Source organism: Ovis aries, chromosome 5 (genome assembly GCF_016772045.2).
Source record: "Ovis aries strain OAR_USU_Benz2616 breed Rambouillet chromosome 5, ARS-UI_Ramb_v3.0, whole genome shotgun sequence".
Lineage (NCBI taxonomy): Eukaryota > Metazoa > Chordata > Mammalia > Artiodactyla > Bovidae > Ovis > Ovis aries.
The window spans coordinates 3131377-3419734 of NC_056058.1; the positions used below are offsets into that span (position 1 = coordinate 3131377).

Genomic DNA, 288358 nt, shown 5'->3' on the forward strand with positions numbered 1-288358 from the left:
ATCAGAGAAATGCAAATCAAAACCACAATGAGGTACCATTTCACACCAGTCAGAATGGCTGTGATCCAAAAGTCTGCAAGCAATAAATGCTGGAGAAGGTGTGGAGAAAAGGGAGCCTTCTTACACTGTTGGTGGGAATGCAAACTAGTACAGCCACTATGGAGAACAGTGTGGAGATTCCTTAAAAAACTACAAATAGAACTGCCTTATGACCCAGCAATCCCACTGCTGGGCATACACACCAAGGAAACCAGAATTGAAAGAGACACGTGTACCCCAATGTTCATCGCAGCACTTTTTATAATAGCCAGAACATGGAAGCAACCTAGATGTCCATCAGCAGATGAATGGATAAGAAAGCTGTGGTACGTATACACAATGGAGTATTACTCAGCCATTAAAAAGAATACGTGTGAATCAGTTCTAATGAGGTGGATGAAACTGGGAGCCTATTATACAGAGTGAAGTAAGCCAGAAAGAAAAACACCAATACAGTATACTAAGGCATATATATGGAATTTAGAAAGATGCTAACGATAACCCTGTATGTGAGACAGCAAAAGAGACACTGATGTATAGAACAGTCTTTTGGACTCTGTGGGCAAGGGAGCAGGTGGGATGATTTGGGAGAATGGCATTGAAACATGTACAATATCATATAAGAAACTAATCGCCAGTTCAGGTTCGATGCAGGATACAGGATGCTCGGGGCTGGTGCACTGGGATGACCCAGAGGGATGGTATGGGGAGGGAGGAGGGAGGGGGGCTCAGGATGGGGAACACGTGTACACCCATGGCGGATTCATGTCGATGTATGGCAAAACCAATACAATATTGTAAAGTAATTAGCCTCCAATTAAAATAAATAAATTTAATTTTTTTTTAAGTCTACAAACAATAAATGCTGGAGAAGGTGTGGAGAAAAGGGAACACTCTTACACTGTTGGTGAGAATGCAAACTAGTACAGCCACTATGGAGAACAGTGTGGAGATTCCTTAAAAAACTACAAATAGAACTGCCTTATGACCTAGCCATCCCACTGCTGGGCATACACACCAAGGAAACCAGAATTGAAAGAGACACGTGTACCCCCAATGTTCATTGCAGCACTGTTTATAATAGCCAGAACATGGAAGCAACCTAGATGTCCATCAGCAGATGAATGGATAAGAAAGCTGTGGTACGTATACACAATGGAGTATTACTCAGCCATTAAAAAGAATACGTGTGAATCAGTTCTAATGAGGTGGATGAAAATGGAGCCTATTATACAGAGTGAAGTAAGTCAGAAAGAAAAACACCAATACAGTATACTAAGGCATATATATGGAATTTAGAAAGATGGTAACGATGACCCTATATGCGAGACAGCAAAAGAGACACAGATATAAAGAACAGTCCTTCGGGCTCTGTGGGAGAAGGCAAGGGTCGGATGATTTGAGAGGATAGGGTTGAAACATGTATATTATCATATGTGAAGCAGATTGCCAGTCCAGGTTTGATGCATGAGACAGGGTGCTCGGGGCTGGTGCACTGGGATAACCCTGGGGGATAGGATAGGGAGGGAGGTGGGAAGGGGGTTCAGGATGGGGAACACATGTGCACCCGTGGCTGATTCATGCTGATGTTTGGCAAAAAAAAAACCACTACAATATTGTAAAATAATTAACCTCCAATTAAAATAAATAAATTAATTTTTTAAAACCTAAAAAATAAAATTAAAATGCCTATATTATCAGAAAATAAGAAAGCAAAAAAGTAAACAAAGAGGTTCACTTTTAAATTTTCAAGATATTTAAAGGTCATAAAGTGGCATAAGTTAAAGCTCATACTATTCATGGGATTAAAATTAATCTCATAAAATGAGAAAATATATTATTAGGAATGCAGTGCCAGTAATAACAGATATCATGAAATGTTGGGGTATAAAGCATGCAAGTGTTTCTAACTTTCCCTCCTCTTCAATGTTTAATGTCCAACTGCATGCTTGTTCATAGCTTATTGATATACATTTATTTTAATATATCACCACTACAAATAATGTTTTAGTGAATTTTCTTATCATATGTCTTCTTATTATAGTAAAATATACATAATTTTTAAATCACTTTTAACAATTTAAATGGAAATGCCACAATTAAGTGGCATTAAGTACATTCATAATGCTCTGCAACCATCACCACCATTTATTTCCAAAATTTTTCATCACACCAACTAGAAACTGTGCGCCCATTAAATTATTATCACCCTCCTCCTCCTCCCAATCCCTAGTAACCTTTCTTCTGCTTTCATGTCTATGAATTTGCCTCTTCTAGGAACTCCGTATAAGCAGGATAATACAATATTTGCCCTTTTGTGTCTGGCTTCTTTCATTTAGCATAATGTTTTCAAGATTTATCAACAGTATAATGTATCAGAATTTTGTCTCAATTTCTTTGGAAGGAATGATGCTAAAGCTGAAACTCCAGTACTTTGGCCACCTCAGGCGAAGAGTTGACTCATTGGAAAAGACTCTGATGCTGGGAGGGATTGGGGGCAGGAGGAGAAGGGGACGATAGAGATGAGATGAGATGAGATGGCTGGATGGCATCACCGACTCAATGGACGTGAGTCTGAGTGAACTCCGGGAGATGGTGATGGACAGGGAGGCCTGGCATGCTGCGATTCATGGGGTCACAAAGAGTCAGACATGACTGAGCGACTGAACTGAACTGAACTGAAGGTTGAATAATATTCCATCATATGGATATACCACTTTCTATTTATCCACCCATCAACTGATGGACACTTGGGTTGTTTTCACTTTTTGACCTGAGGCAGAGAGTTCTAGGATAGCTTGGGAGAGGCAGGAAGTTCTGAGGCCTGAGGGTGGCAGAGACCTCTGAACTTTCCTGGGAGGCAACCAGGGCTTTTGTTTGGTTCAAACTTAGAGTTAAGGTAAGAGCTGGGGGAAAAGCAGGCCACTCGAGCTCCCAGCATGGTAGGTCCACCTTGCACCTGCCTTGTGGGGACACCACGTAAATATCCTTTTATTGGTGAGGTGGCCATGGGTGAGCGGAACTGTGGAGGCCTGAACCCTGAATTTTAGGTGAGCACAGAGGTTATGGGAGGATCTGCTGAGAAGACCTGAGAGCTCAGAGGCCCTAAATGTGGGTCAGCCAGGAACTGAGTCAGTACAGAGAACCATGTTCCGGGTGCAGCTGAGCCACCGCTGCTCCACCCAGCTCAGAACCTGCATCAAGTCTGCTGCTAGGACCCTGGTCAAAGGGCTCCTGCAGCACCTTCATGGGTCAGAATCCTTCGATCAGAGCAGAGCAATGGACAGCACACAGCAGAGGCCCTGCCTTATAGGCCAGTGACCAAGGCCTGGAAGCCAAGGGCAGCAGGGGCAGACAGACGCAGATCAGCCACCTGCCTTTGAACTTGGAAAAACAGGGGGCAAACATCTGCAATCAAAAAGGTATCTAATGGTGGGATACTGAGGGCCAGTGGCTGGCTATGCTGACTTCTTTCTGGTGCTTTCATCCCTGTTTTCCATTGAGCCTCCATGAGTCCTGGGGATTGGGATCGGAGCGGCAGTGACAACAAAATACAGAGTCATTCCAAAGACGTCTGCTACTTTGGGGTTGGCAGAGGGACTTGAGAGGCTGTTGCCCTTGCCAGGGCTGCAAGGGTTCTGTGCACTGCGCTGGCCTGTGCCCTCACCCAGGACACCGGGCAACTATTCACGGAGCTGTCAGAGACTACTCTCCCTAGGGGCCGCACAGATAGGCTGTCCAGGCATGCCTGACCTGAAGAAGTTCCTCTTCTTCCCTCCTCCGACCCCCCTCACCTGGCAGAGTTCCCTCCGCAAAGGCGTTCAGAGATGAGCATCGCATTGTGAGGTGGGGCCCGGCCAGGTGCTTGTTGACGGGAACTCCTGGCTGCCTTCCGAGGAGGAGCCAGGAGCCGGGTCAGCCAGAGGTCTCAAAAGGCTGCCGCCAGGCAGGCTAGGAAGGCCGGGCAGCGGCATCCGCGGAATGTTCTCTAATCCGCCTCCCGGGTTAGCCAGCCACGGGTGAGGCCCCCTCCCCTCCGTTGCTCCAGCTCCACCATCTCCCAGCTAAGACTGTCCCAGTTCCTCCACGAACAGGCAGAGGCCCCAACCCTCATGCCCATCACTAGGGGGATAATGTGTAGATACAGGTGGAAATGGATGTGGACCCACTTAACACAGAGAAGTATGCTCCACATAACCAAGACATCCTTTCACAGATACTATCTCAACTCCCTAATAAAATCACAATTTTCTGCTTTTACAGATGATGCCACATTCTTACACTCACAATACATATTCCTGTGGGATGGATTTTTTGAAAATAGCAATTGCTGGTTGGAAGGATAGCATCTTTAAAAGTTGGTGGGCACTGTCAAATTCTCCTAAAATGACTGTTCTAGCTTAAACTGCCACCAATACGCTGCCAAGGAGTTTCCTAGAAGAATCTGGGCTGCTTGACAACGTTTACGAGCAGTGCATACGCTTTGCATATCTCCGTGGCCAGCTGAGTATTGCATATCGTTACATTTGCACATTATTATTTTTAAAAAATTTACTATTCTAGCTCAAGTGAACACTCTGGTTTACACCCACTTTGGGATTTCTTGCCATCTCAGAGTGATTTTGTGTTTTTAAATGAATGAAAAAAAAAAAATCATGGTGTGAAAATTACATGAAATTCAAATTTCAGTGTGCATGAATAAGGTTTTATTGAACCTAGTCATGCTCAATCACTTATGCTTTTCTGAGACAGCCACGAAGGGAAGAGTTGTGACTGTAGGGCCCAGGTCTCTGGCCCTTCAGAGAAAAGATTTGCTGACCCCTGACACAGCTCATGAAAACCATAAGAATTCACTGTTGTTTGTGAGACTGGGTCCTCATGTGAAGGCTGCTCCTTCCATCCCCCGTTTCCCCTACTGAAGCCCCCAGCCCTTTCCCACAGGCCTGCCCCTTCCACCCCACATGTCTCCTTCCCTTCTCACTCACTTCCCTGCAGGCCTACCCACTACCATTCCAAGCCTCCTGCCTCCCGCATGCCTCCTTCCGTCCTCGTGGGGAGGTCCTACTCCTTCTGCCCTCAGGTCCCCTTCTAACCTCTGACTTTCACCCACAGGCCTACTTCTTGCCTCCTCCATGTTCCCTCCTCTTCCCTTCACTTGTCCCCACAGACCTGCTCCTTCCACCCCAGGCTGTCCCCTACCAGCGCTTCCCACCCCTGCGTATGGCTCTTCCACTGCCCACCTTGGCCTGGGAGACCACCATGGCTCCAGAGACACTCCTGACTGCTCTTTCCGCTTCACGTGCCTGTTTCTGCAGAGCCACCCTGGCCTCCGGCTAGTATAGAAGGTGCCCCTGGATGGGAAGACTCAGGCCATCTCCAGGAGCCTGCCCGTGGAGGCTTTCTGCTAGGCGACCTCTCCCAGGACCAGATCTGAGGATAAGGCTGGGCCTCATGGGCCTTTGTCAGGGTGGATGGGGTGTATGAGCTGCAAGGAAGGCTCAGATCAGGCTGACTCTGATCCCCCGAAGTCATTATCTGAGGCCAGCGTAGCAGGAAAATGTCATAAACAGTACTGGGCTCCTGCCCAGGGACCAAGGCCCACCATGGGTCTTGCCCTCAGTGTCCGCTGCCCACCCTCCACCCCATGAACTCCACGCCAGACAGACCCAGGACATACCTAGAGGCCAGGAAGGAGAGGCCTGGTCCTGCAATAGGTCCTGCATGACTGTGAGTGGCCAGAGCATCTCAGGTCCAAGCATGAGCACCAGGAGTGGGCCTCACTGCTCCTCAGGCCTGATCCAGATCTAATCCCTGCCCCTCTACTCAGAGCCTGGACACAGAGACTGGGTACATCAGCTCCCCCCTCCCCCCTGCTGGGAAGACCCTGCATCATGCCTGTCAACCTTCCCAGGAACAACCCTACACAGACACACCTGTGAATTACTCCTGAGTGCCCCAACCGGAGGGGAAGCTGCGACTGTACTAAAAGGAAGTGAAGCAAACAGGAACAAGTAGAACATCACCCTGGGGAGCACAGAAACCAGAGGGGCAAGGAGGGCCAGGTGGGAGGCACCCAGACCAGGAGCCAGGTCAGCCCTGCTGGAAAGCTTTGCTGGGGCCTGAGGACAGTCCCCCTGGACAGTGACCTCAAAGAGAAGCCATCTGGAGGCCTGGCTCAAGGATCCCCAGCTACAGTCTGTGTGGAGGTGCCCTGGACATGGATCTCTTGTGGCTCACCTCCCTGGACCTCAGTTTCCCCAGCTGTAAAAGGAGAGCTAACAAGTCTTCCCCAGGAGATGACTTGAGCAGAGAGTACGTGGCCTGTGCTCCTTCCAGACACAGCTTCCCCCTCCCACAGCTGGTTCCCATTAGAACAAGGCTTGGATCCCACTGGTTAAGCGAACTTGTCAGGCAAATGAGGAAACCTGATCCTTCGCTCATTCCACATTCCAGCCTTGGGAGCAGGCAGGAGCAGCATGCTCCTGTCTCCTCAACCCTGCCCTTCTGGACCTTGACTCAGCCGGCTCCAGAGGGCAGGCAGGGACTCTCAGGAAAAAGAGCCCTGGATCTGGCCCATTCCAGTAAGAGAGCGATTTGGAGACCCCCTTCTTATAGCCTCCTCCTCTAAATGGCAACCCACTCCAGTTTAACCCCATGGAGAGGAGCCTGGTGGACTGGAGCTCCACGGGGTCGTAAAGAGTCAGGCATGGCTGAGCATAGCACAGATTTTTGTAGCCCAGCTTTTGACTGGCTTTGGACTGGCTTTGGACTGGAGTCCTGTTGACCTAAAACAAATAGACTGCCAGCTATTTCTCCAGCAAAGATGGGTTTATTTGGGATCAACAGAGAATTGAAATTCAGGGTCTGCAACCATGGCAGGCCATGTGCAGGTTCTTGCACAGCCAGGGGAGAACTCTTTTATAGAGGGCAAAAGAAAGTCTGCAGGGCTACAGTAAACAGGGAGTCTATGACTGTTCATTGGCTGAGTCCTGGCCAGGAATAAAGAGGAGTTTTTCTTCTTCCTCTTAGGCTGTATTGTCACAGAGAGGGAGAGCTCCTCTTTCTGGTGACCCAACTCGATTTAAGTCAGGTTTCTGTTCATTAGTTTTTCACATTGCTCCACTTTTGAACTTTCCAAGTATCACAGATCAAGAGTCAGGTTTTCCAGTTTCAGCAGCTTTTTGTCCCTCAGTGCCAAGAAGGACCTTTCCTGGGTTTAGCGCCCCGTGTTGGAGGGTTGGAAACACAGATTGGAAACCTATTGAGGTTACGCTTGAGTAACAAGGGAGGGTAAGAGGGGGAAATTCTCAGGCCTTTTTTATCCAAAGTCCATATGTTATCAAGAGTGTATCAAGGGGATTGAGATTGACATATATACACTACTATGTTTAAAACAGATAACTAATAAGAACCTACTGAATAGGCCAGGGAACTCTACTCGATGCTAGGGTTGTGACAAAGAGGGGTTATATGTATACATACAGCTGATTCACTTTGCTGTGTAGCTGAAACAACACGACACTCTAAAGCAACTAAACTCCAACAACAGCAACAGGAAAAGATTGAATCGAGGCCCAGGCTGAATATCTTCGGGAGGTTGTCTGTTCAGATGTCATCGGCTTCAATTCCAGGAAATGCTTTCAGGTCACCAGACGACGTGCAGGTCCAGTCAGCTGCTTCCTTTAGGTGTACCATGTGAATCCAAGGATCTGTTTCTTGGAGACTTTTGGCACACGAGTTGGTTAGAAATATTTAGTGGGGCCTTTTTAATGAGGTTGAAAAGAGTCCTTCTGGAGGTATCTTTTCCGAGAGACAAAGTCTCCAGGTTTGAAGGAATGGTGCTTAAAGTCTTCATCTCTTGAAAATATACTGTGAAAAGATTGTTCTGTCAAAACATGACAATTTTAAATAGAAACAATTAGGTCTTTGCAATATTGGAGTATCTTTCCTTTTATCAGTAGTGGGTAAAAAGTGAGAGGAGGTAAGTACATTGGGCATCCTGTGACTGTCTCTGTGGGTAATAGTTCATGAGTTCCAAAATGCTATTTATATTTAGAAAATCTCCGTGAACGTTACCAGTTGCATCTTAATAATGTCACTAGTGCATTCAGCTAAACCAGAGCACTGAGGGCGGTAAGCGCAGGAAAGGGACTGCTTTAGTGGCTCAGAGGGTGAAGAATCCTTCTATAATGAAAGAGGCGCTTGTTTGATCCCTGGGTCAGGAAGATTTCCCTGGAGGAGGAATGGCCACCCACTCCAATATTCTTGCCTGGGGGGGGGGGGCGGGGGAGACCACGGACAGGGAAGCCTGGCAGGCTACACTTCTAAGGATAGCAAAGAGTCAGACACGATCAAGCACACACAGGCAAGCAAGTCCAGTAAAAGTGTCATAAAACCAGCCAACCTGTAGAGACCTGTTGAAGCACCTGACCAATGAAATGGGTACCTTGATCACTATGATTCAAGAGGAATTCCCCATGTAGGATAATTTTTTCCAAAAGAGTTTTAGCCACAAGAGGTAGTAGCCTGTCTGCATGGGAAAGCTTCAGTCCAAAGTGAAAACAGACCATGATTAAAACATACTTATATCCACTCGACAGAGAAAGTTGTATGACAGAGAAAACATCTGTTGCTGTTGTTCAGTTGCTGAGTTGGAAACGTGTCTGACTGTTTGCAACCCATGGACTGCAGCACGCCAGCCTTCCCTGTCCTTCACTGTCTCCTGGAGTTTACTAAGATTCATGTCCACTGAGTCAGTGATGCTATCTAATCACCTCATCCTTTTGCCTTCAATCTTTCCCAACATCAGGGTCTTTTCCAATGAGTCAGCTCTTTGAATCAGGTAGCTAAAGTTTTGGAGCTTCAGCTTCAGCATCAGGCCTATCCAATGAATATTCAGGGTTGATTTCCTTTAGGATCAACTGGTTTGATCTCCGTGCTATCCAAGGAGGAGAAGGCAATGGCACCCTACTCCAGTACTCTTGCCTGGAAAATCCCATGGACGGAGGAGCCTGGCGGGCTGCAGTCCATGGGGTCGCTGAGAGTCGGACACGACTGAGTGACTTCCCTTTCACTTTTCACTTTCATGCATTGGAGAAGGAAATGGCAACCCACTCCAGTATTCTTGCCTGGAGAATCCCAGGGACGGAGGAGCCTGATAGGTTGCTGTCTATAAGGTTGCACAGAGTCGGACAGGACTGAAGCGACTTAGCAGCAGTAGCAGCAGCAGCAGCAGCTATCCAAAGACGTCTCAAGAGTTCATGTTGATGTATGGCAAAACCAATACAATATTGTAATCAGCCTCCAATTAAAATAAATTTTTAAAAAAAGAGTCTTCTCCAGCACCGCAATTTGAAGGCATTAGTTCTTCCACGCTCAGCCTTTTTTATGGTCCAGCTCTCACTTCCATATGTGACTGCTTTGCCAGAACTTACATGGTCCATTAAGCAGTTTAAAATGCCCAGGAGCAGTATGAGCAGGCTTCTTCAGGCTGTGTTTTGGACAAGCAGGGCAAGTGAGGTCAGTGTTTTTTGCAGCCTTGTTAATGCTTCCCCACCAATATGGATTCATGATTCTTTCTTCAGTAGATCAATGGATTACTGCATGTACAGTGGTGAGGAGTGAGAATTTTAGAGTCTCTAGTAGGATTGGGCTGTTATTTGGGTTGAACCAGAGCTTTCCCTTTTTGTTGAACCAACAGTTGTTGGATTTCCAATCTCATTTTTCCCTTTCTGAGGCCAATTATTGGGCTTCTCTAGCCAGTTTTTCTAAGTTTTCCTTTGGGGGAAATATTCCTTTGGACCATGACAGAGGTTTGGCTGCTGTTGGTTCCTTTAAGGACAACATTCCTTGCAGAAATGTCAGCAAGGTGATTCCCCTTAGCTTCCAGAAGTCAATTTTAGGATGTTCCAGAATCTTAATAATAGCTAAAACATCAGGTACGATGTTTTATCCAATAATTCCTGGACCTAGGGGCCATTTTAAATTTTATTTCTGCTGGAAGTAAGAAGTCACATTGCTTCCACAATATCCCCAGATCATGGGCTACTGTGAGAGCATATCTATTGTCACCATAGATATTGGCAGTTAGTCCTTGGCTGAAGTGCAAGCCCATGTAAGAATGTATCAGGCTGAGGTAGCCATAGGTAAAGATGCTGCCTCAACAACATCAAAAGGAGTTGCAATGGCATACCCAGCACAATACTCACCATTGTTACCTTTAACTTTAAAAAAAAAAAAAAAACTGCTGTACTTTCAGCAGTTATGGCACACAGGCTTAGCTGCCTCATAACATGTGTGCAATCTTCCAGGACCAGGGATCAAACCCATGTTCACTGTATTGGCAGGAAGATTCTTAACCCCTGGTTCACCAAGGAAGTCCCAAGGCTGCTGCATTTTAATCCTGAATTATGTGATTATCCCCAGAAGGGTGAAAGAAATATGTATAAACTGATGGCTATCTGCCATTATAATATGATGTTACTACTTCTAAGATGCTATTAAACCTCATTTTAAAATTTACTTTTTCTTAATTTTTATTGGAGTATAGGGGCTTCCCAGGTGGCACTAGTGGTAAAGAACCTCACTGCCAGTGCAGGAAACAGAAGAGACCTGGGTTCGATCCCTGGGTCAGGAAGACCCCCTGGAGGAGGAAATGGCAACCCACCCCAGCATTCTTGCCTGGAGAATCCCATGGACAGAGGAGCCTGGCGGGCTACAGTCCACTGGGTCACAAAGAGCTGGACACGACTGGAGTGACTGAGTGCGTGTGCAGAGCTGCTTCACAGCGCTGTGTTAGTTGTGCTGTATGGCAAAATGAATCAGCTACACACATACATACATCCCTTCTTTTCTGGACTTCCTTCAATCCCATTCCTGAGCATATACCCGAAGAAACCCGTAATCAGGAAGATATATGCACCCGAATATTCACTGCAGCACGATTTACAATTGCCAGGACATGGAAGCAACCTAAACGTCCATCCAAAGAGAAACGGATAAAGGTGTGGAACAGGCATACAGTGGAAGGTTGTTTAGCCATAAACAGAACAAAATCATGCCATGTGTTGTGGATGGACCTAGAGACGGCCATACACAGTGAAGTAAGTCAGAAAGAGGAAAAAAACATTGTATAATAGTACTTATATGGAATCTAGGAGAAGGCAATGGCACCCCACTCCAGTACTCTTGCCTGGAAAATCCCCTGGACGGAGGAGCCTGGTGGGCCGCAGTCCATGGGGTCACTGAGGGTCGGACACGACTGAGCGAGTTCACTTTCACTTTCCACTTTCATGCATTGGAGAAGGAAATGGCAACCCACTCCAGTGTTCTTGCCTAGAGAATCCCAGGGACGGGGGAGCCTGGTGGGCTGCCATCTACGGGGTTGCACAGAGTCAGACACGACTGAAGTGACTTAGCAGCAGCAGCAGGAAAATGATACAGATGACTTTATTTGCAAAGCAGAAATAGAGACATAGATGAAGAGAACAAACTTATGGATACCGAGAGGGGAAGGGGGGGTGGGATGAACAGGGAGATTAAGACTGTCTGTCATAAACTCACTACTGTGTATTGTAAAATAGATCACTAAAGAGAAGCTACTGTATAGCACAGGGAACTCTACTCAATGCTTTGTGGTGACCCCTGTTACCTTTTAAATAAGAACTCAACCATGAGACTCAGCATTACCCAGAGGAGCTTCATCACAGGAGTCAGGAGGTGACTCACCAGCATTAAGCAACCGAAGAAGAGTAACAAGGTTAAAGTCATCCCAGCACAACAGCAGTACAAGCGGAGCAGTCAGCAAGAGGACTTCACAGGATGTGAGGCAGCTCGCTGAGAAATGTTAAGTGTGATGAAAATTCAGGAGGGCGTCTACTGTTTGAGGTACAAAATTGGTTAAGGAAGATCCCACAATGATTTTCTCGGTGCCCTTAATCAAAAAAGCAATAGCAGTAATGGCCCTGAGGCAAAGTGGGTCATCCCCAAGTGGCAAGGTCCGGCTTCTGGCTGTAACACTCTATGGGTTGCTCTTTCCCTGGAGACCGGAGGCTTCAGTGCATTCAGGATTCAGCTCTACCCGTCACTACTGCCATGGCCAAGGAAAGCATTGCTGCTAGAGATGTCATGGACCTTCATACTGCTCTGCAAGAGGTGCCTGAAGACCGCCCTCATCCACTATGGCCTGGCACATGAAAGCCACAAAGCTGCCAAAGCCTTAGATAAGCACCAAGGCCATCCGTGTGTGCTGGCATCCAACTGTGATGTCAAGTTGGTGGAGGCCTTTTGTGTTGAGCACCAAATCAACCTGATCAAGGTTGATGACAACAATAAACTAAGGGAATGTGTAGGCCTCTGTAAAACTGACAGAGAGAAAAAAACCCCTGTAAAGTGGTTGGTTGAGGTTGTGTGGTGGTTAAGGACTGTGGCAAAGAGTCTCAGGCCAAGGATGTCACCGAAGAGTACTTCAAATGTAAGAAATGCTGAAATTAAAAACCTGAGTTCTTGTTTCAAAAAAAAAAAAAGCTCTGTGGGTTGATGATGGTTCCTTTATTTTTGAGTGAGTACCTCAAGGGCATTCCCTTTCTTTTCACATACCAAAAAAAAAAAAAAAAAGGAATCTGATAATTACTATGCCCAAGAATAGGTTGCTTCATCAAACTCTCCTTTAAGGCGTTAAAGGTTATATTATTCAGTTCTTCCCATAAAATTGGGTAGGGGTTATTATTCTTTAGTTAAAAGAAAAAATACAGAGGTTTGGCCATAAAACAGAAATTTGGAATCCACTTTCACTAATAACTGACTACACCCCAGAAAACCTTGCAGTTGGGTTTTGGGAAACTTAGGACACCATGAAGCCTCTCTGGATCAAGGTGTAGCCCTTCTTCTGATATCAGATGCCCTAAATATCAAACCTGGGTTTGATCAAATTGCAGTTTTTCTTTGGTGATCTTATATCCCTTTAAGGCTAAAAGTTTTAGCAAGCAAAGAGTGTCTTCCTGCGAGGAGGCTTGAGAAAGAGAGCAACGACGCAGATAGTGCACATATTGCGATTGAATAGACCCTCTTGGGAACCTGAGTCATACAGCCTTTAGGGTTTGTGAGACTCCCAGTAAAACCCCGAGGCATTACTGTTCCAGGTGAATTAATTTTCTTCCCAAGTGAGGGCAAAAGGTATCAGCTAGCTCCACCAACTGAAGCTGGAGGACTTTCCTGGTGGCTCAGACGGTAAAGCGTCTGCCTACAATGCGGGAGACCCGGGTTCAATCCCTGGGTCTCGAAGATCTCCTGGAGAAGGAAATGGCAACCCACTCCAGAATTCTTGCCTGGGAAATCCCATGGACAGAGGAGCCTGGTAGGCTACAGTCCATGGGGTCGCAAAGAGTCGGACATGACTGAGCGACTTCACGTTCACATTCACCAACTGTATAGAAGAACTGAAGCACAGCACGAATCAATTACAGTAAAGAATTGGCTTCCAGGGGGAATGGAAGTTAGGAATGGACTTAAGGACGAAGGTTAGGAACAACAAGGTGTCAAGGGATAACAATGACAATGTTGTTTATTGCTCAGAGGTTTGGACACACCACCACCCTTGGCTCTTAGGTTTTATCACTGATAAAACAGGAGTGCTACAGGAGCTAGTCCAGGAGATAACAAGGCCTTCTTGAACTTTGTAAGTCTCTAAATGAGGCTTCCCTGGTGGCTCAGAGGTTAAAGCATCTGCCTCCAATGCAGGAGACCTGGGTTCGATCCCTAGGTCAGGAAGACCCCCTGGAGAAGGAAATGGCAACCCACTCCAGAATTCTTGCCTGGAAAATCCCATGGACGGAGGAGCCCAGTAGGCTATAGTCCATGGGGTCGCAGAGTCCGACACGACTGAGCAACTTCACTTCACTTCATAGTGCTATATATATACATTCTGGGAAGAGGTTGTGAAGGATATATTTGAATCTTGATGGGAGACACAGATTTTTCCAAAATCTGTTGGACATTTTGTCCAAATCCAATATGGACAAATTGTCAAGTGTTTGACTGACAAAGAATCAGCTCCGCCATCAGAGACAGAGCAAATAAAAGGTGTCAAAAGGTCATTAAAAAAAAAAAAAGGTCATTTAATTTACCTGATTGACCACTTTGATGACTGCTGCCAAATTCTGGAATTATTTCCTCTCTTTTTTTCAAGAAAATTCCAGCATGATACTTCTTTAAGAAGTCTCAGCCTATTGCTGTTCACCTGGAACTATCACAACATTGTTAACTGGCTATACTCCAATGCAAAATAAAAAGTAAAAAAAAAAAAAAAAAAATCTTGGCCTAATAAATAGATAGGGGCAGAGAAACTACAGAGAAAAGGGTGTGGATTTTTCATGGTGCTTTATGGCCAGGGAGGCCTGGCGTGCTGTGATTCATGGGGTCGCAAAGAGTCGGACACGACTGAGCAACTGAACTGAAGCAGAAAGCACTAGGTTCATTAACAGGAACCTGTAGTGGTTCATTAGAGATCCCTTCTTTTTAAACTGTTTTGCTTTATTGTAGTAGGTTGAGCACTGAGAGTGTGGTTCTCTTGACCGTTAGGACTGAAACAGACACATTCCTAATCTGAAGAAGTATTTCTGCAAGTTGATTAAGAGGATATGTCAGGAAGTGCCTCTGTAGTTCCTTCAATGTTGTCATTGAGAACTGGAGGGGACGTTGGAAAGACTGGTTAAAGGGCTGCAGGAGCCTGAAGCCTTAAATTTGTAACAATCTCTTTCCAACATCGTGCGTGTATGCTGTCACTTCAGTCATGTCTGACACTTTGCGACCCAGTGGACAACTGTCCATGGGCTTATCCCAGCAAGAATACTGGAGTGGGTTGCCATCTCCTCCTCCAGGGGATCTTCCCGACCCAGGGATCAAACCTGCGTCCTCCTGAGGCTCCTGCATTGGCAGGCAGACTCTTTACCACTAGCACCAGCTGGGAAGCTGTCTTCCTTTTAGGTGACTCATTTAGAGTGTGGTAAAGTTTGCTTTCCAGATTAGCTAAAGGTGGATAGGTATAGTTTCCCATTCTGTCCTGGTTCATTTGACTAGAAAAGAAAGACTTTGATTCAATCCATTAACAAACATAGAATCAACATCTGAAGGAAGACCAGAATTTTCTTTAAAAATAATCTGAAGTAAATTATAATAGTCATGAAGATGTTCTTCAGATATTTGTGTTCAAGCCTGACTTTTATTCCAATCAAAAGGCTTTGGAAAAGCCCTAGGAATTATTTGATGAAGTTGCCTAGTGAGTGTTAGCAGGCTGAGCTCCTGGTTGTAATACTAGAGCCTTTTCAAGGTTTTCCCAGTTAGCAGTTCTCAACCATTGCTGTGTCTGACCCTCAATGACAAGCACATGAATTAGCTAATGTAAGTCAGAGAAACCAGGCTGGTAAGTTTGAATGACTATATTAAATTCCTCAGAAAATATTTGAGGATTTTTGGTTACTTTGAGAAATTCCTTAACTATGATTCACAGTTAGGCTTTAGTCTAGGGAATACAAGAAATTAAGGATTTAGCCTCTGGGTCCTCAGAAGGCTTAATTTTAAAGGAACAGATTCTAACAACTTCAAAGGAAAGGGGAGTGGAGAGAGTTTCAGAGAAAAGGGAAATTTGGTGAAAGAATTACGATAGGAGAATTGAGAGGATGGCCTCAAAGTACCAATCGAAATAGGCATTCCATTCAGTTTGGAAAATTTTAGAGCTATGGTAGTCTAATTTGGTTTTAAGAAAATTAATTTTGGGGACTTCAAATTTTCCCATAATGGTTATTAACGTTCTAAATTTTCTTGGTTAGGTTGGTCCATTTAGTTAGAATTGTGAAGGAAGGACTGTGGTTTTTAAACATAAAATTAGCCCAAGTCCCTGTGTCAGGGGGACAAGCTCAAAATATATAGATAACTAGCATCCCATTTCACGGACTCGATGGACGTGAGTCTGGGTGAACTCCAGGAGATGGTGATGGACAGGGAGGCCTGGCGTGTTGCGATTCATGGGGTCTCAAAGAGTCGGACATGACTGAGCGACTGAACTGAACTGAACTAAGCATCCCATTTATTAGGATTTCTTTCCTAGAATGGAAGAATGATTTTCAAATGGCCTAACAGCCTACAGTTCTAACAGCTTACAGTTCAAACAGTTTAAACAGTTCAGATAGATCAGGCAGCTTGCAACTCAAATGGCCTGCAGGCCTAATACCAGCTAGTTCTAAGGAAACAGCTTTGCCTGAAGGAGCCAAGCTGAAGGTTTAGCCCAGTTCCCTCTGGCCAACCCCTATCACAAATGAATGGGCCAAAGGCTGAACTGGCACAGCTCCAATGAATTAGCCTCCCACTCTCCCCCTACCCATCCCCACCTCATTCCCAAAGGAATGGGTTGAAGACTAGCCAGTTCCAGGGGAAAAATTCCCTGTTCCAAAGGGAATTTGTTGAAGGCTAGCACATGATGCCAAAAATGAGTACTCATGCACAGAACAGGCCTTAACCAGAAAGGATAAAACTTTAAATTGATCTCAAATGAAAACTGGAGAGCTTCAAAATACAGAGAGCATGAATTTGGATCCAGGAGAAAGATGTATCTTCAAACCCCAAGGTCAGTAAGAAAAGCCATGAGTGACAGTGGGGTCCTGCACCTGTTTGCTTCCCAGCTCTGGAGCCTTCTCCACCCCCATATGGGCTACCAAAATGTTGACCATCAGTTATTTCTCCAGCAAAAATATGTTTACTTGGAATCAGCAGAGAATTGAATTTTATGGTCTGAAACCATGTCATGCAAGTCCCTGTATGGCTAGTGCAGGAGAACACTTTTATAGAGGGGGAAAGGACTTGGGAGGGCTATAGTAAGCAAAGTCTATGATCTTTCCTTGGCTGAGTCCATGCCAAGAAAGAAGAGTTGTAGGGTACAAGAGCTCCCCCTTCTGGTCTCCTGACTATTTAATTAAGGTTTCTGTTGATTACCTTTTTTACAGCTCTAAGAGAGGCTCCAAAATCACTGCAGATGGTGACTGCAGCCATGAAATTAAAAGATGCTTACTCCTTGGAAGAAAAGTTATGACCAACCTAGATAGCATATTCAAAAGCAGAGACACTACTTTGCCAACAAAGATCCGTCTAGTCAAGGCTATGGTTTTTCCAGTGCTCATGTATGGATATGAGAGTTGGACTGTGAAGAAGGCTGAGCGCCAAAGAATTGATGCTTTTGAACTGTGGTGTTGGAGAAGACTCTTGAGAGTCCCTTGGACTGCAAGGGGATCCAACCAGTCCATTCTGAAGGAGATCAGCCCTGGAATTTCTTTGGAGGGGATGATGCTGAAGCTGAAACTCCAGTACTTTGGCCACCTCATGCAAAGTGTTGACTCATTGGAAAAGACTCTGATGCTGGGAGGGATTGGGGGCAGGAGGAGAAGGGGATGACAGAGGATGAGATGGCTGGATGGCATCACTGACTCGATGCGCGAGAGTCTGAGTGAACTCCGGGAGTTGGTGATGGACAGGGAGGCCTGGCGCGCTGCGATTCATGGGGTCGCCAAGAGTCGGACACGACTGAGCGACTGAACTGACCTGAAGAGAGGCTGGGATGCTTGCCCCCCTTCCAGGAACCAAACACTGCCCTGTCCTCTGCTGTGAGAGATATATATCCATCCCCTTACTCTGAGAGGGCCCACCCAGTGAGAAGGAAGGGCAGAAGCTGCCCCAGGAGCCCTGGAAGCCCACCCTTCTTGTGCCTATAGAGTTATAACTCAGCTCTGCACACAGTCTGCTGTAGCCCCGCCTCTCCACCTGCCCCAGCCTTCTTTCCCCTTTCTACCCACCTGGCCTGTGTCTGCCCCCAGCCTGGCCAAGCCACGGGGCATTCTCTTGTCCAGGACACCCAGACTGGAATGACCAGGAGCCAGTGTCCTCGCTTGCTGCAGAGCTCCCTGCCCCCCATGCCTGGAGGCTGCTACGTCTTTCCCATACCGCTGTGGGGGCTCTTTGGCATTGTACAGGTGAAGGTTAAAGGGACAGAGAACTGACCCTAAGGAAGCTGGTCCTCAGGACATGCCATAGTGCACAGCAGGGATTGTGGTCATGCTTTACACACATGTGTGAACTGTGTGTGGGTACAGGGGTTGTACCTTGTGTGCTTTTCTTGGGGGCACCGTGAAGGGGCAGTTAGCGCCTTGACTGTTGGGGGCCAGCGTGAGGAACTCCGCCCATGGCAAAGGCCATGAGGAAGGAAGCTTGGCATACGCAAAGGCATGATCAAGCCTCAGGAAAACCCTGTTCCCGAGCATCTACCCCCAAAACCAGAGTACTTTATGGGGGGCTCTCCCCATAACCATTTCTCTCAGAGAAGGAGTTAACTTGCAGCTCCAGTTAATAAAAATTCCTGGGCGTGACAAAAGTGTTTCAACTTACGAACTCTGGAGGTTCTCTGGCCTGCCTGATCAGGCTCATCCAGCCGCATGTGATTGTTTACAGCCTCCCAACTGTGAGAGGCACGGGATGTTTTAAAGCTTTCTAAATACAGACTCTTTAGAGAAGTTAGAAGATCATTAGTATAATATTAGTAGGATGATTAGGAATTATATTGGTGAAGGGTTTTTTCTTCATTTGTCATGCCAATAATTACTGCTGATTCCCTGCCCTGGGTGTGACAAGGATGTCTCAGGTCAAACCTCTCTGCTGACAGACTAGCTTGTGTGACAGCCTCTCAGCCATAAACAGTGCAGAGAGTTTGGAGTATTAGCATAGGGCTTTTTTCATTGATGAGTCAATGATTGCCATCAGGCCTCCATATCCTTAGGCACCTGGGAATATATTAATCAATGTATTTGGAATATAGAAAAGGAAATATAGTAGTTTTTTGATGTTAGCAATACTAGACTGTTTAAGTTAATGAATCTTCTCTTTTGTTATAGATCATTGTACTTTGTTATAAATCACTATAAATCACTGTGTCCTTGCTATGCAAAAATGTAACTTTATCTCCATCTTAAAACAAAATAGATCTTAAGGGGAACATTGGTGAAGGGTTTACATTTGTTGAGCCAATATTTGCTGCTAAATCTCCATATTCCTGCCTTTATAATGAATATAACTAGCATATAAGAAAAATAAGTATTAACCTTTAAGATTAATCATGTTAAACCTTAGGTTAAGTAAATTCCTTTCTTGATTGTAACTCACTACACCCTCACCCTATAGGAATGCAACTTTATTTGGAGGGTGGCGCCTGATTGATTTAAGAAAAAATCACCCCTGGAAAAATAAGTTTTCTGGTTAACTGACCGGTATCAGACAGAGCCATAAAACGTCAGCAGACCTCATGGCCAAAAGATGATGAAACTCATAAGACCTTTGTATAATTTTATATGAAGCACCTGATTGTGACAAGGGTCAGGTCTGCTGACCCCCGCGTGACTCTCTATTCACCCCTATGTATAACAAAAAGGTATATAAACAACCCTGAAAAATAAAGAAATCTGATCAGTTTCCGGAAAGACTGATTCCCCCATGTCGCTTCTTTCTTGCTCCCGTTTTTCTGGCTGAATTCCCATCTGGAGCATGGATGCTATTCCACGTAATCCAAGTTATTCAGCCTCTTTTTCTCCACTAATCTTCCTACTACACTATCCATTTCTAATCTTTCTATATCTGTGATTAAATATGTATTTTTCCAAAGACCCTGACTCCGTCCCCACCTTCGAATCACCCTGGATCCACCGGGGCTGGACCCCGGCACTTGACCCTGGCTCTCAGCCCCTCAATTGACCCTGGTAATGGGGAGGTCCACACTGGCATGTCCCTCCAAGAGAGCAGAGGCCTCGGTCACTCCTTCTGAGGCCCACAAGGGAAGCTATCATGAGTATTCATTTTCTCCAACAGGAAATGAAGCTTGCACCTGGCCAAGCATGCTGCTCCTCCTGGGGCACAACCCCAGGGCTTTCTGACCCCATGGCCTCCTGGTGTTGCACTAGGTCTCACGGAAGAGAGAGCTGGAGACTGTTTTAGGTCCTGGGACCTTTTGTCTTCAGGCATCAGGGCTCTCGTAGCTGTAGGGGAGGACCTGAGGCAGCACAGATTGGGTGACTGGTGACCCTGGGAGGTCGTGGGGCTTAGGACTCTGGAGACAAGAGCCATCCAGGCTGTGCTGAAGGAGTGGCCCAAACGTTAGCTGACACCACCAGGGACTCAGGAGGTGGGGTTGGCCCTGGCCCACCATACTGCACAATGCGAGCCAGTCAGGACCCCTCCTTGAGTGGGACTCTTCAGGCCCAGGTCCACCCTAGGCATTGCATTCTGTGATTCCAGATTACTCAGAACCTGGCAGGGCAGGGTCTCTAGCTCCCAAGTCCTGAGACCTCTTGACGTTCAACTAAGGATCACCATTTCCCTCGGGTACCCACCTATCTGCCCATTTCACTTGTGCTCTGGGCAGGTGCTTCTTACTGTTTGGACCATGGCTCTTGGCCTCCATCTGACCCTGGTCCCCACCCCCTGACTCCTAGGAGTCTGTCTGCACCAACCCATAGCGATTCTGCTCCACACCCTAGGAGGCCTCACTGACGTTGCAGGATGTACACCTGGAGGGTTTTGCTGGAGCCCCTACCCTTTATTAACCATCTAGTGCATTGGTCCATACTGGACACAACGGCAGGCACTTGGGAATGCACACACATGCTCGTATGTGTGCACTATGCACACATTCACACCCTTGCACTCACACATGTGCAAACAAATGAACACTTGCATATGCACACACATGCACTTGTATGGCACTTGTACAACACACTCACACACTTGCACTCCCACAAGCTTCACCCGCACTAACACACTTGCACGTGTGGGCACCATGGCACACAGGCAGTCAAGTGCACACAATACTCAGCGTACACACGTGAGGATTTTCATGGATGCACTCACCTGCATGAACACACCCTGGCATGCTTGCACACGTGCAGTCATATGTAGACATTACACCCACACACATGCGATCACACACAAACACCTGCAAATAGGCACATTTACACATATGCATGCATTTGCACATGCACAGGCCCACTTACACACACGTGATGACACTCACAAGAACTCATAAGAATTCAGGTTCATTTGTGCTCTGGCAAGACCAGCTGTGCCCACCTTCTCCCATACAAGCCATCCTCTTTCCTTCTCTGGACTTTGAGTTTCAGTTGCCTCCCATACCCTACCTGTCCCCTCTATCTGGTCAGCTTGTGGCAAGCCCATAGGGTCCAGTTTCTAAGAGCTTCCACTGTGCAATGCCAAGCCTCTCACGTGAGCCCCTATAGCAGTGATTATCTGTCCCCATATGCCTCTTGAGGACAGGAGTGTTCCAGACATATAACTCTACCCAGAAAAAACCTGCCTGGCTTAATCCGTAGTGACTTAGCCTCACTGCCATCTCCCCAGGGGCTCAGGCCCAGATGGGAGTAGAAATGATGGGCTCAGCCCCTCATGTCACTAGGTCACCCTTCACTACAGGGTGAGCAGCCGAGGTCAGACCACAGAAATGGTCAGGCTGGGAGCTGAGCACATGGGTGTGGGTGTCAGAACTGAGCCTTTATGTATGCACACACAGGCTCACCAACAAGTGCTGCATTCCCAGAGCTGGGGTGTCCCCATAGCCCCAGGGCTTTGATGGGGCCACATTTCCAACAAGAAGTGGATGGTCATGGATGAGGGTGGCTGGACCTGTGCTCTGGGTCATGTGCATGGAGCAGGGACCCAGGCCCAGCCCTGCTCAGGAAAGGGCCAGCTGCATGAAGACGGGAGGAGAGGGGCAGGGGGAGAAGAACTCAGTGCCCTCATAGCGGGGCACTACTCGGGATGGACGCAGGCAACCATGGTGGAGAAGAGCCAGCACAGATGCCCTCAGGCCACAGCTGGAATAGACTTAGAGGGAAGCAAGTCTAACCCCTCTTCTTGCAGACAGAAGACTGAGGTCCAGGCAGGGTCAGTGAATCAGAGGTAAAGCTGAGCAGAAGCTCAGGACCCAGATACCCAGGAAGAATGGGAGTCCTGGTGAGGCTGAGGGAACAGCCGTGGTTCAAACTCAAGGCAGATCATTGCACAGGGACAGACATAGGACCAAAGGGATGGAGCTGCAAGTCCAGGGACACACCAAGCCTCTATGGCCAATGGATTTCACCAGAAATACAAAGATCATTTAGGGTAAAGAAGAATCTCATCCACAAATGATGCAGAAACAACTGGATGGCCACACACAAAGGATGGAGTTGGACCCCAATCTCAGTTAACCACCCACCCAGTTAACCAAAATGGATCATGGGTGTAAAGCTATAAAACTCATAGGAGAAAACACAGGGATAAATCTTCATGATCTGGGATTTGGCAATGAATTCTTAGGTATGACATATAAATAATAAAAGAAAAATAAGATTTCATCAAAATAAACTTTTGTGTATCAGAGGATATTATTAATAAAGTCAAAGACAAAGCACAGAATGGGAAAATCTTTGCAAATCATATATCTGAAAAGAGTCTTGTATGCAGAATTTAAAAGGATGTCTTTCAATTCACCAACAAAAGGACAAACAACCCAGTTAAAAATGGGCAAAAGACGTCAACAGACACTTTAAAGAAGATATAACAAATGGTCAGCAAGCACATGATGAGAAGTTCATTATCATCAGTCATTCAGTTCAGTTCAGTTCAGTTGCTCAGTCATGTCCGACTCTTTGCGACCCCATGAATCACAGCACGCCAGGCCTCCCTGTCCATCACCATCTCCCGGAGTTCACTCAAACTCACGTCCATCAAGTCCGTGATGCCATCCAGCCATCTCAACCTCTATCATCCCCTTCTCCTCCTGCACCCAATCCCTCCCAGCATCAGGGTCTTTTCCAATGAGTCAGCTCTTCACATGAGGTGGCCAAAGTACTAGAGTTTCAGCTTTAGCATCAGTCCTTCCAATGAACACCCAGGACTGATCTCCTTTAGAATGGACTGGTTGGATCTCCTTGCAGTCCAAGGGACTCTCAAGAGTCTTCTCCAACACCACAGTTCAAAAGCATCAATTCTTCGGTGCTCAGCCTTCTTCACAGTCCAACTCTCACATCCATACATGACCACTGGAAACACCATAGCCTTGACTAGATGGACCTTTGTTGGCAAGGTAATATCTCTGCTTTTGAATATGCTATCTAGGTTGGTCATAACTTTTCTTCCAAGGAGTAAGCATCTTTTAATTTCATGGCTGCAATCACCATCTGTGATTTTGGAACCCCCGAAAATAAAGTCTGACATTGTCTCCACTGTTTCCCCATCTATGCCATGAAGTGATGGGACCAGATGCCATGATCTTCATTTTCTGAATGTTGAGCTTTAGGCCAACTTAAGCCTTTAAGAGGCTTTTTAGTTCCTCTTCACTTTCTGCCATAAGGGTGGTGTCATCTGCGTATCTGAGGTTATTGATAATTCTCCCAGCAATCTTGATTCCAGCTTGTGCTTCTTCCAGCCCAGTGTTTCTCATGATGTACTCTGCACATAAGTTAAATAAGCAGGGTTAGGGTCATACAAATTAAAACCATAACAAAATACTACTTTACACCTGCTGAGATACAAAAAAAGGAGGAAAGTAATAAGTGTCAGCAAGAATGGGTAAGAATTGGAGTCTGGGTAACTGCTGGTGAGAAGGTAAAGCAGTGCATCCACCGTGGAAACCAGCATGGTGGTTTCTCTAAATGGTAAATAGAGAATAACCATATGATCTAGCAATTTCACTCCTAGGTGATGGAGTCTTAGAACTGAAAGCAGGGACCTGAGCACATACCTATACACCCATGTTCACAGCAGCACTACTCACAATAGCCAAGAGTGAAAACAGCCTAGCTTCCACCAACGGATAAAACACACAATGGAATATCATTCAGCCGTAAAAGGACTTCCTTGATGGCTCAGGTGGTAAAGAAGCAGCCTGAAATGCCGGAGACCCAGGTTCAATCCCTGGGTAAGGCAGGTGCCCTGGAGAAGGGAGTGGCAATCCACTCCAGTAGTCTTGCTTGGAAAATTTCAGAGGAGCCTGGCAGGCTACAGTGCATGGGGCTGCAGAGAATCAGAAACAACTGAGCAACTAACACACACACACACACACACACACACACACACACACACACACACACACACAGAGGAATGAAATGCTGACATATGCCATAACATGGATGAATCTCAAGAACATTGTACTGAATGAAAGACAGCAGGTGCAAAAGGCCGCATATTATTTGATTCCATTTATATGAAATGTGCAGAGGAGGCAGGTCCACAAAGACAGAAAGCAAGTTGGTGGCCGCCAGAGACCAGGGGCAAAGGGAGAGGGAGAAACTGCTTATTGGTGTTTTATCTGGGGGTAACAAAACGTTCTAGAGCTAGATACAGATGGGGCTTCACAAGACTGTGAATGCACCAAATACTACTGACCTTGAAATGGTTACCTAAAAACAGTTACTTTCATTTTATACAAAATGGACTGCAAGGAGATCCAACCAGTCCATCCTAAAGGAGATCAGTCCTGGGTGTTCATTGGGAGGTCTGATGCTGAAGCTGAAACTCTAAGACTTTGGCCACCTGATGCAAATAATTAACTCATTGGAAAAGACCCTGATGCTGGGAAAGAGAGAAGGCAGGAGGAGAAGGGGACCACAGAGGATGAGATGGCTGGATGGCATCACCGACTCAATGGACATGAGTTTGAGTAAGCTCCAGGAGTTGGTGATGGACAGGGAGGCCTGGTGTGCTGCAGTCCATGGGGTTGCAAAGAGTCAGACATGAGTGATAAACTGAACTGAGCACCTCAATAAGAAATGTAAGGGCATGTGGGGTAGTTGGGGGTGACCAAGACAGGGTACACAGAGAGAGCACCAGAGAAGAACAGAAACTGTCCTGCAGGAGTGAGGGGACCAGCAGTGGTCCCCTCAAAAAGACTGCTGACAGCCCTCTCAGCGTGGACCAGAGTCCCAGAAGGGGTGGGACCTCTCCCCAAGCACCTTGGCCTCACCAACACCTCTGCACTCCAGACCCCACAGGCGAGGAGCTGGAGAAGAGTCAGACAGGGCCAGGCCACAACTGCCTAGGGTAGCATAGATAGCCAGGGGGCAGAATGGAGCGGGGAGTGTGTCAGCACAGCTTTCCCTTAGTGTTGGTTTCCTCCAGTGGACACCAGACTGCTGCCTGAGGGTGGGGCCCAGGCCTTGGAAGCCCTTGGCCCCTGTACCCAGCGTCAGGCCCATCTGGGCCTGCCAGGAGCCACGTCCCACCCCAGGCAGGCGAGCTGGCCCACAGAAGTTCAGTGCTATCTGTCTTAGCGCCTGTGGGCCAACCCTCAGGGGAGCTCAGAGGTGTCCACACTGGGCAGCACTCTGAGGTGCCCTCCCCTCCCAGGACCCTGGCCCCTCTGTGGCCTTCCCAGCAATCTCCCTTGGCTCCTCCACTGCTCCCCGCGGCCCCAGGCCACACCCTCCACCCCCTACTGCAAGTGAGTCCTCTAGCCCACTCTACCCTGCCCCAGTGATGAAGCCCATGGCCACGGCGCACTGCCATGATGGGCAACCCCTCCCTGGCTGTGCAGGTCATATGGAACAAGAAATATTTGTTGGTCTTTCTTCAGGGGATGGGTCTTAGCAGCTAGGTTCTTTTGCTTCTGGAGAAGGAGGTTCCCAGGTCACAGGCCTCAGAATCATTAGGCTACACATCCAGGTCTCTGGGACCCATAGGGTTGTTATGCCCAGAGTTCGAGTCCCCAAAACTGAGAGAATAAGACGTCCACACCAATGCAAAAGCATGAAGGGGTTTTATTTCTAGCTCGAGCTAGGGCTCCCGCCACATCCAACGCAGTGGAGTGGAGCAAGGAGCCCCAAGCCCAGATTTACAGCAGTATTTATAGGTTTTTAGAACAGAGAGTTGGCAAGGGCTGATTGGCTGCAGGAGTTTCCTAGTATTTACTAATTGGCTAATCTTTACTGGCTGCAGGGGTTTCCTGGTATTTACTAATTGGCTATTGGCTGCAGGGGGATGTCTTTTACGTCCTGATAAACTCAAACCAGGCTACAGGGAGTATGCTGATTAGACAAGTCCTGGCATCCGCGGGGAAGACCTCACTGGGCAATGACTCAGCTTTCCCATGAGTCCTACCTTAGTCCCTGAAGCCTATCATGGCATTTGTTAGGTCCCAACATTCCCCCCTGTCCTTTGATCATGGAGAGGAATCCTCCTCTTCATTCTGAGACATTGCCTGATATTTTTGTCTCAGCATCATCACTTGAACTGTACTGATATGTTCTTTTTAACAAAGGTTCAAGATCGAGGAATAAATCAGGCCACCAAGTATTGGGGGGATTCCAGTAGTCGAATTGAGTACCTCACGGGTTAGTCCATTACGAAGCGTCCAGGTGATCTTAGCAGGTTGATGTGGGTTAGCACCAGCAGTTCCGGAGTGGAGGAGGGCCACCAACAGGAGAGTCAGGGGATTTGTCTGGGGCCAGCTGGTGGAGGAGCTTCATTTTTAAGGGGTTGGTGGGATGCGGCATCACCTTCCATTCTCTTTGGGCTTTTTCTTGTTCCTCTGGGGTGGCACGACGCACATGGTTGCAGTGCACCCAGGGTCCCATTCTGTCCACCTTTAGGGCAGTGGGGGTGGTAAGGAGAACAACATAGGGGCCCTTCCATCTTGGCTCTAAGGTTTTTGACTGGTGTCCCTTAACCCAAACCCAGTCTCCCAGGCCCATATCATAGGATGGGATTGTACCTTTACTCTGGGCCTCATGAACTTCTCGTACCAGTGACCAGATATGTTTACACACTTTACTTAAAGCCAGCATCTCTTGTTGGAACGTGCGTAGCGAGAGAGATGGTTTAGTCTTTCCCTCAAACACTGAACAAATTGGGGGGGGGGGGGGCACGGCGTGGACTTCCATACACAATTTCAAAGGGAGTCAAACCTAGTTTATAGGGGGTATTGCGTGCCCGAAAAAGCGCAAAGGGAAGGAGGGTTACCCAGTCTGCGCCAGTCTCTATTGCCAGCTTTGTTAAAGTTTCTTTTAGGGTCCGATTCATTCTTTCTACTTGTCCTGAGCTCTGGGGACTGTACTCACAATGTAGCTTCCATTTGGTCCCCAGGGCTGAGACCAGTCCTTTAACAATTTTGCTCACAAATGCAGGTCCATTATCAGAGCCAATAGATGCCGGCAGCCCAAACCTAGGTATTATCTCTTCTAGGAGCATCTTAGCCACTATTATTGCTGTCTCGTTTTTAGTGGGGTAAGCTTCTACCCACCCAGAAAATGTATCAACCAAAACTAACAGGTAACGATAGCCATACTTGCCTGGCCTTACCTCTGTAAAATCTATCTCCCAGTGCTGTCCCGGCCTTTCCCCCCGGTATCTTATACCCACGTGCTGTCCTTTTCCCAGTCTCATCATCTGACAGGCCTTGCAGGTGCGGACTATGTCCTGTATGGTTTTCTTTTGTCGGGGAAACCGCAGCTGCGCTGCTTGTAGAAGCGTCAAAGTCTTTTTCTCTCCCAAATGGGTGGTTTGATGTAAATGGGTACAGAGATGTCTGCCCAGGTCAGCAGGAAGCAACAGGTTGTCATCCTGGTCCCGATACCTTCCGTCCTTGCCCGCAGGGCGGTTGGTGTTATCCTGCATCCAGCTTAAATCGGAGGGGGAGTGTATGGGGCTTGGGGGGAGAGTCCCCATCCCCGGTGGTGGTAATCCTACAGCCAGCACATGAGCTTGCCAGTATCCAGCGGCCACCTCGCGGGCTGCTGCATCGGCAGCACGGTTGCCTCGGGCCCGGGCATCTTCTCCTTTCTGGTGTCCTGGGACATGTACTATGGATACTGCCCAGGGCAAGTGGACCGCTGCCAAGAGTCTGCGTATTTCAGGTAGGTTCTTAATCTCTTTTCCCTCTGCTGTCAAGAACCCCCGTTCTTTATATATAGGGCCTTGACTATGCGCGGTGCCGAATGCATGCTGGCTGTCAGTGTAAATGGTGATCTTTTTCCCTTTCGCCCTCTCTCGTGCTTGCGTCACAGCTATCAATTCTGCTTTTTGGGCGGATGTTCCAGGGGGCAAAGCCTCGGCCCAGACGACCCTCCCAGTGTCATCTACTATGGCTGCCCCCACTTTTCTCTGCCCATCCTTTATATAACTGCTCCCATCTGTGAACCATATCAGCTCACTGTCCATTAATGGTATGTCGCTGAGGTCTCTTCCTATGGCGGTTACCTCAGCCAATACTTCAACAGTCATGGAGAGGCCCATCCTCCTCCAGGATGGGCAAGAGAGTAGCAGGATTCAGAAAACAAGGTGTCTGAAAGTGTATCTGTGGAGCATCTAACAGCAGGGCTTGGTAATGGGTTAAGTGAGCATTAGAAATCCACTTACCCAGTGGCTGTTTGAGGATCCCTTCTATGGCATGGGGAGTGTAGACCAGGAGACGCTGTCTGTAAGTCAACTTGTCAGCATCATGGACAAGGAGAGCAGCGGCCACGATGATACGGAGACAGGGCGGCCATCCAGTAGCTACCGGGTCCAGCCGTTTAGAGAGGTATGCCACAGGCTGCCTCCAAGGTCCCCATTGCTGTGTCAGGACTCCCTTTCCCACTCCTTGCTTTTCATCCACAAACAGTTGAAATGGCTTAGCTGGGTCAGGGAGAGCTAGGGCCGGGGCTTCTAGCAATGCCCGCCGGAGTTCCTGAAACGCCCGCCTCATTGGCTCAGTCCAAGTCCAGTTCTTATTTTCTCTACTTCCTTCATATAGAGGCCAGGCCTTTTCAGCAAACCGCAGGATCCATAGCCTGCAGTACCCAACAGTCCCTAAGAACTCCCTCACTTGCCGAGGAGTAGTTGGCTCGGGGATCTGTAAAATAGTCTCTTTCATAGCCTGAGTCACCCATCTTTGCCCCTGTTTTATTTTGTACCCCAAGTAAACGACTTCCTGTTTAGCAATTTGGGCCTTCTTTGCACTCGCCCGGTACCACAATGTCCCCAAAGTCTGAAGGAGGTCGCCTGTGGCCTCTAGGCATACCTCCTTGGTGGTAGCGGCAGCATGAGGTCATCCACATATTGCAACAGGACAACGTGGGGGTGGCTAGTCCGGTACTCACAGAGGTCCTCACCTAGAGCCTCATTGAACAATGCTGGCGAGTTTTTAAATCCCTGTGGAAGGCGAGTCCAGGTCAGCTGCCCTACAGTTTGACTGTCTTCGTCAGTCCATTCGAATGCAAAGATCTCTTGGCTCTGGGGGGCCAGAGGCAAACTGAAAAAGGCATCTTTTAAGTCCAAGATTGTATACCAGATGTAGTCTGGTGGCAAGCTGCTCAGGAGGGTGTATGGGTTAGGGACAGTGGGATGAATGTCACTCACCCGTTTGTTGACTTCACGAAGATCTTGGATGGGTCTAAAGTCCATTCCCCCGGGCTTTTTCACAGGCAGCAGAGGAGTATTCCATGGGGACCGGCACTTTTTAAGAATCCCTACCTTCAGGAGGCGCTGTGTGTGGCGTGATTCCTTGCCGGGCCTCCTGACTCATGGGGTACTGCTTTACCTTCACAGGGGTCTCTCTGTTATTAAACACTTTCTCAGCTGCCCTCACTAGATCCTGTATTGACTGTTCTCCCAGCCTCTCTATCCTCTGTAACTTCCTCCTGATATCCGGAGCTGCCTGATTAACAAAGACTAGCAAGACTGCTGTGCGTGACTCATCAGCCTGAGGGTCCATGGGCATATACTGCCTGAAAGCCTCCATTAACCTCTCTAAAAAGTCTGCCGGGCTCTCATTTGGCTCCTGCCTTATCAAATTTACCTTAGACAAATTCGTTGGTTTCCTGTGGCTGCCCAGAGGCCAGCCAGCAGAGTCTGACGGTACACTTGGAGATGCTCCCTACCTTCAGCGCGTTCAAAATCCCAGTTCAGTTGCATTAAAGGAAACCCCTCCTCGATTAGGTGGGGCTGCGTGGTGGGTCTTCCATCCACTCCTGGAACATGTTTTCATACTTCCAATAGAATTTGCTCCTGTTCCTCCACGGTGAAGAGCACCTGCAACAGCTGCTGACAGTCATCCCAAGTAGGATTGTGAGTAAACAAGATAGAATCTAAGAGATCAATAAGACCTTGGGGTTTTTCGGAAAAAGAAAGGGTTTGAGTTTTCCAGTTATATAAATCACTCATAGAAAACGGCCAGTACTGGTATGTTCGCTCCCCACCGGGATTTGCTGGCCCCACCCGGACAGGGAATGCCTGCACGGTGGATGAAGGAGCCTCCTGGCTTCCTTCCTCAGACAAGTCTCCGCCCCTTTGAGTCCTTCCGCGAGTTCCTTGGGCCGGCCCCCCTTCCCATGGCAGAGCCGAGGGTTCTGAGTCCCTCCTTTGTTCTACGGACGACACCTGCGGTAACTGCAGGGGCAAGGGTGGCTGCATATATGGGGGAGGTGAGATTTCAGTGTCTAAGTCAATCAGGCTAGGATATAAAGAGGATTCCTGGAGTATCGGCTTCTTCTTCTGACTCTCCTGATCTTCATGGTCAGTCATTACAGACAAAGGGGTGGAAGAGCTTTGACCCATAATGACGGAGCTCACAATGAACACACAAAAAACAAAAATGGCGCCGGCACACAAAGAAAGGCGAGAGACAGAAGACAAACAAATATCGGCCGAAAACACAGAACTAGGTCTCTCCCGGGTTACTGTTGTCTTGCTTCCCAAAGTTATCTCACCGAAGGGGGTCCACTACCCACCAGATTCGGAGTCGGGAGAGATGTTCCTTCCCAATCCCTCACAGAACCAGCTGCCTTCCAGCGCGAATGCTGCGCCCCAGTCTTATGCTGGCTGCCAGTTGCCTTCCAGCGCGCTCACTGGGCCTCGGTCTTACACTGGCTAGGACGACTAATTCACCTCTGATTAGGCCTAACAAGAGCCAGCTGCCTTCCAGTGCGTATGCTGGGCCTCAGCCTTACGCTGGACTTAACCAGACTTAACACCGGTGTTCAAATATCTTTCCTCCTAGTGAGGAAACCCCTTCTACCGGGAGAGTGTTATTCTTCCCAGTTAAAGAGATCCCAGACGGGCCCCCAAATGTTATGCCCAGAGTCCGAGTCCCCAAAACTGAGAGAATAAGACATCCACACCAATGCAAAAGCATGAAGGGGTTTTATTTCTAGCTCGAGCTAGGGCTCCCACCACATCCAACACAGTGGAATGGAGCAAGGAGCCCCGAGCCCAGATTTACAGCAGTATTTATAGGTTTTTAGAACAGAGAGTTGGCAAGGGCTGATTGGCTGCAGGAGTTTCCTAGTATTCACTAATTGGCTAATCTTTATTGGCTGCAGGGGTTTCCTGGTATTTACTAATTGGCTATTGGCTGCAGGGGGATATCTTTTACGTCCTGATAAACTCAAACCAGGCTACAGGGAGTATGCTGATTAGACAAGTCCTGGCATCCGCGGGGATGACCTCACTGGGCAATGACTCAGCTTTTCCCGTGAGTCCTACCTTAGTCCCTGAAGCCTATCATGGCGTTTGTTAGGTCCCAACAAGGGTTCTGGCCCTGGCCTGTTGTGGGGCCCAGGAATCTGTATTTATACCTTGAAACCCATGTGAAGGGATTGGGGCCAGCCTGAGCCCTAGACTCTGAAGGGCTGAGCCTCAGGGACTGGAGGGCCTCAGGGACTGGAGGGCGTCACTCCCTTCTCTGCCATCTTTGCTACATCCCTGAAGCCTTTTCCTTCATGACCCAGAAGCTCCTGGTGCTGTGCTGGGTGCTGCTGCTCAGCCTCCTCTTTCAACTGACTCTCTAAGTGAAGGGTACCCAGAAAACCACCACTGCCCTCAGGTAGCCCACTTTGGATGCTAAGACAGGCTTACTCCAGAGAAGCAAGAAGAGGTCCTGCCGCTCCTGTTCTTGAAGTCTGTTGAGGATATGTGAAATCAGACACTTTGAGTATCTTACCATTCGGGACTTCCCAAGACTTTCAAGAAATGATACAGAGCCAGAGGCAGCAGCATTGAGTGAGACCCTAAACAGCAGCCCACCTCCTTTCAAGCCTTCTGGGGGATGAGACTCTGGGGTCCAGTGGGCCAGGGGGTTACACGAAGGAACAATCTGAGCTAAGCTCTGAGAGAAGGAGCTGTCCAGGTAGGTTGGGGTCTTGGCCAAGCTTCTATAGCAGGAGAGGGTAGGAGCAGGGGGCCAGGAACTGCTGGTAGAGAGAGATAGGGCCCTGCCTGGGAGGGGTCTCTGGTTAGGTGGGGCAGGGCCAAGAGGGGCTGATGAGTTTAGCATCCTTGGTGTGCGGAACCCAGTCAAGAGTGAGGCAGGGCCTGGGTGGAACACCGTGGCCAAGTTAGGGCTGCAAGACCCACTGGTCCAAAGGATGAGATGCTGGGGATACCGGGGAGATCCCAGCTCCTAACTGCCTGGAGCAAACTTGAGCCTCTCTCCAGCTGGTGGCTCAGATGCTGAAGAATCTGCCTCCAATGCAGGAGACCTAGGTTCGATCCCCAGGTTGGGATTATCCCCTGGAGAAGGGAATGGCAACCCACTCCAGTATTCTTGCCTGAATAATTCCGTGGACAGAGGAGCCCAGTGGGCTACAGTCCAGCAACTAACACTTTCACTTTTCACTTTCCTTCTGGTACAGTTGGTTCTCTTTCATGCACCACCCTCTCATTCATTCAGGAGTCCCATTCCTGCCCAGAGGGAGTGCAATCAGCCTGGGGCATAGGAACCCCTCCAACAGCAAGAGGGGGCAAGTTAAAGGAGGTGATGCATATGTCAGCCCCAGCCAACCCAGGGGTTACCTAAACAAATGAACCCCCCCCCCCGCACCGCCACTGCAGAACCCAGGCACGATTACCTAGGAAGCAGCATAACTCAAGGCTGGGCCTGGCTGTGGGCCTTTGGCCCTCTTGTGAGTCATCTCTGATGGCCCCAAAGGTCCTGGCCCACCCCAGGGGACAAGAGGGCAGCTCCACCCTTCCTGGGAGCAGCAGGCCTGTCTAGTTACAGTGATGTCATGAGGATTTTTCCAAATTACATTTCTGGATCCATCACCCAGGTCAGAGGAGGCATGAAGAACAGGCGGGACCTGGGCCCTTCCCTCTTTCCTCCAGACTACAGCTCAGACTCTGAGGTTCTACTGCTGCTGCTCTGCCCCCATAGAGACCACCGGGTGCCCCTCCAGTATCTGGGGACCTGAGTCTGGATTCTGCCAAGAGGAACTGGGATTCAAGGTGACTTCCCAGTCCCTGGGCCTGGCTTCCCCTGCTGTCTCTGACTAGGGAAGTTCCAGCATGTCTTCCTGAGCCAAGGCCCCTCTGCCACCCACTGCAAGCCCTGTCACATCCCAGCAGTTTGTCAGCAGTTCATGGGCATCCAGGGCTGCAGCCCTTGGTCAGCACCCAGAGTCCCACACTGGTCAGGAGCCCCCAGGCCTCCCCTTCCTCACTGCAGAGAGCCCAACTGTGAGCGTGCACCTTTGTGCAGGAGCAAGCCCATCCTGATCCTGTTGCTCAGTCCCTTCTAAAGACATCACAGGTAGCTGTCATGAGTGGAACCTCCAAGCACCTCACAGTAGATCTTAGGTATCCGTGAATGACAGGGATAGGAGCACGTCTACAGGGGGAGGTTCCCGGGCGGCGGTTGGAAGGCTAGAGAAGGCGCAAGTGGAGAGGACTGTGAGGGTGTGGGAAGGGTGTTTGTTTCAGGATGATCTAAGGGTGTGTGTAAACTGATGAGGCGATCTAGGACTGGGGCTGATGAACTATGGCTCATGGACCACGTCTGGCTGCCACCTGTTTCATAAATGGAATTTTATTGGAAGAGCCACATCCCTTTGCTTCCATATTGTCACTGGGTGCTTCTACTCTCCTGCAGCAGAGTCAAGTATGTAGTAGTAACAGAGACCACAATCAGCTCGATTAAACTCCGCGGGGGCCACTGGAGAGGCTGGGAAAGATTCACAGGATCTGCTCTTGTCCTAATTAAAGGAAACTGAGTGTTTGATGAGCTTTGGATGGATACAACCAAAGTGACAGCTGAGCACTTCCAAATTGCCCCTGGGGGGCTACAGCCGTGACTCAGCTCAGCATGCTGTTGCTCAGAGAGTGAAACACACACGCGCAGGCCTTGGGCCTGCTCCTCTTCTGGGGCCTCTGTCTCACCGCCTGTTCCACCTCACCTGGGCTGCTCCTCCTCACTCAGGCTGCTGATAAGACCCTATGTGCACCTGAGATGGAGCCTCCAACTCAGTCATCAATAATATCAATAATTTTGGAGAAAGTCTCAGATCCTATGGGTTTTACACTGCAGTTGTTGGGTGAGGACAGATAAGGATTTAAACAAACAGGGGAGTCTCAGACAGGATGATTGCTACAGAGACCCTGGCGGGCTCCTCATCAGGCACCTGCCCCATGAGAAGCCTGTTCACTAGGTAGGCAGCTACCTTAGTTTTTCTTCTCTTCCACGATAATTTTCCAGGCTGTCAGTTGAGAACTTGTACCTGTTCTGGTCTGAGGTCCTACCTGTGGTCTCTGTTCCTCCTGTGTGAGCGTGGAGGCTGGCCTGATCAGGAAAACAAGCTCACTTAGGGTCCAAGAAGTAGCTGGCCCTTACTAACCAGATGGCCAGGCTGGGAAGGCCTGGAGAGGGAAGGAAATGCCTGGCACAGGGCTGCCCAGCTGGGACAGGTCTCTTGGCTACCAATCATTGCTCTGAACAAAAAGGGCAGAGATGGCAACACAGGGGGCGTCCTAACATGAGCTCCCCCGCATCCCTCCTTAAAATACCCTCTCTGATCTCCAAACCATATCTGGGCCCAAGAGAACAGCCCACAATGCTCCACCAATGGCCTTTGTTAACACCAAAGCCTCCATATTCATCTGGGACACGAGAGACACCAGACACAGGCTATGGGAGCAAAGTGCACCCACAGAGCCCTCTGGAAGGAATCCTGTTCTCTCACCAAGCGACTCCGACATGTGCCAGGCACTGCTTGGTGCCATGCTCCAGCAGGGCTTGGGGTGGGGGTGGGGCGGTTCCTGATGGAGGGGCCTGTACTCCACAGGGAGACACCATCTAAAGATGCCAGGACAGGTGACTGGGCATGCAGCTTCTCACCTGTGACATGCAGGATAATCACACAGGAGGCCTCACCCAGGCACACGGTGAGTGACGCTTTCTGTTAACTTGTTCCTACCTCCAATCTGATGCCATTATACTTTCCCCAAATGTTCTTTCTTGTAACTTATTTAGTTTGTGAGATATTTTATGCATCCTTTACAAGCTGCCCCAAAACTAAACAGCAAGGTGCACGGAGTATGTGCTGTGTGCGTGCCTGCCTGCATGTGCCTGCAGGTCTCCATGTGTCTGCGTGTGTCTGCACATTTCTGGGTGTGTCTGCAGGTCTCTCCATGTGTGTGTCTCCATGAGCATCCCGTGCCTGAGTCTGCCTGCACATGTGTGCCTCTGGGTATGTATGCCTCTGTGTGCGCACACAAACGCACATGTGAAGAAATAACTGTGTAATTACATCTGAGTTACTGGGGATGAAGTCCCCGAGCAACTCTCCCACACTGATCTAAGTGAGTTAGCACGTGCTCCAGGAGCCTGTGTGATGGAAGGCTTGCTTCCATGGAGTGGCCACCAAAGGCCACTGAGACACAGCCTCCTCCTTCTGGGCCCAGTTCCAAGGGAAGAAAGTTCGTGTGACCAAAGCTTGAATACACAGAAACATTGCACAACATTACAAATGTTCATGACATCATAGGAAGACAGGAAGCTGGCCAGCAGCCCATGGTGGCCATTTCTCCCCAGGGCATGCGTGGCCAGAAGGTTCTTACGGTCCTTGGAGCATGGGTTTCTAGACTCACACACTCTAGCTGTGTCTACAAGTCAGAGTTTGGTCTGAAAATAACCTCCATGTCCTTATAAAGATTAAAAAGTAACTAGGGAAGAAAACTATTCTTCCAGCATAAATTTCCCCTCTTCTTTCCTTTCACAAAGAATATCTGCTAACATAGGTTTTGAGAATATTGCTCCAAGGTGTACTAAAAAGCAAACATCAGTTTTGGAGAGGAGGTGTGCAGACTCCCACCCTGCAAGGGTACCTGGTGAGAACGTGTCTGCACGGTTACCACTGCAGATGGTTCTTCGGGAATTAGTGTTTAATAGTCAGCTCATAAATAAGATAAAAATTGCAACTGAGGAACACTCCCAGAGAGGAGGTTATGGATTTCAAGCTTGATTTCAAATAAATCTAATGATGCACTTACCACCATATGTTTAAACTGTGACTTTCACAGAGGTAGTCAAGGAAGAGGCTGTTTTCGAGCCAGTCTCAGCTACAATTTATTTTGTTGGTTTTACAGTAAATTCAGTGTTTTAAGTTTGCCGTGCAATATCAAAACACTGATCCAGAAGCTCCAGGGAAGGAAAACTTGTGTTGCAAAGCTCCACACAGCTCCTTGTATTTTTAATTACAAATAACAAAAGTCAGCAAGAAGCACCCAACACTTGCAAGGACCATGGAACCATCCCTAATCCATGTACACATTTAGTTCCAATGTTTGTGGGTCACGGAAGAACCAAGAGAGCTCCAGAAAAGCAGCATGCAGTTAGCACCTTAAAGGAAGACTCCAGACAGCTCTGCATGGAAGGTGGCAGGTGGGAAAAAAAAAAAAACACAAACCATTTCTCCCATAAACTCTTCAGCTTGCCCACATCCATCCAGAGATATGACAAAAGTGGGTATTTACATGCCCACTTGGCCTTGGCCCAGCCTCCTGAGGTGACTTCACCCAGTTTCCTGGTTTGTTTCCTTCTCCACAAGACAGAGTTTCCTAAGCTTTTTTCCAATTTTAAGCGTTCCATATACATGTTTTTATTTTAAGTCAGCATGATCCTTTCTGAGAGAAAGTAAACACAAACCAATAATTTGTTGACTGGTACGTTATCTGGTTATCGTGGCACCTTATTATTTGCAGGTTCTGTATTTGTGAATTTTCCTACTTTTTAGTGCTGGTTTCCCTTTTTGAAACTTATTTGGCCCCTTGCAGTGAAGGCCTGAAGACACAGGACCAGGGCTGGGAGCAGCGCCTGACCAGGGCGGGACGGTGGACTGGACGGTGCCCAGAGGGTGGACTCAGAGGCCATCGGCCCCATGCTCCTTCTTGGGTAAGACTGTGTGTTTGGCTCTCAGCACGGCGAGGCCCTGGGCCGCCCTGGGACAGTTCGCTCCACCTCTGCGGAGCCTCAGCGCTGCCAAGGGTGGGGGTGAAACCGGGTGCCTTTCTGCCCCCTCAACCCTGCTGGGCGGCCTCTCCTTCAGCTCTTGCAGTGTTGTCCGTCACTCAAAGAGAAGATGAGCCAGGCTTAGGAAAGGAGGGTGGGCAGCAGCCTCCCTTTCCTCAGTGGAAACCTGGCCCAAAGCCTTGCTTTGGCTGTGAGAAAGCACTGCACGGGCTGAAGCAATGACCTGGAGAGGAGCTGACAGCACTCGGGGAGGACGGGGTCTGAGGGACGCGGGTGTGAGTGTCCTGCCGCCCCTTGAAGCGAGGAGCTGGGTGGAGGCCCACCTGTAGCGGTCACCATCTCGACCGGAGCCTGGGCCTGGGTGACACAGTGTAACAGCCTCGTTGGACCTTCCCTTCTCCCATCCCTGCTTCTCAACCGGCCTGAGCAGCTCGGAGTGGCAGCCGCCTCGGGGGGCGGGAGGATAGGATGATACGGAGGGTGGACTCAGAGGCCATCAGCCCCATGCTTCTTCTCGGCTAAGACTGTATGTTTTTGACTCTCACCATGGCAAGGCCCTGGGCCGCCTGTGGCCAGTTCACTCTATGGACTGAGGAAGATGGACTCTTGCTGGCCTGCAGAAAACCTGGGGTGCCACAGCTCCTGTCCTTCCAGGAGAAATTCCACATCTGACCCAGCCTCTTCAGTCTTTCACCACTCGCCCCAAGTTTCCCTGGGTGGTGTGTTGAAAACAGGGCTCCTGGTATTACCTGGGGCCTCGGGCCTCTCAAAGCCAGCCGCAGATGGGCTGAAGGGAGCCCCGTGGTGTGCACACCCTGTGCCCTTCCTAGCTGACCCTTGGGGTGCTCTGATGAGGACACAGTCCCTTCCCCTTGGAGGGAGGAAGCAGCTGGGGTGGAGCAGGGAGAACGCAGGAAACTAGCATGCCCCACAGAGGGTGTGCCTTGCTTGAGAAACGCAGGTGGGAGGTTTGAATTCTGTGAAGTCATTCTGGCTAATGATTTCTTTACCACTGTGCCCCTCCAGGGGGACTATGTGGACAGTGCATTCACTAGGGTCCCTCAGGTCCCAGGATGACACGTTAAAGTCCCACATGCTGGGAAGCTTCTCCCAAGTGTGTGAAAGGTGCAGGGTCTTTGATTGGAGCAGAAGACTGGGAGAAGAGTAAAAAGGTCATAGGGTGGCCCCAAACGTGGTGAAAGGAGCACTGTCTAGTGCCTAGTGGATAGGGCATAGGCTGCTGATCTTTCACAGGGACAGGACGCTGCGACCTGGGACTCACACTGGCGGGCCCCTTGGCTGCAGTGATGCAGTCCTAGCACTCGCTGTTGCACCCTGTGCTGAGGCGGTGCTAGTTAACTGTTGCACGGGGAATCACAGAGGATGAAAAAGAGCATGATGCTTACTAGCGCCAGCACAACCTGGCTGTCACCAAAAGGAAGGCTTCAGCAGTCAGACGGAAGGACCACACACCTGGATGAGAAGCCGGGGCTCACCCAGAGCACACGCACCATATGCTGGGTCTAGAGTGGGCGAGGAGAAAGAGTTGGCCACACACGTAGAGACCACAGTCCAGCCCCTCAGACGGCAGCACTTCTGCCCAGGCATGGGTTCCATCTCCCTAGGACACCATGTGCAGCTGAGAGCGGTGGCTGCGAGGCGTCTTGGGCACACCACCCGAACGAGCACCAGTCTCTTTACTGCCCTGGCTGAGAATACTCACATTTCCTAATTCAGATGTTGCGACTAATGTGCTGTGGGTGGTAGAGGGGAAGTTTCGGAGTAGACAGCCCCAGATCTATCCCTGCCCAGGGCTGTGCACATCTTCTTGGGGAGGTGCTGCCGGATGACAGGATGGGGCACGGCTGACCTCAGCTATTGGGACGCAGAACTCCTTGCCCTGGCACAGGGAAGCCTGGGCCAGGCTCCCAACCCACCCAGACTCTCACACACACGTGCACACAGTCACACCCAGTGCCTTCATGTGCACACAGTCACACCCAGCGCCTTCATATGCACATAGACCCCACACCCAAACCCATGTACATACTTATGTGTACATTCATTCACATGCACACACACAGCCAACTCTTGCACACACATATACATACAGACATGCACGTGTAGGGCTTCCCTGTAGCTCAGTTGCTAAAGACTCTGCCTGCAGTGCAGGAAACCCCAGTTCAATTCCTGGGTCGGGAAGATCTGCGGGAGAAGAGATAGGCCACCCACTGCAGTACTCTTGGGCTTCCCTTGTGGCTCAGCTGGTAAAGAAGCCACCTGCAGGGTGGGAGACCTGGGTTTGATCCCTGGGTTGGGAAGATCCCCTGGAAGGGAACAGCTGCCCACTCCAGTATTCCGGCCTGGAGAATGCCATGGACAGTTTAGTTCATGGGGCCTCAGAGTCTAACATGACTGAGCGACTTTCACTTTCACGCACATACACATGCACACACGCCTAAACTCACACACATATCCTTGCACACACACCTCCAAATCCACTCACACACCCTCCATTGCACATATCTGACTCCACACAGTGTACACACACCACCCAACACACACGCTCATGTATCCACACCACTCACACACGCTCATGTATCCACACCTCTTGTCCTGGGGTGTGTCTTCATCCAGGATCAGGAACACTGACAGCAACAGCGCCAAGGGAGCTTGGTGAGCTACAGGTCAGAGCACTCTCTCCCAGTGGCTCCCCTGCCCTGGAGCCAGGCTAGCCCTTCCTCTTCCGCCTCACATGGCTGCTCCCACTGCGTCCTTGGACAGCCCTAGGCATGCATCCCAAGGCCAAACCCAGCTCCGGAACAAGGAGGAAAAGAAGCCAACGCTGAGTAGGGCTGCTGGTCAGTATCCTATGCAGATCCTGACCACGGCCTGAGCAGCTGGAGGTCAGAGGCTGAGGAGGCCACGGGGCTCGTCAGGAGGTGGGGCCCTCGGGGAGGAGCGGGAGCCTCCTTCGGTCAGCTGACGTCTGCCTGGGCTGTGGGCAGCCTCCATGCAGACATGCTTGTTGGGAGGGCTCCAGAGTGTGCTCAGGCACCACTGCGTCACCTCAGGCACTGTTTCCAGAACACCGTCAGGGTTTCACCCTGTCTCCCTGCCTAAGCTTGGTGCCTGGAGGCTGCGGATCCTTTGTTCCCCCTCCCCCTATCCTTTGCTGCTTACCAAAGACCTCCCTCCTAAAGAAAGGGAGCTCAGTGCGTCGTCCCTTCCCACCTTCAGACTCCAGCTGCTGGGAGATGCCACCCTGGCACTACATGCTGCCCCCTCTATCACCTGTTCTCTCCACTTGGATGCCCTCCCTCTGCCATGCCCAAATCCCCTGCCACTGACCGTCCATCGCTCAGCCCACACTGCTCGGCCCCTTCTGCCTCGCTGTGGCTGTAAGCTCACTCTCAACCTTCCCAGTGGTCTGGAGACCCAGGCAAGCTCATAAGCAGAGATGATAGAGCTCAACGTATGAATGAGGAAAATATTAATACTCCCCGCACAAAATTTTCATCTGGATCTGTTAGCACTATACAGATAGCAGGACTGTATTAAAATAGGCCTCAGACTGTACCTAATTTTTATCAGACTCTGAACATAAGGAAAGAATTAAGCTTTGAAGGAGGTATCATTTCCAAATTTAAGCAGATTTTTGTTTTGGAACTTTCTCCCTTGAAAATTACCAAAAACCAAAACTGACAGGCACGCTTTCTTCTGAAATTGCAGAGTAATTTATTTATTTATTCAGGCCATGTGCTGGCTGGGATGGCATCTGGAGATAAACATCTGCTTTTGGTGAGAGTCTGCAATTTAGTCATGCCAGGCGCACAGCAACTTCAGTCATGCAAACGCACAAAATATCTGGCCCTCTTTCTAAAATAAGAGACTGGTCAGAGGTGGGAGCCAAGTGCGGAGTCCTTCCCCATCCTCCTGTGGCGGAGCTTGTCCCAGGCAATGGGTCTTCTTTACAGGAAGGGGCCTTAGGAATGCCTATCCTGCCCTCTCCCCAGGACCCTATCCCAGGCCTTCTGCTTTCTGCCTCCTCACTCCTGCCATTGCATGCTCACCATTCCCCTGCTCGGAGACACACCCAAGCTGAAGGCTTAAGGCGTGGAGCAATAAAAAGTAACCTCTCCCAGTGGCATACCCCTCAGAAGCTCTCCCCTATATCATCCATCTGAACTTCATGTAGCCAGGACCCTAAATGGGTTTTGGTACAAACTGTGTGCCAGGCATGCCCTTATGGGTGCAAACGGTGCCTATTTGACCCCTGGGAGGCCCCACTGGAAGGGTGGAGAAGCCCAGCTGCAGGCAGGTATAGCTGATACACCCGGATCCTAATGAGGGCTCCAGCATCACCTCTGGGCCTGCTTGGGGCTCACCCCGAATGCCAACAAGCTGCAAGCTACCTTGCCCGATCTCCTGCCCCCCCACATGGATTTCCTGTACTCCTGGTGCAAAGAGGAGAGGGAAGACTGTAGTCCTGAGGGCTTGAGAGTCTCCCTCTCTGTCTTCCAGAGACGCGCTTCATTGCAATTTCCAGAAAGTCTCCCAGGCACTGGACAGGTGAGCTTTGCTCCGTGCAGTCAGTCAATTCATCACAAGATCTGTCAACTGCACTGAATCCTTGTCACGCACAGAAGTTCAGACACCCCGGCTTGCTCTCTCCATTCTGCATCGTTCAGAGGGAGCTTCCTAGTGCCCTGGGCGCCATCAGATGATCTCTGCCCCATTTTGGCCTTGCCCCTTCTCTCCATGGATGGAAGAGCCTCTCTTCCCTCCCAGAAGCCAAAGGGTTTTTGTTGAACAAATTCCTGATCTCAGGACAAGCCAGGAGGGCCAGACTTGTCTCAGGTTTAAAGATGAGCAATTTGAGTCAGGGACCCTCTTGACTGATTGGAAAAGACTGTGATGCTGGAAAGATTGAGGGCAGGAGAAGGGGATGACAGAGGGGTGAGATGGCTGGATGGCATCACCGACTCAAAGGACATGAGTTCAAGCAAACTCCGGGAGATGGTGAGGGTCAGAGGAGCCTGGCATGCCATAGTCCACTGCGCCATGGAGAGTCGGACACGACTTAGCGACTGAACAACAAAAATACCATTTTTCCAGATTCCACATATATGTGTTAATCCATGGTATTCGTTTTTCTCTTTCTGACTTACTTCACTCTGTGTGATAGCCTCCAGGTCCATTCACGTCTCTGCAGACAACACAATTTTGTTCTGTTTTATGGCTGAGTAATATTCATACGTACCACATCTTTATCCGTTCCTCAGTTGATGGGCATTTAGGTTACCTAGAGAGCATCACCAACTCAACGGACATGACTTTGAACACACTCCAGGAGATAGTGGAGGACACAGCAACTGAACAACAAATACCCTCTTGTAACAAGCAGGCAGTAAGATGGGCTGTTGGGCCACAGCATTACATGACGTTACATGGTGTACAGGTCCCTATGGCCATTTCTCAGGGGGAAGAAAAAAAGCGAGACCATCTCTAGCACTGTCAGGAGTGCCCTGGCTTCCGGAACACCTCCAGTGATGGGAACATGTCAGAAATGCTTAATGTCCCTAGTGGAAAGGAACTAAACTCAGGGGACCCTGCTTTCAAAACAGACAAGATGCAAGCCCCAGAGGGCAGGGTGCTCTGAGTTTGCTCTCCAAGTGGGCAGCATCAAAAACACTTGGCCAGCATTAGCCGGCCTGTCTCAGCCACACATCTACAGTGTGCAGAGGGTGGAGGGACCCTGCCTGAGCAGAGAGCGCTCCATCGAGCACTCATCTCACTCTTCTCGCTGTCGTCTCCCTGTACGCCCCTGCCGAGGGGGCACACTGCGCCCACAAACAGCAGCAAACCGTGACGTCCCCTCTCAGACGCCTACTCCACTGGTCACTGGTGACTGGACAGCGCCCTACTCACCCTGTGGGGGTCCTGGGTCCACTATTACCTCCTGTCTCTCCTGACTTTACCGCTGCAAACAGCAGGCACCACAACAGAAACCATCAAACTGAAAACATGCTGCATGTGGGGAACAAACAGGAACATTTCCATAGATGGGCTGGTGTCCAGCGGGCCATTCGCATTTTCAGGCCCCTGCTGCACCGCCCTGGCCCGCTGCAGGTTCTGGTCTGGCTGTCACCTTGGAAATAGCCTGCTGGAACCACAGCAAGAGGTTCCTTTTGCGATGACAAGGGCACCTGGTCACCAGGCTGAGAGGGTGAGGGGGTTTCCTCCCCATAGCTTATGATTGCTTTCCTCATACTCCTTCTGTCTCCTCAAATGTGTGATGGAGAGGAAGGGGACTTCTCCCAGGACCTCAGCACTAAAGACCTCCTGGAAAAGGAGTGTCTTCACCAAGCCCTTTGTTCGCTGTCTCCTAGCTCCTGAAGCCACTGTGAGGACATCTCACAGCCACCAGGGGTGGCGGAGTCTCACAGATCAGCAGATAGGAGGTAATGGCTTAGGCCAGGGCCTCTGGCTGGTTGTAACAGTGGGGCTTTAGAATCCATGTTATCAATGCAGAAATGAATCTTCAGAGGTGGGAAGTAACTTACAGAAGTCCTACAGACAGACAGAAAGGAGAACCAGCACTGTGAGCTGATGCATCAGCCCTGTGGGTGAGGAATGAGGGCTGCACCACTGCTTTCCTGGATGCAGGAAACAGACAGGGGGATCCTAAGACACCCTCAACATTCCTGCCCTGTGTTCACACAGGCTCACCCAGCTATTTGATCAAACACTGATAAGGTGTTGCTCCATAGAGATTTTGTAGATAGGATCAGCAGACCTTAAGATAGGAAGATATCCATGTGGGCCTGACCCAATTACATGACTTCCTTTAAAAGTATTTTTCTCTACCTGGTTGTAGAGGAAGAGTCCTAGGTTCACAGCATGAAAAGGACTTGGCCTGCTTCTGCTGGTATGAAGATGGAGGCCATGGGACAAGGAACATGGGTCATCTCTAGGGGCTCAGAGCAGCCCAGCTGAGAGCCAGAAAGGAAACAAAGACCTCGGTCTCACTGCTGCAAGGAGACGAACTCTGCCAGCAACCTGGATGAGCCTGAAAGAGCCCCAGCTGAGCCCATATGAGGATGCAGCCTGGCTAACGCCCTGATTTCAGAATTCTGGCCTCCAAAACGGTAAGAGGAAATTTCTGTTGTTTCAAGCCACCCAGTTTGTAGCACTTTGTTATGGCAGCCCTGGGAAACAAACGCAGATTGTATTACTTGGGAGTGGTATGCCACTGCAACAAATACCTAAAAATATGGAAGTGGCTTTAGAATTAGGTAATGCCTTGACAAGTTTAGAGACGCATGATAGAAAAAGCGTAAACTGCCTCGAAGAGACTATTGGTAGAAATACAGAGGTTAAAAACTCTGCCAGTGAGTACTCAGAAGGAAATGAGTAACATGTTATTGGAAACTGAAGGAAACTTACTATAAAGTGGCAGAGAACTCGGCTGAACTGTGTTCCACTGTTGGGTGAAAAGCAGAACTTGTAAACGAACACGAGGAGATTTCTAAGCAAAGTTTCACAGGTGCAGCCTGGTACCTCCTTGTTGTTTATAGTAAGACCTGTTAAACAGAAATGATGAGCATCTGACGATGTGGGGAACTCTCAGCCTGTTCAGATAGCAAAAGAGGCTAAAATTTGGAGATTCGTGGTGAGGAAGGTATCCACTAGGGAGAAAGCCGAGGGTGGCTGAAGAGATTAAGGGTGTGACTCAACCATCTCAGCAGAAGCAAGGAACAGAGAGGGGGTTACCCGGGAAAGATCTAATGGAGGGATCTTCTTGTCTGTGGTGTGGATTCCCATGACAAACACGGGAGACCCACACGTGTTTTGAGAATGTCAACCAGCAGAAGCACTGCCAGCTGGGACTGAAAAGGATGAAGGGAAAAAAGGGCTGTTGCACTTCTAAAATTCTAGAGGCAGGACACAGGCTGATAGAGCTCCTGAACTATTGGCGTGTTCAGTATTGTAAAGTAAAAAAATAAATAAATAATAAAGAGCACACACACACACAAATAAATAAATAAAAAGGCAAAGTCAATAGCACCATACAGAAAAAAAAAAAAAAAAAAGGAAGAGTGCTGGGCCTTGAAACGGAGTGGGATTTGCCTCGCTGGAGTTTAGTACTGCTTGGACCACAGACTGCTTTCTTTCCTTCCTCTATCTCCTTCCCTCTTTCCCTTATTTTTTTCCAGTGGTCTTTGTTTCTTAGAGCGGTTTTAGGTTCACAGCAAAACTGAGTGCAAGGTATAGAGAAAGTAATCCCTGGCCTCCCGGACACAGCGGCTCCTGCCACCGCAATCCCACAACAGAGGGCACATCCGTTATAGGCGGTGAGCCTACACTGACACGTCACTGTCATCCAAAGCTCACGTGAGGGTTCCCTCTCGGTGTTATACATTCGATGGGTTTTGACAAACATAACCCTATGTTTTAGCAGTATCATACAAAGTGGTTTCGCCCTAAAAATCCTCTGTGCCCTGCCTATCCATCCCGTTCTCCCCTCCATCCCCAATCCCTGGGAACCATTGATCTTTTTACTGCCTCCTTGGTCCCGCCTTTTCCAGAACATTATATAGTTGGAATTATATAGTACGTATATTCTCAGATTTTCTTTCAGTTAGTTCATATGCATTTAAGCTTTTTCCATGTCACCTCATAGTGCACAGCTCATTTCTTTTAATGCTGAGTAACGTTTCATCGTCTAGATGTACCACAGTTTTTTTTGTTCGTTTTGTCCTTTGGATCACAGTCCTTATCAGGTATGTCTTTTGCAAATGTTTTTTTTCCCCAGTCCGTGCCTTGACTTCTCATTCTCTTGACAGTATCTTTCCCAGAGCAGAAGATTTAAATTGTAACGAAACCCAGCTTATCCATTCTTCCTCTCATGGATCATGACTTTGGTGGTGTCTCTTTCCTAAGATCTAGCTTTTCTCCTGTTATCTTCTAGGTATAGTTTCGTGTGCTACATGTAAGCCTGTGATCCATTTTGAGTTAAATTTTTGTGAACAAGGTCTGTGGGTGTCCAGCTGTTCCAGCACCATTTGTTGAGTATGTTTGCCACACTGTGTCCCCTTTGCTCCTTGGTCAAAGATTCACTCACTATATTCAGGTGAATCTACTTCCGGGCCCTCTACTGTTTCATTGATTTGTCTTTATTTTCAACAATACCACACCGTCTGGATGACTATCGCATTATAGGCATCTTGGAGTCAGTCCTCAGACCCTGTTCTTCTCATTCAGTATTGAGTTGCCTATTCTGAGTCTTTTGATTCTCCAGATAAACTGTAAAATCAGTTTGCTGATATCCACAGAATGACTTACTGGGATTTTGATTGGAATTGCATTGAATTTATAGATCAAGTTGGAAAATACTGATATCATAACAATAGTGACTCTTCCTATCCATGAACATAGAGTCTATTTAGCTCTTCTTTACTTTCTTTCGTTAGTATATTGTAATTTCTCTCATAGAGCTCTTATATATATTTTGTTCGATTTCTACCTAAGTATTATATTGGGGGGCTGTGCTAAAGTAAATGACATTGTTAACTTCAAATTTCACATGTTCATCAATGGTATCTAGGAAAGTGATTGACTTTTGCATATTAACACTGTATCCTGCAACGTTGCTATAACTGTTTATTAGTTTCAGCAGTTTATTTGTTTCGGTCAATTCTGATTTTCTACATAGAAAATCATAACCTCTGCAAGCAAAAAAAGTTTTATTTTTCCTTTCCAATCACTATACTTTCTATTTCCTTTTTTAGTTTCATTGCATTAACTTTCAGAACAATGTTGAACAGGAATTGTGAGAAGGAACACTTTGTCCTTGTTCCTGATCTTAGCAGAAAAACGTCAAGCTTCTCACTATTATGTATAGTATTTCCTTAGATTTTTTCATAGATGTTCCGTATGAAGTTGAGAAAATTCCCTTCTGTTCCTAGTTTGTTGGAAGACTTTTTTATCATGAGTATAGGATTTATCATATGGTTTTTCTATATCTATTGACATGACCATGTGATTTTTTCTTCATCTGTTGATATGATGGATTATATTGACTTTTTAAAATGTTGAACCAGCCTTGCAAACATGGGATAAATCCCACTTGGTCGTTGTGTATAATCACTTTATGCACTGTTGATTTGGTTTGCTAACATTTTGCTGAGGATTTTTGCATGTATTGGTACCCTGTAATACTTTTGTCTGGTTTCGTATTAAGGAAATGCTAGCCTCATAGAATGAGTTAGGAAGTTTGCCCTGTGAACTCATTTAATAAATATAAGAAGGGTTGTTTCTTTTCAGTTTGTTCAGCTTTTAACTTGTTAGGATGGAGAAGTGACTTCCCAGCTCCTCTCATGCCAGACAGGAAACAGGAACTCTAGTGACCCTTCCTAACTTCCATATCACCTCTCCCACTTTTGGAGTAGGAACAGCCTATCGCTATCATACGCCTGTCCCACTACTGTATTTAGAAGCAGATGATCTGTTTTCTGGCTTCACAGGTCAGAGATGGAGGGAAATTTTGCCCCAGGATGGACGGTACCAAGTGTCTCACCAATACTAGATGTGAATGATTCAGATGATGAGATCAGAGCTGATGATATTTAGATGAGATTTTGGATGAAGAGCTGTTATGTAATGGGTTGAGACTTTTGCAGATGTTGGGATGGACGAATATATTTTCTATGTGGGATGAATGTGAATTTAGGAGGAACATAGGACAGACTATAATAGGCTGAACTATTGCCCTCAAAAGATATGTTGAAGTCCTAATTCCAGGAACCTGTAAATACGACCTACTTGGAAAAAGCGTCTCTACATATGCAGTTAGGTTACAAATCTTGAGATGACCAGATCATATGGGAATTTTTAGTGGATGCTAGATCCACTGACAAGTATCCTTTCAAGAAGGAAGCACCAGGAATTTTGAGGCCGACACACAGAAGAGGAAGAGGTAACGGGAAGATGCAGTGGAAATGGAGAAATGTGGCTTCAGAAAGTGGAGAGGCCAAGATCCTCCCCTAGAGCCTCTGCGGAGACCAGGCCTCTGCTGACCCCTGGATTTCAGAATTCTGAACTCTAGAACTGAGGGAGCTCAAATTCTGTTGTTTCAGGCCACCCAGTCTGGGGTATTTTGCTACAGCAGCCCCAGAAGACCATACACCTCCATCTACTCTTTCGTACAGTTTGCAGACAGGCCCGGTAATGGGGAGATCCTGTTCCATGCTGTGAGGTCTGTGAGTGAAGGGCGGGTGATGCGGAGACCCCACCCACGCTGAGGTCTGTGGACTGTGACAGCACCCCACCCATGACGATGTTCCTGTGCTGGGCAGTGTGACAAGGGAGAGCTGAGCAAGCAGGAGTGGGTGGATCTGTGAGCAGCCTCAGGCTAGTTTATGAGGCCAAGAGGGCAGAGTACTTGCCTCACAGGATCCAGAGGGCAGAGCAGGCTCGAGCAAGATGCACGGTGTCTCTTCTTATGAGACCACTCCAACAAGCACGCAGGGCAAGCGAGGCTGCAGCTTCAGGCATCCCCTCGTTTTGGGTTAAGCTGACAGGACAGTGAGTGACCGAGAAGGCATCTTGTTGCCTCCCCAGCTATTGCTTCAACCCCCTCTGTGACCCTCCTGTGCTGAAGCAATGTTCTACATCAATAAGCCAGCTGGGAAGAGAGGTGGTCTCGAAGTTTAGCAAGCAGCTACTGCTTCCAAAAAGAAACCAATTTTCTGTGACATAAGGCATAAAATGGGTGGGTTTGAATCTGTAAGTAATCCTGGTTCGTTCAGACCACACCCCGTGAGCTGGGACACTTCCCTTCTCTCCATACTGTTCTTCCTGTGGGTTCACTCCTGTTGGGCAGTCAGGATCTCAGCAGAGCCTTGACTACAGACCCTGGGTGGGTGTTAGGTATTTGTTTCCTCACTTGTCAGAAAGATAAACAGCTCCTCTCTGGGGAACTTCTGTGAGCACTCTGCAAAGCCAGCAGGCTTGTGCGTCTGAGTCACAGACAAACCACTTACTGGGCACTTCGGAATGGGATCCTTGGTCTCACCTTCTGACCCACTTCCATCATCTTCATTCCTAACCTCCATTCCCAAACTGTGTATCTCTATGCTGCCGTCACATTAGGAAACAAACCGCCCTCTAGAGCATCACTTCCACTGGAAAATGCAGAAGGCCCAAACAACTACATACAAGGGACTTCACAAGGCTGTGCATTCTCTGCTTGTCCTCACCTTCCATGGTAGCAGAACCCAGTGCCTGCACCCCACCTGCCACTCCTTTCCAGGGCATCTGCCCCGAGCCTCTAAAAAAAGAGTCCAGCCTCATTAATCCCAGCACCAGCTCCATTGACCAGAAGCGGGATCAGAACAGCCACTGCATGGGGGAAGCCACCTGAGTATGGAGGAAGGGGCATGGGCAGCAGGCTTGGGCTGTTTGCACATCCTGGGAGGGCCCGATCCTCCTTTACGGATAGCTGGGTTTCTGCACCCTGCCCTTTACTCATTCTAGGGAACATGCCCTAGACCTACTAACCCTCCAATCTCCAGAAGACATAGATGGCAGAAATGAGTTGCCATTCCCTAGCTCACACCTCCCTCCCCAGGGTGAGAGAGAGGGACAGAGGTTGTGATAGAAGATGAAGGGAAAAGCCAGAGGTCACTGAGGAACCAGTGCTGCCTCGGAGCTGGTGGGAGAGCACGTGGGACAGTGCGGCACTACTGCGCCCCAGGACAGTAGCTGCTCATGGTGGGACGGCCTGAATATGGCTGCCTACCCAGCGAGAGCCCAGGGCGTGAGCCAGACTCAAAGAACACAGCCTTGACCATGGTCGTGCTCACAGCTCCCCACTCCTGAAGCCGGGATCTCCTCACCTGGACACGGCACAAGGGCCCTGAGTGGCGCCTGGGTTGACAAGCAGCCCCTGCTGTCTTTGAATTGATGCCGTCTCTGCCCCTGCCAGTCTGTTTCTCACTGCGGAGGCTGAGGGATGAGACTGAGCAGTCCTTCTGGGAAGCAGGACCACCCTCGTCTTCAGACTAGCTGAAGGACCAACCTTGTGGCTTTTTACTTTCAATATGAATCAGGGAAAATTACTTCCTGGGCAAACCCACTGCTGTTCTGTTTCCAGATGGGTGCCAAAAGCTTGAGATACTATGTGGCTGTGGAAATAAGCTGCAAATGCGAAAACTGATTACAATTTGCAAGTTGTATTCAAACCCATAACTAATAATTAAATCAGGAGCAGTGAGAGGGGAGGGGGCTCCTCATAGGTGAGGCCAGTGGGGCCTTGGAAGCTTGCAGCATGGTCTCAAGCCATGGCTGACATCCCAATCAATACAGCTTCCTCCAAGAGGGCATTTCATCAAACCCCAAACCAAAGCCCCCCACCCCAACTAACTGCCTGTAGTCAAGTTTCCTGTGTTATTTGAAAACGTCTCTAAGATTGACTTCTATCTCCTTCTCTCCTAAAATCTGTGTGTGCTGTTTTGGAGCCTCCAGAGATTACTTGGGGAAAACATTACCTGCCATTTCCCATCTCATTCTATCTCTACCACCCCCCCATTTCTGCCTTATAAAGGAACGGGACTAGCGCCATCAGTGCAGGCTTTGAAGCTCTGAACAGCTGAGCAGAGTCAGGAAACAAGCCGGTGGGTGTCTCCCAGCCTGTGACTGGAACCTGTGCTGGAAGCAGCTTTGCTGCGAGCAGTTCGGTCTCACAATTGGCTGTAAGGCAATTGTTCCATAAAAGATAATTTACTACAGTCTTGCAGAGCATTAATTATCGATTCTTTAGCTAATTTAGATACAGCAGCTTGTTCTCTAATGCTTTCCTAACCAAATTATCCAATATTAGAAGCTGGAGGGAAAGAAGAATCAAGGACCTCCTATTCCCCCCAACCCCAAAATACATGGTTATGTGATTCCTCATCAGCCTAAGTTTCTTAAAAATGGTGACGTTATTTGATAGCAGAGTACGTGATGTAGCTGGAATTTGGCACAGAATCTGGCTTAGATGATCTGGTTAAATATTAATATAAGGACTGGCCATGTAATGGAACATTTAAATATAGGTCCAGGTATGTACTACCAATGATACACAATACATTGATAATAGCATCCTTCATCTGTTCATTTGACTTCCAGAAAAACGTCAAGAGATTTCAGGGTTTTTTTAATATCATAGAGAACTTACAACTGCATAAGATCCTGAATCCTTAAATGACTGACTGTGAAGAAGGAAGTGTCATCACTTTCTAAGTTATACCCAAATACAACTATAACTGTGAATCTACACACTTTCATGGCATTCAATCATTTTTAGCATTTTCATTTTTCCAAAACAAAACCTTTTAAAGATTCTGTCATTCGCTTTTCATGTTTCATTATGCCGTTTTTGCCTTTTTATCTTTTATCGCAAAAATACCCAAAACCCTCCCAGCCTCAACCCTGGGCTCAGTGCTGGCCGCCAGCACTGGGCAGCAGTGCCACGTGAAGGGCTCAAGCCACGCTTGAGTTTGGGGCTAAGGAGGGAAAGGAGATGCCCTCCAGACAATGCTCCAAGACCCTGATGTGAAGCTTCAAAGGAACACACCCATGTGGGCAGGTGAGTGCGAAGCCTGCAGTCTGTTCTCCTATGGCTTGCAAGCTGGGGACATGTCCAGATGTTCAAACGGTTGAAAGAAAATCAGAACAAGGACAGCATTTGGGGACACATGAAATATATGAAATTCTAACTTCACAGGTGGTTTTGATGGGACATAGCACGACCATTTGTTCCTAAGTCCAGGCTGCCTTCATTTAACAGCAGACCTGAGACATTTCAACAGATACCACATGGCTTGAAAGATGAAGTATTTTTTACCTGGTCTTTTATTGAAAAAGTCTGCTGACCTCTGCCCTAAACAAACAAAAGAATCAGCCGTTTTTGATGAAATGTCAAAGCAGTTTCATTTCAGCTCAGTATGGGTCTCACAGCTCCATTAGATGTGGGTTCTTATTCTGCCCACCTTTATAGAGTGTAAAACTGAACTTACAGAATTACGTGTTTTAAGAACTGCAAACTCCTTATGGGGTGACAACAAACTGAACACAATCCATTCCCTCAGTCAGAGGTTAAAGGGCAGGTAGATTCTGTCACTCACATGCATGAGCTTGACCCCCCGACACAAACCCCAAAGTCAGTGTTAGAGGACAAACTCCACAGCAGGAAAATAAAACACACAATACACAACAGGCCCTGATCCAAACACCAGTGGTGATGACAGCGGGCTCAGTATGCCTTTCCTGCCACTCTCCAGAGGGTCTCCTCACCTAGTAGGATCCACTTGGTTCCAGCCGTCACACTTACCACCTGGGCCGCCTGAGGATGGCAGGAGCGGTCACCAGCCGACCTGCTCGTCCCCTTCCCTAGGCACTGCTTCTGGGAGCATTCAACAGCTGTCCCCCTCGTGGCCTCCCCGTGTCTAGAACATGGAGGCAGAGCCAGTGCGCCATAGTTGCAGGGAGCAGCGGGAGGTGGAATTATTCCCCTGGGAGAAGTGTGCCATAGGAGTCAGCTCCTGGTTTCATAGAGTTCTTGGCGATTTTGCTTCAGCCTTGGTGACTAACCATTTGGCAGATGGATTTTCTGCTACAGGAAGGTGTCAAGGTTTTAAAAAAAAATAGCATAAAATGGTCTTTGATGGGCTTTTTTTTTTTTTTTTTAAGAAAAACACTCTAAGTCTCCACATCAATTCAATTTAGCTATTCATGGGCGAGAAAGGGCCCAGAGAATTGTCCTCTAACAGTACAATGTCTTCTGTGCCACACACCTTCATGCTCAAGAGTATCTGTTGATGGATATGGAGAGGGTGAGGCCCACGGAGCTCAGGGCTTGTTCCTGGCAGGGGATCACCAGCAGAGTCCTGGCGCCTGCTTTCCAGAGGCCTGTTAGCAGCCGAGGTTTCTATGGCCCCGATGCCAGAGGAGTTACCTATTTTCAGGATGAGCAGAGGCTGGCTGGCTGCTGGAGACTAAGCTGGGGACCTTTGACCAGTGCCCACCTGTATTCAGAATAGCATCATGAGTGGCACAGATTTGTGTTCATGTCCGCTGCTCAGGGCTCTCCAGAGCTAGATGCAGAGATCGCAGGTCTGACGGCAGGAAGTCACCTGACCATTAGAGACATCGGGTTGATGCATGCACCCTCAGATGTCCTGACCCCGGGCCTGAGGTCAGTGTGTGCTGTGTGCGTGTATGTCTGTATTTTCTGAGTCCCAGGCATGAGCCCAGTGCGTGGCCATCGTGAGAACCACGTACTCTACCCCAGGGGACACACTCTTCCAGGGCTGCCCTCGAAGCTATGAGAAGCTATGGTATTTGGGTGAAGCCTGCCCACCTGCACTTGCCCATGCCCACATGTGCTAAATCGCTTCAGCGGCGTCCAACTCTATGCAACCCCATGGACTGTAACCTGCCAGGCTCCTCTGTCCATGGGATTCTCCAGGCAAGAATACTGGAGTGGGTTGCCATGCCCTCCTCCAGGGGATCTTCCCAACTAACAGATCCAACCCGTCTCTCCTAAGTCTCCTGCACAGGCAGGCAGGTTCTTTACCACTAGCGCTACCTGGGGAGCCCATGCCCAGGGCACAGGCTACCTTTCCTCAAGTGTTCCTCCAAGTTCCACAGGGATGTGATCCAGCTGCGGCTGCTTCTAGGCATGAACTCTCAGTAACTGTCCTTGCTGACACCCCTTCACATCTGCTGTTCTCCTTGACTTCCCTGGTATCATGCTCAAGAAAGGGCGGCATGGGGCTCAGACCCCATGGAATGGGCATGAGCTCTGAGCTCATCCATCACTTGATGCACAGGAAAGGTCAAGAGCAACTCTTCACACGCCTGCACTGGTATGAGAAACCTTGAGAGAACAGGCCCACTTCTCACTTTGGAGGTTAGTAAGTACAAACCAAGTAAGACAAACAGAGACTAGGAATACAATTTACCAAACTGAATAAAGAAAAGAACTGAAAGACCCTTATGACCATTACTTTCTAGAGATGCTACTTTCCATGTCTTTTTGGAATGGATCAGCTGTCACAAGGCTGGGCATCCCTAGGTGACCCAAAATCCATGCCCACTGGGAACCTCAGACCTAATGTGGAAATGGGATCTGTGTAGACATCATCAAGGTAAAAAGATCTCGAGGTGGGATGACCCTGGATTAGGATGGATCCTCATAACAGAAAGGACAGGGAGTTTTGAGACACAGAAATGTGGGGAGATGGCCACATGACAATGGAGGCAGAGACCTGGGTGATGTGGCCACAAGCCCAGGGATACCTGGAGGCACCGGTGACCTGAAGTGGCACAAACGATCCTCTCCTAGAGACACCAGAGGGTCGCAGACTGCCCACACCTCAGTGCTGAATTTGTGGCCTCCAAACGTGCATTCCTACTGCTGAAGCCTCCTGGCAGCCCCAAAACACACACTGCGAATAAATTCTTAAAACCACCCAGGACTCAGTGCACAAGGGGAGTGGCGCACCATGGCAGCACAGGGCTTGCAGGCGCCACCCCAGGAGGGCTGCAGCAGCGGCGCTTCACAGCAACACCCGCGCAAGGCCTAAGTGAGCTTCTCCAGGCCGGGCTCCTTGGGATGCCGTTTCAAAGCAGCCTGAACGTGGCTCGTTGTGCGAATGGGAGGACGTCACCCACTTCTCTCCTTTCCCCTCGTCTTCCCGTGAGGGGCTCTCCCAGGCACGCACTGTGCTGTGCTGTGCTCAGTCGCTCAGCCGCGTCTGACTCTGAGACCTCATGGGCTGCAGCCCGCCAGGCTCCTCTGTCCACGGGGAGTCTCCAGGCAAGAGTACTGGGGTGGGTTGCCATGCCCTCCTCCAGGGGATCCTCTCAATCCAGGGATTGAACCCAGGTCTCCCACATTGCAGGTGGATTCTCTACTGTCTGATCCACCAGGGAACACACTAAGGCACCCCAAACCAAGTGAAAAGGCATCAATGTATAGCTTCAAACAACATTCTAAAACTAACATTTCTGTCTCTGGATAGAAATGGGGCAGAAAAGCAAAAATTAACACTATTTAAAATAGGTGCAAAAATTAAATAAAATAAAATAGATGCAATTTCACCAGTCAGAATGGCTGCGATCCAAAAGTCTACAAACAATAAATGCTGGAGAGAGTGTGGAGAAGAGGGAGCCCTCTTACACTGTTGCTGGGAATGCAAACTAGTGCAGCCACTATGGAGAACAGTGTGGAGATTCCTTAAAAACTGGAAACAGAACTGCCGTATGACCCAGCAATCCCACTGCTGGGCATACACACTGAGGAAACCAGAATTGAAAGAGACACATGTACCCAATGTTCATCACAGCACTGTTTATAATATCCAAGGCATGGAAGCAACCTAGATGTCCATTGGCAGATGAATGGATAAGAAAGCTGTGGTGCAGATACACAATGGAGTATTACTCAGCCATTAATAAGAATATATTTGAATCAGTTCTAATGAGGTGGATGAAACTGGAGCCTATTATACAGAGTGAAGTAAGCCAGAAAGAAAAACACCAATACAGTATACTAACACATATATATGGAATTTAGAAAGATGTAACGATAAACCTGTAGGCGAGACAGCAAAAGAGTCACAGTTGTATAGAACAGCCTTCTGGACTCTGTGGGAGAGGGCGAGGGTGGGATGATTTGGGAGAATGGCACTGAAACATGTATAATATCATATAAGAAATGAATCGCCAGTCCAGGTTCAATGCAGGATACAGGATGCTCGGGGCTGGTGCACTGGGATAACCCAGAGGGATGGTATGGGGAGGCAGGTGGGAGGGGGGTTCAGGATGGGGAACACGTGCACACCCATGGCAGATTCATGTTGATAAATGACAATACTAATACAATATTGTAAAGTAATTAGCCTCCAGTTAAAATAAATATATATTAAAAAATAATAACAAATAAAAAAATAAAATAGGTGCAATTTGTACTGCTTTCCTGTTTGACTAGAAACTGAGCAGTAAAAGAATATTTCAGGCGTCTACAGGATGAGCTCCAGGTGTGCCAGGTGTACTCTTAGCTTTTGTTAGAACTTACAGTGCAACCAAAAAGAAACTGGCCTGTCCATCAGAGAAAAAGGGAACAACGTGACGGCAATGGGGTCTGCGCTGAGCAGGCCATGCAGGAGAGGCAGGCTCAGGACTGAATGTGATTCTGGAGAAGAGATTTTCCTGACAAAGGATATGCCTGCAGTGTTCAAACAGGCAGAGGGTTAGAAATAAGCAGTTTCTTTCACAGAGACATAAATCATCCTTTTTATGGTTATCAAGAATGGAGACAGGATGAAAATACAGCTAGTTGTGCACTGGAGACCCGGGACTGTGGCCAGGCAAAGTGGTCCCTGAGGCCTGGGTCCAGCTCACCCTCAGAATGAAGACGCTGTGCTGCCGTGGCCTCCCCGTAGGGCTCAGCCTGTGTCAAAGTGTGTGTGCTCCTGACTCCCCAGGCAGCCGGGGAGGGCCTTGCGGGTAGGCAGGTCACTGCATTTGTAGGCAGAACTCCTGTGCACTTTCAGGTCCCTACAAGGGAATCCCTTGGCGGCAGCTACGATTACCCCAATCCGCTTTCTTGGCAGCCCTTCATCCTGAGGCAGCTGTGCACCTCCCGGGACAGGCACTTGGAATGACTTCCCAGGGTCTTCATCTCAAAGGAAGCATGCAGGATCTGAGAACAATGCACTCAGAAGTGATTCTCATTAGAAGCAGTCATCCCTATGCTTTCCTATTCTTCTAAGTCAGTTTTTTCATTCGTCGGGTATGCTTGTCGATGGTTAAGGTTGTCCGGTCCACAGCTGCAGTGATGCCATCCAAGGCCTCATCCTGTCTCTCCAGCTCTGTCTCGGTGTCTAACGCAAGACCTTTGAGCTTCCTCAGGATCTGCAAGAGAAGCACAAATGATAGGAGGGGCTGCCTTTTCTCATGCTCTCAAAAACAGATAATATATCTTTCCATTATTTTCATAGTACTTCAGAAAATGTGTAGCTGATGGGGATAACCACACTCTGAGCACAGAGCCTCCAGCTCTGACCTGGCTGTGGGTCTTAGCGCTGCCGTTTTCTGGCACTGACCTTCAGCGAGGTAGGGCTGTCGGGAGATGATGCATCTGCTGTCTGGCCCTGCTCCAGGCCATAAACAAGGAGACTGACCACACAGCCCCAGGAGATACGTCCCTGAGGCACTGCTGCTTCTAACCCACGATTCTGACGCTGACCGCCTTGCTGAGAATGTTACCACATCCACATGGAACTCCTGCAACGGTAGTGGCACAGGGCAGGACCGGGAATCCCGAGGCCACAACTCAGGCCTGAGCTCCAGCTCTCACCTGATCACTGACTCATTCGCCTTTCCGCATCCAAGGGCCTAACTGCAGACTGAAGCTGGAAAACCGAAGTTTAAAAAGAAAGGCAAGCCCCTCTTTCGTCTGTATGTTTGATATATTTCACACACAAATGCAAAAGGCAGAACAGAACAGGAGAAATAGCCAGAGGTGATGAAGCAGGTACTCAACACAGCCCCATGGGCCTACTCCCAAGTGCTGGGAGACAGCCCTGTAGGTGCAGGCCCCGGAGCCCTCCAGGGAGGCAAAGGAGGCGCCAGTGAGCGCACACACGGAGGAGGACACGCAGAGACGCCAGGAGCGCGCAGTGACGCCACAGGGAAGGACGGCGTCCCACACCAAGGGAGTCGCCCAGGCTGGACGGCAGCTCCTTGCCCCATTTCCAGGACTCATGTCATACTTCACATAGTTTTATGAACTAGTTGAGAGCAACAACTCTATCTGAGAGTAGTTGCACTGTGAAATGTACTTTAATTATATACCTACTGAACCAGGGTTTAAAAATTAAATGTTTTGACAACAAAAAGAAATGATTTTGAGAGAAATCTTAATGACCAACTACTTGCAATAAATATCAATACTGTTCCTCTTTGAGAGAAAGGTTCAGGGAAGGAAGGAACTGCCCAATCTGAATTAAGACGAGCCCTTGGTGCCCGGTTTACTAACTCCCGATGGACCAGCCTGCCTATGGATCCATGCAAAGCCCTTTATCACAGGAGGGTGGGTCTGACGATGAGCAGCCCGGGTAAGCACCAGAGGAGGACCCCGAATGCAGTCCTACCGATCACATATCACACTCCAGACCCGAGAGCCACTACCCCCGCAGGTCCCACCCAGAGACACGGGCAGGAAAGCTCTGGGTTCCAGAGGCGGCCTGGCCTGGGAAAGGAGGCCTGGCCTGGGAAAGGAGGCCACACCTCAAGCAGAGTAAAGTGCACCCACGTGGTGTCTCAGAAGGCATAGTAGTACCTGTGAGGTCAAACGAATCAAAAAGGAATGCCTGAGCACCTGGCCCACCACCCACTGCCTGGGAGAACTCCTCCGTTTGATTAACAAGAAACAGAATAGGCAGGGAGATGGTCAGGAGGAGAATAAGATCAACTCCTTCCCTAAGAACGGTGGGGCTCAAATGAGATCACAAATGTGAACAAGCTGTGAAAACTATAAAGTGCTATGTAAGGTGCCGCCGCCAAGTCTTCGAACGCTCAGACTGAAGGAACCCAGCAAAACACCCCCGCTTTTTGGAGGGCGATGTGGAGATGAGGCCTGCTGAGGTCATCCGCAGTTATACGCAAGTCAGTGACAGAGGCAGGACTTACCCCATCTCTCTTCAAACAAAGCATCATCACAGGCATCTTCGTCATGAGAAAGAAGAATGAATCCTGATCCAAGTTAGCAGTCTGAGACACTGCCTTTCTGCGCCCTCTGGGAGCTGGTGGAAACTCCACGCGTTGAGTCACTTGAAAAGCTGGACAGGGCTCTGGAAAGTATCCTGTGGGGTCAGTCAGCTCTGGAGGGGACGGGCCGGATGACCTCATACAGGAGGTCTTTTCCATCCCTCATTTCTATGATCTCATGTGGCTGAGGCCCAGACAGCATAATAAAAAAGTCACCACTCACCACCGTGTCAGGCAGGTCCTTCCATGCTGTTCTCTCTGGTCAGCTGTTCCTCCCTTCTTACCTCCATTTCAGTGTGATAAAAAGGCCATTCTACCAGAAACTTGCACAAAAGGCCCCCTTTGTTAGACACCTGCGTCCCATCTGACACCTTTGAGGAAGTCTCTCTCCTACGTTGAGTGATTAGGCCACACAGACCCTGCGACTCTCTTTGCAACCTCTACATCCTTGTCAATCACATCAAAACGTGGTCAGGTCTATTTTCAACTGAACTGTTTTTCAGGACTACCAGGTTCTAAGCTGTAAACAAGCGCTGTCTGCACACGCACTGATGGCAGGAGCTGGGCTTTCGGCAAGGGAGCCACATGCTCCCTTCACTGCAGGTAGTCAACTGTTCTGTTCTGTTCTGATATTAACAGTGCACACAGAAAACCAGGAAACAGAACTCAGAAGAGATGATAAAAGTCCTCCAAAACCCCAATCCAAATTAGTGCCTGTTAGACAAGCACTGCGGATAATATTGCTTTCTCATCCCAACATCCAAACACTCTCAGAGGAAAGTAAAACTGGGGATTAGAGTGTGTGTATGTATATATATGCGTGTGAGCTCAGCTGGGTCTGACGCTTTGCAGTCCCTTGGACTGTAGCCTGCCAGGCTCCTCTGTCTATGGGATTTTTCAGGCAAGAACACTGGAGTAGGCAGCCACTCCTCCCCCAGGGGATCTCCCTGCCTGAGAGACTGAGCCAGCACTACAGGCAGATCCCTACTGCTGAGCCACTGGGGAAGCCGCATGGATATATGATCTATAGGCATGTGTGTGTGTATATATGGTTTTGTGTTCTCAGTTCTCATTCCCCCGTTATCTGAAATAAGAACAGAATTTAGGGGACCCCTGCCATGTGCCCTAACTATTCTCTGTTAATCCTCAATCTAACTCTATTTCACAGATGAAGCTGAGAAGGGTGGGTGACTTGCTTGAGTTCCTGGGGTCTAGCTCCTACTGCTGCTGCTAAGTCGCTTCAGTCGTGTCCGACCCTGTGCGACCCCCACAGACGGCAGCCCACCAGGCTCCCCCGTCCCTGGGATTCTCCAGGCAAGAACCCTGGAGTGGGCTGCCATTTCCTTCTCCAATGCATGAAAGTGAAAAGTGGAAGGGAAGTCGCTCAGTCGTGTCCGACTCTTAGTGACCCCATGGACTGCAGCCCACCAGGCTCCGCCGTCCATGGTATTTTCCAGGCAAGAGTGCTGGAGTGGGGTGCTGTGGCCCTTACAACCGCTGCATGGACAAGAGATGTCACGGCCATGACTCAGAAATCGCATCACTGAGACACTGAAAGAAACTGCGTGAGACCCTTAGAAAATGGCGACAGGGCTCTCGTCAGGGATAGGCGGGCAATTCACATATCTTAGCACCTGTGCCAGCTCTGAGAGCCCTGGGCGACTATGGAAAGATATCCAATTAGGGAGAGCCATCCTCGAAATTTCAAATTTTCTAATAAAAAGTAAACAGTATAATTACTAATATATTTTATTTAAACCAAATAACCCAAAACATTATCATTTAAACACGTGAGTGGGTGCTCAGTTGCGTCCAACTCTGCAATCCCAAGGACTGCGCAGCCAACCAGACTTTACTGTCCATGGAATCTTCATGGCAAGAATACTGGAGTGGATTACCATTTCCTTCTCCAGGGGAGCTTCCCAACCCACAGACTGAACCCGTGCCCTTGGTGTCTCCTGCAATCGGCAGGTGGAGTCTTTACCGCGAGCGCCACCTGAGAAGCCCCCCATTTAAACATGAAGTCAATAAACATTACTGAGAGGCTTTACATGCATTCTTCTTTTATGTGAAGCTCTCACAAGCTACTTGCGAGACCTTGGGCCCGCTGCTGTTCAAGGGCTCAGGACCCACGCGTGGCCAGTGGCTGCTGCAGGTGGCTCAGGCCCGTGTCGCCAGGCAACAGCACTCTCACCAATGTGACAGATGCTGTGTGTCCTACACTTCTACAGCCAGCTTCCTCTAGCGGATGAATCAACTGCCTTTTTTCCAAAATGAAACAGTGGCAAAAGCAAGAACACCTACACTCTTGATTCTCTGCTTAATAAACACAGTAGTAAAAGGCACATACAACTTATTTTGTGAACAGGAACAGCTGACATGCCTACAAAAGTTGAGCATTTTAACTGAGTATATGAGTCCAAATAAAGGCTGGTTCCTGTTGAGTTTCATTTGGAAAAAGCTTCACTGAGATGGTCTTAAAAATAGCACTCATTCTACGCAGCCTGTTGAGACCCTTGGTTGCTCTGCCAAAACTGCACTTGAAATTAATTAATACTGCAAAAACACAAGTGAGATCTTTAAAGCTACTAAGTCTGCAAAGAAAATTACTGAGTAAACCTTCAAACTACTAGTACCTCTGGAATATTGGTTCAGTGTCTTTTTCCTTTAAGAAAGGGATTGAAGTAATTAAATGGCATCGTGTGCATTCCATATAACATGGGATGGAAAGAATGGAGAATACGAAGTCTGGCCAAACCGTAAAACAGTTGTTACTTCTGTGGCCCAGGATGACAAGCTGTCTAGTCATCAATGCATGATGTTGCCAGCCTCTGGAATATCAACGGGGCTCTCAGACGAACCTTCACTGGGCTCTGACTCAAAGACTAGGGTCAAAATGGACTCTTCCCCAAGTCTCTGCTCCACTAATAAATAAACCCAGCAGCCAGCCATCATCCAGCTACATTTGTACCTACACAGAAATTATGTGATTAATAGTACAGTGAATTTTAGGGAGAACTTTGATAAATTCCCAAGAAATATATAGTGCACGTAAGTACAAGTTAAGACAAAATAACATGTATGCCAGTATCTCTGGGAGCAGCATCTTGAAAAAACACCATAGAAATGCTCAATGCTCTTCAGCTCAGGGGTCACAGGCGCTCAACAAAGCCAGAGCAGGAGGCTTGGTTCCCCACAGGCAGGATGCTGGCCTCACCCACGAGCCTCAGGAACCAGGAAGCCGGAGAGCCGCGATGACTCAGGCAGGAAGTGGGAGGCACCACATGGTCCCCAGGACAGAGCAGAAGTTTCTGTCTTCTCTGGAAGAGGAAGACCTGCTGCTCGGCCACATGCTACGGTGACCTCCATCTCTACAATGTCACAGACCTCAGAACGGCGGCACAGACACCATCTGGGTCAACAGAAGAGCAGATACAGAGATCCTTTAGCGTTCCAACCATTTTCACTTTGTTTATAAAAAAAGAAAATAAATTATGGAAAAATGGCTCACCCAGTAGAGGAGGCTCCCTTACCAAAACAGATGTATGCCTCACGCCAGCTCTCAAGGTGTGAAGGCCTGGGAATCAGAGGCCCTAAGCTCTGCTGTACGCAGGGCCTGGAACACTCAGGCTTGTGCTTTCACTGTGTCAGGACATGGCCTTAATGTTTCTACAAAGCTGTAATACGCTAGCTGTTGCCTCACTTATAGTCTGAAAAAAGAGAGTGCTTTGTTCTACCTCACAATAAAACTCCAGGATTTAGACTATTAGTATATTTAAGTCCCTAAAATGAGCAGGAGAAGGAAACGGCAACCCACTCCAGTATTCTTGCCTGAGAACCCATACACAGAGGAGCCTGGTGGCCTACAGTCCGTGGGGGTGAGGGGATGTCTCAACAAATAAGTCGGAAACGGCTTAGCGACTGAACAACAGAACAAAGTCAGTTTAATGTTAGCTAGACTGTCTGCCTTGATCTTGCTATTACACTGACCCACTGAAAGACTGCATTTTCTTGCAGTAAGAAACTAGCAACCATTTAAGAATAGAGCTGGGATAAATCAAGCTGTCTGCAGTTCTACCATTTGGGACTATTAACATGCTGTAGAGAAGTCAAAGAGGGAAAAATTGGCTCCCTCTCAACCAAAGCTCTGGAGGCGTATAGAATATTCTAGGCTACAATCGGTCACATTCAGCACTCACAAGCCACCCCTGTGCCCCACTCTGTCCTCTCTGTATTCCCTGAGGTCTTGAGGGCGACCTGTGATGCACAGGGGCAGGAAAGGGTTCTCTTTTAAGGAGCACCCCTCTTCACAACCCCCTCACAGCACAGAGAGTTGAGCAGAAACCTGCCTTATGCACCAGGGCAGTGTCTGTACAACAAGACTTTGAGAGCTGAGTCTTCAGGGATCTGTTAGCCCTCACTTGAAGTCTGCTGAATAGTGCGGTTATAGACACCCGCAATGGCCCACAGCAAAGATGGCCCCTTTAGCTCACGGCCTGGGCAAGGAAAGCACCTCCCACGACTATAGAGAAGTCCTGGGAACCAAGCTGCTATCAGACTGTAAACAGAGCTTCCCATGATGAGAACCATGTTTTTAAGAGAGGAATGGAATCCCTACCAAGTGAAATGCTCGATAAACTGAAGGAAATGCCTCAGTGGGGACTTCTCAGGATATGAAATAAAGAGAAAATGCATTAATTTGGAAGTTCTTCAGAGCTGACTGGGTCACAAACATTTGGGGCCCCACTGGTAAATTGTTTAGAACAGAATTCTGCTCCATATAGTACCAGCCTCACCTTCACTTCAAAGCAAACCTCAAGCAGGGGCCGTTTTGTAAACCGTGATAGCAGCACGTTTTCTGGGAAATGTGCAGCCTGCTGAAGGCCACACAGCTCACTTGCCACAGGCACTTACTGGCCATGAGAAGCTATGTTTCCAACAACTAGTCTCCAGCCCTGTGCTACAGATGGGATGGGCAGAGCACGCTGCCCAAGGCCGTGAAGCTTCCCCAATACTGTGTCCATGTAGTCATTCAATTTTACATTTAAATACTGCCTAAGACCAACTTTCCAGCCTGAACCAAAAACCACCTACTACTAGCTAACTATTTTTTAAAAGTTAAAAAAGATGCTGGCAATGGATGAGATATCCCAATAGAAAATCAATAAGGAAACAGAAGACTTGAACACCATCTGAACCCAACAGATGTACAAAGCATACTCCACTCGAATCAGTGGAACCCGCAGACTCCTCCAGGGCACACAGAACATCCTCCAGGACAGACCACATGGCAGGCCTCAAAATAAGCCTCAACTTAAGACCGAAGTAATAGAAAGTACCTTCACAGTGGAATGAAACTAGAAATCTGGAAAAATAAAAAAAAAAAACTCACAGATATGTAGAAATACAACACTCTTTAACAACCAATGGGTCAAACAGGGAAATTAGTAAACTCTCTAAGACAAATGAAAATAAAACCACAAAATACTAAAATAGTAGCAAACTGAACCCAAGTAGAATCTATCTCAGAATGCAGGGGTGGTTCAGACTTAGAATACAATATTGTAAAGTAATTAACCTCCAATTATAATAAATAAATTTATATTTAAAAGTAAATAAATAAATAAAATATATTTTTAAAAAAGAAAATCAATTCACGCAATATACCATATTGTTAAAACAAACAGAAAAAACATATATAATCAACTCAACTGATGCAGAAACAGCAAGGACAAAACCCAACATCCTTTCATGATAAAAACCTTAGAAAAGCAGGTGTAAGACCAGAAACTATGAAACTCCTAGAGGAGAACACAGGCAAACACTCTCCGACATGAATCACAGCAGGAGCCTCTATGACCCACCTCCCAGAATACTGGAAATAAAAGCAAAAATAAACAAATGGCACCTAATTAAAACTAAAAGCTTCTGCACAAGAAAGGAAACTATAAGCCAGGTGAAAAGAAGCCTTCGGAATGGGAGAAAATAATAGCAAATGAAGCAACTGACAAACAACTAATCTCAAAAATATACAAGCAACTCCTGCAGCTCAATTCCAGAAAAATAAACGACCCAATGAAAAAATGGGCCAAAGAGCTAAATAGACATTTCTCCAAAGAAGACATACGGATGGCTAACAAACACATGAAAAGATGCTCAACATCACTCATTATCAGAGAAATGCAAATCAAAACCACAATGAGCTACGATTTCACGCCAGTCAGAATGGCTGCGATCCAAAAGTCTACAAGCAATAAATGCTGGAGACAGTGTGGAGAAAAGGGAGCCCTCTTACACTGTTGCTGGGAATGCAAACTAGTACAGCCACTATAGAGAACACTGTGGAGATTCCTTAAAAAACTGGAACTAGAATTGCCTTATGACCCAGCAATCCCACTGCTGGGCATACACACTGAGGAAACCAGAATTGAAAGAGACATATGTACCCCAATGTTCATCACAGCACTGTTTATAATAGCCAGGACATGGAAGCAACCTAGATGTCCATCAGCAGATGAATGGATAAGAAAGCTGTGGTACATATACACAATGGAGTATTACTCAGCCATTAAAAAGTATACATCTGAATCAGCTCTAATGAGGTGGATGAAACTGGAGCCTATTATACAGAGTGAAGTAAGCCAGAAAGAAAAACACCAATACAGTATACTAATGCATATATATGGAATTTAGAAAGATGGTAACAATAACCCTGTATGCAAGACAGCAAAAGAGACACCGATGTATAGAACAGTCTTTTGGACTCTGTGGGAGAAGGAGAGGGTGGAATGATTTGGGAGAATGGCACTGAAACATGTATAATATCATATAAGGAACGAATCGCCAGTCTAGGTTCGATGCAGGGTGCAGGATGCTTGGGGCTGGTGCACTGGGATGACCCGGAGGGATGGTGTGTGGGGGCAGGGGTGGGAGGGGGTTCAGGATTGGGAACACATGTACACCCGTGGCAGATTCATGTTGATGTGTGGCAAAACCAATACAATATTGTAAAGTAAAAAAATAATAATAAATTTTTAAAAATAAATAAAAATAAAAACCTTAAAACACACACACACACAAAAGAAAAGTGGGACTAAAAGAGAACTTCCTTCTTTGATAAAAGAAACCCAACCTATCCTTCTGAAACTATTCCAAAAACTGCAGAGGAAGAAACTCTTCAAAAGGCAAAAAAAAAAAAAAAAAAGAAGGAAATACTTCCAAACTAATTCTTTGAGGCAGGTGGATTCTTTACCGCTAAGCCACTGAGGAAACCTCCTGCCCCGCCACCAACTGTTGGTGGGGATATAAACTGGTATAGCCATTATGGAGAACAGTTTGGAGGTTCCTTAAAACACTAAAAACAGAGATACTATATGATCCGGGAATCCCACTGCTGAGCACATGCCTGGAGAAGAATCAAAACTCTAAAAGATACAATTCTAAAATTGGTGGTTCCAGCTCTGTGAAAACTGCCATTGGTGATTTGACGAGGATGCACTGAACCTGCAGACTGCTTTGGAAAGCACAGTCACTTTGACAATATTGACCCCGCTAACCCAAGAACATGACCTTCTCTCTCCATCTGTTTGTGTGGCTTTGAGTTCTTTCAACAGGGCCTTACCGCTGTCTGCACACGGGTCTCCTGTCTCCTTAGGCGGCTTTATCGCTAGGTATTTCACTCTTTTTGTTGCAGTGGTGTTGCGGGGTTGTTTAATTTCTCTTTCTGATTTTTCACTGTTAGTATATAGGAGCACAAGGCATTTCTATGTGTTAATTTTATACCTTGTGATTTTACTAAATTCACTGATTAGCTCTAGTAATTTTCCGGTGGTATCTTTAGGGTTTTCTATGTGTAGTATGATGTCATCTGAAAACAGTAGAGTTTTACTTCTTCTTTTCCAATCTGGTTTCCTTTTATTTCTTTTTTTTCTTTGACTGCCATAGCCAGGCCTTCTAAAACCATGCTGAATAACAGCGGCAAGAGTGGACATCCATATGACCCAGCAATCCCACTACTGGGCATACACCCTGAGAAAACCGCAACTGACAAAGACACGTGAACCCCAGTGTTCATTCCAGCACTGTTTACAACAGCCAGGGCATGGAAGCGACCTAGACGCCCACTGGCAGATACGGACGTCGTGGTAACACACTGCCACATTTAAAACAGAGACCCGACAAGGGCCTTCCGTGCAGCACAGGGGACTCTGCACGTTGTGGTAACACACTGCCACGTTTAAAACAGAGATCCGACAAGGGCCTTCCGTGCAGCACAGGGGACTCTGCTCCACGCGACGCGGCAGCGGGGACACGAGGGGGGTCTGGGGGAGAATGGATGCACGCACATGTATGTCTGAGTCCCCGCCCTGTTCACCTGAGACTGTCCCAACACTGTTAACTGGCTATGCCCCGATACAAAATAAAGTTTTTTAAGTTGTACATATATGTAATAGAATATTACAGCTCGTTAATATTAATAATTAATATTAACTGATATTAGTGATAGAGTGATAATAGCTCACTGATATTACAGAACGGTAATACCTCGGCTATTAAAAGGAATGAATTTGAGTCAGCTGAATTGAAGTGGATGAACTTAGAGCCTGTTCTACAAAGTGAAGTAAGTCAGGAAAAGACAACTATTGGATATTAACACATGTATATGGAATCTAGGAAAATGGTACCGACGAGCCCATCTACAGGGCAGGAATAGATATGCAGACGACGAGAACGGATGTGTGCAGAGAGCAGGGGAAGGAGAGAGCCGGATGAATTGAGAGCAGCAGTGAATCTATACGTTGCCATGCGCAAAGCAGACTGCTAGTAGGGAGCTGCGGCACAGCACAAGGAACTCAGTCCAGTGTCCTGTGACTGCCTGGAAGGACGGGGGCTTGGGCAGGGCGGCAGAAGGGGGCTCAAGAGGAAGGGGACACATGTATGCTCATGCCTGATTCATGCGGGTGCACGGCACAAACCAATACAACCTTGCAAAGCCATAATCCTCCAGTTAAAAATAAAGAGACGGCACATGCACCCCAAAGTCCACTGCAGCACTGTTCACAACAGCCAGGACACAGAAGCAACCTAAATGTCCACCGGCAGGGAACTGAATAGAGAAGATGTGGAACACATATGTATATGCACGCACACACGCACGCACACACACACACACACACACACTGGAATATGACTCAGCCATTGAAAAGAATGAAAGAATGCCACCTGCAGCAGCATGAATGAACCTGGAGATTATTATACTAAGTAAAGTCAGACGAGGAAAGACAAATGTCTCTCTTTGACATTTCATATGATATTGTTCATACGTGGTGGTGGGTGTTCAGTCACTCAGTTGTGTCTGACTCTTTGCGACCCCACGGACTGCAGCATTCCAGGCTTCCCTGTCCTTTACCATCGCCTTAAGCTTGCTCAAACTCATGTCCATCGAGCCAGTGATGCCATCCAGCCATCTCATCCTCAGTCGTCCCCTTCTCTTCCTGCTCTCAATCTTTCCCAGCATCAGGGTTTCTCTAATGAGTCAGCTTTTTGCATCAGGTGGCCAAAGTATTGGAGTTTCAGCCTCAGCATCAGTCCTTCTAATGAATGTTTAGGACTGATTTCCTTTACAATTGACTAGCTTGATCTCCTTGCAGTCCAAGGGACTCTCAAGAGTCTTCCCCAACACCACAGTTTAAAAGCATCAATTCTTCAGCACTTAGCCTTCTTTATGGTCCAACTCTCATATTCATACATTACTGGAAAACCCACAGCTTTGACTATACAGACCTTTGTTGGCAAAATAATGCCTCTGCTTTTTAATATGCTGTCTAGGTGTGTCATAGCTTTTCTTCCAAGGAACAAGTGTCTTTTAATTTCATGGCTGCAGTCAGCATCTGCAGTGATTTTGAAGCCCAAGAAAATAAAGTCTGTCACTGTTTCCACTGTTTGCCATGATGTGACAGGACCAGATGCCATGATCTTCGTTTTCTGAATGTTGAGTTTTAGGCCAGCCTTTTCACTCCCTTCTTTCACCTTCATCAAGAGGTTCTTTAGTTCTTCTTTGCTTTCTGCCATAAGGGTGGTGTCATCTGCATATCTGAGGTTACTGATATTTCTCCTGGCAATCTTGATTCCAGACTGTGCTTTATCCAGCCTGGCAATTCTCATGACGCACTCTGCATAGACATTAAATAAGCAGGGTGACAATATACAGCCTTGACATATTCATTTCCCTGTTTTGAACCAGTCTGTTGTTCCATGTCCAGTTCCAACTGCTGCTTCTTGAACTGCATACAGGTTTTGCAGGAAAGGTGGTCTGGTGTTCCCATCTCTTTAAGAATTTTCCATGTGGAAAATTATATGTAGAACCCCCCTCAAAAAATGATACAAATGAACTTATAAACAAAATAGAAATAAGCACACAGACTTAGACAATGAACTTTTGGTTACCAGGGGAGAAGGGGGGAAGGGAGATACACTGGAAGTTTGGAACTGACATGTACGCACTACTATACTTAAAACTAGACGCTCAACAAGGACCTACTATACAGCACAGGGGACTCTGCTCAGTATTCTGCAACAATGTGAACAGGTAGTGAATTTGAAAAAGGACAGATACATGTATAACAATCACTTTGCCACACACTTAAGACAAACAACACTGTTAACTATGCTTCAATATGAAATAAAAATTTTTGAAAATAGTAGATATGACATGAAGGCATGACAGATGGAAATCATAATGAAATACAAATGGAGCGCAAGACAGGAGAGAAATGAATCACTGAGATCATATGTAGCGATTAGAAACAGAAGTGCCTGTAAGAAAGTAAAAACTTAGGAACATTGTTTAAAAAGGCACTTATGAAAAATTCATCTAATAGGAAACTCAGTAGGGAAGGACTGAAAGCTTCTGCAAATTAGGAGACAAGAATGCCTACTTTCAGCACCGCTACACAGTACTGCTAGGCACTGGAAGTCCTAGCCAGAGCAAGTAGGCAAGAAAAAGAAATAGAAGGCATCCAAACTGAAAAGGAAGAAGTAAAACTCTCTCTATTTGTACATGTAACTAGCAGCCTCTGCTAGCGCTCCTCTGTGTCCGACTCTTTGTGAGCCCATGGACTATAGCCTGCTAGGATCCTCTGTCCATGGAACTTTATAGGCAAGAATACTGGAGTGGGTTGCCATTTTCTACTCCAGGGGATATTCACAACCCACATTTCTTGCATGTCTTGCCTTGACAGGCAGATTCTTTACCACTGCGAAGCCCCATTTTCATATGACATGATCCTGTACACAGACTATCTCAAAGAATGCACAAGAAAGCTAGAGCTAATTAAAAAGTTTAGCAAAGTTACAGGGTCAACACACAAAAATCAGTTGTGTTTCTGTACAGCAGCAATGAAGAATCTGAAAAAGAAATTAAGAAAATAACCCCGACAAGGAAATAATATGGCAGCTAATTGAAAAGCTAAACATAAAATTATCCTACAACCAAGCAATTCTAGTCTGAAGTATATGTACAAAAGAGCGAAAGCAGACTCAGAGACTTGTGCGTGAAGGGGCATGGCAGCAGTGGTCAAAGGCTGGAGGTAATCCAAGTGTATATCAGCGATGAACAGACGACACAAAGCATGTTTCCTTCAGACAACAGGAGATTACTCACCTATAAGAAGGAAAGAAGTACTGATTCACGCTACAAGATGGGTCAGCCTTGTTAAGCTAAGTGGGAAAAGCCCGAAACTAAAGGATTACAGTCCTTACAGGAGGCTCCTGTGCTTGCACTCAGTGGCTCGGTCAGGTCTGACTCTGCAACCCCATGGACTGTAGCCTGTCAGGCTCCTCTGTCATGGGACTTCCCAGGCAAGAATATGGAGTGGGTTGCCATTTCCCACTCCAGGGCATCTTCCCCACCCAGGGATTGAACCCGCATCTCCTGCACTGGCAAGTGGATTCTTAACCCCGGCACCACCTGGAAAGCCCATTGGAGGGTCCTAGAATAGGCAAATTCATAGAGACAGAGCGAAGATTAGACATTACCAGGAACTGGAGAGAGGTGCAATGTGGAGTTACTGTTTCACTATAACAGATTCTGTTGGGGGTGATAGAGCTCTGGAAATAAAACCATCAGTGGTGATGGTTGCGAAACATTTTTGAATGTAATTAATACTATTTATATACTTAAAACAGAGAAAAAAAATTTTTAACAGTTAAAAAGACAAGATTTTATTCTACATATTCTACCACATGGTTATAATATACATAACCTTCCACAGGCAGGTACTCAATAACATTATAATCAAACACTTGATTATAAGACTTGAGGTTCATTCAAAAGCTGAGCAAGAACACAGGAAAATGTTTTGAAGGGTGAACAAGTCATCCTCCAAAACGAAATGCCTGACCATCTGTTTCTTGCCCCTTGGCATTCTATTTTCTGCACCACCAAGCAGCTGCTCTAGAATTTGTTCCCTGAGATGCTGGTACATTCTGGAATCACAAAATCTTAGGGTTCCTTATCTGGCAGCTTCTTCCCTATCCACAGCTCCCAGGGGTAATACAAAGTACAGAATACATCCCCAAGATTCATCTGCGTGGGTATCTGGACCCAAAGGACAGGCGCCTCCCCCATGCAGCTCAGGTTCACACCACAGCCTCTATGTGGAGGAGGTCCAGTGTGCCCACATAGCTTTCTCTGTCAACTGCAGAGGACACACAGCCACACACTTGGACTGGCCCTCTCATTATGAACAGTCACTGTCGCAGACAACAACAAGGGCCTCTGCTAGAACGGTGACCATACCCGACACGATGGGAATTCCCGAGGCTGCTACGGAGAAGAGCTGGTTGTCCCAGGCAATTACAGAGGCCACCAGTGGGGCACATGAAACCACAGCAAGCAGGGCTGGGCTGGGCAGTGGGGGCACCACGTGTCTGCCTGTCTGTCAAAGCAGCGCTCACGGTTCCCAGTGACCCAGCTAACCGACAGAGCAGACAGGAAAACCAGAAATGAGTAAGGCATGGCGTTTTCCTGCAGCTCAGCTTTCCTTTCACTGCGGCAGATTCTGCGTTAGACGGTAGGTACTGGAACACGCTGCAGGTCAGTGCCTTTGCTTTTCAGAAGTGGAGACTGGGGCCAGGGGAGCGAAGCAGCCTTCCCAGGACTAGAGACAACAGGCAGGGCTGGGGCCAGTGCCGGGACGCCAGCTTCCTAGGCCAGGGCTCATCCTAGGCCACATGACCTTCCACTGAAATGTCCCCTGTATGTGGACAATAAAAGCTACTAGGTACCTCTTCCTCTTTTAATGGTTTAACATTTAGAAATGACATGGGACATGATGTCAGAAACATTGATTAGTAATTCACAATTAGAGTAACACATATTTAAATAAACGGCCTACTTCATTTCCAATATTCAGATTGGTATCAAAACCATAAATAAAAATACTAACCTTCTAACTGTGCCTTATAATTAACAATGAAATGAACTGTCTGAAAAAGATTCAGAAGAAAGCAGAGGACAACAACAAGAGAACCTGAGGAGAATGAGTAAAAACCTGAAACCATCTCGTCTCTCCTTATTTAAAAATCTTCAATGATTCCAAGTTACTTATAGGACAAAATCCAGACTCCTTTGAGTGGACATGTCCAGCTCCCTCTCCCCAGACCCCTCCACAGAGCCCACTCCAACAAAGGTGTTGGCACGCCCTCCCAGCACTGGCCAGTGGTCCTATAGCTGGTGGAATGTATTACCACTGCTTTTCTACTTTTGAAGGCCGACCAGTTTAGCCATTCCCACCTTCATCCTAAGAAGTATCAGTTCTAGAATGTGCATTTCTGAGGTGTGGTTTAGCCTACTGCCACAGCTGATGAGAAGCATCATGGATTACCACCCCTCACTCATTATCTCATGACTTTGTCCTAACAATTATTCAAGGAAACCCAGATGCGTTGTCTTCTCCAAATAAACAAGTAATACACTGAAGCCAGGGCTATACAATCCCACTAATTCAGACATTTATTTTAGGCTAAAGATCAGTTATGCAAGAAATGAAAGATTCTTTTTTTTCCTAACTAGGAAAGGAGACATGAATTGGGACAAATTTAAATAACTGGGGGAAAAGTACAAGGAAAAAGACCAGAATGGTGGAGTTACTGAAGACGAAATGTATTTTATAATCTCTACAAAAAAGAAAGAAAAAAGAAAAAGAAAATAAGATTATCTTGTAATAAACCATAATGGAAAACAATGTGAAAAAGAATATAAATAGATACACACACAACATATATATATATAGAGAGAGAGAGAGAGAAGGACACTAGTTTCTTAAGACAGTTAGCAAGGAGAGAGCCACAGCATCCTTCCTGCCTTGAATTATTTCAGGAATGATCCAGTGAATTACCAGTGCAGATACGTGTGGAACTTGGCTCGGCTAATCAACGCAGAGACAAAAGGCCTGGCCCTCAGTCATCTCCCCAGCACAGGCATCCACAGGGCTGCCTTTTCAATAAACTCTTCTCCTCATGCCAGCTGACGAGCTAAGTTTTCCAGTAAACCAACTTTCTGACTGGACTGAATGAATCAACCTCCATTTTTAATTTTTGTGTTTTGCACTTACTGTTTATAAAGATACCACATACAGTAGGCAAGCTAAATGCCCCAATGCAATCAAACAGAAAGCTCAAAACTATGCCCTCCACTCTTGCCATGAACCCACACTGTGCGCAGCCCTTTTTCCTGGAAATGGCGATGCGCCCAGGGCGAGTCCTCCTTCACTGCTGTTCCGCGGCCGGGGACGCTGAAGAGCCCGATGAACCGGAAGGCCAGAGCCGGGCCAGCTTTCCACCCTGATCCCTCCTCTGGTGAAAGACGGAGGAAGGGTGAAAAAACAGCAAGCACAAGACACGGAAGTGGAGATTAAAAAGTTATGAAGAAACTTTATACAACAGTGCAATGTCTGAGGACAGAACCATGCCGTTTTTGTCTTATCACTTCCAAATGCTGTATCAAATACACGGGAGCCACAGAGTTAGTAACGAAAGAGCAGGAGTTCTGAGGCAGGAAAGGTTAGCACATCAGACATTGGAAATGATTCACGGGATTCTGCCAAACCCCTCTGAGGGACTCTGATTCCTCTCCCGGCCTCCTCCACCACGTGCCCTCCCACAGCGGATGGTGGACAGCCACAGCTACGCAGCAGATGGGGCCCAACTGTAGCCCACATGCCTGCTGCAGAGGCCCAGCACAGAGGGAGCTGGCACACTGCGCTGAGCACGCTGCTCCCTGAGGAAATCAGGGCGCGTCTTCTCTCTAGCACCCCAACTGCACTGTAAGTCACCAAAATCCATTTTCACGTAATGACTTTAATAGCATCTGCAGCAGAAACCACAGATGAATGGACGGAGACTTTCTTGCATTTTCATTTTCCCTAGAAATTTAACTCATTCCTACCTATGCCCGAGCTTCAGCTACACAGCTCAAAATTCTTCTCTAAATATGAAACATGTGTTTTACCTCGAAAAGACAACCTCGTATGAAACTAGGTTCTCCCTGCAGGGAAGGAGAATGAGACCGCTAACCAGCACAAAGTCCCGCCCCTCCTGTGGGTAGGTCCTGCCAGCCCAACCGCTCAGGGATCACCACGTCCTCTGCCCCAAAGCCAGCATCCTGATTCATGACCACGGCATCTGCTGTTCCCAGCACGGACGCCACAGGGCCCACGGAGACTTGCTGGTGACAGTCAGGACCAACCACACAGACACCAGCTTTCATGGGGAAGAATGGTGACCTCAGTGGTTACTGAGGGATCTTCTACTCTTAGCTGTTGGTGCCTCCATCTCCATCTCTCCCATTCTATCCATCCAGCTTTTAGGGGAAGGGCACACTGGGCATGACAGCAGAGATTGTTTATTTGAAATTGGAAGGGCCCTCTCCAACTACATGGCCACCAGTAGAATTAACAGATAAGATTGCTACATTTCCCATGAAAAAGCCATGTTCTTGCTCGTCTCAGTACAACGGTGGGACACAGGAGAGCTCATCTCAGCCACAGACATCTTCGTTGGAGAGTGAGAGAAGGGACCCAGATCCTACCAGTCTGAGGCCTATATGTACTCTCATTCACTTTCACAAGAACAGGTTAAGTTTGCCTTCACAGTACAAAGCTTTCTCAAGTCCCAAGACAGACAAGATCTGCAGTGTTCTGGAGTCAATAAGCCTATCCAAAGAAGGGATTAGTAAGCTGCAAATTTTGCTAGTTGCAGCTAGAAAGCAGCATGTCTACGTGTCATTACTAAAAGTGATTCAGTTAGATCAGAAGGAAAAAGTGACAAATGATGTATGTTTTAAATACCCCATAGTAAAAGATGAACACTTTTTTCCCCCAAAAGGAAAAAGCTGAGCTTAAAGCAGTCTATGCCTATGTAGACACACAGAATAAAATTATCTAAAAACAGGTTTAAAAGGCATACAAGGCTTTGATGACATTTGTGGGGTGCCATCAACAAAATCGTCTCTCCAAAACGGAGCCTGGATCTGATGGAGCCTCTAGAGCTACAAACTGACCTACAGGAGCGCCAAGGCAGAGAGCAGACAGCTCACCACCTGCTGGGAGGTGGGGAGACCAAGGAAGTAATATCTTACAAGTTGCAAAATTTTGAGAGAAACAATTCAGCTTTTTTTATCAAATAAAGCGCAAAAGAAGAGATGACAGAGGAAAGTTGTGAATTAAAGGCACTTCACTAAATGCAACACAGGGGCCTTATGAGGATTCCAATGGGAACAAACTTGTGACCCATTTTTCTAAGTGAGGGGACTAAGGGAAGCCTGAGCGCTGGCTTGATGTCTGATGACACCAAGGAGTCTACCTTTCACTTTTTTAAGGTGAGTATGGTACTGCGCTGATTTTTTTTTTTTTACTTTATTTTGCTTTACATTTGAATCAGTTCTAATGAGGTGGATGAAACTGGAGCCTATTATACAGAGTGAAGTAAGCCAGAAAGAAAAACACCAATAAGTATACTAACACATATATATGTGCTGATTTTTTAAAACAGTTCTTTCTTTTAAAGCTGAAATATTTATGAATGAAATGACACAATGTCTAGGTATCTGCTACATAATTATTAAAAAAGGAGGAAGAAAAGGCCCCTGTGTTGTCCAGCATTAACATAAGGAGGTAAATTGAAAGTATTTCTATCAAATATTGCTTAAATTTCAATTTCCTGGACAAACAGTGGCAAGCCTTCTCAAGAACCTGTGTCCAGCACTTGAGGGCAGGCGCCCTCAACTATACATGCCCAGGCAGTGCACACGCAGACAGCACACACACGGGTGCTGCATGTGTGTGCACACAGTATCCACATGCATGCATGCACATGCACAGAGCATACGTGTGCACACACACACACAAGAAGCAAGACTACTGTGCGTGCCCAGGAATGCTATGTGTATCTGCACGCCCCAAAATGAACGGGATCAGAATGGGCAAGGCCTTTATTCTCCTTTTTCGAGCCACAGGGAGCTGAGCAAATCAGGTGGCTATCCCAACATTTCTGTGTAGGTGAGAGGCAAGCATAAATCAGTGGAAAGTTGTTTTTAGGCAAGAAAGAGAAGCTGCCCGCAGGGGAGGATATGACACTATGAATGCGCGTTACCTGTCCCAGTTCCTGGGTGTCTTCCTCAGAAATTACTGGCTCGCTTGTCTGGAGCTGAAGTGGCCTCCCTTCCTGGCTCCCTGAGGAGGATTCACAGTGCGTGGCTTGGTCCATCAGTCCAGATGCTGAAATGTAAAGTCAAACACAGAGGCATCTTCCAGAAGGTGTGAACACCACAAGCACATTCAGAACTTTAGAAAAAGTGGTGTTGAAGACCGTCAGAGCTCTTTAGGGTGACAGTGTGTTTTCACAGTCATCTATGTGTGCAGAGCCTCTGCGCTTGCCAGAGCAGTAAGTGTGGTGAACTCACCTGGCTGAGCCTCTGCTTAGCTGACTGAATGTGGGACCTGCCTGAGCCTTGCCTCCTATCCCAACCCAGGGCTGCCTCCTTACCCAACGCTGATCGGAGTGTACAACACAGTAAATACTCGGGATCTTGTTCTATAACTGACTTTGAGAAGAAAGATCTTTTACCCAGGAGTATACATTATTCAGTCACTGAGTTGTGTCCAACTCTTTGGTGACCCCGTGGACTGTGTAGCCCACCAGGCTCCTCTGTCCACGGGATTTCCCAGGCAAGAACACTGGAGTGGGTTGCCATTTCCTTCTCCAGTTTATTAGGATGGTGGAAAGATGAAAGCATATTGGTCTGAGAACCAGCATCTGGATTCCAGGACCAACTCCTTTGAGCAGCTTGCTCTGCTTTAGCAGAATGGGAGGGCAGAGATGGGACACTCCCACTTCCTTCCAAGGACCGTCAGGGTAGTAAGCAGCGCTGCCTTCTGGCAGAGTGGCCTAGAGCAGCTGATAAGTACATTGTTAGGAAAGGAAATTCATCCTGGGGTCCAGTTCCTGCTGGTCCTGAATAATACAGCTGGTAACTCTAGGGTATGCTACCTGTACAAGTCCCTGCTCGGGGGAAAGAACAGCCACCTCCAACAGGTACACAAGTATCCCCTGATTCTTATTTCTTAAAAAAATTCTTAGAAACTAACACTCCTTGAAATTCCCTAACTGAGCAGAGAAGACATGAGGATGAGAGTGTATTTACTAGAGTCTCGGTCAGATAGAGTGAGCTCAGGAACCAGCTGATGCAAAGCAAAACCTGCACGGAGGCAAGGGCAGGGGTTCCACACTGCAGACCCGAGCACTCCCCTGGGAAGGAAGACCCTATGAGAGACTGCTTGCCTTTTAACTGTGCACACCTGTGAGAAGTGCAACCTACACAGAACTGCTACACCGTCACATATACCTTGGGAGTCACAACACAAAAACCTCAGTACATACCATGCACTCGAGTTGCTTTTCTATTCTTTATATAAAAGCTGCTTGCAATCAACCAAATTGATTTCACAACCCGTGTTCTACAACCTCTAAAGTGCCACTACTCCATCCTCCTAAGGGCTTATTAAATAGAGAACTTTCCACAGCATACAACTCACTGTTGGTTGGTCTTACAAGACATAAATGTCACTAAGATGTTACCTAATAAAAAGCACTTTTCTAACATATTAGCAACAGAACACCATCAGAGCTAAACTGGACAACAGAGGATGTGTTCTGCTAACTATTGTCAGCCTAAAGGAAAAGCTAACTAATGCACATGACCTTAAAATGTTATCAGTGGTAACATGACGGCCAAGAGCACTTCATGCGTCTATGTAACAGTGGTTCTCTGGCCTAACGGGTGAAAGTGAACTCCTCGGTCAGCCTACACCCTTCTCCCTAGTCTGCTCCCTGACCCTGCACACTCCTGTTCCTGCCACCCTGGCATAACCCCGCATACCAGCCCTGCCCACCAGGCACCCCACTGCACATGCCATGCAGACAGATGTCCCCTGGCCCAAGTCTGGAGGCATGTTCTCCACTCAGCCCTTCCATTAATTACAGCAATCTCCCGTCATCTGTCCTGGCGCAATTCAGCTTACACAGTGACAGTGACCCGCTAGGTGCTGCACTGCTATTTGTCCCTTTCGGCATCTGCTGGAACTGGGCTCCCCCCAGCTGGTTCTCCGGGAGCAAGGCCCACGTCTGATTCACACTCATGCGCTTGCGCCCAGCGCTGTGCTCCTTCACTGTCACCCTGGTTTCCATTCCAACAGCTACAGCTGCATGACAGGCAGAAGCATACTACTTTTCCATTTTTAACAAGTGGGACTGAAAACCAGAAAATCACAACTGAGGACTTTTCTTCCTGGAATATGCTAATCAGAGATGTTTCTCACAATGAGCTGTGGCATCACCAGGGTCCCGCCTAGGACAAAACTCAGCCACCCTCAGAACTGTGTGCTGAGACCTGGGTTGCTGACTCAGTTACTTTAATGCTTTGAAATATCTTCTGAAAAAAATTAATTTGATGCAGTATAAGATGGTTTTTATTTCAGAAGTCAACAGCATTAATAGTTAAACAAAATAAGCACAAACTGTTCAAGCTACATGAGAATTTACAGATGATCCCACTTTCTAAGGACAAGGAGGCATCAGGGGGAGCCCTGAGCAGGGACCGGGCTGGCAGGGGCAGCACTAGACGCAAAAGTCACCTCTGTGCATTAGACACAAACTGGTCGCCTCAATGCAAGTTCAGAGCAAAGACCATCAGGGCCTGCCCTGCGAGCAGAAAAACTGCTCCAAGTCTGTCTGGTTACGAGCAAACCCTTCTCCCTGTCCTTGGGCCCCAAATGCCCCACTGATGACACAGGAAAATGCCTACTCTATCCAGCAGCTTATATAACTGGAGCAGGAAGCCCTTTCAGAAAAAAACACAAAATGCCCCATGTCCTCAATGTAACGGGAGGTATAAGAGAGAGAAAGCTGAAATGGAGAGAGATAGCAGTCTCAACTAATTACAATTTTAAAAAACCTTACTTTGCAAATTTACAAAATTATATGGCACACGGCTTGGATCTGTGGGTCCTCGGAAGGGATCAAGGGGTTGAGGGTCAAGCAGCTCTCTGAGGGCCTGCTGACAGTCAGGAGTCATCATGCTCTAATAACCACACAGGGCCTGTCTGAAGTCAGCACAGTGCTCGTGTCCTAGTGGGCACGTGGGGGTCTGTCGGTGGTCAGACCCTGACGGCCGTGGCCCATAAGCCACGTGGAGCCCTGCTGGCGGTAAGCACGGTGCTGTGTCCCAGGGTCAGAACCCCACTGCTTCAAAATATGGTCCTACATTAATGGCCCTGTGCAGAGACTTCAATGTCCCCGAAGCTTACTTACCATTTTACAGAGATGCATGTGCTAAGCGAGATTTCTACAGGGTCAGTGAATGGGAAACCAGTCTTCTTAAATTAGATGGTCAGAGAAGGCCCCTCTCAGAAGGCAACAGTTAGCAAACAGTAAAAACAAAACTCAGGACCAAAAAACTCCTTAAGAATGCCATGCACGGACCTTGCTCTTATGATAAGAGCTCTGTGGTCTTCCTCCCCAAACCCATCACCCCAGTGGGTCATGAGACAACATGAGACAAGGTCCAGTTTGGGAAAAGGCTACAAACCTGACCACTGTCAAGATCATCAAACAAGGGGAGTCTGAGAATCCGTAATAGTCAAGATGAGCCCAAGATGAGACTCCAAAATATCATGTGGGATCCTGGATAGGATTCTGGAACAGTAGAACTTTAGGAAATCTGGATAAATCAGGGAATTTAGTGAGGAAAGATGTATCAATACAGACAGCTTCAGACAATGAACAGTACTAACGTAAGATAGCAACAGGGGAATTGGGTGTAGGAGACGCAGGTACTCTGTGCTCTCCTCACAACTTTTCTCAAGTCTGAAACTATTCTAAACTTTAAAAGATTATTTTAAAGATACCGTGCAAGCAAACAGCAATTTGCAACTCCTCTTTCCTAAGGTGGAATCTTCCCACCTGCATCGTTTCCAGCCCTTGAAGCCCGGGAGACTCTCCTCCTCCCCCAGTCGCAGCCGGGCCACCTAGGCTCTCAATCTGTCTACACTATGCATTACAACAAAGGTCTCTGGAAAGTTCTTCTGGACTCTGGTTCTTAACAAACACTGGTCCACTGTTACTAGACCGCCACCTTCTGGCCACACATTGTACTAAAATAGCTCACTGAGGAGACAGAGAGACGTTCCTGAGATGTCGAAGTCATGGTTTCTATCTCCACTGTTCCTGCTGTTTCCCATACAGAACAGTAAAAACAGAGGTGCTGACGGGTGCAACACCAAGAAGGGTAACAGTGAGAAGTAAGTTCTCATCCTGGGCTCGACAAGACCTCCGTGAAGTTCCAAGCAAATGAGATATCGCTTGCTCACTGAACTCCGCATGCTGGCTTCTTCCAAATGTAACTCCTCATCCCCTGCCTTCCTCCAAATCCACAGCTGTAAGGTACACCTGCCTTGCTGGGCAAAGCAGCTTCACAAGGGGAGGATGGCACTTCACGCTCAGTCCAGACTCAGACACATTGTAGGGATCCCACTCAGAAGCTAAAGTTAGCACTGAAATGAAAACCAATCTGTCACGGTGGATGTGGCTCAGCTCATTCCATATATATACAATCCGTTACTGGGATGGGTGAGGCCATAGTCCCCAGTTAGTCAGTCCAACCCTAGTCAAGCTGTTGCTGGGAAGGTGTTTGTAGATGTGGGGAAAGCTCTCAGTCAGTTAACTTTAGGGGAGGGGGTCTATCCTGGTGGGCAATCTGGTGGGCCTGGCTCATTCAGCTGAAAACCTTAAAGGTATAATATCTGCAGCTTCCTTGAGAAGAAAGACATTCACTCTGCTCGCAGCCTCAGTTTGTGAGCAAGAGGTCCACTTTCCCCTTCCAGATGGGCGGCCCTGCAAATCTGCAGTCGCTTAGCCTCCTGCAGGCTGATCACAGCTGCACAGTCCCTGGCGCTCACTCCCTGCTGCTCTCTAGCCCCATCTGCCACCTGTATGCTTAAGAGCCAGAGCTTATCATCCCATCTTCCTCGGGGTCTGTCCTCCGTGACAGCAAGGCCCAGCAAGCTTGCCCTCTTCTCACTCGCATAGTATGACGTTCTGTGCCACACAAGACATGCTCCCGCCTGCCCTCTCATTTGTAACATTCTGTGCCACGTTCTCTCTCTGACACCACCATGCCTAACAATGAATTGAAGGCAGTAGAGCTCCATGACAAGAAGGATGGTTTTCAGGACTACAGGTACCTGGCATCACACCTGGTATAGATGGATTCTTCAATGGCACTGTTAAAACCAGTAGCCCACAGTGCTCTGCATCTGGTCCCACCAGTCAGGCCTTCCTTCCTCCTCTCCCTGCTGAGGCTCCCCAGGGGAAAACAGCAGTGATGAGGACTCAAAGACTTGGGTTATCAGAGGAGCTAACCAGACAACTGAGCTTGCAGATGGCCTTTCCTGAAGGGTCTTTCTGCTCAGGATCTGATGTTGGCCGATACAATCTACCCTTTTAGGCCCTTTTATGTAAACAGATTACATACTGAAATCAATCACTTAAGAGGAAAAGGAAGTGAAAGGAACTGGAATAGTAACAAACATACCTCTTACAAACAAACTCTAACAACTGAAGTTAATAAGAAAAGATTATTACTTATTAGAAAAATCACTATAACAAGGAAGCAATGTCACCTGTAATGTTAGTATTAGAAAATAGAAGAATATTTTATGACTTTTGGATTTCTTAAGCAGGGCTCAAAAATAAACTTATGGGGAAAAGTGGTGGATCTGACTATAGCAAGATTAGAGGTTTCTGTAATGGAGGCTGACAGTCTGGGAGACGTATCTGTCGTTTCTAAATCAACGAGGGATGACTATCTAGAACGAATGATGAACCCCTATAATTATATCAGAGAGAGGAAAAAAAAGCCTAGTAGAAAACAAAAACAAACAGAACGAGCAACCCACAGAGAAAAATCTGCGAGACCAAAAAGCAACTAAAAGCTGTCTGACATTTCATCTCACAATCAAAAAATAAAAATACCATCAAGATACCACTTGACACCCTCACATCCACATGTCCTGCTACCCACACCAGACCCTGGGGCAAGACTCAGCTATACCCTCCACACCCCACAGAGACCTGCAAGAGGATACTGAAGCCACACTGCCAAGAAAAGCAAAGGTTTTTCACAGTCTTTGTAGACGCTAAAAATCACACAAAAACTATGCTGCATAGGTATCAAAAATTCTGACATCCAAACACACATCTGGAAGGTGGGCTTGGAAGACCTCAACTAAGTGCCAAGAAAACCAAGAGTGATGTGGGGTCCGGGTGGAGACACACCAGAGCAGGTGGAGATGATGCTAGCTAAGACCCTAAAGTGTTGGTTCTCAAATCAAACAGAGGAAAGAGGTGAAAACATCTAACTTGGGAGCTTTCCTTCTTCTCAAAGTGTCACCAAAACCTTTCTGACCTGCTTGGAAACCACACCTCTAAAGGAAATGATAAAATTGAGTGATCTGATATTCAGAGGGTAAATACCAAGAAAAATGGTCTGAAAATATTTTTATTTGCAAGTAAATGGGCAGTCGCTAGTGAGCTGAAACCAGCAGTTGCTGTGTGATGCATCGTGGTCAGTATGCACCATGGGTGGGCTGAGTGTGACTGTGACTTTACAGGTTTTGTGCACAGACTGTTTTGATGATCACTCACCTGCTTGCCAGACTGAGTAGCTTTTCTCTGCTAGGGAAGAGGTTCTAGTGCTTCTGAGCATCATGGCAACTTCTAATAACTCGATCTTCTCGCTGAACTGTACTTCCAAAATGGGGATAACCTCTGGCATCTTGGCAGATATCAAACGATAAGTTATATCTGGCTTCCCAATGAACCGCTGGCGGATGCTAATTTCATAAGGTGTGTGGACCCTGATATCATCCACATCTTCTCTTTCGAATCTGTGCATGAGCAAAGAATCTGAGTTGTAGATTTCCAACCCAGAAACAAGGACGGTGAGTCTTCCTGGTTTAACATGAGATTCTGTTCTTTGGGAAATAACAGCAGGAACTTGGATCACTATCCCTTCTTTTCCGAGAGCTTTGGAATCAGCCATGGAGGTGTCCCACTTGGGCTTTGTCTCCGATGGCGTCTTCCAAAGCTTGGAGCTAAAGGGCCACCAAGAAGGAGACTCCAGTTCCGTCAGCAACCTAAAAAAGCAAACAACACACAGAAAGCAGAAAATCAGTTATTAATTTTTTTTTCTTTTTGGAAAATTGCTTTGACCTTTATAAAGAATGTTACCATTTTATAGTTTTCTTTTCCACAAGCATTCCAAGAAGCAGCAAAAGCAGGAATTATTATCCTCATGTTTTAAAAAAGAAAACTGAGGCTAAGAGCAGTGGGACATTTGTCTACAGGTGCATAGATAACCAGGAGTAGATACACAACAAAAACATCTTCTGACTAGAACACTGCTCTTTTCACTCTTGACCTGGGGTAGTTTGACCAAAACAAATCCTGATCATAACCTTTAGAGAACTATCTAATAGAACTTTCTGCAGTAATCTGTATTTCCTAATCCAGCAATGGAGACACGTGGCTACTGGGCACCTGAAATATAGCCAAAGCAATGATGAACTGAATTTTAAACTGAATTTTAATGTGGTTAGTGGCTATCATATTGGACAACACAGCTCTAACTTAACCACTAATACGTCAAGAGATGTATCTAAAAAGTCATTAAGAAAGGAAAACAGTGGAAGGAAGAAAGGAAAAGCAAAGGAACAAAAGAACAGATCAAACGAACAGGAAACAAATAACGAGACAGGAGAATTATCACAACCATATGTGTAATCACACCAGATGGAAGTGGACTAAATTGTCTAACTAAAAGGCACACGGTCGGTCTAAATAAGACACAGTTACATCCTGTCGACAAGAAGCAACATGAAATATTAAGACACAACAGACTGAAAGTGAAGGGACTGGAAAAGTACAGTAAAAAACAGCATGCCAGAAATAAACTTTACGGCAAGAAATGTTACTGGGAAAAGAGGGACAGTGCATAGTAATAAAAGGGTCAGTCTAAAAACAAAGACTTAATGACAGTAAATATGCATGTATCTAAAAACAGAACTTCAAAATCCATTAAGCAAAAACTGACAAAACTAAAAGTAGTTGCAGGTTTTAACAAATTTCTCTCCATAACTGATACAGCAAGAAGACAAAGGTAATCAGTAAGAATATAGAAATTTTGAACAATACTATTCGACCATCTCAACTGATGCCTCCAAATGCTGGAAGCACTCTTTCAAGTATATTCAGAACATAAACAATAACAAAAAAAAAGAACATGTTATATAATGGAGTGGTCAAGACGGCACAAAATGAACACCTTTACTTCCTCCCACTGCTGCTGCTAAGTCGCTTCAGTCGTGTCCGACTCTGTGCGACCCCACAGACGGCAGCCCACCAGGCTCCCCCATCCCTGGGATTCTCCCAGCAAGAACACTGGAGTGGGTTGCCATTTCCTTCTCCAATGCATGGAAGTGAAAAGTGAAAGTGAAGTCATTCAGTCCTGTCCAACTCTTAGCGACCCCATGGACTGTAGCCCACCAGGTTCCTCTGTCCATGGGATTTTCCAGGCAAGAGTACTGGAGGGGGGTGCCATTGCTTAGGAAAAGAGAAATGCTTCTCTTAAATGATACAAAGTATCACATGCTCAGAGACCAAGCAAAGAGGGAGTAATTTCAAAGCAGTCTAGATCAGACCTACCTGTTACACTTGGAGAAGCCTGCCAGGGAGGTAGGAGGCCACCAAAACTTCTGGGGACGCAGATGCTGGTGGCAGCCATTTATGGGAGCTGGTCAGGGTCTATCATGAGGATACTGAAGCTGGCAAGTGCATCAGCGGATGTACTTCTTTGGAGTCTAGACTATCAGCACTGGAACATGGCTCCACCCACCAGCAGGTGGCCAACAGTCCTGGGACCTCCCACACTGCACAGCCACGACCCTGACAACCAGCAGGCAGAGACCCCAGTCCTGGACCAACAGAGCTGCAGCCAGCCACACAAGAATCTGGCACCACCCACCAACGGATAACAATCAGCTCTGGGACCCCAGGCCCTACAGGCAACTATACTGGGAACAGGTTCCACTCAATCAGGCAGGCACCAGCCCTAGGAGTCCTTGCTTCACACACTAGCAAGTACTGGGACTTGCCAGCTCTTGCAGACAGCAGTCCAAGGCTGGTAGGCCCCAAAGTCAACTGTACTGGGACCAGACACCACCTACCAGCAAACTAAAATATTTGAAGTGAATGAAACTAAAAACATGATATACAAAAACATAGTGGAATGTAAACAGAGCAGTCATGAGAGGGAAATTCATCTCTCCCAATGCATATATTTGAAAACCTCTTGTTGTAATTCAGTTGCTCAGTCACGTCCGGCTTTTTGAGACCCTATGGACTGCAGCACACCCCCAGGCTTCTCTGTCCTTCACTATCTCCTGGAGTTTGCTCAAACTCATGTTCATTGAGTCGGTGATGTTATCCAACCATCTCTTTCTCTGCTGCCCCCTTCTCCTCCTGACCTCAATCTTTCTGAGCATTAGGATCTTTTCTAACGAGTCGCCTCTTCCACATCAGGTGGCCAAAATATTGGAGCTTCAGCTTCAGCATCAGTCCTTCCAATTAATATTCAGAGTTTATTTCCTTTAGGATTGACTACTCAATCTCCTTGCAGTTCAAGGGACTCACAAGAGTCTCCTCCAGCACCATAATTAAAAACAATCAGTTCTTCGATGCTCAGCCTTCATGATCCAACTCTCACATCCAAGGATGTCCACTGGGAAAACCGTAGCCTTGACTATACAGACCTTTGTTGGCAAAGCGATGTCTCTGCTTTTCACTCTCTAGGTTTGTCACAGCTGTCCTTTCAAGGAACAAGCATCTTAATTTCATGGCTGCAGTCATGGTCTGCAGTGATTTTGGAGCCCAAGAAGAGAAAATCTGTTACTGTTTCCACTTTTTCCCCTTCTATTTGCCATGAAGTGATGGGATCAAATGCCATGATCTTAGTTTTCTGAATGTTGAGTTTTAAGCCAGCTTTTTCACTCTCCTCTTTCACCCTCATCAAGCGGCTCTTTAGTTCCTCTTCACTTTCTGCCATTAGAGTGGAATCATCTGCCTATCTGGGGTTGTTGCTAATTCTCTCAGCAATCTTGGTTCCAGCTTGTGATTCATCCCACTCTGTCATTTTGCACGACGTACTCTGTATCTAAGTTAAATAAGCAGGGTGACAATATACAGCCTTGACATACTCCTTTCCCAATTTCGAACCAGTCTATTGTTCCATGTCCACTTCTGACTACTGCTTTTTGATCTGCATATAGGTTTCTCAGGAGACAGGTCAGGTGGCCTGGTATTCTCATCTCTTTAAGAGTTTTCCACAGTTTGTTGTCATCCACACAAAGGCTTTAGCATCGTCAGTGAAGCAGAAGCAGAAGTTTTCCTGGAATTCCCTTGCTTTCTCTATGATCCAACAAATGTTGGCAATTTGATCTCTGGTTCCTCTGCCTTTTCTATACCCAGCTTATACATCTGGAAGTTCCCAGTTCATATACTGTTGAAGGCTAGCTTGAAGGATTTTGAGCATGACCTTGCTAGCACGTGAAATGAGCACAACTGTATAGTTTGAACATTCTTTGGCATTACCCTTTTTTGGGACTGGCATGAAAACGAACATTTTCTAGTCCTGTGGCCATTGCTGAGATTTCCAATTTGCTGACATACTGCGTGCAGCACTTGAACAGCACTATCTTTTAGGATTTTAAATAATTCAGTTGGAATTTCACAACTTCCATTAGCTTTGTTCATACTGATGCCTCCTAAGATCCACTGGACTTTACACTCCAGGACGTCTGGCTCTAGGTGGGTGATCACACCATGGTTATCCAGGTTATTAAGACCTATTTTGTATAATTCTTCCGTGTATTCTTGCTACTTCTTTTTAATCTCCTCTGTTTCTGTTAGGTCTTTGATGTTTCTGTCCTTTATCATGCCTATCCATCTCTGCATAAAATGTTCCCTGATATCTCCAATTTTTTGGAAGAGATCTCTAGTCTTTCCCATTCTGTTGTTTTCCTCTATTTCTTTGCATTGTTTACTTAAGAAGGCTTTCTTGTATCTCCTTCATATTCTCCGGAACTCTGCATTCAGTTGGATGTATCTTTCCCTTTCTCCCTTGCCTTTCACCTCTCTTCTTTTCTCCGCTATTTGTAAAGCCTCCTCAGACCACCACTTTGCCTTCTTGCATTTCTTTTTCATTGGGATGGTTTTGATCAACACATCCTGTACAATGCTAGGAACCTCCACCCATAGTTCACCCACAGTTCCTCAGGCACTCTGTCTACCAGATCCAAACCCTGAATCTATTCATCACCTCTATTTTACAATCATAAGGGATTTGATTTAGGCCAGGCCTGAATGGCCTAGTGGTTCTTCCCTATTTTCTTCAATTGAAGCCTGAATTTTGCAATCAGGAGACAATGAAAACTTCTTAGGAAGGTTAAAAATCAGTGGTCTAAGCCTCTACCTCAAAAAGTTATAAATCATACACAAAGAAAGTAAAAGAAAAAGTAGGAAACAATGAAAAGGAAAACAGAAAAATTACAAAACATTATCTCTGAAGTAATTTTAAAAATTAAACCCCTAGCAAGAAATAATAAAGAAAAAAATTGAACAAGAGAGGGAACAAACAACCTAAAAGATAAAATAGGCTTAAGTAAATTTATTTTATTTTTTAATATAAATTTATTTTAATTGGAGGCTAATTATTTTACAATATTGTATTGGTTTTGCCATTCATCAACATGAATCTGCACGGGTATACGTGTTCCCCATCCTGAACCCCCCTCCCACCTCCCTCCCCATACCATCCCTCTGGGTCATCCCAGTGCACCAGCCCCAAGCATCCTGTATCATGCATCGAACCTGGACTGGCAATTCATTTCACATATGATACATGTTTCAGTGCCATTCTCCCAAATCATTCCACCCTCTCCCTCTCCCACAGAGTCCAAAAGATTGTTCTATACATCTATGTCTCTTTTGCTGTCTCACAACAGGGTTATCGTTACCACCTTTCTAAATCCCATATATATACATTAGTATACAATACTGGTGTTTTTCTTTCTGGCTTACTTCACTCTGTATAATAGGCTCCAGTTTCATCCACCTCATTAGAACTGATTCAGATGTATTCTTTTTAATGGCTGAGTAATACTCCATTGTATATATATATACACAGCTTTCTTATCCATTCATCTGCTGATGGACATCTAGGTTGCTTCCATGTCCTGGCTATTATAAACAGTGCTGTGATAAACACTGGGGTACACATGTCTCTTTCAATTCTGGTTTCCTCAGTGTGTATGCCCAGCAGTGGGATTGCTGGGTCATAAGGCAGTTCTATTTCCAGTTTTTAAGGAATCTCCACACTGTTCTCCATAGTGACTGTACTAGTTTGCATTCCCAACAACAGTGTAAGAGGGTTCCCTTTCTCCACACCCTCTCCAGCATTTATTGTTTGTAGACTTTTGGATATCAGCCATTCTGATTGGCATGAAATGGTACCTCACTGTGGTTTTGATTTGCATTTCTCTGATAATGAGTGATGTTGAGCATCTTTTCATGTGTTTGCTTGCCATCTATATGTCTTCTTTGGAGAAATGTCTGTTTAGTTAGGCTATGGTTTTTCCTGTGGTCATGTATGGATGTGAGAGTTGGACTGTGAAGAAGGCTAAGCGCTGAAGAATTGATGCTTTTGAACTGTGGTGTTGGAGAAGACTCTTGAGAGCCCCTTGGGACTGCAAGGAGATCCAACCAGTCCATTCGGAAGGAGATCAGCCCTGGGAGTTCTTTGGAAGGAATGATGCTAAAGCTGAAACTCCAGTACTTTGGCCACCTCATGTGAAGAGTTGACTCACTGGAGAAGACTTTGATGCTGGGAGGGATTGGAGGCAGGAGGAGAAGGGGACAACAGAGGATGAGATGGCTGGATGGCATCACGGACTCGATGGACGTGAGTCTGAGTGAACTCCGGGAGTTGGTGATGGACAGGGAGGCCTGGCGTGCTGCGATTCATGGGATCACAAAGAGTCGGACAGAACTGAGTGACTGAACTGAACTGTTTAGTTCTTTGGCCCATTTTTTGATTGGGTCATTTATTTTTCTGGAATTGAGCTGCAGGAGTTGCTTGTATATTTTTGAGATTAATTCTTTGTCAGTTGCTTCATTTGCTATTATTTTCTCCCATTCTGAAGGCTGTCTTTTTATCTTGCTTACAGTTTCCTTTGTTGTGCAGAAGCTTTTAATTTTAATTAGGTCCCATTTGACTTTTTAAATTTATTTTAATTGGAGGTTAATTACTTTATAATATTGTATTGGTTTTGCCATACATCAACATGAATCCGCCACAGGTATACATGTGTTCCCCATCCTGAACCCCCCTCTCTCCTCCCTCCCCGTACCATCCCTCTGGGTCGTCTCAGTGCACCAGCCCAAAGCATACAGTATCATACATCAAACCTGGACTGGCAATTTGTTTCATATATGATATTATACATGTTTCAATGCCATTCTCCCAAATCATCCCACCTGCTCCCTCTCCCACAGAGTCCAAAAGACTGTTCTATACATCCGTGTCTCTTTTGCTGTCTCACATACAGGGTTATCGTTACCATCTTTCTAAATTCCATATATATGTGTTAGTATACTGTATTGATGTTCTTCTTTCTGGCTTACTTCACTCTGTATAATAGGTTCCAGTTTCATCCACCTCATTAGAACTGATTCAAATGTATTCTTTTTAATGGCTATTTGTTTATTTTTGCTTTTATTTCCAATATTCTGGGAGGTGGGTCATAGTGGATCCTGCTGTGATTTATGTCGGAGAGTGTTTTGCCTATGTTCTCCTCTAGGAGTTTTATATTTTCTGGTCTTATGTTTAGATCTCTAATCCATTTTGAGTTTATTTTTGTGTACGGTGTTAGAAAGTGTTCTAGTTTCATTCTTTTACAAGTGGTTGACCAGTTTTCCCAGCACCACTTGTTAAAGAGATTGTCTTTCTCCATTGTATATTCTGGCCTCCTTTGTCAAAGATAAGATGTCCATAAGTGTGTGGATTTATCTTTGGGCTTTCTGTTTTGTTCCGTTGATCTATATTTCTGTCTTTGTGCCAGTAGCATACTGTCTTGATGATTGTGGCTTTGTAGTAGAGCCTGAAGTCAGGCAGGTTGATTCCTCCAGTTCCATTCTTCTTTCTCAAGATTGCTTTGGCTATTCGAGGTTTTTTGTATTTCCATACAAACTGTGAAATTATTTGTTCTAGCTCTGTGAAAAATACCATTGGTAGCTTGATAGGGATTGCATTGAATCTATAGATTGCTTTGGGTGGTATACTCATTTTCACTATATTGATTCTTCCAGTCCATGAACACAGTATATTTCTCCATCTATTAATGTCCTCTTTGATTTTGGCTTACGCAATTTTACATTCATCAATTATTACATTGTTAAGATGGCAAAACTCTCCCAAAATGACACATTCAACCCAATTTCTATCAAAAGCCCAACTGGCTTTTGTGTAGCAACTGGCCAGCTGATGCTAAAGTTCACATGAAAACGCAAGGGACCCAGAACAGCCAACCATCTTGAAACAGAAGAACAAAGTTAGATTCCTATTACCTGATTGCAAAACTTACTACAAAGCTATAGAAATGAGGATGGTGTAGTGCTGGTCTAAAGTTATGTATATGAATGAAATATAATTCAGAGTCCAGAAACAAACCTTGACATTCATGGGCAATTGATTATCAACAAGGGTGACAAGACAATTCGGTGGGGAAACATGTCTTTTCGACAAATGTTGTTGATACAACTGGATATCCATAGGCAAAAAAAAAGAAACTGGTCCCATTTCTTATGCCTTTTTCAAAAATGAACTCAAAATTAATCATATACAAGAGCTAAAACTATAAAAACTCTTAGAAGAAAGCACAAGAGTAAATCTCTGCAACCTGGGATTAGACAAGAGATTCTTAGATATGACACCAATACTGAAGCAATATTAAGGAAAAAATAGATATATCACACTTCATCAAAATTAAAAATTTTCATATTTCAAAAAACAATCAAGAAAGGGAAATGACAATCCACAGAATAGGAGAAAATATCTGTAAGTTATATATCTGATAAAGGGACTTATATCCAGAGTATATAAACAATTCTTATAACTCTAGAATAACAATAATAAATGGTCAAAGGACTTGAAAACAATATATACATATGAACAAAAAGTACATGAAAAGATGTTCACTATTGTGAGGAAATGAAAATGGACACCATAATGAGATACCACTTCACACCCACTAGGATGGCTATAATTTTAAAAGAAGGCAATAACAAGTATTAGTGAGGATGTGGAGAAAACGGAACTCTCATACATTACTGGCAGGAATGCAAAATGGTGCAACTATTTTGGAAAACAATTTCTCAGCTTCTAAAAATGTTAAACAAAGACCCAGCAACTTCTCTCCCAGGGGAAATGAAAATATGTACCTACATAAACACTGGTACATGAGTATCCATAGCAGCATTATTAATAATAACCGCAAAGTAGAAACAACACGTGCACCGTTGGGTAGGGAGTCCCACGGTAGTCCAGTGGTTAGGATTCGGCGCTTTCACTGCCGTGGCCAGGTTCAGTCTGGGGACTTGAGATTCCACAAACCACGTGGTGCCCTCCCCCACAAAAGACTAAAAACTAGTCAATGGGTAAACAAAACGTGACAGATCTACAAAACAGAGCATTACCCAGAAATACAAAGTAATAAAGTACATCCTACAACATGAATGAATCTCAAAAACCATAATGCTAGCTGAAAGGAGCCAGGCATATATTAACTCTCCAGAAAGACAAATCCATACAATACACAAAGAGAGCAGATTAGTGTGACCTGGGCCATGGTTAAGAACAGACAGTGACAGCAACTAGGCTTGAGGCAACCTTTGAGGGTGACAGAAGTGTCCTAAAATTGGACTCTAGTGACATTCACTTAACTCTGTAAAGTAACTAAAAATCACTGAATCGTTCACATAAAATGAGTGAATTTTATGGTATGTAAGTTAGAAAGCTGTTCTAAAACATCTACAACAGACAAACAGCAGTAAAACATTAGAACATTTAGAATAGGGAGAAAAACACATTAGCCACAAAGGAACAATAAATTCTCTTTAGTAATAACATATGCAAAGACGACAATGGAAAACATCTTCAAAATGTTGAGCTAATTTTTGGCTCAACTGTGAAGAGCCAAATTACCATTCGGAGTGTCAGTAAAATAAAGGCATATTCCGATATATGAAGACTGAGACAATGCTACTTACCCACAGAACCCAATGAAAACATTATGAATTCTAAAAATTCATTATGTAATCCTTATTTTACCACAGAATGTGAGGAAGTGGTAAAGATCTGATTGAAGAATGGCATGGCTGTTAAATGAGTATTAGGGAACCAGGGCTCTGGACGGCAACTGCACTGACAAGACTTTCTCCAGTGACTCTGAGCTTCTGTGCCTCCCCTTGCTTCTGCTCTACAGTGTAGGCTTTACCTGGAATTTGTCTGCAGACCATTCACCCAACAGTCATATTTAAAAGGTAATAAAAGGTGACAGGAGCTGTCCCTGAATACCTGAGATTATATAAATTAAGGTTTACAATCCTAGATATTACTACCTGCTAAATTATTGGATTAAAAATGTCACAACATGCTTAAAGATGGAAGAGCTTAAAGTTCAGTAGTATAGTAATTGCAATGGATTGAAACTCATCAAATACTTTTAGATCCAGGAATTCAAAAGGATATTAAAAATTATAACAACACTTTCTGATGATGATAAAGAACAAAATCATTACTTTGAAAACTGCTAAACACAGAAAAACAACGAAATTTGCTCTAGAATGAAATGGTGACATGAAGGGCATCATCTATTCATAAAAGCCATCTAGTTAGTGAGTACAGGGAAGATGGTGGAATAGGAAGCTGCAGGAGTCTGTCCCTCCAGCAAAACAAATAAAACTGGCAGAACTGTCTGAAGCAACTACCTTGGAACTCTGGTCGAGGAGAACATTTGCAGCATCCAGCAGGCAGTTGATGCAGAGACACTGAATCTCCCACCCCACAAAACCAGAGCTCACAGCTGTGGAACAGCAGCAAGTATTCCCAGTGTGGCCTGTTGGAGCCAGGGTGGGCAACAATGACCTTTCCTCCAAAAACTGAGATTGTTGAGTTTTGACTGGGGCTTTCGATTGCTGAGAGGTTGGCACAGAGATCTGTACCACCATGGGCTGAAGTGCTCCCCAGTCAGGAGGGAATTTAAAGAAACAAGACCTATTTATTTTTTCTTTCTTGGGAGCTTCAGTGGCCACACTTAACAAGGAATACACACTTTGCAAAAATAGTCTGTAGTCACAAAAAGTCAGTTCCAACCCTCAACAAGCAAAAACCACCAACCCCTGAGGTATAGGAGAATTAGATTTCCAGAGTGTCATCAGTCAGCTTGGGCTGCAACAGACTGGTAGCTTAAGCAACAAGTATTTATTTCTTACAGTTTTAGAGGCTAAAAAGTCCAAGATCAGCATTACAACAGATGTGGCTTTTGCTCAGAGCTCTTTCCCTGGCTTTCAGTCACTTTCTCTCCAGCTTCTTCCTCCTCTGTAAAGACACTAATCTCATCTTGGAGGCTATACCCTCATGACCTCATCTAAACTTTACCTTCCAAAGGCACCACCTCCTAACACCATCACACTGGTGGTTTAGACTTAATACATGAATTTCAGGGACACATACATTCAGTCCATAACAGAGTTCCAAACACATAATCTTTAGAATGTGTAGTTCTAAAGAGAAAATTACAAAATATACAAAGAAAGAGGAAAATATGGCCCATTCACAGAAAATAAAGAAAGCCCAGACATTTGAATTATCAGTCAAAGACACTGCACCAACTGTCTTAAATATGTTCAAAGAGCTAAAGGAAATTATGGACAAAGAAGTGAAAGAAATCAGAATAACAACATATGAGCAAAGAATCTCAATAAAAAGATAGAAATTATGAAAAGAAACCAAACAAATTTTAGAGCTGAAAAGTAACAGTAACTGAAATAAAAAACTCACTACAGGAAGTCAACAGCAGATCTGAGCAGGGAGAATAAAGGATAAGCAAATTTGAAGGTCAAACACTTGAAATTTTCTAGTCTGGGGAGCAGAAAGAAAAAAGAAAAATGCTGCTGCTCCTAAGTCGCCTCAGTCGTGTCCGACTCATGAGACCCCATAGACGGCAGCCCACCAGGCTCCCCCGTCCCTGGGATTCTCCAGGCAAGAACACTGGAGCGGGTTGCCATTTCCTCCTCCAATGCATGAAAGTGAAAAGTGAAAGTGAAGTCGCTCAGCTGTGTCCGACTCTGAGCGATCCCATGGACTGCAGCCTACCAGGCTCCTCCATCCATGGGATTCTCCAGGCAAGAGGACTGGAGTGGGGTGCCATTGCCTTCTCTGGAAGAAAAATGAACAGAACCTAAAGGAACTATGGGACACCATCAAGCAGATCAACACATGTATTACAGGAATTCCAGATGGACAGAAAAGAGGCAGAAAATATATTTGATTTGAAACTTCTCAAATCTGGTGAAAACCATGAATAGACACATCCAAGAAGCGCAACAAACTCCATGGAGAATAAAAAAGAAACACGTTACGATCAAATTGCTGAAACTTAAAGACAAAAACAAAAATTTAAAGCAGCAAGAGTGCCTCGCCATATACAAAGAATTCACAATAAGTAATAGTGCTCTGTAATCAACCCACCAAGTAGCTGACTCAACACCCTGGAGAAAGACGCCATGCTGGAGACTCAGTGCTGACCTCTGCTGCCACTGGGCTGCACGGCGGTGGCAGTCGCCAGGCTGGCCTCGGTAAGCGGAGCTCACGCTGCAGTGCCCAAATACAGCCTCCTCCACCCTGTTGGCACGGCCGCTGTGGCCACGGGCCCACTGGGCAACAACAGGGTGGACTGGAGAGACAGGCTGACTGGGGTCCAGGGAATGGGTCTTCCTATCCGTCTGGTTACTATAATTTTCTTCTGCCGAGGAGACGCTTTGGTGACCATTCACGTGGGACATATCTTCACCTTTCTGCCCATTCAGAAAGATCTATTCATACAATTCTACCCCAGACCTCCTCGTCATCAAGTTTCCAATCATGTTTCTTCCAGTCCCTGAAACTCCAGCCAAACCACTTTGCCACAACCAATCAGTACACAGTTCAGCCTCTGGCCATCCCTCCTTCCAAGCAGACTGTTGACCAGAATACTACTTATCATCACTAATCCCAGAAGAGGACTCCAAACACCTCCCCACAGCACCGTGGTGCTGGAGTCAGCATGAAACACAACACAGTTAAGCGCCGGATGGAGCAACACCTTACTGAGTTTTATTTACATAGAGAAGAGACAGAGCAAGATCAGTTCCAATAATGGGCACAGGTCCCTCATGGCCAGCAGGTCCCTCCAGCAGCCAATGGACAGCAACTGGCTCATGCACACCCCTCAGTACCACAGTGGAAGGACCCTTCCCCTTCCCCCATGGAGTCTGAAAAACTCAAAAGACTGGGTATGCTTGAGAACCACTAATGTACAGGCTTAAGCAGAATAAAAGCTCACTGGTAGAGACTGTACCAAGGAAAGTTACTCCCCCAAAAGCATGGCATGGGTTGTGGGATTGTTTTGCCTCTTGATGATATAGTGCTCTAGTCCCAAGGCCCACTCTTAGGAGGCAAAGCAGGGGTAAAAAGACCGCATACACAAGACTGCGCTTCCCCGCACAGATGAGCCAGCAGCACTGCTTGCGGTTCTGTCCACTGGGAGGGTCTCCCTTCACCACTGTCCTTTAGGATGACCCAGAGAGAAACCGTCTGCTACTACTCTCCTCTTCTGGGTAGTGCCCACATATCTGGCAACCAGGCCCCAGTGTTTCCTCCTCAGTCAACTGATTGCAGGGCACTCCCCAAGTGGGGAATGAATTACAAACGGTTGGGTAACAGAGGGCAGTGTACCAGAAAAGGGTGCGAGGAGCATGTGTGTGGGCCGACTCCTCCTGTATCCTAACCTGTGTCTTCAGGGCCTACTTGAGCCCAATCTTTTGTATCCCACTTTTTGTGGGATACATTTGATGATGGGGTACTGCTAAGTATGCCCAACTGCATGAATGGTGAGTCAGATAACAACCACTCAAGATGAGCAGCTGAACTTGTATGGTAGCTTGGTGGCCCGTGGCTGTGCTCTGTCTCTACTAATGCCCAGTAGCAGGCCAAGAGCTGATTCTCAAAAGGAAAGTAGTTATCTGCAGAGGACAGCAGGGCTTTGCTCCAAAATCCTAAAGGTGTGTACAGAAATTCCCTATAAAGGTTTGCAAAAGGCTCCAAAGAGCACACCTGTCTGCCACTCACACATCATAAATCAATGGATCATATGACCCAAGTGGCAGAGCAGCTCTGGACCTGTTTCAGAGCCTTCTCTTGTTCTAGGCCCTACTCAAAACCAGCAGCTTCTCAGACACTTGGTAAACGTGCCAGAGTAAGACATCCATATGAGGAACATGTTGCTTCAAAAATGCTAAGAAGCACTGCACCTCCTTTTTGGTTGTAGCAAGAGTCAGAGGCAACAACCTACCCTTCACCATAGACGAAATACTTCAGTGAGCCATATACCATGGGATTTCTCAAACTTTCACTGAAGTAGAAGGCCCTTGAATTTCTGTCAGATTTCCCATCCTCTGATAGGCAGATGTCTTCTGAGTCTAGAGTAGTTGCTCCTTCTTACTCACTAAGTACAATCAGCATTAACATCATGTCATCTTGTGGAAGAGAAAGGCATCAAGACCTCTGTGAACTAAATCATGACACGGGGCTGAACAGCTGGTATACCCTTGAAGCAGGACAGTGAAGGTGTACTGCTGGCCTTGTCAGCTGATAAAAACTGCTTCTCGTAGTCTTTACTAACAGGGATGGAAAAAAAAACTTACGAGATCAGATGCTGCATACCAGGCATCACAGGGTATGCTTGTTAATTTGCTCAAGCAGTAAAACTACATCCGGAATGCCAACTGCAATTACAGTCACTACCTGGTTAAGTAAAGATGTCCTGCGAGACCCATATTCTTTTCCATAGCCAAATAAGTGAGCTGAATGGAGATGGGGTAGGACTTACTATCCAAGTTCTTGATGGTGGTACTCATCTCTATAATCCCTCCAGGAAAGCGAAATTGCTTTTGGTTTACTAATTTTCTAGGTATAAGCAGTTCTACTGGTTTTTACTTAGGTCTTTTCCACCAGAGTATCTCTCATTCCACAGGTCACGGAACCAGTGTAGGGATTCTGCCAGTTCCTGAATATGTCTATTCCAATTATATACTTCAGAACCAGGAAAAATTACCACAGAATGGGTCAGGGGTCATCTCACTACGAGATGAACCTGAGCTAAAACTCCACTGATCATCTGACCTCCAAAAGTCCGTAGATAAACCACAGTGATGTTTTGGGTCCCCTAGAATCAGTTTTAGTTGAGAGCGAGTGTCTAGTGTGAAAGTGCTGAGTCTCTCAGTCATGTCCGGCTCTTTGAGGCCCCATGGACTGTAGCCTGCCAGGCTCCTCTGTCCATGGAATTCTCGAGGCAAGAGTACTGAAGTGGGTTGTCATTTCCTTGTCCAAGGGTCTAGTAGTCCCTGAAAATCTGATTATTTCCTTTTCTCCAGTGCACTGTCACTCTGGTAAAATGCCATAGGTCTCTCGGGGGGAAAGCTGGGATAAAGATGAACAGTATACAATTTGATAGCATACTGAGATTCTTCCACAAGGTGATGGACCCACCTTCCCCATCATTCAAGGTGGTTCAAGTCTAGATATCGATTAAGAAGCTATGACTTTGTTTTTAATTCAATTTAGATGTTGTTCACATCACCTACAACTCTTCTGCTTAACAGATCGAGTAAAAAGACATAGATGGATAGAACAGTCTTTTGGACTCTGTGGGAGAGGGAGCGGGTGGGATGATTTGGGAGAATGGCATTGAAACATGTATAATATCATATAAGAAATCAATCGCCAGTCCAGGTTCGATGCAGGATACAGGATGCTTGGGGCTGTTGCACTGGGATGACCCAGAGGGATGGTATGGGGAGGAGGGTGGGAGGGGGATTCAGGATGGGGAACACGTGTACACCCGTGGCAGATTCATGTTGATGTATGGCAAAACCAATACAATATTGTAATTAGCCTTCAATTAAAATAAATAAATTTAAATTTTTAAAAATGAATAAATAAATTTTAAGAGGCAAAAAAAGAAAAAGAATTGAGTCAACTGCCCAACTATTTCTCTTCTAGGGGCACATGATCAATTGGCCAATTGATTCCCAGGTCTCTGGGAATCAGATTATTCTGATTGCTTGTTTTGACTCTGCTGTCCATTATGGTAACCACCCCCACTTGTCTTTAAGTGCTACTACTTAGCCCTGCCACCCCAAGATCCAATTATCCCTGCTCATTTAAGGCAGTGGCAGCAGTTCCCACTATAATTTCTGGCCTGCAGAGAAGAGCAACCACACAGTTCTTCAAGGATGCTGGGACTCCTCTTAAAACTTATTTCCCCCAGTCAAGGTGAAAAGTGTGTCTTCTCGGACCCTGTCAGGGTAGATGAGGAGATCTCACATAATACACCTACTCTACCATTCCAATCCTCCTCAGTCTTCCTCTGAGTATACTTCCTATACTTCCCCTGAGATGCTTCCTCTGGAGTATACCAAGGCAGTTCTGGCACTCCAAACTTCATTTAGTCTAGGCTGCCTTTCAGTCCACATCTCATGCAACCAGCCATTAGAGCCTTTTTAACTTCTCAAGCTGCAGCAACAAACCTAAGATCTCTGTTTAGCAAGCCCCCATTTCAGTAAACTCAGCCACATCCAACTTCATATTCCTCTCTTCCAACTTCATATGCCTCTCACCATTGAGCCACACCCAAGATATCCCCACACATATTCTTAAGATCTCTGTCTGTAAAAACTAGAAAAATCATGTAGTTCTTTTAAAGTATCGTGCACCTCCTTTGGTAGGTTACACTTTGTGCTTCATCTTTTGGGATCTGCTGAGACTTAAGCCTAACAATATACCTAGAAGCAAAGAGGGACGGTGAGGGCAGGTCTCGAGGAGAATCTGCACTGTCTTGCACAGCAATTACCTCAGGGGAGGCCATTACAGATTCCCCCGGCAAAGTGTGGTCAATCACCTCAGATAGGGATGGAAGAGCTGCTTCTACTGGCAAAGAAGACTCATCAGAATTTAGGGGTTCTATTCTTTCAGTTTCATCAGGACCTTTCCATGCGTCCACATTCTAATTTCAGGATCCCATTTCATTCCTATTAATACTCTTGGTTTAACAGCAGACACCATGCTAACCTGGGATTTCAATTTACATTATGATTCAGTCACTCACAGGATGACACTCTGGATCTGATTTTCAGCAATCTCAGTTGTGCAGCTCTGGGAGCTAAAGTTTTCTTTCAGGGCAGATATAGCAGTGTTCAGGTCACTATGGGGCACCTGAACTCATCCCTTCCTTTCCATACTTCGTCCAGTGCAGTTAGAGCAGCCAGTCAAGCTCATTACCTATCAGCGTGTCAAAAATGTTATTAGGAGAAAAACAAAAGTTATTAGGTATCAAACATGGTCACTCAGAGCCTTTTACGAATATCTGATTATGAGCAGCCCATGATGATATTTTATGTATCACCACTGCCGCATCATCAGTGCCTCCTATACCATTTGAAATAAGGGTCATTAGTCACCTTAAATCTAACCAGACTATATTTCAAAATCTGTAGAATTCTGAAAACTCTTCTTCCCTCAGTACAAAAAGAGAATGAAAGAGGAAGGGGAACAGGGAGAGAGAAAGGGAGGCAGAGAGGGGCAGAGAAACGTGGCGGCCGCGGGGGAGAGAAAGGGAAGGGACCATATTTTGGAAAGATTGCTGAAGGCACTGTCCTATGGGCTTAGTCGTGTCTGACTCTTTGCAGCCCCATGGACTGCAGCCTGCCAGGTTCCTCTGTCCACGGAATTTTCCAGGCATGAATACTGGAGTGGGTTGCATAAATCTAGGACTGTCATGGGAAGATAACCTGACATTCTCAGACCACAAAGCATTGCTCTCAAACACTGTGACCACGCTCCTTTCAGCAGAACCAAAAATTTCACTGTACACCCCAGGCCTTCCCACACAGAAAAATAAGACAAGGCTATCCATAACAACACAAGAAAAAAGAGAATAGGGCATCCATGAAGTAATAACAGGCTGCTATTCAAAAGAAACACTTGGAAAACAAAAAACAATTCTTGGAAATTAAAAATATGATAACAGAAATAAAAGGTAGGAAGATAAAATTCAAGAAACAAAAGCAGAACAGAGACTGCTTCAAGATGGAAGAGTGGAAGGAAATGTGCTCATTTTCTCCTGAAATGACATCAAAATCCCAACTAGCTGCTGAACAACCATCAGCAGGAGGATACTGGAACCCCTCAGAAAAGATACCCTATGTCCAAGAACAAAGGAGACAGACTTCCACAAGACTGGGGCAAACAGACTCCACTCTTGGGAGGGCACAAATAAAACCTTGTGTGTACCAGGACCCAGGGGACTGGAGCAGTGGCTCCACAAGAGACTGAGGCAGACCTAGCTGTGAGTGAGTGAGGGTGGCCTGCCGCAAGGACAGGGGCACTGGCAGCAGCAGTCCTGGGAGGTGCGTGTTGGTCCAAGTCCTCTTACAGGTGGCCATTAGCCCTACCTTAGAGCCTATGGACTCCAACACTGGGCCACCTCAGGCCAAACAGCTAAAAAGGAGGGGGTGCGTGCCACTCATCAGCAGACAACTGGGTTAAAGATTTACGGAGCGCAGCATGGCCTTGTCACCAGAGCAAGACCCAGTTTTCCCCACAGCCAGTCCCTCCCATCTAAAAGCTTGTGTAAGACTCATCCTCATTCACCACAGGGCAGACAGAAGCAGCAAGAGCTACAATCCCAGAGCCTCCAGAAACCACAATCACAGAAAGCTAACCAGAGTGAAAAGAAAGAGGATTATGCCCCAGGTAAAGGAACAAGATAAATTACCAGAAAAACAACTAAATGAAGTAGAAATAGGCAAGCTTCCAGAAAAAGAATCCAGAATAATGATAGTGACGATGATCCAGGATCTTGGGAAAAGAATGGAGGTAAAGATTGACAAGATGCAAGAATGTTTACCAAAGAAGAACTAAAGAACAAACAGAGATATACAATACATTGAGAATAACTGAGGCAAACGAAAGGATAGATCTGGAAGACAAAACGCTGGACATCACTGCCCTAAAACAGAATACAGGGAAAAAAAGAATGAAAAGAAAAGAAGGCAGCTTAAGAGACCTCTGGGACAACATTAAATGCACCAATATTCACATTACAGGGGTGACAGAAGAAGAGAGAGAGAAGGGACCCAAAAAAACATCTGAAGACAATAATAGCTGAAAACTTCCTGAAGATGGGAAAGGAAATAGTTAACCAAGTGCAGGAAGCACGAGTCCCAGGAAGAATAAACCCAAGGAGGAACACACCGAGACACATAGTCATTAAATTGACCAAAATTAAAGACAAAGATAAAATATTAAAAGCAACAAGGGAAAAAAGACAAAATAACACAGAAAAGAAATCCATATAGTTATCAGCTGATTTCTCAAAAGAAACTCTACAAGCCAGAAGGGAATGGCATGGTATATTCCAAGTGATTAAAGGGAAGAAACTACAACTAAGAACACTACCCAGCAAGACTCCTGATCAGATCTAATGGGGAAATCAAGCTTTCCAGACAAGCGCGGGCAAGAGGATTCAGCACCACCGAACCAGTTTCACAACAAATGCTAAAGGAACTTCTCTACTCAAGAAACAAAGAGAAGGAAAAGATCTTCAAAAAACAAACCCAAAACAATTAAGAAAATGGTAACAGGATCACATATATCAACAATCACCTTCAATGTAAACAGATTAAATGCACCAACCAAAAGACACAGACTGGCTGAGTGAATACAAAAACAAGACCCATATGTATAGTTGTCTGCAAAAGACCTATCTCAGACCCAGGGATACTTACAGACCGAAAGTACGGGGGTAGGAGAAGGTATTCCACACAAATGGAATTCGTAAGAAAGCTGGAGTAGCAATACTCATATCAGACAAAATAGACTTTAAAGCAAAGACTGCTGCAAGAGACAATGAAGGACACTACATAACGATCAAGCGTTCAACTAAGAAAAAGATATAACAACCATAAACATATATGCACCCAGCATAGCGGCACCTCAGTATGTAAGGCAAATACTAACAAATATAATTAAGAAATTAACAGTGACACAGTAACAGTGGGGGACTTTAACACCCCACTTTCATCAATGGGCAGATCACCCAGACAGAAAACTAACAAGGAAACACAAGCCTTAAATGACACTTTACATGAGCTGGACTTAACTGATACTTACAGAGCACTTCACCCAAAAGCAGCAGACTATGCATTCTTCTCAAGTGCACACGGAATATTCTCCAGGGCCGACAACACCCTGGGCCACAAGGTGAGCCTTGGTAAATTTAAGAAAACCAAAATTACATCAAGCATCTTTCTGATCACAACACTAGGTGATTAGAAAAAAATTATGAGAAAAAAAACAAAACTCTCAAAACCACAAACACATGGTGGCTAAACAATATGCTACTCAACAACCACTGGGTCACTGAAGAAATCAAAGAGGAATAAAAAACACCTAGAGAAAGGGAAGGGCTTCCCTGGTGTCTCAGATGGTAAAGCATGCGCCTGTGATGCGGGAAACCACTGTTTGACCCCTAGGTTGGAAAGATCCCCTGGAGAAGAAAATGGCTACCCACTCCAGTACTCTTGCCTAGAGAATTACACAAAGGCGTCTGACAGGCTGCAGTCCATGGAGTCACAAAGAGTCAGACACAACTGAGTGATAAAGCACATGTGCGCGCACACGCACACACACACACACACACACACACACACGAAAACAAAAGCACAGCAGTCCAAATGTACGGGAAGAAACAAAAGCAGTTCCAGGAGGGAAGTTTATAGCATACAATCTTACCTCGAGAAATAAGAATAATTTCAAACAACCTCACGCCTAAAGCAACTAGAGAAAGAACAAACAAAACCTACAGTTAGTAGAAGGAAGGAAATCATAAAGATCAGAGCAGAAATAAATGGAGACAAAAAACGTGGCAAAGATCAATGAAAACTAAAAGCTGGTTCTTTAAAAAGATAAACAAAATTGATAAACCCTAAGCAAGACTCACCAAGAAAAAAAGGAAGACTCTAATCAACAAAATTAGAAACGACAAAGAAGTTACCTCATAAGAGAATACTATGAACAACTGTTTGCAAATAAAATGGACAACCTGGGAGAAATGGACAAATGCTTAGAAAGGTACAGTCTCCTTACACTGAACCAGGAAGAAATAGAAAATATAATAAACACAACCAGAAATTGAAACTGTGATTAAAAAACCTCTTGGGCTGCCCTGGTGGCTCAGCTGGTAAAGAATCCGCCTGTAAGACAGGAGACCTGGGTTCAATCCCTGGGCTGGGAAGACCCCCCTGGAGAAGGGAAAGGCTACCCACTCCAGTATTCTGGCCTGGAGAATTCCATGGACTGTATAGTCCATGGGGTTGGAAACAGTCAGACATGACTGAGTGGCTTTCACTTTCAACAAACAAAAGTCCAGGACGTGATGGCTTCGCAGGTGAATTTTATCAAACATTTAGAGAAGAGTTAATACCTACCTATCATTCTGAAATGGTTCGAAAAAGTTGTAGAAGAAGGAAAACTTCCAAACTCATTTTACGAGACCATTATCACTCTAACCAAAAGCAGACAAAGATACCACAAAAAAAGAAAACTACAGGCCAATATCACTGATGAACATAGACGCAAAAATTCTCAACAACATACTAGCAATGTGTATCCAACAATACATTAAAAAGATCACACACCATGAACAAGAGGGATTCATTCCAGGGATGCAAGGATTTTTCAACATCCACAAATCAATCAATGTGAAACATCAAATCAACAAACTGAAGAATAAAAACGATATAATCATCTCAATAGATTCGGAAAAAGCTTTTGATAAAATTCACCACCCATTTATGATAAAAAAAAAAAAAAAACTCTCCAAAGAGTGGGACTAGAGAATACATACCTCAACATAATGAAGACCATATACGACAAACGTACAGCTAGCATCACACCCGACGGTCAAAGCTGAAAGCGTCCCCTCTAAGATCAGGGAAGGGTGTCCATTCTGGCCACTTTTATTCAACATAGTTTTGGAAGTCCTAGCTCCAGCAATCAGAGAAGAAAACGAAGTAAATGGAATCCAAATAGGAAAAGACGTTAAACTACCACTGCAGATGACATGATACTATACATAGCAGATCCTACAGATGCTACCAGAAAACTCCCAGAGCTCATCAACGAATCTGGTGAAGCTGCGGGTTACAAAATCAATACACTGAAACCTGTGGCGTTTCTATACACTAACAATGAAAGATCCGGGAGAGGAATTCAGGACGCAATTCCATTTACTATCACAACAAAAAGAATAAAATACCTAGGAATAAATCTGTCTAGGGAGACAAAAGACCTATTCTCCAAAAACCATAAGATGCTGATGAAAGAAATCAAAGAGGACATAAACAGATGGAAAGAAATACCATGTCTGTGGATTGGAAAAATCAACATTGTCAAAATGACTATATTACCCAAGGCAATCTAAAGATTCGATGCAATCCCTATCAAATTATCAATGGCATTTTTCAAAAAACTAGAACAAAAAAACCTCAAAATTTAATGGAGACACAAAAGACCCCGAATAGCCAAAGCAATCCTGAGAAAGAGAAACAGAGCTGGAGGAATTAGGCTCCCTGACTTCAGACTACACTACAAAGCTACAGTCATCAGAACAATATGGTACTGGCAAAAAAATAGAAATATAGACATATTTATCAATGGAAAAGGATAGGACACCCCCAAATACACCCATGCACCTACGGTCAACTGACCTATGACAAAGGAGGCAAGGCTATGCAACGCTGGAAAGACAATCTCTTCAACAAATGGTGCTGGGAAAACTGCAGAGCCACAAGTAAAAGAAGTGAAATGAGATCACTCTTTAACTCCATACACAAATATAAGCTCAAAAGGGATTAAATGCCTAGATGTGAGACCAGACACTGTGAAACTCCTAGAGGAAAACACAGGCAGAACACTCCCTGACGTAAATCACAGGAACATCTTTTCCAATCTCTCTCTCAGAATAACGGAAACAAAACCAAAAATAAACAAACGGGACCTAATTAACCTCAAAAGTTTTGCATGGCAAAGGAAACAACAAACAAAATGAAAAGACAACCCACAGATTTGCAAATGATGTGACCGATGGGCAATTAGTCTCCAAAATTTACAAAGAGCATATGATGATTAACAGCATCAAAACAAACACCCCACTCAAAAACTGGGCAGAAGACCTGAACAGACATCTCTCCAAAGAGGACGTACAGATGGCCAAAAGGCAACGAAAAGATGCTCAACATCACTAGTTACTAGAGAAACGCAAATCAAAATTACAAGGAGCTATCTCCTCATACCAGAATGGGTATCATCAAAAAATCCACAATGAATGCTGGAGAGTGAAGTGGGAATGTAAATACCTACACTGTTGGCGGGAATATAAATTGGTACAGCCACCATGGAGAACAGCATGCTGCTGCTGCTGCTAAGTTGCTTCAGTCGTGTCCAATTCTGTGCAACCCCATAGACAGCAGCCCATCAGGCTCCCCTGTCCCTGGGATTCTCCAGGCAAGAGGAGTGGGTTGCCATTTCCTTCTCCAATGCACGAAAGTGAAAAGTGAAAGTGAAGTTGCTCAGTCAGGTCCGACTCTTAGCGACCCCATGGACTGCAGCCCACCAGGCTCCTCCATCCATGGGATTTTCCAGGCAAGAGGACTGGAGTGGGTTGCCACTGCCTTCTCTGGGAGAACAGCACGAAGCTTTCTTAAAAAACTAAAAGTAGAGCTACCATATGACCCTGCAATCTCACTCCTGGGCATATATCCAGAGAAAAACATGACCCCAAAGGACAGGTGCACTCCAACGTTCACGGCAGCACTGTTTCCAACAGCCAAGACTTGGAAACAGCCTAAATGTCCCCCAGCAGCAGGACGGATAAAGAAGGTGCGGCACGTATCCACAACTGGGCGCTACTCAGCCACTAAGAATGCAACAGTGCCATCAGCAGTGTCGTGAACGGCCCCAGAGAGTGTCGCACTGAGTGAAGGGAGCCAGACAGAGAAGGAGAAATACTGCATGACACCCCTGATGTGTGCAATCAAAAAAGACCAGTCCTTCACTGGAAGCACTGATGCTGAAGCTGAAGCTCCAATACTCTGGCCACTTGATTCAAAGAACCGACTCATCGGAAAAGACCCTGATGCCAGGAAAGATTGAGGGTGAGAAGGGGACGACAGAGGATGAGTTGGTTGGATGGCACCATTGTCTCAATGGACGTGACTTTGAGCAAACTCTGCAAGATGGTAAAGGGCAGGGAAGCCTGGTGTGCTGCAGGTCATGGGGTTGCAGAGTTGGATACAACTTGGTGACTAAACAACAAGGACAACAAAGAAATGATACAAATGAACTTACTTACAAAACAGAAAGAGACTCACAGACAGAAAAGGAACTTATGGTTGCCGGGGGAAAGGATAGTTAGGGAGTTTGGGAAGGTCATGTACACACTGCTATATTCAAAATGGATAACCAACAGAGACCTACTGTATAACATGTGGAACTCTACTCGAGTTATATGTCAGTCGGGATGGGAGGGGTTTAGGGGAGGATGCATACATGTATATGCATGGCTGAGTCCCTCCGCTGCTCACTTGAAACTGCCACAACACTGTTAAATCGGCTATACCCCAATAGGACTTCCCAGGCGGGACTACTGGCAAAGAACCCGCCTGCCAATGCAGGAGATGTAAGAGACACTGGTTCAGTTCCTGGGTTGGGAAGATCCCCTGGAGAAAGAAATGGCAACCCACTCTAGTATTCACGCCTGGAGAATGCCATGGACAGAAGAGCCTGGCAGGCTAGTCAATGGCATCACAAAGAGTTGGACATGACTGAGCAACTTGGCACACACATGCCCCAATACAAAATAAAAAGTTTAAAATTTGGAAAAAAAAAAAAGGCAGAACAAAAGGATGAGGAAAAAGAAAAATGAGAACAATATTAGAAGATCAGTTCAGAGTTCAAGAAGTCAGATAACAAAAAAGGGGGAGTTTCAAAAGAAATACACTTCAAAAACTGAGGTGAAAAAAAATTCAAAGAAATAATACTGGAAATAACAGGCTCCCTGAGGGTCTACCACGATCAGCTTGAAAGGACCCATGCCCAGAAGAATCAGGAACCACAAGACCACCACTCTAGGAACACCAGTCAGCTGCTCTCTGGGTAAATCACCACAGAGCTACACGGTATGGTGCCTGCATGCACCCTTCCTATTCAGGTATTCATATTTTAATCCTATATTTTTCCTACAGTATTATTTGCATGTTAAAAAATCATATAAATGGTATCCTGCTGTACACATCTCTTTGCAACTTGCTTTGTTTTTCAAACAGTGCTTTGGGATTTATTCAAGTTGGTATCTAATATATAACAGTTAATATGAAAAATTAGTCTATTTTGTGACTAAATCATAGCTTATATACCCAATCCCCTTGAGAAACAATTGACTAATTGCTCACTACTGTCCAGAGTCTTTTATGAAAGTTCATGTCCACACATGCTGTGCACAAGAGCCAACATTTCCCAAGTTACACATCTGAAAGGGAAAGGTCACAGTATGGGGTCTGTGCAACTCTGGCTTCACCAGGTATTGACAACTGCTCTCCTAAGTGGCTGAGCCAATTTACATTCTTGACACAAAAATCAGAGTTATTATCACCCCACATCTGAACTAACAGCTGTGGCTACCCAATAATATACTTGTTGGTTTACCTTTCCTTATTACTAGGGATGATGAACTCCCTTTTCACTGGTCTTCTGGGATTTCAAAATTGCGAGACACTGTGGCAGAGACTACTCATGACCCCTATTATCCATTCTCCTGTTTTCCCTTTGAGAGTGAATATCCGAGCAACCTCTCATGACCACCCAGCCTCTCTGTTCGTAAGTGCAGCTATGAGATTAAGCCCTGCCAGTAGGATATGAGCAGAACTGATAAGGGCAATTTTGGGGTCATCTTCTTAAAGACACGGCTGCACACCCTGGGCTCCCTCTCTGTCCCCGCTCCCCACTGGCTGGGAATAACTAATGCCACCAACTTCTGATGTAGTAATGGTGCCATGTGATAAGATAGGAGGACGTTCTAGTCAACATGCAGCCCCAAGTGACGGGGTAAAGCAGAGCTTTATATCTGCCTGGGATACCTACCTTCCTTTGGACCATTATATTAAACTTCTAGCTTTTATCAACCACAATATTTTTGGATCTCTGTTATAGTGGCTTGTTAGGTCTAAAATCCAATCAACTACTTTTCCTAACTTTTTTGTTGAATTGTCTTTTTCTCATTTGGCCTTTAACGAACTAGATGTTAATCTTTTGTTGGGATACGGGTAGGTATCATAAGTACTTTCTTCCAGCCTCAGGGTCATCCTTTCACTTTATCTCTTGTCAAAAGAAGATTTACAAACCACCCAACTGTTCTCCAAAAGTATGATACCAATTGCTGTTTTGATTATATTCTTTGCAGCCAAAAATGGAGAAGCTCCATACAATCAATAAAAACAAGACCTGGAGCTGACTGTGGCTCAGATCATGAGCTCCTTATGGCAAAATTCAGGGTTAAATGAAGAAAGTAGAGGATACCACTAGGTCATTCCAGGATGACCTAAATCAAATCCTTTATGATTACACAGTTGAGGTGACAAATAGATTCAAGGGATTAGATCTGGTAGAAAGAGTGCCTGAAAATTACGGTGCCTGAAAATGGATGGTGATTTGGAACACTGTACTGGAGGCAGTGACCAAAACCATCCCCAAGAAAAACAAATCTAAGAAGGCAAAGTGGTAATCTGAAGAGGCTTTATAAATAGCTGAGGAAAGAAGAGAAACAAGAAAGGGAAAGACATACCCAATGAATGCAGAGTCCCAGAAAATAGCAAGGTGAGATAAGCAGCCCTTCTTAAATGAGAAATGCAAAGAAATAGAGGAGAACAATAGAATTGGAAAGACAAGAGATCTCTTCAAGAAAAGGGGCGATATCAAGGGAACATTTCATGAAGAATGGGCACGATAAAGGACAGAAACAGTAGGGACCCAACAGAAACAGCAGAGAGCAAGAAGTGGCAACAGTACAGAAGAACCGCACAAGGAAGCTCTTAGCGGCCCAGGTAATCGCGATGGTGTGGCCGCTCTCCTAGACCGGGACATCCTGGAGTGTGAAGTCAACTGCGTCTCAGGAAGCACTACTATGAACAAAGCTAGCAGAGCTGATGGAATTTCAGCCGAGTCATTTAAAAGCCTAAAAGATGATGCTGGGAAAGTGCTGCACTCAGTATGTCAGCAAATTTAGACAACTCAGCAGTGGCCACAGGACTGGAAAGGGTCAGTTTTCTTTGCAATCCCAAAGAAGGGCAGTGCCAAAGAACGTTCAAACTACTCTACAACTGCACTCATTCCACATGCTAGCAAGGTTATGCTCAAAAGCCTTCAAGTCAGGCTTCAGCAGTACATGGACTGAGAACTTCTAGATGTACAAGCTGGGTTTTGAAGAGGCAGAGGAATCAGAGATCAAATTGCCAACATGTGCTGGATCATGGAGAAAGCAAGGGATTTCCAGCAGAGCATCTACTTCTGCTTCACTGACTACACTAAATCCTTTGAGTGTGTGGATCACAACAAACTGTGGAAAACTTTCAAAGAGATGGGAATACCAGACCACTTTACCTGTCTCCTGAGAAACCTTTATGCAGGTCAGGAGGCAACACAGACATAAACAATGGACTGGTTCAAAGCTGGAAGAGGAGTGTGACAAGGCTCTACTGTATCACTCTGTTTATTTAACTTATATGCAGAGTACATCGTGTGAAATGCCAGGCTGGATAAGTCACGAGCCGGAATCAAGACTGCTGGGAGAAATATCAACAACTTCAGATGTGGAGATGATACCACTCTAATGGCAGAAAGCAAAGAGGATCTAAAGAGCCTCTTGATGAGGGTGAAAGAGGAGAGTGAAAAGGTGGCTTGCAATTCAACATTCAAAACACTAAGATTATCACATTCTGTCTCATTATTTCATGGCAAACAGAAGAGGAAAAAGTGGAAGCAGTGTCAGATTTTTACTTTCTTGGGCTCCAGAATCACTGCAGACGGTGACCGCAGCCATGAAGTTAAACGGTGCTTGCCCCTTAGAAGGAAAGCTATGACAAACCTAGATAGCGTATTAAAAAGCAGAGACACCACTTTGCCAACAAAGGTCCATAAGCTATGATTGTTCCAGTAGTCAGATATGAGAACTGGACCATAAAGAAGGCTGCCCGTGTGTGTGCTAAGGTGCTTCAGTTGTGCCAGACTGTTTGCGACCCTATGGACTACAGCCTGCCAGGCTCCTCTGTCCACGGGCTTCTCCAGGCAGGAATACTGGAGTGGGTTGCCGTGCCCTCCTCCAGTGAATCTTCCTGACTCAGGGATCGAGCACGTTTCTTATGTCCCCTACATTGGCAGGTTGGTTCTTTACCACTAGTGCCACCTGGGAAGCCCAAAGAAGGCTAAGTGAGAAAGTGTTAAGTCGCTCAGTCATGTCTGACTCTTTGCAATCCCATGGACTGTAGCCTGCCAGGATCCTCTGTGCATGGAATTCTCCAGGCAGGAATACTGGAGTGGGTAGCCATTCCCTTCTCCAGGGGAGCTTCCCAACCCAGGGACCAAACTTGGGTTTCCCACATTGCAGGCAGATTCTTTACCTTCTGGGCCACCAGAGAAGTGCTGAAGGATTGATGCTTCTGAACTGTGGTGTTGGAGAAGACTCTTGAGAGTCCCCTGGACTGCAAGGAGATCAAACCAGTTAATCCTAAAGGAAATCAATCCTGAACATTCACTGGAAGGACTGCTGCTAAAGCTGAAGCTCCAACACTTTGGCCACCTGATGCGAAGAGCCGAGTGACTGGAAAAGACCCTAATGTTGGGAAAGATTGAGGGCAGGAGGAGAATGGGGCGGCAGAGGATGAGGTGGATAGATAGCATCACCAACTCAATGGACATAAATTTAAGCAATCTCTGGGAGACAGTGGAGGACACAGGAGCCCGGCCTGCTATAGTCCATGGGGTCGCAAAGAGTCAGACACTACTTAGCAACAGAACAACAAAATTCTTACTTTTAGCTGTTACTAATCTGATCATTAAAACCTAGATTTCCATTATTTTAGAGTACATTTCTTTGATTTCCAGTGTAGATGAACATTCTTCTAAATCTCTGATCTCAATGTTCTATGCTGAAGCTATTTAATAGGTGTCTCTCTTTCCTACAGGACTGTTGTGTTAGTCTACGAGGGTTGCCTGCTCTAACAAACAACTCCCAGGATCTTTAGGGCCTAGCCCCAATAAAGGACTATCGCTTGTTCACATTGCAGTCCAATTGAGGGCTCAGATCAGGGTTCTGCTCTGGGAGGCCACCTGGGGCCCTAAACTCTACCTAACTAATGTTCCTGTCCTGGCGCCTTCCAGCCCTGGAGGATTCCAGCAGATAAAGGGGAAGACAGTCTTAGAGATTGGGTAGGAGGGCTTTTAGAGTCTAGGCCTGCACGTGACCAACATCACTTCAGTTACAACTCAGTCGTATAACTCCTGAACTGCAAGAGTGGGAAAATGTCTAGCCTTGTTCCCATGAGGAAAGCTCACAGAGGTCTGATGATGATACATCTCATTCACCATAAGCACCTCCTCTTAAGAATAAGAAGCAGGGCCCAGTTCCCTGTAGCTCTAGCACGAAGCCCTTTACCACACAGGGCTTAGAAGTAGCAACAGGTGGTGACTCCAGAGTGTGGTCACTCAGAAACAAGGGTCTCACAAACAGCAGCCATGCACCCGTGGTCTGAGAAACAGAGGACCCACACTCAGGGTCCATCATGAGACTGTTACCTCATCCTGAGCTCTCAAGCAACAATTCCAGACATCAGGGAGGGAGAGGTTACTCCTACTAGACTCAAAGATCCCTGACATATTTTACAGGTCATATAGTTAGCACAGCACTTCTCAAAGTGTGGTCTTTGAGACCCTCCAAAAGAGTCTGGGAGGTCAAAATTACTTCATACAATACCACAATGCTATGTAGCTTTTGACTCTCATTCTCTCACAAGTGTAGAGTGGCGTTTCCAGAGACTTGTGATATCACAGGTGACTTGTGATATCACAGCAGACTGACTACAGAAGCAGGCATGAGAATCCAGCTGTTTTATACTAAGCTTTACTTTAAAGAGAGGTGCAAAAAATCTTAAACAGTGACACTCCTCTCCCTATACATTTTGCTTTATAAAAATTATTTTTCATAAAAAAAAAAAAATGTTATGTTACGAGAAGCCTGGCATGCTACAGTCCATGGGGTTGCAAAGAGTCGGACATGACTGAGTGACTGAACAGAGGACATGGATTTATCACTGTACTTTTTAAGGGAATAATTATTTAATGCCTTAGTTTTTTAAAAAAAATATGGTATATATTGGTATATACAACCCACATAAACAAAAGCTCTTTGGGTACTCAATTTTTAAGAAGATGAGATGACCCCCAAGACTGAAGGCTTGAGAGTGGTTTGGTGCAGTGGCTAAGATGGCAGCCTCTGAAGCCAAAACACTTTAGCTCAAACCTTGCTGCTGTACAGGTATGAAAACGAAATTAAGATAAACTGTGCTAACAAACTCAGTGTATGTGACCTTGAACAAATTACTTGGCCTCTCAGCCTCAGTTTCCCCACGGACAAAATGAGGAACGTGCTCTTCTTGGCTTGTCTGGGGACTGAATGAGGTAATCCCCATAAACACTTGAACCTGTACTCGGCACACAGTGCACGCTCAGTGAATGCTGGCCCTCACTCATGTGTACGCCCTCAGCAGTCAGCTCAGCACAACTGCCCAGAACAGGAGTACAGCCTGTGTTTTCAGAAGCTGAATGTGAAATAAATAGAAGATGATGTTTCGAAAAGATATCATACCACAGCCATCCCAAGGTCAGGTTAGGATTACAGTGTTTGCTTACCTGTCAGCCACATCCAGATCAGATTCCATCTTGTCCAGGCCTCTGGAGATACTGTCGAGTTGCTCGCCCTGATGGTGGAGGACTTTGGCTGTGTCTTCCAGACGCTTTTGAGTACAGGCCATCAGACAAGTCAGCTCCTTCCCCTTGGTCATAGAGGAGGAGGAGGCCTCAGCGGCAGCTCCTGACTCAGACAACAGCAGCTCTCTCCAGAAATGCTCAATGATGCTGAAAACGGCATTTCGACTAGGCTGCAAGGAACTGAACCAGTGCTTGCTGTGGTCCCTCTCCAGGATGGTAATGGAACTGAAGATAAAATGAGAAGCTTCTTTCTTGATCTCATTTATACCAGAGAGGGGAAAGCTGACAAGGGGCTCTCTAGTTTTATCAGTCGTAAACTTTAGTGAGAGAGGAGTTAATGACAGTCTTCCAGGGACCCACCGCTTCTCAAGCTCTAAATAATAGGAGCACGGCCAGGTTTGGACACAGGTGTCTCTGCTCATCTGGTTCCCGGGTCGGTTTGCACCACGGCCAAGGTTGCTCTGCCTCTGAAGGAAAGGGCACACGTTAGTGGACGGACGAGCATGAAACAGGACCTGGACACTTGGACCAGAGACAGCAGGACATGGATGCTGAGGGCGTGATCCAGGTTTTGAGCCCACAGGAGACTCCAGCAGGGGCCAGGCTCTCACACTGCCTGTGACAGGCAGGATGAAGACTGCGCCCGACTCGGAAGAGAAGCAAGGGCTGGGGCCAGGCCTGTAGCGGTCCCAGAGCACCACGGTCCCCGGGGGCTCGGCACCACAGCACCCTCAGTGCTCATCCGTGGCTAGATGCGACCGAGGGGAGAAAATCACTGGGAACGACTGCCCGAGGAGTCCTCACAAGAACACCACTCTGGCTGTGAGGACTCTACCGCTATACGTTCTACACGTGTTCAAACCAACACTCTTCTTTTGACATTTTTATAAGTTTAGGTTCATATAGAAAATAATCCTACAAACTTTGTCATCTGTATAATCCCAACTAATTTTATAGAGCTCCATACAATCATATGTACATATTTATATACGGTTTTATATAGTTACAGGTGACAGGTGATATTATTCATATCTACAGCTTCCATTTACCAATGCATTTTTTTCTTTTTTTGGACACGCCCCACAGCTTGTGGGATCTTAATTCTCCAACCAAGGACTGAACCCAAGCCCTCAGCAGTGAGAGTGCAGAGTCCCACCCACTGGACCAGCAGGGAATTCCTTATCAATACATTTTTTTCTTTTTTTGGACACACCACACAGCTTGTGGGATTTTAGTTCTCCAACCAGGGACTGAACTCAGGCCCTCAGCAGTGAGAGTGCAGAGTCCCAGCCACTGGACCAGCAGGGAATTCGTTATCAAAGCATTTAAAAGTCATGAATGACAGATCTGAAACAGCCCTTGGAGAACACTCAGTCCAACCCTCTCATCATACAGATAAAGAATATAAGGCCAAGAAAGGATGAAGACTTTGTACAGGGTCAAACCACAAGTTTTAAGTCCCCCAACATGACTACACTGGGCTGCAAGTAGAAAAGAAACAGCAACATCCTTGGTTCACAGAGCTTAAGAGTCCATTGGAACTCTATAAACTTCCTCACTGAGTTATACTCGAAAGACTCAAGACTCTTCAAAGTAATTACTGCACTGCATGCCACATCAAACAACACAAGGCTGGACACCGAAAAAGGGAGTAGCTGTGCCTGAAGAGCTTGCACTGAATTGAGAGTCCCGGTTATAAAGAGATACAGTGGCTTGAGATTAGGAAGAGCATCATCAACTATGAAGTGAGTTAACGCGAGAAAACAAAAAACCCAAAGCTCACAGGGTACAGGCATAAAAAGAGACGTAAAGAAGTCTTAACTGGACTGTAGTGGCATCTAATTGGTCTCCTGCCTTTGGTACTCCAAAACACGAGCTGCTGCTGCTGAAATCTTCTTTGCAGAGTAAGAGAGGCCTTACCCGCCCTCGGCCTCTCCTCCCCTTTCTACCTTGCCGAGGCGTACAGAACTTATGCACACTTACAGTACATGTTAAATGGTAGGATGACCGCTTGTTATTTGACCACAGGCTCTCAAAGGGCAACGGTCGTATTTTACTCAAAACCCTGACTCAGGACACACTTGAGACTGAACGAGCGCAGCAGACACTCGTGGCTTATGGTGTCTGCCCAGCTGTGGCCCTCAGCATAGTTGTGGTCGGCGCTCAGGCTGGCCTCACCCTGCTGCTTAATGCTCTCCATACAAGGTGTGGACATTACTGAGAGGGAATTCTTCACGGTGTTTCTCCACATACTATATCAAAAACTGATATGAAATTTGATGTCATGAAAACTGTCCAAGAGTATCTTCCTTATAACTGTGGACAGTGTCTTCCTCCTGGCTGAGAGATTTGTTTCCTGACCAGGATAATAAGTGAGTGTCCCCTCTGAGGCAAGGGTTAGGCGGGTTTGCTAGCAGTCCCCACATAAGTTATGACACAAACCCACAGAATGTGCAGCATCCACTTGGGCCTTAGAAGTCAGGGGCAAAGGGGGCAGCTGTACACAAGAATCCTGCTGTGCCACACACAACAGGCCCTTCCTCTCTGAGCAAGGGCCTCCTGTCTTCTTCCACATCTGCAAAACTAAGGCAGGCTCACTCTTAAACCTCAAAGTCTCAGACCCTTCTTGATTCCCGGCAGTGATGCGCACCACAAGATCATTCTACTTTGGGGTACGGGTTCTTCATACCAGAATCTCTATTAAAAATAAGTATTTAGGAAGTAAATTCCACAAGTCAACTCTATCAACTCATAACACCCTAAGATGTTTCTATCTGACTTATGGGAATCAAGACTTTCCCCAAACTTTAACTCATTTTAAAAATAAGTACATGAAAAGCTCAAACACAGGCATCAACAGCTGGGGAGAAGGAGGCCTTGAGGAGGATCCTGTGGTACTGGTAATGCTCTGCTTATTGCCCTGGGTGTATTCATTTTGTGATAATTCAAGGGTTGTGCTTTTTCTGTTCTTATGATTGGCTAATTTTTCTGCATTAACATTTCAATGAAGGATTTACTAAATATTTACAAATAAAATAAAATTTTATTAAAAATAATAAATGTACGTACACACGAGAGATGTACCAAAACTAAATTTCAGCTGTGTATCACAATTTCAAAAACATCTGAAACCACTGCCTTGGTAGCAGTACATCTGGAAGACTACAACGCCAGCCTCTCCTACAGACAATGGCCGGCGTTTCCACTCATCTGCGTGTGACCCCTTCCGTGCGTGACTCAGCCCTCCTGCATCCACTTCCTGATCTCTAAATGCAGGTAAGTGTACCTATCTCATACTGCACTGGTGAGGCTTAACTGAACCGATATGTGAAAGGTGCTTAGACGAGCACTTGGCACCTAATACACGCTGTAAGTGTGATTACGAATACTACAAAGTATCTACAGAACTCACTCAGTTCATCTGTTAGGTGTGAACAGTCTACAGTTTTCTCTTGAGCCCGCCTCTTTAATGACCGCTAAAACATCACTATACTCGGAAGCTGTCATTTGGTCTCACCAGTTTCCACCATCTGATCAGAGCTGGCTACAGACAGCATCTGAACAGAGAGACAAACACGATAGTGGAAAAGCGGAGAAGAAAAGAAAGGAGGACGTGCGTAGACACACAAAATTAAGGTGCCAAAACAACCTGATTCCACTACAAGAGGGATACATTTAACTACGTGAAGCAAACTGAAGCACTTTCCAAATGCATTCTGGAGCTTCTCTTAGTCACCACAGCAAGGGCTGGCCCAAACTTCCCAGGCACGCGCATGTGCCAATCAAGCCCTGTCACAACCACAAAGCAGCCCAGCTCACTAGCCCTGCTAATCGCTAACACCTGCAATTAGGGCACGCCTAGAAGACAGCTGCCACACTGAGGATGAGAATTTTGCCATCACTGCAAAAGAAGACATGGCGCTTGGAGGTAATAAACATAAAGGTATCAGGGCTGCGGGGACCACAGAGGTCACCTCCAATGCACTCCATTCAACAAATGAATGAGCACAGTCCTATCACGGCAAAAGCTCTAGAGGTCCGCTGACCGGACTTTCCTGCAGGTCCAGTAGTTAAGAACCCGCCTGCCAATGCAGGGCACACAGGTCCGATCCCTGGTCTGGGAAGATCCCACATGCCACAAGCAACTCAGCCCGAGCACCACAACGACTGTGCCTGGAGCCCATGCTCTGCAGCAAGAAAAGCCGCTGCAGGGAGAAGCCTGTGCACGGCAACGAAGAGTATCCCCCAGCCCCATCACGACTGGGAGAGCCCACACACGGCAAGGAAGACTCAGTTTAGCCAAAAATAAATAATTTTAAAAGACATTCAAAGTCCACTGATGGCTTGGCTAATACTTTCAGGAGTATTAGCATCTTCCAGTGTTTTCTCGGAGTGTCAATTCTGAGAAAGCAACAGCCTTATGATCTACATATCTAAGGAGACATGAGCCCAAGAATCCATCTTCTCAGCCAACATGATGATGAACGCCAGACCAACACTAAAAGCACACTGAACAAACAAACAAGCTCATACTCCCAACTCGGCAGGGCTCTGTAAGTGATCCAGGAAACCCATGCTCTTATGTCACTGGAAAGCTAACGAAGATCTCCTCAGCTGTTTGAAACTCCTGACCTTCTGTACCAAAGACCGGTGTCATCGTCTTTGCGGGCTTTATCCGTGAGCTCCCTCCCACGTCCTCCCGGCACACGCTGGGATTGTGGAGAAGCAGAATGCAAGGGGCAGAGCAGTTGGGACGGTGCCTTTCCTCTTAGACAGTGGTTCCCACCGGACAAAGGAACTGCAAACCCAAAGGGTCTTCATCAGACCTTTCTCCCTAGAAAGGACACTCACCCAAGCACTCTGAAACAGACATAAAACAGACTACAGAGCCTCGCCTGACTGGGGCCTCTCACAGGACAGGGAAGCAAGGGAGGTGCAGACCTTCAGCTTGTTATGACAGACACATCTGCCGCCCTTCCTGAGTTAGGACCCTGGCAAGCCCCCTGCACAACCCGCTAGCACCATCTTGCCGTCAAGCCACTGGGCAGTCATTCAGATATGAATAAGAGAGAAAAGAGTTTTACTCTGAGAATTAGGGGACGACTAACCCCAACAATTTAACCATGTTTTTCAGTGTTTCCACGTCCAAGACAAGGTGCCTCTGGCCTCAGTCACCAGTGTGCTCACAGCTCTGGTCAGGCTCCAGCTCTGAAACTGGCAGGACCCTGGACCTTCTGACTGGAAACAGCCTCCCGCCACCTGGCCACTCTGTGCCCGCCATCAGCCCCAAGAGAGCTGATGAGGGGCTGGAGCATGTTTACTGCTCCTCCCCATTCTTAAGAGATTGATTCAGCATGAAAACTGAGTTCCCATTAACAAGCTATGACCTGAGCCGTCATTCCTGAGTACGTACTCTGGGAGGTATTCCTCGAACACTGAGATTATGCACAAATCCCCCAAAGAATTATTGAGTCTGGCACTGCGGCATCCAAGGAACCATGCTGTAGTTCCAATGCCAGCTCCATCACAAACTTAATGACTGGAAAGGTTATTTCACCTTCTGGGTCTCTGTTAACCATTAAAATCACTAAAAGACCCAAGGACAACAGCAGCTCTAAACTATTCTAAAATTCAAAGAGAGAGAAAAGAGGAAAGAAAGTTTAAGAGAAGAGCAAAAACACCTCTCTTTCCTGTAGTATATAGAAGAAATATGAGGAAAGTACTTAGGTTTGACAAATACCAAGGAAAAAGCAAAAGGAGAAACCTGTGGCCACAACTTTTCCTACAACAGATTTCCATGGCAGCCTTCCAATCAGACCAAAATAAATGACGAATAAGGGGAAAAGCCAAAGGAACAACATTCCCGTGTGCATTAGAATGACCCCACAGACACCCTCCCTTTGCCTCAGCTAGGGCTCGGATCCCACACCTGTCCCTGGGTGCCTGCCCTTCCTCTCTCCATGCACAGTTTGTGGGAAGCAGTGTCCCCACTCCCTCAAAGATCAGGTTCTACTCCTCTTGATCCCAACTCCCTCTCTCTCCAGCAGCAATAACTTCTCTGTCCCTTCACCACTAGGAGAGGGCACGCTTTTTTCCCCCCTAAGGGCCAAGTAGTAAATATTTTAAGCTTTGTGAGCACACTGTCTCTGTTAAACTATTCTGCTGTTGCAGACTATAAGTAGCCAGACAATCCCCACAGTCTACGCACTGTTCCTCCAAGAGACTCCAAATGCGGCCCTGTGCTTGGCCACCAGCCAGGAATCTCCCCCTCCAGACAGGCTCCTGTCCCCGCTGCTCACGGACACTTCTCAGCCCAGGCCTCCAGGTGGCCAAATCTAATGCACACATCTGCTCTAACCTCTGTCCAACACGCCTGCCCACCTCCCGAGAGACATCATGTCTTGGACTCTTGGGAACCAAGCTCCCCCGGTCCCCCACCCCCAGAGCCTGTTTTCAGTCTGCTCTGCTGGTTCTTCCTCTTCTACCTGACTGCCAAATGCTGGAATCACCAGTCACAACCTTGGTCCTCTTAATCAGTACTCTGTTCTTAAGTGAGTCAACACAGTTTCATGGCATTAAATACACCTTCCAGCTGCTGCCTGGCAAACTTTCCTGTCCAGCCCAGACTCTCTTATGACTTGAGTACTGCCTGGGCATTTCCACCTGACCATCTAATAGACATTTCCAACTTAGCAAGCCCCTCCATCTGCTCCTGCATTTCAGGGAAGGCAGTGCCAGGTGAGTTCTCAGAGACGCCCTCTCCCTTATCCGTCTCAGTCCATCACCATGTCCTGGCAGCTGCGCCTCACACCTGCCCTCTGCACTCCCCACCCCCACAGCCACACCACCAGGCAGTGCTGTCACTACTCTCCCGGCCAACTTCCCAACCGACCTCCTTGTTTCATCCTGCCCCCACCACGCATTCTCTATCCAGCAGCCAACGTGAAGACCATGAACCAAAACGAGAAAACGCCACGCTTCTGCTGAAACCCTTCCCCGTGTTCCTTGAGCAAAGTCACCAGCTAGGCCAGGCAGGCTTTAGTGACTACAGCCACAGCACCCGGCCCAGTAGAGACAGGCTCGCTCGCTCTCTGCTCTGTGCCTCAGGGCTCCCCACCTGCTGCTCTTTGGACTCTGAATGGCCAACTCCACCTCTCCAGGTCTCTGTTCTAGTGGCATCCTTGCCTCTTCACCAACCACAGCACTCGCGATAATTCCAAAGAGCCTGTAAATGTGTTTACATGTTGACCAGCCGGGTCAAAACACTGGAGAAGGCAAACACTACAAGGAGGGTGCCATGGGGACAACACCGGTGCGTCAAAGGAACCAGTGAGCTACAAATCATATGATGTGAAAACACCAGCTGTGTCCACTGGGCACAGTCTTCTTCTTTCTGTATGCTAAATTAGGTCCTCATTCTATGCTAAGTTCCTGGAGTCCTGACTTGGTCCTCGCCTGGAACCCACATCTCCAGTGAAAACACAACACACCTGCTGACCTATGGATAGAGTTGAATTAGGGAGGGGCGGTCACACCAAGGCACCTCAAGAGTGTCTGAGACTAATCCACACAGTGATGCTCTTGGGGAAGAAATGAGTGGTCACAGGGGCTGAACTTACAGCACACTGCAGTTAGTATAATGGATCTCTTTTAGCACTTCCATCAGACCTGCGTCCTGGAGCAGACTCAGTATCAAGTAAACACCCTATTTTTAGTTAATTTCCAATGTAACAGACCAAGCAACGTTTTACACACCTTCCAATAACTCCTGGCCATAAAGAGGATTAGAGTCAGAACAGTGGGAGCAGTGTCTCCAGGCACCAGCAGTCAGCCTTTTCCATTACCTTCACCTCCTACTCCTCAGAGGCTCCCACTTTCAACCTGGGAGGTTTGGGGTGTTTCGTTGCAATAACACAGCCTATTCACATGGCATGCACCGTCTTCGGAACTTCTCAGAGCCGAGAACTAGGAGCTTATGTACTCCCACTGCATTTCCTACAAATGCTAACTTTTAAACTCCCCTCCTGCTATTTTTCCTCTGGTCCTCTGTGGGGTGTGTCACTGGGATGTGATAAGGCATGCCACGCTCCCAGACCTGATTCCGGTCTGGGTGGGGCTCAGGAATGTGCATTCCCTACCAGTGCCCAGGTGATACCAGGGCTGTTGTCTAGCGGCCCTGGAGGAGCACAGACCTGTGCTCCAGTCCCAATCCTGTTCTCAAGAGCTATGTCAGAAACTCATGCATACAGTGGTGGTAACAGGGTCAACACTAGAGCCACCAGACAAACTAGAGAAAATACAGGACAAAATGCCTGGCCCTGGGCACATGCTCAAGAAAGGAGACATTCTCTCCTACCCTGAGCTACTCGATCCGTTGCCCCAGCAATCCTGGGAAGCATGGGGACCTGCTGGCCTAAAGCGTCCCCTTACTTATAAAACTTAGTCGCAACCACAGAGCTTCAGAAGCTGAAATTCTGGAATTCTTCATAGGCAATGTCTCTCCGAATTCCATATTTCCCTTATGAGGCAAACTTTGAACCATATTTCCCAAATCTTTAGACAATTATGAACATTCTGCTTCCCATATTTTTCCTATTTGCCTTCCATGATCTGCACTTATCACAACTAAAATCAAATAACTAAGGATCATCCAGTCGATACGTGGCAAAAAAAAACCAAAACTGACAACTGTTAATCTTTTTTAAAAAGTTAAAAGCAGCAAAAGTTTACATATGTACATTCACTTATATGTAAAATAAAAAGAAAGACTCTGTGTGTGTGTGTGTGTGTGTGTGTGTATGTGTGTGTGTGTGTGTGTGTGTGTGTACAGAGAGGGACATAGAGGAAAAACACGAATGAATGAGTACATGCCTGGAAGGATAACTCCGTATCAAGAAACGAAAAAATGCTCTTCTCCGGATGGCATTAAGGGTGACTCTTTTTCTCCACTTTAACTTCCCAAGGCATTCTAACTTTCTGCCCAACTCTGGCCCAGTGAAGAATTCCACAGCTTGACCATGTGAGGCACAGTAAGACAGACTGGGAAGAGCACACAGTGCACGCAGAATCACACAACCCCTCACACTGCTCTGCTCACCACAAACTCTCCACCACCTGTCCCATCTCACCCATGTTCTCAGCTCCCACTTTAGACCCCTCCTCTACCTGGACTTCAGACTCTCCCTAACTCACTTTCTTCCTAGTCCTCCCCTCTGCCTTACCCCACTTCTGGTCCTTGCTGTTCTCCTGCATAAGCTTTAAACCCCTTGGAAAAGAGTCTCCACCCCCAAACCCCTCTCCAAAGCTCAGAGCCCCAATATCCCCAGTTTCCCTCATGCCACCTATAAGGATAAACAAGATTACATCTTCACTGTTCAATAAAGGGGAAGAAGCTGCCCCTTCTCTACCCTTTGAGCGTTTCTTTTGGTCAGGAATGAAACAGACTCAGTGTTCAGATTTTACAGGGCACAGTCACCACCTGCTGACTCAGAGCTGTAAATAAACAGGGACCTCCAGAACCCAGGCAGGAGTCTCTCGTCAGGCACAGACTACACAGATGCATCTATTTTTCCCTCAAGGCGATGACAGAGGGCTTCACGATTCTTTCTCTGCTTTCTGTGTGTGAAATGTGTGGAGTTCTGCCCAACTCTACTCTCTTGCAGATGCCTTAAATGTATCTGCTCACACACTAATGAAACTGTTTTCTTCTCTCCATACTGATAAGGGTAGATTTCAGTTGGAAGGACGTATGTTTCTCCAACATGCTGAGACCCTGACGTGTCATCCCCACTCAAGTCCCCCTTTTTTGTCCCTCATTTCAGGTCTGCTGGTGTGCACAGCCTCGTATTGCCACACTTGAACCCCCACACCTCCACTTCAGACCCTCGCTATTCCCCCAGCATCCCCTCCAGGTTCCCATCAACCCCTCCAGGTCCCATCATCCTATCTTGGTCTACACATCCCCTCCAGGTTCCCAGCATCGCCCTAGGCCCTCAGCACTCCCCTAACCCCCAGCATCCCCACCAGGTTCCATCATCACCGGCAAATTACAGCATTCCTTCCAAGTCCCCATCATCTCCCTAGGCCTCCACCATCTCCCTAGCCAGGGCCTCTCCATCCCCTCCAGGTCCCCAGCATCCCTTAAAGACCCCCAGCATCCCTCAGATCCCACCTTTGGCCCTTGTACCTCTCTGTTAGCCCTGCCCACATCCCTTCAACCTTCCGCAGTCCTTGAAGGTTGAGGAAGGAAAGAAGAGGAGTCCTTGCCTCGCTGGTAGCGTCAGGAGGGATTATGCCGGAAAGGCACAAGCCCAGCTACAGACTAGAGACACCGCTTACCTGAGTCGCTGGGAAGACGAGAAAACAGCGAGACTCGGGGCCAGCGCCGTTCGACAACCTCTGAAGCCCTGGGGTACCCGAAGCTGGGTCGAAGCCGCTACAGGCCGTTCCAGTACCGGGTGCGGGCCGCAGCGTGAAGCGAGCATGCGCGCAGGGCCTGGCTCGCCGTGTTTCAGGCTCCGGCAGGAACTCCGAGTGCAGACTCTTGGTTCCGCTTGACTGCTCTGGGACTGCCGCGGGCTTTGCTGTCTGTACCTCGCCGGTTTCTCTCTGGCCGGCTGTGGGCTGTGAGCCACGGACGCCTAGAGCGTTTACTCCGGAAGCAGTTTTAGCAAACACTTCCTTTTTCTCTTCCCAGTTTGGAGAGCAGAGACGGGAATGCGCAAGCGGGGTTCTGGGCTTCCGCCCTTCGCGGGTCCGCAGCCGGGAGGCTTCAGCGCTGTTTCCATCGTCCGCACCAGCCCCTCTGTCCCCGCTGCTCCTTCGACATCCCCCGAGCCGTGCCCCGTTCCCAGCGGCCCTCCAGACTCCCCGTCCCCCCGCGGCAGACTCCCAGCCCGGGTTACCCTGCATCCCACGGCCGCAGAACCTGGCCCGGGATGGACAGGGAGACGCGCGTGTTCGCCGAGAGCCACTTCAGAGGCTTCGAGGGGCGTCTCCCCAGCAGGGTTTGTCCAAAACTGGACCGCGTGGACTTCATCGAGAAGCCGGACTCCTTTTCCTACGCCGACTTTTTCAAGGGCTACCTGCTCCCCAACTTGCCCTGTGTTTTTTCCAGCGCCTTCACCGAGGACTGGGGCAGCAGGAGGCTCTGGGTGACACCCAGCGGAAAGCCCAACTTCGATTATCTGCTTCAGAACTATGGTAAGGACTGGGCAGGAACACCCTGGAGTGCAAGCACAGGCCTTGACTCTGGCCTAAGTCAGACTGTGAGGGCGCAGATGAGGAGAGCCAGAGAGGGCTTGAGGGAGGCAGGGCGTGAGAAGAATTCACTGGAGACGGTGTAGCAGTGAATTGGAGGGCGGACAGGGTCAGGGAGGATGGACAGGCTGGAGGACTCTCAGAAAAGTCTTGTGCCTGAACCTTTCCTTTCAGGAGACGTGGTTGTACCTGTTGCAAACTGTGGGGTCCAGGAATACAACTCCAACCCCAAAGAACACATGCCCCTCAGAGACTACATCAGCTACTGGAAAGAGTACATTCAGGGAAACTACTCCTCTTCACGGGGCTGTTTATATCTCAAAGACTGGCATCTGTGCAGGTAAAGGGGCCTGGAATGCTGGCCACAGCACTGCTTCTCAGTTCTGAGTGAGCCCTGGCTACACACAGAGGAACTGGGCCTTAACCCATTTAGGAATTTAAGGTGACCTCTTCAACCTGGTTGAAAGTGTCATTCTCTCCAGTCATAGCCATCTCACTATGCCATCACAGGCTTGGCTGCTGTGAAGATTGTGGGCCTGGCAGAGGTGCATATGGCTATGGTTACCCACCTCTTCGTTGTCAGTTTTGCCCAGAACCTTCCTTGTCAGCTTTACCTCCATCTAACTGGCAGCACCCAGCCTTTGCCTGTCTGCTCAGGCACCCCTGGGACTAGCTTCCCGTGTCCAAACCTACTTCTCCACGTCGGGCCTCTTGTCATTCACCTTGGTTGCTGCCAGTCTCCAGACTGCCCTGCCTCAAGTCCTGCACTCCACTGCTAGGCTCACTAAGGTCCAAATGAGCTTTCCAGCAGGACTGTGTCCCTCCCATTTAAAAATCTCCATCACTAACCAGCAGTGGCAACTGTTTAATGAGGGCTTCCAAGGTTTGTCCCCACCCACCGCACACTTCTTCCACCTGGAGAGCTCGAAGGATGTTGTCCTCAGAAACATCTTGCTCATGTGGGCAACCCCACCCCTTCTGTGGTGTTCCCATTCTCTGAGGTGGTCCTCGGGTTTTGTAGCCATTTTCCCCGCCAGGGTTATGCTTTTCACAAGCAGAGAAGGGGTCCTACGCAGACCCCCGCTCTCTGGCACAGGGCCTTGGCACAGAGTAGGTGCTTATTTAATAAATGAGTGAACAGTTGAGTTCTTGTTTCACTGACACAGGAATTAAGACTCAAAAAAAATGAGTTCAGGCCCTTGTGATTCCCATGAAAAGCATCAGCAGCATCCTGCTCATAGCTTGCGTTGGTACTACCTGCCACACAGTTTCTTACTTGGCAGACAGAAGCTAAGATGCAACCAAACTCTGGCCTTGGCCTCAGGGATTCATATTCCAGCAGCCCAGATGGATTCATAGACTCAGACACTCATGTCCTGTGAATTTGTGCTTCAGATTAGCAATGAGTGGTTTTTACATACTTATCCTAGAAGCTGGTTCACTGTTTATTTGAAATTCAGTTTTGACAGAGTGTCTTGCGTTTTCCTGGGCAACCCAAAAATAAAAAGAGCAGAGGAAGACCTGCATCATGTAGGCAGGGGTAGCCACAGGGGAGATAATATCTGAGCAGGGTTTTGAAGGGTAAGCAGGCGTCTGTTAGTGTGCAGAGGCATGGCAGTGGAGGAATCTGCATGGTGGTGGGGAAACTACCAGTGGTTTGGTACTACTGAGGCTGTTCCGTAGCATGGCCTCTGACCCACAGTGTTGTATGACTATAGATAGATGCGCACTCTCCCTTGCGCTGGTTTGGAATGTTCCTTTATTTGGGATCCCATTGGTTGGGTTGTGGGGGTGAACCAGGAGATTGAGGGATGGAGAAACAAGGCAAAAAGGACCTTGGTGTACCTGAGCTGTCCTCATGTCTGGGCTTATGGCTTTGAATCTGCTTGATAGTCAGGGTCACTGGTGTGGGTAAAAAAGTGGAAGCCCCCAAATTTGGGAAGCTGCCGTGATGCAAATGATGCATTTATAACCCCAGCTCAGCCAGAGGCTGAAATCCTGGAATGGGTGTGGAAGGGGCCCTGAGCATCTAGGTCACTGTCTGTACAAGTTGTCTAGGTTCTGTCATAGCACCCCCAAAGCCATTTTGTCTGCTTACATCTCTGGTTCAGTCATTTGGGTAGGGATCAGCTAGGGTCACTTGGGGCTGTAGTCATCTGATGGCTGGGCTATGGCTGGATGGTCTGAGGTGGCCCCACTCCTGGTGGTTGGTGCTGACTCCAGAAGGCAGGTCAGGGTCATGCACATAATTTCAAAACTCTCATGGTATTTCATGTACTCAGGATGTGGGTGCTGGGAGGTTGGCTTGTAGCCACTTACGCTGCAGCTTCATGCCACTCTCTAAAGGGACTTCTCGGCAGAAGGCGTGTTCACCCTGCCCATATACTTCTCATCTGACTGGCTCAACGAGTACTGGGATGCCCTAGACGTGGATGACTACCGCTTCGTTTACATGGGGCCCGCCGGCACTTGGTAACTGCCTGTCTGCTCCCATCCACCGCCCTACACCCCGTCCCCGGTCACTCTCCTGAACCTTCCTGTTGGTCTGTTGGCTCTTGCCCAAAGCCTCTCAGAGGTCCCCGTTAGCCAAATGGAAAGAGCTCCTGCACCTCCTTTGTGATGTTCTGGGGTTGGGGAGGTTTGGTCCTCCCACCTGGCTCAACAGGCCAGGTGTGAGAACTGGGGACCCCTGAGGCCTCTGAGCCTGGCCAGTCTATTCAGAAGAAGCGTAGCCCACACCCGAGCCACATGGCACCAACAGGAGCTCTTGCACAGGTCGCCGTTCCATGCCGACATTTTCCGCTCCTTCAGCTGGTCCGTCAACATCTGCGGGAGGAAAAAGTGGTTCTTCTTCCCACCAGGGCAAGAAGAAGCCCTGCGGGATTGCCATGGTGGCCTACCCTACGACGTGACCTCCCCCACCCTCCTGGATAGCCGCCTGCACCCCATGCGAGATCGCTGTGGCCCGCCACTGGAGGTCACACAGGAGGCAGGAGAGATGGTATTTGTGCCCAGTGGGTGGCACCACCAAGTCCACAACCTGGTAGGATGGCACTCCACACCCCATGACCTATGCCAGACGGGTCAGGGAAACAGGCCACGGTACTACACTGGGCTGACTCTTACCCCACTGAGCTGGGCACTTTGGCCTGCCCAGCAGCTCTCCTTGCCTTCAGCACCTTCCTGAATGTGTTCCTGCAGAGTGGGCAGGGAGAGCCTGGGTATGGGATGGGGCAGGCCATGGGCAAGACGGGTGCTGCATGTAGCCATGTTGGTTCCTGCACGCAGCGCTGCTGACGGCTCCCAGCCTCTTTGCCTCCCTTACATGTTACTTTCTTGGGTGACAGTGGGCAAGGGATCCATACACATGGGGTTGTCCCAGCCTTTGGGGAGCCCCGCTATGGGTTAGTAACTGTGGATTAGAATGATCCCAGCCCCAGCTCCCTCTTCTCTGCTGGCTCCCACTGGGAGACAGGAGTGGCTCTTCCCAGCTGAGGAAGTCTGAGCAGATCTCAGGACAGGGGGAGGGGACCGTGCCCCCTGTGGGATCATGAGGACAGCCTGCACCCTGCCCCTTCCAGGAGGACACCATCTCCATCAACCACAACTGGGTCAACGGCTGTAACCTGGCCAATATGTGGCACTTCCTGCAGCAGGAGCTCAGTGCCGTGCAGCAAGAGGTCATTGAGTGGAGGGACACCATGCCTGACTGGCATCACCACTGCCAGGTGGGACAACTAGTCTGAGCAGTAGGGGGGCACGGGGTGAGTGAGGCTCGCCACAGCTATGTAGGAGTAGGAGTTGGGTAGGGCCACAGTCGGGGCAAGAATATGCTCACTAGGCCAAGGCCTCAGTCAGGGAAAGGTGTGGAAAAAACCCTGGGACAGCCTGCAATCTAAAGGGAGGTGTGGTCTCTGAGGTCAGAGCTGCAGTCTTAGGGGCCCAGTGGCAGCTAGGCCTACCTATGTGAGTGAGGGTCTGGGGCTTCCAGGCTGCAGCACTCAGACCCCTTTGATCACTGGCCGACCCCCAGGTGTGTCTCTACATCCTCAAGGACTGGACTGTGTGTCAGGGCCCTTTGTAGCCTAGACTCAGTATCGGGTCAGCAGAGCTTGCCCAGAGCTATGAGTGAGCAGCAGCTCACTGGCTGTTTCTTTCTGACCCAGGTCATCATGAAGTCCTGCTCTGGGATTAATTTCGAAGAATTTTATCACTTCCTGAAGATCATTGCTGAAAGGAGGCTTCTCCTCCTTGCAAAGGGGATGAGCCCTGGCCAGGTAGAGGGTGGCGAGGACACTGGGTTGGGCCCCCAGCAGGCCGCATTTGACATTGGCCGCATAGCTGAGGTGCTGGAGTCCGTGGTGGTCCACCCTGACTTCCAGAGGGTGGATACTAGTACATTCTCACCACGGCCAGAGGTACTACTGCGGCAGCTGGAAGAGGCTGTAGCTGCCACCACGTGCCTTTAGTGCATGCTCTGAGGACTGGGTGAAGCACGTCTTCGGGGGACGCTGGAGGCTCCAGTGCGGAAGGCGGTCAGCCTGCTCCAGGATCCCTTCTGGAAATAAAGCTCTGCCCTCCTGTGTGGCCTGGGATCTGTCACCTCCCCGTTGAACTGTCACTTCAGTGTCTCAGGCAGAGTTCCTGCTCTTAGGGGTCTGGTGTGTCCTGGCTCTCTCTTGGCATCCCTGGGGCCCTGACGCCTGTCCAGAAGGTCCAGGCTTCTTGTCCTTGTGAGGCTCAGCCAGGACTGGGAACTGGATCTTGTGAGGGAGTGCATGGGGAAGTATTGGTCATTTGGACCCAGAGCAAGGAGGTTAGGAATATGCTGGGGACTGAGGGGTGGGGGTGGCATATGGCCAGGTTTTCTTCCCCCCACCAGCCTTCCCTCAGCAAAGGCTAGCACCCATGCTGACAGCCTCCCACCCTCAGCAGTGCAGGGCCCCATCTGCAGTAGCACCACATCCCTGCATGAGTCCACAGATCTCCCACTAGAAGAGGGCCCTCAGTGTAGGGCAGAGACTGGGGCCCAAGGCAGACCCAAGGCCTGTGTCTCCATCCCACATTGGAATCACTGTTTAGAGCATCCCTTCCCTCTTCTGGCCTGTGACCCTCTTATCCCCAGCAGGATCCTGAGATGTCTACTAGTCAGAGCTCCAGGCCTCATGTGCTATCCTTCCTGCAGGTCTCCCAGATGTCATAGGTACATCGTTGGGGTGCTCTTTGGGCCCTGGCAATAGGGCAAGGCAAAGTCTGTCCCCCTCCTGCTTGCTACAGCAGTACCTTTCCCCTGCAGAGACTGAGCCCACCCTTGCAGCTGCACACCCAGTGAGGGAGAAGGCCTTGTCTGAGGTCTCCCTGCGGGCCAGGTAGGACCCAAAGGCCAGCTGGAACCTGGGTCTCGTCCACACCTCATACACCATCCAACTTCAACTCGTTGCACACCCACTGTTGGCCATCTAAAGTCACTGTGCAAACTGAGTGAGCAACCACTCTTTGTGCGCTCATTCTGCCCTGTCCAGAATTTATCCTTGCACTCTTTTCACATGTGCCTGTACCATCCAGTTTCCACTTGTTGCACACCTATATTATATGCAGTAGTCACAGTTTCAGGATTCTCCAGAGAAATGGAACCAGGGCTGGTGAGTGAAATCTGCATGATAGGCTGCAGACCCAGGGAAGAGCTGACACTGCAGTCTTGAGTCTAGAGGCTGGGAACTCAGGCAGGGCTTCTGTGATCCAATCTAGAGGCAGAATTTTGGGAAACCAAGGTCCTTTGCTGTTAAGATCTTAAACTGATTTAATGAGGTCTACCCACATTTTGGAGGGTCATGTGCTTAAAATCTCGTCAGTTGAATGTTAACCACAGTTTAAAAATGCCTTCACAGCAACATCCAGACACTGGCATTTAGCCAAATAACTGCACCATGACCTAACCACGCTGGCACATAAAATGGACCACTGTAATCACTCCTCACATATTCACTGGTCACTCTGCTTCAGCCAGTGCCCAGTTCTTACCTGCCCACCCAGACTCACCAGTATCTCCTTGCACACTCACTGTGTAATTAAAAAGCCAGTGACTCATTTCCAGGTCACTTTGCACATCTACTTGCCATCTGGAGTCACTGCATAGTCTCCACGTGCAGTTCACCAGTCTATGCACACGCATCCCACTTTCACTCCAGCACACTCTTGTAGCACTAACAACCCTCCTCCCATGCTCACCATCAAATTTTTCTATTCTCACACACTACTGTGTGCGTCTACAGAATTATTGCACACACATTGTGCAAGACTGCACACACACTGGGGCCAGGTTATCCACTTCCCCTCATGCCCCTCGCTCTTCCAGCTTCCCCTCCTGCACAGCCATTGTGTGCCATCTAACAATGCTTGCACACTCACTGCAAAACAACTACTGTGCACATTTCTGTGAGTGTATTAGGCTTCCCTTGCACATTGATCCTGCACCATCCAGATTCATCAATAATCAACTCCGTTACGGTCATTATGTATAGTTCAACCATCAGACATAGAATGAGCTCTATCTTGCTCATCCTGTGTCTTGCACTCCCACTTGCATTCAACAGTCACTTGCACAAATCCTTTAGGGCCTGCCAGAGGTGAGCCCTAATGTGTGTCTGGGTGACAGAACCATCAGAAAGGAAAAGGTAACTCAGAATTGCCCCCACAATTCATCTGTTTCTTGCCTTTAAAGCCTATATATTCAGAGGGGGGTATTGAAAATCTGTGACAGTGTAGTCTGAAGGCTGTGTAGGGTCCCACTGGCTCCTTTACTGTGCCCGACATTAACCCTTTAGTTTCCAATCCTAGGAGAAGCCTCAGGAAGGGACTCAGGTGAGTGCAGGGCAATGTGTGTTTCCCATCCAGGTTGGAAGCAGTCTAGTGTTTAATTGGTAGAGCTGTGTGTGCGCTGTCCATGGATTGTTGGTCCTGGTGGTATACCTCCTCCCTGCCTATCAGGCTGCATCTTTGAGCCCTTACTACAGGAAAGGTTGACATCTCCATGATATAACCAAGCCCCAGGCAGAGAGGAGCAGCCATTAATGTGCCTGATATGGGACTGGAAACCATCTAGGACGTTTCTGCGTTAAAAGTTTGCAGGGCACTGCAGGGGTGCTGGGCATCCTTGTACACAGGCAGCAGGAGGGCTGGCAGAATGACGTCACAAATCTTTCCCTGGAAAAGCAATAAGCAGGGAAAGGGATCCTGAGGTCAGAGGAGTATTCCAGTTTATGTGAAATACTGACCTTGGGAAAGTGGGGATGGAAAATCTTGCCTGCCCTCAGTTTGTTTGCTAATAACCTTCCTCTGCCTTTTTGAAATACTGACCTTGGGAAAGTGAGGTGATGGAAAATCTTGCCTGCCCTCAGTTTGCTAATAACCTTCCTCTGCCTTTTTCTTTTCCATGTTGTATGTTTTCTCTTTTTCACAAGTTTCTCCACTTAGGGCTTACAGAATTGCAGAGTTTGACCAACAGTTTCCTAATTGGTGGTCAAAAGATACCTCAATAACAGAAGCAGAAAGCTCTCCCTCCATAGTGTAGAAATCAGCCATTGTCCTGGGGTAGGAAGTGATCCTGGCAAGAGTTAAGTTTTAAAGATGCCCACATTTCAGTGGTTGTTGGTATGCCTGTGAAAATACCCTCAGCTTCCAAATTTCCCAAGTTCTGAGGGGCTTTCTCAGCTCCTTGTTCAGTTTAATGATACTGAAACAAACATCTCTGTGAAAGATGGATGTGGACATGTCCTTCAGAGAAGGATAACTGTTGCTTTCTTCTTCCACATACAATAAACTGATGGCCTTGCAAGACTTACTGAATGAGGAATGAGAGTGTCTGTCTCTTTCTAATCACAAAAAAAATGAAAGAATCACAACTCCTACGCTATAGTAGAAAATGGGGTTTTAGTACAATATTCAAGTGCAGCTTTGGCTATTTACAATAGTAAACTTTTTTTTTCCACCTTTTATACAAAAAAAAAAAAAAACCAGTTACTCTCTCACCTCCTCTGAAATCTTCCCACTGACCCCTTCTCCTGTGGTCTTGTAAGTCCTTGGTGCTTGGCACTTGCAGTGGCACCAGACAACATCAGTGGGATGAAGATGAAGAGCAAGGTATGTGAAGTGGGGTCTCTCCTCTCCTGGGGAAGGGGAGTGGGTAAGACTGTCACTCTCAGTTGGCCTTGGTAGAATCTCTGAGATTCCATCTAGCCTGAGAAAGTGAAGGGAGGTAGGACCAGGATCCCTGGGAAGGTCGAAGGGAGGTGCTGTGAAACAGGAGGGAACTGCAGTCGTCTGACCCAGGGGGTGAATGGGGTTCTGGGCAGCCGGTGGGCACAGCTAGCAGTGAGTGGTACTGTGAAAGGCACTGTACAGAGGGCAGTGTCTGGCAGCAGGCAGGGCACTGTGCCCATTGGCAGTGCTCAGCTAAAGTTAACTAGCCTTCTGGTTCCCAGAGAGCAGAAGGCACCTAAGGCAGTAAAACCCATGGGAAGCCAGGTTAGCCTGTGAACTTCCCAGCCAGAAAACAGGTTCAGTGGTGAAACAAGCCTGGAGGTGGCTTGGGCTGTCAGGTTGGGAGCACGGTGTCTGGTTGACTGGGCCACTTCAGTCTGGAAGTTTTTAATTCACTCTGGAGAGGGTGACCCTGAGGCTGGCTAGTGTCAGGAGTCAGAAGATGCCCTTTGTGAGCCAGAGAAAGAGCAAAGTAAGGCTAAAAACTTAAGAGCAGAGATGAATATAATAAGAAAACAACATAACAATGGAAAAACTCAACAAACTAAAACTTGTTTCTTTGGAGAAATGAAAACATTGATAAACATTTAGATAAATTGACTAAGAAAAATGTAGAGAAGACTCAACTAAAGTCAGAAACAAAGTTTGGGGTTACCCAGAATGACCCTGGGTGTCCCATCCCTGCCGCTGTTGCTTTGTTGAGTGCAGTGGGTACAGCCCATTCCACTGGTAAAGTCAGTGCCCTAACCATAATCCAGACAAGAAACCAGAGAACAGAACACAATTTTGGATGTCATCAGACAGTGGTTCCCTGGGCCCTTCACAGACTCCAGGAGTGGTGAGAACCTCAGTCCTCCCTTGTCTCCGTATTAGCTTCCTCTGGCCCTGGATGTCCAGTTCACTCATGACGCCTCACCAAGCCTGGATGGTAAACCTAACTCCACTTCCAAATGAGGACCCCAAGCCTCCAGCAAAGATGGTCATGTCTCTGGACTTAACTATGTTATGAATTACATCTGGTCCTCAACCACCCATGCCCTCAAGCTATTCTGCTTGGAGGATTGCCAGTGTCCTCAGCACAGTGGACCATCAATGAAGGACCAAGTCCAAAAGATACTTCTCTTGGAAGTGGAACTCTTGGGGTCACTCCATGCACCCAACTTATAGAGGAGGAGACTAAAGATTTCTGTATCCCCTCCACACTAAGGGATTTTGCTCAGATGCCTATATCAGTAGACATAAGACCCCAGCAACAAGAGTTCCAAGTGCCTATATCAGTAGACACAAGACCCCAGGCACTGTCCTGTCCAGGATGCTCTACAAGTGTCCCATTCCAGAACCCTGGGGGACCTCTGCCTATCAGCCTGGTATCACTCCCCCTCCCCATGCTGTGGGCCTGTGGACATGCTACTAGGAGATTAAATGTCCCTACCCCATGAGAGAGCTTCCCCCAACCTCTTTTTCCTCTTACCACCTTCAGGTGTCTATCCTTCCTCTGCCCCCATACTTATGGTGCCCACCTGGAAGTCTCTGTGTGTATTGGAAGGATACTTGAAGGAATATGGCCCATTAAGGAGAGGGTGAACAGGGATCCACCAGATTCCTATGGAATTTCATTCTTAAAACATAACCCATGGGAGTGGTTGATTAAGGGTATCAGGATAAGAGTTGGACCTAAGAGGCTGGGATTAGGGATCAAGTGTAGGATATTAGAGTCAGGGTCAGTCTTGAAATTTGGATCAAGATTGAGATCTGAGATTAAGATTTGAGTTTGTATTTGTGCTTGGGTTTCGGTTTGTAATTGGGTTGGGGGTCAGGGTCAGGATGTAGGTTAGGGTCAGAATTAATAATAGGGTCAAAGTCAGGGTCAGGTTTTGGCTTTGAGCATAGGGTTAGGATCAGGATAAGAGTCAAAGTTTGGATTAGATTTTAGATTTGCAGATGGATTGGGGGTTAGGGATTTGAATTAGGGTCAGGGTTAGGTTTAGAAACAATTTCAAGTCTCTATGAACACTTCACACATTACAGAATATCACTTCCATTAACAAAACACTCTTTGGAACACAGCTTGTAAGTAGCTCCTAGAAACACCTTTATTTCAAGTCCCTTAAATACTTCACTACAGGCATTATAGAATGGATAACACTTCCATTTACTGATGGAACACTATACCGATTGCAGATTTCAGTGACTGTTTAAAAACCATTTCAAGTCTCAAACATTTCACCACATGCATTACAAAATGGGTATTATTTAATTCATTGAAAGAACAGTGTACTGAAGGCACCTTGCAAGTAGCTTGTTATAAACATCTTTATTTCCAGCCAAGGTCAATCTGAGACAACTGTTATAGAAGTTAATTGAATGGCAACTCAGAACCTGAGGACAAGTCACTGATACCTCAGACAGACAGCTAGTCAACCCAGAAGGTAGGCATCCTAGGCCAAGGCCAAGGCTGAAACACTTTAGAAAGACAGGTGACTGAGCTAGTAGCCAGGTGCTTGAGGCCAAGTCTAGGATGATCGGGTCAGACAAAAGGTCAACATGGCAGCTTAATGCCTGAGGCCAACTCCAGGACTCCTGTGAAGGACAGCTGGTCTGGCACATTAGTATTAGAGGTCAAGTTCAGGATGCCTGAGACTTTAGATTGGTTGTTGTCATGGCAGCCTGACACAAAAGACCAAGTCTGGGACACCCTGGAAAGAGCTGGCCAACCCAGCAACCTGATGGCCAAGGCTAAGTTTAGGGTGCCCAGGATGAACAGCTCTTCAAACCGGAAGACTGACACCAAAATCCAAGTCTGGGAGGCCTGGGGAAAACAATTGGTAGGCACAGCAGCTCAGTGCCCAAGGCCAAGTCTAGAACACCTAGGACAAAGAGCTGGATGATCCAGCACCCAAGATCAAGTCTGAGAGGCCCAAGACATACAGATGATCAACTGAAATCTGGCACTAGAGGCCAAGTCCAGGACACTGGTTGACCAACAATGTCCAAGGGTAAGTTCAGGAAACCTGAGATACCAGTGATAGCTTGACCTGACAGCTCAGTGCCCAAGGCAAAGTCTGGGACCTTCCAAGACATATGAGACATCCAAGATGAATAACAAGTCAACCCAGCAGCCCAGTGCCTGATGTCAAGTCGGGGATTCCTAGGATTGTCAGCTGGTTTACTTGACAGTCTAGTACGCTAGGCCAAGTCTGAGTACTAGACATGGGATGCCTGGGATTCATATTTGGTTGATCTAGAAACTTGACACTTGAGGCCAAATCCAGGATGCCCAACAAGACAGCTAGTTACTTGGCAGAGTGGTACCTGAGACCAATTTTGGGATACCTGGATCAAAGAGTTGGTGGGCCTGCCAGCCTGACACCAGAGGTCAATCTGGAAAGTCTGAAATGGACACTTAATTGAGCTGGAAGCTTGGAGTCCAAGGCCAAGCTCAGGTCACCTGGGATGAATAATTGGACAGTTCAGTAGCCTGGTGCCAAGTTCCTGAATGAACAACTAGTTGACTTGGCTACCACCCCCCAAGGTCAAGCCTGGCTCTTCTAGGATGAATATTTGGTCACCCCAGCACCCAAGGCAAAATCTGGGATGTCTGAAAAGAACAGCTGATTGACTCTGCAACCTAGAGCCTTAAGACTAAATCTGGGACATCTGGAATGCCTGAAATAAACAACTTGTCAGTCAGGCAGTCTGGCAACCAAAGCCAACTCTGGGCCACCCCAGACAGCTGGTCAACTCAGAAGCTCAGTGCTTGAGGCATAGTCCAGAAAACCTTGGACTGACAGTCAGTTGACCCAGCATTGCAACCATGGAGATCAAATCAGGAACCTCCGTAAGGGACAGCTTGTCAACATAGTACGTCAACACCCTAAGCCAAGGCTTGTTGTTCAGTTACCCAGTTAGGTCAAACTCTTTGTGACTCCATGGACTGCAGCACTCCCTGTCCCTCACCATCTCCTAGTTTGCCCAAGTTCATGTCCATTACATCAGTGATGCCATCCAGCCATCTCTCCTCTGATGCCCTCTTCTCCTTCCTTCAATCTTTCCCAGCATCAGAGTCTTTTCCAATAAGACAGCTATTTGCATCAGGTGACCAAAATATTGGCCAAGGCTGGGACCTTACAAATAGACAGCAGGTTGACTTGGCAGCTCAGTGTTTGAGGCCAGTCAGTGATGCATGGACATCACTAAGTTGGACAGATGTTCAACCCACAAGCTTGATGCTATAGGACAAGTCAAGGATGCCTGAGATGAACAGTTGGTCACCCCAGCACACTGGCATTCAAGATCAAGCCTGGGAAACCCTGAACAGACAGCTGTTTGACCCAGCAAGCCATGTCTGAGATGCCACAAATTAACAGCAGGTAGACCCAGAAGCCTAATGTATGAGGCTAAGTCTATGACATCCTGGGTCAGATAGGTGGATGATGTGGCAGACCAATGCTAGAGGCCAAGTCTTGGATCCTGGAGGAACAGATGGTCAACCTGACAGCGAGTGCCAGAGGCCAAGTCATCTAGGTGTAGACAGTTGGTTGACCTGGCAGGCAGATGCCAAATGCCACGTTTGCTGCTGCTGCTGCTAAGTCGCGTCAGTCGTGTCCAACTCTATGCGACCCCGTAGACGGCAGCCCACCAGGCTCCCCCGTCCCTGGGATTCTCCCAGCAAGAACACTGAAGTGGGTTGCCATTTCCTTCTCAAATGCATGAAAGTGAAAAGTGACAGTGAAGTCACTCAGTCGTGTCCAACTCTTCGAGACCGCATGGACTACAGCCTACCAGCCTCCTCCGTCCATGGGATTTTCCAGGCAAAAGTACTGGAGTGGGGTGCCATTGCCTTCTCCCAATGACATGTTTGGGAACCCCCAAATGGACAGCTGGTTGACCTGGCAGCCCACTGAGAAACCAAATCCAGGATCCTCTGAACAGATAGCTGGTTTACCAAGCAACCCACTTTCATGGCCAAGTCTGAGACAACCAAGATGCCTAGGACACAGTTAGTTGATACAGCAACCTGACACTGGAAAACAAATATAAAAAGGCTGAAATGTTTGGGATGGACAGCCAATGGAGTCAGTAACCCAATGCTGGTAGCCAATTCTTGGATGCCCTGGAGAGTAAGCTAGTCAACTCAATACTCTTGCCATCCAAAGCCAAGTCTAAGATGCCAGAGATTGACAGCTGGTGAACCCCAAGACCTGGTGGGCAAGGCCAAGTTTCATGATACCCCAAGACTGATAAGTGGTCAACCTGAAATCCCAGCAACCAAGGCCAAGTCTGGGAAATTGGGACACCCTAGACTAATATCTTGGAGAAGGTGATGGCACCCCACTCCAGTACTCTTGCCTGGAAAATCCCATGGAAGGAGGAGCCTGGTAGGCTGCAGTCCATGGGGTCACTAAGAGTCAGACATGACTGAGTGACTTCACTTTCACTTTTCATTTTTGTGCATTGGAGAAGGAAATGGTGACCCACTCCAGTGTTCTAGCCTGGAGAATCCCAGGGATGGGGGAGCCTGGTGGGGGTCACTTCATGGGGTCACACAGAGTTGGACATGACTGAAGCGACTTAGCAGCAGGAGCAGACTAATATCTTCAAGAAAATTAAAGATACCAAGGGAACATTTCATGCAAAGATGGGCACAATAAAGGACAGAAATGGTATGGACCTAAGAGAAGCAGAAGATATTAAGAAGAGCTGGCAAGAATACACAGAACTGTACAAAAAAATCTTCACGACCAAGATAATCACTATGGTGTGATCACTCACATAGAGCGAGTCATCCTGGAATGTGAAGTCAAGTGGGCCTTAGAAAGCATCACTACAAACAAAGCTAGTGGAGGTGATGGAATCCTGGTTGAGCTATTTCAAATCCTAAAAGATGATGCTGTGAAAGTGCTGCACTCAATATGCCAGCAAATGTGGAAAACTCAGCAGTGGCCACAGGACTGGAAAAGGTCAGTTTTCATTCCAATCCCAAAGAAAGGCAATGCCAAAGAATGCTCAAACTACCGCACAATTGCACTCATCTCACATGCTAGTAAAGTAATGCTCAAAATTCTCCAAGCCAGGCTTCAGCAGTACATGAACCATGAACTTCCAGATGTTCAAGCTGGTTTTAGAAAAGGCAGAGGAACCAGAGATCAAATTGCCAACATCCGCTGGATCATCGCAAAAGCAAGAGTTCCAGAAAAACATCTATTTCTGTTTTATTGACTATGCCTTTGACTGTGTGGGTCACAATAAACTGTGGAAAATTCTGAAAGAGATGGGAATACCAGACCACCTGACCTGCCTCTTGAGAAACCTATATGCAAGTCAGGAAGCAACAGTTAGAACTGGACACGGAACAACAGACTGGTTCCAAATAGGAAAAGGAGTACATCAAGGCTGTGTATTGTCACCCTGCTTATTAAACTTATATGCAGAGTACATCATGAGAAATGCTGGGCTGGAAAAAGCACAAACTGGAATCAAGATTGCTGGGAGAAATATCAATAACCTCAGATATGCAGATGACACCACCCTTATGGCAGAAAGTGAAGAGGAGCTAAAAGCCTCTTGATGAAAGTGAAAGAGGAGAGTGAAAAAGTTGGCTTAAAGCTCAACATTCAGAAAACAAAGATCATGGCATCTGGTCCCATCACTTCATGGGAAATAGATGGGGAAACAGTGGAAACAGTGGCTGACTTATTTTTCTGGGCTCCAAAATCACTGCAGATGGTGATTCATGGGGTTGCAAAGAGTTGGACTCTACTGAGTGACTGAACTGAACTGAACAGGGACATACCTTTCAGCCACTCATTGTAGCTGACTTTATTTTGGGGGGCTCCAAAATCACCGCAGATGTTGATTCATGGGATCACAAAGAGTCAGGCTCTACTGAGTGATTGAACTGAACTGAACTGAACTGAACAGGGACATACCTTTCAGCCACTCATTGTAGCTCGATGACATGCCCAGTGCCCTGGTTGTCCCAATGCTGGTCCTTGTTGAGTGTGAAAATCTTCACGGCTGAAGTGTGTCAGTCGACATGTACCTGGGGGTCAAGAAAAGGCCCTACTGGAGTGGCTGGGAAGCAAGTCTGGAGAAGGCTGGAGCCAGTGTTGGATGATGCCAGGAGCATCCGAGGGGGCACCCTGGCCTTATGAACTGCCCGACCTGGAGCCAATCCACCACCTAGGAGTGGACGGTACCCCGGCTTCTCCTCTGCGTTGGTCTCCCTGTGGTGGGTCTGCCACCACCACTGGCGGATCGGCTCCGTGGGCAGACATCAACTCCTGGGTGGCAGAATGGCTCCACGGGCAGGCAGCAACTCCTGGGTGGCAGAATGGCTCCAGGGTGGGCAGAGGTAAGGCCAGGGTGCCCTCCACTCCTGGGTGTCCTCCAACATCAGCTCCAGCTTTTCCCAGACCCCCTTCCCAGCCACTCCAGCAGGGTCTTTTCCTTGTTCCCTAGCCGCACATTGACTGACACCCCATGGCCAGTGAGGGTTTACACGCTCAACAAGGACCAGCATTGGGACAACCAGGGCACCGGGCATGCCATCCAGCTATGTTGAGCAGCTGGATGGCTAGTAGGAAGCAGTTTTAATAAATAAGGGGGCTTACATACAAGGTTTGTCTTTGTCAGTCTCAAGACAAGTAGGTCTTTCCATCCTCCTGCCACAATCTTAAAAATTTGTAGAGAGGCCTTTAAATTATTATTTATTTATGTATTTATTGGCTGTGCTGGGTCTCTGTTGCTCTGCGTGGGCTTTCTATAGTTGTGGCAATTGGGAGCTACTCTCTAGTTGCGATGAGTAGGCTTCTCATTATGGCGGCTTCTCGTTGCAGAGCACAGGCTCTAACATGGTCTGGCTTCAGTAGTTGTGGTGTGATGGCTCAGTTGTGCCACGGCACGTAGAATCTTCCTGGACCAGAAGTCAAACCAGTGTCCCCTGCATTGACAGGTGGATTTTTAACCACTGAACCACCAGAGAAGTCCTACAATAGGGTCTAGTCACACATCCAGTTCAGATGGTCTCAACAACACACTACTCTCTCAAGGCTGCATCCTTGAAGTGGCTGCTGGTGTGGAAATAGTAGGTGGAACGTACCTTCAAAGGACAGGGGAGAGGTTAAGGAGCCTCTGATCACCTGATTCCTGTTAAAGGTCAATTAGCAGTCACATCCTCTTGATGATGTCCCCCAACATGACCATCTATGTAGGAAATCTGGAAGAAATAACAAACAGCTCATGGAATAAGCAACTGCAGCAGGATTACAGGATGTGTGGTTAATATACAAAAGGCAATTGCTTGCCTCTATACCAGCAATGAACTCACGGACCAAAACGAAATACCAAGGTATAAATCTAACAAAATATGTGTAATATCTGATGAACAAAATTAGTGAAGAACTAAATACATGGAGAAATATTTCTTGTTCAGTTCATTGATAGATTGAATACTGTCAAGTTGTCAGTTCTTCCCAGATTGATCTATAGATTCAATGCAATCTCACTGCAGATTATTTTGTGCATATTGATAAGCTGATTTTGAACTTTGTATGGAAAGGCTTAAGATCCAGAATAGCTAACAGACTGTTGAAGGAGAAGAATAGTTTGAAGACTGATGCTACCTGACTTCAAGACTTACGACAGGCATGTCTCAGATATTACAGACCCTAGCAATAAACTGAATACTACAATAAAGTAAGTCACATGAACTTTTATTGTTTTCCAGTGTACATAAAAGTTATGTTTACATTATACTGTAGTCTATAAGTGTGCAATAACATTGTGCCTAAAAAATGTAAATAATGTAAGTAAAAAATACTTTATTGCTAAAAAATGCTAATCATCATCTGGGCCTCCAATAATTCATAATCTTTTTGCAATGGTAATATTAAATATCACTAATCAGGGATCTCCATAACAAATATAATCATAATGAATATATGAATTAATAAACAATTGAAATATTGTGAAAATTACCAAAATGTGACAGAGAGATCCAAAGTGAGCAAATGCTGTTGGAAAAATGCGACTGATAGACTTGCTTCAGTCAGTGTTGCCACAAACCTTCAATTTGTAAAACATAAAAATATCTGCAAGTTGCAATCAACTGCTTCCCCTGTGGCTCAGCTGGTAAAGAATCCTCCTGCTATGCAGGAGACCTGGGTTCAATCCCTGGGTTGGGAAGATCCTCTGGAGAAGGGAAAGGCTACCCACTCCAGTATTCTGGCCTGGAGAATTCCACTGACTGGAGAGTCCATGAGGTCACAAAGGGTCGGACATGACTGAGCAACTTTCACTTTCACTAGATGGTAAGTACATTCTCTTGTAGGGGGCTTCCCTGGTGGCTCAGAGGGTAAAGCATCTGCCTACAATGTGGGAGATCTGGGTTTGATCCCAGGGTCGGGAAGATCCCCTGGGGAAGGGAATGGCAACCCACTCCAGTACTCTTGCCTGGAAAATCCCATGGACTGAGAAGCCTGGTAGGCTACAGCCCATGGGGCTGCAAAGAGTCAGACACGACTAAGCGACTTCACTTTCACTTTCAAAGCACAATAAAGCAAGATGTGCATGTGTAAACTACAGTAACCATATAGCATCATCTTAGTGAAAGAAGGGAATCAATGAAATATGATAGAAATCTCACATCAGTTCAGTTCAGTCGCTCAGTTGTGTCCGACTCTGCGACCCTATGGACAGCAGCACGCCAGGCTTCCCCGTCCATCACCAACTCCCAGAGCCTACTCAAACTCATGTCCATCGTGCCAGTGATGTCCATTCAACCATCTCATCTTCTGTCATCCGCTTCTCCTCCCACCTCCAATCTTGTCCACTGAGTCATTCTTTCGCATCAGGAGGCCAAAGTATTGGAGTTTCAGCTTCAGCATCAGACCTTCCAATGAATATTCACGACTGATTTCTTTTACGATTGACTGGTTGGATCCCCTTGCAGTCCAAGGGACTGTCAAGACTCTTCTCCAACACCACAGTTCAAAAGCATCAATTCTTTGGTGCTCAGCTTTCTTTATGGTCCAACTGTCACATCCATATATGACTACTTGAAAAACCATAACTTTGACTAGACAGACCTTTGTTGGTAAAGGAGTATCTCTGCTTTTTAATATGATATCTAGGTTGGTCACAGCTTTTCTTCCAAGGAGCAAGCACTTTTTAATTTCATGGCTTCAGTCACCATCTGCAGTGATTTTGGAGCCCCCAAAATAAAGTCTGTCACTGTTTCCATTGTTTCCCCATCTATTTGCCATGAAGTGTTGGGACCGGACTCCATGATCTTAGTTTTCTGAATGTTGAACAACTCTTTCACTCTCCTCTTTCACTTTCATCAAAAGGCTCTTTAGTTCTTCTTTCCTTTGTGCCATAAGCGTGGTGTCATCTGTGTATCTGAGGTTATTGATATTTTTCCTGGCAATCTTGACTCCAGCTTGTGCTTCTTCCAGTCCAGCGTTTCTCATGATGTACTCTGCATATAAGTTAAATAAGTTGGGTGACAATATACAGTCTTGATGTACTCCTTTCCCAATTTGGAACCAGTCTGTTGTTCCATGTCCAGTTCTCACTGTTGCTACTTGACTTGCATATGGATTTCTCAAGAGGCAGGTCAAATGGTCTGGTAATCCCATATCTTGAAGAATTTTCCAGAGTTTGTTGTGATCCACAGAGTCAAAGGATTTGACGTAGTCAATGAAAGGTTGTTGTTGAATCACGCAAAGACGCTGGGATTCTTGGCCCCCGGAGGAGAAGAATTCAACCCGGGGCCAGAGACGAGGCTTGATCGCTCAGAGCTTTTGTCTAATAAAGTTTTATTAAAGTATAAAGGAGATAGAGAAATCTTCTGACATAGCATCAGAAGGGGGCAGAAAGAGTGCCCCCCTGCTAGTCTTCAGCAGGATGTTATATAGTCACTCAATTCAGTTCAGTTGAGTTGCTCAGTCGTGTCTGATTCTTTGCGACCCCTAGAATCACAGCATGCCAGGCCCCCCTGTCCATCACCAACTCTGGGAGTTCACTCAGATTCACGTCCATCGAGTCAGTGATGCCATCCAGCCATCTCATCCTCTGTCGTCCCCTTCTCCTCCTGCCCCCAATCCCTCCCAGCATCAAAGTCTTTTCCAATGAGTCAACTCTTCTCATGAGGTCGCCAAAGTACTGGAGTTTCAGCTTTAGCATCATTCCTTCCAAAGAAATCCCAGGGCTGATCTCCTTCAGAATGGACTGGTTGGATCTCCTTGCAGTCCAAGGGACTCTCAAGAGTCTTCTCCGACACCACAGTTCAAAAGCATCAATTCTTCAGTGCTCAGCCTTCTTCACAGTCCAACTCTCACATCCATACATGACCACTGGAAAAACCATAGCCTTGACTAGACAGACCTTAGTCGGCAAAGTAATGTCCCTACTTTTGAATATGCTATCTAGGTTGGTCATAACTTTCCTTCCAAGGAGTAAGCGTCTTTTAATTTCATGGCTTCAATCACCATCTGCAGTGATTTTGGAGCCCCCAAAAATAAAGTCTGACACTGTTTCCACTGTTTCCCCATTTCCCATGAAGTGATGGAACTGGATGCCATGATCTTCATTTTCTGAATGTTGAGCTTTAAGCCAACTTTTTCACTCTCCTCTTTCACTTTCATCAACAGACTTTTGAGTTCCTCTTCACTTTCTGCCATAAGGGTGGTGTCACCTGCATATCTGAGGTTATTGATATTTCTCCCGCCAATCTTGATTCCAGCTTGTGTTTCTTCCAGTTCAGCGTTTCTCATGATGTACTCTGCATAGAAGTTAAATAAGCAGGGTGACAATATACAGCCTTGACGTATTCCTTTTCCTGTTTGGAACCAGTCTGTTGTTCCATGTCCAGTTCTAACTGTTGCTTCCTGACCTGCATATAGATTTCTCAAGAGACAGGTCAGGTGGTCTGTATTCCCATCTCTTTCAGAATTTTCCACAGTTTATTGTGATCCACACAGTCAAAGGCTTTGGCATAGTCAATAAAGCAGAAATATGGTCACTAGCAATCTGTTAATGAAAGAAAAGGAATGTTTTAAAACTCAGAATGGCACCAGTCCCCTCACTCATAAGATGCATTTTGGGATAATCTTGGCACCAAATGGTTCATCCTGGGCCATAAAATGATTAACTTGAATCTTGAAGAAGGGCAGATCACCATACAAATAGTTTCATTTACATAGGTTAGAGGAACAATATCTGAGTATAACATACTGGTTTGTCAAGTAGGTTCTGAGCCAAAAGGCGGAACCGACTTGAAGACAGAGTTTGGGGTAAATGCATAGTACATTGGCATAGCCTAAGACAAACATTTTCATAAGAAAAAGGCATTGGTTACCTCTAGGTTTGAAAAAAGTTAACTTCAGATGAAACCAGGTGTCATTATGGCAGCACAGTATTTTAAGAGAAACCTCTTTTTAAATTTGTATAGAGAAGGAAAAATATCGCTAGTTTGTTTCCTCCCCCCGCTTAAGAGAGATAAAAATGTCTGACATTTGCAGGCTATTTTCTCCGTTTGGAGAATCCTGGCCTTCCTGCCTGTTACCCTCTCATTAATACAGCAAAAGTAGATGTTTTTTCTGGAACTCTCTTGCTTTCTCGATGATCCAGTGGATGTTTGCAATTTGATGTCTGGTTCCTCTGCCTTTTCTAAATCCAGCTTGAACATCTGGAAGTTCACGGTTTGAGTACTGTTGAAGTCTGGCTTGGAGAATTTTGAGCATTAGTTTGCTAGCGTGTGAGATGAGTGCAGTTGTGCAGCAGTTTGAACATTCTTTGGCATTGCCTTTCTTTAGGGTTGGAATGACCTTTGGAATGACTGGAAAACTGACCTTTTCCAGTCCTGTGGCCACTGCTGCATTTTGCAGATTTGCTGGCACATTGAGTGCAGCATTTTCACAGCATCATCTTTTAGGATTTGAAATAGGTCAACTGGAATCCCACCACTTCCACTAGCTTTGTTCATAGTGATGTTTCCTAAGGCCCACTTGACTTCACATTCCAAGATGCCTGGCTCTAGGTGAATGATCACACCATCGCAGTTATCTGGGTTATTAAGATCTTTTTTGTACAGTTCTTCTGTGTATTCTTTTTTTTTTTTTTTTACTGTTCAAAAACATTTTATTTATTACAAATACATATGCATATTTTTAAAATTTACTTTATATTTGAATATAATTGACTAACAGTGATGTTAGTTTCAGGTGTACAGCAAAGTGATTCCTTTATACATATATTTATTCTCTTTCAGATTATCTTTCCATTTAGGTTATTACAAAGTATTGAGTAGAGTTTCCTATGCTATAAGGTATGTTGATTATCTATTTTGTTTATTTTGATTGGTCAGTTTAGTTGCTAAGTTGTATCTGACTCTTGGGACCCCATGGACTGTAGCTTGGCAGGCTCTTCTGTCCGTAGGATTTCCCAGGGAATCTTCCTGACCTACGAATCAAAACAGGGTCTCCTGCATTGCAAGGCGTTGCCTATTTTACTACTATTTAATATATAATGGTTCTTCTGTGTATTCTTGCCACCTCTTCTTAATATCTTCTGCTTCTGTTTGGTCCATACCATTTCTGTCCTTTATTGTGCTCATTTTCACATGAAACGTTTCCTTGATTATATCTAATATTCTTGAAGAGATCACTAGTCTTTCCCATTCTATTGTTTTCCTGTATTTCTTTGCACTGATCGCTGAGGAAGGCTTTCTTATATCTCCTTGCTATCCTTTGGAACTCTGCATTCAAATAGGTGTATCTTTCCTTTTCTCCTTTGCCTTTAGTTTCTCTTCTTTTCTCATCTGTTTGCAAGGCCTCATTAGACAACCATTTTGCCTTTTTACATTTCTTTATCTTGGGAATGGTTTTGATCACTGCCTCCTGTACAATGTCACAAACCTCCATCTATAGTTCTTCAGACGCTCTATCAGGTCTAATCCCTTGAATCTATTTGTTGCTTCGTAAGGGATTTGATTTAGGTCATACCTGAACGGTCTAGTGGTTTTCCCTACTTTCCTCAATTGAAGTCTGAATTTGCCAATAAGGAGTTCATGATCTGAGCCACAGTCAGCTCCCAGTCTTGTTTTTTCTGACTGTATAGACTTTCTCCAAGTTTGGCTGCAAAGAATATAATCCATCTGATTGCAGTATTGACCATCTGGTGATGCCCATGTGTAGAGTCTTCTCTTGTGTTGTTGGAAGAGGGTGTTTGCTATGATCAGTGCGTTCTCTTTGGAAAATGCTGTTAGCCTTTGACCTGCTTTGTTTGTACTCCAAGGCCAAATTTGCCTGTTACTCCAGGTGGCTCTTAACTTCCTTCTTTTGCATTCCAGTCCCCTATAATGAAGAGGGCATCTTTTTTGGGGCTTAGTTCTAGACGGTCTTGTAGGTCTTCACAGAACTGTTCAACTTCAGCTTCTTCAGCATTCCTGGTTGGGGCATAGACTTGGATTACTATGATACTGAATGGTTTGCCTTGGAAACAAACAGAGGTCATTCTGTCATTTTTGACATTGCATCCAAGTACTGCTTTTTGGACTCTTGTTGCCTATGATGGCTACTCCATTTCTTCTAAGGGATTCTTCCCCACAGTAGTCGATATAATGGACATCTGTGTTAAATTCACCCATTCCGGTCCATTTTAGTTCACTGATTTCTAAAATGTTGATGTTTACTCTTGAAATCCCACATAAATACAGCCAATTGATGTTTGACAAAGAGCAAGGGAAATACAATGGAGTAATGACAGTCTCTTCAACAAATGGTGCTGAAGAACTGAACATCCACACATGCACAAATAAAATGAATCCAGACACAGATCTTACATCCTTCACAGAGATCAACTCAAAATCAACCTATATGAAGGCACAGAATGTAAAATTTTTAAAGATAACATAGGAGAAAACCTAGACGACCTTGGGTAAGGTAATGACCTTAGATACAACACCATAGACATGACCAATGACAGAAATAATTGTAAAGTTGGACTTCATCACAATTAAAAATGTCTGCTCTGATGGTACAGTGGATAGGAATTCACCTGCCAGTGCAGGAGACATGGGTTCAATCCCTGGCCCAGGAAGATTCCACATTCCACAGAGCAACTATAGCCCGCGGGCCATAATTACTGACCCTGAGTACTGCAACTACCGAAGCATACCTCGAGTCTGTGCTCTGCACCAAGAGAAGCCACCACAATGAGAGGCCCACACACTGCAATGAAGAGTAGCCCTCGCTTGCTGCACCTAGGGAAAGCCTGCGTGCAGCAATGAACACCTAGTATAGCCAAAAATAATATGATTTTTTTTTATGTCTGTTCTGTGAAAGCCACCATCAATCTAATGAAAATAAAAGTCATAGAATGGGAGGAAATCCTCACAAAGGACTTATCAGATATTATCCAAAATATACAAAGACCGCTAAAGCTCAGTAGTAGGAAAATAATAAGATTTTTTTAAATTGGCCAAAGACTTTTATGGCAAATAAGCATATGAAGATATATGGCAAATACGCATGTGAAAAGATCATCATATGCTCTACATCACATGTCATTAAGGAAATGTATATTAAAATAATAATGAGGTTCCTTCACATGCCTATTAGAATGGCCAAAATCCAGAACAGTGACAATACCAAATGCTTTCGAGGATGTGGAGCAAGAGGAAGTCTCATATTTTGCTGAAGGGAATGCAAAACGGGACAGCCATTTTAGAAGACAGTTTAGTAGTTTCTTACAAAACTAAACATACTCTTACCATATGATCCAAGTGTGAAAGTATTAGTCATTCAGTCATGCTTGACTCTTCATGACCCCGTGGACTGTAGCCTGCCAGGCTCCTCTGTCCATGGTGTTTCCCAGGCAAGAATACTGGAGTGGGTTGCCATTTCCTTATTCATATGACCAAAGAGTCATGCTCAAAAGAGAATTTGAAAGCTATGTCCACACAAAAACTCGCACTTGGCCATTTAGAGCAGCTGTATTAATAATTGCCAAAACTCGTAAGCAATATAGATGCTCTTCAGTAGGTGAAAAGGCAAAAAAAATATGGTACATTCAGACAATGGAATATCATTCAGCTTTAAAACTCAGTGAACAAAATCAAGTCATAATGAAATCAAGTGACAAAAAGATGCAGAGGAAACATAAATGCATATTACAAAGTGAAAGGAGCCAGTTTGAGATGGCTTCATACTGTGTGATACCAACTCGATGACATTCTAGAAAAGGCAAAACTATGGAAACAGTAAAAATATCAGCGGTTGCCAGTTAGGGGATAAGGAGGGATAAACAGGCAGAGCACAGGGGGTTTAAAGCTGTGAAACTGCTCTGTAACCATAGATATGTCATTCATTATATATTTGTTCAAACCTATAGAATATACAAAACCAAGAGTTAACCCTAAAGTAAACTACAGAATTTGAGTAAGTGGGATGTCACTGTAGGTTTATCAGTTTGTAACAAACATACCACTGTGGCCAATGATATCGATAATGAGGGAAGCTATGATACATTGGTGTAGAAAATAAGTGAAAAATTATTCTATCTTCCTTCCAATCTTGCTGTGAACCTAAAACTGCTCTTTAATATTTATTTGTCTGTTTTCAAAACTTTAAAAAAAAAAAAAACAGAGGTCTGGTGGACACAGTGGGAGAAGGAGGATAAGAAAAATTGAGAGAGTAGCACTGACGTGCATACACTTGTCATTGTCGCTATTCAGTCGCTCAGTCGTGTCTGACTCTTTGTGACCCCATGGACTACAGCACACAAGGTTTTCCTGTCCTTCACCATCTCCTGCAGCTTGCTCCAGTTCACGTCCATTGAGTCAGTGATGCTAGGTATACACTACAATGTGTGAAACAGATAGCTGTAGATAGCTAGCAGGAAGCTGCTGTATAGCACAGGGAGCCCAGGTTGTCAGTCTGTGATGGTCGAGAGGGGTGGTATCGGGGGGCAGGTGGTGGAGGCTCAAGAGGGAAGGGATATTATATATATTCAGTTCAGTTCAGTTCAGTCACTCAGTAGTGTCTGACTGTTTGTGACCCCATGAATTGCAGCACACCAGGCCTCCTTGTCCATCACCAACTCCCGGAGTTCACCCAAACTCATGTGCGTTGAGTAGGTGATGCCATCCAGTCATCTCATCCTTTGTTGAACCCTTCTCCACCTGCCCCCAAACCCTCCCAGCATCAGAGTCTTTTCCAATGAATCAACTCTTTGCATGAGGTGGCCAAAGTATGGGAGTTTCAGCCTCAGCATCAGCCCTTCCAATGAACACCCAAGACTGGTATCCTTTAGGATGGACTGTTGGATCTCCTTGCAGTCCAAGGGACTTGCAAGAGTCTTCTCCAGCACCACAGTCAAAAGGATCAATTCTTCAGCACTCAGCTTACTTCACAGTCCAACTCTCACGTCCATACATGACTATTGGAAAAACCATAGCCTTGACTAGGCAGACCTTTGTTGGCAAAGTAATATCTCTACTTTTTAATATGCTATCTAGGTTGGTCATAACTTTCCATCCAAGCAGTAAGCATCTTTTAATTTCATGGCTGCAGTCACCATCTGCAGTGATTTTGGAGCCCCACAAAGTAAAGTCTGACACTGTTTCCACAGTTTCCCCATCTACTTCCCATGAAGTGATGGGACCAGATGCCATGATCTTCATTTTCTGAATGGTGAGCTTTAAGTCAACTTTTTCACTCTCCTCTTTCACTTTCATCAAGAGGCTTTTTAGTTCCTCTTCACTTTCTGCCATAAGGGTGGTGTCATCTGCATATTTGAGGTTATTGATATTTCTCCCGGCAATCTTGATTCCACTTTATGCTTCTTCCAGCCCAACGTTTCTCATGATGTACTCTGCATATAAGTTAAATAAGCAGGGTGACAATACACAGCCTTGACGTACTCCTTTTCCTATTTGGAACCAGTCTGTTGTTCCATGTCCAGTTCTAACTGTTGCTTCCTGACCTGCATATAGGTTTCTCAAGAGACAAGTTAGGTGGTCTGGTATTCCCATCTCTCTCAGAATTGTTCACAGTTTATTGTGACCCACACAGTCAAAGGCTTTGGCATAGTCAATAAAGCAGAAATAGATGTTTTTCTGGAACTCTCTTGCTTTTTCCATGATCCAACAGATGTTGGCAATTTGATCTCTGGTTCCTCTGCCTTTTCTAAAACCAGCTTGAACATCAGGAAGTTCACGGTTCACATATTGCTGAAGCCTGGCTTGGAGAATTTTGAGCATTACTTTACTAGCATGTGAGATGAGTGCAATTGTGTGGTAGTTTGAACATTCTTTGGCATTGCCTTTCTTTGGGATTGGAATGAAAACTGGCCTTTTCCAGTCCTGTGGCCACTGCTGAGTTTTCCACATTTGCTGGCATATTGAGTGCAGCACTTTCACAGCATCATCTTTCAGGATTTGAAATAGCTCAACTGGAATTCCATCACCTCCACTAGCTTTGTTCGTAGTGATGATTTCTAAGGCCCACTTGACTTCACATTCCAGGATGCCTGGCTCTAGGTGAGTGATCACACCATTGTGATTACCTTGGTCATGAAGATCTTTTTTGTACAGTTCTTCTGTGTATTCTTGCCAGCTCTTCGTAATATCTTCTGCTTCTGTTAGTCCATACCATTTCTGTCCTTTATCGAGTCCATCTTTGCATGAAATATTCCCTTGGTATCTCTAATGTTCTTGAAGAGATCTCTAGTCTTTCCCATTTTGTTCTTTTCCTCTATTTCTTTGCACTGGTCGCTGAGGAATGCTTTCTTATCTCTCCTTGCTAGTCTTTGGAACTCTGCATTCAGATGCTTATAGCTTTCCTTTTCTCCTTGGCTTTTGCTTCTCTTCTTTTCACAGCTATTTGCAAGGCCTCCCCAGACTGTCATTTTGCTTTTTTGCATTTCTTTTCCATGGGGATGGTCTTGATCCCTGTCTCCTGTACAATGTCATGAACCTCCATCCATAGTTCATCAGGCAGTCTATCTATCAGATCTAGGCCCTTAAATCTATTTCTCACTTCCACTGTATAACCATAGGGATTTGATTTAGGTCATACCTGAATAGTCTCGTGGTTTTCCCTACTTTCTTCAATTTGAAGAAAGAAACTCCTTGGCAATAAGGAGTTCATGATCTGAGCCACAGTCAGCTCCCAGTCTTGTTTTTGCTGACTGTATAGAGCTTCTCCATCTTTGGCTGGAAAGAATATAATCAATCTGATTTCAGTGTTGACCATCTGGTGATGTATAGAGTCTTCTCTTGTGTTGTTGGAAGAGGGTGTTTGCTATGACCAGTGCGTTCTCCTGGCAAAACTCTATTAGCCTTTGTCCTGCTTCATTCCATATTCCAAGGCCAAATTTGCCTATTACTCGGGTGTTTCTTGACTTCCTACTTTTGCATTCCAGTCCCCCATAATGAAAAGGACATCTTTCAGGGGTGTTAGTTTTAAAAGGTCTTGTAGGTCTTCATAGAACCATTCAGCTTCAGCTCCTTCAGTGTTACTGGTTGGGGCATAGGCTTGGATCACCGTGATATTGAATGGTTTGCCTTGGAAACGAACTGAGATCATTCTGTCGTTTTGGAGATTGCATCCAAGTACTGCATTTCAGACTTTTTTGTTGACTATGATGGTTACCCCATTTCTTCTAAGGGATTCTTGCCCACAGTAGTAGATATAATGGTCATCTGAGTTAAATTCACCCATTCCAGTCCATCTTAGTTTGCTGATTCCTAGAATGTCGACATTCACTCTTGCCATCTCCTGTTTCACCATTTCCAATTTGCCTTGATTCATTGACCTAACAGTCCAGGTTCCTATGCAGTATTGCTCTTTACAGCATCGGACCTTGCTTCTATCACCAGTCAATCCACAACTGGGTGCTGTTTTTGCTTTGGCTCCTTCCCTTGATTCCTTCCTCACTGATCTCCAGTAGCATGTTGGGCACCTACTGACCTGGGGAGTTCCTCTTTCAGTATCCTATCATTTTGCCTTTTCATACTGTTCATGGGGTTCTCAAGGCAAGAACACTGAAGTGCTTTGCCATTCCCTTCTCCAGTGGCCCACATTCTGTCAGACCTCTCCACCATGACCCATCCGTCTTGGGTGGCCCCACATGGCATGGCTTAGTTTCATTGAGTTAGACAAGGCTGTGGTCCATGTGATCAGATTGGCTAGCTTTCTGTGATTATGGTTGCAGTGCGTCTGCCCTTTGATAAAATTATCACCGATTCTTATTGATATACGATAGAGACCACCACAACTTTGTAAAGCAATTACCCTTGGGGGGAAAAAAAAACAGAGAAAAACAAGAAATTAGTCACCAGTCCCAGTCTTTGCAGACTGGATCTGTGATAGGGAAGTCCTTTACTAATTATCTGGCTTGCTCTCAGCCTAGGAATCAGATGGAGGTGAAAACTTAAGATCCTTTTATGTCTCCTGTGCACATGAATCTCGGTTGAGCCTTGTGTTGCTTTCTCAGCTGCTTTTAAATGTACTGATTTGCCAAGGCTAATTGCAGTCACCCCTTAATCTATTACACTCTTGTAATGGCAACAGGGCTTGCATAATTCAGTGAAGCTATGAGCCATGCTGGGCAGGGCCACTCAAGACAGATGGGTCATAGTGGAAAGTTCTGACAAAACATGGTCCACTGGAGGAGGACATGGCAACCCACTCCAGTACTCTTGCCAAGACAACCCCATGACCAGTATGAAAAGGAAAAAAGATATGACACCAGAAAATGGGCCCCACAGCTCAGAAGGTGTCCAGTGTACTACTGGGAAAGATCAGAGGCAGTTACTAACAGCTCCAGAAAGAATGAAGCAGCAAGGCCAGACAGGAAACAACATGCAGTTGTGGATGTGTCTGGTGGTGAAAGTAAAGTCCAATGCTGTAAAGAACAATACTGCATAGAAACCTGGATTGTTAGGTCCATGAATCAAGATGAATTGAACATAGTCAAGCAGGAAATGGCAAGAGTGAACATTGACATGTTTGGAATCAGTAAACTAAAATGGACAGGAATTAGTGAATTTAATTCAGATAACCATTATATCTACTACCATGGGCAAGAACCCTCCACAGGAAATGGAGTAGCCCTCATAGTCAACAAAAGAGTCCACAATGAAGTACTTGGATACAGTCTCAGAAATGAGAGAATGATCTCAGTCCGTTTCCAAGGCAAACCATTCAACATCACAGTAATGAAAATCTATGTCCTAAACACTGATGCTGAAGATGAAGCTGACCAATTCTACAAAGACATACAAGACCTCCTAGAACTAACACCAAAAAAGATGCCTTTTTCATTACAGGGGACTGGAATACAAAAGTAGGAAGTCAAGAGATACCTGGAGTAACAGGGAAGTGTGGTCTTGGAGTACAAAATGATGCAGGGCAAAGGCTAGCAGAGTTTTGTCAAGAGAACACACTGGTCATAGCAAACACCCTTTTCCAACAATCCAAGAGAAGACTCTACACATGGACATCACCAGATTGTCAATATGAATATCAGATTGATTATGTCCTTTGCAGCCAAAAATGGAGAAGCTCTATACAGTTAGCAAAAACAAGACCTGAAGTTGACTATGGCTCAGGTCATGAACTCCTTATTTCAAAATTCAAGCTTAAATGGAAGAAAATAGGGAAAACCACTAGGCCATTCAGGTCTGACCTAAATCAAATCTCTTGTGATTATACAGCAGAAGTGACAAATAGATTCAAGTGATTAGTTATGGTAGACAGAGTGCCTGAAAAACTATGGACAGCGACTCCTAACATTGCATAGGAGTTGGTGATGGAAACCATCCCCAAGAAAAAGAAATGCAAGAACGCAAAGTAGTTATCTGAGGAGGCTTTACAAATAGCTGAGAAGCAAAAGGCAAGGGAGAAAGGAGAAGATATACCCAACTGAATGCAAAATTCCAGAGAATAGCAGGGGAGATAAAAAGCCTTTTTAAATGAATAATGCTTGGGGCTGGTGCACTGGGATGACCCAGAGGGATGGTACAGGGAGGGAGGAGGGAGGGGGGTTCAGGATGGGAACACGTGTATACCTGTGACAGATACATGGTGATGTATGGGAAAACCAATACAAGAAAATAAATAAATAAAATAAAATAAAAAGGTAGTTATAAACCAAAAAAATTAAAAAAAAAAAAAAAGGACACAGAGGAAAACAATAGAATGGGGAAGACTAGGGATGCCTTTGAGAAAATTGGAGATATCAAGGAAACATTTCATGCAAGGATGGGCACAATAAAGGATAGAAAAGGTAAGGACCTAAGAGAAGCAGATGAGATTAAGACAAGGTGGCAAGAATACACAGAACTATACAGGAAAGGTCTCAATGACTTGGCTCACTCACCTAGAGCCAAACATCCTGGGCTGTGAAGTCAAGTGGGCCTTAGGAAGCATTACAATGAGCAAAGCTAGTGGAGGTGATGGAATTCCAGCTGAGCTATTTCAAATCCTAAAAGATGATGCTGTGAAACTGCTGTACTCAATATGTCAGCAAATTTGGAAAACTCATGAGTGGCCACAGAACTGAGAAAAGTCGGTTTTCATCCCAATCCCAAAGAAAGGCAATGCCAAAGAGTGTTCAAACTACCTGCAATTGCACTAATCTCACATGCTAGCTAGGTTATGCTCAAAATTTTTTGAGTCAGGCTATGGCATCTGGTCCCATCACTTCATGGGAAATAGATGGGGAAACTGTAGAAACAGTGTCAGACTTTATTTTTGGGGGCTCCAAAATCACTGCAGGTTGTGAGTGCAGCCATGAAATTAAAAGACGCTTACTCCTTGCAAGAAGTTATGACCAACCTAGACAGCATATTCAAAAGCAGAGACATTACTTTGCCAACAAAGGTCCATCTAGTCAAGGCTATGGTTTTTCCAGTGGTTATGTACGGATGTGAGAGTTGGACTGTGAAGAAAGCTGAGCGCCAAAGAATGATACTTTTCAACTGTGGTGTTGGCAAAGATTCTTGAGAGTCCCTTGGACTGCAAGGAGATCCAACCAATCCATTCTGAAGGAGATCAGCCCTGGGATTTCTTTGGAAGGAATGATGCTAAAGCTGAAACTCCAGTACTTTGACCACCTCATGCGAAGAGTTGACTCATTGGAAAAGATTCTGATGCTGGGAGGGATTGGAGGCAGGAGGAGAAGGGGACGACAGAGGATGAGATGGCTGAATGGCATCACTGACTCGATGGACGTGAGTCTGAGTGAAATCCGGGAGCTGGTGATGGACAGGGAGGCCTGGCATGCTGCGATTCATGGGGTCGCAAAGAGTCGGACACGACTGAGTGACTGAAATGAACTGAACTGAACTGAACTGATAGCAGTATGTGAACCAAGAATGTCCAGATGTGCAAGTTGGTTTTCAAAGAGGCAGAGGAACCAGAGATTAAATTGCCAACTTTGGCTGAGTCATGGAGAAACTAAAGGAGTTCCAGAAAAGCATTTACTTCTGCCTCATTGACTCACTAAAGCCTTTGACTATGTGGATCACAACAAATTATGGAAAGTTCTTAAGAGATAGGAATACTTTACCTGCCTCCTGAGAAAACTCTATGCAGGTCAACAAGCAACAGTTATAACTGGACATAGAACAACAGACTGGTTCCAAATTGGGAAAGGAGTATGTCAAGGCTGTATATCGTCACCCTGCCTATTTAACTTCTATGCAGAGTACATTATGTGAAATGCCCAGTTGGATGAAGCACAAGCTGGAATCAAGATTGCCGGGAAAAATACCAATAACTTCAGATATGCCGATGACATCACTCTTATGGCAGAAAGTGGAGAGGAACTAAACAGCCTCTTGATGAAGTTGAAAGAGGAGAGTGGAAAAGTTGGCTTAAAACTCAGTGTTCAAAAATGAAGATCATCACATCTGGTCCCATCACTTCATGAAAATAGAAGAGAAAAAATTGGAAATGGTGAAGGACTTTATTTTCTTGAGCTCCAAAAACACTGCAGATGGTGAATACACCCATGATATAAAAAGGCACTAGTCCTTGGATTCTTTACCAACTGAGATATCAGGGAAGCCCAGTTTTCCCCTCAGTCAGTCTCTCCCATCAGGAAGCTTCCACAAGCCTCTTATCCTTATCCATCATAGGGCAGAAGAATGAAAACCACAATCACAGAAAACTAATAAAAACTGATCACATGGACCACAGCCTTGTCTAACTCAATGAAACTATGTGCCATGCCATGTAGGGCCACCCAAGACGGACAGGTCATGGTGGAGAGTTCTGACAAGACATGGTCTGGTGGAGAAGGAAATACCAAACCATTTCAGTATTCTTGCCTTGAGAACCCCATGAACAGTTTATGAAAAGGCAAAAAGGTAGTACACTGAAAGCCAAAATCCCCAGGTGGGTAGGTGCCCAATATGCTACTGGAGAAGAGTGGAGAAATAACTCCAGAAAGAATGAAGAGACGGAGCCAAAGCTAAAACAACACCCAGCTGTGGATGTGACTGGTGACGGAAGTAAAGTCTGATTCTGTAAAGAGCAATATTGCATAGGAACCTGGAATGTTAGGTCCATGAATCAAGGTAAATTGGAAGTGGTAAAACAGGAAATGGCAAGAGTGAACATCAACTTTCAGGAATCAGTCAACTTAAACAGACTGGATTGGGTGAATTTAACTCAAATGACCATTATATCTACTACTGTGGGCAAGAATCCCTTAGAAGAAATGGAGTAGCCAGCATAGTCAACAAGAGTCTGAAATGCAGTACTTGGATGCAGTCTCAAAAATGAAAGAATGAACTCTGTTCATCTCCAAGGCAACCCATTCAATATCACCGTAATCCAAGTCTATGCCCCCAACCAGGAATACTGAAGAAGCTGAGGTTGAACAGTTCTATGAAGACCTACAAGACCTCCTAGAACTAATACCCAAAAAAAGACATCCTTTTCATTATAGGTGACTGGAATGCAAAAGTAGGAAGTCAAGAGCTACCTGGAGTCGGACAAAGTGGAGTCAGACACAACTGAGACAATGAACTGAACGAACTGTTCCTTGGAAAGAAAGTTACAACAAAACTAGACAGTGTATTAAAAAGTAGAGACATTTTGCCAGCAAAGGTCCATATAAGTCAATGCTATGGTTCTTCCTATAGTTGCATATGAATATGAGAGCTGGTCATTAAAGAAGGCTGAGTGTGGAAGAATAGTTGCTTTTAAACTGTGGTGCTCAAGAAGACTCTTGAGAGTCACTTGGATTGCAAGGACACCAAACCAGTCACTCCTAATAGCAATCAACCCTCAATATTCATTGGAAACACTGTTGCTGAGCTCTGATACTTTGTCTACCTGATGCAAAGAGCTGACTCATTGGAAAAGCCCCTGATGCTGGGAAAGACAAAGGCAAAAGGAGAAGGGGGTGGCAGAGTATAAGATGGTTAGATAGCATCACTGTATCAATCAAGAAGAATCTGAGCAAACTCCAGGAAATAGTGGAGGACAGAGGATCCCAATGTGCAAATGTCCTAGTGTCCATGAGGTCGCAAAGAGTTGACATGACTTAGTAACTGAACAAGGACAACCACAGCCTCTCCTCAGAGTTTTAGATGGTCTATCTTATGTTTCTATCCTTAATGTCTTGCCCCAAGTGTCTATGGGTAGTCCACCCACATCTTCCACGAGCAGCGCCTGCCACTTCTCCTCACCTGTGTTCTGAGATAGACAGGACAGAGCCCAGTACTTTGGGCAGCCCTCAGACAGGGTGGAACTTTACAATAAAAGCTCCTTTGTTCCCACTATGTTGGAGCAAGGGAATTGGCTACTCCGGGCAAAGATTTTGCTAAAATGAGACAGGGATGGGGCAAGGGTAAGTAAAACCCACAAAATTTCCCATGATTTCAAATGTTTTCAAATGTGGCTTTCTCTTTGACTGAGTTTTCTTTTTTTTTTTTTCTTCATAGACCTTCTACTGTTTTGCAGAGCTTTCATATGGTTATTTCAGTTAGTTTCTGGTTCTTTTTTATGTTTACATGGGTTGGGGGGATATGGGCTTGGAGTTCCCTGCTGAGTCAACTTTTGCTGATGGCCCTCTACTTTGGCTCTTTTATAGTAACATTGTTCTGAAAGGCTGTTGCAATGAGCCGTGAAAGATGCCAGGATTCTTGGCCTCCAGAGGAGAGGAATTCAATCTGGGGCCAGTGACAAGGCTTGATTGCTCAGAGCTTTTGTGTAATAAAGTTTTATTAAACTATAAAAGAGAGAAAGCTTCTGACATAGACATCAGCAGGGGGCAGAAAGAGTACCCCCTTGCTAGTTGTTAGCAAGAAGTTATATACCTATTAGCAAGGTGCTAATTAGAGAAAGGAAATTCTCAAAATTCAGAGAGTGGCACCAGGCCTCTCACCCACAACATGCGTTTTGAGATAGCATTGGCACAAGGTGAGTCATCCTTGGCCATGAAACCATTGACATGAATCTTGATGAAAGGCAGATTTCCAAACAAATACAGTCTCATTAACATAGCTTAAGAGAACATTTCCATGATTGAAATACACTGGTTTGTTGAGCCATTATCAGTTCTGAGTCTTAGACAGAATGGACTTGAAGAAAAACAGAGTGTAGGGTAAATACATAGCTCATTAACATAGCTTAAGAAAAACATTTCCATAAGAAAAACCGCATTGGTCAGCTCAAGGTCTGAGAAAAGTTAAGTTCAGGTGGAACCAGGTGTCATCATGGCAACACAGAATTTTAAAAGAAACTGCCTTTTTAAAAAATTATTTTTATTTATTTATTTGGCTGCTCTGGGTCTTAGTTGTAGCATGTAGGATCTAGCTCCCTGATCAGGGATCGAACCTGGGCCCCCTGCACTGGGAGCTGAGAGTCTTAGCCACTGGACCACCAGGGAATTCCCAAGAAACTTCCTTTTAATTGCATATAGAGAAGGGAAAAAAAGTCTTTGACACTTGTAGTGTGTTTCCTTCTGCCACTTAAGAGAGAGGTAAAAAAATGTCTGACATTTGCAGTCTATTTCCTCTGATTGGGGCCCTTAGCCTTCCTGCCTGTTACTCTCTCCGTTCTAGAAACTATAGCCCACTCAGTATGGCAACTGAAAGAAATAACATACGAAAGAAGCAAAAGTTTTGTGAAAGAAGCAAAACTATCGTTCACATGTTATATGACATTACACAGAAAATCTGAAACACACAGTAAATTCATTACTGGAATTTATAAGACTTTAGGCAGTAAGTTATACATAAAACCAGTAGTTTACAATGAAACTTAAAAAGATATCGCTGACAATGACATCAAAAGTTATCTTGCTTAGTCTCTAAGTTGTGTCTGACTCCTTGCAACTGTCTTGATTTCTGCACACCAGGCTTCCCTTTCCTTAGCTATCTACCAGAGTTTACTCTAACTCATGTCCATTCAGTCAGTGATGCTATCTAACTATCTCACCCTCTGCTGCCCTCTTCTCCTTTTGCCTTCAATCTTTCCCAGCATAAAGGTCTTTTCCAGTGATTCACCTCTTTGCATCAGGTGGCCAAAATATTGGAGCATCAGTCCTTCCAGTGAATAGTCAGGGCTGATTCCTTCAAGATTGACTGGTTTGATCTCTGAGAATGTAACAGGCAGGAAGGCTAGGGGTCTCCAAACTGAGTAAAGAGGCTGCAAGTGTCAGACATTTTTTCTCTCTCCCTTAAGCAGTAGGAGGAAACTAACGACAAGTGTCAGATTTCCCTTCTCTATACAAAACTAAAAGGAGGTTTCTCTTAAGATTCTGTGTTGCCATGATGACACCTGGTTCCACCTGAACTTAACTTTTCTCAGATCTTGAGCTAACCAATGCATTTTTCTTATGGAAATGTTTTTCTTAAGCTATGTTAATGAACAATGTCTTTACCCTAGACTCTGCCTTTCTTCACCCACTGCAGTACTCCTGCCTGGAAAATCCCACGGACAGAGGCGCCTGGTGGGCTGCAATCCATGGGGTTGCTAAGAGTCGGACACGACTGAGAGACTTCACTTTCACTTTTCACTTTGATGCATTGGAGAAAGAAATGGCAACCCACTCCAGTGTTCTTGCCTGGAGAATCCCCGGGATAGGGGATTGGTGGGCTGCCGTCGATGGGGTCGCACAGAGTCCGACACGAAGTCGGTTCGCTTAAGACTCAGAACCTGTAAGGGCTCAACAAGCCAGTACGTTTTACTCATACAGTTGTTCTCCTAATCTATATTAACGAAACTATGTATTTGCTTGGAAACCCACCTTTGTTCAAGATCTACGTCAATCGTTTTATGGCCTGGGACGACTCACCTTGTGCCAATGTTCTCTCAAAATGCATGTTGTGGGTGAGGGGTCTGTGCCACTCTGAGTTTTGAGATATTTCCTTTCTCTAATTAGCAGCCTGCTGATAGGTATATAACATACTGCTAAAGGCTAGCAGGGAGGCATTCTTTCTGCCCCCTTCTGATGTATATGTCAGAAGCTTTCTCTATATCTTTTATACTTTAATAAAACTTTATTACACAGAAACTCTGAGTGATCAAGCCTTGTCACTGGCCCCAGATCAAATTCCTCTCCTCCAAAGGCCAAGAATCCCAGCATCTTTCATGGCTCAGCAACAACCTTTCAATCTCCTTGCAGTCCAAAAGATTCTCAAGAATTTTTTCCAGTACCCACAATTCAAAAGAATCAATTCTTCAGCTCTTTGCCTTCTTTATGGACCAACTCTCACATCCATATATGACTACTAGAAAAACCATAGCTTTGACAATACAGACTTTTATCAGCAAATTGATGTCTCTGCTTTTTAATATGCTGTCTAGGTTTGTCATCGCTTGCCTTCCAAGAAGCAAGTGTCTTTTAATTTCGTGACAGTAGTCACCATCTGCAGTGATTTTGGAGCCCAAGAAAATAGTCTGTCACTGTTCCCAATTTTTCCCATCCTATTTTCCAAGAAGTGGTGGGACTGGATGCTGTCATGGTTTGGGCATGGATTGGAAAAGAATTTCCAGACATGAGACAGAATAAGAGGGAAATAAAGTTTATTAGACTGGAAGACGCTGTTAGAACAGCGGGACAGCTCAAGGGAGAACCGACCTTGAACAGCGGTCCTTAGTTCGTTTTTATTCTCAGGGTACAAGGAGTGGGATAGCGGTCTCACAAGTCATTTGCTGTTGCATGTGGCACATATACTGGGTGAAAGGAAAGTGAAAGTGAAAATGAAGTCGCTCAGTCGTGTCCAACTCTTTGCGACCCCGTGGACTGTAGCCTACCAGGCTCCTCCTCCCATGGGATTCTCCAGGTAAGAATACTGGAGTGGGTTGCCATTTCCTTCTCCAGGGGATCTTCCTGACCCAAGGAGCAAACCCAGGTCTCCTGCATTGTAGGCAGACGCTTTAACGTCTGAGCCACCTGGGAAGAAGAGTAAGGCAAATACGTTCTCCCTATGGAGTAGGAGGGGAGACAGTTTATAATGCTCAGGAGACCTGAAATCCATTAATAGTTACAACATGGGGGAGGGAAGGATGGTAAGGGTCTGGTTTTTCTGTTCCTGCATTCCAAGACTCTTTTCGGTTTTATCTGCTCTTTTGTCCTTGGGTTACCACATTCCCCCCTCTCTTTACCTTTAGGGCCAATTCTTTGCCTCCTGTTGATACCCTGCTCATGTCTAACTATCTACCTATTTCTCTTCTCAGACATTTGAGAACCCAGTCTCAAAGGAAAAGGGGTGATGACCGCTCTGACTTCTTCAGGCTGGATAGGGGCATCGTGGGGCTCTGGGTTCCCTTTGCCTGCTCTCTGTCAAGGTGCATTTATAGAGGGAGAATCCATGGAATGATAAGGCAGCTTCTTTCAGCAATGTCTAGACGTTGGTCAAGGAATATTGTTGTCATACTACCACTTGGAGATTTGTTGTATTCTAGAAGAAACAAGTTTAACAAGAAAGTTAAAGGTACATGGCCCAAAGATTAATAGAAGTAGAAAAACTGCTCAGGGGTTAGCCAGGGGAACCAAGACCAGACAGTGGTTTGTGACATTCATGTTTCTCTAGGTACAAGAAGATACAAGAATTTGGGCTCATAGAATCTTTACCTGAAAACATCTGATTATCTGAAGGCCAGTTCTTCTGAGTTTTTCCCAGAGCACAGAGTGCCTTATTTCTGATCTCCACCTTGAACTACTTTCAGGGGGTGTTGAAGGTCAGTAGCTTGCAGTGGTCATGATGTAATCTTTGTAGAGGCAGCTGGCCAGTGCCAAATTCCAGTGAGCAGGGTCCCTTCATAGCCACAGATTTGACCATGCTTTGGGGGCATTTCATGGCCACTGTATCCCGCAGTGCTGGGAAGGCTCACTCCCAGGTCTACTGGAGATTCCATTGACAGGCCAGTCAATGTGCTGTTACTAGACCAGGCCTTGAAAGCAGCAAAAGTCTTTGGACCATACCTGTCTTACTAGACTCTTGGTCCAGGAAAATATTCCCTCCTATTGCTTCTTCCCATATCTAGAGTTAAATTATTACAATCATTGATCTCATATGGAATAGCATATCAACATTTTATCACAGGCTCAGTCACACATTCAGTAATGTAAGAAACAATCTTCTGAAATAAGCACCATAGAAAATATTAATAGCTAGCAGTTATTAGTAAGGTCATAAGCAAGAATTTAGTCAATAACTTTCATTAGGTATAGTCCAGTATACCCCAGGTCATCTGACATCACTTGTTAAATGACTATCAGTTCAGTTCAGCTGCTCTGTCAAGTCCGACCCCATGAACCGCAGCATGGCAGGCCTCCCTGTCCCTCATCAACTCCCAGAGTTTACCCAAACTCATGTCCATTGAGTCAGTGATGCCATCCAACCATCTCATCCTCTGTCATCCCCTTCTCCAGCCTTCAGTCTTTCCCAGCATCAGGGTCTTTCCAAATGAGTAAGTTCTTCACATCAGGTGGCCAAAGTATCGGAGTTTCAGCTTCAATATCAGTCCTGCCAACAAACACTCAGGACTGATCTCATTTAGGATGGACTGGTTGGATCTCCTTGCAGTCCAAGGGACTCTCAAAAGTCTTCTCCAGTATCAGAGTTTAAAAGCATCAATTCTTCTGCACTCAGCTTTCCTTATAGTCCAACTCTCACATCCATACCTGACCACTGGAAAAACCATAGCTTTGACTACACAGACCTTTGTTGGCAAAGTAATGTCTCTGCTTTTTAATATGCTGTCTAGGTTGGTCATAACTTTCCTTCCAAAGAGTAACAACCATCATTTAATTTCATGGCTGCAGTCAGCATCTGCAGTGATTTTGGAGCCCCTCCCCAATAAAGTCTGCCACTGTTTCCACTGTTTCCCCATCTATTTGCCATAAAGTGACAGGACCAGATGCCATGATCTTAGTTTTCTGAATGTTGAGTTTTAAGTCAACTTTTTCACTCTCCTCTTTCACTTTTTCTTTTTAGTTTTTTATTTTTAAAATTTATTTATTTATTTTAATTGGAGGCAAATTACTTTACAACAGTGTAGTGGGTTTTGCCACTACATGAATCACCATTAAAAAGAATGCATTTGAATCAGTTCTGATGCGATGGATGAAACTGGAGCCTATTATACAGAGTGAAGTAAGTCAGAAAGAAAAACACTAATACAGTATACTAATGCATACATATGGAACTTAGAAAGATGGTAACAATGATCCTCTTTCACTTTCATCAAGAGGCCCTTTAGTTCTTCTTCACTTTCTGCCATAAGGGTGGTGTCATCTGCATATCTGAGGTTATTGATACTTCTCCCGGCAATCTTGATTCCAGCTTGTGCTTCATCCAGCCCAGCGTTTCTCATGATGTACTCTGCATGTAAGTTAAATAAGCAGGGTGACAATATACAGCCTTGACATACTCCTTTTCCTATTTGGAACCAGTCTGTTGTTCCATGTCCAGTTCTAACTGTTGCTTCTTGACCCGCATACAGATTTCTCAAGAGACAGGTCAGGTGGTTTGGTATTCCCATCTCTTTCAGAATCTTCCACAGTTTCTTGTTATCCAGCAGAAGTAGATGTTTTTTCTGGAACTCTCTTGCTTTTTCCATGATCCAGTGGATGTTGGCAATTTGATGTCTGGTTCCTCTGCCTTTTCTAAATCCAGCTTGAACACCTGGAAGTTCACAGTTCACATATTGTTGAAGCCTGGCTTGGAGAATTTTGAGCATTAGTTTGCTAGCATGTGAGATGAGCGCAATTGTGTGGTAGTTTGAACATTCTTTGGCATTGCCTTTCTCTGGGATTAGAATGAAAACTGACCTTTTCCAGTCCTGTGGCCACTGTTGAGTTTTCCAAATTTGCTGGCATATTAAATGACTACAGCCTGGTGTTAATCTCCTGGTTGTACATCATGGAGCATCTGATCTTTATCTGAAGATTGGTTACTGAGATAAGCTTTAGAAAAAATCTTAAGAGTGTCCTTAATAACTTTATTAAATCTTTTATCAATATAACATAACAACAAGGAACTGTTTCAGAAGTGAGTCTTAGTAAACACTAGACCTTAATTAACAAAACTAGAAACTTAGTTTAACAATTAACAAAACTTAACATTCAGTGAAACATAATTTTTCATTATGAGGGCATTAACCCTGTAGCCAGGGAAAGCTTTAACCCATCAAATAAAAATCAGGTTTGTCAGGGAGCCGGGAAAAGCCAAGCGGCCGTCTTGGATTTCCCATAGCCCTAACGCTTTGATTTACAGCTACTGTTCATCCATTTTTAATTCCCCAATTCAGGAGTAGACTGTTGCCATGTTTTAAGGACATCAGGATAGCAAAAGTCTAACCATGAGGGCTTATCTTTTTGTAGAAGCAGAATAAACTTTGTCTACATGTACCATAATCTTAAATAATGTTTATTTAGTTTACCAAAGTAACGAAAGATTTTAAAAACAAATATAAACTACTTAGAGGCAAAGAAATTAATAATCTGTTATCAAAAGCTGCTTTCTAAGAAAACTTTGTTCTCTTAATATAGAGAGTAGACTAAACTCCAGTTTGTTACCTGTTTACCAGACAACAAACAAAATTTGTTTATCACTTAATCTTAGAAAAGTCTTTTCCATAAATCTTGAAGTAGCAGTATTCTTTCAAAGGCATCAGAGTGAAACCATAGAAGGCAGGTTTAAAATCTGATTAAATTGTAATTGACAAAGTAACCTGGTCATTGCTGTGACTTGTAACACTTTAACATGATAACTAGAATTATAACTGACAACATTTTACCAGGACATATCAGATTTTCATGAATTTCACATAATATCTAAGATATCTATATTAGTAACATCAAACATACAATATACTCTGAGAAAATTTATCACCCCTTCAACAGTACTTCCCATGTAACTTAACATGTCCAATGAACCCAGGTAGTTTAATAGCTCTTTGGGATGTCTCAGGGGCCCTCTGAAGCATCCCAAAGTTAGCTAGAAATCAAGTTATTTAGGAAGTTTTTTCGATAAATATCGAAAGGGTATATAACACTCAGTCAGATAGAATCATATAGATCATTGCAAAAAAATATGTTCACTTAGCCAAAGTAACAAAGAAGATTTCAAAGGTAAACATAGAACAGATCACTTCAAAAGTAAAGAAACTTAAAATCCATTATGAAAAGCAGTTCAACATCTCAATAAAACTTGTATTTATGCCCAAATCTCTTCCTTTGGGGTCCACTTTCCATAAAACCTTCTTATCACTTTCTGTTCTCCCATCCTGAAACAGTCACCAGTAAGTGAGACCTACCTCCTTTTCCCTTCATAAAATGTAATTTCATTCATCATACTTGCTTTACTGAAAACATACATCCTACTTTCCTTAAGCAACCAAGAACTGACCTTTATATTAGCATTCTATAGATTGGTGAACATAAATACCAGTGATAAATTCTAAAAAAGAGTTTAGAGAACATCTCAGGATGGCATTAACATTATTCAATAATAGTCCAAAATCACCAGTTTCTCTGTAAAAGGAAGTTAGTGTTCAGTAATGAATGTTTCAGAATCTTATTTTATTTAGAAATGACATAACTATTCAATAAACTTCCATCACTTAGTTTAGCACAACCCTAGAAATTCAAGTTACCCCAATCTGAAGAGACTATTTTAGACAGACATTTCTAAAGCATAATTATTCTTAATAATTTAAAAGCTCTTGTCTCATTTATATTTTTCTTTTTAAAAAGTTTCTTCACTCAACTTACTTTCCTTGCTGACAAGCTTGTAACATATATAACAATATTTAACTTATAATAAACATAGGCACAATGAGAATACTATGTTTAATGACTCTTGAAAGTGAAAGTGAAGTTGCTCAGTCATGTCCGACTCTTTGCAACCCATGGACTATAGCCTACCAGGCTCCTCAGTCCATGGAATTTTCCAGGCAAGAGTACTGGAGTGGGTTGCCATTCCCTTCTCCAGGGGATCTTCCCAACCCAGGGATGGAACCCGGGTCTCCCACACTGCAGGCAGACGCTTTACGATCTGAGCCATCAGGGAAACCAATGACTCTTAGACATGTCTATATTAGATTAGCAAACAAATATTAATACTAGATATTTAATACTGAAAATTCCCCAGTTCACGAAAATCTGAAATTCATTTAGGTTAATTTCTCTTCTATTTAGTATTGTCTGATGTGTAAGCACTTACTTTTCTTTCAGTTCAGTTCAGTCGCTCAGTCGTGGCTGACTCTTTGTGATCCCATGAATTGCAGCACGCCAGGCCTCCTTGTCCATCACCAACTCTTGGACTTCACCCAAACTAATGTCCATCGAGTCAGTGATGCCATCCAGCCATCTCATTCTCTGTCATCCCCTTCTCCTCCTGCCCCCAATCCCTCCCAGCATCAGGGTCTTTTTCAATGAGTCAATTCTTTGCATGAGGTGGCCAAAGTACTGGAGTTTCAGCTTTAGCATCAGTCCTTCCAAAGAACATCCAGGACTGCTCTCCTTTAGAATGGACTGGTTGGATCTCCTTGCAGTCCAAGGGACTCTCAGGAGTCTTCTCCAACACCACAGTTCAAATGCATCAATTCTTCAGCACTCAGCTTTCTTCACAGTCCAATTTTCACATCCATACATGACCACTGCAGAAACCATAGCCTTGACTAGATGGGCCTTTGTTGACAAAGAAATGTCTCTGCTTTTAAATATGCTATCTAGGTTGGTCATAACTTTCAATCCAAGCAGTAAGTGTCTTTTAATATCGTGGCTGCAATCACTATCTGCAGTGATTTTGGAGCCCCCCGCCCCCCCCCAAAGTAAAGTCTGACACTGTTCCCACTGTTTCCCCATCTATTTCCCATGAAGTGATGGGACCAGATGCCATGATCTTTGTTTTCTGAATGGTGAGCTTTAAGCCAACTTTTTCACTTGCCTCTTTCACTTTCATTAAGAGGCTTTTTAGTTTCTCCTCACTTTCTGCCATAAGGGTGGTGTCATCTGCACATCTGAGGTTACTGATATTTCTCCCAGCAATCTTGATTCCAGCTTGTGCTTCTTTCAGCCCAACGTTTTTCATGATGTACTCTACATATAAGTTAATAAGCAGGGTGACAATATACAGCCTTGACATACTCCTTTTCCTATTTGGAACCAGTCTGTTGTTCCATGTCCACTTCGAACTGTTGCTTCCTGATCTGCATATAGGTTTCTCAAGAGGCAGGTCAGGTGGTCTGGTATTCCCATCTCTCATAATTTTCCAGTTTATTGTGATCCACACAGTCAAAGGCTTTGGCATAGTCAATACAGCAGAAATAGATGTTTTTCTGGAACTCTCTTGCTTTTTCCATGGTTCAGCGGATGTTGGCAATTTGATCTCTGGTTCCTCTGCCTTTTCTAAAACCAGCTTGAACATCTGGAAGTTCACGGTTCACATATTGCTGAAGTCTGGCTTGGAGAATTTTGAGCATTACTTTACTAGCATGTGAGATGAGTGCAACTGTGCGGTAGTTTGAGCATTCTTTGGCATTGCCTTTCTTTGGGATTGGAATGAAAACTGACCTTTTCCAGTCCTGTGGCCACTGCTGAGTTTTCCACATTTGCTGGCATATTGAGTGCAGCACTTTCACAGCATCATCTTTTGGGATTTGAAATAGCTCAACTGGAATTCCATCACCTCCACTAGCTTTGTTTGTAGAGATGCTTTCCAAGGCCCACTTGACTTCACATTCCAGGATGCCTGGCTCTAGGTGAGTGATCACACCATTGTGATTACCTTGGTTGTGAAGATCTTTTTTGTACAGTTCTTCTGTGTATTCTTGCCAGCTCTTCTTAATATCTTCTGCTTCTGTTAGTCCATACCATTCTTGTCCTTTATCAAGCTCATCTTTGCATGAAATGTTCCCTTGGTATCTCTAATTTTCTTGAAGAGATCGCTAGTCTTTCCCATTCTGTTGTTTTCCTCTATTTCTTTGCATTGATCGCTGAGGAAGGCTTTCTTATCTCTCCTTGCTAGTCTTTGGAACTCTGCGTTCAGATGATTATAGCTTTCCTTTTCTCCTTTTCTTTTTGCTTCTCTTCTTTTCACAGCTATTTGAAAGTCCTCCACATACAGCCATTTTGCTTTTTTGCATTTCTTTTCCATGGGGATGGTTCTGATTCCTGTCTCCTATACAATGTCATGAACCTCCATCCATAGTTCATCAGGCACTCTATCTATCAGATCTAGTCCCTTAAATCTATTTCTCACTTCCACTGTATAATCATAAGGGATTTGATTTAGGTCATACCTGAATGGTCTAGTGGTTTTCTCTACTTTCTTCAATTTAAGTCTGAATTTGGCAATAAGGAGTTCATGATCTGAGCCACAGTCAGCTCCAGGTCTTGTTTTTGCTGACTGTATAGAGCTTCTCCATCTTTGACTGCAAAGAATATAATCAATCTGATTTTGGTGTTGACCATCTGGTGATGTCCATGTGTAGAGTCTTCTCTTGTGTTGTTGGAAAAGGGTATTTGCTATGATCAGTGCATTCTCTTGGCAAAAGAGAACTACTTTTCTTTAGGCCAATTAAATTAGAACTCATTTACAACTTCAGCAGTATTTTTTAAAAAAAGACACACACTGAGACATACATAAACTCAGACAGACAGACAGACAGACAGAGATCTCATAGTTTTCTGCTTGAGATCTAAAATGTCTCTTTGAACCCTTGTTTTTGTGTTTTTTTTCTTTTTGGCTTGAAGTGCTAATTTGCCCAAGGCTGAGGTCTCAGGTAAAATGGGCTGTGTATTTCAAGGACATGGAAAGGGTTAACTTCAAGCTTTTCCCTAGACATGCCTTTTGTCAAGCTAGTTGTTTTTAACTGCATATGCAAAAAGACTGGTTTTGCAGTTTTGAAGAAAAAGAATTTCACTTTAGCCAGTTTTCTCCAGAGTCTAAAGAATATCATGGCCATCCTATATCAAAAAATCATCTTTCCTTTCTATAGTCATAGTTTTATACCTGAATCATAGACCAAATAGTGCTCAAATTGACTCTGATATCAGGGGCAGATCAGCTGATAAAAATCTTGGATTGTCCCTCTGGTGGGAAGTGAGGTCTTTGTTCCATCAGAAGAATCTGAAGGATTAAGGGAATTTGAAGGGGGAGGCTAGATCCTTCCCCACTCTTAGCAGTAGTTAGAAGGGAATTGTTTAGGATGTTCAGGAGTGGGGGAAACTTGGTTCCCTCCCCACCTGAGAGACAAGCATACCTTTTCAGGCTTCTGAATATAGGAGAAAGACCTGGACCAAAGGGACCCTCAGAATCCTTTCTTAGAGATCATGTGGATATGCAAGATCAAGTAGGGACCATCTAGGAAATCTGACAGAGAGAGACAGAGGGGGACAGGTGATAGGAAGGCAACAGAAAGACACATGGGGCATGAGTCCCTCAAATCTGGATTCTGACTGAGGACCATGAAGGACTGAATGTAAGGAAATTCTGAGTTCTTTCCCTGCTTTTGGCAAAAGATAATATGCCACTCAGAGGCCATTTTTGGGGGGTCTCCCAGTTTGTATTCAGAGAAGGCAATGGCAACCCACTCCAGTATTTTTGCCTGGAGAATCCCAGAGACAGAGGAGCCTAGTGGGCTGCCGTCTATGGGGTCGCACAGAGTCAGACACAACTGAAGCGACTTAGCAGCAGCAGCAGTTTGTATTGGGCCAGGGCTTTTGCAGGGTCAAAAATTTCCAGTTTCTGAGAATGTAGCCAAGGGGTGAGTCTGAGAGAGGCTCCCGAGTTGTACCAGAATCCACTCTTAGCCTATCCGCCATAGGATGTGGGTACTGAGAGACACTGGCTGACAGACAGGCGACCCTTTTGTTCCAGGGATCTCTCTGTGTGACTAATGGCACAACAATGGCCAACCGTCCCAAGTCGCATCCGACAGTGAGAGGTGACCCCTGAGAACCATGCGGCTAAGGTACCATGTGACCTGGGCAGAGAAAGACAGCACCTGTGACCTGTGCAGAGACAGATAGAGATTCCTGGGAGCAACCGGGTGACTCACTGGCAATTCCTTGAAACGTGGAAGCCATTCTTGGGATGGCTCAGAGGCAACACCTAGGCTCCTGTAAATCAATCTGGACTGAAAGGGAAAGAAGTGAAAGTGATAGGGAAGAAGGCTGAGGAATCTGCCTTCAATCCTATTGGGGAGGCGGTGGCCAGGGGACAATGGTCTCTGTTTTCCTTCAATCACTATGTGCCTGACATGGCACACAGAAATTGTCTTGCTGCGGGCGGATGCCCTTGCGGCCGGATCCATTCCGTGTCCCTCTTATCCTCACATGGGAGTCTTCGTGTGGCAGGCCCCCTAATGGCTTTTAAGTGCCTGACCCGTGCCCACACAAAATTGGTTGGCCTGGTCCTCAGTTGGGAAAAAAACACAGGAGAGACCCTCACCTGTTTGGGCGGCAACTACTGGACACAGTAAGCCGTGAGGCCTTTGGAACACACCAGAGGGAAACCCTGGCCAGAGTTCCTCAGTTGCTTCCATAGCACCTGCCTGCGCACAGAGGGTCCCTATGAGAAAGGAGGTGAGGGAAGAGGCCCCAGGGTCCCTGTACGGGCCATCAAAAATGTCGTGGTCCAGATGTGGGTCAGAAAAGAATTTCCAGACATGAGACAGAATGAGAAGGAAATAAAGTTTACTAGAGTGGGAGGCCCTGTTAGAACAGGGGCCAGCTCAAGGGAGAACCGACCTTGAACAGCGGTCCTTAGTTCACTTTTATACTCAGGGTGCAAGGAGTGGGATGAGGTCTTGAGGGCTATTTGCTGATTGGATGAGGCACATATACTGGTTGGAGGGAAGAGTAAGGAAATACCTTCTCCCTATGGGGTAAGAGGGGAGACAGGTTATAATGCTCAGGAGGACCTGAAATCTGTTAACAGTTACAACATGGGGGAGGGAAGGATAATAAGGGTCTGGTTTTTCTGTTCCTGCATTTCAAGACCCTCCCTGGTTTTATTTACTCTTTCATCCCTGGGTCATCTTAGTTTTTTTTAATGTTGAGTTTTAAGCCAGCTCTTCACTCTCCTCTTTCACCAAGAGGTTCTTCTTTGGAAAATTGGAAAGGAAACTGACCTTTCCAGTCCTGTAACCACTCCCAAGTTTTCCAAATTTGCTGACAAATATTGACAGCAGCAATTTCACAGCATCATCTTTTAGCTCAGCTGGAATTCCATCACCTCCACTAGTTGTGTTTGTAGTGATGCTTCCTGAGGCCCACTTGACTTCACCGTCTAGGATATCTGGCTGTAAGTGAGTGACACACCATCGTGGTTGTCCGGGTCATGAAGACCTTTCTTGTATATTTCTTTTGTGTATTCTTGCCACCTCTTATTAATCTCTTCTTCTGTTAGGTCCTTACTGTTTCTATTTTCTTGAGATTTCTAGTCTTTCCCATTCTATTGTTTTCCTTTATTTCTTTGCATTGTCCACTTAAGAAGCCTTTCTTTTCTCTTCTTGGTATTCTCTGAAATTCTGGCATTCAGTTGGGTATACTTTCACCTTTCTCCTTGGCCTTTTGCTTCTCTTCTTTCCTCATCTATTTGTCAAGACTCCTCAAACAACCACTTTGCCTTTCTTTTTCTTGGGGATGGTTTTGGGCACTGCCTCCTGTACAGTGTTAGAAACCTCTGTTCATATTTCTTCAGGCACTCTACCATATCTAATCCCTTGAAATTATTCATCAGCTCCACTGTATAATCATAAGGGATTTGATTTAGGTCATATCTGAATGGCCTAGAGGTTTTCCCTACTTTCTTCCATGTAAGTCTGAATTTTCAAATAAGGAGCTCCTTTCTGGCTGCAAAGGCTGTAATTATTCTGATTTTGGTGTTGACCATCTGATTAGGTCCATGTGTAGCATCACCTCTTGTGTTATTGGAAGAAAGCGTTTGCTATGACCAGCATGTTCTCTTGGCAAAACTCTGTTAGCCTTTGCCCTGTATCATTTTGTACTCTAAGGGCAAATTTTCCTGTTACTCCAGGTATCTCTTGACTTCCTACTTTTGCATTCCAATCCCCATGAAGAAAACGACATCTTTTGGGGGTGTTAGTTCTAGAAGGTCTTATAGGTCTTCATAGAACTGTTCAACCTCAGCTTCTTTAGTGACTGGGTCATAGATCTGGATTACTCTGATGTTGATTGGTTTGCCTTGGAAACGAACTGAGATCATTCTCTCATTTCTGAGATTGCATCCAAGTACTGCATTGTGGACTTTTCTGTTGACTATGAGGGCTACTCCATTTCCTGTAAAGGATTCTTGCCCACAAGTAGTAGATATAATGGTCATCTGAATTAAATTCACCCATTCCTGTACATTTTAGTTCAGTGATTCCTAAGATGTCAGTGTTCACTCTTGCTATCTCCTGCTTGACTATGTTCAATCCATCTTGATTCATAGACCTAACAATCCAGGTTTCTATGCAATATTGTTCTTTACAGCATCAGACTTTACTTTCACCACCAGACACATCCACAACTGCAGGTTGTTTCCTCTCCGGCCTTGCTGCTTCATTCTTTCTGGAGCTGTTAGTAACTGCCTCTGCTCTTTCCCAGTAGTACACTGGACACCTTCTGACGTGTGGGGCCCATTTCCTGGTGTTAAATCTTTTTTCCTTTTCATACAGTTCATGGGGTTCTCTTGGCAAGAGTACTGGAGTGGGTTGCCACCTCCTCCTCCAGTGGATCATGTTTTGTCAGAACTTTCCACTGTGACCCATTGGTCTTGAGCGGCCCTGCCCAGCATGGCTCATAGCTTCACTGAGTTATGCAAACCCCTTCACCACGACAAGGCTGTCATCCATGAATGGGTCAAAACTTATGTAACATCCTCAAATAAAACTCACAAAAATATGCAATACTGCCATGGAGAAAAAACATAGAGACCTAAATATAGGGAGACCTAAATAAGACCAAAATAAAAGGAGAGTTATACCATGGTAATGGATTATTAAAATCAATAATGTTAGATAATATTTTTTCTCAAGTAGATTTAAGGATTCAAAGAATCCCATCAAAGTCTCAGCATTTTTATTTATATTTGTCATGATGACTGTTATTCATTTGAGTTGAGCATAGCCAAGACAGTTGAACAGGAATTTACAGAAGCCACTATAGAAGATGGTATGGATATTCCTTTTAAAACTAGGAATAAAACCACCATATGACCCAGCAATCCCACTCCTAGGCATACACCCTGAGGAAACCAGAGTTGAAAAAGATACACGTATCCCATTGTTCACTGCAGCACTATTTACAATAGCTCAAACATGGAAGCAACCTAGATGCTCATCAACAGATGAATGGATAAAGAAGTAGTGGAACATATACACAATGGAATACTACTCAGCCATAAAAAGGAACTCATTTGAGTCAGTTCTGATGAGGTTGATGACCCTAGAACCTATTATACATAGTGAAGTGAGTCAGAAAGAGAAAGATAAATATATTCTAATGCACATATATGGAATCTAGGAAAATGGTTCTGAAGAAATTACTTACAGGGAAGAAATGGAGAAACAAACACAGAGAATAGACTTATGGACATGGTGAGAGGGGAGGAGAGGGTGAGATGCATGGAAAGAGTAATATGGAAACTTACATTACCACCTGTTAAATAGATAGCCAACAAGAATTTGCTGTATGGCTCAGGAAACTCAAATAGGGGCTCCGTATCAACCTAAAGGGGTGGGATGCGGAGGGAGATAGGAGGGAGGTTCAAAAGGGAGGGGATATATGTATACCAATAGCTGATTCATGTTGAAGTATGACAGAAAACAACAAAGTTTTGTAAAGCAATTATCCTTTAATAAAAAATAAAGAAAGAACTTACGGAAGGATACTTATTCTACCTTATCAAGATTGTTTCCTGCTATATTAACAAAGGGTGGTACTTGTGACCCTATTCCTTGCTGCAACCTGCCTCCATACCTGTTGCAGATTCTTCCTACCATTCTTTTCTTTTGCTTTCCCCCATAATGCTTATTTTCTAAAATGCTATATAATTTTGTTCATGACTTCTTGTCTGCTCAATCTCTCTGTTAGGGAAAGCATACTGACTGAAATTGCCCACCTTGGCCAGGCACCATAGCAACCATTTGCATGAGTTATTTCACGACAGGAGGAGGTCCTAGTAAAGAACAGCAACTAATAAGCCACCGCCAACCAGAAGAATTCGGGAAAGGTCAAAAGGAAACACCACATGTCCAATCATCTTTCAGAATCCTTCTCCCTGATATCCATCTTGGCTGAGCAACACGTACACCACCAGGAAGGACTCTGAGTCAGAATAATGGGCCAAAGACCACCTGGAAAGTAATCCCCCACTACCATAATGCTTGAGACTGTGAGCCATGTGGCAGAGCAGTTCTCCTGGGTTCCCTTACCCTACTGCTCTCTGGGGCACTGGGGGGTGCGGTCAGGGTACTTTCTCAATAAAGTCTCTTGCTTTGTCAGCATGTGTGTCCCCTTGGACATATCATTTCCAGGTGTTAGACAAGAGCCCTCTTTGGGGCCCTGGAAGGGGTTTCCCTTCCTGCAACACCTCCTTCCCCGACCCCTGACCCAGAAAAAAGTTCTCCAGAGCAGTGATCTCTGTTTTGCTCACTGAGGTAGGGCTTATCTCCAACAGGTGCTCAATATACTTGTTGAAAGACTGAAGAGAAAATAGGTTTGCTCTTGTCAGTTGTCTACTTGCCTTACTATCATTTACAAAGATGCAGAGCTACACGATACTATCCTGGCAAAACTGCTTGCTCCCGGAAGAACCAGGAACCCACGACCCAGCCGCCCAGGAAGCACCAGCATTAGCTCAGAATGCGTCTGGGCATGGGACAGACTCAGCCCGGCCTCTCCTGGCAGACAGTTAGGAAGAACTACACTTCCCAGAATCCTTGGGTTCTGGTGTGGACTACATTTCCCAGAGGGGATAGCGATAGCCCCTGAGGGTCCCGGACCTGCGTGGGTTTTGCCGCTGGCGTGAAAGGCCTCCCGGCGTGAGGTCGACCCAGGCAGCACCTCGGACAAGTCCCTACCTGAAGCAGCTGTCTGGCCGTGTCAGTTCCGGAGCATAACACTTGCAGCCCGCGGAACCCCCGGAGGCCTGGGCGAGGTGAGCGGCGGAGTGTCGGCGGGATGCAGGAGGGAGGAGCGGGCCTCGGGAGGATGCTGCGTCGGGGCGCGGGGCAGAGGCCCAAAAGGCGAGAGCGGGTTCTTCGTGGGTGCCGGCGGGCCGTGGGCGGGGCGCCACCGGCTCTGTCTTCTTGGCACCACCGCCTCCCACAGATGTGCCCTGAACGCCGCAAGTCGAGCACTAACTCCCCATTCGCCGGGTTCTGCCCCCCTGCTGCTTTCTCCCGACCTGTTCCCAGAGAGATACCTGCGCGGCTCCTGCTGGCGTTTTAATTTGCTCCGGGCCGGCAGTGAATGTGCAGATTATTTCCTTCCCCTAACATCGCCACTGCCCTCCTTAGTGAAAGGCTTGTTTTGCATGAGAAGTGAGTCACTTGGTTTTCCCCAGTGGCAGAATCGGGACTGGAATCCCAGTCTTCGGTTGTCTGTGCCTCCTCCGTCAAGCCTGCTCCCCGCTTTAGGAGAGCTGATGTGTTCCCTTCCGGAAGCAGGTTTTCTAGAAAAATCTGGAAATTGTTTCCTTGACAGGAGGGGGAGGAGTTGGGTGGGAAGACTTGGATGGAGAAAGGTTGTCACGTGTACGCTGGGAGGTTAAAGCATGTGCTCTGTAGCCAGCTGTGGTTGGAATCCTGGTGCCACCCTCCCTTGGCTATGTGGACTGGGGTAAGTTGCTCCCACTCTGCCCTCAGTTTCCTGATCTGTAAAATGGGGGTTGACAGTGCCAACTGTCCCAAATGATTCATTTAGTGCCCGACACTTGGGTGAGGCTCAAGGAGCTGCTACTACTGCTGATAGAGTCCTAGGACCTTTTCCTCTGAGTCAGGGAGAGAGCTGGGCCTGGAACAGGATGACCCAACCCTTCTCTCTGGTGCTGTCTACTCCTAGGTCCTTCTCTGAGGGCACATGGTATCATTCTCAGGGAATGTAAAGGTTTCAGAGCTGCTGATTCTGAGGGGTGGAAAGAGAAGGGGCTTCCTCCTGGCTCCCTTTTTCTTCTCTCAGATCTGACTTCTGGAGACTTCACCCATCCTCAAGGAAGACTGCTCAGAAAGAGGATATGGCTGCCGAACAGAGGGAAGCAAGGTCTCAGGTGAGTTCGTTGCCCTCTCAAGTCTTATAGACAAATAGATTTTTTTTTTTTAATCTTCAAACTGGAGTTCTCCCCCTAATACAATCTTCACCAGGATTTGGAGCCCATATCCTTTTCTCTTTGAAGAGCTGGCCCACAGAGGTGGATGGTGGATTCCATAGGGAATGTTCACTTCCAACCTTGCAATCCATATCTAGTGTTTCTCTTTTGTTTTCCTGGTAGACACTCTTTTATTCATTAATCTCAGCTCACCATGTGATTACTAAGTAGACAGGTAAGATGCCACATGTCTTATATCACTTGAGGTCAGAGCAGACAAACATGGACACTTGGCAGTGTTCCTTTCTGGCGCGGCCCCTTTGCTCATTCCTGTCCCTCTCCCTACTCTTGGCCAGAATGCTTTTCTTTTTCTTTCCACCCCTGAGAATCCTCATGTTATCTTTCCCAGGTTTTTCCCAGTCCATAGTTTTTAGTTTTTTTTCCTCCCTTTTAACTTTCTGGATCATGTATCGGCTTCTATCACTCTCTTGAAAGCTGATCTTGACCTACTATTCTCATCTTTATGCTGTGGAAATGAAGGTGGGGCCCCTATCCAGGTTAACCATGTCAGAGGGAACATAACTGGAGAGGTCCTTTGACTTCAAGAGCAGAGAGAAGACTCCTCAGGAAGTGGCAGGGAGGATTTTGTGGGATATCAGCAGTGGAGAGTCAAGGTATACAAGGTGTACAGTTAGAAGTGGGGCTCTCAAGGCAGACAGCCAGTTTTGAACCCATATCCTCTGTTGCCATTTATAGGCCTTAGGCATCTGCGTCTCCCTGTGCCTCGGTTTCCTCAGCTATAGAATGAGAGTAGCAACCATGCCTGCCTCACAGGGTAGATGGGAGGATCAGGTGAAATTACAGCGTGGAAAGTGTTTCAATCGGGTCTGGGCGCATCAGAGACGTTCCGTAGGTGGTGGTTGTGGTAGCTGAACAGTATCATTCTAGTCCACGATACTATTACTGTTGGTTGATGGAAATGACTACAGTGTTTTTCGGACCCAGAAAATCCTGTCAATTTTTACTCATTTTCATTTAACAATAATATTGATAGTTAATGTTGCTAGGGGATATCCCGAGGGCTTTACCTTTGTTCTCACTCTCATAACAGCGCAGCAGTTATTACCCCATTTTACATGTGAGGGAACTGATGCTCAAAGAAGTCAAGTGACCTGAAATCAAACCCAGGTATGTCTGGCCTCTCAGTTCATGCTGGTTATTGTCCAGCCGTTCCTCTGGTGCATTTCTCAGAATGCAGAGCAGGCCCAGACCCTGTGTTACCAGAGCTCTGTGCTACATGATGTTGTATGTCATTTGAAGCCGTGAAATGTGGTGATTGATCTTCTGAGGCAATGGCTAGGACCCGCCCTTATATATTCGAGCTGCTTGGCTTTCCCATTCCACTCCAACAAAGTCAGGCTGCTCTCTTGCCCAGAATCTTCTCCGTCTCTATATGACATTTTTCCCTAACCTCACCTGCTGCGTGGACTTCTATGTAAAACTCAGTGATGGGATGTTTTAGGGTTAGAGAGAGAATATACCAAGTGCTGTGTTAAAAGGAGACTAGTTATCTTGTCTCTGCCATTAATAAAGTATGTGACTTGGAATCCTAACTGCCCTGGATCTTGTGTTCCTCGTCTCTAAAATAAGGATTAATGTAAATGATGTGTGGTCATATTCAGCTACACATTTTCTTTTGTTGTTCAAATTCATGTGCTTTTCTTGTCTGTTAGTTTAATTGTAAATTCTTTGACAGCAAAGATCATTTCTTGTATTCCTCACCAATATTAATTTAATGCCTCATCTTACCATAAAAATATTGCATAATTGTGGCAAAAAACTTTACAGATATATGTGCAAAATATGCACATATATATGTGTGTATGTCTATATGCTTGTATATGTACATACATGTATAGATGTGTGTATGTGTGTGTATTTGTGTATATATTTTTTCCATATGTGCAAAAAAACCCTACCATCTGGAGATAATTGCTGTGAGCCATTTGTTATGTATCTCTCAGCATCATTTTCTATGTACAAATTTAATTTTTTTCAAAAATGGGAATAAACTATACATACTGATACATAACCTGCCTTTTGTAGTTAAGATTATCATGAATGTCTTTTTAAGTCAACATTGTTAACTTATACCATCAGTTTTAATGATTGCATAGTACTTTATATTGATGTGATAATAGGTAACATCTGAACCTTTAATATAAGTTTGGTACTGTTTTAAGTACATTGTGTGCAGTATTTCAGTTATTTACTAGTTATTTGGTAGGTTTAGAGAGGCCTTTTACAGAGTGTTAAGAATGGAGCCTTAGACATGCACCTGAAATTGGAATCCCAGCACTGCCACTGACCAGCTTTATGACTTTAGACAGATGTCCTCCCCTCTCTGTGAGTTCTCCTGTGTAAAATGAGGATAATAATAGTACCTTCTTCTCAGGGTTGTCATGAAGATAAAAGATTTACACTAAGGAATAATATAAAGCTCTAAGAATAGTACTTGGCCCGAAGAAAGCATTCAATAAACAATAGCTATTTTAATTGCCACTATTGTCCTCAGGCTTCAGAGAGCACACAGATAATGCCTTAAATTATTTAACCCAGCCTCTGTCAATGATTATTTAGGTTGTTTCCATTTCTTTGTTGTTACTAACACCGTAATAAATGTCCTTGTGTGTGCATATTTTTGCATGGTTCATTATCAAAGAAATACAGTAAATTGGAGACTTAAAGAGTATAAACATTTTAACGCTCTTAATATGTTTTATTGAATTGCCTTAAGAGTATTCTGATGAACATTTCTACTAATGGCCTTAATACCTCCACACATCTCTGTGGTTAACACAGGGCATGGTTCAGACTTCATGCTACTCAGTATATATTTGTCACAAATCACGTGTTCATTAAACAAGTGACTTGAACCTTTCAGAACCTAGAATAATATAAAGGCATTTCATGGTAACCTGACTACTTCCCATTGCTGCCGCCGTCACCCTGTGTGATGGGTGGTCCTGGGTGAGCTAGGATGGCTTGTCTCTACAGGTGTCAGTGACGTTCGAAGATGTGGCTGTGCTCTTTACACGGGATGAGTGGAGAAAGCTGGCTCCTTCTCAGAGAAACTTGTACCAAGATGTGATGCTGGAGAACTATAGTAACCTTGTCTCACTGGGTAAGGAAATGTCCTTTAATCGGAAATTGGGATAATTCAACACCCAAATCCCTGGATAAAAGCCATGGATCATCAAAATTTCAGCTGAATTTTGCCTTAGCACTGTACAAATTGGATCTCCAAAAATAAATCTGAAAAATTTTTCCTCATAAGCATGGATGCCTCGTGCCTTATGGATGGGACAGTCTACAGAGCTGCACATTAGAAATTCCCTCATAGTTCAAGCCATTCCCACTATGATGTGTTTGCTCGTTTCTAAGCAGAGAGCATCCTTCATCCCCCTTCTTTGACCCACCACTTGCCTTTCCCTGTTTTCTTTTCCAGCCAGATGAACACCATATAATCCATATTTTAAAGGGAGCTAGATAGTATCTTCTCATTTTAAACAAGCTACCTGTTACATAATCCTTGCCGTAGATACCTGTTTATATATATTAGTCTGGAATATCTCACATATTTCTTTTTCTACAGAAAGCTAACGGTGCTCTATTTCAGGGCTGCGTGTTCATTGTGTTTCCCTAACATGTAACTAATTATTCCATTGTTAGGTTCTACAAGTCCCTTGCTTTTTCCCTAACCCACTCCTGTACATCATAGGGGCCTAGCTTGAGCACCCCACAGAAGTTCTTTGCATCATCCTCTCAGTTTCCACTCAGAACCAGTTACCTCTCTGTGTCAAGACTGAGTTTGTGGTGGTTTTTATTTTTTTGTCCTTTTTTTTTTTTTTGCTGTGAGCAGGACTCCCATTTTCCAAACCTGAAGTGATCTCCCTGTTGCAGCAAGGAGAAGATCCCTGGAAGGTAGAGAAAGAAAGCCCTGGAGGTTCCTCTCTAGGTGAGTGGGTGGGGAATCTCTGCAAGCAGCAGTCTGGTAAATGAGTTGGATGTGAGACTTGGAGATGTTGGTCAGTGAACTTTCTCCAAGTTCTCAGTCCTCAAGAAATGATGGAGGAGGAATGCTAAGGCCCTCAGTCACGAGTGTCCTCTTTTTCTCTTACAATTACTTCACAGGTGAACCTCTCAGGATCTTTTTTCTTATTCTTTCCTGTTTCAGAGAAGGGCTACATGTTCATGTATTCATTCAGCAGACTTAGTGTATCTCAGGAACTGTAGCTGATTCATTCTGACTGAAGGCCAGCGTTATAGGAAAGCTGGGCGGGGGCCACACTACGGTGCTCTGGTACAGTTCTTAAAGATGAGAACCGTCCATGGTTGACTGGAAATGATTTAAGAATTTTTTGATCGTTGTACTTCTTTGTTTATTGTTTCTTGGCTGGGCGGGGCCTTTGTTGCTGTGTGGGTTGCTGTCTAGTTGCCGTGCTCGCGCTTCTCACTGCCGTGGCTTTTCTTCTTGTGGCTCCGGAGCACAGGCTCAGCAGTTTGAGGCTCATGGGCCAAGCTGCTCCTTGGCCTGTGGGATCGTCCTGGATCAGGGATTGAACCTGTGTCTCCTGCGTTGGCAGGCTGATTCTTTACCAGAGAAGCCCCAACTCAAGAATTTTAAGTTGAAGAATTATATGGTCCTTGATATTTTGGAAAGACTGGTCTGAATCTAAGACACTTTAAACATCCTGAGGTGGGTCCCTATGTTCGCACACAGCACCACAGTTAGAAAGAAGGAGCACCGGTGTGGGCTGAGCTCCAAGGCATGTGAGAAGCTAAAGCAAGTTACAGAGCATGATCATAACCTGTCACCATTTATGTGTAAAGAAAATTACGTGGTGTTTGTCTACATGCATGCATGTGAAAGTAGCTCAGTCATGTCCAACTCTTTGTGACCCCATGGATATACAATCCATGGGATTCTCCAGGCCAGAATACTGCGGTGAGTAGTCGTCCCCTTCTCCAAAGCATCTTCCCAACCCAGGGATCGAACCCAGGTCTCTCACTTTGCAGGAGGATTCTTTATACCAGCGGAGCCACCAGGAAGGCCCTGGTGTTACGCATGTTTGTCCACATGCATAATATGTGCTTAAGTGCTTAAAAAACAGTCAGGGGACACTAGTTACATGTGGACTGGGATCAAGAATGGGCATGACAAAAGGGGGCTTTATTTACATTTGATTTTATTAGAACTTTCACAAAATATATCCATGAAGTCCTTAATTATGTAATTTGAATTTAATAAGAATAATCACTTTGGAAACATTGTTGGGCTTAGATTTGAAGTGAGAAAAAAATAGAGATGGGAACCTTCTAGAGATTATTGCATAAGGTAGGCAAGACATTACCTGGAAGAAGGCATGTGTAGTGGGTTCAGGAGGAAAGAGGAGGGCCCCCTTTGTTAAGTGTATATGATGAGTTCCGTGTGGGATGGATTTCATTTGAGATGTGAATGAAATATGGGTAGAGGTCCGCAGTGGACAGTTATAGAAGGATTAGGGGGTTGGAACTCAGCAGGGAGGTCAGGGGGCCATACGTGTGAGAGGAGCCTCTAAAGCCCTGAGCTGAGTAGGTGGGGGAATGGAGGAGAGGTCAGTGTTCCAGGAAACCTCAACGCTCATGAGGTGGGTTAAGGAGGAAGCTTCTGTGGCTGAGCCAGAGAAGCAGTCACCAGAGGAGAGAGATGGCAGAGGTGGCTGTCCTGAAAATTGGGGGCTGGCAGCTGTTGAATTGGGGAAGCTGGGGCTCTGGGAGAGCCAAGTTCAAACCCTCATCCACTGCTTTCCTGTCCCATGATAAACAGCGGTGCTACCTTGGCCAGAAGAACACAGGTCCTGCCCTGGCAGAGCTCAGTTGAGGTGAAGACTAAGTGCACACAGGAGTGTGGAATGACAAGTTCTGGTGGGGATCTTGGGGGAAGAGCCACAGGAACTCTGTGAGAATGTGGATCAGGCAGGGTGGTGCTTCCTAAGGAAGGTCCTTGGATGTGAGACGCGGTCAGAGGGTGTGTGTGAGTCCAGAGAAAGGAAGCTGGTGTGTAAAGGTGGGAGCAGGGAGAAAGGGGGAGGGAGCAGATCCCGCTGAGACGGGAGCCCTATCACGGGACCTGGTCTGTGCCTGAGAGCTGGTCACAGCCTCTGAGGAGTTGAAGTAGCCTGGCCACAGGCTCAGGCTTATATTCTGCAAGGATCAGCCTGCAACCAGTCTGGAGCCACCTGGCGTAGATGTGGTAGGACTTGTCTTAGGTTGTTGTCAGGTCCCAGTAAGTCAGTGGACCCATCAAGATGTGGAATTGGGGCTCAGCAGACACTTCATGGCAAATAGATGGGGAAACAGTGGCTGACCTTATTTTTCTGGGCTCCAAAATCACGGCAGATGGTGATTGCAGCCATGAAATTAAAAGACACTTACTCCTTGGAAGGAAAGTTATGACCAACCTAGATAGCATATTAAAAAGCAGAGACATTACTTTGTCAACAAAGGTCCATCTAGTTCAGGCTATGGTTTTTCTAGTGGTCATGTATGGATGTGAGAGTTGGACTGTAAAGAAAGCTGAGCGCCGAAGAATTGGTGCTTTTGAACTGTGGTGTTGGAGAAGACTCCTGAGAGTCCCTTGGACTGCAAGGAGATCCAACCAGTCCATTCTAAAGGAGATCAGTCCTGGGTGTTCATTGGAAGGACTGATGTTGAAGCTGAAACTCCAGTACTTTGGCCACCTCATGCGAAGAGTTGACTCATTGGAAAAGACCCTGATGCTCGGAGGGATTGGAGGCAGGAGGAGAAGGGGACGACAGAGGATGAGGTGGTTGGATGGCATCACTGACTCGATGGACATGGGTTTGGGTGGACTCCAGGAGTCGGTGATGGACAGGGAGGACTGGCGTGCTGTGGTTCATGGGGTCGGAAAGAGTTGGATGCGACTGAGCAACTGAGGTGAGTGAATGAGTGAGACGAGCTATGAGACAGGCTGTCTCGATTCCTAAGGTGCCCGCACCTTTAGGAGAGTGCTTGCTTCCCCATCCAAGGGGAGATCTTTTGAGGTCAGAACCACACTTGTCTCTTTATAGCTGTCATTTGGGAGAAATATACTAATCTTGTGGGAACAGCTGAAGATGACCACAAAATAAGCAGAGAACTGAGGCAGTAGGGAAGCAGTAGAGAGCTAGGAGAGGCGTCAGCCCCACTGCCAGGCGTGGGCTGAGCCTGGCGTGAAAGATCAGAGGGAGAGGAGGAGGAATTGTTGCCCTTCCGTTCGCCTTGACAGCCTCTGATCCATGAGGAGTCCCCCTTTCTGAGTTAGGCTTTAGTTGGATTAAATTGAACGAAAGTACAACTGTCTGGAGCTGTCCAGAGAGATTTTGGAGCCAGAAAATAAAGTCTGTCACTATTTCTGTTGTTTCTCCATCTATTATTTGCCATGAAGTGATGGGACCGGATGCTATGATCTCAAGTTTTTTGATGCTGAGTTTTAAACCAACTTTTTCACTCTCCTCTATAACCTTCATCAAGAGGCTCTTTAGTTCCTCTTCACTTTCTGCCATGAGGGTGGTATCATCTGCATATCTGAGGTTATTGATATTTCTCCTGGCTGCAATCACAAACCTTGATTCCAGTTTGTGCTTCATCCAGCCCAGCATTATGCATTATGTACTCTGCATATGACATGGTGACAATATACAGCCTTGATATAGTCCTTTCTCAATGTGAAACCAGTGCGTTGTTCCATGTCTGGTTCTAACTGTTGCTTCTTCACCTGCAAACAGGTTTCTCAGGAGGCAGGTCAGGTGGTCTGGTATTCCCATCTCTTGAAGAATTTTCCACAGTTTGTTGGGATCCACAACAAAAAGTCAAAGGCTTTAACATAGTCAATAAAACAGATGTTTCTCTGGAATTCTCTTGCTTTTTCTATGATCCAATACATGTTGGCAACTTGATCTCTGGTTCCTCTGCCTCAAATAAGTTTATCTGCGTCATATTTTAGATTCCACATGTAAGTGATATAACGTGGTATTTGCCTTTCTCTTTCTGACTTCCTTGACTTAGTATGATAACCTCTAGGTCTCTTCCTGTTGCTGCAAATGGCATTACTTCATTCTTTTAAATGGCTGAATAGTATTCCATTGTGTGTATATACCACATCTGCCTTATCCTTCCGTCTTTTGATGGATGTTTAGGTTGTTAGGATGCCTTGGCTATTGTAAATGGTGCTGCTGTGAACTTTCAGGTGTGAGTATCTTTTCGAATGACGGTTTTTCCCAGACATATGCCCAGGAGTGGGATTGTTGGATCATATGGCAACTCTGTTTTTAGTTGTTTTGAGAAACTTCCATGCTGTTTTCCATAGTGGCAGCACCAATTTGTATTTCCACCGACAGTATAGGAGGGGTCCCTTACCTCCACACCCTTTGCAGCATTCTTCCATCTATTTTAATCCCCTCATTGTGTGTTACGTTCTCTCAGAGTCCTTATCACTGCAAAATAGTAAGTATTTATTTATAATCTCCTCTGTCTCTGAATTATAAACTCCCTTGTGCTGGGTTATCTGTTTCATTTGTACCTATTTCTCCAGTACCTAAAACAGTGCCTGGTCCAAGTCAGTTTCCAGTTAATGACTGCATGAATGACTTGCCTGTTTTTAGGCACACCCAGTTTCCTCTGATTCCTTGTCCCTGTTTCTCACCTCCCCTTGTTCTTTCTCTTTTTTTAACTCCTAGTCCATTTCTATAATTTTGTCATTTCAAGAATGTTATTTAAATGGTCATACAGTATGTTACATTTTAGGATTTTTCTTTTCACTCAGCATAATTCTCTGGAAAATTTTTAAAGTAGTTTCTTGTATCAATATTTCATTCCGTTTGATTGCTGAATAGTTTTTTGTAAAGTACACATACCACAGTTATATAACCATTCACTTGTCGAAGGATACAGATTGTCTCCAGTTTCTGACAATTACAAGTTACATGGCTAAAAACATTTGTGTACCGGTTTTTGTACAAAAGAAAACCTTCATGTCTCTGTGATAAATGCCCAGGAGTATAATTGCTAGGTCATGTTGTACTTGCATGTCTAGGTTTTGAAGACACAACCAAATTGTTTTGCAGAGTGGCTGTTCCAATTTATATTCTACCAGCAATGCAGCAGCATATGAATGATTCAGTTCCTATGTATCCTTGCCAATATTTTGTGCTGTTGCTACTTTTAGCTTAGCCATTCTGATAGGTATATACCGGGTTTCCCTGGTGGCTCAGATGGTAAAAAATCTGCCTAAAATGCAGGAGACCCAATTATACCTATAATTTAACTTGCATCTTCCTAAGTTCTAATAACATTGCACGTATTTTTTGTATGCTTTTTTGATATCTGTATATCTTCTTTGTTGAAATGTCTGTTTGTATCTTTTATCCACTTTCTAATTGTATTGTTTGGTTTTTTGCTGTTGAGATTTGAGAGGTTTTTTTAATACATTCTGGATCGTAGTCATTTGATGGATATGTGGTTTGCAAATATTTTCTCCTAGTCTTTAGTTTCCCCTTTCATCCTCTTAACTGTGTCTCTTGAAGAATGAAAGACTTAATTTTGATGAGCTCCAGTTCATCAATGCTCCCTTTTATGAACTGTCCTTTCATTGTCAAATCTAAGAACTCTTTACCTATCCTTAGATCTTATAGATTTTCTTCTGTGTTTTTTTCTAAAAGTGCTATAGTTTTACATTGAACATTTATCTCTGTGATTCTTTTGGGTTAATTTTTGTGTTAGATGTAGGATTCAGTCAAGATTCATTATTTTTGCTGGTGGACAGTCAGTTGTCCCAGCATTATTTGTTGAATAAGCTGTCTTCTTTCACTCAGTTCTTTTATATCTTTGTCCAAAAGCGGTTGAGCACATTTGTGACTTTATTTCTAGGTGTTCTCCGCTGTTCCACTGATCTGTGTATCTTTCCCTCTACCTACATCACACAGTTTTGATTACTGTAGCTATATATAGGCTTTAATGTTGCGTAGGTTGATTATTCCTAGTTTATTCTTCCTTTTCAAAGTTGCTTTAGGTATTCTAGTTTCTTTGCTTTTCCATGTAAATTTTAGAATAATCTTATTTATATCTACATGCAGAGATATTGTAGTAAACCAATTAAATTTCGAGACAATTGAGGTCTTTACTAGGCTGAGTCTTCCACTCCATGAATATGGTATATCTAGATGACACCACCCTTATGGCAGAAAGTGAAGAGGAACTAAAAAGCCTCTTGATGGAAATGAAAGGGGAGAATGAAAAAGTTGGCTTAAAGCTCACCATTCAGAAAACGAAGATCGTGGCATCTGGTCCCATCACTTCATGGCAAATAGATGGGGAAACAGTGGAAACAGTGTCAGACTTTATTTTGGGGGGCTCCAAAATCACTGCAGATGGTGACTGCAGCCGTGAAATTAAAAGATGCTTACTCCTTAGAAGGAAAGTTATGACCAACCTAGATAGCATATTCAAAAGCAGAGACATTACTTTGCCAACAAAAGTCCATCTAGTCAAGGCTATGGTTTTTCCAGTGGTCATGTATGGATGTGAGAGTTGGACTGTGAAGAAAGCTGAGTGCTGAAGAATTGATGCTTTTGAACTGTGGTGTTGGAGAAGACTCTTGAGAGTCCCTTGGACTGCAAGGAGATCCAACCAGTCCATCCTAAAGGAGATCAGACCTGGGTGTTCTTTGGAAGGACTGATGCTAAAGCTGAAACTCCAGTACTTTGGCCAGACTCATGCGAAGAGTTGACTCATTGGAAAAGACCCTGATGCTGGGAGGGATTGGGGGCAGGAGGAGAAGGGGACGACAGAGAATGAGATGGCTGGATGGCATCACCGACTCGATGGACGTGAGTTTGTGTGAACTCCGGGAGTTGGTGATGGACAGGGAGGCCTGGCGTGCTGCACTTCATGGGGTCGCAAAGAATTGGACACGACTGAGCGACTGAGCTGAACTGAACCGAACCGTGTATTTAGTTCTATTTTGTTTTTGTTTTTGGCCATGCCACATGATTTGTGAGATCTTAGTTCCCCGACCAGAGATTGACCCTGGCCCTTGGGCCCTCAGCAGTGAAAGTGCTGAGTCCTAACCACAGACCCACCATGGAATTCCCCATTTAGCTCTTATTTAATTTCTTTCATCAATGTTTCATAGTTTTCATAATACAAGTCTTATCTATATTTCTTTACATTTACACTTGTGTTTTTGAGTAATTATAAATGGTACTATAAATATAAGTTCAGTGCCCATGTGTCCATAGTATGTAGATATAATACTGGTTTTTATATGTTTGTCTTTATCCTGTGACCTTCCTAAATGTCTTATAGTTTTAGAAAATGTTTTGTAGATTCCGAGGAATTTTCTTTGTACTGTTATCTACAAATAGGGATAGTTTTATTTCTTCCTTTCCAATTTGTATACCCTTTATTTCACTTTTTTACCATGTTGTACTAAGTAGACTTTCAGTACTATCCTGATTTTGAGTGGTGAGAGCAGACATGGTTGCCTTGTTCCAGATCTTAGGTATAAAGCATTCAGCCTTTCACCATTAAGTATAATGATGTGTGTGCTTAGTCACTCAGTCATATCTGACTCTTTGTGAACCTATGAACTGTAGCCCATCCAGTTCATCTGTCCATGGAACTGTCTAGGCTAGAATACTTTAATAGGTTGCCATTTCCTTCTCCAGGGGATCTTCCTGACCCAGAGATCGAACCCACATCTCTTCCATCTCCTGCATTGACAGGCAGATTATTTACCACTGAGCTACTGGGGAAGCCCAAGTGTAATGTTAGCTCTAGGTTGTTGTGGATGCTCTTTATCAGGTTAAGATATTTTTCTGGGATGGCAAATGGCCTTCACTTCACCAGATTACAAATTACATTTATAACCTAATAATTAGAAAAGATTTAAGAGCTCACCAACCAAGGTAGGTGAACCTTGTTTCCTAACTGAAAAAATTTATGAGACAGTTCATTTCAGTTGCTCAGTCATGTCCGACTCTTTGCAACCCCATGGACTGCAGCACACCAGGCCTCCCTGTCCATCACCATCTCCCAGAGTTCACTCAAACTCACATCCATCGAGTCGGTGATGCCATCCAGCCATCTCATCCTCTGTCGTCCCCTTTTCCTCCTGCCCCCAATCCCTTCCAGCATCAGAATCTTTTCCAATGAGTCAACTCTTCGCATGAGGTGGCCAAAGCACTGAAGTTTCAGCTGTAGCATCATTCCTTCCAAAGAACACTGAGGGCTCATCTCCTTTAGAATGGACTGGTTGGATCTCCTTGCAGTCCAAGGGACTCTCCAGAGTCTTCTCCAACACCACAGTTCAAAAGCATCAATTCTTCAGCGCTTAGCTTTCTTCACAGTCCAACTCTCACATCCATACGTGACCACTGGAAAAACCATAGCCTTGATTAGATGGACCTTTGTTGGCAAAGTAATGTCTCTGCTTTTCAATATGCTATCTAGGTTGGTCATAACTTTCCTTCTAAGGAGTAAGTGTCTTTTAATTTCATGGCTGCAGTCAGCATCTGCAGTGATTTTGGAGCCCCCCAAAATAAAGTCTGACACTGTTTCCACTGTTTCCCCATCTATTTGCCATGAAGTGATGGGACCAGATGCCATGATCTTCGTTTTCTGAATGGTGAGCTTTAAGCCAACTTTTTCATTCTCCTCTTTCACTTTCATCAAGAGGCTCTTTAATTCTTCGCTTTCTGCCATAAGGGTGGTGTCATCTGTATATCTGAGGTTATTGATATTTCTCCTGGCAATCTTGATTCCAGCTTTTGCTTCATCCAGCCCAGCGTTTCTCATGATGTACTCTGCATATAAGTTTTTTTTCATATTTTATTTTATTATTATTCTTTTTTACTTTACAATATTGTATTGGTTTTGCCATACATCATATAAGTTAAATAAGCAGGATGACATTATACAGCCTTGACGTACTCCTTCTCCTATTTGGAACTAGTCTGTTGTTCCATGTCCAGTTCTAACTGTTGCTTCCTGACCTGCATACAGATTTCTCAAGAATCAGGTCAGGTGGTCTGGTATTCCCATCTCTTCCAGAATTTTGCACAGTTTGTTGTGATCCACACAGTCAAAGGCTTTCACATAGGGAAATTCAAATGCTGCCTGTATATAAGATGCTACTAGTAAATAGTGTTAATTTCATTGGCTGTGAAATGTTTTGCTTTTTGTTGCTTTTTTTTAATGCCCTTTGAGAAATGTGTTTGGAAATATTTTCAGATGAGATGATATGTTTGGGATTTGCTTTAGCCCGTCTGATGGAAGAGGAGTGAAGCTTATACATGAAGTGTTGGTGGTTTTTGAAGCATTGTACAATACTCTTTACTTTCATATATATTGAAATTTTTCCATAATAAAAAGTTTTTTAAATTGACATTGCCAAAAAACATTGTCTAGACCAGCATTTCTTTTTTCAGTAAGACAGAGGGTGTTCACAAATATGCAGTACTACACCCATGTATAATTATACTGTTATGTATACTGTTATGTATACCAGAATACCGATTTTAATTCTCTCAGTCTCTGGTTCACAAGAAGCCTTGTGAAAGTGCCAATTAAAATCACATTTTCGTTAAGATATAACTTTGAATCTGACTGATGATTGGATAAATCAGGGGAATGCTTTAGAAGATAAGGCCAAAAACCTATTTTGGGTTGAAAAAAAAAAAAGATACTGATTCTACCTTCAACCCTCATGCTTATCCCTTCATATAATACTGGGGAAAGTTTTGTTAAATCTCCTGCCAACCCAGAAAATCCCCCCCAGAAGACAGAAAACATTGTCACTATTGAATAAGAATTAAACTAAATTGCATAGGTAACCTGCTGATGAGATCACACAAACAAACAAACAAAAACCCCACCCTTTTTTAATGTAGCTGAGAATTACATATTCTTGAGAATACATGTTCTTGAGGTTAGTTGTCATTTGTCTTCATCCTGGTGGCTCAGAGGGTAAAAAATCTGCCTGTAGTGTGGGAGACCTGGGTTTGATCCCTGGGTTAAGAAGATCCCTGGAGAAGGGAATGGCAACTCACTCCAGTAATTTTGCCTGGAAAATTCCATGGACAAAGGAGCCTGGCAGGCTACGGTCCATGGGTCACAGAGAGTGGACATGACTGAGCAACTAACACTTTCACTTTCAAGAGGACTGCCGACAACACAGCTATACATTTTTTTGTATTTATCCTAAATTCACCAGGCAGTTGGGCTATATATGTCCTAGTGATAAGAAGACTTCTAGTATCCTATGATGAGCAGACAGTGGCAGTTTGGAACTAAGCACTAGGCTAAACTTTCACAAGGACAGGAAGATAGTATCACTATATTTCTTGATGTTTATATGTCAAAGAGATGACTCCCAAGCTTCAAGAATTTTTAGTGCTGGTTTGTAATGCTAACAGAGGCTTTACAAGTTTAAATACATATCAAAGGCACAGAGGAATGATTTACAAATAAAAGTTTTCTCAAAGAATATGCTAAGAAAAAGGGTGGGAAAGCACATATCTTTCCATTTTGACAAAAGGGAAGATTCAGTTTTTAAATTTCCACTAGCAAACTACTGATCCCCTAAAATCCTAGGAAACTGTAACTATTGCCTGAACATCTTTCCTGCTTATATCTGCCACTGTCTAAGGATAGTTTGGATACTATTTAAAGTGCACATTTGCTTCTGTTTCTATCTTTCGTTTTCGTTGTAGAAGTGATCACATTTTGCATTGATTGCACGTTGAATTAATTTGTTTCTCATGTTAAACTAGGCTCCTGGAGGAAACAAAACATTTCTTTTCATTACTGGATCCCTAGTGTCTTACAGAGCAGGAGTCCCGGTAGCAGGAGGTGAGTGGTAAGCTGCATGACAGGAGGTGAGCAGCAGGAGAGCAAGGGAAGTTTCATCTGTATTTATAGCACCTCCCCATCGCTGGCATTTACCACCTGAGCGCTTAACTCCTGTCAGAGCAGCTGTGGCATTAGATTCTCATAATAGTGTGAATGCTGCTGTGAACTGTATGTGCGATGGATCTAGACTCCTCACTCTTTATGAGAATCTAATGCTTGATCTGATGTGGAACTGAGGTGTTGATGCTTTTGCTGGGGCGGGGCGGGTGCAAATACAAATTATCCTTAGCAGAGCGGTTTGACTGCACAGAGACCATAATAAATCAATTGCTTGAAGACTGATATCAAAACCCTATCAGTGAGTGGCAAGTGACAACTAAGATGTATCTGGTGGCAGGCTTTATAGTGGCAAGTGAGTTGATGAATTGTACAGCTGCATCTAGTGGTGGGCTTTAAATCAGAATCTTACACTTATTTTAGTCCACGCATTGCCTGTCCATTATTTTATTTATCACTTCTATCCACGTCTCTTTCCCTCATTGCACACTTGTCTCAGTCACATTTTTGATAATCCCGCAAAGTAACCCTTGCCAAATAAGTAAAAAACAAACATCACTGAAGAGCTTCTTTGAAAAGGGGGAAGGACACAATAATGAGACAGCAGAAGGCTCTAAGACTGCCAACAAAAATAAAGCTGCATTTAAAAGAAAATTGGGCTTCCTTGGTGGTCCAGTGGTTAAGAATTCACCTTACAATGCAGGGGACACTGGTTTGATCCCTGGTCCCGGATGATCCCACATGCTGCAGGGCAACTAAACATTTGCTCCACAACTGCTGAGCCTGTGCTCCAGAACCCAAGAGCTGCAACTGCTGAAGCCCTTGCATTATAGAGCCAATGCTCTGCAACAGGAGAAGCCACCGCAATGAGAAGCCTGCAGCCTCCACAACTGGAGAAAGCCTGCGCACAGCAACGAAGACCCAGCAGCCAACAGTAAAATAAATAATAAAAGCTAAATAGAATACCAGGAGTCCAACTTAAATTACAGGTTTATTGAAACAGGTGATTCACATTCTCTAAGCCCACTTTGTATGATATGTGATGACTGGCTATCCAACAAAGTTTCGAAACCTTCGAAACTGCTTTACCACAGGAAGACCAAGCACCCTGCAATAAAATGCAAGTCTCTGGAGTTTTTCAAAGGGGGAAAAAAGAAAGTGAATATGAAGAACAAGCAGTTACTGAAGGCCACCACTTCATCAAATGTGTCTGCACTGAGCATCATTCTTAGGGCTAACTGCATTGCTAAAGGTAAGAAGTCCCTTACTATTGGTGAAGAGTTGATCCTGTCTGCTGCTAAAGTTCATTTGTAATGAACGTTAGGAGAGGCTGCAGTTCAAAAGGTGGCATGTGTTCCTCTTTCAGCTAGCACTGTAACTAGACAAATGGATGAAACAACAGAGGATATTGAGGCACAGTTGTTAGGATTAATGAGTCTCTGTGGTAAGCAATCCAGGTTGATGAGTCTACCGATGTTGAAAACAGGACAACAGTGCCTGTTTTTGTGCAATCTATTTTTCAGGAGGATATGCAAGGGGATATGTTATGTGCACTTTTGTTGGCAACCAACATCACAGCTGCAGAACTATTCAAGAATGATTTCATATCAGGAAAACAGAATTGGTCATTTTGTGTCTGTATATGCATGGGCAGAGTGGCTGCCATGACTGAGCTCTTAACTCCTGTCAGATAAGCAGTGGCATTAGATTCTTATAATAGTGTGAATGCTATTATAGTGTGAACTGTTCATGTGAGGGATTTGGGTTGCTCACTCTTTATGAGAATCTAATGCTTGATCTGGTGTGGAACTGAGGTGTTGATGCTATTGCTGGGGCTGGGGGTGGGGTGGGGTGCAAATACAGATTATCCTTAGCAGAAAGGTTTGACTGCACAGAGACCATAGTAATGTCTTTAGACCATTATTAGATGGTCAGAAAGCCACTAGATGGCTTTCTAGTTTCATTAAGTTCAGTTCAGTCGGTCAGTCATGTCTGCCTCTTTGCGACCCCATGGACTGCAGCACGCCAGGCCTCCCTGTCCATCACCGACTCCCAGAGCTTGCTCAAACTCAGGTTCATTGAGTCAGTGATGCCATCCAACCATCTCATCCTCTGTCGTCCCCTTCTCCTTCCTTCAGTTTTCCCAACATCAGGGTCTTCTCCAATAAGTCAGTTCTTCACATCAGGTGGCCAAAGCATTGGAGTTTCAGGTTCAGCATCAGTCCTTCCAATGAATATTTAAGACTGATTTTCTTTAGGATTGACTGGTTGGATCTCCTTGCAGTCCAAGGGACTCTCAAGAGTCTTCTCCAACACCACAGTTCAAAAGCTTCAATTATTCAGCGCTCAGCTTTCTTTATAGTCCCAACTGTCACATCCATACATGACTACTGGAAAATCCATAGCTTTGACTAGACGGACCTTTGTTGGCAAAGTAATGTACTTGCGTCAAAGAGGTCACTTCTGAATGTGAGTCTACTCACTGTGTTATCCGTAGAGAAATGCTGGCTAGCTGGAAAATGTCACCTTAACAGCGTTTTGCAGAATGTGATTAAAATTATCAATCACATTAAAGTACATGCCCTTAACTCATGTCTGTTTGCACATCTCTGTGAGATGGATATGGAGCATACATGTCTTCTCTTATACACAGAAGTGAGGTGCTTTCTAAAGGTAGATCACTGGCCAGTTTTTGAGTTATGAGAGACATTCCAGAGTCCTTGATTGAGTGACATATTCAGCCTGCTCAACAGACTCCATATGTCAGTTTAGGGGAGAATGACAGTGTGTTTAGGTTGGCATGTAAAGTGGCTACATTCAAAGCCAAACTGGAATGATGGGGGTGGCAAGTGAACATTGGAATTTTTGATGTTCAAACATTAGCAGAGATTTTGAAAGAGACTGAGTCAAAGCTTTCTTTCTCCTACCTGGTGCATGATCACCAATGCAATTCAGAAGGGTTCTAGTTTCTCCATATCCTTGCCAACATTTGTTACTTTCCATCTCTCTATATATCTAATTAAAACACATACATACACATATATGTTTGTTAACCATAATAACAAATGTGAAATAGAATATTGTGGTTTGGATTTTTATTTCCTAACATATTGAGCATCTTTTCATGTGCTTATTAGAGTCCACTGGTATACCTTCTATAGAGAAATGTCTGTTCAAGTCCTTTGCCCATTTTTGAATTAAATTGTTTTTTTCTTATTGTTGAGTTATAGGAATACTTAATATATTTCGAATATTGACCCTTTATCAGATATATAATTAAAAAATATTTTTCCTAGTCTTATGTTTGTATTCTGCTAATGTCTTCTTTGATGTACAGAAGCTTTTATTTGTTTATTTTGGCCACATTGCTCAGCTTGTGGAGTCTTAGTTCCCCAACCAGGGATTGAACCCAGACCCCAGTACTGAGAGTGCCAAGTCCTAACCACTGGACTGCCAGGAATTCACCCAGCAGCTTTTAATTTTGATGAAGTATAATTGTTTGTCTGTTTTTTCCTTTGTTTCCTGTGTTTGGGGTATTCTATTCTAGAAATCAATGGTGAATCCTAAGTCATGAGGCTTTTGCCCTATGTTTTATAGGCTTTTGCCCTATTTTATGGTTTTAGGTCTTACATTTAAGTCATATATTCATTTTGAGTTAAATTTTGTGTATGGTGTTACGCACAACACACATGAAGAGTCCAACTTCTTTTTTTTTTTTTTTTTGCACGTGTATATCCAGTTTTCCCAGCACTATTTGTTGAAAAGACTATCTTTTCCCCCATTGAATGGTCTTGGCACCCTTGTCAAAAATCATTTGCCCTTATATGCGAAGGCTTGTTTTCAGTCTTCCTGTTCTGTTCCATTGATCTGTGTTACCTTTATGCCAGTACCACGATGCTGCCGTACTGTAACTTTGTATAAGTTTTGAAATCGAGAAGTATTCCAACTTTGTTCTTCTTTTTCAAAATTATTTGACTTCTCAGGGTCCCTTGAGATTTCATATAAATTTTACCATGAGTTTTTCTATTTCTGCCCAAAAATGGCATTGGAATTTTGATAAGACTTGCATTTAATCTCTAGATTACTTTGGGTAGTATTGACATCTTATCAATATTAAATCTTATAATCTATTAATACTTGATGTTTTTCCATTTACCTTTATACAGTGTCTTCTTTATACAGTGTTTGTAGTTTCCGGTGTATAAATCTTTTACTTCCTTTCAGTTAATTCCTAAGTATTTTATTCTTTTTGATGCTATAGTAAATGAAATCTAATCTCTATTTCTGTTTTGACTTGTTCATTGTTAGAATATAAAAACACAACTGATTTTGTATAGATTTTTTCATCCTGCCACTTTGCTGAGTTTGTGTATTCTATCAGTTTTTTGTTGAATCTTTAGATTTTCTGTATATAAGATCATGTCATCTATTGCAAACTATTATATAGAGTAGACAAACAACAAAGTCCTACTGTATAACACAAGGAACTATATTCAATATCCTGTGGTAAACCATAAGTAATGGAAAAGAATATGAAAAAGAGTGTATATGTTGGGTTGGCCAAAAAGGTCATTTGGATTTTTCCATGAGATGTTACAGAAACATTTGAATGAGCTTTTTGGTCAACCCAATATAGGTATGTGCTGTGTGCTTAGTTGCTCAGTTGTGTCTGACTCTTTGCCATCCCAGGCTCCTCTGTCCATGGGAATTCTCCAGGCAAGAATACTGGAGTGGGTTGCCATGCCCTCCTCCAGGGGATTTTCCCAACCCAGGGACTGAACGTAGGTCTCCTGCATTATAGACAGATTCTTTACCATCTGATAACTGAAGTACTGTGGTATAGCAGAAATTAACACACCATTATATGTCAACTGTACTTCAATAAATAAATTTTTAAAAAGAGCATGTCATCTGTGGCTAAGATCATTTTACCTCTTCCTTTCCAGTTTAGATACTCTTTATTTTTCTTGCCTGATTGTTCTGGCTAGAAATTCTAATACTGGGTTGAAGTGTTAAAAGTGGGCATCCTTATCTCGTTCCTGATCTCAGAGGAAAAGATTATGGTCTTTTGCCATTCAATATGATGTTAATTGTGGGTTCTTTAAGGATAGTGTTTACTGTGTTGGGGTAATTTCCCTCTAGTCCCAATTTTGATCTTCTTTTTTTTTTTTAATCATGAAAAAGGGTTGAATTTTGAATTTTGTTAGGCACATTTTTCTATATCACTTGAGATGATTGTGTGGGTTTGTGTCTTCATTCTGTTAATGTGATGTATTGCTTTAGTTGGTTTTCATAAGTTAAATCATTCTTGTATGCCAGGGATAAATTTCATTTGGTTATGATGTATAATCATTTTGATGTGCTGAATTCTCTTTGCAAGTACTTTACTGAGGATTTTAAAATCAATATATGTAACAAATATTGATCTTTAGCTTTCTTTTCTTGTAGGGTTTTTGTCTGGTTTTATTATCAGGGCAATGATGGCTTCATAGAATAAGTTAGAAAGTATTGCTGCCTCCTTTGGTTTTTTGGAAGCATTTCAGAAGGAGTGGTGTTAGATCTTTAATGTTTGGTAGGCAGTAAAGCCATGTGAGAGTTGGACTGTGAAGAAGGCTGAGCGCCGAAGAATGGATGCTTTTGAACTGTGGTGTTGGAGAAGACTCTTGAGAGTCCCTTGAACTGCAAGGAGATCCAACCAGTCCATTCTGAAGGAGATCAGCCCTGGGATTTCTTTGGAAGGAATGATGCTGAAGCTGAAACTCCAGTACTTTGGCCACCTCATGTGAAGAGTTGACTCATTGGAAAAGACTCTGATGCTGGGAGGGATTGGGGGCAGGAGGAGAAGGGGACGACAGAGGATGAGATGGCTGGATGGCATCACTGACTCGATGGACGTGAATCTGGGAACTCTGGGAGTTAGTGATGGACAGGGAGGCCTGGCGTGCTGCAATTCATGGGGTCGCAAAGAGTCGGACACGACTGAGTGACTGAACTGAACTGAAAGCCATCTGGTACAGAGCTGTTTTTTATACTTATTATTGGGAGGTTTTGATTATTGGCTCAGTTGCTTTTCTAGATATTATATCTGTTCAGGTTTTGTACTTCATGATTCAGTTTGGGTAGGTTTTGTGTTTCTATGAATTTGTCCATATTTTCTAGGCTATCCAGTTTTTTGCCATAGTTTTATCCATAGTTTTTCCTTATAATCCTTTTTATTTTAATCTGTGGTAATGTCATCACTCACATTTCTGATTTTGCTAATGTGTGTCTTTTCCCTTTTGTTCTTAGTCTCACTAAAGGCTTATCAATTTTCTAGGTCTTTTCAGATTACTGATTTTGGACTTGTTGATTTTTCTCTATTGTTTTTCTATTTTATGTAATTAGGCTTTTGCCTTTGTTATTTCCTTCCTCCTGCTAGCTTTGGGTTGAGTTTGTTTTTTCTGGTTCCTTAAGTAGTAAATTATGTTTTTAAGTACTTATTTACATTTTCTTCCTAGCACTGTTTTCACTACACCCCATAAGTTTTAGTAAGTTGTGTTTTCATTTTCATTCATATATAAGTATTTTCTAATTTTCTCCCTGATTATATGTGGTATAAAGGGGGGAAAGATTAACCTGCTCTCTCCTCTTGCAGGAAATTAACAAAAAGTTTAAAAAAAAGTTAATTTTTACTTTTATTATAGAAAAGTTTAAACATATATGAAAGTAGAGAAAATAGTATAAGGAATTCCTGTGTATCTATCACCCAGTTTCAATATTTATTAACTTACTGTCATTTTTATTTCATCCCTGGTTCGCTACCAGGGGTGATTTTATCATTTCAGTGCTTCAGTGTCTTGAAATATTTTTGATTGTCACAACTTGAGAGAGGGTAGGAGTGGTGAAAAGAGTAGGTACTATTGCACAGGCGATCACTGAAAAACAAAGAATTATCCAGCATAAAATGTCAGCTGAAGTTGAGAAATCCTGCAGGATTTAAAATATCTATCTATATACACACATACACATATGCAACTTAATATCTTTACATTTTTATAATATTTATTTTTTTTATCCATGAATAGGAGAGGTTTTGCTATTGGTTCAGGTATACTTTAATGTCATTCAAGACTGTTTTAAATTTTTCCTCAAATAAGTTTTTCATATTTCTTGTGAATTTATTTCCCTAAATTTTTATATAAATGAATATTATTGATTTTAGTATGTTAATTTTATATCCTGCTATGTCACTGATCAAGTTTTATCATTCATTCTCTGAGGTTTAATTTTAGATGTAGCATTAATAGCATCAGCAAATAGAAGTAGTTTAATTTTCTCTTTAGTCATCCTATGCCTCTTTATACACAAAGCCAGAAGGCTTTGCTTGTGTATTTGTATTGGTTAATACATCTAGTACAATGTTGGATAGAAATGAAGGTAGTTGGTATCCTTGCCTTGTTCTTGATCGTGGTGGAAATGTCTCTAGAGTTTCTTTATTAAATAAGATACTGATTTTAGGACTAAAGTATATTTACTTTACCTTGTTGAGGAAGTATCTCTCAATTCCTGTTTCCTTGTATGTGTTTATTATTAATGGTGCTGAATTTTTTTAAGGCTTTCTCATTTTCTCCAGATATACTCATTTTTTTCCCTTAAATACATATTATGGGATACTATGGTAAGTGGTATAATAAGGGGAATAGATTGTTTGGGCTTAGAGTCAGGAAAAGGTGACAGACGAGCCAACATTGGAACTGAATCTGAAGGCTACAGAGAAGTTTGACATGTAGAATAAGTAGGGAATATATTCATGATTAGAAATAATTACAGAAATGAGAATGATGTCATGGAGATAATTTATGAGCCTGTCATATGCTTTGGGTGCTAGACTGCATTTCCCAGTTTGTATTTCTCTTCTGATCCCTTCTCTCCATTCTCCTGGTCATGCGTATATGCACACCTTCTTTAAATGAGGATCCCTTATTTTATTCATCCTAGTACACCATCTCTCATTGATTATCGTTTTATATACACAGTGTTCCTTCCTATGTTTTCCCCTTCTTAGTGCTTTTTTTAATCCAGAAAGCGAGGCCTTATTTAGATATCATTAATATTTATTCCTTCTATACATTTAGTCTCAGCTAATCGTGTGAATCATCGGCACTTCCTTTTTTTATTTTTTTTCAGAATGTAAGAGCAGTCCTAAAACCACAAAGGCAACTCAAACTCAAGACTCATCATTTTCGGGGCTAATAAGGAAAACACTCAAAAAGGATGAACCATGGAATTTCATATCAGAAAACCCCTGCATATATGAAGACAGAATAAAGAAACAGAAGGACAAAAGTGAAAGTTTACAAATAATTTCAGTCACCCATACAAAAATCCTCACTGTGGAAAGAAGCCATAAAAATAATGACTTCGGCCAAAATTTCAGCCTGAAATCAGTGTTTGTTAAGCAACAGAGGGTTACTAGAGAAAAAACACCCTCAAAATATGAAATACAAAGAAATAGCTTCAGGCAGGATTCAAATGTACTTAACCAATCGAAAATAAAGACAGCAGAAAAACGCCATAAATGTAACATATGTGAAAAAGCCTTCATTCACAAGTCATCCCTTCGTAAACATCAGAAAAACCATACTGGAGAGAAATTATTTCAATGTGATGAATGTTTGAAAGCCTTCAACCAAAGCTCAGCTCTTATTCAACATCAAAGAACTCATACTGGAGAGAAACCGTATATATGTAAAGAGTGTGGGAAAGCCTTCAGCCATAGTGCATCCCTTTATAAACACGTAAAAATACATACTGTGGAAAAATCCTACAAATGTAAAGAATGTGGTAAATCCTTTGGCAGAAGGTCTGCCCTTTTTATACATCAAAAAATTCATGCTCAAGACAATCCCCACAAATATAACCCAGGAAGGAAGGCATCCACTTGCAACCTACCTGGATGTCAGAGAATTCATCCAAGAAAGAAGACCTATTTATGTAACGAATGTGGCAACACCTTTAAGTCTAGTTCATCCCTTCGTTACCACCAGAGAATTCACACAGGAGAGAAACCTTTTAAATGTGGTGAATGTGGGAGAGCCTTCAGTCAGAGTGCATCTCTTATTCAACATGAAAGAATTCACACTGGAGAAAAGCCTTACAGATGTAATGAATGTGAAAAAGGTTTCACTTCTATTTCACGACTTAATAGACATCGAATAATTCATACCGGAGAGAAATTGTATAATTGTAATGAGTGTGGTAAAGCCTTAAGTTCCCACTCGACACTCATTATTCATCAGCGAATTCATACTGGAGAGAAACCATGTAAATGTAAAGTGTGTGGGAAAGCCTTCAGACAAAGTTCTGCTCTCATTCAACATCAGAGAATGCACACTGGAGAAAGACCCTATAAATGTAATGAGTGTGGGAAAACATTCAGGTGTAACTCGTCCCTTAGTAATCATCACAGAATTCACACAGGAGAGAAACCATATCGATGTCTGGAATGTGGGATATCTTTTGGGCAAAGTGCAGCTCTTCTTCAACATCAAAGGATTCATACAGGAGAAAAACCCTTTGTGTGTATTACATGTGGGAAAACTTTTAGGCAGAGCTCATCACTTATTGCACATCAAAGAATTCATACTGGAGAGAAACCCTATGAATGTAATGCATGTGGGAAACTCTTCAGCCAGAGGTCGTCCCTTACAAACCATTATAAAATTCACATTGAAGAGGACCCCTTCAAAGTAGATTTGCATGTGTGAAACCCTTAAACCAAAGGTCATTAGAATACAATTGGTAGCACATATCTGTGAGTTCCACATCCACTGGTTCAAATAACTGCAAATTTAAAATTTAAAAATTTCAGAAATATCCAAAAAACAAAATTTGAATTTGCCACACACTGGCAACTATTTTCATAAGCATTTGCACTGTATTGGGTATTTCAAGTAATATAGAGATGATTTAAAGTTTATGAGAGATGTGCATAGGTTACATGCAAATTCTATGCCATTTTACATAAGAGACTTGATCACCCTCAGATTTTGGTATCTGTGGGGAGTCCTGGAATCAGTCCACTACAGATAGTATGGGACAACTGTATACACACTTGAGAATGACTTAGTAAATGTAATGAATATGATAAAACTTCAATTTTAATTTAGTCCTTATCAGTTATTTAATTTTAAGGAAAAACTTTGACTGTGTAATAAATATGTGGAATACTTTAATACCTGTTAGTCACTTTTTAAAATATCTTGAGACAAATAAATCACAATTGAAAATACTGATTTTGGCCATTTGTAAGATAAATGTGAGGTTTTTCTGTCTCTTTATACAGTGTTATACACTATATGCAACATGTAAACAGAAAAAATCTGGGTGTAAAGGTGCTGGATTTCTCATTAGAAAGACACCAATTGCATAAGCTTAATACCATGTCTCTTACAACTAACATTTTAATACCAAACAAAATCTTAAAATTATGCATTTTTAGAGCAAAGGACCAAATAATAGATAAAAATAAACTGCAACCTACCTCAGCCTCTGCAACTTACTTTTCCTAAATCTCTGTCAAACTTGGTGCATGGTTTTCATCAAAAAAGAGGCCAAAAAACCCACCCTCTGTTCAGTTCAGTCACTCAGTCGTGTCCGACTCTGCGACCCCATGAACAGGGAGGCATGCGAGGCCTCCCTGTCCATCACCAACTCCCAGAGTCCACCCAAACCCATGTCCATTGAGTCAGTGATGCCATCCAACCATCTCATCCTCTGTTGTCCCCTTCTTCTCCTCCTGCCCTCAGTCTTTCTTAGCATCAGGGTCTTTTCAAATGAGTCAGCACTTCACATCAGGTGGCCAAAGAATTGGAGTTTTAGCTTCAGCATCAGTCCTTGCAATGAATACTCAGGACTGATCTCCTTTAGGATGGACTGGTTGGATCTCCTTGCAGTCCAAGGGACTCTCAAGAGTCTTCTCCAACACCACAGCTCAAAAGCATCAATTCTTCAGCACTCAGCTTTGTTTATAGTCCAACTCTCACATCCATACATGACTACTGGAAAAACCATAGCCTTCACTAGACAGACCTTTGTTGACAAAGTAATGTCTCTGCTTTTCAATATGCTGTCTAGGTTGGTCATAACTTTCTCTTCCTCCTTTATTTTTCTTGTTACTTCCAAACTACACCTAAGATGCTAGTTTAAGTAGGAAAAAATATAGTTTGATTAGAAAATCACTTTAAAGCTATGAATTTTTTTTTTTAGTTCCCTGCAGAAGTCCTAAGAACTTGTGGCAGTCTTAAAAATGAATCAATTTCATGAAATAAAGTCTGTTTTCCCCACTTAAGATTTTCTAGTTTTTAAAAATCTCAGACTCCAAAGGAAAATAAAAGATGGGAAATTTTTCTAAACCTTTAAAAAACGGTTTACTCAGTAAATGCATAGCCCCAAGTGTGAGCCAGCTATTATACTAGGCACTGGAAATCTTACAAAAGAAAAAAAAGACAGGCCTTCGGGAAGTCTTGATTTGACAGGCAAAAAGATGGAGTTGAAGAGAATAACAAATGAGTAAGCAGATTACATTGTGTTAAAGTAGTTTGCACAGAGAAATAGAAGTTACAATAATACTATGTTATAGAACAAAAATACTGTGTTTTTGTGCTAGATGCATAAAGAAGGAATGGACCTAACCAAGAAAATCTGAAAGGGCTAGGGACAGTGAGGTCTGAGCCTAGTTTCGGAAGACTAATAAGAATTCTCCAGAGAGTGAGATGAGTACTTCAAGGAGAGGGAGCCACATATGCAAACATAAAGGTGGGTGACAGCATGACACATTTGTAGAACATCTGTTAAGTGGTGAGAATGACAGGTTGAAGCTTGAGAAGATGGCAGAACCAAAAGTCTTACTTGCCATCCTAAAGCATTTGAAATTGTTTCAGAAATTTATACCAATGAAAGATTTTATATAAGGGAAGTGGGTCTAGCAATAAGGTGTAGAGACTGAGTTTAAAAGGTTGAAGACAGCTGAACAGACAAGCCTAGAAGTCTAGACCCAGAAGACTAGAATTCAGAGTAAAATACAGAATTGGTAGTCAAAACCATCGTGTGTGAACCTGTCCAGCATAGTGTATAGATTAGAAAGGGGAACAGGGGTCATAGATAAAACCCACAAAAATATCAATAAATAAGGAGCTGGTGGAGGAAAAGTAATTAAACATGAAAAGGAATCGCCCCAGAGGTAGAAAAGCTGGAGGAGTGACGTCAGGGAACCCAAAGGAGAACTGGATCTCAGTAGTGTTGGGTGCCACAAATAACATAAAAGAGCAAATTTGAATTAGTAGCTCACATGTTGAAGACCTTGGCAAGAACAATTTCTGTTAATCAGGGTGAACAGAAGCCACATTATTCTAGGTTAGATGGAAGATGTGAACTTCAGGAAGTTTAAAAAAAGGGAAAAGAAGTTTGTATTTCAATGGGAGAAAATGACAATATTTCTGTGTTAATAATTGCAACAATGTATGCACATGTTGAGAGTGAATTAAAGAGGTCACTGGAACAGATTTTCTGAGATATTATGAGAGAATAAGAGAATAGAAGAATTCAACTTAGGCTGGAGAGAAAAGCCTACAGAAAGGAAAGCAAATAACTTTCTGTTTGACTTGGAAGTGAAAGAATTTGTATATGCTGATCTTATTTTCTATAAAGCCAGAGAAAGATTCCATTTTTTAAGATGTTGGCTATAATAGCAATTTTCGGATCTTTGGGTACTTAAAAATCTTGAGTTTCAGTCTGTGCTTAGGAGCTTTTTTAGGAAGTTATGATTCTCTGTTTACTCTGTACTCATTTCAGTAAGAAAGCTCCACTTTTATTTGTTCTATATGTTTGATATCTGTGTTAATTTTTGTTTTGTTTTTTTTAAGAAGAGAATTTGCTTATAAAGTTGAAAAAGTACTTTAAAGGGTAAGAAAAAATGCTTTAAAAGACTGATTAACCCTGAACAGAGACAGGAAAGAATCGTAGGAGTTCAACAAGTGTGTGAAAGTAGACGGGATGACATTAACACAGAGGAAAATTTCATGTAATGGCAAAGAACATAAGAGACATGATGTATTCACTGTACTATTGTAAGTAGTATTTTTAACCTTCATTTCCCAATTGTTTATTACTAGAACATGAATATGCAATTGATTTTTATATATTGACCTTACATCCAGTGATCTTGCTAAACTGACTTTCTTCAGTTCACTACAGTCGCTCAGTCGTGTCCGACTCTTTGCGACCCCACGAATCGAAGCACGCCAGGCCTCCCTGTCCATCACCAATTCCCAGAGTTCACTCAGACTCATGTCCATTGACACAGTGATGCCATCCAGTAGCTTGTTTATAGGTTCTTTAGAATTTTCTGCAAACATAATTGTTCAGTCGCTCAGTGGTATCTGACTCTTTATGAGCACATGGACTGCAGCATGCCAGGCTTCCCTGTCCTACACTATCGCCTGGAGTTTGCTTAAACTCATGTCCATTGAGTTGATGATTCTATTCAAACATCTCATCTTCAGTTCAGTTCAGTAAATCAATCGTGTCCGACTCTTTGCGACCCCATGAATAGCAGCACGCCAGGCCTCCCTGTCCATCACCAACTCCCAGATTTCACTTAGAGTCGTGTCCATCGAGTCAGTGATGCCATCCAGCCATCATCCTCTGTCGTCCCCTTCTCCTCCTGCCCCCAATCCCTCCCAGCATCAGTCTTCTCATCAGTCAACTCTTCGCATGAGGTGGCCAAAGTACTGGAGTTTCAGCTTTAGCATCATTCCTTCCAAAGAAATCCCAGGGTTGATCTCCTTTAGAATGGACTGGCTGGATCTCCTTGCAGTCCAAGGGACTCTCAAGAGTCTTCTCCAACACCACAGTTCAAAAGCATCAATTCTTCGGTGCTCAGCCTTCTTCACAGTCCAACTCTCACATCCATACATGACTACTGGAAAACCATAGCCTCGACTAGACGGACCTTAGTCGGCAGGGTAATGTCTCTGCTTTTGAATATGCTATCTAGATTGCTCATAACTTTTCTTCCAAGGAGTAAGCATCTTTTAATTTCATGGCTGCAATCACCATCTGCAGTGATTTTGGAGCCCAAAAATATAAAATCAGACACTGTTTCTACTGTTTCCCCATCTATTTCCCATGGAGTGATGGGACCAGATGCCATGATCTTCGTTTTCTGAATGTTGAGCTTTAAGCCAACTTTTTCACTCTCCTCTTTTACTTTCATCAAGAGGCTTTCTAGTTCCTCTTCACTTTCTGCCATAAGGGTGGTGTCATCTGCATATCTGAGTTTATTGATATTTCTCCCGGCAATCTTGATTCCAGCTTGTGTTTCTTCCAGTCCAGTGTTTCTCATGATGTACTCTGCATATAAGTTAAATAAGCAGGGTGACAATATACAGCCTTGACGTACTCCTTTTCCTATTTGGAACCAGTCTGTTGTTCCATGTCCAGTTCTAACTGTTGCTTCCTGACCTGCATACAGATTTCTCAAGAGGCAGGTTAGGTGGTCTGGTATTCCCATCTCTTTCAGAATTTTCCACGGTTTATTGTGATCCACACAGTCAAAGGCTTTGACATAGTCAATACAGCAGAAATAGATGTTTTCCTGGAATTCTCTTGCTTTTTCCATGATCCAGCAGATGTTGGCAATTTGATCTCTGGTTCTTCTGCCTTTTCTAAAACCAGCTTGAACATCAGAGAGTTCACGGTTCACGTATTGCTGAAGCCTGGCTTGGAAAATTTTGAGCATTACTTTAGTAGCATGTGAAATGAGTGCAATTGTGCGGTAGTTTGAGCATTCTTTGGCATTGCCTTTCTTTGGAATTGGAATGAAAACTCACCTTTTCCAGTCCTGTGGCCACTGCTGAGTTTTCCACATTTGCTGGCATATTGAGTGCAGCACTTTCACAGCGTCATCTTTCAGGACTTGAAATAGCTCTACTGGAATTCCATCACCTCCACTAGCTTTGTTCATAGTGATGCTTTCTAAGGCCCACTTGACTTCACATTCCAGGATGTCTGGCTCTAGATGAGTGATTATCCAGGTCGTAAAGAATCTTTTTGTACAGGTCTTCTGTGTATTCTTGCCATCTCTTCTTAATATCTTCTGCTTCTGTTAGGTCCATACCATTTCTGTCCTTTATCAAGCACATCTTTGCATGAAATGTTCCCTTGGTATCTCTAATTTTCTTGAACAGATCTCTAGTCTTTCCTATTCTGTTCTTTTCCTCTATTGCTTTGCATTGATCGCTGAAGAAGGCTTTCTTATCTCTTCTTGCTGTTCTTTGAAACTCTGCATTCAGATGCTTATAGGTTTCCTTTTCTCCTTGGCTTTTCACCTCTCTTCTTTTCCCAGCTATTTGTAAGGCCTCCCCAGACAGCCATTTTGCTCTTTTGCATTTCTTTTCCATGGGGATGGTCTTGATCCCTGTCTCCTGTACAATGTTACGAACCTCATTCCATAGTTCATCAGGCACTCCGTCTATCAGATCTAGGCCCTTAAATCTATTTCTCACTTCCTCTGTATAATCATAAGGGATTTGATTTAGGTCATACCTGAATGGTCTAGCGGTTTTCCCTGTTTTCTTCAATTTCATTCTGAATTTGGTAATAAGGAGTTCGTGATCTGAGCCACAGTCAGCTCCTGGTCTTGTTTTTGTTGACTGTATAGAGCTTCTCCATCTTTGGCTGCAGAGAATATAATCAATCTGATTTCGGTGTTGACCATCTGGTGATGTCCATGTGTAGAGTCTTCTCTTGTGTTGTTGGAAGAGGGTGTTTGCTATGACCAGTGCATATTCTTGGCAAAACTCTATTAGTCTTTGCCCTGCTTCATTCCGTATTCCAAGGCCAAATTTGCCTGTTACTCCAGGTGTTTCTTGACTTCCTACTTTTGCATTCCAGTCCCCTATAATGAAAAGGACATCTTTTTTGGGTGTTAGTTCTAAAAGGTCTTGTAGTTCTTCATAGAACTGTTCAACTTCAGCTTCTTCATCATTACTGGTTGGGGCATAGACTTGGATTACTGTGATATTGAATGGTTTGCCTTGGAAACGAACAGAGATCATTCTGTCGTTTTTGAGATTGCATCCAAGTACTGCATTTCAGACCCTTCTGTTGACCATGATGGCTACTCCATTTCTTCTAAGGGATTCTTGCCCGCAGTAGTAGATGAAATGGTCATCTGAGTTAAATTCAACCATTCCCATCCATTCTAGTTCACTGATTCCTAGAATGTTGACATTCATTCTTGCCACCTCCTGTTTGACCGCTTCCAATTTGCCTTGATTCCTGGACCTGACATTCCAGGTTCCTATGCAATATTGCTGTTTACAGCAACGGACCTTGCTTCTATCACCAGTCACATCCACAACTGGGTATTGTTTTTGCTTTGGCTCCAACCCTTCATTCTTTCTGGAGTTATTTCTTCACTGACCTCCAGTAGCGTATTCGGCACCTACTGACCTGGGGAGTACCTCTTTCAGTATCCTGTCATTTTGCCTTTTCATACTGTTCATGGGGTTCTCAAGGGAAGAATACTGAAGTGGCTTGCCATTCCCTTCTCCAGTGGACCACAATCTGTCAGACCTCTCCACTATGACCCACCTGTCTTGGGTTGTCCCATGGGCATGGCTTAGTTTCATTGAGTTAGACAAGGCTGTGGTCCTAGTGTGATTAGATTGACTAGATTTCTGTGAGTATGGTTTCAGTGTGTCTGCCCTCTGATGCCCTCTTGCAACACCTACCATCTTACTTGAGTTTCTCTTACCTTGGGCATGGGGTATCTCTTCACGGCTGCTCCAGCAAAGCACAGCTGCTGCTCCTTACCTTGGATGAGGGATACCTCCTCCCGCCGCCCTTCCTGACCTTCAACGTTGGATGGCTCCCCTAGGCCCTCCTGTGCCCACACAGCCACCACTCCTTGGACGTGGGGTTGCCCCTCCCGGCCACCACCCCTAGCCTTGGGCATGAGGTTGCTGCTCCAGGTCGCTGCCCTGTCCTTGGGCGTGGGGTTGCTCCTTCCTGCTGCCGCCCCTGGCCTCGCACACAGGGTGGCTCCTCCCGGCCGCCGCCCCTGGCCTCTGACACAGGGTATCTCCTCCCAGCCATCGCCCCCGACCTCAGACGCAGGGTAGCTCCTCTCGGCCATTCCTGCACCATCGCAGCCTGGCACTCTAGGCTGCTGCCCCTGACCTCGGGCGTGGGGTAGCTCTCCGCCACGCTTAGTGGGCTGGCCCGCCGCCTGCGCTTAGTGCACTGGCCCACCCATCTCATCTTCTGTCACCCCTTTTCCTGCTGCCCTCAGTCTTTCATAGCATCAAGGTGTTTTGCAATGAGTCAGCTCTTCACATCAGGTTGCAAAGGATTGGAGCTGCAGCTTCACCATCAGTCTTTTCAATGAATATTCAATGTTGATTTCCTTTAGGATTGACTAGTTTGATATCCTTGATGTCCAAGGGACTCTCAAGAGTCTTCTCCAACACCACAGTTCAAAAGCATCAATTCTTCAGCGCTCAGCCTTCATTATGGTTCAACACTCACATCTGTACATGACTACTGGAAAAACCATAGCTCTGGCTAGATGGACCTTTGTCAGCAAAGGGATGTCTCTGCTTTTTAATATACTGTCCAGGTTAGTCATTGCTTTTCATCTAAGAAGCAAGCATCTTTTAATTTCATAGCTGCACTCACCATCTGTAGTGATTTTGGAGCCCAAGAAAATAAAATCTGTCACTGTTTCCATTTTTTCCCCATCTATTTGCCATGAAGTGATGGGACCAGATACCAGGATCTTCATTTTCTGAATGTTGAGTTTTAAGCCAGTTTTTTCACTCTCCTCTTTCACCTTCATCAGGAAGCTCTTTAGTTTCTCTTCACTTTCTGCCATTATGGTGCTGTCACCTGCGTATCTGAGATTATTTATATTTCTTCTGGCAGTCTTGATTCCAGCTTGTGCTTCATCCAGCTCAGCATATAGTATGATGTACTCTGCATGTAGATTGAATAAGCAAGGTGACAATATACAGCCTTGACATACTCCTTTCCCAATTTTGAAGCAGTTCATTGTTCCGTGTCTGGTTCTAACTACTGCTTTTGACCTGTATACAGGTTTCTCAGGAGGCAGGTAAGGTGATCTGGTATTCCATATTCTCTTTAAGAATTTTCCATCATCTCTTGTGATCCATACAGACAAAGGCTTTAGTCTCATCAATGAAGCAGAAGTAGAGTTTTGGGGATTCCCTTGCTTTCTCTATGATCCAACAGATGTTGGCAATTTGATCTCTGGTTCCTCTGCCTTTTCTAAATCCAGCTTGTACATCTGAAAGTTCTTGGTTCATGTACTGCTGAAGCCTAAATTGACAGATTTTGAGAATTACCTTGCTAGCATGTGAAATGAGTGCAATTTTGCTTTGAATGTGGTGCACAATTGTGTAGTTTGAACATTCTTTGTCATTGCCCTTCTTTGCAATTGGAATATAAACCGACCTTTTCCAGTCCTGTGGCCACTTCTGAGTTTTTCAAATTTTATGACGTACTGAGTGCAGCACTTTTAACAGCATCATCTTTTAGGATTTTAAATAGCTCAGCTAGAATTCCATCACCTCTACTAGCTTTGTTTGTAGTGATGCTTCCTAAGGTTCACTTGACTTCACACTTGAGGATGTCTGGCTCTAGGTGAGTAATCACACCATTGTGGTTTTCTGGGTCATTAAGACTCTTTTTGTATAGTTCTTCTGTGTATTCTTGCCACTTCTTCTTAATCTCTTCTGCTTCTGTTAGGTCCATACCATTTCTGTCCTTTGTTGTACCCATCTTTCCATGAAATGTTCCCTTGGTATCTCTTGATTTTCTTGACAAGATCTCTAGTTTTTTCCATTCTATTGTTTTCCTCTATTTCTTTGCATTGTTCACTTAAGAAGTCTTTCATATCTTTCCTTTCTGTTGTTTGAAACTCAGTATTCAGATGGGTATATCTTTCCTTTTCTCCCTTGCCTTTCACTTCTCTTCTTTTCTCAGCTATTTGTAAGGCCTTCTCAGATGACCATTTTGCCTTTTGAATTTCTTTTTCTTTGGGATGGTTTTCATCACTGCCTCCTGTACAATGTCATCAACCTCTGTCCATAGTTCTTCAGGCACTCTATCAGATCTGATCACTTAAATCTATTTGTCACTTCCACTGTATAATCATCAGGGATTTGATTTAGGTCATACCTGAATGGTCTAGTGGATTTCCCTACTTTGTTCAATTTATGTCTGAATTTTTATAAATAATGACCATTTTATTTTTCTCTTTGAGTTGTAGTACATTTAATTTTAAATCAAAATTTCTTCTTACATGGTAGTACTGTATAGCACAGACCAGTATAATGTTGAAAAGTAGTGAAAGTGTTAGTCACTCAGTCGTGTCCAGCTCTTTGCGACCCTATGGACTTTAGCCTGCCAGGCTCCTCTAACCTTGGAATCCACCAGGCAAGAATACTGGAATGAGTAGCCATTCTGTTCTCCAGGGAATCTCCCCAACCTCGGGAGTCTTCCCAACCCAGGGATGAACCTGAGTCTCCTGCATTACTCTTGGTGGTGGACTCTTTACTGTTTGAGCCATCAAGAATGCCCATTTAATGATGTTACTTTTAATTTTTTGTATATATTTGTTATCAGAATAGAAACATACCCCTGTATTCCCAGTGTGCTCTTTCTTTTAATCATAAATAGGAGTCATATTTTTTCATTTTTATTTTCTGTACTTAGATAATATTTTTTTCTCTTCACACTTTTAATAGATAATTATATTGACTGAATGTTTATGCTGACCAGTGTTTCACTGTTATTGTTATTTAGTTGCCCAGTTGTGTCCAACTCTGTGACCCCAAGGACTGCAGCACACCAGGCCTCCTGTCCCTCACCATTTCCTGAAATTTGCCCAAGTTCATGTCTATTACATCAGTGATGCCATCCAGTCATCTCATCCTCTGACGCCCTCTTCTGCCCTCAATCTTTCCCAGCATCAGGGATTTTTCCAGTGAGTTGGCTATTCACATCAGGTGACCAAAATACTGAAACTTCAGCATCAGTTTTTCAAATGAGCATTCAAGGTTAATTTCCCTTAAGGTTGACTGGTTTGGTTTCCTTGCTGGTCAAGGGAGTCTCAGAAATCCTCTCCAGCACCAGTTCCTAAAGCACTCCTGACCTCATACCCCAGAATGTCTGGCTCTGGGTGACATACTGGCTCTGGCTCTCATAGTTACCCAGTTCATTAAGATCTTTTTTGTTCAGTTCTTCCATGTATTCTTTTCATCTCAATCTATTAGATCAAGAAGTTCTATTAGATCTCTTCAGTGTCTATTAGATCTCTACCATTTCTGTCCTTTATTGTGCCCATCTTTGGGTGAAATGTGCCTTTGATATTCCCAGTTTTTTTGAAGAGATCTCTAGTCTTTTCCCATCTGTTATTTTCCTCTATTTTTATGCACTGTTCATTGAAGAAGGGCTTCTTGTCTCTCGTTGCTATTCTTTGGAACTCTGCATTTAGTTGGATGTATCTTTCCCTTTCTTCCTTGCTTTTTGCTGCTTTTCCTTCTTCAGCTATTTGTAAAGCCTCCTGAGATAACCACTTTACCTTCTTGCTTTTCTTTTCTCTGGAAAGGTTTTCTTCACTGCCTCCTGTACAGTATTATGGACCTCTACCCATAGTTCTTCAGGCACACTGTTTACTAGATCTAATCCCTTGAATGCCGGCTTTACTAAAATAAATTCTACTTGGTCATGGCATATCATTATTTACATGTATGTGTTTATAAGATCAGGTTTCTTCTTTAATAAGTAGAAGCCAAATGAAATAGAAGCCAAGACTGTGTTCTAAGAACTCAGAGCAGAATTTTTTTTATCATCCAGATCTGAAGCATGGATGAAATTATAACATCTAGAGAGAAGAAGGGGATGGCATAGACAAGAGTACATAAAAGCAAGAGTCTGAGAAGGAGAGTGAATGCAGCATCTGATGAAACCAGTAGAGAAACAAGCTTTGCTGATGTAGAGGATTTCTGATACAATAAAAGAAAAAGCAGTCTTGGAAATGAAAGCTAGAGTTAGGTTATCAGAAAAGTTAAATACTACCTGAGAGTATAAGAGTTCGGATATGATCCTTAGATGTTAAATCAGTGTATATTTCTGTGTAGCAAATGGCCAGTTTGAAGCCTGTTTTAGGAAGAATGTCTGATGTGGCAGAAGGTTCAAAGATGACTTGATAGTTTCTGACTTGAGAAACTGGCTGAAAGATGAACTTTTGGAAATATGAGTTTAGGAGGGTCTGTAAAAAATGTTTAATGAGAAGTTAGAAAAAGAAAAAAGAACAGAGGCTAGCTCTGCTCTTGGTGCCTGACAATTGTCCTGGTATTTTGCTAAATACCACAGATGATAAAATTGTTGAAACTGACAATTTATTTAATTTACTTTTTAAAATTAAGGTGCAGTTAGGCTTCCCTTGTGGCTCAGCTGGTAAAGAATCCACCTGCAATGTGGAAGACTTGGGTTTGATCCTTGGGTTGGAAAGATCCCCTGGAGAAGGGAAAGGCTTCCCACTCCAGTATTCTGGCCTAGAGAATTCCATCGACTGTATAGTCCATGAAAGCGCAAAGAGTCGGACACAACTGAGCAACTTTCACTATGCTTTCAAAATAACATAAAATTTCTGTATTGTAGGTCAGTATTCTTCAGATTATAAAAACAGCTTCCAACAGCTGCTTGTAAGGTTTTATTATATTTTATTTTTGAGAGACATAACATCCCATGAGAGCACTGGACAAAGAGTGAAGAGATCTGTATGTTTTCCTACCCCTATTCCGGTTCAAGTTACACAGTCTCTGGCTTTTTAAACCCTAGAAATGCTACCTTTTTCATATACTGCTTTATAGTTCCTAATGGTGTAGATTAAGTGAGAAAAGTCAAAAAGATATAACACCAGAAGATGAGCCTCCCAGGTTGATAGGTGTTCACTATGCTACTAGGGAAGAATGGAGAAATAGCTCCAGAAGGAATGGAGAGGCTGGATTGAAGCAGAAACCACACCCAGTTCTGGGTGAGTCTGGTGGTGAAAGTAAAGTCTGATGCTGTAAAGAACAATATTGCATAGACACCTGGAATATTAGGTCCATGAATCAAGGTAAATTGAACATGGTCAAGCAGGAGACAGCAAGAGTGAACATTGAAATTTTAGAAAGCAATGAACTAAAATGGATGGGAATGGGCAGATTTAATTCAGATGACCATTATATCTACTACCATAGGCAAGAATCCCTTAGAAGAAATGGAGGAGCCCTCATAAATCAGTGAAAGAGCCCAAAATGCAGTATTTGGGTGCAGACTCAACAATGACAGAATGAACTCAGTTTGTTTCTAAGGCAAACTATTTGACATCACAGTAATCCAAGTCTATGCTCTAATGACTAATGCTGGGGAAGATGAAGTTGAGCGGTTCTGTGAAGACTTAAAAGACCTAGAACTAACACCAAAATAGATGTCTTTTTCATCATAGGAGATTGGAATGCAAACATAGGCAGTTAAGAGATACGTGGATTAACAGGCAAGTTTGGCCTTGGAGTACAAAATGAAGCAGGGAAAAGGCTAACAGAGTATTGCCAAGAGAGCTTACTGATCATAGCAAATACCCTCTTCCAACACCACAAGAGACAACCCTACACGTGGACATAACCAGATGGTCAATACCGAAATTGAATTGATTGTATTCTTTGCACCTGAAGATGGAGAAGCTGTATACAATCAGCAAAAACAAGACCTGGAGTGGACTGTGTCTCAAGTCATGAACTCCCTATGGCAAAATTCAGGCTTAAATTGAAGAATGTAGAGAAAAACACTAGGACATTCAGGTATGACCCAAATAAAATCACTTATGATTGTACTGTGGAACTGATGAATAGATTCAAGGGATTCGATCTGGTAGACAGAGCACTTAAAGATCTATGGATGGAGATTCATAACATTGTATAGGAGGTGGTGACCAAAACCATCCCAAAGAGAAAGAAATGCAAGAAGGCAAAGTGGTTGTCTGAGGAGGCCTTACAAATAACTGAGAAAAGAAGAGAAACAAAAGGTAAAGCTATACCCGACTGAATGCAAAATTCCAGAGAATAGCCAGCAGAGATTAAAAAAAAAAAAAAAAAAAAGCCTTCTTAAGTGAGCAATGCAAAAATAGAGGAAAACAATAGAATGAGAAAAACTAGAGATCCCTTCAAGAAAATTAGAGATACCAAGGGAACATTTCATGCAAAGATGGGCTCAATAAAGGACAGAAATAAGAAGGACCTAACAGAAACAGAAGAGATTAAGAAGAGATGGATGGGAAGAATTCACAGAACTATACAAAAAAAGTTTGATGACCTGGATAACCATGATGATGTGACCACTCTCCTAGAGCCAGACATCCTGGAATGTGAAGTCAAGTGGACCTTAGGAAGCATCACTACAAACAAAGCTAGTGGAGGTGATGGAATTCCAGCTGAGCTATTTCAAATCCTAAAAGATGATGCTGTGAAAATGCTGTGCTCAATAGGTCATCAAATTTGGAAAACTTCACAGTGCCACAAGACTGGAAAAGTCAGTTTTCATTCCAGTCCCAAAGAAAGGCAATGCAATTGCACTTATTTTACATACTAGCAAGATAATACTCAAAATCTGTCAAGCTAGGCTTCAGCAGTACCTGAACCAAGAACTTTCAGATGTACAAACTGTATTTAGAAAAGGCAGAAGAACCAGAGATCAAATTGCCAACATCTGTTGGATCATAGAGAAAGCAAGGGAATTCCAGAAGAGCATCTGTTTTACTGACTACATCAAGGCTGTATATTGTCACCCTACTGATATAACTTATAGGCAGAGTACGTCATAGAAAATGCCAGGCTGGATGAATCACAAGCTGGAATTGAGATTGCTGAGAAAAATGTCAACAACCTTAGATGTACAGATGATGCCACTCTAATGGCAGAAAGCAAAGAAGAGCTAAAGAGCCTCTTGAAGGTAAAAGAGGAGAGTGAAAAAGCTGGCTTAAGATTCAATATTTAGAAAACTAAGACCATGGTATCTGGTCCCATCACGGAAAATAGGAGGGAGAAAAGTGGAAGCAGTAACAGATTTTATATTCTTGGGCTCCAAATTCACTGCAGACTGTGACTGCGGGTATGAAATTAAAAGACACTTGCTTTGAGTCGTGATGCTAGAGAAGACTTGAGAGTCCATTGGACAGCAAGGAAATCAAACCAGTCAATCCTAAAGGAAATCAACCCTGAATATTCATTAGAAGGACTGATGCTGAAGTTGCAGCTCCAATACTATGGCCACCTGGTGTGAAGAGCCGACTCATTGGAAAAGATCCTGATGCTGGAAAAGAGTGAGGGCAGTAGCAGAAAGGAGTGACAAAGAATGAGATGATTTGATAGCATCACCAACTCAATGAATATGAATTTGAGCAAACTTAGTGACTGAAAAACAACAACAATGAATGGTGTAGATTAACTCATAGTTTTAAGTATTCATCTATGTATTTTTGTGTCAGAAACATCATTAATGTAGCAGTATTAGCATATATTGTTGGATAAAATAATCAATTTATATACTATGAACTCAACTTTTCAATCTAAAAATAAAGTTGTTCCAGGAAGATGGAGTAGGCAGGTATATACTTTGTGTTATTTTCCCACTAAGTACACCTAACTCCCCCCCCCCCCCGTACATTATATATGTAATATATATGAAGATTCTTTAAAATCGAGAAAAGAAGATAGACCTGCTAGGAACCTCAGGAGGACCAGAAGAATAATATGGCAATTGTTTTGCCTCTTATATCCAAAATGTAGAGCTGAAGAATCAGGAACCCAGAGACAGCAAGAGACTCAGACACACAAAAAAAGTTTACAAACCCCTAACAAAGGGTTCAGTTTCATTAGCCAAAGGGCCAGGAAAGGGGTGTACCCTAGCAAGACAGATGACTCTTAGATAATAACCATTCTACTCCAGCCAAAAAGCACCAAAAAAAAAAAAAAAAAAAGCATCACTATCAGAGGGCAAACACACTGAAACCGTACTCACAGAAAACTAGTCAATCTAATCACACTAGGACCACAGCCTTGTCTAACTTAATGAAACCAAGCCATGCCTGCAGGGTAACCCAAGACGGGCGGGTCATGGTGGAGAGGCCTGACAGAATGTGGTCCACTGGAGAAGGGAATGGCAAGCCACTTCAGTATTCTTGCCTTGAGAACCCCATGAACAGTATGAAAAGGCAAAATGATAGGATACCAAAGAGGAACTCCCCAGGTCATTAGGTGCCCAATATGCTACTGGAGATCAGTGGAGAAAACTCCAGAAAGAATGAAGGGTTGGAGCCAAAGCAAAAACAATACCCAGTTGTGGATGTGACTGGTGATAGAAGCAAGAACCGATGCTGTAAAGAGCAATATTACACAGGAACCTGGAATGTCAGGTCCACGAATCAAGACAAATTGGAAGTGGTCAAACAAGAGATAGCAAGGGTGAATGTCGACATTCTAGGAATCAGCGAATTAAAATGGACTGGAATGGGTGAGTTTAACTCAGATGACCATTACATCTACTACTGCGGGCAGGAATCCCTTAGAAGAAATGGAGTAGCCATCATGGTCAACAAAAGAATCTGAAATGCAGTACTTGGATGCAATCTCAAAAACGACAGAATGATCTCTGTTCGTCTCTAAGGCAAACCATTCAATATCACAGTTATCCAAGTCTATGCCCCAACCGGTAATGCTGAAGAAACTGAAGTTAAACAGTTTTATGAAGACCTACAAGATCTTTTAGAACTAACACCCAAAAAAGATGTCCTTTTCATTATAGGGGACTGGAATGCAAAAGTAGGAACTCAAGAAACACCTGGAGTAACAGGCAAATTTGGCCTTGGAATGCAGAATGAAGCAGGGCAAAGACTAATAGAGTTGTGCCAAGAAAATGGTCATAGCAAATACCCTCTTCCAACAAAACAAGAGAAGACTGTATACATGGACATCACCAGATGCTCAACACTGAAATCAGATTGATTATATTCTATGCAGCCAAAGATGGAGAGGCTCTATACAGTCAACAAAAACAAGACCAGGAGCTGACTGTGGCTCAGATCATGAACTCCTTATTGCCAAATTCAGAATGAAATTGAAGAAAACAGGGAAAACCGCTAGACCATTCAGGTATGACCTAAATCAAATCCCTTATGATTATACAGTGGAAGTGAGAAATAGATTTAAGGGTCTAGATCCGATAGATAGAGTTCCTGATGAACTATAGACTGAGGTTCGTGACATTGTACAGGAGACAGGGATCAAGACCATCCCCATGGAAAAGAAATGCAAAAGAGCAAAATGGCTCTCTGGGGAGGCCTTACAAATAGCTGGGAAAAGAAGAGAAGTGAAAAGCAAAGGAGAAAAGGAAAGCTATAAGCATCCGAATGCAGAGTTCAAAAGAATAGCAAGAAGAGATAAGAAAGCCTTCTTCAGCGATCAATGCAAAGAAATAGAGGAAAAGAACAGAATGGGAAAGACTAGAGATCTCTTCAAGAAAATTAGAGATACCAAGGGAACATTTCATGCAAAGATGGGCTCGATAAAGGACAGAAATGGTATGGACCTAACAGAAGCAGAAGATATTAAGAAGAGATGGCAAGAATACACAGAAGAACTTCACGACCCAGATAATCATGATGATGTGATCACTAATCTAGAGCCAGATATCTTGGAATGTGAAGTCAAGTGGGCCTTAGAAAGCATCATTACGAACAAAGCTAGTGGAGGTGATGGAATTCCAGTTCAGCTGTTTCAAATCCTGAAAGGTGATGCTGTGAAAGTGCTGCACTCAATATGCCAGCAAATTTGGAAAACTCAGCAGTGGCCACAGGACTGGAAAAGGTCAGTTTTCATTCCAATCCCAAAGAAAGGCAATGCCAAAGAATGCTCAAACTACTGCACAATTGCACTCATCTCACATGCTAGTAAAGTAATGCTCAAAATTCTCCAAGCCAGACTTCAGCAATACATGAACCGTGAACTCCCTGATGTTCAAGCTAGTTTTAGGAAAGGCAGAGGAAGAGGAGATCAAATTGCCAACATCCGCTGGATCATGGGAAAAGCAAGAGAGTTCCAGAAAAACATCTATTTCTGCTTTATTGACTATGTCAAAGCCTTTGACTGTGTGGATCACAATAAAAAATTCTGAAAGAGATGGGAATACCAGACCACCTAACCTGTCTCTTGAGAAACCTGTATGCAGGTCAGGAAGCAACAGTTAGAACTGGACATGGAACAACAGACTGGTTCCAAATAGGAAAAGGAGTATGTCAAGGCTGTATATTGTCACCCTGCTTATTTAACTTCTATGCAGAGTACATCATGAGAAACCCTGGACTGGAAGAAGCACAAGCTGGAATCAAGATTGCCAGGAGAAATATCAATAACCTCAGATATGCAGATGACACCACCCTTATGGCAGAAAGTGAAAAGGAGCTAAAAAGCCTCTTGATGAAAGTGAAAGAGGAGAGCGAAAAAGTTGGCTTAAAGCTCAACATTCAGAAAACGAAGATCATGGCATGTGGTCCCATCACTTCATGGGAAATAGATGGGGAAACAGTGGAAACAGTGTCAGACTTTATTTTGGGGGGGCTCCAAAATCACTGCAGATGGTGACTGCAGCCATGAAATTAAAAGATGCTTACTCCTTGGAAGGAAAGTTATCACCAACCTAGATAGCATATTCAAAAGCAGAGACATTACTCTGCCGACTAAGGTCCGTCTAGTCAAGGCTATGGTTTTTCCTGTGGTCATGTATGGATGTGAGAGTTGGACTGTGAAGAAGGCTGAGCGCCGAAGAATGGATGCTTTTGAACTGTGGTGTTGGAGAAGACTCTTGAGAGTCCCTTGGACTGCAAGGAGATCCAAACAGTCCATTCTGAAGGAGATCAACCCTGGGATTTCTTTGGAAGGAATGATGCTGAAGCTGAAGCTCCAGTACTTTGGCCACCTCATGCGAAGAGTTGACTCATTGGGAAAGACTTTGATGCTGGGAGGGATTGGGGGCAGGAGGAGAAGGGGACAATCCAGGATGAGATGGCTGGATGGCATCACGGACTCAATGGACGTGAGTCTGAGTGAACTGCAGGAGTTGGTGGTGGACAGGGAGGCCTGGCGTGCTGCGATTCATGGGGTCACAAAGAGTCGGACACAACTGGGCGACTTAACTGAACTGAACTGAACTGAGGACTCTCTGGAATTCCAGTGGTTAAGATCCTGTATTTCCAACCCGTGGGACTTGAGTTTGAACCTGGTTGGGGAACTGGGATGCCACATGCCATTTGACATGGCCAAAATAAAAAGAATATTAAGGAAATGATACATGAAACAAAGATACATGAGAATATAGACATAGAAATGATAAATACAAATAGTAGAGTGGTAGCGGAACTAGAGATCAGATTGCCAACAGCCATTGGATGATAGAAAAGGCAAGATAATCCAGAAAAACTTCTGCTTCGTTGACTACACTAAAGCCTTTGACTGTGTGGATCACAACAAATTGTGGAAAATTCTTATAGAGATGGGAATGCCAGACCATCTCACCTGCCTCCTGAGAAACATGCATGCAGGTCAAGAAGCAACAGTTAGAACAAGACATGGAACAACAGACTGGTTCCAAATTAGGAAAGGAGTACACCAAGGCTATATATTGTCACCTTGTTTATTTAACTTAAATGCAAAGTATATCATGCGAAATGCTGGGCTGGCTGAAGCACAAACTGGAATGAAGATTGCTGGGGAAAATATGACACCACCCTTATGGTAGAAAGCAAAGACAAACTAAAGAGCCTCTTGAGGAAAGTGAAAGAAAAGAGTGAAAAAGATGGCTTAAAACTCAACATTCAAAAAATGAAGATTATGCCTTCAAACGAAGATTATTACTTCATGGCAAAGAGTTGGGGAAACAATGGAAACAGTGACAAATTTTATTTTCTAGGGCTCGAAAATCACTGCAGATGGTGACAGCCGTCATGAAATTAAAAGACACTTGCTCCTTGGAACAAAAGGTATGACCAACGTAGATAGCATACCAAAAAGCAGAGACATTACTTTTCTGACAAAGGTCTGTTTAGGCAAAGCTATGGTTTTTCCAGTAGTTACATATGGATATGAAAGTTGACCATAAAGAAGGCTGAGCACCAAAGAATTGATGGTTTTGAACATCCACCAGTCAGTTCAGTTGCTCAGTCATGTCCAACTCTTTGCAATCCCATGGACTGCAGCATGCCAGGCTTCCCAGTCCATCACCAACACCTGAAGCTTCCTGAAACTCATGTCCATTGAGTCAGTGTTGCCATCCAACCATCTCATCCTCTGTCACTCCCTTCTCCTGCCTTCAACCTTTCCCAGCATAGGGTGGGTCTTTTCCAATGAGTCAGTTCTTCGCATCAGGTAGCCAAAGTATTGAAGTTTCAGCTTCAGCATCAGTCCTTCCAATGAATATTCAGGACTGATTTCCTTTAGGCTTGGCTTGTTGAATCTCCTTGCAATCCAAGGAACTCTCAAGAGTCTTCTCCAACACCCAGTTCAAAAGCATCAATCTTCAGCACTCAGCCTTCTTTGTAGTCCAACTCTCACATCCATACATGACTACTGGAAAAACCATAGCTTTGACTAGACAGACCTTTGTCAGCAAAGTAATGTCTCTGCATTTGAATATGCTATCTAGGTTGGTCATAACTTTTCTTCCAAGGAGGAGTCAGTGTCTTTTAATTTCATGCAATCACCATCTGCAGTGATTTTGGAGCTCCCCAAAATAAAGTTTCTCACTGTTTCCCTTGTTCCCCTATCTCTTTGCCATTAAGTGATGGGACCAGATGCCATGATCTTAGCTTTCTTATTTTCTCTTTAAAGTTTATTTATTTTTTAATTGAAAGATAATTGCTTCACAGAATTTTATTGTTTTCTGTAAAACCTCAACGTGAATCAGTCATAGGTATACATCTATCACCTCCCTTTTGAACTTCCTTCCCATCTCCCTCCCCATCCCATTCCTCTAGGTTGATACAGAGCCCCTGTTTGAGTTTTCTGAGCCATACAGCAGATTCCCATAGGCTATCTATCTTACATATGGCAATGTAAGTTTCCATGTTACTCTTTCCATACATCTCACCTTCTCTTCCTCTCTCCCCATGTCCATAAGTCTATTCTCTATGTGTTTTTCCATTGCCTCCCTGTAAATAAGTTCTTCAGTACCATTTTTCTAGATTCCATATGTATGTGTTAGAATATGATATTTCTCTTTCTCTTTCTGACTTACTTCACTCTGTATAATAGGTTCTAGGTTCATCCACCTCATTTAAACTGACTCAAATGCATTCCTTCTTATGGCTGAGTAATATTCCATTGTGTATATGTACCACAAGGTCTTTATCCACTCATTTGTCGATGGACATCTAGGTTGCTTCCATGTTCTAGCTATTGTAAACAGTGCTGCAATGAACAATGGGATACATGTGTGTTTTTCGATTTTGGTTTCCTCAGGGTATATGCCTAGGAGTGGCATTGTTGGGTCATACGGTGGTTTTATTCCTAGTTTTTAAGGAATCTCCATACCGTCTTCTATAGTGGCTGTATCAATTTACATTCCCACCAACAGTGCAGGAGCATTCCCTTTTCTCCACACCCTTTCCAAGATTTATTGTTTGTAAACTTTTTGATGATGGTCATTCTGACTGGTGTGAGGTGATATCTCATTGTTGTTTTGATTTGCCTTTCTCTAATAATGAGCAGTGTTGAGAATCTTTTCATGTTTTTTATCCACCTGTATGCCTTCTTTGGAGAAATGTCTGTTTAGGTCTTTTTCCCAGAAAGTTGAGTTTTAAGCCAAATTTTTCACTCTCCTCTTTCACTTTCCTCAAGAGGCTCTTTAGTTTATCTTTGCTTTCTGCCATAAAGGTGGTGTCATCTGAGTATCTGAGGTTCTTAATATTTCTCCCAGCAATCTTGATTCCAGCTTGTGCTTCATCCATCCCAGCAATTCACATGATGTACTCTGCATATAAGTTAAATAAGCAGGATGACAGTATACAGGCTGGACTTACTCCTTTCGCAATTTGGAACCAGTCTGTTTTTCCATGTCCAGTTCTAACTGTTGCTTCTTGACATGCATACAGATTTCTCAGGAGGCAGGTCAGGTGGTCTGGTATTCCCATCTCTTCCAGAATTTTTAGCAGTTTGTTGTGATCCACACAGACAAAGGCTTTGGTGTAGTCAATAAAGCAAAAGTAGATGTTTTCCTGGAACTCTCTTGCTTTTTCAATGATCCAGCAGATGTTGGCAATTTGATCTCTGGTTCCTCTGCCTTTTCTGAATCCAGCTTGAACATCTAGAAGTTCATGGTTCACATACTGTTGAAGCCTGGCTTGGAGAATTTTGAGCATTACTTTGCTGTCATGTGAGATGAGTGCAATTGTTTCCTTTAGTTCTCTGAATACCCCACTGTTTTCTAGACTCCATTGTTCCTGATAAGAGATAACCACCAGGGCTTCCTGGGCAGTCTGGCTGGGACTGCACTTCCACTGCAGGGGGTGTGGGTTCAATCCCTGCTTGTTGAACTAAGTTCCCATATGCCAAGCAGCACAGTCAAAACACATTTTTCTTAATTAATTTTTTAAAAATAAAAATTTAAACATTAAAAAACTAAAGAAAAAATTAATTAAACAAAGAGAAGTTAGCTGCTACAAGTGACAAGTGGTTTTTCAAGAGTATGTTTTCTCCTTTTGGTTTTCAGTTTTTTAATGTGTTGGGTCTAATTGTGGCTCTCTTTGCATTTGTTTTAGTTGGAACTTGCTGAGTTTCCTGAACGTGTAGATTATTGTGTTTTTAAAAATAAATTTGGCTTATTTTCAGTTATTGTTTCCTCAAAATAATTTTATGTTCCCTCCTCTCCTATCCTTCTGATACTCCCATTGTGTATTTAACCATGTCCCATGTTTGCTGAGTCTCCTTTCAATTTCTTTCATCCTCTCTTCTCTCAGGTTACATAATTTTTATTATCAATCCACATTTAAGTTTGCTAATTATTTTTTCTCGTAGTTCAAATTTTTTGAGACACTCTGGTAAGTTTTTCACTTTCACTGTAATTTTTAGCTATTTTGAAGCCTTTTTCTGTTTCATTTGTCACCTATTCACAAGTGATTTCTGGTCCCTGCTTATTTTCCAGCACACAGGCCTTCCTTCCCTATTTCTTTGTATGTTTCATATCTTTTGTTGGAGTATTCAAACCCCTGTAGATCGTTGCTTCTATTAACATGTTTATATTGTTGATGACTGGCTGGATTATTTTACTGAACTGATACCTATAAACACACACACACATCGTGTTAACCTTCTGATGTTATACAGTTCAGTGGATGCAACCCTTGTCTTTCAAACAGAATTGGTATCCAGTTTAAATGACTTTCTAAAAAGTTTTTATTTTTATTTGGAGAATAATGTTGGGTTGGTTTCTGCCACATATAACAGCATCAATCAGCTATAAGTATACAAATGTCCCCTCCCTCTTGAGCCATCCTCCCACCCACCCCCTCATCTCACCGCTCTAGGTCATCACAGAGCACCAGGCTGATATTAATGCTTATATATAGACTCTATAAAAATGGTACTGATGAACCTATTTGTAGAACATGAATAGAGAGGCACATGTAGAGTACAGATTTGTGGACACAGTGGGGGAAGGAGAAGGTGGGACAAATTGAGAGAGTAGCATTAAAATATATATATTCAGTTCAGTCTCTCAGTCATGTCCAACTCTGTGACCCCATGGACTGCAGTGCACCAGGCTTCCCTGTCCCTCACCAACTCCTGAAGTTTACTCAAACTCATGTCCATTGAGTCAGTGATGCCATCCAACCATCTCATCCTCTGTTGTCCTCTTCTCCTCCTGCCTTCAATCTTTCCCAGCAACAGGGTCTTTTCAAATGACTCAGTTCTTCACATGAGGTGACCAAAGTATTGGAGTTTCAGCTTCAGCATCAGTCCTTCCAGTGAATATTCAGGACTGATTTCCTTTAGGATGGACTAGTTGGATCTCCTTGCTGTCCAAGAGACTCTCAAGAATCTTCTCTAACACCAGTTCAAAAGCATCAATTCTTTGGTGCTCAACTTTCTTTATAGTCCAACTCTCACATTCATACATGACTACTGGAAAAACCGTAGCTTTGATTAGATGGACCTTTTTTGGCAAAGCAATGTCTCTGCTCCTTAATATGCTGTCTAGGTTGGTCATGTATAATATATGCATTACCATATGTAGAATAGATAGCTAGTGGGAAGTTGCTATATAACACCGATTTAAATGACTTTAACTCCCATCTTCAAGACGAGAATCTGATAAAGTCCACCACTGTTACTAGGCTTGAGGTCTTCAACAGAAGACAAGGAAATGGGTGTTGAGATAGCCAGACAAGACCCAGGTTTCACAGAACCTGTTACAGTACTCAACTGTCTCAATATAGTTCACTTTTGAGGTGGGAATCCAGAGCTCTGACCCTCAGGAACCAAGCCTGGAGCAGGTACTCGGAAGTGGGAGGTGGCCATATGCACAGGGAAGAGCTGACTGAAACAAATACCTTCAGAGCTGGGTTAGGTGACCCAGATCTACTTCCTGTCTCCTTTCCTCTGAACCTGTCTTCCTCAGGGGCTGTAAACACTGTGAACAATATCTACAGATGATTCCCTGATTCCCTCAGCATCACTGCTTTGGGCCATAGTTGTAAAGGAGCAACTAGGAGAGAGACGTATGGCAGGTTCAGAGTGTGAAATCCTTTCCAGTCTTGTGAAAACAGGACCATGGGCAAAGCCTGGTCTCATAATTCTCTACTCTGCTTAGGGCACAGTGTGATTGTCTGGGTCAGCCCATGTTGGTTACTTAAATATCATGAAAATAGACTGTAGAAGAGACATACCAGAGGGGACATGTCCTTTCCAGTCTGGGCCAAGTTCTTCTTTAGGTTTTCTCCATAATGATGGGTCAGTGTTCATTTGTTGGCCTCACAAGTATTCAAGTCTTACAAACTAACCTGAGGACATTGTTTCCAGTTTTTCTTTATGGCCCTGGGCTTGATAGTCTTGGGGTTGTCTTTGCTGTGCATGATTCTTCTTCCTTGACTCAGGATGAAAAAGGATTCCCCATTTTGTAGCAAGTCCTGGCCAGGAAGGGACGGAGAAATGTGGGTGCACTTTGGCATGACTCACTGTATATTTCAGTGGTTTTCAGAGACCCTCCCTCTACACTGACAAGACCTACACCTGCCTTTGTGTCTGTCGGTGGGAGAGGATAAAATATTAATGAGAAGGTTGGGACCCAGCATCACTGGGAAAAGTAATGTCCAGTCCCTGTACTCATGGTCTTGTTGGGAAGCTTCTGTGTGCCTGGGTATTGTTCAAGTTCAGTAATGAATAATGACATCTGAAAACTCACAAAACACAAAGACTTTGACTAAGAATTTTAAGGCCTGGATGGTCTCATCCTTCATTTCAGGAATGTAATCTGTCCTCAGAAAGGGCCTTGAACATCTGCTCCTCACCAGGATTCTATGAACAACGTCCCTGTCCCGGGTGCAGGAGGTCACAGGCCCTGTTGGCCTCAGAGATGCCCCTGTGAGCCTGGGGCAGGGGGGAGGGTTAGGGATTTAAGGCTGGTGAAGGTTCTGAGACTGGGGCAGAAAGTTTAAAGAAAAAGAAAAGTGGCTAATAGGACATTGTGCCCAGAAAGCTTCTCTTGTCCCTAACATTCTTTTTCTTTCTTTACAGGCTTAAAATTTTTAATATTTTAATTGAGAGTTGTTTAAGTTTTAAAACTGAAGATATTTTAATATGAGGTAAGGAAAGATATACCCATTTGAATGCAGAGTTCCAAAGAGTAGCAAGGAGCGATAAGAAAGCCTTCCTCAGTGATCAATGCAAAGAAATAGAGGAAACCAATAGAATGGGAAAGACTAGAGATCTCTTCAAGAAAATTAGAGATACCAAGGGAACATTTCATGCAAAGATGGGCACAATAAAGGACAGAAATGGTATGGACCTAACAGAAGAGGAAGATATTAAGAAGAGGTGGCAAGAATACACAGAAAAACTATACAAAAAAGATCTTCATGACCCAGATAACCACGATTTTGTGAGCACTCACCTAGAACCAAACATCCTGAAATATGAAGTCAAGTGGGCCTTAGGAAGCATCACTATGAACAAAGTTAGTGGAGGTGATGGAATTCCAGTTGACCTATTTCAAATCCTAAAAGATGATGATGTGAAAGTGCTGCACTGAATATGCCAGCAAATTTGGGAAACTCAGCAGTGGCCACAGGACTGGAAAAAGTCAGTTTTCGTTCCAATCCCAAAGAAAGGCAATGCCAAAGAACGTTCAGACTACTGCACAATTGCACTCATCTCACATGATAGCAAAGTAATGCTCAAAATTCTCCAAGCCAGGCTTCAACAGTATGTGAACCATGAACTTCCAGTTGTTCAAGCTGGATTCAGAAAAGGCAGAAGAACCAGAAATCAAATTGCCAACATCTGTTGGATGATCAAAAAAGCAAGAGTTCCAGAAAAACAGCTACTTTTGCTTTATTGACTATGCTAATGCCTTTGACTGTGTGGATCACAACAAACTGCTAAAAATTCTGGAAGAGATGGGAAATACCAGACCACCTGACCTGCCTTCTGAGAAATCTGTATGCAGGTCAAGAAGCAACACTTAGAACAAGACATGGAACAACAGGTTGGTTCAAAATTGGAAAAGGAGTACATCCAGCCTGTATATTGTCACCTGATTATTTAACTTATATGCAGAGTACATCATGTGAATTGCTGGGATGGATGAAGCACAAGCTGGAATCAAGATTGCTGGGAGAAGTATCAATAACCTCCAATATTCAGATGACACTAACCTTATGGTGGAAAGGAAAGAACTAAAGAGCCTCTTGATGAAAGTGAAAGAGGAGAGTGAAAAAGTGGCTTAAAGCTCAACATTCAGAAAACAAAGATCATGGCATCTGGTCCCATCAGTTCAGTTCAGTTGCTCAGTTGTGTCCGACTCTCTGCGACCCCATGAATCGCAGCACGCCAGGCCTCCCTGTCCATCATCATCTCCCTGAGTTCACTTAGACTCACGTCCATCGAGTCTGTGATGCCATCCAGCCATCTCATCCTGGGTCGTCCCCTTCTCCTCCTGCCCCCAATCCCTCCCAGCATCAGAGTCTTTTCCAATGAGTCAACTCTTCGCATGAGGAGTCCGAAGTACTGGAGCTTCAGCTTTAGCATCATTCCTTCTAAAGAAATCCCAGGGTTGATCTCCTTCAGAATGGACTGGTTGGATCTCCTTGCAGTCCAAGGGACCCTCAAGAGTCTTCTCCAACACCACAGTTCAAAAGCATCAATTCTTCAGCGCTCAGCCTTTTTCACAGTCCAACTCTCACATCCATACATGACCACAGGAAAAACCATAGCCTTGACTAGACAGACCTTAGTCAGCAAAGTAATGTCTCTGCTTTTGAATATGCTATCTAAGTTGGTCATAACTTTTCTTCCAAGGAGTAAGCGTCTTTTAATTTCATGGCTGCAGTCACCATCTGCAGTGATTTTGGAGCCCAAAGTAATAAAGTCTGACACTGTTTCTACTGTTTCCCATCTATTTCCCATGAAGTCATGGGACCGGATGCCATGATCTTAGTTTTCTGAATGTTGAGCTTTAAGCCAACTTTTTCACTTCATGGCAAATAGATGGGGAAACAATGAAAACAGTGGCAGACTATTTTGGGGGGCTCCCAAATCACTGCAAATGATGGCTGCAGCCATGAAATTAGAAGATGCTTGCTCCTTGGAAGAAAAGTTATAACCAACCTAGACAGCATGTTAAAAAGCAGAGACATTACTTTACCAACAAAGGTCCATCTAATCACAGCTATGGTTTTTCCAGTAGTCATGTATGAATGTGAGAGTTGGACTATAAAGAAAGCTGAGAGCCGAAGAATTGATGCTTTTGAACTGTGGTATTGCAGAAGACTCTTGAGAGTCCCTTGGATAGCAAGGAGATCCAACTAGTCCATCCTAAAGGAAATCAGTCCTGAATATTCATTGGAAGGACTGATGCTGAACCTGAAACTCCAATACTTTGGCCACCTGATGTGAAGAACTGAGTCATCTGAAAAGACCCTGCTGCTGAGAAAGATTGAAGGTGGGAGGAGAAAGGGATGACAGAAGATGAGATGGTTGGATGGCATCACCGACTCAATGGACATGAGTTTAAGTAAACTCTGGGAGAAAGTTTCTATAGTATTTGTTGCGAAATTAGTTTAGTGGTGCTGAATTTTCATAAGTCTTACTTGTGTCTAAAGCTTTTGATCAGTACTTTCCATCAGGAAGCTTCCCCAAGCCTCTTTTCCTTGTACATCAGAGGGCAGACAGGATGAAAACCACAATCATAGAAAACTAACCAAAGTTATTACATGGATCACAGCCTTGTCTAACTCAATGAAACTGAGCCATGCTTTATAAGACCACCCAAGATAGAAGAGTCATGGTGGAGAATTCTGACAAAATGTGGTCCACTGGCAAATGGAATGCCAAACCAGTTCAGCATTCTTGCCTTGAGAACCTCATGAATAGTATGAAAAGATGAAAAGACATGACACTGAGACATGACCTCAGGTGCCCAATATGCTGCTGGAGAAGAGTGAGCAAATAGCTCCAGAAAGAATGAAGAGGCTGAGCCAAAGCGGAAACAGTGCTCAGGCTTGGATGTATCTGGCGGTGACAGTAAAGTCTGATGCTGTAAAGAACAATATTGCATAGGAACTTGGAATGTTTGGTCCGTGAATCAAGGTAAATTGGAAGTGGTCCAACAGGAGATGGCAAGAGTGGCACATTGACATTTTCAGAATCAGTGAACTAAAATGGACCTGAATGGGTGAATTTAATTCATATGACCATTATATCTACTACTGGGGGTAAGAATCCCTTATAAGAAATGGAGTAGCCCTCATAGTCAACAAAAGACTCCAAAATGCAGTAACTGGGTGCAATCTCTAAAACGACAAAATGATATCTGTTCATTTCCTAGGCAAACCACTCAATATTGCAATAATCCAATTCTGTGCCCCAAGCACTAATGCTGAAGAAGCTGAAGTTGAATGGTTGAAGAAGCTGAACTTGAAAAGAACCAAAAATGTTCTTTTCATCATAGGGAACTAGAATGTGAAAGTAGGAAGTCAAGAAATACCCGGAGTAACAGGCAAGTTTGGCCTTGGAGTACAAAAATGAAGCAGGGCAAAGGCTGACAGAGTTTTGCCAAGAAAACTCACTGGTCATAGCAAACACCCTCTTTCAACAAAGCAAGAGATGACTCTACACATGGGCATCACCAGATGGTCAACTGAAATCAGACTGATTATATTCTTTGCAGCCAAAGATGGCGAAACACTATACAGTCAGCAAAAACAAGACTGGGAGCTGACTGTGACACAGATCATGAACTCCTTATTGCCAAATTCAGACTTAAATTGAAGAAAGAAAGGAAAACCACTATGCCATTCAGATATGACCTAAATCAAATTCCTTAAGATTATACAGTGGAAGTAACAAATAGATTCAAGGGACTAGATCTGATAGACAGAGTGCCTGAAGAACTATAGATGGAGGTTTGTAACATTGTACAGGAGGTGGTGGTCAAAACCATCCCAAAGAAAAAGAAATGCAAAAATGCAAAATGGTTGTCTGAGGAGGCACTACAAATAGCTGACAAAAAAAGAGAAGCAAAAGGCAAAGGAGAAAAGGAAAAATAAACCCATCTGAATGCAGAGTTTTGAAGAATTGCAAGGAGAGAGAAATCTTCCTAAGTGATGAATGCAAAGAAATAGAGGAAAATGATAGAATGGGAAAGACTAGAGATCACTTCAAGAAAATTAGAGATACCAAAGGATCTTTTCATGTAAAGATGAGCACAATGCAGGACAGAAATGGTAGGGACCTACCAAAGTAGGAGATATTAAGAAGAGGTGGTAAGAATACACAGAAGAACTTTACAATAAAAAGATCTCAATGACCCAGATAAACATGATGCTGTGATCACTCACTGAGAGCCAGACATCCTGGAATCTGAAGGCAAGTGGGCCTTAAGAAGCATCACTATGAACAAAGTTAGTGGCAGTGATAGAATTCCAGTTGAGCTACTTTAAAACCTAAAAGATGATCCTGTGAAAATGCAACACTCAATATGCCGACAAATTTGGAAAACTCAGCAGTGGCCACAGGACTGGAAAAGGTCAGTTTTCATTCCAATCCCAAAGAAAGGCAATGCCAAAGAGTGTTCAAACTACTGCACAATTGCATTCATTTCACACACTAGCAAAGTAATGCTCAAAATTCTCCAAACCAAGCTTCAATAGTACATGAAATGAGAACTTCCAGATGTTCAAGCTGGATTTAGAAAAGGCAGAGAAACCAGAGATCAAATTGCCTACATCTGTTTGATCACAGAAAAAAACAAGAGAATTCCAGGAAAACATATACTTCTGCTTCACTGACTATGCTAATGCTTTTGACTGTGTGGATCACAACAAACTAGAAAATTCTTCAACAAATGGAAATACCAGACCACCCTATCTGCCTTCTGAGAAACGTGTATCCAGGTCAAGATGCAATAGTTAGAACCAGACATGGAACAAGAGACTTGTTCCATATTGGGAAAAGAGTACTTTGAGGCTGTATATTGTCACCCTACTTATTTAACTTATATGCAGGGTACATCATATGAAATGCTGGGCTGGATGAAGCACAAGCTGGAATCAAGATTGCCAGGCAAAATACTAAGAACCTCAGATATGCAGATAACACCACCCCTAAGGTGGAAAGGAAAGAAGAACTAAAGAGCCTCTTGATGAACATGAAACAGGAGAGTGAATAAGCTGGCTTAAAACCCAATATTCAAAATACTAAGATCATGGCATCCAATCCATCACTTCATGGCAAACAGATGGGGAAACAGTGGAAACAGTGACAGACTTTATCTTCTTGGGCTCCAAAATCACTGCAGATGGTGACTGCAGCCATGAAATTAAATGACTCTTGCTCCTTGGAAGAAAAGCTATGACAAACCTAGACAGAATATTAAAAAGCAGAGACGTTACTTTGCCAACAAAAGTCCATCTAGTCAAAGCTATGGTTTTTCCAGTAGTCATACATGGATGTGAAATTTGGACCATAAGGAAGTCTGAGTGCCAAAGAATTGATGCTTTGGAACTATGGTGTAGCGGGAGGTTCTTGTGTCCCTTGGACTGCAGAGAGATCAAACCAATCAGTCCTAAAGGAAATCAACTCTAAATTTTCATTGGAAGGACTGATGTTGAAGCTGAAACTCCAATACTTTGGCCATTTGATGCGAAGAGCTGACTCATTAGAACAACAACAAAACTTTTGATTTCAACATTAAATCTGATTGAGAGACTTCTGGGTAGATTATTCTTATTTGTAGATACTTCCTTTCCACCACTTGAATGTATCATGCCATTCTCTTCTGGCTTGTAGAGTTCTATTGAGGATTCAGCTGATAATCTTATGGGATTTCCCTTGTATGTTGTTGAAAGCAACAAGCTTTCAATACTTATTGGTCTGGGACACACCAACACCCATGATGGAGACGTCCTTTGATTGCGTCATGATTGTATTCAGTTCCTTTTGTCTTTGTTTTCAGAACAAGATGAAATGTCCATGTCACTAGAGTCCTAGAGATGGTAAACAGCCACGCAAAACTACCAACAAGAAACTGATTGAGGCTGGGGAGGTGGGGAAGAAAGCCTGCTATGTAACAATGGGCCTTCCATTTCTAATTTGAATGCACTTTTTATTTTTCAGTCTTGCTTCTTTTCTAGCTTCACCCATTCCTGGATAAAATCTAATTTAGAAACAATGCTTGGGAGCACATATTCTTAGATGACAAAAGAAGTCATGTGATGCAGCATATTATCCTGAATGCTGTGAGTTTTCTATGTGATCTAGAACTCCTGGTTAAAGTGGGAGAATTTGGCTCCAAGAGCCTATATGACCAAGGTTTGGCGATAAGTAAAGAGGTGATAGAATGGTCTATCAATGAGGTATGACATCTTTTTAAGATTAGATGTATCCATTGTCAAAATATTAGAACAATCTTCATATGAAATGAAGTGTGCATGTCTTTGAGCATTAAAGTCACCCTTGAATGTAACGTTGTGACTCACAGTAAGCACTCTTACATACTTTCTGAGTCAATGTCTAGGATGAGTAGGTTGTGTAGAATGAAATACCCTGACCTTATTTATATTTGGTAAAGTTCTTCTGTTCAGATAAACACAAGTAGACTATGGATGTCAACTATCTCTTTGTACTTTCCATTTATACATTCCCTTCATTATTTGCATATTATTTGGTCATAAAACTTCACTCTAATACTTCAAAGCATTGACCATGAATTTTAACAAATTTCCCACATGTGAAAGTCCTGTGTAACTGTAAGGTTACACTGATTATTTGTTTAATGCTTTTGGATGTAACACATAAAAATGTTTCTCATTTTTGTACAAAACTGTACCATACTTGGATCAGGATGTAATGTGTTAATCAAAATCTGTATTTCGGAACACACTCTCATAGTCTGTCTCTCCATGGCCTGCATTAATTTTTTATAAAATTACTTTTAGCAGTGTGTCTGTTTTTCACACTGTTAGGTTCTTTACCAAAAAGTCCATCCTCTATACAGCCAATATGAGAGCATAGTAAAATATTTTTCTACACATTAAACCTCAGTAGCATGACCACATGCATACTTGCACTGACAAGGTTTTTGGATTAGGTTGTTAAACAAAAGAAGAACAAAGTATGTCACCAGGAATATATGAAATAAAAGCCATGGAATACTTTGCTACATTTTTGGCCATCTCTGTAAATATTTCAGAAAAAGGAATTTGGAAACATAACTTAGTTCCTCATAGTTAGATTCCTTGGGAATATGACAAGGCTAGGAGTAGGAATGAGACCCAGTGATGTAACAGAAGGTGAATGTCCTTTCTTCTGGGAGAAATAGAGATGTCCTTTGACAGCAGCTAATCATCTGCAAAATTTGACCAATGCCTATGTCTACTTTTATTTTTCAGTCTGAAATCTATGTGTAGCCAGAGTTATAGTTCAGGGTTCAGAAAAATTCCGCAGGAAGGAAGGCCTATTTGCTGTTTCACTTGTGCTTTTTGCCCAGAGAAGCACATTTCGAACAACACAGGAATAAAGATTTATAATCATTTATGGTAACAGCACCTCTTATATATTTCACAATGAAAAGGAAACTGAAGGTTTTGGGAAAGAAGAATGATGTCTTTGGGCATCATTTTCTCAAAACATATACTTATTCATTTTTTTGACCTATCCATTTTTTTATGGTAAAATATACATCATGTAAAATTTAACATTTTAATTATTCTTGAGTGCAATTCAAAGGCCGTAATAAATTCCCATTGCTATACAACTTTCTCCACTGTCCCTCCAGAGAACGTATCACCTCTAACTTCATCTCTCTTGCCATGAAGCAGTTACTTCCTATTACTTTCTGCACTGTGCTCTGCTCTGCTGTGCTGTGCTTAGTTGTTCAGCTGTGTCCGACTTCTTGCAACCTCATGGACTGTAGCCCGCCAGGCTCCTCTGTCCATGGGGATTCTCCAGGCAAGAATACTGGAATGGGTTGCCATGCCCTCCTCCAGGGGATCTTCCCAACCCAGGGATGGAACCCAGGTCTCCTGCATTGCAGGTGGATTCTTTACCATCTAAGCCATCGGAGAAGTCCAAGAATACTAGACTGGGTAGCCTATCCCTTCTCCAAGGGATCTTCCTGACCCAGGAATTAAACCAGGGTCTCCTGAATTGCAGGAGGATTCTTTACCAGCTGAACTACCAGGATAGTCCCCTCTTACTTTCTACTGCTGCTGCTGCTGCTGCTGCTGCTAAGTCACTTCAGTTGTGTCCGACTCTGTGTGACCCCATAGACGGCAGCCCACCAGGCTCCCCCGTCCCTGGGATTCTCCAGGCAAGAACACTGGAGTGGGTTGCCATTTCCTTCTCCAATGCATGAAAGTGAAAAGTGAAAGTGAAGTCGCTCAGTCGTGTCCAACTCTTAGCGACCCCATGGACTGCAGCCTACCAGGCTCCTCCGTCCATGGGATTCTCCAGGCAAGAGTACCGGAGTGGGGTGTCATTGCCTTCTGCTCTTACTTTCTACTCCCTTGTAAAGATCATTCCACTTTCTGTGTCTATGAATTTGACTACTCTAAGTACATTTATAAAGAAAACCATCTTTGTCCTTTGGAGTGTGCTTTCTTTCAAAAGGATAAGCCTTTCAAGATTCTTGTGCATTGTAGCATGTACCAGATCAATTCATTTCACTTTAAGGCAGAATACCATTGCGTTGAATGTGTACATCATTGTCATTATCCATTTATCTGTCAGTGGACACTTGGGCTGGTTTCATTGTTTGGTTACTGTAAGTAATGCAGGTAAGAGATTATCTTTTCAAGACTATGCCTTGAAATTGGGGAGAGTACTCCTAGATGGAAATTGCTCACTGATGCTGCTGCTGCTGCTGCATCGCTTCAGTCATGTCCGACTCTGTGCGGCCCCACAGAACTGAAGCTAACACTATGTTTATTGTTAGAGAATAAACTATGCTATAGTATAGTTTTTCTATAATAAATTAGACTGTACTAATTCTTAGAGAAACTGTCAGACTTATTTCCACAGTAGCTGTACCATTTTTCATTCCCAGCAAGAACATACAAAGGTTCCAAATTTTACATCCTCACAAACACTTCCTAATTAGGTGTGTCTGAATATTATATCAGAAGGGACCAATATGCACAACACACATATGAACAGTGACAGGAAATGTTTCTGTTTACCACATATTGAAATGTTGTATAAGTGAAGAAATGCTGAATCCACTTTCTCCTCAGATGCAGAGAGTGTGACCAGTGCCCAGACCAAGGGTATCCAAACAGGGAGAGAAACTGCTGCCTCCCCAGAGCTGTCACCTTCTGGCCTTTGAGGAGTCCTTGGGAATGTCACTGACCTGCATGGCTCTGTGGTGTTCGTCATCACAGCTGTGGCCTTGTGGGTCTTTTTAAAGTGCCAAGGCACCCCCATAGTCAAGGCCGATAATTGGGCTCTCAGCCATGTCCTGCTCCTCTTCCTCCCCCTCTGCTTCCTCTGCTCCTTGCTCTCCATTGCTCATCCCAACACAGCTACCTGTGTCCTCCAACAGACCACACTCGGAGCTGTGTTTACCATGGCTGTTGCCACTGTTTTGGTCAATACCCTGCCTGTGATTTTGGCATTCAAGATCAGGAAACCAGGAAGAACCATGAGAGCTAGCTTCATTCTTGTGTAGCAGGAGCTAGGTCATTCTTGTGCATTTCCTGATCTGTGGAGTCTGTCTGGGAACCTTTCCCCCTTTCCTTGAGATGGACACTCATTCTGAGCCCAAGGTTCTCGTCATTGTGTGCAAGGGCTTGGTCACTGCTTTCTACTATATTCCGGGATACCTGGGCTCCTTAGCCCTGTGGAGCTTCTCCTTGGCTTTCCTGGCCAAGAACCTGCCTGAGACCTTCACAGCACCAAGGGCAAGGTCATGGTGGCTGTGGAGATCTTCTCCATGTTGGCCTCCACTGCTGGGCTCCTTGGCTGCATCTTTATACCAAAGTCCTACATAAGTCCTACATAAGTCCTACAAAGTCCTCATAAGACCTGAGAAGAACTCTCTGAAAGGTTTAAGTAATCAAGCAGAGTCTAAGAGAAACAGGCATTCAGGTTTTATCTCATAATAAGTTTCTATTACACTTGGCTTTTGAACAGTATATCACTCTGATATATAATGTTTATTCATTCAGATGTTAGAAGCCATTGCACCTGCTTTACCTGTCTTTAGCAAGGGATTCTCCCTTCTCTTTTTAAAAGTCTCTGTGTACAACTACACTTAGTCATCAAAAGTTAAAGATAGATGGTCTGTTTAATGGCACTATTCAAAGTTTTTCTACTGAATCTAGCCAGTTCCTCCATTATTAAGTATATAGTAAGCACATCTTTATTGCTTCACCTAATTCAGCCACCAATAAATTGAGTCCACTGATAGGTAATAGCCTGAATTGTGTCTTCCTAGGTTTATGAAATTCAATAGAACCTTCTTGGAAAAGAGAAAACACATTTCTCCCCAGAAAAGTATCTCAAGGATGCTTCAGTCTCACATGAGAAGCTGGGTGGGTGGTCTCTTTGCTCAGAGGGGCCACTCAGACTCCTTGGACTCATAGCCAAGAGATGACAATGGAGCTTCAGGTCCCTAGGACCCTGGCTCTGACTCAAAGATGAGCCACATGACAGAGAAACAGTTGTCACCAGCTTGGTGGCAAGCAAGAGGAAGCATGTGGAGGAACTGGTATCTCCAAAGTTCTCCCAGAGGAGGATGTGGTATTCGTGACACGATGACAGCTTTGGCCATGGTCTAGACTGTGTGATGGGACACAGGTTTTCTAGTTGTGGATCTCCAACCTCCTAGACGCTGTCAACCCAGCCCCTGGGGTACGGATTCACCCCCTCCCCCACCATGGAGACGACTGTTTTGTCTGGGATTGGGTCCTCAAGGTGACTCACTTAGAATCTTCTGTCTCAGGAACCTCTAGAAGCCCTTGTTATAATCAGAGATGCACAGGGGGCTGCCATGGTTGATATCAGGCTTCACCACCCAGAACACCTCTTCAGAAACTACCAGGGATGTTGTCTTCTGGGAGCTTGCAACTGAATCCTTTTTGCCAGAACTTTCCTAGGCTTAAGGGAGCTGCTTGGTCCAAGGTTATGTCCCCTCCCTAGGGGAAGCCACATGTGACGACTGGCCAGGGGTACAAACACCGGCCTGACTCCAGTGCCTAAATGCATGTTGTTGGTTGAGTTGTGTCCCCCCAAAGATATATCCAAGATATATCCAAGATCTAATTCCCAGCACCTCAGAATGTAAGCCTCTTCATAGATGTAATTTGTTCAGGTTTAAGGTGAGATTGTCCTGGAGTAGACTAAGTCCCTAACCTGATACAACTGGGGTCCTTATAAAAGGCAGAAAATCGGACACAGACACGAGATCAGGGAGAGCCCTATGTGAAGATGGAAGCAGGAATTGGGAAAATGGGTCTACAAGCCAGGGAATGCTAAAGATCTCCAGCAAACTGCCTTCAGAAGGAAATAACCCTGCAGAAAAATTAATCTTAGACTTCCAGCCTAAAAACATAAAACAGAAGCACTGCTGTAACAAATTTAGTAAAGACCTTTAAAATGGTCCACATCAAAAAAATCTTTAAAAAATAAGTAAACTAAAATACAAATGATTAAAGGTTCTTCAGGGCTGCAACCCTGGAGTCCTTTTAGTCTCATTCCCAGAGAATTCCTGGGTTCCTCCAAGATCTCCTCCCTTTTACTGCATCTGAACTCATTGTCAAGATGGAAAATTATTTTTTGTAAATGATCTCTGGAACATGCAAGCTGGTCAGCCTTCCTTGGTGTCTAGAGCACAAAACATTTTTTATTGTCTACATGGCTTCAGTTTCACTGTTTCATTGTTTCCTCTGTCAAGTTGAACATATTTTTTGAGCTTTCTCTTTAAACACAAAATAAAATGTGACATTTGGATAAAATGTCAGATCAAGACTGTTAGCCATGGAGAATGAGCTCACTTGAATAGTCTTTCTTCCTCTTTTCCTTGGAGAAATGTGTTTCAGATTGTAAAGTTGCACCACAACCTCTGGAGGGTTTCTACAACTCAGATGGCTGGACCTCAACTTAGAGGTCTGGAGTGGAATGAAGAATTTTAATCTCTAAGAGGTTCCTAGTGATGTGCCTGCTGCTGGTACAGGCACCACACACTGAGAACGGGAGAAAGCTGAAGGTCATTATCCAGTGCTGAATCCAGACCAATTTGTGTAACAAATTACTCATACACTAAAACTTTACTTCCTGAAAAATTTAAAGGAGATTCACTTAACTATACTTATGCAAATGTATCATCTTTTAAGTGATATACTGCAATAAATGAGCAACTGCAGCATAAAATCCCAAACTTTCTCTCCATAATCCAATCACAAGATGCTAGTCATAATGAAGGGTTTAAAATGCAAATCTGATAGCACTTTAATTTATATTTTAATTTTTTGAATGTTGTTTTTTTTATATGGACCATTTGTAAAGTCTTTATTCTTTAAAGACTTCTACAATATTCTTCTGTTTTAAGTTTTGGTTTTCTGGCTGTGAGGCATAGGGGATCTTAGCTCTCTGATTAGGCATCAAACCCTCTGATTAGCCATCAAACCTGTGGGTTCAATCCCTGGTCAGGGAACTAAGATCACACATGCCTCAGGGCACCTAAGACCTGGAGCCACAACAAGAGAGCCCATGTGTCACAAGGAAAGATCCCACATCCCTCAGTGTGAAGGAGGAAAGGAAAAGGCTAAGCTGACTCCATTTGAGAAGAAGGAAACTCTCTCTTATTTTCTCAGCAAACTTTGGACTATATACCTGGCAGCCATGGAGTCAACGTACCTATGGCCGCACAGGCCTCCCAAACTGATAAACACCAGACCCCGTGCCTAGATTTCCCGTCGCCAGAAAGAAGTAATGATCCCCTATGTGGTCAATCACTTTTGTTATCTTTATGGCACCCATTGATGTAGACCACAATGTATATATAACCAGCAGACCCCTTAGATTTTGAATCATGACTGTAACCTGACTGTATCTCTCTTTAACATTTTCCATGCTAGGTTTAAGGAATTTGGGGGTGTGGGCTTGAGCACGTACACTTCAGGTATATAAGGTTTTCACAAAAGTTGGTCGGGGTCCCTGGCTAACGAGGAGACTCTGCCTCAGCCGCCGGTGTAGTAAAGTGCACTCCACTATCTGCACTGTCCTTCTGAGTGAGTTTGTTTCCCTGGGTGATTGGCTATAACCTTTGGTGCATGGGCCAGTGAAACTCCTCACTTTGAGGAGACAAGTCTCGTTTGGGGCTATATTACGGCTCGGATCTTCTAGATGGGGAGAGGCGCCTCGCCCCTCTGGAAAGATTCTGTTTCTCGACGCCCGGACCTTTCACGTTAGTGGACAGTGGATGGCAGCAGGGAAACTGAGCCCTCAGGTAAGGAGGTTCCCACCCAGCAGGGTGGAAGAGGGTGCTGATCACACCCCCGCCCCCAGGAGGGAATGGGGGGGCACACTGACCGTGATATCACAGAAGAGGTAGTGTCTGCAAGGTCTTGGGATAAATTTGTCAGGTGGTTTCAAGAAGGCTTTTGGAGAGAAACTTGAATGTCGCAGAGGAGGTGGTGTCCCCACCATCTTGGGGCAAATTATTACCAAGCCACTGGGAGAGGGCTTTTGGGGGAAGAAACTTGGTCTTTGTGTGACCGTATTTTTGCCCTCCCCAAGGAGGTGTCCTACCTGCTGTGAAATTCTTAATCCCCTCAGGCTTGTCGGGATAGAAGGAGGGAAATACACGAGTGAAAACGAATTGGCCTTTCCAGAGACAGCCTGGGACGTGGGATACCTATCTCATCTGTGTTTCCACCCACACCCGATCAAGCTCACCAGGAGAGAACGAACTCTTAAAGCCAGAGGAGAAACAATCTTGGACAACATAGTGTTCTGGTTCAACCGTGCTAATCGGCAAGTGAGGACACGCTGATCCCCTTTCTCCCTCTGTGATCTAGCAGGTAAGGCTCTTCTCACTTCAATCAGGAAAGAGGCAGAATGGCAATTTCAATGCTTCATTGAGTGGAAATATCAGAAGTACCAAAAACTCCGTAGACAGAGCAAAGAGGGAAGAAAAAAGAGACCTGGAAAGGTAAGCAAAATGGGAGGAAATGAATCCAAGGCAACTGTATTGGAAAATATGATTTAAACCTTAAAAAAAAAAAAAATGTATCCGGAGGAGATTATGGGATAAAGATGTCACCTAGCCCTCTGTGAGGATGAATGGCCCTTCATGGGAGTTGGATGGCCACCAGAGGGCACTATGGACTTAAACATAGTAAAAGCTGTTTATGCCGTGGTCACAGGGAATCCTGGACATCCAGATCAAATTCCCTATATTGACTCATGGCTAGGGTTAGCCCAACACCCTCCTCCTTGGACGAGGTTTTGTATCCCAAAAGGGAAGGGAAAATTATTCATGGCACAAAAATTGACTGATGATGAAAAAGATTCTACAGGATTTGGAGGGAATGACCTAGCCCCTCCTTCGTACTGGATGATGATGATGCATGCTCCACCTAGTGCTCCACCGGGACCAGAGTCTGCCTTAATGCCTGATCCAGGGCCGGCTGAAATTCCAGCAACAGCCGCTGCTCGCCCGCCAGCTCCCCAGGAGATCATTGAGCTGCCATTCCGGCAGGCTCCGATCCCAGCAGAAGGAGCCTCCGGACATCGCCCCCAGCATTCCACCCCAGCCAGACCTCCCAGGCTGTACCCGCCTGTCCCAGTGAGTAGGAACAAAAAGGGGGAAGGAAACACAGGAATTAGACAGAGACTGTGCTCCGCCAAGGAACAGAGGGAAAGAACCCCGCTGCAGATGCCTCTCAGAGAGATACTGCGGCCTCCAGTTCAGGACGCAGAAGGCACTACCATCAGCCCCTTGTAGCCTATTATTACCAGCCATTTTCCTCCACAGATTTATTAAACAGGCAGAGACACACTCCTCCGTACTCAGGGGAGCCACAAGGTATGATTAGACTAATGGAGACTATTTTTCAAACCCACCACCCTACAGGGGATGACATAATCCAACTACTAGTCTCCCTTTTCAGCACTGAGGAAAGACACCGGATCCCAGCTGAGGCTAGAAAATGGCTAAAAGAGATGGCCCCTGAGGGTACCATAAACCCACAGTGGTGGGCAGAGCTAGCTGCCCCTGATGAGAGGCCCAGTTGGGATTATAACTCAGAGGAGGGAAGGGGCCACCTAGAGAGATATCAAGTGGCTGTTTCATAAGGCCTCAGGAAGGGACCTGAAAACCCATGAATACGGCAAGACCCTCTGAAGTGATTCAAAGGGAAACCGAATCACCCTCTGAGTTCTATGAAAGACTATGTGAGGCCTATAGACTATATGCCAGTAACTCCAGAGGCCGCTGGATCTCAGATGGTGATGAATGCAGCCTTCGTGTCTCAAGCCTACCCCAATATCAGACACAGACTTCAAAAGGTAGACAGGGTATTGGCCATGACTAACTCACAGATGATTGAGATCGCTGATAAGGTATTCAGAAATAGAGACACAGAGATACAATGGGAAACAGAGAAAACGGAGAGAAGATCATAAGACAGCAGATCAGAGGATCCCATTTCTGGCCGCGGCTTTAGGAAGGCCCTTTCCTGGGTCCTCCCCAAAGTTCCCTCTGAGTTGGAGCCAATCTCTCAGCAAACACCCCATGAGAAGGCCCAGAGCCACAGTGCAACCAAATCAGTGGGCCCGATGCCGGGGCTTCAGCCATTGGGAAAATGAATGCCCCCAGAATAACGGGGAAAAGGATTTGGCACCGGCTGTTATAGGGCTGGCCCGACTGGAGACTGAATGGAGGTGCTGGGGCTCAAAGACACAAGGTCCCCACGAGCCCATGGTGGAGCTAAAAGTAGGGGGCCAAATTATTGACTTTATGATAGGCACTGAAGCAGAGATGTCATAGTAACCGAGACCGTGGCACCCCTCTCAAGAAAGGCCGCTGCTACGGAAGGAGTGACCAGGGAACAATCGATTAGACCTTTCTGCCTGCCCAGGAAATGCCAGGCGTGGGGACATCCAGTGACTCACGAATTGCTGTACATTCCTGAATGCCCAGTACCTCTGTTGGGAAGAGATTTGTTATCCAAGTTGGGGCACAAGTGACTTTCTCCCCTTGAGAAAAACCCACTATTTAAGTGGGCTCAACCACCTATTTATTCTCCCTCTCGGTAGCCCCTCAAGATGAATGGAGGTTACATGACCTCCCAGAAAGGAAACTAGATGGGCTAAATGGCAGAGAAAGAGAGTTAACTCAACAATTCCCTGAGGTTTGGGTGGAAGATAACACTCCCTGTCATGCCCGCCCCCCCCCCCCCCCCCGCCCCCGCCCTGGGCTTGCCATACATCAAGCCACAGTAATAGAACTCAAACCCGGTGCCGCCCCAGTCGGAAAACACCAGTACCAGCTGCTGCTAGAGGCTCGAATTGGCATTTTGCCATACATAAACAGACTAAAACAGGCAGGCATCCTGATTGAATGCCAGTCGGCCTGGAATACACCAACCCTGCCAGTCAAGAAAGAAGGGGGACAGGACTATAGGCCTGTGCAGGACCTCAGACTGGTCAACCAAGCCCCTATGACTCTACATCCCGCCATTCCTAATTCCTATACTTTACTTAGCCTCCTCCCACTGAGTGCTAAGATCTATACTTGTTTAGATATCAAGGATAACTTCTTCTGTATATGCCTCTCCTGGTGTCTCAACCTATTTTTGCTTTTGAATGGGAAGACCCAGAAGGGGGCACCAAACAGCAGCTTACCTGGACTCGCTTCCCACTAGGATTTAAGAATTCCCCAACGGTCTTTGGGGAAGCCTTGGCTTCTGACCTGGATTCATTCCAGCCAGAGAGGTTCAGATGCTGGTTGCTACACTATGTGGATGACTTGCTTTTGGCTGCCGAGAACAGAGAAGACTCCTGGGAAGGAACCAAGGCTTTACTAGAGCTGTTGATGGAGTCCGGCTACCGAGTCTGGAAAAAGAAGCCACAGATCTGCAAAGAGGAGGCAAGATATTTGGGGTTTGTTCTGAGAGGAGACACAAGGCTGTTAGACCAGTCCAGAAAAGAGGTCATTTTGAGAATTCCACAACCAACCAGACAACAGGTACGAGAGTTCTTGGAAGCCAGTGGGTTTTGCAGGATTTGGATTGCGGGCTATTCCCAGATGGTCCAGGCATTATATGAACTCCTAACTGGACCAAAAGGAGATTCATTAAATTGGACTAAGAGACAGCAATAGGCCTTTGAAGAACTAAAGCTGGCAATTATGTCAGCACCAGCCTTGGGCCTACCAGACCTTGCTAACCTGTTTACGTGACTGAAAAGGACAAGGTGGCTATGGGAGTGTTGACCCAGACTGTGGGGACATGGGGCAGACCCATGGCTTATCTCTTGAAATGGCTGCATGATGTTGCCACCGGGTGGCCAGGATGCTTACAGGCCGTTTCTGTGGTTGCCTTACTGGTCTGGGAGGTAACTAAGCTGGCTTTGGGCCAAGACTTGATCATAAAAGTCAACACTTTTGAGGTCAACACTCTCCTGCGAGAGAACCCCATAAATGGCTGTCAACATCCCAGATTACTCAATACCAGGGACTGTTATGTGAGGACCCCCATGTTACTATTGAGCTTTGTCAGGCCCTGAACCCAGCCACTCTCCTTCCTGGGGGAGAAGGTGGGCCCTCACATGATTGCAAGGAAATTCTAGAAGTTTATGCCAGCAGACCCAACTTGAGAGACCAGCCAATCCTGGACCCAGACTGGGTCCTGTACACCAATGGCACCAGCCTGGTAAACGATTGTCAGGATATGCAGTAGTCACAGAAGAAACCATTATTGAGGCTGGCTCCCTGCCATCGCACTGGTCTGCTCAACAGGCTGACCTACATGCTCTAATCTGGGCCCTCCAGCTGTCAAAAGGTAAGAGGATGAATATTTACACTGACTCTAGGTATGCTTTTGCCACTTTGCACGTACCTGGGGCTTTATATAAAGGGAGAGGTCTTCTGATGGCCAATGGAAAGGCCATTAAAAACGAGGAAGAAATCTTGACTCTGTTAGATGCTGTATGGGAACCTGAAAAGGTAGTGGTGATGCATTGTCAGGGTCACCAAAGGGAAGACACCCCCCCACCCCAAGCACGGGGAAACGAAGTAGCAGATAAAGCTGCGAACCATGCAGCTAAGGAATTTGGGGCCACTGGGGGACGACTTGTCAGAACACTTGTGTTCTCAAAAGTGCTTGAGCTAACTTTAACTCTCTCGCAGTATACCCTGGCCCAAGACCAGCTGGCAGAAACAGAAAAGGCCACCAAAAATGAAAAAGGTTGGTAGGAACTGCCAGATAGCAGGTTACTGGTACCCGAGGTATTGACCCCCACACTGGTGTCTCAGGTCCACCAGGCAACCCACTTGGGACATGACAAAATGGAAGAATTTATTCTAAAATATTTCCTAATTCCACGATTTTCCTCCTTGTGTACAATGTAATCCCGGAACTGTTGTGCCTGCTCACAGGTCAATTCTGCCCCTGGACATAAAAACCTCCAGGAATACAGTTAAAAGGCATTCTGCCCTTTGAACATTTAGAGGTGGTATTGAGATGAAAGCCTGCCCACATTAGCGTTATCTACCAGTCTATGTACCTTCTCAGGATGGGAGGAGGCCTTCCCTACCAGACCTGGAATAGCTAGTGAAATGGCTGGCTGTCTTCTTCGAGAAATAATCCCCAGATTCAGGATCCCAACCAGCATAGGATGAGACAATAGCCCTGACTTTATAGCTGACTTAATCCAACAAATATGTAAAGCTCTAAATCAGTTCAGTTCAGTCTCTCAGTCTTGTCCAACTCTTTGCGACCCCTTGGACTGAAGCACACCAGGCCTCCCTGTCCATCACCAACTCCTGGAGTTTACTCAAACTCATATCCGTTGGGTCGGTGATGCCATCCAACCATCTCATCCTCTGTCATCCCATTCTCCTCCCACCTTTAATCATTCCCAGCATCACGGTCTTTTAAAATGAGTTAGTTCTTCATATCAGGTGGCCAAGTATTGGAGTTTCAGCTTCAGCATCAGTCCTTCCAATGAATATTCAGGACTGATTTCCTTTAGGATGGACTGGTTGGATCTCCTTGCAGTCCAAGGGACTCGCAAGAGTCTTCTCCAACACCACAATTCAAAAGCGTCAATTCTTTGGCTCTCAGCTTTCTTTATAGTCCAACTCTCACATTCATACACGACTACTGGAAAAACCATAGCCTTAACAAGATGGACCTTTGCTGGCAAAGTAATTTCTCTGCTTTTAATATGCTGTCTAGTTTGGTCATAACTTTTCTTCCAAGGAGTAAGCGTCTTTTAATTTCATGGCTGCAGTGTCCATTTGCAGTGATTTTGGAGCCCAAATAAAGTCTGTCACTGCTTCCACTGTTTCCCCAGCTACTTGCCATGAAGTGATGGGACCAGATGCCATGCTCTTAGTTTTCTGAATGTTGAGTTTTAAGCCAGCTTTTTCACTCTCCTCTTTTGCTTTCATCAAGAGGCTCTTTAGAAGACGTAGAGGAGGTGGTCCTAAGATGGTGGAGGAATAGGACAGGGAGACCACTTTCTCCCCCAACAAATTCATCAAAAGAACATTTAAATGCCAGGTAAATTCCACAAAACAACTTCTGAATGCTGGCAGAGGACATCAGGCACCCAGAAAAGCAGCCCAATGTCTTTGAAAGGAGATGTTTTATCAATGTTGCTGTATAGATGGAGAAGTCTTGAGGCTACTGTAAAAATAAGACTGAAAACCAGAAGCAGGAGGCTTAAGTCCAAATCCTGAGAACACCAGAGAACTTCTGACTCTAGGGAACATTCATCGACAGGAGCTCATCAAATGCCTCCATCAGCTCAGTTCACTTCAGTCGCTCAGTCGTGTCCAACTCTTTGCGACCCCATGAATTGCAGCACGCCAGGCCTCCCTGTCCATCACCAACTCCCAGAGTTCACTCAGACTTGCCTCCATTGAGTCAGTGATGCCATCCAGCCATCTCATCCTCAGTCCCCTTCTCCTCCTGCCCCCCAATCCCTCCCAGCATCAGAGTCTTTTCCAATGAGTCAACTCTTTGCATGAGGTGGCCAAAGTACAGGAGTTTCAGCTTTAGCATCATTCCTTCCAAAGAAATCCCAGGGCTGATCTCCTTCAGAATGGACTGGTTGGATCTCCTTGCAGTCCAAGGGACTCTCAAGAGTCTTCTCCAACACCACAGTTCAAAAGCATCAATTCTCCGGTGCTCAGCCTTCTTCACAGTCCAACTCTCACATCCATACATGACTACTGGAAAAACCATAGCCTTGACTAGATAGACCTTAGTCGGCAAAGTAATGTCTCTGCTTTTGAATATGCTATCTATGTTGGTCATAACTTTTCTTGAAACCAAGCACCACCCAAGAGCCAACAAGTTCCAGAGCAAGACATACCACTCAAATTCTCCAGCAACACAGGAAAACAGCCCTGAGCTTCAAAATACAGGCTGCCCAAAGTCACTCCAAACCCACTGACATCTCATAACTCATTACTGGACACTTCATTGTGCTCCAGAGAGAACAAATCCAGCTCCACCCACCAGAACACCAACACAAGCTTCCCTAACCAGGAAACCTTGACAAGCCACCTGTACAACCCCAGCCACAACGAGGAAATTCCACAATAAAGAGAACTCCACAAACTGCCAGAATACTGAATGGCCACCCCAGACACAGCAATATAAACAGGATGAAGAGACAGAGGAATACCCAACAGGTAAAGGAACAGGATAAATGCCCACCAAACCAAACAAAAGAGGAAGAGAAAGGGAATCTACCTGATAAAGAATTCTGAATAATGATAGTGAAAATGATCCAAAATCTTGAAATCAAAATGGAATCACAGATAAATAGCCTGGAGACAAGGATTGAGAAGATGCAAGAAAGGTTTAGCAAGGACCTAGAAGAAATTTTAAAAGGGTCAATATATAATGAATAATGCAATAAATGAGATCAGAAACACTCTGGAGGCAACAAATAGTAGAATAACAGAGGCAGAAGATAGGATTAGTGAAGTAGAATGGTAGAAATAAATGAATCAGAGAGGAAAAAAGAAAAATGAATTTTAAAAAGTGACGACAATCTCAGGGACCTCCAGGACAGTGTTAAACACCCCAACATTCGAATCATAGGAGTCTCAGAAGAAGAAGACAAAAAGAAAAACCATGAGAAAATACTTGAGGAGATAATAGTTGAAAACTTCCCTAAAATGGGGAAGGAAATAATCACCCAAGTCCAAGAAACCCAGAGAGTCCCAAACAGGATAAACCCAAGGCAAAACACCCCAAGATATATATTAATCAAATTAACAAAGATCAAACACAAAGAACAAATATTAAAAGCAGCAAGGGAAAAACAACAAATAACACACAAGGGGATTCCCATAAGGATAACAGCTGATCTTTCAATAGAAACTCTTCAGGCCAGGAGGGAATGGCAGGACATACTTAAAGTGATGAAAGAAAATAACCTACAGCCCAGATTACTGTACCCAGCAAGGATCTCATTCAAATATGAAGGAGAAATCGAAAGCTGTACAGACAAGCAAAAGCTGAGAGAATTCAGCACCACCAAACCAGCTCTCCAACAAATGCTAAAGGATCTTCTCTAGACAGGAAACACAAAAGGGTGTATAAACTCGAACCCAAAACTATAAAGTAAATGGCAACGGGATCATACTTATCAATAATTACCTTAAACGTAAATGGGTTGAATGCCCCAACCAAAAGACAAAGACTGGCTGAATGGATACAAAAACAAGACCCCTATACATGTTGTCTACAAGAGACCCACCTCAAAACAGGGGACATATACAGACTGAAAGTGAAGGGCTGGAAAAAGATATTCCATACAAATAGAGACCAAAAGAAAGCAGGAGTAGCAATACTCATGTCAAATAAAATAGACTTTAAAACAAAGGCTGTGAAAAGAGACAAAGAAGGACACTACATAATGATCAAAGGATCAGTCCAAGAAGAAGATATAACAATTATAAATATATATGCACCCAACATAGGAGCACCGCCATCTGTAAGACAAATGCTAACAAGTATGAAAGGTGAAATTATAAGAAAATTGTGGTACCTACACACAATGGAGTATTACTCAGCCATTAAAAATTATATTTGAAGCAATTCTAATGAAGTGGATGAAACTGGAGCCAATTATACAGCGTGTAATAAGCCAGAAAGAAAAACACCAATACAGTATACTAACATATATATATGGAATTTAGAAAGATGGTAACGATAATCCTGTATGCGAGACAGCAAAAGAGACACAAATATATAGAACAGACTTTTGGACTCTGAGGGAGAGGGAGAAAGTGGGATGATTTGGGAGAATGGCATTGAAACATATATAATATCATGTAAGAAACGAATCGCCAGTCTAGGTTTGATGCAGAATACAGGATGCTTGGGGCAGGTGCACCAGGATGACCCAGAGAGATGGTATGGGGAGGGAGGTGGGAGAGGGATTCAGGATTGGGAACACGTGTACACCCATGGTGGGTTCCTGTTGATGTATGCCAAAACCAATACAGTATTGTAAATTAAAATAAAGTTAAAAAAATTAAAATAATAAAAATAAATAAAAAGAATGTATTGAACAAAATTGGGGGACTTTTCCCCACTTGGAATAAAATTTAAAACATCTACCAAAAAAAAAAAAACCAACACAGTAATAGTGGGAGACTTTAATACCCCACTCACGCCTATGGGTAGATCAACTAAACAGAAAATTAACTAGGAAACACAAACTTTAAATGATACAATAGACCAGTTAGACCTAATTGATATCTATAGGACATTTCACCCAAAAACAATGAATTTCACCTTTTTCTCAGGCACACACAGAACCTTCTCCAGGATAGACCACATCCTGGGCCATAAATCTAGCCTTGGTAACATCAAAAAAATTGAAATCATTCCAAGCACCTTTTCTGACCACAATGCAGTAAGATTAGATCTCAATTACAGGAGAAAAACTATTAAAAATTCCAACATATGGAGGCTGAAAAACACGCTGATGAATAACCAACAAATCACAGAAGAAATAAAAAAAGAAATCAAAATATGCATAGAAATGAATGAAAATGAAAACACAACAACCCAAAACCTGTGGGACACTGTAAAAGCAGTGCTAAGGGGATGGTTCATAGCAATACAGGCATACCTCAAGAAACAAGAAAAAAGTCAAATAAATAACCTAACTCTACACCTAAAGCAACTAGAAAAGGAAGAAATGAAGAACCCCAGGGTTAGTGGAAGGAAAGAAATCTTTAAAATTACAGCAGAAATGAATGCAAAAGAAACAAAAGAGACCATAGAAAAATCAACAAAGCCAAAAGCTGGTTCTTTGAAAGGATAAATAAAATTGACAAACCATTAGCCAAACTCATCAAGAAACAAAGGGAGAAAAATCAAATCAATAAAATTAGAAATGAAAATGGAGAGATCACAATAGACAACACAGAAATACAAAGGATCATAAGAGACTACTATCAGCAAAGAAATGGACAAATTCTTAGAAAAGTACAACTTTCCAAAACTGAACCAGGAAGAAATAGAAAATCTTAACAGACCCATCACAAGCACAGAAATTGAAACTGTAATCAGAAATCTTCCAGTAAACAAAAGCCTAAGTGCAAATGACTTCACAGCTGAATTCTACCAAAAATTTAGAGAAGAGCTATCACCTATCCTACTCAAACTCTTCCAGAAAATTGCAGAGGAAGGTCAACTTCCAAACTCATTCTATGAGGCCACTATCACCCTAATACCAAAACCTGACAAAGATGCCACCAAAAAAGAAAACTACAGGCCAATATCACTGATGAACATAGATGAAAAATCCTTGACAAAATTCTAGCAATCAGAATCCAACAACACATTAAAAAGATCATACACCATGACCAAGTCGGCTGTATCCCAGGGATGCAAGGATTCTTCAATATCCGCAAATCAATCAATGTAATACACCACAATAACAAATTGAAAAATAAAAGCCATATGATTATCTCAATAGATGCAGAGAAAGCCTTTGACAAAATTCAACATTGATTTATGATTTAAAAAAAAAAAAACTCTCCAGAAAGCAGGAATAGAAGGAACATACCTCAACATAATAAGAGCTATATATGACAAACCCACGGCAAACATTATCCTCAATGGTGAAAAATTGAAAGCATTTTCCCTAAAGTCAGGAACAAGACAAGGTGCCCACTTTCACCACTACTAGTCAACATAGTTCTGGAAGTTTTGGCCACAGCAATCAGAGCAGAAAAAGAAATAAAAGGAATCCAAATTGGAAAAGAAGTAAAACTCTCACTGTTTGCAGAGGACATGATCCTCTACATAGAAAATCCTAAAGACTCCACCAGTTGCAGGATATAAAATCAATGCACAGAAATCCCTTGCATTCCTATGCACTAATAATGAGAAAATAGAAAGAGAAATTAAAGAAACAATCCCATTCACCATTGCAACTAAAAGAATAAAATACTTAGGAATATATCTACTTAAAGAAACTAAAGACCTATATATAGAAAACTATAAAACATTGGTGAAAGAAATCAAAGAGGACACTAATAGATGGAGAAATATACCATATTCATGGATCAGAAGAATCAATATAGTGAAAATGAGTATACTACCCAAAGCAATATATAGATTCAATGCAATCCCTATCAAGCTACCAATGGTATTTTTCACAGAGCTAGAACAAATAATTTCACAATTTGTATGGAAATACAAAAAACCTTGAATAGCCAAAGCAATCTTGAGAAAGAAGAATGGAACTGGAGGAATCAACCTGCCTGACTTCAGGCTCTACTACAAAGCCACAGTCATCAAGACAGTCTGGTACTGGCACAAAGACAGAAATATAGATCAATGGAACAAAATAGAAAGCCCAGAGGTAAGTCCACACACCTATGGATGCCTTATCTTGACAAAGGAGGCAAGAATATACAATGGATTAAAGAAAATCTCTTTCACAAGTCGTGCTGGGAAAACTGGTCAACCTCTTGCAAAAGGATGAAACTAGAACACTTTCTAACACCATACACAAAAATAAACTCAAAATGGATTAAAGATCTAAATGTAAGACCAGAAACTATAAAACTCCTAGAGGAGAACGTAGGCAAAACACTCTCCGACATAAATCACAGCAGGATCCTCTATGACCCACCTCCCAGAATATTGGAAATAAAAGCAAAAATAAACAAATGGGATCTAATTAAAATTAAAAGCTTCTGCACAACAAAGGAAACTATAAGCAAGGTGAAAAGACAGCCTTCAAAATGGGAGAAAATAATAGCAAATGAAGCAACTGACAAACAACCAATCTCAAAAATATACAAGCAACTCCTGCAGCTCAATTCCAGAAAAATAAACGACCCAATCAAGAAATGGGCTGCCAGGGTCCAGCCCCAGTGGATCCAGGGTAATTCGAAGGTGGGGACAGAATCAGCGTCCTGGAAAAAGCTTATTTAGTTACAGATATAGAGGGAGATTAGAAACAGATAGTGTAGTAGGAGAATTAGTGGAGAAAAGAGGCTGAATAACTGGTTTACATGGAATACCAATCACCACCTACATAGGCCACAGGCGTCTTTCCATTCTCCTGAAGGAGAGGAGGCACTGAGGCCTCCCCTGTTCAATCTTAGAAGTCCCAGCAAAGTCAGTAGACTTGGTGCATACCCTCGTACCAGATGGGAAGTCAGCCAGGAAAACGGGGAGCAAGAAAGAAACAACACGGGGGAATCAGTCTTTCCGGAAACTGATCCAATTTCTTTATTTTTCAGGTTTGTGTTCTATACTCACCATCAATATTGCCCCCAATAAAGAATTTTTTAAAAAATATAAAGTAAAACATTTCCTTGTTAGCAATCTTGAATAGATAGACTACTAGAGTGAGTTATGAAGTACAAAGGAAAATAATATCAGATTGAAAACCATAAATGCAGAATGAAATGAAGATAAAAGGAAAGAATAGTTTAGAAATAAATTTAAATAATTTCGCTTTATAAAGAAATTCTAGAACTATCTCATGAAGAATAAAATACATGCAGAATTAAGATGCATGATCACAGTAATAGAAAAATCGGGAACGTTGAAATGGTATTAGCATTTGGGAGAGGTGATAAAAGCAATTAATTTTATTATTCTATATTAAGTAAAGGTTTCAGAATTTGACCACTAAAGTAACTGCAGAAGTTTTGCCTATGATTGGAACTAACAAGTTTATAGAGGGAAAATGGAATAAAAAAATAATTAAATCATTGTCAATGAAACAAAGCGAAGGGTCAAAGGGTCAGGAAGGAGTAAGATGATTGAAATAATACCAATTGTTTCTGCTCAGTCGCTCAGTCATGTCCCACTCCTTGCCACTCCACGGACTGGAGCACTCCAGGCTCCCCTATCCTTCACTATCTCCCAGAGTTGCTCAATTCCTGTCCATTGAGTCAATGATACCATCCAACCATCTCATCCTCTGCTGCCCCCTGTCTTTTTTACCTTCAATCTTTCCAGGATCAAGGCCTATTCCAATTAGTCTGCTCTTATATCAATATCCAAAATACTGGAACTTCAGCTTCAGCATCAGTCTTTCCAATGAATATTCAGGGTTGGTTTCCTTTAGGATTGACTGGTTTTATCTCCTTGCTGTCCAAGGGACTCTCAAGAGTCTTCTCCAGCACAACAATTTGAAATCATCAATTCTTCACCACTCACCCTTCCTTATGAACCAACTGTCACATCTGTACATGACTACCAGAGAAACAATAGCTTTGACTATATGGGCTTCTGTTGGTCAAGTGATGTCTCTGCTTTTTCATATGCTGTCCAGGTTTGTCATAGCTTTCTTTTCAAGAAGCAAATGTATTTTCATTTTATGGCTACAGTCTCTGTCTCCAGTCATTTTGGAACCCAAGAAAAGAAAATCTGTCACTACTTCCAATTTTCCCCCTTCAATTTTTCATGAAGTGATGGCCTGATCTTAGTTTTTGTATATTGAGTTTTATGCCAACTTTTTCACTTTCCTCTTTAACCCTCAATGAAGCTATGAACAATGCCATGCAGGGCCACCCAAGACAGATGAATCATACTGAAGAGTTATGAGAAAACATAACTCCACTGGAGGAGGGAATGGCAAGCAACTACAGTATTCTTGTGGAGAGAACCCCATGAACAGTATGAAAAGGCAAAAATATATGAGGCCACAAGATGAGCCTCCCCCTCCCCCCCCCCAACCACCACCACCTAGGTCAGAAGATGTCCAATATACTACTGAGGAAGAGCAGAGGGGAATTTTCTATAGCTCCAGAAAGAATAAAGCAGATGGGCCAAAACAGCTGATGTTCTGTTGTGGATGTGTCTGGTGGTGAAAGCAAAGCCTGATGCTGTAAAGAACAACATTACATAGCAATTTGAAATGTTAGGTCCTTGAATCAAGACGTTGTCAAGCAGGAGATGGCAAGAGTGAACATCAACAATTTAATCAGTGAACTAAAATGGATGGGAATGGTTGAATTTAATTCAGATGACCATTATATCTACTACTGAGGGCAAGAATCCCTTAGAAGAAATGGAATAGGGGATGGATGGCATGGTGGCAGAATTTTTGGAACAGACTCTCAATTTAATGCCTACAATGAAAAGATGAAGAAAGTTGAGAAAAAGACTGAAAAAGCATCTCATATACCAGACCACCTAACCTGTCTCTTGAGAAATCTGTATGCAGGCCAGGAAGCAACAGTTAGAACTGGACATGGAACAACAGACTGGTTCCAAATAGGAAAAGGAGTACGTCAAGGCTGTATATTGTCACCCTGCTTATTTAACTTCTATGCATAGTACATCATGAGAAACGCTGAACTGGAAGAAACACAAGCTGGAATCAAGATTGCCGGGAGAAATATCAATAACCTCAGATATGCAGATGACACCACCCTTATGGCAGGAAGTGAAGAGGAGCTAAAAAGCCTCTTGATGAAAGTGAAAGAGGAGAGCAAAAAAGTTGGCTTAAAGCTCAACATTCAGAAAACGAAGATCATGGCATCCGGTCCCATCACTTCATGGGAAATAGATGGGGAAACAGTGGAAACAGTGTCAGACTTTATTTTTTTGGACTCCAAAATCACTGCAGATGGTGATTGCAGCCATGAAATTAAAAGACGCTTACTCCTTGGAAGGAAAGTTATGACCAACCTAGATAGTATATTCAAAAGCAGAGACATTACTTTGCCGACTAAGGTCCGTCTAGTCAAGGCTATGGTTTTTCATGTGGTCATGTATGGATGTGAGAGTTGGACTGTGAAGAAGGCAGAGCGCCGAAGAATTGATGGTTTTGAACTGTGGTGTTGGAGAAGACTCTTGAGAGTCCTTTGGACTGCAAAGAGATCCAACCAGTCCATTCTGAAGGAGATCAACCCTGGGATTTCTTTGGAAGGAATGATGCTAAAGCTGAAACTCCAGTACTTTGGCCACCTCATGCAAAGAGTTGACTCATTGGAAAAGACTCTGATGCTGGGAGGGATTGGGGGCAGAAGGAGAAGGGGACGACAGAGGATGAGATGCCTGGATGGCATCACGGACTCGATGGACTTGAATCTGAGTGAACTCTGGGAGATGATGATGAACAGGGAGGCCTGGCGTGCTGCGATTCATGGGGTCGCAAAGAGTCGGACATGACTGAGCAACTGAACTGAACTGAACTGAACTGAATAAACCTTCCAGAAAATATGCATTTCCTGAATTGAAACTAGTAGCTAACATTGCTTCTGGGGAGCAGAAATATACATATGACTCGGCCACTAAGTGATTAAAAAGAATATTAACAACGTTTAATTAATTTCTTAGTGGGAGCTTTCAAAATACAGTTTTCCTGAGGAAGTTTTAAGGGCCATTTTGCTAATCTTACAAAAAGGATTCAAGTAATGGAAAGAGTGTTAACTAAAGTCTTTCCCCCAACATTGTATCATAGGCCTGAAGCCAAAATTGGTCTTTAAACCTTTTAAATATATAGTGGCCATTTCAGGAACTCTTGGTAGTGGTGTTGGCCTCCTATTGAATTTTAAATACCTTTTTGGAATTTGCATAAATATCAAATGCCATGGATTGAACTATACCAGTCTGTACAGTGTGAGTGAGTGCCGAATCCAGAATAGCCAGTGCCAGGAATTTCTTCTTATCTGGAGCTGACCAGTTTGAAGTGACTCTTTGGGAAGTCCTTTTTGATTGCAATGTACCACTGTTATGTATAAATTAAGGCATTTATGAATTGATGTAAGACTATTTTAGTCTAAATGTTTTCAGGTTACTTGAACTTTTTTAAAAAAATTTGAGCTTTATTTCTGCTATTTACCCTTTCATTTTTGTATATCAAGCTTTCTTTGTATTAAAGCAGTGTCCTGAAACTGTACTGGCTTGCTGTATTTGCACTTGGAGCTACTTAAATAAATGTGATTTTGCTTGATTTTTTAAAAAAAGAAAAAGAAGAAATGGAATAGCCCTCATGGTCAACAAGAGGATGAAATGCAGTGCTTGGATATAATCTCAAAAATGACAGAATGATCTAGTTTCATTTCCAAGGCAGACCATTCAACATAATGGGAATCTAAATCTATGCTCCAAGTGCTAATGCTGAAGAAGCTGAAGCTAACTGGTTCTATGAAGACCTACAAGACCTTCTAAACTAAGAGCAAAAAAAGATATCCTTTTCACTACAGGGGACTGGAATGCAAAAGTAGGAAGTCAGTCAAGAGATGCCTGGAGTAATAGGCAAGTTTGGCCTTGGAGTACAAAATGAAGCAGGGCAAAGGCTAACAGAGTTTTGTCAAGGGAATACACGGGTCATAGCAAATAACCTTTTCCAATAACACAAGAGACAACTTTACACATGGACATCCCCAAGTAGTCAATACCAAAATCAGGTTGATTATATTTTTTGCAGCCAATGATAGAGAAGTTTCATACAGTCAGCAAAAACAAGACTTGGAGCTGACTGTGGCTCAGATCATGAACTCCTAATTGCAAAATTCAGGCTTACATTGAGGAAAGTAGGGAAAACCACTGGACCATTCAGATAAGATCTATCAAATCCATTTCACAGTAGAGGTGATGAATAAATTCAAGGGATTAGGTCTAATAGGCCGAGTGCCTGAAGAACTATAGACAGAGGTTCATAGCACTGCAGAGACCACAACCAACCCCAAGAAAGAGAAATGCAAGAACGTAAAGTTGTTGTCTGAGGAGGCTTTACAAATACCTGAGGAAAGAAAAGAAGCAAAAAGCAAACAAGAATGGATTAGATATACCCAAAGAAGAACAATGCTAAGACATAGAGGCAAACAATAGAATGGATAAAATTAGAGATCTCTTAAAGAAAATTTGAGATATCAAGGGGACATTTCATGCAAGGATGGGCATGATAAAGGACAGAAATGGCAAGGACCTAACAGAAGGAGAAGAGATTAAGAAGAGGAGGCAAGAATACACAGAAGAACTACACAAAAAAAGTCTTAATGACTGGGATAACCTCAATGGTGTGGTCACTCACCTAGAGCCAGGCATCTTGGAATGTGAAGTCAAGTGAGCCTTAGGAAACATCACTACGAACAAAGATAGTGGAGGTAAGGGAATTCCAGATGAGCTATGTCAAATCGTAAAAGATGATGCTATTAAAGTGCTGCACTCAATATGCTATTAAATTTGGAAAGCTCAGCAGTGGCCACAGGACTAAAAAATATTTATTTTCATTCCAATCCCAAAGAATTGGACAACGCCAAAGAATGTTCAAACTATTGTACAATTGTGCTCGTTTCACATGCTAGTGAGGTTATTCTCAAAATACTTCAAGCTAGACTTTAGCAGTACATGAATGGGGAACTTCCAGATATACAAGCTGGGTTTAGAAAAGGCAGAGGAACCAGACGTCAAATTGCCAACATTCATTGGATCAGAGAAAGCAAGAGAATTCTGGAAAAACATCTGCTTTATTGACTACAATAAAGCCTTTGACTGTGTAGATTGCAACAAACTGTGGAAAAGTCTCAATGTGATGGGAATACCTGACTACCTTACCTGTCTCCTGAGAAACCTGTATGTGGGCCAAGAAACAACAGTTAGAACCTTATATGGAACAGCTGACTGGTTCTAAATCAGGAAAGGACTAAAACAAGCTGTATATTGTTATCTGTTTATTTATCTTATATGCAGAGTACATCATGCAAAAGACTGAGTTGGATGAATCACAAGTTAGAATCAAGATTATTGGGAAAAATATCAACAACCTCAGATATGCAGATGGATGCCACTCTAATGGCAGAAAGTGAAGCTAAAAACTCATCTCAGATTTACCTGTAGTTAGGTGAAATGTCAATGTACAAAACATTCAGTTCTTATTAATGACTTTGTATTATAGATTTCATAGATTGTTAGTAAATATGTTCAACAGTCTTTTATTTAAACATTGAAACAAGCTGTAATTTGTTTCTTGATAAACATAAATTGAATGGAAATTTTAGCTTATAGAAATGTCCATAACTATTTTTGCAGAAAGTGTCCATAAAAATGGAAACATCGAATTTTTGAAAGTGGAAATAACATCTTCACTCACAAATTATTAAATTTTTCATATAGTATTTCATATTATTCAATAGTATCTAATATTGCCAATAGCCCCAAATTCCTGTATTTGTAGATAAAAATTTAAGACTCTCTCTGATCCCTTTGATCTGAGATATAGGGTGTGTCCTCTGGATTGGGTTATCCTGTGATTGGGTTGTTCACTCTCTTCCCATGTAAAAGCAGAAACAGAGGCAGAAGTCACTGTGCTTTCTGGCAGAGCTCAGGCTAGCTGCCTCTCAGCAGTGAGTCACGAGAAGCTCTGGAAGCTCTTAGAAGATGGGGGAACCTGCATTGACCAGATTTCTAAGCCAACCTCTTCTGGTGTGTGTGGAATCCATATTGTTGGCAAGACTATTCATTAGGATGATTTTTCTTGTTTAAAATCTCACTAAGCAGAATTTAGCTCTTGAAATAAGAAGATACCTGGTCCCCCAGTGGTAAAGAATTTGCCTGCCAATAGGAGATGACAGCAGAAGGCAACGGCACCCTACTCCAGTACACTTGCCTGGAGAATCCCATGGACAGAGGAGCCTGGTGGGCTGCAGTCCATGGGGTCGCTAAGAGTCAGACACGACTGAGCAACTTCACTTTCACTTTTCACTTTCATGCATTGGAGAAGGAAATGGCAACCCACTCCAGTGTTCTTGCCTGGAGAATCCCAGGGACAGTGGAGCCTGGTGGGCTGCCATCTCTGGGGTCGCAGAGAGTCGGACACCACTGAAGCAACTTAGCAGCAGCAGGAGATGACAGAGACTCTGCTTTTATCCCTGGGTCATGAAGATCCCTGGAGAAGGAAATGGCAACCCAATCCAGTATTCTTGCCTGGAAAATCCCAAGGACAGAGCAGCCTGTCAGGCTACATCCCGTGGGGTTGCAGAGAATTGGACACCACTTAGCAACTAAACAACAACCTTTCTTATTGAAAGTTATTCCCCAGGTTTTAAGGTTTCTTAATAAATATTCAAGTTTGTGTATAATTTTGTATATGCAGCTTTCTTGGGATCATTGATGAAGTGTGTGTGTGTGTGTGTGTGTGTGTGTGTGTGTGTATTTAAACCAAAATCCTTAGGTAGTGGAAGTAGTTTTTGGCCCTAGAGTAGTGAAATTGTTCTCCTCTATGGACAATTCTTTTCCCACAGAGTGTTTGGTCTTTTTTTTTTTTTTCCTTCTTCTTCTTGTTTTTTAAAATTCTGTTCTGTGCTTCAAATAGGCCTTCTCTGGGAGGGACTGGGGGCAGGAGGAGAAGGGGACGACAGAGGATGAGATGGCTGGATGGCATCACCGACTTGATGGAAGTGAGTTTGAGTGAACTCCGGGAGATGGTTATGGACAGGGAGGCCTGGTGTGCTGCAACTCATGGGGTCGCAGGGAGTCAGACACGACTGAGTGACTGAACTGAACTGAACTGACTGAATCTCTTGTCATCCATCATTGTAGATAATTTATTTTCCTATTCCCTCTCCTTACTTCTCTCTATATCTCCCTCTTATTCCCTCTGTTTCTATGTTGATCTTACTGTTTATCATAACACTTAATTATATTTAACCCTATTATTAGACATTTCTTAATTTATGACCCTTTTCTCTCCCCAAGATGAAAATAATCTGAGCACTGAATTGGTTAAGTTAAATTCCGAGTCTTGGGTTTTAGCAAACAACTCAGCATATAAGGGCTGATGGATAAATAAGCAGATCAAGTCATTTTTCTATCAAACATTCCATTATATCTTGACTAATGTAAGAGTTAGTCTAATAATAATGTCAGGAAAACAGGAACAAACTGAGGTTTATGGTTTCCCTTTAAAAATATCTTCAGGAGACAGAAATGTGAGATTTCAAGGAAAGGAGCCTCATCAGGAGGTTTACAATTTAAATAGATTACTGTGATGAGTCTCATAATGGATCTCAGAGAGAAAGAGTTGAAATTTTAGTGGCAACTGATTGCAATTGAGCACAAAAGAGATAAACTCATTTTATAATTGTAGTTGTGTGAATTTGTTAGAAAAACTTGGAAAGTGCTTTTTGGAGTGTGCATAGTTTCTCAAAAAAAAAAAAAAGATATTTGTGCTCCTTAGAAAGCCAAAGCAATAAGTGATTATATCCAAGAAAATATTAAATTTCTCTGTCTTCATTCAGTAGTCAACTTACTGAGAAAGGCAATCAAAGATAAGTAGATAATATTACACATAAAATTTAAAAATTGACAGAGACAATGTAAGATTTATTTTGATATGGCATCAGGAAATGTCATTCTGTGGAAATGATACTTTGTAGATCAAATGAAAGATTCCCATGAATTATTGAAAAATTGGGAAGCTTCAGATAGATTCCAAAGGTCAAATGGTTGGCTAGTTGGCATAAGAGTGTGGAGTGGTAGGGTGTCCAGAGTGCCGTTCAGGGTTAGACGGGATATTAGTTCCAACAAGTGAGTTTATGGGGACATTGAGATAAATATGAATTATTTGGGGGAACTGGTTGATTCAGCTTGTGACCTGGTCATTGTGAGTTGAGTCATGAATATTATCACTGATGTGGTGAGTGGACAGATGGATATTTGCCTTTTAGGGTTGAACTCAGATCAAGGAAACTGAGAATTTCTTGTTCATTAAGAATATTTGAAGCCAGGGAAATGGATGGGATTGCCTGGAAGAAGGTGCAGATGTAGAACAGATGTGAAAGCAGGACCGATCTATAAGAAGCAAGAATCATTGAGTGAGATAAAAGAGAGGAGTAAGAGGAGGGGAAGAAGGGAGAAAACAGCTGCTTACAGTGGGGAAAAGGAACTTTGTGAAGAGAATATGGCTTTTATAAGTTATGTCATAGCAGGAGAATATTTGAGGGAAGATAGGACTTGGGTTTGAAAGCAAAGTATCTGAGAGTTGAGAGGTACATGATCACACTGGAGATGAGGTACAAAAGGATGATGAAAATTAGATAATTGTGTGTCTTAAAGAAAAGTAAAAGAAGAGATATCAAAAGTTTAATGTCTTGATATTTGATGAACCCTGTGATCTCTTTGTCCAGGTGATGTTGGATTCAGGGGACCAGCATGTTTGTGGTTGACAGTGACAGGCATGGGAAAAGGAAAGCATCCTCAAAGGAGGATGACTAGGGGAAAGTCTGGAATTGGTACTGGATGATGACCTGGAGCTTTCTGTTCTTTGAATATCTGCTTGATGCCCCAGGATTCAGTTCTCAATGTGTGCTGCCTGTATTAGCAGTGTCACCATCCAATAGGAATGCTTGGAAATGCAATCTTTTGTCTCCACCCCAGACTATTGGCATTGAGAGCCAGAAGTCTGAGTTCTGTCAATCCACTGAATAAATGTGATGCACAGAGCAATTTGAGGCTCATCTCACTGGGGAGAGTGCAGTGTGGTTATCCAGACGTGCTGAGAACATTCTCTCTGACTGGCAGTGGTTTCATCCTCCATTTTGCTCACATTTTACATTTCATTTTGTTTTAAAAGGGGAGGTTCAAAAGAAAAATGATGCCAAAATATTGGAGAAGAAAAGACAAGAGCTTTTCGCCAAGGCCAAGCAGAGACATCATGACAGATCTGTACTTCCTCTAAGGCTGACAAGATGCACTTTCCAAAAGCCAGTCACAAGGATCACCTCCCATCCTGGTGATGTGGTCAGGCACTGTCGATGAGAGGGGACCCTGGGAGAAGCTGTAGCAAGTCTGTGCATTCAGGAGGCTGCAGGAGCTCCAGGCCTACAGCCCTGAAGGAGAGCCTTTCAGGACCTTGGACAGCACAAATATTTTGTGGGTAATTGCTGGCTTTGCACACCAGCCCTGAGCCCATCACTGCTGAGTCTTCTGACAAGGCAGAGATGGACCCAAGATTGGGACTTTTCCTCCCACAGGTCCTCTGCAGATGGCCAGTAACAGATATAGATATCTGCCGACAGTCTCAGATAGTGAAGACAGCAAGGGAGAGATTGGTTATGGCCTTGAGGGCAGACAGACTTGCCAAGAATGTTCTTGAGAACTAAAGGAAAAATAGGAGAAGATTGTCTTGTAGAAACCAAGTGGTTCCTGGGAAGTGGTTCACAGGGGGTGGGGACAGTCCTCTGTTCCACTTGCCACTTTCACTGTCAACCGGTTTCTGAACTAAGATGCTTTGTTATATCAACTTTGTACTCTAAATGCTTAGTAGACAAAAACAAGAGGCATAAATGTTTTTGGGGATAAGAGATTGGGTTTCATGTGACAAGAGTAAGGATTTTTGCATATCTCTGTACACCTCAATTTCTGCTTGTCAGAATTTCTTTATTGAATTCTACACAGGCACTCTAGCTTGGGGAATTATTTAGTGTTTTTAGTTATTATATTTTCTTACATTCTTTATACTTAAGCAAGAAACAATATATTCTAAAGAGATTGTTTCAAGCTTGTTTTTACTTCTTCTTTTTAACATGAGTTACTTCCTTTCTTTTTATCATTCCTGTGCCAAATGCTAAATCAAACAGAAGACATTTTACTGTAAATCAATTAGCACTTATGCTATGTGTTACATCTTATCTGTTACCTAAAAATTGTGTGTATCGTTTTTGAAGAATGTCATTTTATAAAATGTTATTTATTTTTTATTTTAGTTTTGGCTGCTGAGTCTTCCATTGCTGCCCATTGGCTTTCTCTATCTGTGGAGAGCCGGGATAGTCTCTAGTTGTCATGCCCAGGCGTCTCATCGTGGTGCCTCCTCTTGTTGCTTGGATTCACTGTTTCTAGCACATGGACTTAGTTGCTTCAGGGCACGTGAAATCAGGGATCAAACCCTCATGCCCTGCATTGGCAGGCAGATTTTTAACCACTGGACCACCAGGGAAGTCCTACATGGGTATTCTTAAAAATTAGATTTGAATTTTGATTCTTAAGAAGGAACATTTGGGCTCCAAAATCACTGCAGATGGTGATTGCAGCCATGAAATTAAAAGACGCTTACTCCTTGGAAGAAAAGTTATGACCAACCTAGATAGCATATTCAAAAGCAGAGACATTACTTTGCCGACTAAGGTCTGTCTAGTCAAGGCTATGGTTTTTCCAATGGTCATGTATGGATGTGAGAGTTGGACTGTGAAGAAGGCAGAGCGCCAAAGAATTGATGCTTTTGAACTGTGGTGTTGGAGAAGACTCTTGAGAGTCCCTTGGACTGCAAGGAGATCCAACCAGTCCATTCTGAAGGAGATCAACCCTGGGATTTCTTTGGAAGGAATGATGCTAAAGCTGAAACTACAGTACTTTGGCCTCCTCATGTGAAGAGTTGACTCATTGGAAAAGACTGTGATGCTGGGAGGGATTGGGGGCAGGAGGAGAAGGGGACGACCGAGGATGAGATGGCTGGATGGCGTCACTGACTCGATGGACATGAGTCTGAGGGAACTCCAGGAGATGGTGATGAACAGGGAGGCCTGGCGTGCTGCGATTCATGGGGTTGCAAAGAGTCGGACACGACTGAGTGACTGAACTGAAGAAGGAGCATGTTTTTTGGAAACATTTTCTGCTGAAAATGACTTGCCAGCAATCTTGCTGCCCTGACCAAAAGTAAGTCCGAGTCACCTCAATTTGTTCACCTCAGTGTTGGGCCCGTCATAATTTGTAATTTTTCAAGAAACACATCATTGCTTATTCAATAAATAATTTATTTTACTTATAAACACTCCATGCAATAAACATCATAATTGTTTCCATTGAACACATAGAAGGTGGAATAAAGGTGTCATGCTACAGAAGTCCCAGGGGGACAGTATCAGGAAGGAAAATAATGACATTTTCTGGAATTCTTTGTACAATTTTGATAAAGTTGCTTTATCAGTAGTGAAGAGGGAAGGCTGATTCCAGAGGGCCAAAGAGGACTTTCCTGGTGGCTCAGATGGTAAAGCATCTGCCTACAACACAGAAGACCCAGGTTCAATCCCTGCATTAGGAAGATCTCTTGGAGAAGGAAATGGCAACCCACTCTAGTATTTTTGTCTGGAAAATCCCATGGATGAAGGAGCCTGTTAGGCTACAGTCCATGGAGTTGCAAAGAGTTGGACACGACTGAGCAACTTCACTTTCACTAAAAAGTGACTGATAAATAGAAGGACAGAGAGAGAGTAGAGGTGGGCAGTTATGCCTTCTGTCAATAGGCTCTGGATTTAACTCTGCATAAGTCTGATAAGTTCTCCCCATTGCTGGTAGTACTTACTAAGATTTTCTTCTGTGATTTCAAAGTTCAAGACACCAATGAATTTGTTCAGGTTCTCAAGTTTTCTCCATCATGGATTTAGTTTCCTGCCCCATTCCCCATAGCTGAGGGAGATGAGAGAGATTTCAGGGAGGGACGCAGACTGGACCTGTCCTGGCTCTGTGGTGAGAGCCTGTGCTGCTCCAGAAAATACCTCTAGGAGCACCTCCAGGGCAATTCAGCATCGTTGCTATGGCTTCTGAGCTCTGGCATCCTTGAATCAATCCTGGGCACCTTTCTGTCTTCCTGCAAAGCATCGTTTGAACAGAGTGTGGCAAGAGTAAAAAATAAATATTTTCAACTTTTATATATTTTATATATAATTTATATAATTAATTTATAGTTTATTTATATGAATTTACATATAATTTTATATATTACATAAAATGTATATAGTATATATCATATATATTATATATATGTTTAATATATTTAATATATTATATATAGAAATATATAAACATATATTAAAGTATATTTAAAATATAAATATATATTATGTAGATCATATAGTTATATTTTATTTATATACAATTTATATAATTAATATATATTATATACATAAATTTATACATATAATTTATATAAATATAATTAAGATTATTAATATATAAATTATATATGTTGTTATAAAATTATAAAATTATTAATATTAATATAAATTATTGAGTAAAATTATAATTTATAATTGTGATATGATATAAATAAATATAAATATATGCCATGAAACATATATGGATTCACTATTTAATTCTAAAAGACATAAAAATTAGTTAATAATAACCATTCTCAAATGCTTCCCAAAAAAGCAAAAAAGAGGGCAGAATTTCTAACTTATTTTGTGAGGTCAGTATTAGCCTTATACTAGGCATCACTGACTCGATGGCCGTGAATCTGAATGAAATCCAGGAGTTGGTGATGAACAGGGAGGCCTGGCGTGCTACGATTCATGGGGTTGCAAAGAGTTGGACATGACTGAGCGACTGAACTGAACTGAAAGCCAGACAGTGACAATACAAAAAAGAAACAACAGATGAATATCCATCCTCATGAATACTAATAGAAATATCTTCAACAAAATACTAGCACATAGAATTTAGCAACATATTAAATGAATTTTGAATAATAACCAAGTGGGATTTTTTTCTGTCAGAAGCTAATAATGATCCTTTATATGAAAACCAACCAGTGTAACACAGCACATTTTTTAAATGATGGGAAAAGAAATACATGATCATTACAATTGTTACAGGAAAAGCATTTAAAAACTTCAACATCATTTCATGACAAAAGCACTCAAAAGCATAAGAATACAAGGAAACTTAAATAGAGGTCATGAACAACCCATAGGTGACATCCTTCTTAATAAAATCTGAAAACATTTTTCTGTAAGATCATGAACTCCAGAGAAAGATGATTGCTTTTGTCACTTCTAGTCACCATAAGAAAGGAATTCCTGGACAGAGGAACTAGGCAAGAAAAATAAAATATTCCAAGGCATCCATGTAAGGAAGGAAGATGTAAAATTATTTCTGTTAGAACATGACATGAACTTGTGTATAGAATCCCTAAAGATTACACACCCACATTAACCATTCACAAAAGATGCACACAAACACACACACACATGCACTTTCAGAAACAATTATAAGTAAATTCAACAAAGTTGCAAGATATAAGTTAACATAAAAACCATTTGTATTTCTATAGCATAAGACTAACAACACAAAAGGAATAAAATCCTTTGGAAAAAAAATAATTAATGAGGCAAAAGACCTGTACTCTGAAAACTACAAACACTTACTGAACAATATTAAAGGAGACATAAAAATGAAAAGACAATCCATGTCGTGAGTTGGAAGATTGATATTTTGCTAAATGACATTACTAACCAAAGTAACATACAGATTCTATTCAATCCTAAGAAATTCTGGCAACATTTTTACACAAGTAGGAAAATCTATCCTAAAATTCATTTGAAATCCCAAGGGACTTGGCCAAAACTTTCGGGAGCCACGTTAGGCATTACTGACAAAATGGAGGCATGGCCCCAACCCTCTCTCCTCAGCCCGCAGGCATGGTCCCGGGATGAAGGAGTTAGCTCTTGTAATTCTGGCTTGTTCTTTCCTTTCTTCGGTTGAGTTGGCTGGAAAGAATGTTAAGGTGCTTATTGTTCTTGAGAAAAACATGAGAAGGCACAAAGCCTTCTGCAGTTGTACCCAGAGAATAATCCATAAAGTTAATCATTGACATTTGTTCAAGGATCTTGACAAAGACTGTTCCAGGATAAGCACATAGGCCGCAGCTTGAGGCCATGGGAAGGATTGTTATCTGAGACCTGTTTGTGAGGGAAATGTTTATGGTAAAAGAAGTTTGCTGAGTTTAGGGTTAAGCTAAAAGTTTAAGGAGTGTTGTAGTGTTAGCATATTTTACTATAGCTTATAGAGATTAGGAATTTTAGAGATATTAATAGCTAGAAGCCTTTTTAGGAGATAGTGAGCTTAAGATACTAGGGGCAAACAGGATTTAGAAAGATAAGAAATAAACTGAGGAATGTGGTATGCAACCCAGACATAAGCATGAGTTACAAAGTTCAGTTCAGTTCAGTCACTCAGTTGTGTCCGACTCTTTGCGACCCCATGAATCACAGCACACCACGCCTCCCTGTCCATCACCAACTCCCAGAGTTCACTCAGACTCACATCCATCAAGTCTGTGATGCCATCCAGCCATCTCATCCTCGGTCGTCCCCTTCTCCTCCTGCCCCCAATCCCTCCCAGCATCAGAGTCTTTTCCAATGAGTCAACTCTTCACATGAGGTGGTCAAACTACTGGAGTTTCAGCTTTAGCATCATTCCTTCCAAAGAAATCCCAGGGCTGATCTCCTTCAGAGTGGACTGGTTGGATCTCCTTGCAGTCCAAGGGACTCTCAAGAGTCTTCTCCAACACCACAGTTCAAAAGCATCAATTCTTCAGTGCTCAGCCTTCTTCACAGTCCAACTCTCACATCCATATATGACTACTGGGAAAACCATAGCCTTGACTAGATGGACCTTAGTCGGCAGAGTAATGTCTCTGCTTTTGAATATGCTATCTAGGTTGGTCATAACTTTTCTTCCAAGGAGTAAGCGTCTTTTAATTTCATGGCTGTAGTCACCATCTGCAGTGATTTTGGAGCCCCCAAAAATAAAGTCTGACACTGTTTCCACTGTTTCCCCATCTATTTCCCAATGTAATCAAAAGTTAAGTATAGGACACATAAGAGGAAGTAGATAATAGATAGTAAAGCTGATTCTGAGAGAATTGCTGAAGCAGGAACTCTGTTTGAAGGGCAACAGTGATTTCTGGAGACAATAAATATGGGTGGAGAGGAACTAAAAATGTCAAACCTCTGACCTAATGCTTTTGTCAAAGTATAAAAGAAAACCTGAAGCTTGAAATTAACATGTAGTCCCGCACCTCGAGTCAGAGGCTACATCATTCTCCACTGACACCGCTCATCCCTTCAGGCTGATTCCCTGGCTGCTGGACTCCGGCACAAAACAATCTTGAAAAAGTAGACCAAAGTTGGAGATATCAAACCTCCTGATCCCCAACTGACTACAAAGCTACTACGAAGCAATTAAAGCAATGTGTTATGGTATATAGAACATTGAAGTAGAATCCAGAGCCTAGGGTGAAAACCCTCCAATACATGGTCAACTGATTTTCAAAAAAAAGTGCCTTTCCTTTCAGTGAGGAAAGGACAATTTTTTTCAGCAAATGATATTAAGCAAAATGGCAAACCAGATGAAGGGCAAGGGTTTTTCATGGTTCTTGAGGGTAGGGCAGAGACTCTATAATGGGTCCAAGCCCCAGTGTCATCAGCATCTAAAGGCAGGGTTAATTTGGACAAATCTGAGCAGTAGAAGACAGCATTTAGTTCTTTCTGAGATAGACACTAATCTTGGAAACTGATTTCCCTTATTTTCAAGCAATGCTTCTATCAAAACTAGCATTCCTGGACCCACAGATATCTCATCCATCACCATGGTGTCCCATACACCCTGCTTCTGAAGAAGGACTGCATTGCACAGGAAATGAAGTGTGGCACTGAGCAACTGCTTCTGGAATTCACTGATCCTTCCCTTTTCCCAGTCATCCTGAAGCATCTTACCTGATACTACAGTGCAATGGGCTTTTGAGGACTGAGGGTCAATGTTCCTAGGTGACGATATATTGCAAAGCAAGGGAGATGCTCTTTGGGAGGCTACATAAGCTCTAAATCATCATCAATTATAGGGAACTGATATTCTCATATCTAGGACCACAAGGTCCATGGAATAAAGTTGAAATGCGAGTGACCCCACTGTGATCCCTGCTACCACCAAAGATCTGCTAACAGAACTTTGACTGCTTGTCAATGGGACTTTGTGATCTGCTGATCTGGAGGTCTTAGTCCCTAAGGGAGCTGGATTTTGACAAGACCTAGTGATTTTAACAAACCGATTTTAAGACTAAGACTAAACCTTTGGTCCAATCATACCTATAAATCAATGAGCAAAGAAGGCAATTTTTATACTGGGTCAGGTGGTTGATCTTGAACTCTTGACTCTGCAGTGAAGATGAGGAAGGCTTAGTCTGGAAATGAAGAGGTTCCTAAGGGCTTTCTTAGTATCAAGATATCCCATGATTAAAATCAATGGAGAACTACAAAGAACCCATCCAGGCAATACTACTAATGACCTACTAATGACTCTTCAGGAAGAATGGTTTGATTCTCCCAGGCAGTCAGGGATACCAGGACCAGCTGAGGTGCTTGCTGGGGGTAAAAGGGATATAACATGGAAACCCTTTATCTGCTAGTAATAGGGTGGATGCTTGGTATAACTGTTTACCACTCAGATTGGAGGCATTTCAGTACTTTAATTGGTGAGGCTATGTCCATGTGTGTCCACCTACCTTCAGTCTTGAAGCATCTCCTCTTATTCCCCTCAAACTGCCCTTCACAAGCTTCATCCGTCAAAGCTCCTAACAGGGAACTTTCACACACATCACCATCACAAAACACATCTCGAGGCAGTGGTAAAGAACACAGCCATCCCAGAGGCTACAAGCTCTGGGGTCAGGCCCAGCTGCTCCTTTAGGATGCATCGGTAATAACATGAATCTGGATGTAAACTGGTAATCGTGAGACCATTGACCTCAAAACCACAAAGGCCCAGAAGTCACCAGGGACAGTAAAAGACAGTGTAAATTTCTGAGGAATAATCCTACCAAAGGAGGTTTAAAAAAAAAATAACCTTTACTCGGAAAAGTAGAAGATACGGATGAAAGAAATTGAAGATGGCACAAACAGATGGGAAGATAACTTGTGCTCATGGATTGAAAGAATTAACATAATTAATTAAATTGTCAAGTATTCTACTCAAGATAATATGCAGATTCAAGGCAATATCTGTCAAAATAGTAATGATATTCTTCACAGAACTAGAGCTAATAACTTTTAAAATTGTATGAAAACACAAAAGATGATGAATTGCCTAAACAATAAGAATGGAGATGGAGGGATTCTGCACATGTGACAGTTAATCTTCTTTGTCAGCATGACTGGGGTAACAGCATCCCAGATAGGTGGCTGAGCACTGTTTCTGGGCAGGGGTCGGGGCGGGGGGTGTTTCTGGAAGAGATTAGCATCTGATTCTGGTAGACTGAGTAAAAAATCCCCCTTCACCAATGTGGGGAGGTGTTTTCCAATCTCGTGAAGGACCAAGTAGAACTCAAAGTGAGGGAAGGGTGAACCCACCCTCTCTTCCTGAGGTAGGACATCCACCTTTTTCTGCCTTTGGACATTGGGACTTCTGTTTCTCAGGCCTTCAAACTTGGAATCAACTGTATCACCAGCTTTTCTGATCCTCCAGCTTTGAAATGGCAGTTCCTGGAACTTCATCACTTAACCCTGTGAGCCAATTCCCACAATAAATTTTCAGATATATATGAAAAGTTATGATAAAATCATCAGGTTTATGTTTTAGATGGATGATTCTATCCAGAATCTAGTAAATGATTTAATGAAGAAAGGAATTGCAATCATAAACTGTTATTGCAAATTTATTGCTCTATGTAGTATACTTCAAAATCACTGTGGACAGTTAATGCAGCCTTGAAATTAAAAAATGCTTGCTCCTTGCCAGGAAAGATATGACAAAACTAGACAGCATATTAAAAAGCAGATACATCACTTTGCTGACAAAGTCAAAGCTGTGATTTTTCCAGTAGTCAGGTAGAGATGTGCGAGTTCGACCATAAAGACTGAAAGCCAATGAATCGATGCTTTTGAATTGTGGTGCTGAAGGAGACGCTTGAGAGTCTCTTGGACAGCAAGGAGATTACACCAGTAATCCTAAAGGAAATCAACTCTGAATATTCATTGGGAGGACTAATGCTGAAGCGCCAAAACTGGCTACCTGATGCGAAGAGCTCTTCGAATCAGAGCTGACTCATTCCCCTGATGCTGGGAAAGGTTGAAGGCAAAAGGAGAAAGGGATGGCAGAGGATGAGATGTTTAGATAGCATCACCAACATGATGGACATGAATGTGACCAAACTTCAGGAGACAGCAGAGGACAGAAGAGCCTGGCAGGCTGCAGTCCATGATGGTGCCAAGAGTCAGACATGACTTAGCAACTGAACAACAACGAAGCTGCAGTATGTCACTCAAAATGACATCTTCCGTAGTGTGGTTAGTGAATGGACTTTAAATCTTCAGGAGGTCAATTTGAGTGTTTGAATCATTTATTTATAAGTTGATCTGGATTTGGCATTGGATTATGACCTTGAGGTTTCTGTCATTGTCTCACATTCATTTCCTGATGACCCAGGATCTCATTCTTACCATTGTTCCCTGTACCAGAAGCATTTACAATACCTGAGAGTCTATTAGAAATGAAAATTCTCCATCCCCACCCCAGACTTACTGGTGTTGATGTCCAGCAATCTGAGATTTCAAAACTGTCTAGATGATTGTGATGCCGACTACTAATTGAAATCCATTTCTCCAGGGATAGCAGGAAGACAGAATATGCAAATGAGCTGAAACATCTACCATGGATGACGGTCTTTGTCCTCATTTTACTAAATTCACACTTTATTATTAAAACTAAGGCTCAATCATATACAAAAAAAACCCCATAATTCAAAAACATATGTACACACCAATGTCCATGGCAGCACTGTTTACAATACATAGGACCTGGAAGCAATCTAAACGTCCATCAACAGAGGCATGGATGGAGACCGTGTGGTAGATACACACAATGGAAAGTTAGCCATACAGAAGAATGGAGTATTGCCATTTGCAGCACCGTGGATGGGCCTAGAGATTGCCACACTGACTGAAGATAGTCAGACACAGAAAGACAATATCATACGATACTGCCTATTGTAAGGTGAGTGCAGAGGAAAAGAGAGCGAGCTGGGCAGTCAGGCAAGAAAAGGAAATTTATTAGAGGGAAAAGAGAGGGTGACTGGCTCTTAAGGAGAACCAGGGTCCTCCCTTTCTGACGGAGTCCTTCTTATGCCCCACAGATGAAAAATTCTCTGAAGGGAAGGTAACGTAGCCGGAGGTCTGGAATCTGGTGGTCTGGCAGCTTTGAGAAGATAGGCACCAGTGAGATAACAGGACGCCATTTGGGCAGTTTGGTCAGTCTCACAGATCACTATGGTTTACTCTTTGTTTGCAAGGTCGACATAATGAGCCATCTTATCAATGAGTCCCCATGTGGGCCCTATCATTCCAGCCTTTTGATTTAGGGTAAGGGCTGAAGGTCGATCTTTTGTAACAGCTTCCTGCGGGGCAAGGGCATTGTGGGGGTAAAATAAGAAAAGACTGGAATCAAGGGGATTTGTGTGGGGTCGAAGTTTTTGATAATCTGAGTGAGTTAGAAGTAGCTCGTGGATACTTTGGTTAGTGAAGGCTTGTAAGCGGTCCTGAAGAAATTTTGAAAAAAGACACATTAAACATAGGCCGAAAGTTAGAATAAGGGTACGCAGAAGGAGAGGGCCTAGAAAAGGTAGGGCCCAGGGCATCCAATTCCAATTGCCTAGCCAGTTTTCCCACGAATAACTGAGATGTTGGCATATTCTCCAGGCCCTGTTTGTCAGATTTCTTGCTGATTCCTTTACAATGCCTGATTGATTGGTGTAGAAACAGCAGGCTTCCTCCAAAAATAGGCATAGGCCTCCTTTGTTTTAGAGGACCACAGCTGCCAAGGAATCTAGCTGGTTTTGGATAGTGATAAGACTGTTAGCTATTTCTTGTAGGCCGTCAGTGAGGTCTTTAGAAAGGCTTCGATAGTAATTTAAAGAAATTGTGAGTCCTGCAGTCCCTGTCCCAATCCTAGCATCTATTCCAACTGATTAATAGAGGAATGAACTGAATTGCCCGTCTGGGTCAATTATGAGTTAGTGGGATAGGAATGGTCTGATCGTTAGGAGCAATAGAAATCTCTGGGGCCAGATATACCAGGGTGCATGTTCCTGTCCAGTTAGTGGGAAGACATAAATAAATAGTGGTTCCACATAAGAAAAATATTCCAGGAGTAAAAAGAAACAGCTGAAATCAATAGCAAATAGGAGTCTTTCTGGGAACTTGTTAGTAGTCTCTGAAACTGACAGTGAACTCACCAGTGTAGCCCCTACAAGAGGAGTATTTATACCAAATGCAGAAGGGAGTCTCCCTGAGGAAGTAAGAGAATGTCATGCAGTTCCTGAGACATGATAGACAGCTTGGCCTGAAGGGAAGCTGAGATGTGAAGTGTGATTACAGAGGTGTGGCGGTATGGTTCCTAGTTGGGAGTAAGAATTGTTTATAGAGTTATGGATGTGAGAGTTGGACTGTGAAGAAGGCTGAGCACCGAAGAATTGATGCTTTTGAACTGTGGTGTTGGAGAAGACTCTTGAGAGTCCCTTGGACTGCAAGGAGATCCAACCAGTCCATTCTGAAGGAGATCAACCCTGGGATTTCTTTGGAAGGAATGATGCTAAAGCTGAAGCTCCAGTACTTTGGCCACCTCATGTGAAGAGTTGACTCACTGCAAAAGACTTTGATGCTGGGAGGGATTGAGGGCAGGAGGAGAAGGGGACAACAGAGGATGAGATGGCTGGATGGCATCAATGACTCGATGGACGCGAGTCTGAGTGAACTCCGGGAGCTGGTGATGGACAGGGAGGCCTGGCATGCTGCGATTCATGGGGTTGCAAAGAGTCGGACACGACTGACAACTGAATTGAACTGAATTGTCTGGAAAAACAGAAAGGAGCCTGTTGTTGTAGATGAACATCAGAGGTGGTGGCTGTTAAGGAGCAGTAACCAGGCTAGATCAGACAGTGGGCTTGGGATAGTAATAGAGGCTTTGAATTTTGAGGAGTGGAGCATTTTGGGAGAATGAGAAAAGAATGGGAAAATGGGGTATCTTGAAGTGCGCAAGGTAGAGGCTCACTTATTCATGGTGTAGATATTAAACCATCAAACCCCCTAACAGAGACCTGAGAGACCTTGGTTTTTCCGGAGTAGGCAGGCACAGCAGAGTAAGTGGCCCCCATGTCAATGAGAAAGGAGGTCGGCTTACCTGCCATTGTAAGAGTTACCCTGGGCTCTGTAGAGGTGATGAGAGTCAGGGCCCGGGGCCCTGGGCATCTTCAGTCTTCAGCAGCAAGTCGGAGAAGGCTGGGCAGAGCTGGGTTGGAGTACTCCTGCTTGGACCAGGAGGGGATGTCCGGATCCCTAGAGGGAGATTTGGGCAGTCGATCTTCCAATGTCCCTTTATGCCACAGCTGCAACATGGACCTGGAGGGGACCTTGGCTTTAGGCATGAGCGGCCCAGGGGCCTTCTTTGCCGCATTTCAAGCAGGACTCAGGTGGCCTCCTTTCTTTGTTGGTTGATGGAGGCTTGGAGCCAAGTAGTGAAGTGAAAGTGAAAGTGAAGTCGTGTCCGACTCTTTGCAACCCCGTAGACTGTAGCCTACCAAGCTCCTCTGTCCATGGGATTTTCCAGGCAATAGTACTGGAGTGGATTGCCATTTCCTTCTCCAGGGGATCTTCCCAACCCAGGGCTCGAACCCGGGTCTCCCGCATTGTAGACAGACGCTTTACCGTCTGAGCCACCAGGGAAGTCCAAGTACGGCAGTGGCTAAAACATGGCATTAGCCTGATCTCGTTGGGCCTTCTCTAGTTTGCCTTGCTTCCGTTAACCTGGCTAGAAATTGTACTGGGTTTTTATCTAGCCCTTGAGCTATTTCCCAGAGCTTATCAAAGTTGACGGCTTTATGCCCTGCTCTTTGAAGGCCCACAATGAGACAAGCAACCATGTGATTACGGGCTGCTCATCCTGGTCTCCCTGCCTGATAATCCCAGTTGGGAGCTGCACAGGGGACAGCTGTTGCCCCTACAGGCTTCGTGTTGTCAGTCCTGCGCATCTCATCAGCTTGCACCTGAGACGTCTGCCGTACTCATTTCTTCTCTTCTGGGAGAAGTGTGGAGGAAAGTATGAGGTAAATATCATGCCAGTTTAAGTTGTAAGACTGACGGAAGTGAAGTCGCTCAGTCATGTCTGACTCTTGGTGACCCCATGGACTGTAGCCCACTAGGCTCCTGCATCCATGGAATTTTCTAGGCAAGAGTACTGGAGTGGGTTGCCACTGTCTTCTCCAGGGGATCTTCCCAACCCAGGGATCAAACCTGGGTCTCTGGCATTGCAAGTGGACACTTTATCCTCTGAGCCACCAGGGAATCAGTAAGACTGAGTAAGATACTTGAATTCTTTTAGATAATTATCCTGATCTGAGGAGGAGCCAAGATGCTTTTTAATCTGAGATAGATTGGTGAGAGAGAATGGGACATGAACTGAACAATGCCTTCTGCTCCAGCTGCTTTCTGTAAAGGGAAGAATGGGGCAGCGGAAGGAGCGGGGTCCAGTAGTGAAGTTTCCTGTTTAACAGTTTTTGGGGACTGGGTAAAGGGAGGGGATCTAGGGAGGTCAGGGTAAAAAGCCTTGGGACCCTTGGGGGAGTGGGGATGGAGGGGCGGAGCTCAGAGCTTATCTTAGGCACAGACTGGGGAGGGGAGTTGGGAGCTGCGGTGGTGGCAGAGGCCTGCACTTGAGAAGGAGGGAAGGAGGAAGGGATGTAAGGTGGAGGCTGTGGAACTGGACCTTGAGAGGCTGCAAAGGAATTGGGAGCGATAGGGGGTGGGCTGTGGTCAAAAGGGTCGAAGGAAGAAAAAGAAAAGTCTGAACAGGGATCGGGAGACATTGTATCAGGAGGATGCGGCCCAGAGTGAGCTATGAGTATCTGAGAGGTAGAACAGGATTCACAGAGAGAGGGTCAAAAGTGAAGAGCAAAGAAAGCCTGAACATAAGGGATTTCTAACCACTTGCCATTGCAGCAGCCGAAGTGATTGAGGTCCCGTAGAGTATTATAAGCAAGAGTTCTGTTTTCTGGCCATTGGTACCTGTTATCAAATATATATTGCGGCCAGGCAGTGTTAGAATAGTAAATAATTCTTTTTGGTCTTATCTCGCCCTGGAAGCCCAAGGCTTTTAGGTTTCAGAGAAAGCATCCTAGAGGAGTAGATTTGGAGGGCTGGGATTGAGAATTTCCCATTGCGGCTGAATAGGGAGGTTAGACAAGGGCAAGAGAAAGCAAGGAGAAAGGTCCCAGAGAAAAGGCGTCCCCTTACTCAGGACTTTCTCAGAGAGTAATAACAGTCTACTTTGAAATGGGCGTCCCCTACGTCCCCTAGGAGGGCCGTGGGGATCCTCTCGCCTAGCGCTAGGACTTGGAAAGCGAGAGAGAGGATCCGAGGAAATGGGATATCACTCACCCTCGTGACTGATGGGTGAAGTGTGGGCTGGTGTGTGGATGTCAGTCCAGCAAGGCAAGTGGAGAGTCCGTCCGAGAGCTCGTCCCAGTTTCTCGGTATGGTCCAAGGGAGGGGCCCACCAGTGGTGGGCTTGTGAGAGGAGCCCACCCAGTTGCCGTGGATCTTCCTGGGTTTCAGCACCAGAATGTAAGGCGAGTACAGGGAAAAAGAGAGTGAGCCGGGCAGTCAGGCAAGAAAAGGAAATTTATTAGAGAGAAAAGAGAGGGTGACTGGCCCTTAAGGAGAACCAGGGTCCTCCCTTTCTGACGGGGTCCTTCTTATGCCCCACCAATGAAAAAGTCTCTGAGGGGATGGTCTGTCACCTAGCCAGAGGTCTGGAATCTGGTGGTCTGGCAGCTTTGAGAAGATATGAGCCAGTGAGATAACAGGATGCCATTTGGGCAGTTTGGTCAGTCTCACAGACCACTGCGATTTATTCTTTGTGAGGTCAACATAACGAGCCATCTTATCAATGAGTCCCCATGTGGGCCCTATCGCTTATATCTGAAGTCTAAAAATGGATGTAAGTCAATTTATTTACAAAACAGAAGTAGAGTCTTGAATGCAAAAGACAAATTAATAGATACCAGAGGATAAGAAGGAAAGGATAAATTGGGAGATTGAGACTGACATAAACCCACTATTATTTATAAAATTGATAACCTATAAGGACCTACTGTATATCACTGGGAACTCTTACCTATACTGCAAAAGAATCTAAAACAAACAAACAAAAAAGAGTACATATATGTATATGCATAACTGATTTACTTTGTCGTACACCTTAAACTAACACAGCATTGTAAATCAACTGTACTCTAATAAAATTTTAAAACAATGAAAATTCATGAAACCATGCCCCAATGTCACAGAGGAAACAAAGAGACCAAGAAACAGGACAGGCAGAAATTTGACTAAAACTCTAAAGACTCTGATGCTGGGAGGGAATGGGAGCAGGAGGAGAAAGGGACGAGAGAGGATGAGATGGCTGGATGGCATCACCAACTCGATGGACGTGACTTTGAGTGAACTCCAGGAGATGGTGATGGACTGGCGTGCTGCAATTCATGGGGTCGCAAAGAGTCGGACACGACTGAGCAACTGAACTGAACTGAATTGAACTGGACACTTTGTAAGGCTAACCAGCAGCACATTCCAGAATTAAGCTACAAGAACAATCTCCCAGCCTGACAATGAGTTCAGCGGCAACAGGAGGAAGAAAACTTGGAGAAGCCCCAGCAAGTCTGTGGGAAAAAGAGACTGAAGGGACTCCAGGTTGCAGCCCTAAAGGAGAAATGGCATGCCACACTTTACCATCTGAGCCACCAGGGAATCCCTTGAATGCCATAAATAAAAGCATGTCTTTTGAATGCCATAAATAACTTTAAAGCAATTCCACCAAGTAGTTCAGCCAAATTCCTCAGTCTGGGAGAGGGTAGGGGTGTGCATACCAGCCCTAACCCACCCCAGGCAATGTGCATCCTGGGCAGAGATAAGTCCAGGAATGGGCCTGGCTCTCTCAGTCCCTCCGCAGGGAACAGGTAACTTCTGGAGACAGCAACAGAGATGCGCTGACTGTGAAGAAAGCAGGGGAGAGGCTGACTCTTCCTTAAGAACACGTGGATGGCCAACAAGGCAGAGAGCATGAGGAACCAAGAAAGATCCCTGAAAACACAGTGAGAAAGGCAACATTCATGCTGAAGAAACGGAGTGGTGCAGACCTTGAGAAATTCATGTTGTGCCCTGACATTCACTAGCACCTACTTGCAATGTGTATCATAATCTTCACATTTCTTGTAAACCTCAATTTATATTATCCATGATTGGTCTTCATTTTTATATTGAAATCAATAATAATTGAGGCTGCTGATTAACTTGCTCATTTGAATTTGCATTTCTTGGTCCAGTCAGTCAGTCGGTCCAGTCAGTCAGTCAATTCAGTCATTCAGTCATGTCTGACTCTTTGTGACCCGATGGACTGCAGCACACCAGGCTTCCCTGGCCATCACCAACTCCCACAGCTTGCTCAAGCCCATGTCCATTGAGTCGTTGATTCCATGCAACCATCTCACCATCTGTCCTACCCTTCTCCTCCTGCCTTCAATCTTTCATGGCATCAGGATCTTTCCCAATGAGTCAGTTCTTCACAACAGGTGGCCAAAATATTGGAGATTCAGCTTCAACATCAGTCCTTCCAATGAATATTCAGGACTGATTTCCTTTAGAATGGACTGGTTGGATCTCCCTGCAGTCCAAGGGACTCTCAAGAGTCTTCTCTAACACCACAGTTCAAAAGCATCGATTCTTCGGCACTCAGCTTTCTTTATGGTCCAACTCTCACATCCATACATGACCACTGGAAAAACAGTAGCTTTGATTAGATGGACCTTTGTTGGCCATGTCTCTGCTTTTTAACATGCTGTCTAGGTTGGTCATAACTTTTCTTCCAAGGAGCAAGTGTCTTTTAATTTCATGGCTGCAGTCACCATCTGCAGTGATTTTGGAGCCCCCCAAAATAAAGTTTCTCACTGTTTCCCCATCTATTTGTCAGAAGTGATGGGACTGGATGCCATGATCTTAGTTTTCTGTATGTTGAGTTTTAAGCCAACTTTTTCACTCTCCTCTTTCACTTTCAACAAGAGGCTCTTTAGTTCTTCTTTACTTTCTGCCATAAGTGTGGTGTCATCTGCATATCTGAGGTAATTGATATTTCTCCCAGCAATCTTGACTCCAGCTTGTGCTTCAACCAGCCCAGCGTTTCTCATGATGTACTCTGCATATAAGTTAAATAAGTAGGGTGACTATATACAGCCTTGACATACTCCTTTCCTGATTTGGAACAAATCTGTTGTCCCATGTTCAGTTCTAACTGTTGCTTCCTGACCTGTATACAGGTTTCTCAAGTGACAAATCAAGTAGTCTGGTATTCCCATCTCTTAAAGAATTTTCCACAGTTTATTGTGATCCACACAGTCAAAGGCTTTGGCATAGTCAACAAAGCAGAAATAGATGTTTTTCTGGAGCTCTCTTGCTTTTTCCATGATCCAGCGAATGTTGGCAATTTGATCTCTGGTTCCTCTGCCTTTTCTAAAACCAGCTTGAACATCTGGAAGTTCACGATTCACATATTGCTGAAGCCTGGCTTGGAGAATTTTGAGCATTACTTTACTAGCATGTGAGATGAGTGCAATTGTGCGGTAGTTTGAGCATTCTTTGACATTGCCTTTCTTTGGGACTGGAATGAAAACTGACCTTTTCCAGTCCTGTGGCCACTCCTGAGTTTTCCAGATTTGCTGGCATATTGAGTGCAGCACTTTCACAGCATCATCTTTTAGGATTTGAAATAGCTCAACTGGAATTCCATCACCTCCACTAGCTTTGTTCATAGCGATGCTTCCTAAAGCCCACTTGACTTCGCATTCCAGGAGGTCTGGCTCTAGGTGAGTGATCACACCATTGTGGTCATCTGGGTGATGAAGATCATTTTTGTATAGTTCTTCTGTGTATTCTTGCCACTTCTTCTTAATATCTTCTGCTTCTGTTAGGTCCATACCATTTTGTCATGACCAAACTAGATAGCATATTGAAAAGCAGAGACATTATTTTGTCAACAAAGATCCATCTAATCAAGGCTATGGTTTTTCCAGTGGTCATGTACGGATGTGAGAGTTGGACTATAAAGAAAGCTGAGCGGCAAAGAATTGATGTTTTTGAACTGTAGTGTTGGAGAAGACTCTTGAGAGTCCCTTGGACTGCAAGGAGATCCAACCAGTCCATCCTAAAGGAGATTAGTCCTGGGTGTTCATTGGTAGGACTGATGTTGAAGCTGAAACTCCAGTACTTTGGCCACCTGATGCGAAGAGCTGACTTATTTGCAAAGACCCTGATGCTGGGAAAGGTTGAGGGCAGGAGAAGGGACAACAGGATGAGTTGGTTGGATGGCATCACCGACTCAGTGGACACGGGTTTGCGTGGATTCTGGGAGTTGGTGATGGACAGGGAGGTCTGGCGTGCTGTGGTTCATGGGGTCACAGCGAGTCAGACACGACTGAGTGACTGAACAGAACTGAACTGTACTGATATGAGAGTTGTATCATGAAGAAGGTTGAGCCTCTTGGACAGCACAGATGTCCAACCAGTCAATCCTAAAGGAAATAAGCCCTGAATATTAATGTGCAGGACTGATGCTGAAGTTCCAATACTTTGGCCACCTGATGTGAAGAGATGAATCATTGGAAAAGACCATGAGTTTTGGAAAGATTGAAGGGAAAAGAGAAGGGAGCAGTAGAAGATGAGATGGTTGACTCAATGAACATGAATTTGAGCGATCTCTGGGAGATAGTGGACGACAGAGGAGCCTGGCATGCTATAGTCCATGGGGTAGCAAAGAGGTAGACCCAAATTGGTGACTGAACAAAAACAACAAATATTTATTGGATTTGCTTCTAATTTTCACATAAGATCCATCAATCTTTCCCTTGTCACATCTTATTTCATATATAGGTAATTTTTATATAAGAAATTAGCTTCCTTAGTATTTGACAGGGTCTTCATATCAAGTAAGTGGGAAAATTATTATTTAAAATAATGGGGAAAATATATTACATGATTGAAAATTGGCTAAATCTTCATTGAGAAATATATCTTTTATTTTTTATTTAATTTTAAAGTAATATATTACATTAATTTAGAATTTTGAAACTCTAAAAGAGTTGCAATAACACATGGGCAAGTCATGTGTAAGTTGAATATTTTATCCAAATGTGACTCTTTACGCTAACTGACGAAGCAAAACAGAAAGTACAGTAAAAGTATTCTTAATACTACTTAGTTATCTAAGAACAGTCATGGGATGAAAAGCAGTTGAAGGTATAAAGATGTGCTTACTGTACACACAATGATAGAGAAAATAGCTAGATTAATACCAGAAGCTTTGGGAAAGTCATGAACCTGAGATAAACATCTATCTGTGAACATGAGGGCTGAGGGTAGCTGTACAGACTCTTAAAAGATGGAGCAGAATCCTTGATAAATAAGCTTGGAATAGTTTTTGATGGCTTCTAACATTTGAATGAATAAACAGAATATCGTTTGTCTGAGTCATTCTTTGCTCAAGGCCAAAATTGCGATTGAGACTTACAGGATAAAACATCAATGTCTATTTCCCTTAGAATCTATTTTTTTCCTCAAAACTTTCAAAGTGGTCTTCTCAGGTCTTAGGCAAATCATGTGGCACTCTGGGGCAAAGATGCAGCCTAGGAGCCCGCACTGGAGGCCAACATGGACAGGATCTCCACGGCCACCACAATCTTGCCCTCGGCGCGAGACAGGGAGAAAGGCGACCCAGACACTGCATGCTGAAGGTCAGGAACTTGGCTTCATTGAAGGTGTCAGGCAAGTTCCTGGCCAGGAAAGCCAAGGAGAAGGTCCCGAGAGCTAAGGAACCCAGGTATCCCGGGACAGAGTAGAAATCAATGACCAAATCTTTCTTGCACATGATTATGAGCGCCTTGGGCTCAGAACGAGTGTTTATCTCAAGGAAAGGGTGCGAGGTTCCTCGCCAGACTCTGCAGAGAATCACTTGGATCAGGGAGCACAAGGGGATGACATCGTTAGAAGCTCCAGTAACCGCCTCATGGTTCTTCCCGGTTTCCTGGCCTTGAATGCCAGGACCACAGTCAGGGTTTTGGCCAAACCAGGGGCAACAGCCACAGTGAACACAGTTCTAAGTGTGATTTGTTGGAAGATGCAGGTGGCTCTGTTGGGATGACCAATGAAGAGTAAGGAGCAGAGAAAGCACAGGAGGAAAGAGATGAGCAGGACATAGCTGAGAGTCCAGTTATTGGCTTTGACTACAGGGGTATCTCAGTGATTCACAAAGACCCACAAAACCATAGATGTGATCGCAAAGAGCCACAGAGCCATGCAGATCAGTGGCATCCCCCAGGAATCCTCAAAGGCCAGGAAGGTCCCAATTTTGCGGTGGCAATGATTTCTCTCCCAACTTGGGACTCTTGGTCTGGGCACTGGACACACAGCTCTGCATCTGGGGAGAAATCAGCCTCAGCATTCCTGCAGTTGCACCACATTTCAGTATGTGGTAAACAGAGACATTTCCTCTCATTGTACACACTGATCCCTTCTGATAGAACATTTAGAAGTGTTGGAGAGGATGTAAAGATTGAAACCTTTGTATGTTCTTGCTGAGAATGAAGAATGGTGCAGCTGCTGCAGAAATAAGTCTGACAGTTTCTCTAAAAATCAAACATAGAATTAGCCTCGGTGAGTAATTTTGATCTAGGTGTATTCTCTTCAAATCGGAAGCAATGATTTGAATAAATAATGTCTCTCCAGCATTACTTACAGTAGGCAAAAAATGGAAACAACCCAAATGTCCATTGACAGATAATTGGCTCAACAAAATGAGGTACATATACACAGTGCAAAAGCACCCTGCCTTAAAAAGAAAGGAATTTATCTGACACAGGCTACAATGCGCACAAATCTTAGAAGTCTTATCCTTTTGAAAAAAAATCACACTCCATAGGACAAATACGGTTTTATTTATAGATATGTGTAAGGGCTAAGTGGTTTCAGTCATGTCCAACTCTTTGAGATGCTATGGACTGTAGTCCTCCAAGCTCCTCAGTCTGTAGGATTCTCCAGGTAAGAATACAGGAGTAGGCTACCATGTCCCACTCCAGGGGATCTTTCCGTCTCAGGGATCAAACTGGCATGTCTTATATCTCCTATATTGGCAGGAGGGTTCCTTACCGCTAGCACCACCTGTGAAGCCCTTATTTATAGATGTATTAATGCTTAGAATAGGCAAATTTGTAGACACAGAAAGTGGAATGAGGTTCACAGGGGAGTTGAGACTAAGAGGAAGTAAGTTTCATGTTGAGATGAAGTTAGGGGTGATCATTCTGTATAGGGACAGTGAAGAAGACTGCACAGCAACAGAAATTTATTAAGGTCACTGAGGTCACTGAATTGTGCTCATAAGGATAAAATGGTAAATTTTATATGATGCATGCTTAACCACAATAAAAATGGAAAGGTCAAAAAATATATAAGGACATGAATTGAGAAATGAGACGCCATAACCCCTTTCACACAGCCCTCAGTTTCCTTCCCATCGTGAAATAGGTGAGGGGCAGGCTGGCCATGTTGTGCTCAGTCACTTAGTCAGGTCTGACTCCTTGTGACCCCATGGACTGTACATGGCCCGCCAGGCCCCTCTGTCCATGGGATTCTCCAGCAAGAATACTGGAGTGGGTTGCCATACCCTCCTCCAGGGGATCTTCCCAACCCAGGGGTGAACCCTGGTGTCCCGCACTGCAGGTGGATTCTTTACCTTCTGAACCCCTAGGGAGGCCCAAGAATATTGGAGTGGGTAGCCTACCCTTCTCCAGAGGATCTTCCCAATCCAGAGATTGAACCAGTGGGTTTTTTACCAGCTGAGCTACCAGGAAAGCCCTGGTAGGGTGACCATAGGTGATTATAAATTTTTATACCTGTGTGGTTGGAAATGTGTCTCTCTGGGCACAAAGCACAAGTAAAGCAGCAAATAGGCCTTCCTTCCTGTGGAATTTTCCTGAACCCTGAAATACATCCCTGGCTACATACAGATTTTGGTGTCTGAAAGGAAAAATAGACAACCTTTGGTCAAATTTGGCATATGATTAGCTGCTATCAGAGAATATCTATATTTCTTACAGAAGAAAAGACATTTCATCTTCTGTTACATCACCAGGTCTCCTCCCCAATGCCAGCCTTGTCATATTCTCTAGAAACCTAAATATGAGATACTAAATGAAATTTCCACATTCTTTACAAACACAAACTAAATTTTACCAAAGTATTTCATGGCTTCTATATCACGTATTCCTGACAATGAACGTTGTGTTTCTCTTGTTTAACCACATAACCCAAAAATTTTGTCAGTACAGATATCTATACGGTCATGATACCAAAGTTTTATCTGAAAAAAAATATCTTACTATGCTCTCATATTTTACATATGAGAGCATTTAATTTATGTAAAATATGAGGCATAGTAAAATGTTCTGTATGTATTTTACTATGAGCATATGTCTCATATGCTCATTGTCATATGCTCTGTATGCAAGTCAAGAAGCAACAGTTAGAACTGGACATGGAACAACAGACTAGTTTCAAATCAGGAAAGGAGTACGTCAAGGCTGTATATTGCCACCCTGCTTATTTAACTTATATGCAGGATGTATCATGCAAAATGCTGGACTGGTTGAAGCACAAGCTGGAATCAAGATTGCCAGGAGAAACATCAGATATGCAAATGGCACTCACTCTTATGGCAGAAAGTGAAGAAGAACTAAAGAGCCTCTTTTTTAATATAAATTTATTTATTTTAATTGGAGGTTAATTACTCTACAGTATTGTATTGGTTTTGCCTCTCGATGAAGGTGAAAGAGAGTGTTATAGCTGCCTTAAAATTCAACATTCAGAAAACTAAGATCATAGCATCTGGTCCCATCACTTCATGCAAATAGATGGAGAAACAAAGGAAACAGTGAAAAACTTTATTTTCTTGGGCTCCAAAATCACTTCAGATGATGACTGCAGCCATGAAATTAAAAGATGTTTGCTCCTTGGAAGAAAAGCTATGACCAATATAGACAGCATACTAAAAAGCTGAGACATTACTTTGCTGACAGAGTTCTGTCTAGTCAAAGCTATGGTTTTTCCAGTAGTCATCTATGGATGTGAGAGCTGGACTATTAAAAAAGCTGAGCACCAAAGAATTGATGCTTTTGAATTGGTGTTGGAGAAGACAATTGAGAGTCCCTTGGACTGCAAGGAGATCCAACCAGTCCATCCTAAAGGAGATCAGTCCTGGGTGTTCATTGGAAGGACTGATGCTGAAGCTGAAACTCCAATTCTTTGGGCACCTCATGCAAAGAGTTGACTCATTGGAAAAGACCCTGATGCTATGAAAGAATGAAGGCAGGAGGAGAAGAGGACGACAGAGGATGAGATGATTGGATGGCATCACTGACTCAATGGACATGAGTTTGAATAATCTCCGGGAGTGGTGATGGACAGGGAAGCCTAGTGTGCTGTAGTCCGTGGGGTCGTAAAGAGTCGGACACAACTGAGCTACTGAACTAACTGACTGACTGATGCTCTCATATTGGCTGCATAGAGGATGGAGGTTTTAGGTAAAAGAACCTAACAATGTCAAAGTAGACACACTATGAAAAGTGGCTTCATAAACAATTAATGAAGACACAAACCATGAGAAAGTGTTATGAAATGCAGACTTTGATTAATGCAATTCATGGCTCCTGAACAGGGCAGCACAGACTTGTAAAACAGTTCAAAATATGTTCATGTGCAAAATTTTAAACAGTTGCACAAAGAATCACCTTAAAATTACCCTGGAGTTTTCAAATTGGGAAATTTTTTGAAAATAGTGGTCAGTGCTTTGAAATACTAATTAGAATGAAGTTTGATGATCAGTAATGTGCATATAACCAAGGGAATGTGTCAATGGAATCTTCTAAGAAGTAGTTGACATTCATAATCTACTTGTGTTTATCTAAACATAAGAAGGATTATTCAGTTCAGTTCAGTTCAGTCACTCAGTCGTGTCTGACTCTTTGTGACCCCATGAACCGCAGCACGCCAGACCTCCCTATCCATCACCAACTTCCGGAGTTCACTCAGACTCCCGTCCATCGAGTCAGTGATACCATCCAGCCATCTCATCCTCTGTCGTCCCCTTCTCCTCCTGCCCCCAATCCCTCCCAGCATCACAGTCTTTTCCAATGAGTCAACTCTTCGCATGAGGTGCCCAAAGTATTGGAGTTTCAGCTTCAGCATCTGTCCTTCCAATGAACACCCAGGACTGATCTCCTTTAGAATGGACTGGTTGGATCTCCTTGCAGTCCAAGGGACT

The 288358-nt window shown here is 44.2% G+C and overlaps 3 protein-coding genes, 1 long non-coding RNA gene, 1 other non-coding gene and 1 pseudogene across 18 annotated transcripts; 4 read left to right on the plus strand and 2 right to left on the minus strand.

The window, feature by feature from the left end:
- The first annotated feature begins 12132 nt into the window (after positions 1 to 12132).
- On the plus strand, positions 12133 to 12525 carry LOC101102811 (small ribosomal subunit protein eS12-like; annotated as a pseudogene).
- A 1209-nt stretch (positions 12526 to 13734) lies between these two features.
- Positions 13735 to 13807, plus strand: TRNAW-CCA (transfer RNA tryptophan (anticodon CCA)). Its single transcript has one exon. It is a non-coding gene; the product is annotated as a tRNA-Trp (tRNA).
- Positions 13808 to 55724: 41917 nt separating this feature from the next.
- On the minus strand, positions 55725 to 124775 carry SNAP47 (synaptosome associated protein 47). Of its 6 annotated transcripts, none has more exons than XM_004008398.6 (5): positions 124641 to 124775; positions 114225 to 114769; positions 83423 to 83913; positions 76814 to 76938; positions 55725 to 57304 (listed from the first exon to the last, which is right to left on the minus strand). In XM_004008398.6, exons 2-5 carry the CDS (start codon positions 114722 to 114724, stop codon positions 57158 to 57160), a joined length of 1263 nt encoding a protein of 420 aa, XP_004008447.3. In that variant the 5' UTR covers positions 114725 to 114769; positions 124641 to 124775; the 3' UTR covers positions 55725 to 57157. The 6 variants fall into 6 exon arrangements, with proteins under 6 accessions (XP_004008447.3, XP_012033043.3, XP_042105491.1 ...); XM_042249557.2 differs by lacking the exon at positions 55725 to 57304 and adding an exon at positions 60895 to 62573; XM_060415350.1 differs by lacking the exon at positions 55725 to 57304 and adding an exon at positions 71358 to 72417.
- Positions 124776 to 124996: 221 nt separating this feature from the next.
- Positions 124997 to 133413, plus strand: JMJD4 (jumonji domain containing 4). 4 transcript variants are annotated; one of them, XM_004009133.5, is made up of 6 exons: positions 124997 to 125504; positions 125736 to 125901; positions 127908 to 128033; positions 128337 to 128604; positions 129143 to 129289; positions 129728 to 133413. In XM_004009133.5, the coding sequence occupies exons 1-6, from the start codon at positions 125240 to 125242 to the stop codon at positions 130028 to 130030; spliced, it is 1275 nt and encodes a 424-aa protein (XP_004009182.2). In that variant the 5' UTR covers positions 124997 to 125239; the 3' UTR covers positions 130031 to 133413. The 4 variants fall into 4 exon arrangements, with proteins under 4 accessions (XP_004009182.2, XP_012033039.2, XP_012033041.2 ...); XM_012177649.4 differs by having other exon boundaries at positions 128373 to 128604; XM_012177651.4 differs by lacking the exon at positions 129143 to 129289.
- A 2482-nt stretch (positions 133414 to 135895) lies between these two features.
- LOC132659793 (uncharacterized) lies at positions 135896 to 177969 on the minus strand. Its single transcript, XR_009600598.1, has 2 exons — positions 177395 to 177969; positions 135896 to 142038 (listed from the first exon to the last, which is right to left on the minus strand). It is a non-coding gene; the product is annotated as an uncharacterized LOC132659793 (long non-coding RNA).
- Positions 177330 to 203899, plus strand: LOC101104313 (zinc finger protein 354B). 6 transcript variants are annotated; one of them, XM_042249560.2, is made up of 6 exons: positions 177330 to 177471; positions 178494 to 178581; positions 179732 to 179808; positions 181678 to 181804; positions 182543 to 182638; positions 201796 to 203899. In XM_042249560.2, the coding sequence occupies exons 4-6, from the start codon at positions 181771 to 181773 to the stop codon at positions 203373 to 203375; spliced, it is 1710 nt and encodes a 569-aa protein (XP_042105494.1). In that variant the 5' UTR covers positions 177330 to 177471; positions 178494 to 178581; positions 179732 to 179808; positions 181678 to 181770; the 3' UTR covers positions 203376 to 203899. The 6 variants fall into 6 exon arrangements, with proteins under 6 accessions (XP_042105494.1, XP_042105492.1, XP_012033044.1 ...); XM_042249558.2 differs by lacking the exon at positions 179732 to 179808 and having other exon boundaries at positions 178377 to 178581; XM_012177654.5 differs by lacking the exon at positions 179732 to 179808.
- The last annotated feature ends 84459 nt before the right edge of the window (positions 203900 to 288358 follow it).

Excerpts from the sequence above, each read along its gene's own strand:
- SNAP47 (XM_060415349.1), bottom strand. The coding sequence starts at position 114,724 with ATGAGCAGAGACACCTGTGTCCAAACCTGGCCGTGCTCCTATTATTTA. Across the intron at positions 83,914-114,224 it reads GATCTGGATGTGGCTGACAG|GTTGCTGACGGAACTGGAGT; the intron begins GTAAGCAAACAC and ends TTGCTTTTTTAG. Across the intron at positions 76,939-83,422 it reads CTACTCAGTCTGGCAAGCAG|CATCTGGACTGATGGACCAA; the intron begins GTGAGTGATCAT and ends TTTACATTTCAG.
- JMJD4 (XM_004009133.5), top strand. The coding sequence starts at position 125,240 with ATGGACAGGGAGACGCGCGTGTTCGCCGAGAGCCACTTCAGAGGCTTC. Across the intron at positions 125,902-127,907 it reads AAAGACTGGCATCTGTGCAG|GGACTTCTCGGCAGAAGGCG; the intron begins GTAAAGGGGCCT and ends CACTCTCTAAAG. Across the intron at positions 128,034-128,336 it reads ATGGGGCCCGCCGGCACTTG|GTCGCCGTTCCATGCCGACA; the intron begins GTAACTGCCTGT and ends GCTCTTGCACAG.
- LOC101104313 (XM_042249558.2), top strand. The coding sequence starts at position 178,549 with ATGGCTGCCGAACAGAGGGAAGCAAGGTCTCAG. Across the intron at positions 178,582-181,677 it reads AGAGGGAAGCAAGGTCTCAG|GTGTCAGTGACGTTCGAAGA; the intron begins GTGAGTTCGTTG and ends TTGTCTCTACAG. Across the intron at positions 182,639-201,795 it reads CCCTGGAGGTTCCTCTCTAG|AATGTAAGAGCAGTCCTAAA; the intron begins GTGAGTGGGTGG and ends ATTTTTTTTCAG.